This window comes from Manis javanica, chromosome 4 (assembly GCF_040802235.1).
Source record: "Manis javanica isolate MJ-LG chromosome 4, MJ_LKY, whole genome shotgun sequence".
Taxonomy (NCBI): domain Eukaryota; kingdom Metazoa; phylum Chordata; class Mammalia; order Pholidota; family Manidae; genus Manis; species Manis javanica.
Window position 1 is genome coordinate 33,618,682 of NC_133159.1, and position 277,274 is coordinate 33,895,955.

The 277,274-nt window shown below is 45.1% G+C and overlaps 11 protein-coding genes, 1 long non-coding RNA gene, 1 other non-coding gene and 1 pseudogene across 41 annotated transcripts; 9 read left to right on the forward strand and 5 right to left on the reverse strand.

Moving 5' to 3' along the window:
* The first annotated feature begins 22,263 nt into the window (after positions 1-22,263).
* LOC108408116 (olfactory receptor 2A12-like) lies at positions 22,264-23,211 on the forward strand. Its single transcript, XM_017677875.3, has one exon. It carries the CDS (start codon positions 22,264-22,266, stop codon positions 23,209-23,211), a length of 948 nt encoding a protein of 315 aa, XP_017533364.3.
* A 3,211-nt stretch (positions 23,212-26,422) lies between these two features.
* On the forward strand, positions 26,423-27,005 carry LOC108408111 (olfactory receptor 2D3-like; annotated as a pseudogene).
* A 9,672-nt stretch (positions 27,006-36,677) lies between these two features.
* LOC108408115 (olfactory receptor 2A7-like) lies at positions 36,678-37,625 on the reverse strand. The gene has a single exon (XM_017677874.1). It carries the CDS (start codon positions 37,623-37,625, stop codon positions 36,678-36,680), a length of 948 nt encoding a protein of 315 aa, XP_017533363.1.
* Positions 37,626-78,199: 40,574 nt separating this feature from the next.
* LOC140849314 (U2 spliceosomal RNA) lies at positions 78,200-78,390 on the forward strand. Its single transcript, XR_012131058.1, has one exon. It is a non-coding gene; the product is annotated as a U2 spliceosomal RNA (small nuclear RNA).
* Positions 78,391-85,686: 7,296 nt separating this feature from the next.
* Positions 85,687-96,487, forward strand: CFAP144 (cilia and flagella associated protein 144). The gene is made up of 4 exons (XM_017676108.3): positions 85,687-85,936; positions 88,483-88,542; positions 90,647-90,750; positions 93,199-96,487. The coding sequence occupies exons 1-4, from the start codon at positions 85,804-85,806 to the stop codon at positions 93,307-93,309; spliced, it is 408 nt and encodes a 135-aa protein (XP_017531597.1). The 5' UTR covers positions 85,687-85,803; the 3' UTR covers positions 93,310-96,487.
* On the reverse strand, positions 96,362-105,593 carry EBNA1BP2 (EBNA1 binding protein 2). The gene is made up of 9 exons (XM_017676106.3): positions 105,362-105,593; positions 105,195-105,278; positions 104,822-104,991; positions 104,117-104,240; positions 102,893-102,982; positions 100,739-100,814; positions 100,419-100,512; positions 98,679-98,841; positions 96,362-98,529 (listed from the first exon to the last, which is right to left on the reverse strand). Exons 1-9 carry the CDS (start codon positions 105,425-105,427, stop codon positions 98,479-98,481), a joined length of 918 nt encoding a protein of 305 aa, XP_017531595.1. The 5' UTR covers positions 105,428-105,593; the 3' UTR covers positions 96,362-98,478.
* Positions 105,594-105,600: 7 nt separating this feature from the next.
* Positions 105,601-168,739, forward strand: CFAP57 (cilia and flagella associated protein 57). Of its 5 annotated transcripts, XM_073233766.1 has the most exons (25): positions 105,601-105,772; positions 105,947-106,122; positions 111,147-111,463; positions 112,787-113,073; positions 114,766-114,973; positions 118,004-118,156; positions 127,351-127,490; positions 128,620-128,785; positions 129,976-130,089; positions 133,925-134,137; positions 135,574-135,747; positions 136,139-136,219; positions 138,238-138,399; positions 142,186-142,341; positions 143,513-143,606; positions 144,205-144,395; positions 148,088-148,261; positions 149,166-149,324; positions 151,665-151,808; positions 156,198-156,314; positions 157,631-157,765; positions 157,852-157,995; positions 165,267-165,399; positions 167,557-167,780; positions 168,553-168,739. In XM_073233766.1, the coding sequence occupies exons 2-24, from the start codon at positions 105,966-105,968 to the stop codon at positions 167,769-167,771; spliced, it is 3,834 nt and encodes a 1,277-aa protein (XP_073089867.1). In that variant the 5' UTR covers positions 105,601-105,772; positions 105,947-105,965; the 3' UTR covers positions 167,772-167,780; positions 168,553-168,739. The 5 variants fall into 5 exon arrangements, with proteins under 5 accessions (XP_073089867.1, XP_036858183.2, XP_036858184.2 ...); XM_037002288.2 differs by lacking the exon at positions 168,553-168,739 and having other exon boundaries at positions 167,557-167,900; XM_037002289.2 differs by lacking the exons at positions 136,139-136,219; positions 168,553-168,739 and having other exon boundaries at positions 167,557-167,900.
* On the reverse strand, positions 161,692-175,348 carry LOC140848882 (uncharacterized). The gene is made up of 4 exons (XR_012130142.1): positions 175,213-175,348; positions 171,741-172,032; positions 168,089-168,248; positions 161,692-162,727 (listed from the first exon to the last, which is right to left on the reverse strand). It is a non-coding gene; the product is annotated as an uncharacterized lncRNA (long non-coding RNA).
* TMEM125 (transmembrane protein 125) lies at positions 175,188-178,409 on the forward strand. 4 transcript variants are annotated; one of them, XM_017676084.3, is made up of 4 exons: positions 175,212-175,325; positions 175,835-175,856; positions 176,590-176,734; positions 176,956-178,409. In XM_017676084.3, the coding sequence occupies exon 4, from the start codon at positions 177,097-177,099 to the stop codon at positions 177,754-177,756; it is 660 nt and encodes a 219-aa protein (XP_017531573.2). In that variant the 5' UTR covers positions 175,212-175,325; positions 175,835-175,856; positions 176,590-176,734; positions 176,956-177,096; the 3' UTR covers positions 177,757-178,409. The 4 variants fall into 4 exon arrangements, with proteins under 4 accessions (XP_017531572.2, XP_017531573.2, XP_073089870.1 ...); XM_017676083.3 differs by lacking the exon at positions 175,835-175,856 and having other exon boundaries at positions 175,188-175,325; XM_037002362.2 differs by lacking the exons at positions 175,212-175,325; positions 175,835-175,856 and adding an exon at positions 176,176-176,291.
* A 6,700-nt stretch (positions 178,410-185,109) lies between these two features.
* On the reverse strand, positions 185,110-195,952 carry C4H1orf210 (chromosome 4 C1orf210 homolog). Of its 14 annotated transcripts, none has more exons than XM_017676093.3 (5): positions 188,271-188,313; positions 187,872-187,920; positions 187,110-187,201; positions 186,164-186,244; positions 185,110-186,018 (listed from the first exon to the last, which is right to left on the reverse strand). In XM_017676093.3, the coding sequence occupies exons 4-5, from the start codon at positions 186,180-186,182 to the stop codon at positions 185,696-185,698; spliced, it is 342 nt and encodes a 113-aa protein (XP_017531582.1). In that variant the 5' UTR covers positions 186,183-186,244; positions 187,110-187,201; positions 187,872-187,920; positions 188,271-188,313; the 3' UTR covers positions 185,110-185,695. The 14 variants fall into 14 exon arrangements, with proteins under 14 accessions (XP_017531582.1, XP_017531584.1, XP_017531583.1 ...); XM_017676095.3 differs by lacking the exon at positions 188,271-188,313 and adding an exon at positions 188,188-188,270; XM_017676094.3 differs by lacking the exon at positions 188,271-188,313 and adding an exon at positions 188,183-188,264.
* A 22,849-nt stretch (positions 195,953-218,801) lies between these two features.
* On the forward strand, positions 218,802-237,888 carry TIE1 (tyrosine kinase with immunoglobulin like and EGF like domains 1). Of its 3 annotated transcripts, none has more exons than XM_017676087.3 (23): positions 218,806-218,967; positions 221,664-221,981; positions 222,055-222,165; positions 223,638-223,793; positions 223,944-224,075; positions 224,233-224,373; positions 224,587-224,715; positions 225,523-225,668; positions 225,906-226,050; positions 228,174-228,332; positions 228,521-228,658; positions 228,855-229,151; positions 229,770-230,060; positions 230,392-230,582; positions 232,798-233,008; positions 233,159-233,269; positions 233,479-233,669; positions 234,564-234,677; positions 234,778-234,848; positions 236,095-236,135; positions 236,216-236,312; positions 236,395-236,494; positions 237,422-237,888. In XM_017676087.3, exons 1-23 carry the CDS (start codon positions 218,910-218,912, stop codon positions 237,491-237,493), a joined length of 3,420 nt encoding a protein of 1,139 aa, XP_017531576.3. In that variant the 5' UTR covers positions 218,806-218,909; the 3' UTR covers positions 237,494-237,888. The 3 variants fall into 3 exon arrangements, with proteins under 3 accessions (XP_073089871.1, XP_017531576.3, XP_017531579.3); XM_017676090.3 differs by having other exon boundaries at positions 218,818-218,967; positions 221,837-221,981; XM_073233770.1 differs by lacking the exons at positions 234,564-234,677; positions 234,778-234,848; positions 236,095-236,135; ... (1 more) ...; positions 236,395-236,494; positions 237,422-237,888 and adding an exon at positions 234,410-234,549 and having other exon boundaries at positions 218,802-218,967.
* A 10,185-nt stretch (positions 237,889-248,073) lies between these two features.
* MPL (MPL proto-oncogene, thrombopoietin receptor) lies at positions 248,074-261,637 on the forward strand. The gene is made up of 12 exons (XM_017676085.3): positions 248,074-248,152; positions 248,306-248,438; positions 248,754-248,932; positions 249,467-249,765; positions 250,141-250,303; positions 250,566-250,692; positions 254,324-254,499; positions 254,658-254,800; positions 256,820-256,979; positions 257,181-257,277; positions 259,313-259,400; positions 259,606-261,637. The coding sequence occupies exons 1-12, from the start codon at positions 248,074-248,076 to the stop codon at positions 259,891-259,893; spliced, it is 1,932 nt and encodes a 643-aa protein (XP_017531574.3). The 3' UTR covers positions 259,894-261,637.
* Positions 261,638-264,533: 2,896 nt separating this feature from the next.
* Positions 264,534-268,561, forward strand: CDC20 (cell division cycle 20). Of its 3 annotated transcripts, none has more exons than XM_037002330.2 (11): positions 264,534-264,681; positions 264,841-265,070; positions 265,181-265,329; positions 265,419-265,515; positions 265,708-265,836; positions 265,924-266,120; positions 266,236-266,330; positions 266,475-266,703; positions 266,860-266,985; positions 267,896-268,013; positions 268,316-268,561. In XM_037002330.2, exons 2-11 carry the CDS (start codon positions 264,890-264,892, stop codon positions 268,492-268,494), a joined length of 1,500 nt encoding a protein of 499 aa, XP_036858225.1. In that variant the 5' UTR covers positions 264,534-264,681; positions 264,841-264,889; the 3' UTR covers positions 268,495-268,561. The 3 variants fall into 3 exon arrangements, with proteins under 3 accessions (XP_036858225.1, XP_017531598.1, XP_017531600.1); XM_017676109.3 differs by having other exon boundaries at positions 264,562-264,716; XM_017676111.3 differs by having other exon boundaries at positions 264,598-264,716; positions 264,882-265,070.
* A 172-nt stretch (positions 268,562-268,733) lies between these two features.
* Positions 268,734-273,606, reverse strand: ELOVL1 (ELOVL fatty acid elongase 1). 5 transcript variants are annotated; one of them, XM_017676112.3, is made up of 8 exons: positions 273,450-273,604; positions 270,855-270,914; positions 270,488-270,678; positions 270,246-270,326; positions 270,055-270,111; positions 269,869-269,974; positions 269,644-269,780; positions 268,734-269,468 (listed from the first exon to the last, which is right to left on the reverse strand). In XM_017676112.3, the coding sequence occupies exons 1-8, from the start codon at positions 273,538-273,540 to the stop codon at positions 269,247-269,249; spliced, it is 945 nt and encodes a 314-aa protein (XP_017531601.1). In that variant the 5' UTR covers positions 273,541-273,604; the 3' UTR covers positions 268,734-269,246. The 5 variants fall into 5 exon arrangements, with proteins under 5 accessions (XP_017531601.1, XP_017531602.1, XP_017531603.1 ...); XM_017676113.3 differs by lacking the exon at positions 273,450-273,604 and adding an exon at positions 271,487-271,623; XM_017676114.3 differs by lacking the exon at positions 273,450-273,604 and adding an exon at positions 271,275-271,454.
* Positions 273,607-277,274: the final 3,668 nt, after the last annotated feature.

Consider the following 277,274-nt stretch of genomic DNA (forward strand, 5'->3'; position numbering starts at 1 on the left):
TATACAGAGGAGAGAGCTTATCAATAAAGGACCTGTGAAACCATGTTATTTAAGGAAGAGTGGGAGAGAGTGAGAAAATTTAGCTTGTAGACTTATGAGGAACAGAGATCTTACCAAATATTCTGAAAGTTGTCATAAAGAAAAAGGTGGAAATGTGTTATGTGTTCCCAGAGAAAAAATTAGAAATGATTTGTGCAAGTTGCTAGAGGGCAAATTTTAAGCTCTGTTTACAAAAAAAAAATACCTCTGGTGATTAATCTGCCCAATAATTAAACATGCTACTGTTAGTGGGGAGAGTGAAATGGCAAGCTCTTTGTTTTTAGAAGTATCTAAGAATAAGCTATAAGGCCATATCATTCAGGGTATTATGATTGCTTCACATTCAAAGCAAAAAAATTAGAAATAATTTGTGCAAGTTGCTAGAGGGCAAATTTTAAGCTCCATTTACAAAAAAAATACCTCTGGTGATTAATCTGCCCAATAATTAAACAAAATAACACGGCAATAACGAGAACCAAAGAAACCTGAAAGAAAGTGGGGATATAGTATTAGATAATTGTAAGGCAAAATTATAAGAGATTAAAATTTAAAGTGTCTACTCTCTTATTTTTGCAGGTATGGCACTCCCTCGAGGCCGTGCTTGGTACCCAGGCGGGACTACCTGCTGCCTCTTGAGCAGGCTCCACTTGGGCTCCGTAAGGAAGGGAAGGAAGAGCCTGAGAAAAAGGGCAGGCTAGAAGCCAACGGGAGAACACTGTTGTAAAGCCCGCTTTAAATCTTTGTTACGTTTTCCTGTTTGAAATGCTTTATTCTTGTCTCCTTTGAGGGAATGTTCTAAGAATCAAATTAGGGAAATACAGACTACTTGAAAAGTTGTTAAGTAGCAACTGTATTTAAATCACAGGACTATAAAAGATCCAAGACACAATGTGGACAAGAAATATCCCAGAAGAGTAGTTCCCTGAAGGAGAACAATGGCTTCTTCCCTGATCTTCCCTGTTTTGTCTTTCTTCCCATCCAGCCCACCCTACACACCACTAGAGACACTGTTCACAAAGGCAGAGCTCACCATGCTATTCCCCTGCTTAACAGTCCTCCAAGGATGCCTGTTGTCTGTGAACTAAGGTCCAAATGCCAGAGTTGGTGCTGCATGCCCTGTGGACTCTGATTCTTACCTACCTGGTGTTCTAGCTTTATTTCCTGTACTTCTGCTTAACCCTCAGGCCTTTCATATGAGCCACTAGCTAGGAATGGTTTTTGCATTTTAAGATGACTGAAAAAGTTATTTCTTTTATGTCTGTGGCTGCTGTTGCTCTACAGCAAGAGCTGAGAAGCCTTGATAGAAACTGTATGTGTCCTGCAAAGCCTACAATTTTACTATCTAGCCCTTCACTGGAAAGGTTTAGCTGACTCCAGCTGAAGACAATTCAACTCCTTCACCATCCTCCACATATTTCAGGTCCTGTCATAAAACTGTTCTCCGTGAGGCAGTATATACCAAGGAGGCAGTAGAGGCTCTGGGGTCAACGAAAATTAGGTTTGAATCCAGTTCTCTCTGCTTACCAACAGCAGAACCAAGAGAAAGTCATTAACTTCACTAAACATCCATTTCATCATCTGCAAAACTGGAAGAATAACATAGAACTTGAAGGTTTTTGTGAAGATTAACTAATATTTAGTATATGTAACACTATAGCAGTAAGCATCAGTTGATATTATTGCTATTATTACAAAATTACTCCCCAGATGAAATGCCCTTTGTGTTTTTCTCCTGTTGGTAAAATCCTAGTCATGGAAGTCTTCTGTGATTCCCACCACACTTATCCTTCCTCTGGGCTCTGATAACACCCTACTTTGCTTCTATTACTCCCCATACCTATCCTGGTACACAGACTGGTTTATTAAACTCCTCAAAAATGGAGAATGATGTCTTACCTTTCTATCTCCAATCCTTAGCACAGGGTATGGGTAGGGTTAATAGATATTGGATTCATGACTTTATGAAGTTATGCCAGTGGTTTAAGAGTGAGTTTGTTGCAAGAATGAACTCTCAGTTCCGTGGTTTCTTCATCACTTTCTCTTTAAAAACTATCAAAATCTTCCTTGAAGACTTCTACCCAGGTTATCTACTCCCAGCACAATTCAAATCATCTTCTTGGCAATTTGTTAACTGAAATGAACAAAGTTAAACAGAAGACAGAAGAAATGAAATCAAGAATGCGTGGATAGTCTTTCTATTATTTTCCTTAAATGTGCTTCTCTTACAGTCTTAGGCTTTGCCTATTGGAATCACATTAACATGGCCCAAGGCAGGAATAACGCCCATTTTCACTAAGCTCTTACCATGGACCAGTTACTTTACATCCAAGATAGGATGATGGTTAAGAGACTGAGCACTAGAATCAGACCTGGCTTCTAGTTCTGATTCCATCACTAATTAGCAGAATAAGACATTGAAAAAGTCATCTAAATTTTGTGTATCTACATCCTTTTCTAAAAACCAGTGATAATAATAGTATTTATCTCAAAGGATTGTCCTGATGATTAATTGAAATAGTACATGTAAAGTTTAACACTGTTAGATTAGAGAAGTTCATGTTCAAAGATAAGTAGCTATTATTGTTGTATTACTTTATCCTCACAAGTCCTTTTCAGAAATTCTGAATTTTTGGGAAAAAAAAGGAAATTGGCACTCAGAGAGAGTAGCTCACCTGATGTTGCACAGTATTAAAGGATACAACCCAGAGGTGTCTTTCTCTAAAATCTGGACCTCACTGGGCTCTGCTGCTTCTGTGCCATCTATAGGTGACACAGAGCTACGGCTGACAGCAATCTGTTGAGAGTAGCCTTCCTTGGCTCCTGGTCTTGTCCTTCATGCCCCTTACCTGTCCTCCCACCCTGACCCCAGGTGCAGTACACAGCCCTACTCCACACCTGTGTCCCACAACTGCCTTGGGCAGTTCCGGCAGCCATATCTTGGTCTACAAAGAGTCCTATTTCAGCCAGTCTCCAGAAGTTGCCACATCTCAGCAACACATGGGAGATACCTGGTTGGTGTAATAATGAGGCCCATGGGTATTAGGGACCAGAGAGTCTCTAGGGACACATCCAAATTGATCCCAGTGTCATCTCAAGAACCTTCCAGTCCTGAGGGAGCCCATTACTCGGGAGAAGGTTCAGCAAGGAGGGAGCTCTCAGGATAGAATGGCTATAGGTACCCTAAAGGAAACATAAAGTTTGGGGGAACTAGAGCTACAGGAGGGATATGGAAATTGGCACTTTAACTTATGCCTCTATTTGGAAATCCTAGGTGAATATAGCTAGGAGACCAACCCCAGTACCCAAGTTTTAGCATCTCTGCTGGTCTTCTTTGAACTTTAATTAGGTCCTGCATAGAAAAAGAACTGGAAAGCTCTTAGGTTTTGCCTTCCCAAATTCACATTTTAGGTAGGGAAACTGAGGCCCAGGGCCCAGAAATAACTGGAAAGTCGCACAGACAGAACTGGGATTAGGAGTCAAGTATCCCAATGCCAGTATATAATGTTGTGTCACGTTTCTGGTTTATTGGTGTATCTCACTGAAGGCTGAACTGGTTGCACAACTGCTGTTGGCTTCTTCCCATTTCAAAGCCTGCCCCATCCACTTTTAGCTCTCCTTTCTAGGATCCCAGAAAGTCTCTCCCCATTTTTGGCCCCCCTAACTAAAGCACAAAGTGAGCATTTGAACAAGATGGTTGTTGGGTAGGAATAGGGTCAGCAAATGATGGGAAATGAAGCTAGAGAAATTGCCAGGGCCAGAGCATGGAGGGTCTTTTACGCTAGCCTGAAGAATTTAGAGTATATCCTGAGGATATCAAAAATCCATTAACATTTATTATTCAGGGAAGAGGCATGGTTTAGTGGCATTCTGGAATGGACTCATGGTGGTTCATGAGATCCAGTCGTGCTCACCTCTTTCCACCTCTGTGTTTAATGTTATCACACTGGAGGATGATGGTGCCATTTACAGAAGTGGACAACCCATGAGGAGAAAAAGTTTAAAGTGAATGGTGATAAGTTTCCTTTTGGATATGTTAAGTTTGAGCTGCCTCTGAGATACGAAGTTGAGATAACAGTCAAGCAGGTTGACACAGGTGTATGTTCATTCGTTTTAGCATTATAGAGAACTAAGATTTACTGTATTGAATCCCAGTATTCAAACAAAATTAGAATTAACTTTACTTAATGGCAGACTTTAGAGTTTCCCTCCATTTTGCCTCTCCTCCCCATCACATGCATTTGTTCTTTTTCTGATGTTGGACATCAATCTGGAAATTCCCATTCTGATCCCAAGGGCTTCAGTGGCTCTGTAGTGAGCCATGTTCATTTAGACCTAGACGTAAGTGTGAGCAGCTTTGTCCTTTCAGGCAATTAATCTTGCAGGGCTATTTATACCTCTGTCCTCTCCTTGAAGGGACCTCAGCTCAGGTTTAGGTTTCTGTTAAGGAACTACTCATCTACTTCCAAACATTTGTCTGGAAATCAAAGAGAAGATAAAGTTTTAGGAGGAAGCTTCAAATAAAGCTGAACACCACAGGGAAGTTAATTTAAATAAAGGTTTTTAAGCTGAAGCAGATCATGCCATATCAAGAAAAAAGCATGCTTCACATCAGTTGAAGGTATTGATGTTATAACTCTACCTACATTCAAACTCATATCAATGCAGTCATTTTTAGATCTTGATATTGGTTCTTGCAATAGGCTGAGGGAAATCTCAAAAACCAAATTAAAACAGGCTGTAGATAATTTTATTTTTCTCCCAAATTCTTTTGGCCCTTCTCCTTCCTTTTGAGCCCTGAATTACATTCAGATAATTTTAATTATCAGTGAGAGAAAATTTTCATACAGTGAAACACACACCTATCTTAAACATAAAATCATAAATGTGCATGGGCCTAATATATGAAGCAAAAACTGACTGAACTGTTTTTGTGAAAATGCAGCAACTTGATCATTGTGTCAATTGCAACACTCTTCTTGTAGTATTTGATAGAAAAATTAGACAAAAAATTGTAAGGATATAGATCTGAATGACAGTGTCAATCCTCTTGATCTAATTGCCATTTACTTATCATTATAGCCAATGCATCATTTGTTTCAATTGTATATGGAATGTTCACCAATGGAGACCATATATTGGGCTACAAAATTTCAAAAGATTGAAATTTTACAGAGTATATTATTTGAACACAATGGAATTAATTGGTCATCAACAAAAGAAGACATCTAGATCATGGGAAGATGGCAGCATGAGTAGTTCAGAGGCAAGCTCCTCCCCAAAACATATATATTTATGAAAATACAATAAGTACAACCATTCCTAAAAGCGACACCAGTGGATGCAGTACAACAGCCAGGACACATCTACATCTGCGAGAACTCACCATCACATGAAGGGGGTAAGATACAAGCCACAGCCAGGCGGGACCTGAATGCTCCCTCACCCCAGAACCTGGTGGGAAGAAAGGAGTTGGAACAGGGAGGGAGTGAAAGCCCAGGACTGCTAAACAATCAGCTCTAGAAATCCGCACCCAGAGTGCAGATACAAGGTGCACGGGGTGCTGATTTTAGAGAAACGGAAAAGCAAAACCTGTGGGCAGGTCCCCACAACCGGCGCCCCTGAGACAAAAGAAAAGTGAGGGCTTTCTGCAAGTCTTAAAGAGACAGGGACCCCATAGCTGGACGAAGTCATCTCGGCACACTTAGCTACCAGCTGGGAATCCTGGGGAACTTTAGGTGCCCAAAACTCCGGGGAGGCAGCTCAGCTCTGAAGCTCCTCACAACACTAAGCAGCCTGCCAGTTGTTCCTCCATCTGGCATGGACCCCAACACACCGGCCCAGTAGCAGGAGAGTGGCAGCAGGAGTCGGTGGCGGCAGCACCGGAAGGGACCGAGAGAAGATCTCATGCACCAATGGCTCCAGAGGGGACCAGGAGAGGCTTGTGCGAGCCTGCAGTGGTGGTGACTTAACAGCCCTGGTGTGGCTCACGCACACCGGCAGCACTGGAGCCACAGGAGTCCAGGGGAGGTCCGCGCGGGAGAACCCTCTGTGCACCTGCAGCAGTGCCAGAGGGAGCAGGCGTGCTCCCAGCAGCCAACCAGAATCCCAGCCCAATGCACAGCCACCCGGGCCAGACCCAAAGGCCGCTGCTGGCACACACCTGCCCGGCAGGGGCACCACTAACAAGGAGGAGCACAACTGGAGAGCTTGCCACTCCCCACAGGGCTCCATGCTGCTCTGATGGAGACCCCGACTACAGCAGCTAAGGGGATTAACCCAGTGGCTGCTCCAGGAGGGCGGGTAACCAACACAGTCAGCAGAGAAGGGCAAGGCATCCAGCAAGCAGGAAAGGACTTTCTTCTCCCACCTGACACACCCGCAACCTGCCTACAGCCACTGCTATCACCATGAAAAGGCAAAAAAATTTAGTCCAGGCCAAGATAGTTCAGACAACACCTGAGAGAGGATCTGCAGAGACAGACCTAACCAGTCTCCCTGAGAAAGAATTCAAAATAAAAATCATAAACATGCTGACAGAGCTGCAGAGAAATATGCAAGAGCTAAGGGATGATGTCCGGAGGGAGATTACAGACGTTTGGAGGGAGATTACAGAAATGAAAAAAAACTCTGGAAGGATTTATAAGCAGAATGGATAAGGTGCAAGAGGCCATTGATGGAACAGAAACCAGAGAACAGGAACGCATAGAAGCTGATGCAGAGAGAGATAAAAAGATCTCCAGGAATGAAACAATATTAAGAGAACTGTGTGACCAATCCAAAAGGAACAATACCCGCATTATAGGGGAACCAGAAGAAGAAGAGAGAGAAAAAGGGATAGAGAGTGTCTTTGAAGAAATAAGTGCTGAGAACTTCCCCAAACTGGGGGAGGAAATAGTTGCTCAGACTACGGAAGTACACAGAACTCCAGAGAGATGGGACTCAAAGAGGACAACACCAAGACACATAATAATTAAAATGGCAAGGGTCAAGGACAAGGAAAGAGTATTAAAGGCAGCCAGAGAGAGAAAAAAGGTCACCTAAAAAGGAAAACCATCAAACTATCATCAGACTTCTTAACAGAAACCTTACAGGTCAGAAGAAAATGGCATGATATATTTAATGCAATAAAACGGAAGAGCCTTGAACCAAGGATACTGTACCCAGCACGATTATCATTTAAATATGAAGGAGGGATTAAACAATTCCCAGACAAGCAAAATTGAGGGAATTTGCCTCCCACAAACCACCTCTATGGGGTATCTTAGAGGGACTGCTCTAGATGGGAGCACTCCTAAAAAGAGCACAGAACAAAACACCCCACATATGAAGAATGGAGGAGGCGGAATAAGAAGGGAGAGAAATAATCATCAGACTGTGTTTATAATAGCTCAATAAGCAAGCTAAGTCAGACAGTAAGGTAGTAAACAAGCTAACCTTGAACCTTTGGTAACCACAAATCTAAAGCCTGCAATGGCAGTAAGTACATATCTTTCAATAATCACCCTAAATGTAAATGGACAGAATGCACCAATCAAAAGACACAGAGTAATACAATGGATAAAAAAGCAAGACCCATCCATATGCTGCTTACAAGAGACTCACCTCAAACTCAAAGACATGCACAGATTAAAAGTCAAGGGATGGAAAAAGATAGTTCATGCAAACAACAGAGAGAAAAAAGCAGGTGTTGCAATACTAGTATCAGACAAAATAGACTTCAAAATAAAGAAAGTAACAAGAGATAAAGAAGGACATTACATAATGATAAAGGGGTCAGTCCAACAAGAGGATATAACCATTATAAACATATATGCACCCAATACAGGTGCACCAATATATGTGAAAGAAATACTAACAGAATTAAAGGAGGAAATAGAATGCAATGCAATCATTTTGGGAGACTTTAACACACCACTTACTCCAAAGGGCCTACCCACCAGACAGCAAATAAGTAAGGACACAGAGGCACTGAACAACACACTAGAACAGATGGACCTAATAGACATCTATAGAACTCTACATCCAAAAGCAACAGGATACACATTCTTCTCAAGTGCACATGGAACATTTTCCAGAATAGACTACATACTGGGCCAAAAAAAGATTGAAATCCTACCAACAAACTTTTCAGACAACAAAGGTATAAAACTAGAAATAAATTGTACAAAGAAAGCAAAAAGGCTCACAAACACATGGAGGCTTAACAACATGCTCCTAAATAATCAATGGATCAACGACCAAATTAAAATGGAGATCCAGCAATATATGGAAACAAATGACAACAACAACTCAAAGCCCCAACTTCTGTGGGACGCAGCAAAAGCAGTGTTAAGAGGAAAGTATATAGCAATCCAGGCATGTTTAAAGAAGGAAGAACAATCCCAAATGAATAGTCTAATGTCACAATTATCGAAATTGGAAAAAGAAGAACAAATGAGGCCTAAGGTCAGCATATGAAGGGACATAAAAAAGATCAGAGAAGGAATAAATAAAATTGAGAAAAACAAAACAATAGAAAAATTCAATGAAACCAAGAGCTGGTTCTTCAAGAAAATAAACAAAGTAGATAAGTCTTTATCCAGACTTATTAAAAGAAAAACAGAGTCAACACACATCAACAGACTCAGAAACAAGAAAGGAAAAATCATTACAGACTCCACAGAAATACAAAGAATTATTAGAGAATCCTATGAAAACCTATATGCTAACAAGCTGGAAAACCTAGGAGAAATGGAAAACTTTCTAGAAAAATACAACCATCCAAGACTGACCCAGAAAGAAACAGAAAATCTAAACAGACCAATTACCAGCAATGAAATTGAATCAGTAATCAAAAAACTACCCAAGAACAAAACCCCTGGGTCAGATGGATTTACCTTGGAATTTTATCAGACATACAGAGAAGACATAATACCCATTCTCCTTAAAGTATTCCAAAAAATGGAAGAGGAGGGAATACTCCCAAACTCATTCTATAAAGCCAACATCACCCTAATACCAAAACCAGGCAAAGACCCCACCAAAAAAGAAAACTGCATACCAATATTCCTGATGGACGTAGATGCAAAAATACTCAACAAAAAATTAGCAAACCAAATTCAAAAATGCATCAAGAGGATCATGCACCATGACCAAGTGGGATTCATCCCAGGGATGCAAGGATGGTACACAATTCAAAAATCCATCAACATCATCCACCACATCAACAAAAAGAAGGACAAAAACCATATGATCATCTCCATAGGTGCTGAAAAAGCATTCGACAAAATTCAACATCCATTCATGATAAAATCTCTCAAGAAAATGGGCATAGAGGGCAAGCACATCAACATAATAAAGGCCATATATGATAAGCCCACAGCTAACATCATACTGAACAGTAGAGCCTGAAAGCTTTTCCTCTGCGATCGGGAACAAGACAGGGATGCCCACTGTCCCCACTTTTATTCAACATAGTACTGGAGGTCCTAGCCATGGAAATCAGACAAAACAAAGAAATACAAGGAATCCAGATTCGTAAAGAAGAAGTCAAACTGTCACTATTTGCAGATGACATGATATCATACATAAAAAACCCTACAGACTCCATTGCAAAACTACTAGAACTAATATCGGAATTCAGCAAAGTTGCAGGATACAATATTAAGACACAGAAATCTGTAGCTTTCCTATACACTAACAATGAACCAATAGAAAGACAAATCAGAAAAACAATTCCATTCACAATAGCATCAAAAAGAATAAAATACCTAGGAATAAACCTACTCAAAGAAGTGAAAGACCTATACCCTGAAAACTAAAGACACTCTTAAGAGAAATTAAAGAGGTCACTAACAAATGGAAACTCATCCCATGCTCCTGGCTAGGAAGAATTAATATCATCAAAATGGCCATCCTGCCCAAAGCAATATACAGATTCAATGCAATCCCTATCAAATTACCAACAGCATTCTTCAATGAACTGGAACAAATAGTTCAAAAATTCATATGGAACCGCCAAAGACCCTGAATAGCCAAGCAATCCTGAGAAGGAGGAATAAAGTGGGTGGGGGGAGACCTCACTCCCCAACTTCAAGCTCTACTACAAAGCCACAGTAATCAAGACAAGTTGGTACTGGCACAAGAACAGAGCCACAGACCAGTGGAACAGAATAGAGAGTCCAGATATTAACCCAAACATATACAGTCAATTAATATATGATAAAGGAGCCATGGACATACAATGGGGAAATGACAGTCTCTTCAACAGATGCTGTTGGCAAAACTGGACAGCTACATGTAAGAGAATGAAACTGGATCACTGTCTAACCCCATACACAAAAGTAAATTTGAAATAGACCAAAGACCTGAATGTAAGTCATGAAACCATAAACTCTTAGAAAAAAACATAGGCAACAATCTCTTTGACATAAACATGAGCGACTTCTTCATGAACATATTTCCCCAGACAGTGGAAACAAAAGCAAAAATGAACAAGTGGGACTATATCAAGTTGAAAAGCTTCTGTACAGCAAAGGACACCATGAATAGAACAAAAAGGCATCCTACAGTATGGGAAAATATATTTCTAAATGACAGATCCAATAAAGGGTTGACATCCAAAATATATAAAGCGCTCACACACCTCAACAAACAAAAAGCAAGTAATCCAATTTAAAAATGGGCACAGGAGCTGAAGAGGCACTTCTCCAAAGAAGAAATTCAGATGCCGACGGCACATGAAAAGATTCTCCACATCACTAGTTATCAGAGAAATGCAAATTAAAAACACAATGAGATATCACCTCACACCAGTAAGGATCGCCACCATCCAAAAGACAAACAACAACAAATGTTGGTGAGGTTGTGGAGAAAGGGGAACCCTCCTACACTGCTGGTGGGAATGTAAACTAGTTCAACTATTGTGGAAAGCAGTATGGAAGTTCCTCAAAAAGCTCAAAATAGAAATCCCATTTGACCCAGGAATTCCACTTCTAGGAATTTACCCTAAAAATGTAGCAGCCCAGTTTGAAAGAGACAGATGCACTCCTATGTTTATCGCTGCACTATTTACAATAGCCAAGATATGGAAGCAACCTAAGTGTCCATCAGTAGATGAATGGATAAAGAAAATGTGGTACATATACACAATGGAATGTTATTCAGCCATAAGATGAAAACAAATCCTACCATTTGCAACAACATGGATGAAGCTATAGGGTATTATGCTCAGTGAAATAAGCCAGGCAGAGAAAGACAAGTACCAAATGATTTCACTCTTCTGTGGGGTATAAGAACAAAGAAAAAACTGAAGAAACAAAACAGCAGCAGAATCACAGAAGCCAAGAATGGACTAACAGTTACCAAAGGTAAAGGGACTGGGGAGGATGGATTTCAAGAGAGGGATAAGGGGGGGGAAAGAGGGGGACATTATGATTAGCATGTATAATGTGGGGGGAGGCTGGGAGGGCTGTGCAACACAGAGCAGACTAGTGATTCTACATCTTACTACGCTGATGGACAGTGACTGTAATGGGGTTTGTCGGGGGTGAGGAATTGGTGATGGGGGAATCTAGTAAGCATAATGTTCCTCATGTAATTGTAGATTAATGTTTCCAAAATAAAAATAAATAAATAAAATCTCTAGATGCGGCTTAGAAGGAAATTTATGGCTGCAAGTACTTATGTTAGAAAAGAAGGAACGTCTTTTTAAAGGAAATATGTCTTCACCTGAATAAGCTAAAAAAATAAATGAGGTGGAAATGGATAAATAATAAAGAAAATTAATGAAACCAAAAGTTAATTCTTTGAAAGGTTCTATAAAGTTGATAGATCTCTAGCTAGTTGATGAAGAAAAAAAGAGAAAACTCAAATTATTCATATCAGTAAAGAGGAGATATCATACAGGTCTTACAGATATTAAAAGAAGAATAAGGGTATGCTATGACCAACTTTATGCAATAACTCCACCAACTAGATGAAATGGACAAATTCCTTGTAAAACAGAGCTTACCAAAATGGGCAGGAGGACAGAAAATCTGAAAAATCTTATGTCTATTAAAGAAATTAAACTCATAACAAAAAATTTCCCTCAAAATAAAAATTACTAAACTGGATTTCATCACAACTAAAACTGTCACTCATCAACAACACCACTAAAAAATGAAAAGTCTCAAAATGGATCAAAGATTTCAATGTAAGGCCTGAAACCATGAAACTCCTTGAAGAAAATATAGACAGGAAGCTCCTTGACATTGGTCTCAGCAATGATCTTTTGATTTGACAACAAAAGCAAAAAACAAAAATAAAACACATGGAATTACAACCAAATGAAGAAGTTTCTACATAGCAAAGTAAAACCTCAGCAAAATGAAAAGGAAACCTACCGAATGGAAGAAAATATTTGCAAATCATCTATCTGATACAGTATCAATATCCAAATTATATAAAGAACTCATACAACTCAATAGCAAAAAAAGAAAGCAGAGGATCAGAATAGACATTTCTCCAAAGAAGAAATACAGATGGTCAACAGCTATTTTGAAAGGTGCTCCACATCATTAATCACCAGGGAAATGGAAATCAAAACCACAATGAGATGCCACCTCACACTTGTCAGAATGGCTATTATCAAAAAGAGAAGAAATAACCAGTGCTCATGAGGATGTGGAAAAAAGGGATCCCTTGTTCACCGTTGGTGGGAATGTAAATTGGTGCAGCCACTATGGAATACAGTATGGAGATTCCTCAAAAAAGTAAAAATCGAACTACCATGTAATCCAATAATTCCACCTCTGTGTATGTATAAGAAAAAAATGAAAACACTAACTCAAAAAAAAATGTACCCCCACATTCATTGTTGCATTATCTATAATAGCCAAGACATGGAAGCAATCTAAGTGTCCGCTGATGGATGAATAGATCAAGAAAATGTGCTATATATGAACAATGGAGTATTATCCAGCCATAAAAGAAGGAAATTTTGCCATTTTCAAAAACTTAGATGGACCTTGTGAGCATTATATGAAGTGAAGTAAGTCAGAGAGAAAGAGAAATCCTATACGATTTACATATATGTTGAATCTATAAAAACAAAAACAAAACAAATAAGCGATTGGATACAGAGAACAGACTGGTAGTTGCTAGAGGGAGGGTGGGGATTGGGAGTAGGGGTGGATGAAACAGGTAAAGGGGGGTTTTTAAAAAGAGAGAGAGAGAAATGAAAAGTCAAATCACTCTTTAGGATAATATGTTCAAAAATACAAAAACATAACAAAAGTCCTGTATCCCAAGCAAAAAAGAATTCCTACAAATAATTCCATACACTTCCCATGTGATCTTGACTAAGTCCTTTAATGCTCTGAATGTCAGTTTCCTCATGAGACTGAAAAGATAATCTTCATAAGGCTGTTGTGAGAACTGAATTTTGAGTTACTTTATATAAAGCACTCAGCACAGTGCATGGCACATAATAGAAGCTCCATAAATGTTAACCTTATTATGGCAACTATCATAATTATTACTGTAAGAGATTTGGAAAGCCCCGGAGGGATGGCCACCAAGTACTGGGACCATGACCACAGGGACCAGCATCAGCAATGGGAGCTCCCTGTGCCTGAGTGCCAGTGGTGCAGTGCATGCGTTGCTGATAACAGACCCAGGCCACACCTAGGACTCCAAGAACAGCCCTCCTTGGTGAAACCTTTCTAGGAAGATGTCCAAAGCTTGTTAAATTCTCCACTGAACTAGGAAAGCTTGATGTGAGGATTCCAGGAACTCTGAATAGAAAATGGGGCTCATGCTGAGAGCTAAATCCAGCCATCTTGGGTTCACTCTACCTCAGGCATATCTCTGAAGTCTCTATTTTCATCTCCAAACCTACTAAAATGGCCATTCTCCAGGCCATCATCTCTTGTTTGGACTATAAAAATGGCCTGCTAGACTTATAAAAAAAAAGAGAGTCTATACACATAAACAGAATCAGAAATGAGAAAGGATATATCACTATGGACACCACAGAAATACAAAGAATTATGAGAGAATACTATGAAAATGTATACGTAACAAACTGGATAACCTAGAAAAAATGGACAACTTTCTAGAAAAATAAAACCTTCCAAGGCTGACCCAGAAAGAAACAGAAAATCTTTTTTTTTGGTATCATTAATCTACAATTACATGAAGAACATTATGTTTACTAGGCTTCCCTCTTCACCAAGTACCTCCCACATACCCCCTCACAGTCACTACCCATCTGCATAGTAAGATGCTGTAAAATCACTACTTGTCTTCTCTGTATTGCACAGCCCCCCCCGTGCCCCCCCCATGCATTATACATGCTAATCATAATGGCCTCTTTCTTTTTCCCCACCCTTATCCCTCCCTTCCCAACCATCCTCCCCAGTCCCTTTCCCCTTGGTAACTGTTAGTCCATTCTTGGGTTCTGTGATTCTGCTGCTGTTTTGTTCCTTCAGTTTTCCTTTGTTCTTATACTCCACATATGAGTGAAATCATTTGGTACTTGTCTTTCTCTGCCTGGCTTATTTCACTGAGCATAATACCCTCTAGCTCCATCCACGTTGTTGCGAATGGTAGGATCTGTTTTTTTCTTATGGCTGAATAATATTCCATTGCATATATGTACCACATCTTCTTTATCCATTCATCTACTGATGGACATTTAGGTTGCTTCCATATCTTGGCTATTGCAAATAGTGCAGCGATAAACATAGGAGTGCATCTGTCTCTTTCAAACTGGGCTGCTGCATTCTTAGGGTAAATTCCTAGAAGTGGAATTCCTGGGTCAAATGGGATTTCTATTTTGAGCATTCTGAGGAATCTCCATACTGCTTTCCACAATGGTTGAACTAGTTTACATTCCCACCAGCAGTGTAGGAGGGTTCCCCTTTCTCCACAACCTCGCCAACATCTGTAGTTGTTTGTCTTTTTGATGATGGTGATCCTTACTGGTGTGAGGTGATATCTCATTGTAGTTTTAATTTGCATTTCTCTGATGATTAGCGATGTGGAGCATCTTTTCATGTGCCTGTTGGCCATCTGGATTTCTTCTTTAGAGAACTGTGTATTCAGCTCCTCTGCCCATTTTTTAATTGGATTACTTGCTTTTTGTTTGTTGAGGTGTGTGAGCTCTTTATATATTTTGGATGTCAATCCTTTGTCGGATCTGTCATTTATGAATATATTCTCCCATACTGTAGGATACCTTTTTATTCTATTGATGGTGTTCTTTGCTGTACAGAAGTTTTTAGTTTGATGTAGTCCCATGAGTTCATTTTTGCTTTTGTTTTCCTTGCCTGGGGAGATATGTTCATGAAGAAGTCACTCATGTTTATGTCCATGAGATTTTGGCCTATGTAATCTTAACAGACAAATTACCAGCAACAAAATTGAACTGGTAATCAAAAACCTACCTAAAAACAAAACTCCTGTACCAGATGGCTTCACTGCTGAATTTTATCAAACATTTAGTGAAGACCTAATATTCATCCTCCTTAAAGTTTTCAAAAGAGTAGAAGAAGAGATAATACTTCCAAACTCTTTCTATGAGGCCAGCATCATGCTAATACCAAAACCAGGCAAAGATACCACAAAAAAGAAAATTACAGACCAATATCCGTAATGAACATAGATGCAAAAATACTCAACAAAATATTAGCAAACCAAATTCAAAATACATCAAAAAGATCATCCATCACGATCAAGTAGGATTCATCCCAGGGATGCAAGGATGGTACACCATTCAAAAATCCATCAACATCATCCACCACATCAACAAAAAGAAGGACAAAAACCACATGATCATCTCCATAGATGCTGAAAAAGCATTTGGCGAAATTCAACATCCATTCATGATAAAAACTCTAAACAAAATGGGTATAGAGGGCAAGTACCTCAACATAATAAAGGCCATATCTGACAAACCCACAGCCAACATTATACTTAACAGTGAGAAGTTAAAAGCTTTTCCTTTAAGACTGGAAACAACACAAGGATGCCCACTCTCTTCACTTCTCTTCAACATAGTACTGGAGGTCCTAGCCACGGCAGTCAGACAACACAAAGAAATGAAAGGCATCCAGATTGGCAAGGAAGAAGTTAAACTGTCCCTGTTTGCAGATGACATGATATTGTACACAAAAAACACTAAAGAATCCACTCCAAAACTACTAGATCTAATATCTGAATTCAGCAAAGTTGCAGGATACAAAATTAATACACAGAAATCTTTAGCATTCTTATATACTAACAATGAACTAGCAGAGAGACAAATAAGGAAAACAATTACATTCACAGCTGTATCAAAAAGAATAAAATACCTAGGAATAAACCTAACCAAGGAAGTGAAAGACCTACATTCTGAAAACTACAAAACACTCATGAGAGAAATTAAAGAAGATACCAATAAACAGAAACACATACTGTGCTCATGGATAGGAAGAATTAATACTGTCAAAATGGCCATCCTGCCTAAAACAATCTACAGATTCAATGCAATTTCTATCAAAATACCAGCAGCATTCTTCAACGAACTAGAGAAAATCATTCTAAAATTAATATGGAACCACTAAAGACCCCAAATAGCAAAGCAATCCTAAGAAGGAAGAATAAAGCTGGGGGTATTATGCTCCCCAACTTCAAGCTCTACTGCAAAGCCACAGTAATCAAGATAATTTGGTACTGGCACAAGAGCAGACCCATTGACCAGACTAGAATGGAACAGACTAGAAAGCCCTGATATAAACCCAACCATATATGGTCAATTAATATATGATAAAGGAACCATGGACATACAATGGGGAAATGACAGCCTCTTCAACAGCTGGTGTTGGCAAAACTGGACAGCTACATGCAAGAGAATGAAACTGGATTATTGTTTAACCCCATACATAAAAGTAAACTTGAAATGGATGAAAGATGTGAATGTAAGTCAGAGGAAACCATAAAACTCTTAGAAGACAACATAGGCAAAAATCTCCTGAATATAAGCATGAGCAACTTCTCCCTGAACACATCTCCTCTAGCAAGGGAAACAAAAGCAAAAATGAACTCATGGGACTACATCAAACTAAAAAGTTTCTGTATGGCAAAGGACACCATCAATAGAACAAAAAGGCATCCTACAGTATGGGAGAATATATTTGTAAATGAGATCTCCAACAAGGGGTTAACATCCAAAATATATGAAGAACTTACATGCCTCAACTCACAAAAAGAAAATAATCCGATTAACAAATGGGCAGAGGATATGAATAGACAGTTCTCCAAAGAAGAAATTCAGATGGCCAACAGACACATAAAAAGATGCTCCACATCACTAATCATCAGGGAAATGCAAATTAAAACCACAAGGAGATATCACCTCACACCAGTAAGGATGACCAGCATCGAAAAGACTAAGAACAACAAATGCTGGCAAGGATGCAGAGAAAGGGGAACCCTCCTACACTGCTGGTGGGAATGTAAGCTAGTTCAACCATTGTGGAAAGCAATATGGAGGTTCCTCAAAAAACTAAAAATAGAAATACCATTTGACCCGGGAATCCCACTGCTTGGAATATACCCAAAGAATACTTCTCAGATTCAAAAAGACATATGCACCCCTATGTTTATCACAGCACTTTTTACAATAGCCAAGATAAGGAAGCAACCTAAGTGTCCATCAGTAGATGAATGGATAATGAAGAAGTGGTACATATACACAATGGAATACTATTCGCCCATAAGAAAGAAACAAATCCTACCGTTTGCAACAACATGCATGGAGCTGGAAGACATTATGCTCAGTGAAATAAGCAGGCAGAGAAAGACAAGTGCCAAATGCTTTCCCTCATTTGTTGAGAATCACAACGAAGGAAAACTGAAGGAACAAAATAGCAGCAGACTCAGAGACTCCAAGAAAGAACTAGTGATTACTAAAGGGGAGGAGTGTGGGAGGGTGGATGGGGAGGGAAGGAGAAGTGGATTGAGGGGTCTTATGTTTAGTACACATGGTGTGGGGGGTCACGGGGAGAACAGTGTAACACAGAGAAGGCACATAGTGGATCTGTGGCATCTTGCTGCACTGATGGATAGTGACTGCATTGGGGTATGGGTGGGGCGTGATACTATGGGTAAATGTAGTAACCACATTCTTTTTTCATGTGAAACCTTCATAAGAGTGTATATCAATAATACTTTAACAAAAAAAATTTTTAATCTTAACAAAAATTTAAGAAACTGAATCTAACAATATATTTTAAATGGTTGATTCGTCATGGCCAAGTGTTAGGTGAAGAGAAACTAAGCGGAAAGGCAGTGGAATGTGCTGGAATGAAAACGGGCTTCTGGGGCACCCATCAGCTCCAGCCCCATCTGGACCACTTCCCAGCAATGTGGCCTCAGAGGGGCAGTGATGATGACCTCGATGATGATGATATCTCCCATTTCTTAATTGCATTCGACTTCATGGTGTCAGATGCTTAAATACTACATTTCACTTAATCCTCAGAAAAATCATGTGATGTTCATATTATAATCCAAATTTTACAGTTTAAGAACCTGAGGCTTAGGAAGGTTAAATAACTTGCCTGAGTTAATAGTAGAGACCAGACTGGGATTGGAACATGGCACCTGACACATTAGACAAACTCCCTCACCTGTTTATTTATTTATTTACCAATGTGTCATCCCCCCTTGAACATCGAATCCCTGTTCCCTATCCCAAGAATGTCAGATTCAAGAGGTTCATTCTCTTTTAGGGAGAAAGGAAATCACAGCACTTGGACACTCACACCTGCTTGAGACGTGTGGGCTGGGCAGGGGCCCTCCACTGCAGATCCAGGCATCTGGGGTTCTGCCCCTGACACACGGAGTCCTGTACCTCACCTAGGGAAAAACTGGGCTGACCCTTAACACTGCTGCCTTATTGCCATCAGCATGGAACCTGCCACTGACTGAGCTCCTTCTATGTACCGGAACCTGTGCTAAGCACCTTACATGCACCTTCTTAATCTTCATGGCATTGTTTTCTGTTCGAAATACAACGAAAATGAGGCTCAGAGAGGGAAAGCGATTTGCCTAAGATCAAATGGCTAGGAAGTGGTGGAGTCAGCCTTCAATCCCCAATACAGCATTTTTTCTGTGCTGCACAACAAACACCCATTCTGTGACTTTTGGGATTTCAGAATCTAAGTCTGGGGAAGGAAATGACAAAGGGAACAAAGAGTCAAGAGAAAAAATACATCAAAATCTGTAGCTGGATTGCACAATATCTACTGCCTGTGCCCTGGGCAAAGCGGCCTTATCAGGTCGCTAGCTGGCCCATGGCCCCCTAATCTAGGAGCTCATATAATGTCCAAACTCAGACAAATTTTGAGAGTGAAAGGGAGTGTTTAAAATAATTGCAAGTGTTAATTAATCTACAACAGGAACTGTTCCAAGAAAGCTAGGTTATGAGATCACCCTTACCAATCCCACCCTCAGCTGTCCTGCTGTCTCCCCACAGTTGGCCCAAGCACTGTGGCTGATACTTGATAGCCCTAAAAATCCATGTTGTCTGGATGAATGTGCTATGTCTCTGGGGACGCAAGTGGTTGCAGCCCCATACTCCGAGAGAGCATCCAGTCCAGCTCGGCCGCTGGCTTGTCCAGCTTCATGCTCAGTTATATTATTAGGACTTCTTTGGTTGTTGCCTTGAGAACCTGTCCTTTAAGATGACTTGTTTTTCCAGGACTCCTCGCAGTTCCCAGGACTCACCCAGTTTTGCCTCTCAGGTCCCAGACAGTGGCTCAGACCCTACTCCTATAGACAGACACCTTTTGACCTCTAAGTATCACTTGACCTAGATTCTTCACGGCTGACCTCTACTAAGGTAAAATCATTCTGCACTGGCCTTCAGTCCCCAGTGCCCAAACTGGACTTCACCTTGCCCTGAACTTCACCTTCATCACCACACCCTTCAGAACTTGAATTCTACCTTGCTGGACTGGATCATGTCTCATAGTTGGTCGATGCCTCCCATCCATGAGGCATTGAGAAGCCCTTTCCAGTAGACGTGTCCTACAGCAGGTAATGAGGCCAAGCCAGCCTCCTGCCTCTCTCTTTTGGAATTCCAGGGGACCCAAGAGAGCACTTAGTTGGGGAGAGCATCCTCCAAGTAGACCCAAGGAATACTGTACATCTGTCCTGGCCTTTGACCTCCTGGCTTCTACATCCAGCGTTATAGGAGCTTTACAGCCTGACTCCCCGCACCCTGTGAACCAGTATTGCACTGTGGCCATAGTGATGCTACAGTAGAATGATTTGGAATCTGGCAGATCTAGTTTCAGATTCAGACTATACAATTTACCTGTTATGTGGTATGAACAAACCACTTAATTCTCATAAACTCTCCATGGCCCCTGATTTATCAGGTGGCTTAACAACCTTGCTGTGAGGATTACTTATGTTATGAGTAGTGCCCAGGGTAGCATGTGATAAAAGTAAGAGTTCAATAGATGGCAGTTATTGCTGTAGTAATAGGTTTGGTAGCACACAATGAGATGTGTGGCTTTGGATAATAGTAGGTTTCAATAAATAGTAGTTATGAGGACACTAATAGATATTAGCAGCATTTACATTATCTATATCCAAGCCTTAATTTTACCTCTATAAGGTGTGTGGCCTTAAATTAAATTCTTGAGGATATAAAAGACACATAAAGGTGCTTTGGAAGGAAACCAAACCCATCTTCTTAGTATTATCACGGTGCCACACAGTGGCAGCTCTTGCATAGGACTCCTCCCTCTTCTAAGTCTCAGTGGGAAGAGATTTTGGTCCCCAGAAGGAAACTTCAGGAGGATGCCCAGTCCACTAGCTCCAGGGGCCAAGGGGAAAACTGTCTTGGGACATTAAATGTCCTGGCTGAGCCTTTCCCCCAGCCCAAGGGCTCTACGCTGCATTTACCAGCAGGGACAGGTGATCTTCAGGGCTCTTCAGGAATTGAAAATCCAATCTCCAACCCCACTCTGGTACGAAGAGGACCCTGGGTCTGCCAGCTGGAAACCCCTCCTTCAGGGCTGCTCTGCATCCAACACATGTAAGAGAGGCACAGATCTGCCCTGTGGGACCACAGTGCTAAGGCGAAGCGGTGACGGCTTTCTACTGCACTGCATGAGACCAAGAGAAAGCAGGTTGATGCTGCCGCGGGAGGGAAGGGGGCTGCTCAAGCAGGAGAACAGAGTACCGAGCACTTGTAGATAGAACTAAGGGAGCAAAACAAGGACAGAGTCAGGACTCACCCCCAACCCCCTTCTGATTTCCTAACTCATTCCACTTACTCTAACCCCTTTTACTTGTCTGGTGCTTTATATTTTGTAGATTGTCTTGACTAGTGTCTCATATGCTCTTCACCATTACCCTGTGCCATAGATGTTTCATCTCTACCTAACAGATAGGGAGACTGAGGCCAGTGGAGGAGAAGGGACTTGCCCAAGGTCACACAAGCAGGGTAAGTGACAACCATGGAACATTTAGGAAGAGCTGGATTTAAAATATGGTCATGGGGTGGTAAATGTAAGGATTCTACAGAAAATCCCACAGATATCCAAGCACAGGAAAGAAAGCTCAGACAGGTCTCAGAGGATCTGGGGGTAGCAGGTCAGAAACCAGAGTCACTCTCTAAGTTGCTGTAAGATCTCTCCTCTCTGCTTCCAAGAATATCTGCTCTATTATCTTCTCTACAAGTTCTCTGCATTTCTTCTGTATAGCTTCCATTCCCCTGTGACTTTGGGTTACCTCCATATCAGCTCTGGGTTGACAGTGCCTCAGGCACACACAGCCCACTGACACAGACTTTCAGTATCATTTTAAGTTCTTAGCAGGGAATTGTCCCCCAGACTGGGACAAGTATGCGGCCTTGGTAGAATTTGGCAGTGGCCAGGGATTGGCTGGGGGATCTGGTACAAAAATGGCTAGCTAATGCTTTGTCTTCTACGGGTGAGGTAGTTTCAAGAGAACCTGTGGGCAACCAGGTGTCCTATATTCTATTACAGGTATGAAGCCAGATCTTCTGACTTATGTCCCAGTACCAGAGATGCCCTATCTTCCTTTTCTCTTTTCATTCAACTTAACAAAAATTTGACGAAATCCATGTGAGCTACTATGCAAGGTGCTGTGTGTTTATGACTCAGCTTCTGTCAACTCTGCCTTTCTTCCCCAAGGCTAAGGACAGCACAGAGAAGTCCTTGTCTCCTTCACAGGCAGATCATGCAGAGCCCTGGCAAGGAGAACCACAGCTCTGTGTCCGAGTTCATCCTCCTTGGCTTCTCCAGTGAGTCGCAAGTCAGAATAGCCCTGTTCACTTTCTTCCTTCTCCTCTACCTCATCACCCTTCTGGGAAATGGACTCATTGTCACCCTGATCTACCTGGACTCCCACCTCCACACACCCATGTACTTCTTCCTTGGTGTCCTCTCCATGGTGGACATGGGCTATGTGACCACCACTGTGCCCCAGATGCTGGTCAACATGGTATGTCCAAGGAGGACCATCTCCTGGGGAGCTTGTGTAGCCCAGATGTTCATCTTCTTGGTCCTGGGCATTGCTGAGTGTGTTCTCTATGCCATTATGGCCTATGACAGGTATGTGGCCATTTGCTTTCCCCTTCACTATGCCCTACTCATGAGTCATCCCATTTGTATCAAGATGGTCACAGTCTGTTGGTCCATTAGCATTGCTGGGGCCCTGATCTATACTGTTTTCACCATGCGTCTGCCTTACTGTGGCCCCTACAAGATAAACCACTTCTTCTGTGAGGTCCCTGCAGTCCTAAAATTGGCCTGCACAGACACATCCCTCAATGACCAGGTGGACTTTGTCTTGGGTTTCATCCTGCTTTTGGTCCCACTCTCCCTCATCTTGGCCTCTTATGTTTGTATCTTTTCTTCCATCCTAAGAATCCGCTCATCCCAAGGAAGGCTCAAGTCCTTCTCTACATATGCTTCCCATGTCACTGTGGTCACCATGTTCTATGGGCCAGCCATAGTCATGCACATGAAGCCCAGTTCCTGGCATGACCCCGAGCAGGACAAGAAACTAGCCCTGTTCTACAATGTTGTCTCTGCCTTCCTCAACCCCATCATCTATAGCCTCCGGAACAAAGATGTAAAGGGGGCCTTTCTGAAAGTACTTGGCAACAGAGGGACAGCTCAATGACCCAGTATGTTCCAGAATTGTCCAGAGTCATGGGCAGACGTGATGGGGATCATTGGATATCATAAAAGTACATTGATTCTAACCAACCTGAGCTTTTCTGGGGCCATGAGCAACCAAGAGAGGGTATAGCCACCTCTAAATTGAATGTCTCCCCCTGGTTGGAAAATTTTGAGCTGCCACCACCCAATGGCTCACTTGAGTGTTGAAAGCAAAGGATTTCTTCCACAAACACTGTCCTTATGGTTCAAGGCTATGGCTTTATTGCTTTTCTTGGGTTCTTTAGTCACCTGAAAGTTTATGTCAGTTCAGTACAATCACAGCCAAACATTTAACATGTGCACATGCTTTTCTACAGTGTAAAGGATTTGGGATACAAATAACATAAAGAACAGACAGATAATGCAGGAATACAGGCTTGTTCTTACAAGTAATATTTAGTATTGTACCACTTTTTGTACAAGGTGCTGTAAAATCTGGGCTAGAATTATTTTAGACATATCTGTAACAATGTGGCTAATAATTATCTGGTCTGGACTCAGCTTGTGAAACTGACTCTTACATGATTTTACATTTTCAATCTTACTTTTGAGAAAATAAATATATATACATACATATATGTATGTATATATGTATGTATATATGTATGTATATATATTTATATCTGTGTATGTATAGAAACAGAGAAAGAGAAAGACACACAGAGACAGAGTCAGAGACACAGACAAAGACAAAGACAGAGTCACACAGGAAGAGATTATAGAAAATAGTTTAACAAAGACTCCATTTTTCCACACTCAAAATAAACATTGGTCAATATTTTGCCATATTTAGGAGTCTTTTTTTCCTTTTTTAAAAAAAGGATTAAATAATTACAGATAAGATGAAGTATTCTTAGAATACTCCCAACTCCTCTGAACCAACCACTGTCATTAAACAGAAGTCTATTTGGTGTGTTTTAAATTTTTATATTTATATTGTATCTATGAGCAATACATAAAATTGTTTTGCATGAGTTAAAAGGTGATAATGGTACCATGGTTATCACTGAAAAAAATTTAACTTAATATATGTTTCTGACATTTACCCATTTGATAATTATAGGCCCTAACTCATTCTCTAAAACAAGCATTTGAATATACTGCATTTTAGTCATGTAATTCTCTGATGTTGGACATTTGTTTATTTCCATTTAAACAATTCTGCAACAAATATCTTTGGCCATTTCTCCACATATAACAAGCTTTTCTAGGTTTTGTGTACAGAAGTAGACTTTGTAAATGGGAAAATTCAAATTTCAAATTTAATAGATACTTCTAAATTATTCTTCCAATTAGTTAGGCCAATCTCATCAAAACTTGATATTGTTTGTCTATCTCAACATACTAATGTTTCTATCCCACAGATGGAAAGTAGTAATATTGTTTTTTGTTTCATTTGCACTTCCCTGGTTGCTAGTGAATTTAAAGTCTCTTCATAAGACTGTTGGGAGTACTGCATAGTGAAGGAAACTGGAGTCAGACCTCTGTGTTCTAACTCCAGCTCTACCCTTTATTAACTCAGTGATGACGGACGAATTACCTAACTTCTCTGAGTCTCATTTTCCTCATCTGTTAATGTGAGGGAAATAATATATACCTCAGAAGGTTGTTGGAAAAATTAAATGATATGATACATGTAAAGTATTTATCATAGTGAAAAATGAATAGTAGTAAGTGTTCGCTAAAGATGAGATGATGTTTGCCTTTTCTTGATTTGTAATTCATTATATATTTTGGCTACTACTTCTTTACATGTATTGAAAATATCTTCTCTCCGTTTGTTACTTTTTTCTGTGTTGCAAAAGTAGTATATGTTTATTCTTAAGATTTTTTAAAACAGAGGCAAACAAAAAGAAGAAAATGACACAAAGGAAAAGCTATTCCATGCTCATGGATTAATTAATATTATTAAAATGGCCATACTACTCAAAATAATCTACAGATTCAAAGCAATCCCTGGCAAAATACCCATGGCATTTTGTAGAAAAAAACGACTCTAAAATTTGTATGGAAACACAAAAGACCTTGAATAGCTGAAACAATCTTGAGAAAAAAGGACAAAGTTGGAGGTACCCCACTCCCTGATCTCAAACTATACTACAAAGCTACAGGAATCAAAACCATATGGTACTGGCACAAAAATAGAGACATTGATCACTGGAACAGAACAGAGAGCCCAGAAATAAACTCACATTTATATAGGCAATTAATATATGGCAAAGGAGGCAAGAACATGCAATTGGGGAAAAGACAGCTTCTTCAGTAAATGCTGTTGGAAACTGCACAGCTACATGCAAAAGAATGAAACTGGACCTCTGTCTTACACATATGCAAAAATAAACTTAAAATGGATCAAAGATCTAAATATAAGACCTGAAATCATGGAACTCCTAGAAGAAAACATAGGCAGTAAACTCTTGAACATCAACATTAGTAATTTAATTCTGGATATATCTCCCCAGGCAAGGGAAATAAAAGAGAAAATAAACAAGTGGGACTACATCTAACTAAAAAGCTTCAACACAGCAAAGGAAACTATCAACAAAATGGGAGAAGAAAAAAAAAGAAAGAAAATGAAAATCTTCCATTGCCTTGGACCAAAAGATAACTAGTGCCAACATGTTAGTGTCTATATTTCAGGGTATAAAACTTTTTAAATTAATTTTATTATTTTTGAAGAAATATAGTACAATTCTTAAACTATTATTTGTTTTTATGATGTCTTTCATATTCTGTAACTTAATTTAATAATCAGCAGTAGGTTTTGACACTTGTTGATTTGTTTTCAGTCAAGAGTATTCTTTTCACTTTCTTTTGATGAATAGACTAGAATAGAAGAGAATAATGATTTTTAATGAATAAAACTTATCAATCTTTTCCTTTATGATTTGTCTTAAATGAGCATATGTCAAAGATTTTACCGAGTTCACTTAATTCGTGAAGGAACCAGTAAGACATTAGGACAGATTCAAAAGAGAATTTGACTTACAGACATTTATATTCTCTACTGGACAAATTTCACTTGTGTTGTTATGAATAGAAATCATCTGCATTACTGTGGACATAAATAATTTGCATTGCTATCAGTTTTCTTTAACTTAATAGCTACAGCTGCGAAGTTGTAAAATACCCTAGTCCACAGAAAGTCAGTTAAAGAATACCACTAGGAAGTCATGTCTGTGCACAGGTACATAGCCATCTGCCACCCCTCCAGTACAAGGTCATCATGAGCAGCTGGGTGTGCCTCCTCATGGTGGGCATCTGTGCAGCCTATGGTGTGCTGGGGAGTCTGTGCTATACTTTCTTTGCTATGCACCTGCCCTATTGTGGCCCTAATGACACTGCCCACTACTTTTGTGAAGTTCCTGCCATCTTAAAGCTGGCCTCTGCAGACACATCCTTCAGTGACTTGGTGGACTTCATCACGGGCTTCAATGTCATTGTGGTCCCACTCTCTCTGGTTGCCATCGTCTATGCCAACATTTTTGCTACCATCGTAAAGATCCGCTCAGCCCAGGGCCAGATCAAGGCCTTTTTTACCTGTGCCTCCCACATCACCACGTTCATCCTTCCACGCGTCATCATGTACATGAGCCCTGGCTCTGACTCTTTGTCAAACAGTGGCAAGAAAATGGCCCTTTTCTATAACATTGCCACAGGCTTTCTCAACCCTGTCATCTACAGTCTGAGGAACAAGGACATGAAAAAGCTTTCCTCAAACTGATGGGAGTGGGCAGGGCTCCAGTGAGGCTTTAAAGCTTAAGACCTGGGGAGCTGAACAAAGCAGGCCACACACTCACCAGCTCCCCCAGGACTCGTCCATGAAACCTGGAAAAGCTGGACTCCATAAGCTAACTCTGCACCCTGGCCATTGGGAAGGAGCAGGATGCTCGGACCTTAGCAGTATCAACGGTGTTGTGGTTTGAGACAGAGACAGTAGTGAAGACAGAGCACAGTGGTCAAGAGCCTGGACGTTGGTGGCGGACAGATCAGGATGAGGGACTTGGTTCTACCAGTTACTAGATGTGTGAATTTTCACCAGTGACTTAGCTGCTCTAAGGTTTGTATTGCTTCCTCACAGAGAAGCTGTGATTAAATGAGATAATAGATGAAAAGGTTTAGTACAGAGACTGGCATAAAGTAATTTTTCAACATATGTTTTAAGTTTTAAAATTTACTTCTCAGGGTTGAACTGTCACCCCCTTAAGAGCCCTGATCCTACTGGGCTGTGGAAGTGACTGGAGCTCTAGAGAGGAAAGAAAACAGAGTGGGGGGAAGAGTAAAAGAAACAGAAACTCAAAAACTGAAAAGTGGAGAATCTCCCAGTGAGAAAGACCTGAGAAAGAGGAAATGAACCTTTTACTATCCATCTACAAACTGGGCAAAGCAGAGCAGTTGAGGGCCGCTAAAATCTTAGGCGGGGGAGATGTACTGTCTTGTAATCCTTTGTTTTTGTCCTTTTGTCTTTTTACACTTGTTGATTTTCCCTCTCCCCTTATTTCTAATAAAATTCATTTTGGAAAATAACAGGCTGTCTTGGGTGATCTCAAGGGGAAGGTATGCTGTCTCCTTAAGGATGAGCAAAATTAGAGAGGGAGAATGGGTGCAATGTCACTTCCAAATGCAAAGTTTAGGGAATCCAGAAGTTAAAAAGTCCATGAGGAGTTTTTATGCTGTTTTCTTACTTGAAGGGACCTTCCTTGAAACTCTGCTTTTTCCTCACAGAATCTTTACAAAGGTAAGTTGGTTTTTCCCAGACTTCACTAATTTGCAAGATCACATGACTATACATCACTCTTAATAACTGCTTTTTACCTCTGCTTGCTGACTCAGGAAATCCAGCACCCAACAAAGCGATCCCCCCATGAGATTCTAGATGCATGCCCCATAAGCTAGCGTGTAGCTTTTGGGGTTCTTCTTTCCCAGCCCCTTGCTGATGTGTACTTCCTATGAAGTTCCTTGTAAAAAATTCAGCTGTGCTGGCTGGAAAAATTTAACATGAATGCCTGTGCCTTCCATGAAAGGTCAGGGTCCAAGCCTAGGTTGCATGCACCAATGTCCTCAAAAGTATTACTCTACCCCACCACCTAGGAGCCAGGTGTCATATAAGTAATGAAGCAAAATTAAAAGGGAGACAACAAAACAGGGCGTATAATGCAACATTCTTACAGAACATACAGTGGATAATAGCTATCATTAACATAGAAAGAGGTCTTACAAATTAGTAAGAAAAATACAAACACCCTGGAAAACTGGTAACAAATATGAAAAAATCATTAAAAAGAAATCCAAATAATCAATAAATGTATGGGGAAATCCCTCCACAGTAGGCACCAAAGAAAAGCAAATTAAAATATCAAGGAGATACCACGTTTTTTTTTTTTTACCTTTGAGACTGGCAGACTTTTAGAATAGTCAGAGGTGGCCAGAATACAATGAAATATGGACTGTCATACATTGCAAATGGGAATATAAACCCATCTTTTTGCAAGGTGTCTTGGCTTTATGTATCAAGAATCTTTATTCCCTTCCACCCAACACTTCCAGTTTTAGGACATTTTAGAAAATAGACAATATAAGTGCAGGAAAAGTAAAGCAACTATTTCTATTGTGTTACTTATGATGGTAGAAAATGGAACCAATTGAAAATATTCTGATTACTGAGATTTCACTATATTATGGTATGGCCACATATGGCATACTATGTAGCCATTGCAAATGTATTTTAGAAGAATATTTAATGATGTACGTGCTCCCAACCTGACATGAAGTGAATAAAAACAAGAAACAGCTGATGAACAATATATTGTGATCACCACTAACAGTTGTAAATGCTTTTCTACCCTTCAAGCCAGACCTTAAAGCTTAAAATAGGGGAGAGGGCTGCTGTCATATTTCTGTCCACCCCACAGGGTTGACTTGAGGAGGAAATGACTATATATGGGAGAGCAATACTAGATACAGCATGACTTGTTGCTAACTTCTTCCACCCAACAAACAAACCTTAGATCCAGCTTTCTTTTGCATGTGATCCTCTTGAAATACGGCCCCAAATTCTGGCATGCCCTGATGGTGGGTCATTTGTCCCGTTTTACAGTTGTTTATAGTGGACAGCTAGCTCCACTATCTGTTACTCAATCATGTCCAAAAACAGAAGTCCCTCCACACATTTGGAATTTTTAAACTACATCTCAGTAATTCATGATGTTTGCCAAAATGGTGGTTGGACTGCAGTGTTGTCAACCTGACTGACAGTTCTCTGCTAATACACAAACACACACACGCACACATGTACACACACACTCCTCCACCTTGTAAAATGAAAATCTGGTTATGTCACCCTTCACTTAGAAGCCTGCAATAGTATCCCAGAGCCTTTAAATTTTAACTCTTTACTATAAGAGAGTAAAACTTTTACTCTTTACCATGGTTTATAAGCCCCTTCATAGTCTGGTCCTACTCCTACCACTACTCCATATGCACCCACCTGTGAAGCCAACTTGAACCACATGAAGTTCTTGGAATATCAAGAATGAACAAAGAGCAAAAGAAATGGTAAATAACTGGGTAAATGTAACAGGTAAATTTTCTTTCTCTTTAAATTCTTTAAAATATGTTTGGTGATTAAAAGCAAAACTTATAAAACTATTTGATGGGTTGTTGATGTATATAATATATAGGATGGCTACAACATAAAGGGAATAGAGTAAAGGCTCTACATGGTGAGTAGTTTTCTACATTATACCTGAAGTAGTAAAATATTAATTCTAAGTGCATGTGTAAAAGTTAAGTATATATATTGTGGTCCCTAGAGCAATCACTAAGGAAATTATAAAAGGAGATAAAATAATTAAACTAAAGCAATATTTTAAGAAGGTTTGAAAAAAAAGAAAGTCATAAAGGAGGAGCAGTGAAATAAAAACATAGGAAAAAAGAGAAAGCAAATGAATAAATAGTAGGCCTAAATCCAAACATATTAAGGTATGTTAAATGTAAATGATCTAAATACATAAAAGACAGAGATATTCTTAGTAGGTTAAAAGAAATAACTCAAGTATACGCTGTCTACAATAAACTCACTGCAAATACAATGATATAGTTAGATTAAAGGTAAAAGATTGGGGAAAAATACTATGCAAACACTAATCAAAAGAAAGCTGGAGTAGCTATACTAACATCAGTCAAAATACACTTCATAGAAACAGCCAAAAAAAAAAATGACCAAGGATAAAGAGTGACATTACATAATAATAAAAGGCCAATTCACCTAGAAGATATGCCAATCCTAAACATGTATTAACCAAACAACATAGCTTCAAAACACATTAAATGAAAACTTATGGAACTGAAAGAAGAAATGGACAAATACACAGTTGTATTTGGAAACTTCAACACTCCTCTTTCAGTGAGTGATAGAACTAGTAGACAAAAAAATCAATAAGAATATAGAAGAAATAAATGACATCAAGCAACAGGATCTAACATTTGTAGAAAACTCAACCCCCAAATAGAAGAATACCCATTTTTTTTCTTGCATAAATGGAACATTTGTCAAGATACACCACGTAAAGGAGTATAATGTGCAGACAAATCTAAAATAATTGCGATCATACAAACTTCTCTGACCACAGTGGAATCCACATAGAAATCAATAATGGAAAGGCAACAAGAATTCTCTAAATTATTGGAAATTAAACATTTAAAAATAATCCATGAATCAAAGAGGGAGTCACAAGAGAAATGAAAAATATACTGAATGAAAATGAAAATACAACATATAAAAATCTGTGATTCAAAACTAAAGAAATGATTAGAGGGAAATTGATAGCACTAACTGCTTATATTAGAGAAGAAATTCCTTAAAGGAGTAATCTAAGCTCCCATATCACAAAACTAAATAAGAAAAGAATAAAACATACCAAAAACAAGCATAATGAAGGAAATAATAAAAATTAGAACAGAAATCAATAAAATAAAAATAGAAAAGTAAACTGTAAGAAAACAAATGCAATTAGAAAAGAGACAAAATTTCAAACAGATACTTCAACAAAGTGTATACAGATGTACAGATGGCAAATAAGGACAAATAAGCACATGAATAGATGTTTAATATCATTAGCCATTAATCAAATGCAAATTACAGCCATGAGGAGGTATCAGTATACTACACACTACTTAGTCTGTTACATTGGCTTAAATAAAAATTACTGACAACAGCCAATGCTGGAAAATATGCAGAGCAGCTTGATCTCTCACATATTGCCAGTAGGAATATAAAATTGCATATCCTTTCTGGAAAACTGTTCTATATATGCTGTTTTTAAAACAACCTTATTGAGATATCATTCACACATATAAAATTCACCCACTAATGTGTGCAATTCAGTGGTTTCTATTGTACTCACAAAATTGTGTAACCATCACCACAATATAATTTTAGAACATTCTGATCATCCCAAAAAGAAACTCTATGTCCCTTTGCAATCACTCTTAATCACCCTATCTTATCCCCAGGTCTAACCAACTATTATTAACTTACTTTTTGTTTCTACAGATTTGCCTATTGTGGATATTTCATATAAATTGAACCATACAATATGTGTACTTTCTAACTGGTTCCTTTCACTGATACATGTTGTAGCATGTTTCAGCTCTACAATCCTCTTTATTGCAAAGTAATATCCCATTGTATGGATATACCACATTTTATTTATCCATTTCAGTTGACAGACATTTGACTTAATTCCACTTTTTGGCTATTATGAATGATGATATTAGGAACATTCATATAAGGTTTTTGTGTAAACATATGTATTTTCATTTATCTTATATATGTAGGAGCAGAATTGATGGATCATATGATAACTCTATGTTTAACATTTTGAGGAACTATCAGACTGTTTTCTAAATCAGCAGCTCTGTTTTACATTTCTGCCAGCAATGCATGAGTGTTCCAGTTTCTCCACATATTTTCAATACTTGTTGAAGTATTTTTTAAGTTATAACCATCCTAATAGGCATGAAATGGTATATCTTTTGGGTAGAATAGTAGTATAACCCTATGACCCAGAAATTACATTCCCAGGAATTTATTCTAGAGAAAAACTAACATTAAAAATATTTACACAAATATTCATAGCAGATTTATTTGTAACACCAAGATATGAAAACCTACACGTTTTAACAGGTAAATGGATAAACAAACGTTGGTACCTCCATACAATAGACTACTACTCAGCAATACAGAGAAGCACACTGTTAATATATGCAACAATTAGGGTGGATTTCAAAGTTATTAGGCTGAATTTTTTTAAATTAGCCTCAAAAGGTTACATATGGCATGATTCCATTTAGTTGACATTCTTGAAATGATGAGATTAAAGTGATGGAAAACAAATCAGTGGCAGTTACTTCCAGGGTAGAGTTGAGAGATTATAGATAATGTTTCTTTGTGGTAATGAAGCAGTTTTGTATCCTTATTGTGGTTACATGAACTTTTACATGTAATAAAATTTCATAAGACCACATACCAAAAAAAATGAGTGCACATAATAAAAAGTGAATTCCTAATAAGGTCTGTAGTTTAGATAGTAGTTGTACCAATGCCAATTTACTGGATATGATAACGTACCATAATTATGGAAGATGTTATCCCTGTGGGGAGCTGAATTAAGGATACATAAGAGCTTTATTTACTATTTTTGCGATTTTTTATAAATCTTAAATGATTTCAAAATAAAATGTTGCATTTTTTTTAATAGCTACTGTACCTTGGTAGAGCCTGAAAGCCTACTTGTGGGCCACCACATAATGAGGCAAACAAAATGGCCCAACATAAACCGTGTTATTATATCCACGGAACCACTGAACCATCCAGTTGGATGCACACAGAAGAATTCCATTGAAAAATAGATATTACATGTGTGATCCCAGGTCTAGGTGGTGGACTTCATGAGCACTTACCATGGCTCTCATGGCTCTTGCTCCTACTACTTTGCTGCTGCTCCCTCAACCCACACGGGGAGTTCCCTACAGCTAGTTAACAGTGGGAAAAGCCCAGCTTACAGGGGATCTGCCAACACCATCCTCCCTCAAAGCAGCATTCAGCGTGGTGAAAGAAAATCATTTCCATAGGTAGGACTATAGATGGGATATCTGGCTATCTGTCTATATGGAATGAGGATGTTTTGAAGTGAGGCTGCACATTTTTCCATAGGCAGGTGCTAACAAGATGGAAGCCTGGTCAGGGACTTGGAAAGAAAAAGATTAGACAACTAATGACAGGGAATCTAAAGGAGGTCATGTGGCTATACCTCTCTCAGAACAGATACAGAATATGAAGCTGACCATGTCCTATTTAATACACATTAGTGAACATCACCGTGATATCTCTCAATAATCAATGGACTAATAATCAGGACTAAGTGATCCACTGGGTGATCAACCTCTTTTCCTAAACACACAAGTGCTTGCTCTAAAAAGTAGCCACCATGGCAGGATGGAGACTATGTGTGGAACTCAACCACTTGGACTCACCCTCACCAAAGCTGAGTTGGCTATTGCCATTGCTATGTGTGAAACCCCAGCATCAGAGATAGATACTGATGTGCTATCATTCCCTGGAGGGTTATCTGGTGACAGATAAATTGTTTCTGCCCTTTCCATGATGAAGGCTCTGCAGGGTGCTCTCCTAGGAATAGACACAGATTCATATTTGCCTTTCCTGCCTGTAGCATTTCTGACAACCCACTATTAATGGTCTTACAGTGTCCTATCCGTTGACATGGTATCCCATGCCACATCATCTCCAACTAGGAGACACACTTTACTGCAAAAAGAGTGTGACAGCCAACTCATTCACAGAATTCAATAGCTTCCCATTGTACCCAAATACCCAGAAACACCTGGGCCTGATAGGATGATGGAGTTACTAATTGAAGGTTCAGTTATCACATCATCTGGGATAGATTTTGTAGGGTTGTAGTCCTCTCCTACAGGATGCAGTTCATGACTTACACTAGCAGTCAGTGTGAGGTACCATCTTCCTCTGAAAGACAAGGCACAGATCCAGGAATCAAGAGGTTTAATATGAGTGATAACTCTCATTAATACATGAAATAGCCCTCCAGAGAAATGCTTTCTTCCTACCCCTGAAACTCTAGTTTTGTGTTCAAAGAAAGAATTCATTCATTAAGAAAGAGATCTATAATTCTGATGGGTTAGAAGTAGAGATTGCCTGCTGCCCAGTTGCTAAACCAACAGGTAGAGGTGAGGGGGTCATTTGTACTGGTGGAGTGATTGACCCTTATTACCAGGGAAAACTTGGTTTGCAAGGGGAGCAAGTGGAACTGTATATCTTGTACTCCCTTGACCAGTGGATATTGTCACTGAAAAGTGTGGTGACCCAATGAAGAAACTTTCAGTGAGTAGTAAATAAGTCCTAAATATCTGGTGCACACTATAATGAATATAGACAACTAAATTGTATTATAATAATCGAATTTGCTAAAAGACTAGATCTCAATTATTTCAACCACATAAAAGTAGCGATAATTCTGTGACATGATATAGGTGTTAACTATAGGGCAGGGCTAAGGTTAGGGTTCTTTTTGCCACCCAATGTACAGAAGTGGACACCAAAGGACAAAAGAGGGGGAACTGTGCGGTACAGCTGTTTGACCCACTCTTATCCCTCTCCGTCCTGCTTTATGCTTTGGGAAGCTGACCCATTCAGACCAGAGCAATGGACTCTCTTGCCCTCTCACTTCCAATTGAGTGTGGCTAATGATAAGTAATTATAGAAAACTTGGATAGCAGAAGAAGAGTTATGAAGGAGAATTATACCCTAGGATGCCTCTCTGCAGGTTTCCATGTTCCCCTACTAAAAGCCATAGCTCCTGCCAGGTAACTCCATATAGCTTGTGCTCTATCTATCTATCTATCTATCTATCTATCTATCTAATCTATCTATCTCTATCTATCTATCTCTATCTATCTATCTATCTATCTATCTCTCTAATCTATCTATCTCTATCTATCTATCTGTCTCTAACTCAATCTCCATCCCCTCCCCACACTTTATCTCTCTCTCCCTGTTTCAACAACCATCCCTGCCTCTTACTCCTTCAGACCGAGGAGTAGTAATGGCTCCCTGCAGTTACTACTCCTGGAGTACTGCATCATTCTTTGGTGTTATTTATAAACCCTGCCCACACTTTTACAAGTAGCCTCTTTATTAAGTGTGACTCATATTACCCAAATTAAGTGTTCTGTTTCTTGCCAGAATCCAGATAATGACAAATCAAATTTGAGATCTCTGTTATACATCTTGGTGGAGATGTTGAATAGATAGTTAGATAGATCTATATCTGTGTGTGTACTGTATCTGTATCTATAGATAGATAGATAGCCAGGAAAAATATCTAGGCTGAAGATAAAATTGGATAGCCAAAAGCATAGATGGTTTTTGAAGCCACAGAACTGGATAAGATTGATAAGGGAGTGAATATACAGAGAGAAGAAAGGAGGGAAAAGGACTGAGACTGAACATTTAAAAATTAAGAGGTCAAGAAGAAAAACCAGAAAAAGAGACTAAGAAGGACTGGCCATGTGGAGTGTGAAGTTTTGGAAGCAAGTGAAAAAAATCCTTCAAAAGTGCTTTCACTATTGACTAAGTCACTGTTCTCAAACTCAAAAGTGCATAGGAATCCCCTTTGGAATCTTTTAAAATGCAAATTCTGATCCCACAGGTGTGGGAGGTGACAAGATTCTGCATTTCTTAACAAGTCCCAGGGGATGCTGGGGATGCTGATCCCCAGAACATTCTTTGATTAGCACGAGTCTAAATCACAAGGGAGAAGCTTTGCATAAACCAAGCCCCCTACATTCTGGTACTCACACCCTTGGATAATCCCCTCCCCTTGAGTTTGCACTGGACCTAGGAGTTGGCTTCTCATGAGTACCCCCAAAATGATAGGAAGTCACTTTCTAGATTAGTTTACAAAAGACACTGGCTTCTGAATCAGGGATTTGATGGAGCTGTAGGGTCACTGATCTAGGAGTCTGGAAGCCATCTTATGCCCTTCAATTTGAATTTATTTCATGAGTGCAGAGCTCAAGCAATCAGTCTCATGTTCATTCAGTAATAGAAAACATGAATATTGATAACAATTATTTGCCAGGTCTTAATAAACTTGTGATACAGAAATTAATCAAATATGGGACATGCTTCATAAAGTCCATTGTCCATGTCTTCATGCTTGAGGGATACCTACTGCCATGGCCTTCTGGGTGTTCTCATGCATGATTTCATTGAATCTAACCCATTAATATAGCACACATGCCTACTGAATATTGGAAAAAATTTGGAAGGTGAAGTCATGTAGGCTGTATCCTGCGATTGTTGCTGGTGCCCATGCTTCTGTGACTTCATTCTGGTGTTTTGCCCCAGCCTATCACTTTGACGAAAGCCCTCTTCACATCTTTGTTTCTAAGGCTGTAGATTATGGGGTTGAGGAAGGCAGAGATGACATTGTAGAATAGAGCCAGCTTCTTGTCCTCTTCTGGGGAGGCCTCAGAGCCAGGTCTCATATACATAACCATACATGGGATAGAGAACATAGTGACCACAGTAATGTGGGAGGCACAGGTGGAAAAGGCCTTGAGTTGCCCTTGGGCTGAGCGGATCCTCAAGATGGTGGCAAAGATATTGATGTAAACAATGATGATGAGGGAGAGTGGGACCAACAGAAGGATGAAGCCCAAGATGAAGTCCACCTGGTCATTGAGAGATGTGTCTGCACAAGCCAACTTCAAGACTGCAGGTACTTCACAAAAGAAGTGGTTGATCTCATTGGGGCCACAATAGGGAAGAATCATAGCAGAGACAGTATATATCAGAGCACAGCTGATACCCCAGAATCCACAGAAAACCACCATTGACCCACACAGCAAAGGGCTCATGATGACTTTATACCTTAGGGGATGGCAAATGGCCATATACCTGTCATAAGCCATGACTGCAAAAAGCCAAGACTCTGTGATTCCTAGCATCAGGAAGACGTACATCTGGGCCACACATCCAACATAGGAGATGGTCTTCTTCTTGCAAACCAGGTGTATCAGCATCTGGGGCACTGTGGTGGTGACATAGCCCAAATCCAGAATGGATAGGACACTGAGGAAAAAGTACATTGGTGTGTGGAGGCGAGAGTCCATGCGTATCAAGGTAATAATGAGCCCATTGCCCAGAAGGGTGATGAGGTAAAAGAAGAGGAAAACACTGAAGAGAATAAAATTTATCTTTGGGTTACGAGAGAATCCTAGAAGAATGAACTCTGTAAGAGAGCTGTGGTTTCCCCAGAGGAAGTCTTGCATCTTCCTGGTATAGAGAAAGAACAAAGCCATCACTCATAAGGTGAAATCTCCAGATTCAAACCCTATTGCTACTCATATATAGGAGTGTCAAATGCCAGTAGTAGAGTGTCAAATGCCTTGCAGAGCTGGGGACTAAATTTTTTTAAAGAATTTACATTTGATAAGAAACAGCATGTTAATATTAGGTTATTTAATTTCAGTTTATTCTGTGATCAAATGTGGATATAAATTCCACATTTTAAAATGTAGAACTTGCAAAATGAGAGCCCAAAACTGTATCTTGCACTTAATGAACTTGAATAGCTCATGAAGCTTATAAAAGGCTTCAAAGCAGTCAAGGAGAGAATTGAATATTTGAGGATATAATATTTGCAGTGAGTTTCATACCAAATGAGGATGTCTGCCCCTCCTTTGAAGTTCCTCCCAAAATGGACTGTAGTGGGACCACTTGAATAGATTGATGGGTATTTTGGAACTTTAGAAATAAAATTATGAGATATCTGACTCACGCCAGAAAACAACTATTATTTGGAAATAAAGTATACTCCATGAAGAGTCAAAGTCATATGTTTCCATGGGCCAGACGAGGGTAATACATAAGACAGAGAGAGAGGAAAAGGAAAGAGAAGGAAGAGAAAAAAGGGAAAGAAGGCAACAAGGTGGGAGTGGGGAGGAAATGGACTTAAACTGCTTTAAGATTTTTGCATTGTTTAAGGAATGGTAATTAAAATGAACCTATAATAAATCAAAGACGCATTTAGTCTTTACATCAAGTGTTAGCATACTTTTTCTATAAGGAGCCAGATAATAGTATTTTAGGCTTTGCCAGCAATGTACAGTCCCTGAGGCATATTTTGCTTGTTTTTCAAACCTTTTTTAAAAAGTAAGGTATACCAATCCCTGTTCTAGAATAATATAGGAATAATGAAAAATAGTAAAACTCAAAATGTAATATAGAACAAAAAAGAGAATGCTTAAAATATCTTGGTTCATTTGAAAGAAGGCAGGAAAAGTGGAATAAAGAAGCAAAGAACATTTGGGACGAATGGGAAAAATGTAGCAAGACGATTGACTCAAACCTAATTACAACAGTAATGCATTACATGTAAATGTGCTCAGCAAGCAAACTGAAAGACAAACATTATCAGAGTGGACTTTTTAAAACTAGTAACAATGAAATAATTCTGTAAGTAAAGGAATCATCTTTAAATAACAGAGGAGAAAAGAATTATTTCTAGATTATCAAGACAGTTACAGTCAATTTAGGACTTTCTTGACCCTTCCCTCTTCTCTCCCTTACTACAAGCCTGGTAGTGACTGAAGCCACAGGGAACTGAGACGAGGAACCAATAACTGAAGGATGGAGAAACGTACCATACTCCCCCCTTTTTATTGCAGGCAGGTATCACAGCAAGCCTAACTCAATTTGAAGAGTTATGAAAGGTATCCTCAGGGGATTAAGAATCAAGCTGGTCTTTTAAGAGTAGGTACATGCTAACTACAAGGAAGTGCAGAAAGGATGTGCCTTGCAGAGACAGCATCATGTGTGAAGTCATGAAGCATGAGCTAAACCAAAGAGTGATCGGAGATGAGGCTGAAAAGATAGACAAGGACAGACATGGAAGACATATCATGTCCTGCAAAACAGGCTAAAGATAGTGGATTTTATAGAAAGAGAAGGACCCATTAAATAGGCATGACATTAGGTTAATATCTGGAAACAATTACTCCCATGGAAATGTGAGGATTAAATTGGACAGTGATCCAATTCCTGCAATTATTCAGGAGAGAAAGGATGAGAGTGGGAACTGAGGCAGTGATTATTAATATGAAGGTGGGTATTAGATAAGAATCTTTAGAAGGTGGGATCTGTGGATTTAGGTAAGTGATTAGGGGGTGGTGAGAAAGAGGAGATAAGGATGAATTCCAGGTTTGGGTAAATTGATAGATGATAGTGTATGAGAGTGGGAAGTCTGGGAAAGGAGGTGAGAAAGATATATTGAGACAGGGACCATGGGTGTAGTCAGAGTAGAGTAAGGGCCTCTGGAGAAAAAGGCAGTGCAATATAATTACAGAGAAAACAATGTAACAATGTAAAAAGAAGTCCCTATTGAAATTCTGTGTTAAGCATTATGTAAAGTCAGAGTCACACTAATTCCCTAGGGTAAAGATACCAGACTAGGAATATAGACATCTTCAGTGAGATCAGTTAGAACTCAAAAGGCCAGGAGCAACTTGGCCTGGAATGTTTGAATGTTCTGCAGATAAAGAGAAGTGTCTCAGCATAACCTGAGACTTCACTGTAGATCCTGACACTGTAAAATTTACCTTAGCCTGCAAACAGGCCCAGCTTATTTTTAACTATACCTATATGCTGTGTTTCCTTCTCTGATCCTAATAAAGTAATCCACAACCTAAGCAAAAGATTAATTTAGTAAACAAGCCCAGCTATTAACATCCCAAAAAGTTAAGAAGTAAGATTCTTCACACACTTCAGCAAACCAGCAACAACCCAGCCCATTTTGGAGGCAGGGCAGGTGGTCTTAATTGACATGCTCCCAGAGGGAATCTGCTATCCTGAGAAAGAATCAGAGCAGCACATTTCTTCTGTTACTCATCAAAAATGAGCATTCTGGGACCACTCAACAAGTCTGCACCCCTAGTACTTTACCCCCATTCCTGAAAATCCTCAACTGCGCATAAAACCCCTAGACAATGAGCCAACCACGGGCTCTCTTGTCCCTTCCTGGGGTGAGCCAGGAGCTCTGTCCTCTCACTGTCTCTCTCAATAAAAGCCTCTCCCTGGCTTTCCTACCTTGGGTGTTTGCTAAGTTCATTCTTCGACTCCGCAAACAAGAACCCCAGCATCATCATGATGAGTCTAATTTTGGACTCAGGGAGCTTGTGGGACTCCTAGTATCTATTGGGTTGATAGGTCAAGAGCTGAAGAGAAAATTCTCAAGATCAGAATCTGAATGTCTCCAGCACTTATTCAGGAACTAAAGCCGTCAAAAGGGATGTGGTCACCAAGAACAGTGTGTGGAGGGAGAAGAGAGCTTAAAGTGGAACTCTGAAAGGCTTCAACATTTAAGAATTCATTTCAAGGAGAAAACTCAGAGAAGATGGTATTGAGAGGCCAAAGATGAATGACGTATGATACAGAAACCAAAGGAGAGATATGGTCTGCAAGGAGAGGATGGTGTCTGTGGTCAGATGTACATAGACATCAAGGAAGGCAAGGACCACAGTGTTACCATTTTTTAGCAATAAGGAGAAGGTGGCAGCAGATGTCTGCATAAAGTGGGTTAAAGTAAGCAAGTATAGGCTGCAATTCTAAGTCATTTGCTCCAGATGGAAAGGAGGTATAGGTCAGGAGCTAGTGATAGAAATATAATTCTTTATGACATAAGAATTTTTATATCTTATACAGTGAAGGAAATCAATTAATGCAGGAGTGAAATTACAGGATTGCAATGGACTAAATCATGGAATATGGCTTTGGAGAAGCAGGAAATGGCATGATCCAGGCTACAAAAGAAGGGATTGGGCTCAAATCAGAGGGCCCCCTTCCACTGTGACTGATGAGAATGAGGTAAGAATTAGTGTGGATGCAGAACATTTTAAAGGTCAACATGTAGCAGGAATTCTGAAGTATATCTGTGTCAAATCTGCTAGATAACTGAGGGTTTTTTTTTTTTTCATTTTAAACATACCTTATACCCAGAGTGAGGAAAACAATCTAATATAAGAGCAATGGAATCAGGATAAAACACTATCTCACCCAAAAAGAAAATATCTGAAACCAGTCAGTCTCATGGCTTAAATACACCTCCATATCTTATATCTCTTGTCCAGACCACTCCCCTGAACCCCATGTATTCAACTGCCTACTTGTCCTCTGCCTTGGATGTTTAGTAGGCACCTCAAACTTATTATGTGAGAAAATGAACCCCTAACTTTCACTACCTGATCTAGCTCTTGGATCTCATCTCCCATTACTGTCCCCTTTACTTACTCCACAAAACCACAGTGTAATTCTTTCTAGTCTATCAACTGCCAACTAGGTTTCCCCTAGGGACCTTTGCCATGGTACCCAGTACATATGCTCTTTTATCAAATATCTTCAGGGTGAGGTCTTCCCCTTCCATTGAACCTCTGCCCAAGTGTCATCTCATCTGAGAACCCTTTACCATCTTTTCTGACATGTAGCCATCCTTCACTGTCTCTTTAGTCTGCTTCATTTCTACTGCTCACTTCTTTAAAAACTTACCTATTTATCTGATTATTATCTGTTGCCCCAGCTAGATTGTTAAAGTAAGGTCTTTGTTTTGTTCACTACAATATCTCCAGTGTCACTCATTGTGCCAAGTGCATGGTAAGAATTCAGTATTTGTTAGACATTTTAAAGCAGAGATGCCAGTTTTAGATGCCATCCTAGAAGCTATGTTGACAGGACCAGAAGAGATGATTGACACCTGTCCTCTCCCATGGGGCGAACAAATTTGGAATGTAGGATTTATACCAGTGACCCATCTCTCAGAGAGGAGTGTGGACAACTTGTGGCATATAGGAAGATATACTGTGGTAGTGAAAAAATTAATCTAAGAAACTGGTGATGTTTTCTCTGTAAAAATCTAAGCTAGGGAGGATTCTGAGATCTAAGAAGAATCTAAAGAGCTGTGTGAAGGAAGATGGATAAGAATTGCTCTGCAAAGCCCCAAATTTAGAATTAAGTATAAATTTCACCAGGGTAACAAGCTTCAGATTGACTAAAGAAAATGTTCTGACACTCAGGGCTGTTCATAGACAGAAAGGACTCTCTCCTGAGAAGCAATGAATTATCTGTTGAGAGGTTCAGGCCAAATCAGCTGACCACATGTCAGGGTTACACTGGGATCGACCTGGACTTAGAGAGCAGTGGGGCAGGAGGACTGCTAAGGCCCATTCCACCTGGAGGAGTTAAGGACTTGCCCATTTGTCCTCTTTGTTATCTGACATCACCTGTTCCCTTCCCAGTGTCTGATGCCCAGAGCACTGCAGCAACCTCTCGCTGGTGCCTCTCCTCCCGCAGTCCCCCCACTCACTCAGTCCTATGGCATTATCCAGGAGCAGTCTTAATGAAAGAGCTTTTCCACTGTGCCCCTTGTCTGCTCAAGTATCATAACATGGTGCAGAATGTATGTGGGAAAGAGCATGGGGTGCTTACAGGGGAAATAGCACAGGGAATAAGAATGAGAGCTACGCTCCAAAAGCACTCAGCCACACCATCCTTGGTGACAATAACAGAGAATCACTGGACTGCAGGTATCTTAGTGGGAGGCATCCGCCTCCCTCCCCCTCCTCAATAAGAGATCCTTAGAGCAACTCCAAATTTCATGATGGTCCTTTAAATCCCTGCCTCCCTTCAGCTCTCCCTGTAGCCCCCACCTCCTCTCCCATATCCTACTGCTATCCTACCAACCTATTCCACCTCCCATCTGCTCCCCCGTCTTGCCCACTTCCCAGCATCCCATTGACCAATGTAGGGGCATGGGGGTGCCCAGCTTCCTCAGCCTCCCCACCAGCCATCCCTCCTCGTCATCTTTGTCTTCATTGGCAACTGAAGGCCAGATGCCTTGAGGGAGATACACACACTAAATCAGGTAAAGACAAAGAGGGAAAAAACGAACAGAGAGAAGTAAACAAAAAAGCAAGTCAGAGAGACAGAGAAGAGGTGGACAGAGAAGCAAAGGACAGAGCAAGAACCACAGGCATGAAGGAACAAGAATGTGAAGATTTATAGACAGTAGAGAGGACCAGGAGGGGCAGAAGGGATGCCTCGCATGAGAAGACTCCCAAGCCCCAGGCCCTGCACGCACGCCACCACTATTTACCTGCTGGTGGGCTCTGTGAGAGGGATGGGTCAGGAGTCTGAGGAGCTCTCCTTTGAAACTCTGCTCCGGGGGCCCTGATTCCCAGGAGGACAGATCAGATGACTTCCTAATGAGGCCCCTGTGCCTTTGACTTCCCCAAGGACTGGGCATCAAGTTTGAGCTCCACACTTAGTACTCAAGGTGTGTAAGCCAGACACCTTGACACTCCCAGGCCGAGGCCGATCACTCCCCAAAGGCCTGTATTCTGCCTACCCAGGTCCTTCCATGCCCCAGGTTTTCTCTGGGTTAGCACCAAACTGCATACGTTGGATTCCTGGTTTCACACAGTTACCAGCTGTGTGACTTTGGAAAGTTTCAAAAACCTCCCCAGGCCTCCAAATCTAGAGTAAAAAAGAACCTGCTTCATAGAGTCATAGGACTATGCCTGGCTTATAGTACATGATCTGTAGTTTTATTATTTTCTCTCAGTTGCTGCCTACTTGAAGATCCTCTCCTCTTATGTCTTAAGTCTCTCCTAAGCTTCAGGTCCACCTCCATCAGGAAGGCACCCATGACTACCTTAACTCTTTCAGCCTCATTATTGTTCTTGGGATTCCTGGGTGACCTGAGAGGGCTCTGAAGAGGTCATCCCTCTGAGGAGCCCAGCTGTAGACCCCAGCCTAATACACCTGCCTGACTTCTGGCTTTGGAGAGAGCATGCACCAGCAACCTTGGGCATCTCCAGTTTCTATCTTCTAGTGCATGTTTTGTATCTCTCCTCTGGGCCAGGTCTTATGCTGGAGAAAAATGACATAGAGCCAAGGGGGAATTTTTCCTTGTAAGCAAGCATTTAAAAATCATTCTGAGGGTGGAGACAAGATGGTGGCGTGAATAGAGCAGCAGAAATCTCCTCCCAAAACCACATCTATGAAAATATAAAAAAGACAACTCTTCCTAAAATAGAGACCAGAGGACACAGGACACCATCCAGACCACATCCACACCTCCGAGAACTCAGCGCCTTGCGAAGGGGGTAAGATACAAGCCCCGGCCTGGCGGGACATGAGTGCCTCTCCCCCCAGCCCCCAGCAGGAGGAGAGGAGTCAGCAGGGAGGGAGCCCAGGACTGCTGAACACCCAGCCCCAGGATTCCAGACCAGAGCACAGACACAGTGCATGCGTAGGGTCCTGGATACTAGGGAAACAGGGTGGCAGGACCGGTGAGCGGGTGCCTGAGGCTGACGCTGGAGAAAAAAGAAACGGGAGCGGCTTTTTTTTTTTTTTTTTTTTTGGCAAGTGCTTTTTGGAAGCCTTAAAGGGACAGGGACCCCAATACTAGGGAAACAGGGCAGCAAGACCGGTGAGCGGGTGCCTGAGACCAGTGCCTGAGGACAAAGAAAATCGCACGTTTTTCCTTTTTTTAAAAAAATTATTTATTTAATTTTTTTTCTTTTGTTGTTGCTGTTGTTGTTTTGGTTTGGAGAGTGCTTTTTGGAAGTCTTAAAGGGGCAAGACAGGACACTTAGGCCAGAGGCAGGGAATCTGGGGATCTCTGGGCACTCTAACCCCCTGGGCAGCAGGGAGCACAGAGGCCCCTTACGGAGATAAATAGTCTCCCGGCCGCTACCCCTCCAATGGGGCTCCACCACATTGGAGGAGCAGCCCGAGCCAGGCCACGCCCACAGCAACAGCAGAGATAAACTCCATAGCAACTGGGCAGGAAGCAGAAGCCCTGTCTGCGCACAGCTGACAAGCATAAGCCACTAGAGGTCGCTATTCTCCCAGGAGAGGAAGGCCACAAACCAACAAGAAGGAAAGCTCTTCCAGCTGTCACTCATACCACCTCTGCAAACTATCTCTATCACCATGAAAAGGCAAAACTACAGGCAGATAAAGATCACAGAGACAACACCTGAGAAGGAGACAGACCTAACCAGTCTTCCTGAAAAAGAATTCAAAATAAAAATCATGAACACGCTGACGGAGATGCAGAGAAAAATGCAAGAACAATGGGATGAGATGCAGAGAAAAATGCAAGAGCAATGGGATGAAGTCCGGAGGGAGATCACAGATGTCAGGAAGGAGATCACAGAAGTAAAACAAACCCTGGAAGGATTTATAAGCAGAATGGATAAGATGCAAGAGGCCTTTGAAGGAATAGAAAACAGAGAACAGGAATGTATAGAAGCTGACATAGAGAGAGATAAAAGGATCTCCAGGAACAAAACAATACTAAGAGAACTATGTGACCAATCCAAAAAGAATAATATCTGTATTATAGGGGTACCACAAGAAGAAGAGAGAGAAAAAGGGATAGAAAGTCTCTTTGAAGAAATAATTGCTGAAAACTTCCCCAAACTGGGGGAGGAAATAATTGAACAGACCACGGAAATACACAGAACCCCCAACAGAAAGGATCCAAGGAGGACAACACCAAGACACATAATAATTAAAATGGCAAGGATCAAGGACAAGGAAAGAGTTTTAAGGCAGCTAGAGAGAAAAAGGTCATCTATAAAGGCAAACCCATCAGGCTAACATCAGACTTCTCAACAGAAACCCTACAGTCCAGAAGAGAATGGCATGATATATTTAATGCAATGAAACAGAAGGGCCTTGAACCAAGGATACTGTATCCAGCACGACTATCATTTAAATATGATGGCGGGATTAAACAATTCCCACACAAGCAAAAGCTGAGGGAATTTGCTTCCCACAAACTACCTCTACAGGGCATCTTACAGGGACTGCTCTAGATGGGAGCACTCCTAAAAAGAGCATAGAACAAAACACACAACATATGAAGAATGGAGGAGGAGGAATAAGAAGGGAGAGAAGAAAAGAATCTCCAGACAGTGTATATAACAGCTCAATAAGCGAGCTAAGTTAGGCAGTAAGATACTAAAGAAGCCAACCTTGAACCTTTGGTAACCACGAATCTAAAGCCTGCAATGGCAATAAGTACATATCTCTCAATAGTCACCCTAAATGTAAATGGACTTAATGCACCAATCAAAAGACACAGAGTAATAGAATGGATAAAAAAGCAAGACCCATCTATATGCTGCTTACAAGAAACTCACCTCAAGCCCAAAGACAGGCACAGACTAAAAGTCAAGGGATGGAAAAACATATTTCAAGCAAACAACAGTGAAAAGAAAGCAGGGGTTGCAGTACTAATATCAGACAAAATAGACTTCAAAACAAAGAAAGTAACAAGAGATAAATAAGGACACTACATAATGATAAAGGGCTCAGTCCAACAAGAGGATATAACCATTCTAAATATATATGCACCCAACACAGGAGCACCAGCATTTGTGAAACAAATACTAACAGAACTAAAGAGGGAAATAGACTGCAATGCATTCATCTTAAGAGACTTCAACACACCACTCACCCCAAAGGATAGATCCACTGGGCAGAAAATAAGTAAGGACACACAGGCATTGAACAACACACTAGAACAGATGGACCTAACAGACATCTAAAGAACTCTACATCCAAAAGCAACAGGATATACATTCTTCTCAAGTGCACATGGAACATTCTCCAGAATAGACCACATACTAGCTCACAAAAAGAGCTTCAGTAAATTCCAAAATATTGAAATTCTACCAACCAATTTTTCAGACCACAAAGGTATAAAACTAGAAATAAATTCTACAAAGAAAACAAAAAGGCTCACAAACACATGGAGGCTTAACAACATGCTTCTAAATAATCAATGGATCAATGAACAAATCAAAATAGAGATCAAGGAATATATAGAAACAAATGACAACAACAACACAAAGCCCCAACTTCTGTGGGATGCAGCGAAGGCAGTCTTAAGAGGAAAGTATATAGCGATCCAGGCACACTTTGAGAAGGAAGAACAATCCCAAATGAATAGTCTAACATCACAATTATCAAAACTGGAAAAAGAAGAACAAATGAGGCCTAAAGTCAGCAGAAGGAGGGACATAATAAAGATCAGAGAAGAAATAAACAAAATTGAGAAGAATAAAACATTAGCAAAAATCAACGAAACCAAGAGCTGGTTCTTTGAGAAAATAAACAAAATAGATAAGCCTCTAGCCAAACTTATTAAGAGAAAAAGAGAATCAACACAAATCAACAGCATCAGAAATGAGAATGGAATAATCACGACAGACTCCACAGAAATACAAAGAATTATTAAAGACTACTATGAAAACCTATATGCCAACAAGCTGGAAAACCTAGAAGAAATGGACAACTTCCTAGAAAAATACAACCTCCCAAGACTGACCAAGAAAGAAACACAAAAGTTAAACAAACCAATTACGAGCAAAGAAATTGAAACGGTAATAAAAAAAACTACCCAAGAACAAAACCCCGGGGCTGGACGGATTTACCTCGGAATTTTATCAGACACACAGAGAAGACATAATACCCATTCTCCTTAAAGTGTTCCAAAAAATAGAAGAGGAGGGAATACTCCCAAACTCATTCTATGAAGCCAACATCACCCTAATACCAAAACCAGGCAAAGACCGCACCAAAAAAGAAAATTACAGACCAATATCCCTGATGAATGTAGATGCAAAAATACTCAATAAAATATTAGCAAACAGAATTCAACAGTACATCAAAAGGATCATACACCATGACCAAGTGGGATTCATCCCAGGGATGCAAGGATGGTACAACATTCAAAAATCCATCAACATCATCCACCACAGCAACAAAAAGAAAGACAAAAACCACATGATCATCTCCATAGATGCTGAAAAAGCATTTGACAAAATTCAACATCCATTCATGATAAAAACTCTCAGCAAAATGGGAATAGAGGGCAACTACCTCAACATAATAAAGGCCATATATGATAAACCCACAGCCAACATTATACTGAACAGCGAGAAGCTGAAAGCATTTCCGCTGAGATCGGGAACCAGACAGGGATGCCCACTCTCCCCACTGTTATTTAACATAGTACTGGAGGTCCTAGTCACGGCAATCAGACCAAACAAAGAAATACAAGGAATCCAGATTGGTAAAGAAGAAGTTAAACTGTCACTATTTGCAGATGATATGATATTGTACATAAAAACCCTAAAGACTCCACTCCAAAACTACTAGAACTGATATCAGAATACAGCAAAGTTGCAGGATACAAAATTAACACACAGAAATCTGTAGCTTTCCTATACACTAACAATGAACCAATAGAAAGAGAAATCAGGAAAACTATTCCATTCACAATTGCATCAAAAAGAATAAAATACCTAGGAATAAACCTAACCAAAGAAGTGAAAGACCCTGAAAACTACAAGTCACTCTTAAGAGAACTTAAAGGGGACACTAACAAATGGAAACTCATCCCATGCTCATGGCTAGGAAGAATTAATATCGTCAAAATGGCCATCCTGCCCAAAGCAATATACAGATTTGATGCAATCCCTCTCAAATTACCAAAAACATTCTTCAATGAACTGGAGCAAATAATTCAAAAATTCATATGGAAACACGAAAGACCCCGAATAGCCAAAGCAATCCTGAAAAAGAAGAGTAAAGTAGGGGGGATCTCACTCCCCAACTTCAAGCTCTACTACAAAGCCATAGTAATCAAGACAATTTGGTACTGGCACAAGAACAGAGCCACAGACCAGTGGAACAGATTAGAGACTCCAGAAATTAACCCAAACATATATGGTCAATTAATATTTGATAAAGGAGCCATGGACATACAATGGCAAAATGACAGTCTCTTCAACAGATGGTGCTGGCAAAACTGGACAGCTACATGTAGGAGAATGAAACTGGACCTTTGTCTAACCCCATAAACAAAGGTAAACTCAAAATGGATCAAAGACCTGAATGTAAGTCATGAAACCATTAAACTCTTGGAAAAAAACATAGGCAAAAACCTCTTAGACATAAACATGAGTGACCTCTTCTTGAACATATCTCCCCAGGCAAGGAAAACAACAGCAAAAATGAACAAGTGGGACTATATTAAGCTGAAAAGCTTCTGTACAGCAAAAGACACCATCAATAGAACAAAAAGGAACCCTACAGTATGGGAGAATATATTTGAAAATGACAGATCCGATAAAGGCTTGACGTCCAGAATATATAAAGAGCTCACACGCCTTAACCAACAAAAGACAAATAACCCAATTAAAAAATGGGCAGAGGAACTGAACAGACAGTTCTCTAGAAAAGAAATACAGATGGCCAACAGACACATGAAAAGATGCTCCACATCGCTCATTATCAGAGAAATGCAAATTAAAACTACAATGAGGTATCACCTCACACCAGTAAGGATGGCTGCCATCCAAAAGACAAACAACAACAAATGTTGGTGAGGCTGTGGAGAAAGGGGAACCCTCCTACACTGCTGGTGGGAATGTAAATTAGTTCAGCCATTGTGGAAAGAAGTATGGAGGCTCATCAAAATGCTCAAAACAGACCTACCATTTGACCCAGGAATTCCACTCCTAGGAATTTACCCTAAGAACGCAGCAATCAAGTTTGAGAAAGACAGATGCACCCCTATGTTTATTGCAGCACTATTTACAATAGCCAAGAATTGGAAGCAACCTAAATGTCCATCGGTAGATGAATGGATAAACAAGATGTGGTACATATACACAGTGGAATACTACTCAGCCATAAGAAGAGGGAAAATCCTACCATTTGCAGCAACATGGATGGAGCTGGAGAGTATTATGCTCAGTGAAATAAGCCAAGCGGAGAAAGAGAAATACCAAATGATTTCACTCATCTGAGGAATATAAGAACAAAGGAAAACCTGAAGGAACAAAACAGCAGCGGAATTACAGAACCCAAAAATGGCCTAACAGGTACCAAAGGGAAAGGGACTGGGGAGGATGGATGGGCAGGGAGGGATAAGGGTGGGGAAGAACAAAGGTGGTATTAAGATTAGCATGCATGGGGGGAGGGAGAAAGGGGAGGGCTGTACAACACAGAGAGGACAAGTAGTGATTCTACAACATTTTGCTATGCTGATGGACAGTGACTGTAATGTGGTTTATAGGGGGCACCTGGTATAGGGGAGAGCCTAGTAAACATAGTATTCTTCAGGTAAGTGTAGATTAAAGATTAAAAAGAAAAGAAAGAAAGAAAGAAAGAAAAGCGGGATTACTCCTTGATAGGATAAAACTAATGGTAAATCAAAGATTAACATTTGCTTTAAATATCCTTAATTTTGATCACTTAAAGGGTGTCAGATGATCGACTATGGAGGTACACATCTGATAATATTCCTTTCTCTTAATAAAAAAATTTTTTTAAAAAAGCAGTTCCTGTGTAGTGACCTCCAATGAGTTCTACACAATGGTATAAAGGGCATAACAAAGTGTGGGCAAAGGGTCTGTTTGTTTTTATACAGAAGATCAAAGCCTAATTTGGCTACCCAGAAAATGAACTAAGATACAATATGAAGAAGAACTTCCAACATCAGCACTCTCTGGAAGACTCATACCAGAAGATGATCATCAAAAAACCTCCACAAAGATCCAGGCAATTCTGCAGTTGTAGCTGCATCCATCCCACCGTTTCCTGGACTTGCCATTGGAATGAAGAAGGAGATATCTAAGCTGGCCTGTGCATACAGTAAAACAACAAATTTGACTGGATCTATACTGTTGGAACTCAACCAAGAATTAGGAGAAGTGCAAGTTGTAGCGCTCCAAAATCTTACAACTACAGACTATCTACTGTTAAAAGAACATATGGGATGTGAACAGTTCCCAGAAATGGGTGCTTTAATTTGTCTGATTTCTCTCAGACTGTTCAAGTACAGTTGGACAATATCCATCATATCATAGACAAATTTTCACAAATGCCTAGCGTGCCTAACTGGTTTTCTTGGCTTCACTGGAGATGGCTGGTAATTATAGATCTGCTTTGTTTATGTAACTGTATTCTTATTATGTTAATATGTGTGCACAATTTAGTTAGTAGTTTAAAACCTGTACATGCTTAAGTTACTCTACAAGAAGATATGTCAAAGAAATAATCAATCCTCCCATGTTTTCTTCCATCTGCTACCTCTATAGCATTTCTTCTTCCTTCCTAATTACAACCCTTAAATAGAATTCGTACCTCATGTCGAATTTACCGAGTATCATAATTCCTCCAAGTGGTAAAGATACCTCAAGACAAATGCTGGGCATAGAAGCCACAGGGCATAAATCTGCAAAGAAGTAAAAAGTTAACCTTTTCAAACAATATGGCTTCTCTCTCACTTACCAACTTTACATCTCCCTGTATGGCCCCGGAAGATGACTGGTTAGCCAGAGACAGGTAAGATTCCTCCAGGGAGGAACAACCTAAGACAGGCACAGTCGCAGGGGGGCCATCAGGTGAGAAATTGGGGATCAACAGTGGTGAAGCTTAGAACCTCACCCCCCTGTTTTGAGAGAAATCTTCTGCATCCATGGATGTTTTAATGCCCTTGTCTAGCTCAGATTAACACATAGTCTACAGGCACACACCTGATCATCTACAATTGCTCTCTTATAACACTAAACTATGTTTTCTACCTTTATCTTGCATCTACCTACCACTTCAGCATTTTATTAAAAATAATAATAATAATAATAATAAAGGGAGAAATGCGGGATCCACATATAAATCAAGTATAAAAATCGAACAAATATTCATATTTGACCTGATTGTTTATAGTTCATAATGCGTGATCAAAACCGAAAGTTTCTGTGATGACTGCCCTTGTACTGTTCACCATGTAAGAACTTATTCACTATGTAAGAATTTGTTCACCATGTAAGAACTTGTTCGTTATGCTTCAGAAGATTGGAGACTGAAGAGAATTAGGCTTGAGATGGATTAATGATTGTGCATTGAGCATTGACTCCCCTATACAGAATTTTATTGTTGTTAACAACCATTTGATCAATAAATATGAGAGATACCCTCTCAAAAAAAAATCATTCTTCATGGCATTTGCCCAACTGCAGGGGTGACAAGATAGCAGCTATGTTTGCCAGGGGAATGACATTTAAACTGGGCCTTTAGCATGCAATGAAATATTCCATATAGAAAGGAATGAAAATCTTAGACACAAACAAATAAAGATGATGTCAAAGTACATAGCGTATTTGGGAAACAGAGAATACGTCAGTGGATTGATCTGAGATAGCACATCTGAGTAGGAATTGGAGAGGTCAGAGAGGGAAGCATGGCTAGGTTAAAGAAGTATCCTTAAACCATGTTAGGAATCTAGGACTTGACCTGGGTAATGTGGTGCTCTTAGATCATTTAATGTAGAAGAATCAAATGGTTTGAACTTTAGAAATAACACTCTGATGGCTAGTATGTGGGAGGAACTGGGTAAGAAATGCTAAAGATAATGCTACCAGGAAAGAGAAAACCTAAAACCATATACATTTTTGGTTGGGGACATGGGGAGGAGAGAATACTACTGGCCTCAAGTGAGTAGTAGCCAGAGATTCTGTTAAACATCTAATAATGCACAGGACTTCCCCCACAATAATGAATTATCCAGCCCACAGTGTCAATAATGCTGAAGTTGAGAAACATTTTTTACATAAGTAGGAAAAAACAATCCTAAAATTTATAAGGAATCACAAAAGACTCTGAATAACCAAAGAAATCCTGAGAAAGAAAAATAAAACAGGAGGCATCACACTTCCTGATTTCAAGCTATATTATACAGCTACAGTAATTAAAACATTATGGCACTGGCATAAAAATAGACACAAAGACCATGGAACGAATCAAGGGCCAAAAAATAAGCTAATGCATATATGGTCAACTAAAATTTTACAAGTCAAGAATACTCAATAGGAAAAAACACTCTTCAATAAATGGTGCTGGGAAAATTAGTTATTTACATGTAAAAGAATGAAACTAGACCCTTATTTTATAGCATTCATAAAAATTAAATTAGAATGGGTTAAAGACTTAAAAGTAAGACTTGAAACCAGAAAACTCTTAGAAGAAACAGAAAAAAAAGCCTTTTTATATATGTCTTGGCAAGGATATTTGGGATACAGCCTAAAGAAAAAGAAGCAAAATGAGAAAAGCATGTGTACAGCAAAAGAAATGATCCATAAAATGAAAAGACAACATATGGAATGGGAACAAATATTTGCAAACCCTTGTGCACTGATGGTGGAACTCTAAATTAGTACAGCCACTATGAAAAACAGTGTGGAGGTTCCTCCAAATTAAAAATAGAATTACCATATGATCCAGCAATTGCATTACATTTCTGGAAATATATCTGAAGGAAATGAAAACACTATGTCAAAAATATAGCTGCATCCCAGTGTTCACAACAGCATTATTTATAATGGCCAACAGGTGGAAACAACCAACCTAAGTGGCCAACAACAAACTAATGAATAAAGAAGTTTTGATATACATACATATATATATATATATATATATATATATATAATTCAAGCCATTATAAAGGAAGTCATCCTGCTATTTTCAATTACATGGGTGGACTTTGATGGCATTATGCTAAATAAAATAAGTTAAAGAGACATATACTGTATGATCTCACTTATATGTGGAATCTTGGAAACAAACTCAGAAAAGTAGGTTGGATTTATGGTCTCTAGAAGTAGAGGGCGCAAGGAGGGGGAACTGAATGAAGGTGGTCAAAGGTACAAAACACCTTTTTGTACATAGAAAGTTATAAGATATATTAAGTTATAAGGTGATTAAGTAATAGAGATATAATGTACAGCATGACAACTATAGTTAACATTAGTTAACATTGCCATATGGTATTTATGAAAGCTGTTAAGAGAGTAAATATTAATGAAATATTATTCAGCCATGAGAAGAAAACAAATCCTATCATTTGCAGCAACATGGATGGAGCTAGAGGGTACTATGCTCAGTGAAACAGGCCAGGCAGAGAAAGACAAGTACCAAATGATTTCCCCCATTTGTGGAGTATAACCATGAAGCAAAACTGCAGGAACAAAACAGCAGCAGACTCACAGACTCCAAAAAGGAACTAGTGGCTACCAAAAGGGACGGGTGAGGGAGGGTGGGTAAGGAGGGAGAGAGAAGGGGATTGAGGGTATTATGATTCGTACACATGGTGTGGGGGGGGGTCATGGGGAAGACTATGCAGCACAGAGAAGACAAGTAGTGACCCTGTGGCATCTTACTACACTGATGGACAGTGACTTCAATGGGGTATGGGGGGGATTTGATAATATAAGTGAATGTAGTAACCACAATGTTTTTCATGTGAAACTTTCATTAGAGTGCATATCAATATGATACCTTAATAAAAAAAAAGTTCCTTAAAAAGAAAAAAGAGTAAATACTAAGAGTTCTCATCACAAAGAAAAAACACTTTTAGATCTGTATGAGGTGATGGATGTTAACTAAACTTACTGTGGTAGTCTTTTCAGGATAAATGTAAGTCAAATCATCATGTTCTACATCTTAAACTTACAAGTGCTGTATGTCAATTATCTCAGTAAAACTGGAAAAAATACACAAAACAAAATACAAAAATGTAACTGTTATACAATGAGATAAGGAAATGAATACTTTCATAGATTCTTCATGAGACTGAATAGTGTCCCTCTGAAAATCAAAAGTAAATGTATACAAAAGAAGAACAAAGGTGGGGGCATCATGCTTCTTTAATTCAGATTATATTACAAAGCTAGAGTAATCAAAACAGTATGGCACTGGCCTACAAAAAGAAACATAAATCAATGAAACAGAATAGAGAGTCCAGAAATAAACCCATATATGATCAATTAATTTACAACAAAGAAGCCAAGAATATATAATGGGGAAAGAATAGTCCCTTTAATGAATAGTGTGTTGGGAAAACTAGTCAGCCATATGCAAAAGAATGAAATTGGACCCCTACTGTACACCATACACAAAAATCAATTCATAATGAGTTAAAGATCTGAAACCATAAAACTCCTAGAAGAAAATATAGTGATTAAACTCTTTGTCACTGTCTTGGCAATGATTTTTTTTGATTTGGTAGCAAAGGCAATAAAAGAAAAAATAAACAAGCAGGACTACATCAAATCAAAAGACTTCTGCACAGCAAAGGAAACCATCAACAGAAAGAAAAAGCAGCTTATGGAATGGAAAAGGATATTTGCAAACCATATATCTGATAAGGGGTTAATACGCACAATGTATTAAAAAACTTATATAATTCAATGGCAAAAAGACAATATGATTTAAAAATGGGTAGGTGAGCTGAACATACATTTTTCCAAAGAAGACATACATGTGGCCAACAGGTAAGTGAAAAAGTGCTCAACATGAGTAATCATCAGGGAAATGCAAATAAAAACCATAATGAGATATCACCTCACACCTGTGAGAATGGCAATCATCAAAAGACAAGAAATATCAATAGTGACAAGGACATGAAGAAAATGGAACCCTGGTGCCCTGTTGGTGGGAATGCAAACTGGTGCAGCCACTATGCAAAGCAGTATAGAAGTATCTCAAAAAGTTAAAAGTAGAACTACCATATCATTCAGCAATTCCACTTCTGGGTATACATATCCAAAGGAAATAAAAACAGGATATCAGAAAGAGATCTGCACCCCCATGTTCATTGTAGCACTATTCATAATAACCAAAATATGAAAACAACCTAAATGTCCATCAACACTTGAATGGATAAAGAAGATGAGTGTGAATATTATTTAGCCATGAGAAAGAAGGAAATACTGAGATTTATGACAAAATGGATGCACCTTGAGAGCATTATATTAAGTGAAATAAGACAAATACTGCATGGGGTTATTTATGTGTGGAATGTAAAAGAAAAAGTCAGACTCATAGAAACAGAGGGTAGAAAATTGCCAGGGTCTGGGATTCGGGTTGGGGTGGAGGCCAAATAGGGAGAGGTTGGGAAAAAGGTAAAAATATTCTGCTACACAGAGAAGACCAGTGGGGTCTACAGCATCTTACTACGCTGATGAACAGTGACTGTAATGGGGTTTGGGCGGGGGGGGACTTGGTGAATGGGGAAACCTAGTAACCATAATGTTCTTCATGTAATTGTAGATTAATGCTAATAAAGTGAATAAAAATTAATTAGTTAAGTTTTAAAAAATGAATAGAACTTTGAAGAACATAAACAGTTCAGTTCATTTCTATATAATAAAGGAAATTTTTCAATGATATGTTTCAAATATAAAAAAATATTCTGCTGTAAGATGAATAAGATCTGAAGATCTAATATAAAACATGATGACTATAGTTGATAACACAGTGCTGTGTAACTGAAATTTGCTACAATAGCAGAACTTAATCGCTGCCACCAAAAAAGAAAGATAAATATGTGAGATGATGTTAATTAACTAGAATGGTGGGGAATCCTTCCACAACTTATGTACATATTAAATCACCATGATGTACATTTTAAATATCTTATAATTTTTATGTCAATTATACCTCAATAAAGCTGAAAACTTTTAAATACATATGTACCTTTTGATGTAGAAGAAAAAATAGTATGTCATTTATATCATTACTATGTTATGTTATGATGCCATTATATCCCTCCATCTCTGGAAAAAATATATGTATTTCTGTATGTTCATATATATGTACTCTTGAAGCATATTCTTATCTAGAAGCAGACAAACTTTCATGTGGGTACTAGTATTGGAGAGAGGATCAAACAGAACTTTTGCTTAACTATATTATTTGAATGTTATTAATGAGTATAGTAATGTATACTTGTATAATTAGAGAAAATTAAAAGAAATTACAAATAATAGCAATAAAAACACCTAGGGCCTTCTGATGTAACCAGGCTATCACAGTCACCTTGAAGGCTCCTGATCTTCAGTAACTGACTAGCACGTCGAGGCTAGCTCAAGGCAGAGAAAGACTTCTCAGGCAGCACATGCCACCAGAATCCAGGGCCTGCCTCAGGATTGTGAATGTAGCTTCCCAAGTGCAGTCATAGGCCCCAGACATGAGCTCCTGGGAATTCACAAGCTCTGCATTAGCATGACACTTCCCAGGAGAATGTAAGAACTGTCAATTACACAGACAGCTACACCCTCCTAATTCCAATTAAGCCTTAAGTAATGTCTGATCCCTCTTTCCCTTTCCTCCCCTGCTGAGAGTCCCCAGGTGTGTCCCCAGCTACTGGAAGCACGCCTGGGCCCCTCTGTCTCAAGAGTCCTCCTCCAAGGCAGTGGCCCAATTAAGCCACAGTTGAGTTGCTCTGAAGTGAGAAGTCCTGGGCGGCTTGTTAATTCTGTGCTTAAGAATACAGAGGGAACATCATTAAGAACTTCAGCTTATTAGCCAGATGGGCTAACAGTGGCCTCTAGGACGGAAGGTCAGAAGTGACTCCGTGTCCCTCAGAGGCACCTGAAAAAAAATTGTATTAACTTTTACGTAGCTTTATCCCCAGTGGGTACACTGCATGTGTTTCTACTATGCACATAACCATGGCGCCTTCACTTTCGCCATCACCATCTCCTTGCCATTTTCATCATCATTACATCATTATTGCCCCATCACCCCACTGGTATTCTTATCCTCACTTTCATTCACCATCATCCCCCAAGTATCATCCTTCCCCTATTGCATTATCATTCTCAGTATTATCTCTCATCATCTCAGCACCACCATCAGCAGCAGCATTATCATCATCTCCATGACCACTGCAAACCCGACCGTTCAGCTTCCCCCCTCCCTTGCCCAGCGCCCTCACTCCCAGGGCCATCGTCACAATACAGACCTGCAGCTCATGAGAAGAGAGCAGGGTCCTGGAGATTCAGAGGAGAGTCAGAGGAAAAGCCTTCATTTGAAAACAGACAAAGATATTTTTAATAGCTGTTCTGTGATTTCAGTCAGGTACAAAAAGACAAAGCAGGCCATGATTAAGAAGATAATAAGCTGAGATAAGAAGAATGCATCAAGTATGATAAAATTAATGTTATTCAGTAATCAAAATATAACCTGAACTGGAGACAGTAAATGGAACAATTGACCTTGCATAAAAATTTAAGTATGCCCAGAATGCTGTGGACAAGAAAGAAAATTATACTGATTACAGAATGGAGAGTGATCTAACCTGTAAGTATTAAAGGATTTCTAAAGAAAATAACAGCAAATGGCTCAGATGTAATATCCAAAAGTACAATATAAGGAAACTTACTGAATCTCAAAAGAAATATTCTGAGGACCAAAATGTTTCACTATATTCCAGAGAAAATTAATGAAAGAGGTCTATACCTGCATTCATCTGGTAATATGCTCTTCTCACTGCAGCTAGAATGATCCACTCAAAAACAGAAATCTCAGGACATCATCCCCAGCTTTCAACACTTGAATAACTTTGTAATGCTCTAAAGATAATGAACAAAATTCCAAGGGGGCCCCCAAGGCTCATGGTTTGGCCCTGCACATCTCTGCATGCTTCTCCCTTCTCTTTGCCTAACTCACCTCCTTTTTGTTCCCTGCACAGGCTGTGCCCCTTCTGACTTTGGGAACTTAGTATACATTGTTTCCTCACCCGGGAATCCTCTAGACCCTCCTCATATCACATTCCTTTAGTTAGTCCTACTTTAGGATCTCACACATCATTTCACAAGGAAACCTTCCCAGACCTCTATCTAGACTAAGTGTACCTATTATATACCTTGGTAGCACCTTTCCCCTTTAGTCTTGTCTTGCTAATGGGTTTCAGCCCCAGGAAAGTTCACTATGGATTCAGTGTGACCAAAGAAATAACAGTAGAACATTCTTGGGGTGAAAGGGTTTATTTCCTGGCTTGTTCTCCCATGGTAGGTCAAGCACTAGCATCTCTGTCTCTGCCCAGAGCACTGGGCCAAGCTCTCTGTGTAGTGCAGTAATAGTTCATTGCCTACGGGTGCGGACGCAGTAGCCTAGCAACAAGCCAGTTACATCATCAAGTGGTTTAAGTTCGGTGAGGATCCTGGCCATAGGAACCCCAACTTCTCCACAGTACTTCTAACAATTAGGTTTATACTTATTTGTACGATTCTTTTATTATTATCTGCTTCTCCCTCAGACTATAATATCCACAAGAAGAAAGACCAGAGTCAAATCAAGTATTATCCAACTATGCAGGAGGTACAATGCAGCATCCAGCTGGGCCATGGTAAATACACACAACCTTGCAACACCTCATGGGAAAGTGCAGGCAACTCCACTGCTGTCCTCTCTCCTCTCCCTGCCTTCCAGGATCTCTCCAGGCAGCCTCTTGCCTTCAATATTCTCCAGGTGGGAAGGAGGCATCAGTATCATTCATCCCCCAAACTCCAGGGACACATGTCAATCTCCCAGTCTCTCACGGTGGTCCTGTCCAATTGCATTCTGGGGCAGGGATGGGAAGGAGGCCTAGAGTTACTACAGCTCAGCCCACATTTCTCTCTGCAGTCTCTCTGACCAGTTCTCTTGGAGCTTCCTTCACCCGACCTGTGAGGAGCAAGGAGCACCCATTCCCCTCTCTCCTGAAAGGGGAGGGGAAGAGCCACACCACTTTCCCCCTAGGACACAGGCTACACTCAACTGTCCACTGAACCTCCCCATCACCTTTCAGATCTTTTCATATAGTCTACCAGTGCATCCTGATGCGGTGGTGACCACAGGGTCGGTTTGTGCCTAGCAGCTCATTGCGGCTCTTCCAAGTGGAGCTCTAGCCAAACTTTTGACATAACAGGAGAAGTCCCAGTCAACATCCTGTTATGACTATACTCATGAAAGCCTGGAAGACAGAGAATATGAAAAGGGATTCAGCAGTAGTCCCGCTTCTCTAAAACCAGTGGCATTTTTCTCCTTCCACTGTCTTAGCAGGTACATATTTTTGTGTAAATTTGTGTTCATTGTATACTGGTTATTTCACAGACTGCTGTTCTCCACTTCATGTTTTATCATATTCATGGCTCTAAGTTGCTCCACGTTCAATGTATCTATCATCTTAAATAAATGCATGATAGATGTATAGTTTGACAAAACTTTCTTTTACAAACAGCATTGAAATGCATATCTTTATGCATGTAGAATTCTCCATTCTTGGACTAATTCCTTGCTAAAATTGGTGTTATAATAGAGTATGCTGGTCATTTGATTTTTCTGGCTAGTATCCATTGCCACTGCCTCTCATAACAGTACCTTGAAACTTTTCTCCATAAAAGCTTAGGAAAACCCATAAATGTCAACATACTGACTAGACTCTAATTTTCTACCATCAAAGAATAACAACTGTTTTATTTCTTTTTTCCAACAAATGCCTTCTCCTTTTTCCTGCCTCATTGGACTGGCTAGATCCTCCAGTATAATGTTGAATAGAAGTGGTAAGAGAAGACGTCCTTATTTTGTTCTTGATCTTAGGACAAAAGCATTCATTCCTTTCATCATTAAGTATAATTTTAGCTGAAGAGTTTTCATAGATACTCTTTATCAGATTAAGAATGTCCCTTCTATTCCTACTTAGCTGAGAGTTATTATGAAAAATGGTTGTTGTTTTTTTCAATGTTTTTCTGCATCTTTTGAGATGATCATATGGTTTCTCATTTATTAATATAGAGAATTAAAGTGATCTTCTAGTGTCAAATCTACCTTGCATCCCTACAATACATCCCACTTGGGTGTGATATATTATTCTTTTAAATATACTGTTGGCTTTGATTTGCTAAAATTTTGTTTAGACATTTTGTGCCTATGTTCATAAGGGACATTTATCTATAATTCCCTCTTCTTGTAATGTCTGTCTGGTTTTGATATCTGGCTAATGCTGTGAAGTATTCCCTTCAATATTCTGGAAGAATTTTCTTGAACTGGTTGTATTTCTTATTTGTATGTTGGTAGAATTCACCAGTGAACCTATCTGGGATGAAGTTTTCTTTGAAAGAAGAGTGTTAACTAAAACTTCAACGTATCTAATAAATAAAGGGTTATTCAAGTTATTTCTTCTTCAGTGAGTTCTTTGAGAACCATTCATTGATTTTCTGTGTTTTGCTATTTCCTGCTTCATTGATTTCCATTCTGTTTCATCTCTTGTAAGCAGGAAAAAAATATTCTTTTTAGTTTAATCTGTTCTTCTTATTCTAGTTTCTTAAGGTGGAAGCTAAAGTCATCAATTTCAGACTTTTTTTCTTTTTTAATACAGACATTTAGTGCTATAAACTTCCCTAAGTACTCTTTAAACAACATCTCACAAACTTTGATACGTTGTACTTCCATATTCATTCAATTCAAAGTATTTTCTAATTTTCATTGGTTTCTTCTTTGGCCCATGAGTTATTTGTAAGTGTGTTATTTTGTTTCCAAATATTTGGGTTTTTTTCCAAATATTTTGTTTTTTTCCAAATATTTTGTTTTTTTTCCAAATATTTTGTTTCCAAATATTTGTGGTTTTTAGAATTCTGCTATTGGTCCCTAATTTAATTTCATTGTAATCAAAGAACATACTCTGTGTGACTTGAATACTTTTCCATTTATTGAGACTTTAATAGTCCAGAATATGGACTATATTGGTCAAATGTTCTCTGTGCACTTGAAAGAAATGTTTATTCTGCTGAATGGAGTGTCTTATGAATGTCATTTAGGTCAGATTGTTTGATAATGTTGAAGTTTGCTATATCCCTGTGGATATTCTATCCATTTGTCCTATTGATTATTGACAGAGGAGTTTTGAGATCTCTGACTATAACTGTGGATTTGTCTATTTCATTTTGGAGATCTCTGTTTTTGCTTCATATGTTTGAAGGTCGTACTTACCAGGATGGCGCTTTCCTAGACCTCTCAAACAGTAACCTCACCACCAGACCACCCACCCACATACCGCAAGGCCAACAGATGTGAAGGGTAGCCAGAGTACAGCAGACCCTATATGTGGTTAAGAGCACTCCTGCACCAGCCTGCCAGACCCCCAGCACATCCCTGAACTCCCTTTGCCTGCGGGTCTTGCAGGCAACCAGACTAGGCCAGGCCTTGGAAGGTGGAGCCACAGGAACAGGCAGGGTGGGAAAGAGGCTTTCTACCCCCTCCTCCAGTAGATGCTGCCTCCAAGCCTAGGCCAAAACCTAATGGAGGGGGTGGGGCAGAAAGGCCAGACCTGAATGGGTCACTGAGGAAATGTGAGTCTCAGCGGGCCTGTTGGATCATATTTCTGCACCATCTTGAGGTTTGCAAGAGGGATCTGGGGTGGGGGAGGGCAGAGTAAAATAAAGGAACCAACCCAGCTCATCTTACTGCTGTGATCTGCACTTTTCTGAGGGACAGGTAGGACTTTGGACTCAGAGTACCTTAGGTGTCTGGTGGGCTGTGTCACTACGAGGTTGCTGCTAACCACCAGATTCTTCCAGCAGCCATTGGGGCTGGGGGCAGTAGAGGTGACAGTAGAGGTGACTTAATCCTAAGGGTTGGGTGCTGTGCCTCTCTCTCCCTCCACCCCATCTCTGTTTCCCACAGTTTGTTTCCCCCAGGGGAGGGAGATGTCAAAACAGTCAAATGACCTTAACATTAAGGTCTTATGATATTTGCAACATTTACAAGCTTTTCAAACACCTCTAACTCAGAATGGAATACAGAATTCCTATAAATCAGTAACAGGGGCAACCTAGAAATAGGGTTCACAGAAATGGATACGCAAATCGCCAATAAACATCTGACAGGGTGAGGAAGGCCTAGGTAGGGCCTGGACCTCAGAGAGGGCCCCGGGACTCAGCGCTCCTTGTGTCTGCACCACAGCCCTGCTGGACCAGGCTTTCTGAAGCCCCTCCCAAGGAAGCTCTCCCAGTATGACGGCTGGCTAAGCCTGGGAACAAGGGTGGGAGGATGATCCTGGACTTGCTGCTGCTGTTTCAGGGCAAAGAGTCCAGTCTGGCTCAGCTCGTAGTGTTTGCTGTGTTTTTTGCCAATTCCCTTCCCCTTTGGGCTTAAGTTTATTTAAGAAGGAGTGAGACTGGGACAGATGTGGTACCTGGTTTTCAACCCACAGATTCAGTTTAATCTGGCCAATATGGTTCTCTTTCCTCCCTCTCCCTTTTTTTCTCTTTCTCCTTTCTTCTGGCTTCTCTTCGAAAATCAGAATGTTGGGCAAAAATGGGTTCGTATTTCCACATTGAAACAATTGTCCAGAACTGAACAGGTTTCAGCTGGCTGATAACCCTTGTCTGATGAATATCCCTACTTTTCCCCTCAAGAGAGAAGTGTGAAAGTGCAGAGACAATGTTCTGTGTTAATCCCATAAATTCCCATTTCCTGGGCATTTCCCAGGCCTCCTGTGGTTAGTTTGGGACAATGTGACAAAGTTTTGGTCAATGGTAATGTTAGGCAGAAAAATAGATATGAGTGGGTACAGGGAGAATAAGATCAGTAAAGCCCACTAAAAGGCAATCAAAGAGTCAGCCAGATAAAACTAGAGAGCCAGAAAAGACTAACAGAGTTAATGAGTAATCTGTTGAGACTCCAAAGGCCAGGAGTAACTTGGAATGTCCATATATTCCCCAAAGTAAAGTATCCAAGCATAGCCCATGTCTTCATTTTATCAGTTAGATCATGCCATTGCAGAATTTACTTTGGCCTGCTATAAAAGGCCCGGCTTTCTTTAACATAACCTATATGCTGTTTTTTTCCTCTTTCTCCAGCCCCTAATCAAGTAACTTTGTAACCAGGGCAGGAGACAGACCTCAGAAGTGTAAATAAACCTATGTGGACAAAGAATGCTGAAGTCCCAAACCAACACAGTCACCTAAATAGCCCTATTCTCAAGACAAAACCCCAAAGGATTATAAATCACCTGTATGCATCATGCCTTATGCTGACTCTTACCCAAAAAAGTCCTATAAAACCCCAGACCCCAAACCCTTAAGTGCACCTCCTCTCTCAGGTTTCTTTGAGTGTGTCACTCTCTGTGTCCTACTTCAGATAAATAGAGAGGGGCTTCTGAGAGCTCTGATCTGGTGCTTGCAGGTTCCTGTAACCTAGCAACTCAGATGGAACTGCAGCTATATGATCATGCTCTTTAATAGCTTACCTGAAAAATTCCTTTCTTTGCCTTTGGGAAGTTCTCAAAACACAATCTCACTGCATCCAGTGCTCTTTGGCTCCCCCAAATCCTGGGGTGGCAGGGACTCAGTTCCCATGCTGTGCAGATCCAAGTGGACACTGGACGCCAGATGACACTGGCTTTAGGAGTTGGCAAGGAATTATGCCCTTATGCTGAACAGCAGTTCAATGAGCTTCCCTTTCTTCCCTCTTTTTCCCTCTTCTCTGTGTATTCTAGTAAACCTGCCTTTATCTTTATCTACCTTGACTCTAGCCCACTCCTCCTTTGGAGTGTATTCAAATCAAACTTTTACTCTGCTTCACTACTGTGTCTCTGCCCTTCAATTCTTTATTGCAGCAGGGACAGGAACTGAGGAAAATAAACTCAACCCCCTCTAACAATAATAGTAGCAAATATTTATTGAGTACTTAGTATATTTGAGTGTTTAGCATTAGCCTGACTACTCTACATATCTTAGTCCCTAATTCTGTCAGAAAGGTAACTATTATTTTACCCCTTTTAGAGAGAGTAAGTAATGTGCTTAGGTTCACAGTAAATGATAGAGCTAGACTGACTCTAAAAACATTATTCTCTTTCCTTTTTTTATTGTCTCTCTGAGCCTGTCTCTTCACCTGTAAAAAAAGGGGGGATAATAGTCTGAACTTGAAAGGTCATATATTGTGTAGAGAGACAGTTTGGGCCAATTTAAAATTCTTGGAGTTACATGGAGAAATTTGCAAGGGTTTAATCCATTTGAGCCAGTCCATATCAGTTTAATATGTAGAATCAATTTGAACCTGGATTCTGCTGGTATAGACAATCTAGCAGGTCTTTGGACTTTTTTGCTAAAACTTTAATGGAAATACTATTGGTTGATAAGATATATATTAATCATTATATTAAGAAAATATAATTTTATTCTTAGGTTGCTATGGTGTTTAATCGGGAGTGATGAACTTGTCTCAAAAATCATTTGGCATCTTTAACATTAGCAACAGGCAAAACCCACTTCCCAATACCTCCTCCAAATCACTAACCCCTCCAGCATTCCCAAGGAAAACCTCATCCTGACTTAAAATGCCATAGATTAATTCCACCTACTGTTAAACTTTATATAAATGGAATCACACAGCATGCACTCTTGCATCCATCTCCACTCACTCCACAGCTGTTTATTATGTATTATGTGTGCCAGATTTATCAATATTATTGTATGTAGCTGTGTTGTTCATATGCTTTTCATTGTTGTATAATATTCCAATGTGTGAATATACATTTTATTTATTCATTACACTGTTAATGTATATTGGATTGTTTTCAGTCTGGGTCTAGTATCTATAATGCTTCTATGAAACTTTTTTCACTTTTTTTGGTATACATGTGTAACTATTTCTCTTGTAAATATAGATAGGCATGAAATTACAGGATCATAGAATTTATGCATATGCAACTTTAGTAGATAATGTCAAACATTTTCCAAAATGGATATACCAATTTACATACACAGCACCAATGTACAAGAGTTCTAATTGCTCCACATTCTCATCAGCATTTGTTGGTAATCCTTAATTTTAGCCATTCTAATGAGTCTGTAGTGTTAACTAATTATGATTTTAACATGCAATTCCCTAAACATCAATGAGATTGAACACCTTTTTGTGTTTTTGCTGTTAAGTTTGTTTGTTTTTTATCAGTCATTTTGATTCCTCCTTTGTGAAGTGGCTTTTCAGGTGTTCTACCTTTTTCTTTACTGGATTGTGTTTCTACTGATTTGCAGGAGTTCTCTAATATTGATAGGAACCCTTTTTCTATTATGTATGCTTAAAATATCTTTTTCCACTCTATATCGTGTATTCACCAGATGTTCTTGATTTAAATATAGTCCAGTTTATCAGTCCTTTCTTTTCCTTTATGTTTAATGAACATGTGTTCCTTTAAGAATCTTTCCCTATTCCCAAGTCTTAAAATATTTTCTCTAATTTTTTGGATTTTGTTTTGTTTTATTTTCCCTTTTACATTCAGATCTACAGTCTACCTCTAATTAGTTTTTATGTCTGATGTGAGATAGGGCTACCATTTCATTTTTTTCCTATATGGATATCCAATTGCTTATATGGATATTGATACCATTTATTGAATAAATAAATGGAAATATCATTACCCCACTGCTCTGCAGTGGTATCTGTATTTATGATTATGGTCACCATAAATCAAGCATCTATATATGCATAGGTCTGCTTCTAGACACTATTCTTTTTCATTGGTCTATTTTTATCTACCCTTGCTGTCTTAATTATTTTACCATGCTGTCTTAATTATTGAAGATTTATAATAAAGCTTGGTATCCGTATACTGGAGTAAGTACTCCAACTGTATTATTCTTCAAAGTTGTCTTGGTTCTCCTTAACTCCTTGCATTTCTATATAAATTCTAGAATCAGGAGGCCATTTTCATCTACTTTCCAAATAAAGTAAACAAACAAAAAAAACCCTAAACTTTTTAGTATTTTGTTTGCTATTACGTTAAATCTGTTTATCAAATTGGAGAGAATTGACAATTGCCATTTTTACTATAGGAGTCTTCCAATCCATGAATATATTATGTCCCTCCATTTACGTAGATATTAAATTTCTCTCAATAATAATTAACAAATTTCTGTATAGAGGTCTTTCACATTTTTGCTTTTGATTTATTCCTACATACTTAATAATGATGATACTACAGTATTGTGAATGGCATGATTTCCTTAAATTTTTATTTTCTAATTGCTTATTGCCAGTAAGAAGAAATATACTTGATTTTTGTATTTTGACCTTGATCTTGTGACAGTAATAAATTCACTTATTTCTAATAGTTAATCTATTCACTCTTTTGGATTTTCTACATATACAGTCATGTCAATGTTATTTCTTCTTTTTCAATAGTTACACCTTTTCTAATTTTTCTTGTCCTGTTCTACTACTGGGATTTTCAGCACTGTGGTGAATAAAAGTGCTGATGGTAGACTTCTTTAGTAGAATAGTAACTTCTTTAGATAGTAAGCTATAAAGCTGACTTCTTTAGATAGTAGAGTGCTGATAGTCTTATTCCAATCTCAAAGGGAAAGTTGTCAACAATGGTTTGCAATAGGTTTTTTGGTAGAAAATTTTTATCAGATTAAGGAAGTCTTCTATTCCAAATTCTCATAAGAGTTTATCATGAATGGATGAATATTTATCAAATGCATTTTCTGTGTCTACTGAGACAGAAATATAACCTTTCTCCAGTATTCTGCTAATAAATTACATTCATTGATTCTGAAATGTTAAGTTAATCTTAAAGTCTTACAATAATCCATCATGATCCTTTCTATGTACTGCTGCTTAAATTAGCTAATATCTTATTTAGGATTTTTGTTGGCATCTGTGCTCATGATTAACATTTGCGTATAGTTTACCTTTTTTGTAATGTCCTTGTTAGGTTTTGATATCAAGGTTATTATGGCCTTATAAAATTAATTGGAAAGAGATTTACATGGCAAGGAATTGAGGAACTTCTGCAAAAAGAACTGAGACCTCTCACCAACAACCATGTAATGAACCATCTTGGAAGTGGATTCACTAGAAGCAAATTGTGACATTTTCATTTTAAAGTATGCATTATAAGTACCTTACAGATTAAAGATGGTGGGATGAGAGGTGAGACAGAGGCCTCCTCCTAAAACTGCATATAATAGGAAAATATAATATGACTAATCCTGAAAGAACAACAGGAAAGAGGGCTGCACCAAACTGCATACACCTGGAGAAAAGAATAAACCTTATGGAGCATGGTAACATACAAAAGCCTTGGCCTGGCTGGATTCAAGCCCTTCCCCCAACCCATCTCATGGCAGGAGGAAGAGAAACAGAGCGGGGAGGAAGTGGAGGCCTGGGACGGCTGAATACCTAACTCCAGAGATCTGCCCTGGGAGCACAAACCTACATTTCATGGTGCTTGTATGGTACTTTCATGATTAGGGGGTTGGAAAGCTAAGACAAGGAGAACTCCTGGATAGACCGAGATTCCAGCCACTTGTGAAAAGCAGGGATCCATATCCAGCTGCTCTGAGACAAAATAAAGGCAGACAGTCTCAGAGACTTCCTAACAGCAAGAGGGCTGCTAAAGGGGCAAGGACTGCACAGAGTTTACTGCTCAGGAGAAAGAACAGGTAGACAAAATTGTCTGGGGGCACTCTGCCCAGCAGGTTGGGAGCTTTCAAAATCTTTAGGTGCTCCAGCTCCCAGCCTGGCTCCACAGCTTGAAGGAAACCCTCAATGATATGCAGCCTACTGCACCTTTCTCCCAGCCAGCCCCACTTGGCTCACAAACCAGCAAACCCTACCCTGGTGTTAGGCCAGCAAGAGGGAAGACCCATCTACAGCAACTACAAACACAAAGCATAAAGGCTTATGCCTGCATGCTCAGTCCACTGGTTCTGGCAGTGGAGACAGGCATAGCAGCTGGGAAGCAGGAAACAGCTCTTTCCTCACCCCAAACACTAATACTCTCCACTGCGACCCCCAACATTGCTTCAGGGGCTGAGCAGCTCAAGAGAATAGAGTTTCTGGGCACTAGATGGTGCCATACACAAATATGAAATGCCAAAGAAACCTGGTTCAAAGTAAAATTATTAATACAATGAATCTTCCTGAAGGGGATTTCAAAATAAAAATCATTAACATGTTCATGGAGGTACAGAAAAATATTCAAGAACTCAGGAATGAATTCCAGTCAGAGATCCAATCATTAAAGAGCACAATGGAGGGTATTAAAAGCAGACTAGATATGGTGGAGATGATAAATGAAACAAATTAGAGAAAAGGAACACAAAGAAGCTGAGGCACAAAGAGAAAAAATGATCTCTAAGAATGAAAGAATATTGATAGAATGGTGTGACCAATCCAAATGGAACAATATTCACATTATAGGGGTACCAGAAGAAGGAGAGAGAGAAAAAGGGATAAAAGTGTCTTTGATGAGGTAATTGCTGAAAACTTCCTCAATCTGGGGAAGGAGATAGTCTCTCAGGCCATGGAGGAGCACAGAACTCCCAACACAAGGGACCCAAGGAAGACAACATCAAGACATATAGTAATTAAAACAGCAAAGATAAAGGATAAGGACAGACTCTTAAAAGCAGTCAGAGACAGAAATAAGATTACATACAAAGGAAAGCCCATCAGGCTATCATGACTTCTCAGCAGAAACCTTACAGGCCAGAAGGGAGTGGCAGGATGTATTTAATGCAACTGAAGCAGAAGGGCCTTGAAACAAGATTACTTTATCCGGCAAGATTATCATTTAAATTTGAAGGAGGGATTAAACAATTTCCAGATAAGCAAAAGCTGAGAGAATTTACCTCCCACAAACCATCTTTAAAGTGTATTTTGGAGGGACTGCTATAGATGGAAGTGTTCCTAAGGTTTAAATAGCTGTCACCAGAGGTAATAAAACCACAGTAAAGAAAGTAGAACAGTTAATTACTAAGCAAATGCAAAAATTAAATCAAGTACCTCCAAAGTCAATCGAGGGATAGACAAAGAAAGAGTACAGAATATGATACCTAATATATAAAGAATGGAGGAGGAAGAAAAAGAAGGAAAAAAAAGACCTTTAGATTGTGATTGTAATAGCATATTAAGTGAGTTAAATTAAACTCTTAGATAGTAAGGAAGTTAACCTTGAACCTTTGGTAACCATAAATCTAAAGCCTGCAATGGCAGTAAGTATATTCCTATCAATAATCAGCCTAAACATAAATGGACTAAATGCACCAATCAAAAGGCATAGAGTCACTGAATGGATAAAAAAACAAGACCCATCTATATGTTGCCTACAAGAGACTCACTTTAAAACCAAAGACATACACAGAACAAGAGTGAAGGGATGGAAAAATATATTTCATGCAAATAATAGGGAGAAAAAAGCAGGAGTTCCAGTACTTGTATCAGACAAAATAGACTTCAAAACAAAGAAAGTCACAAGAGACAAAGAAGGACATTATGTAATGATAAAGGGCTCAGTCCAACAAGAGGATATAACCATTATAACTATCTATGCACCAACACAGGAGCACCTACATATGTGAAACAAATACTAACAGAATTAAAAGGGGAAATAGAATGCAATGCATTCATTCTAGGAGACTTCAACACACCACTCACTCTGAACAACAGATCAACCAGACAGACAATAAATAAGGACACAGAGGCACTGAACAACACATTAGAACAAATGGACCTAACAGAAATCTATAGAACTCTATACCCAAAAGCAGCAGAATACACATTCTTCTCAAGTACACATGGAACATTTTCAAGAATAGATCATATACTAGGCCACAAAAAGAGTGTCAGTAAATTTAAAAAGATTGAAATTGTACCAACCAGTTTCTCAGACCACAAAGGTATGAAACTAGAAATAAATTATGCAAACAAGATAAAAAATCCCACAAACACATGGAGGCTTCACAACATGCTCCTAAAAAACCAATGGATCAATGACCAAATAAAAACAGAGATCAAGCAATATATGGAGAAAAATGACAACAATAATTCAACACCACAAAATCTGTGGGATGCAGCCAAGGCTGTGCTAAGAGGAAAGTACATTGCACTACAGGCCTACCTCAGGAAAGAAGAACAATCCCATATAAGCAATCTAAACTCACAATTAATGAAACTAGAAAAAGAAGACCAAATGAGGCCCAAAGTCAGTAAAAGGAGGGACATAATAAAGATTATAGCAGAAATAAATAAAATCAAGAAGAATAAAACAATAGAAAGAATCAATGAAAACAAGAGCTGGTTCTTCGAGAAAATAAACAAAATAGATAAACCCCTAGTCAGACTTACCAAGAAAAAAAGAGTCTACACACACAAACAGAATCAGAAATGAGAAAGGAAAAATCACGATGGACATGACAGAAATACAAAGAATTATGAGAGAATACTATGAAAAATTACATGCCAACAAACTGGATACCTAGAAGAAATGAACAACTTTCTAGAAAAATACAAGCATCCAAGGCTGACCCAGGAACAAACAGAAAATATGAACAGACCAATTATCAGCCATGAAGTTGAACTGGTAATCAAAAAACTACCTAAGAACAAAATGCTGGGACCAGATGGCTCCACCACTGAATTTTATCAAACATTTAGTGAAGATCTAATATCCATCCTCCTTAATGTTTTTAAAGCGTAGAAGACAGAATACTTCCAAACTCATTCTAGGAGGCCAGCATCACTCTAATAACAAAACCAGGCAAAGACACCACAAAAAAAAGAAAATTACAGACCAATATCCCTGATGAACATAGATGCAAAAATACTCAACAAAATATTAGCGAACCAAATTCAAAAACACAACAAAAAAATCATCCATTATGACCAAGTAGGATTTATTCCAGGGATGCAAGGATGGTACAACATTCGAAAATCCATCAATATCATCCACCACATCAACAAAAAGAAAGACAAAAAACACATGATCATCTCCATAGATGCTGAAAAAGCATTTTGCAAAATTCAACTTCCATTCATGATAAAAACTCTCAACAAAATGGGTATAGAGGGCAAGTACCTCAACATAATAAAGGCCATATCTGACAAACTCACAGCCAACATTATACTTAACAGCGAGAAGTTGAAAGCTTTTCCATTAAGATTGGGAACAACACAAGGATGCCTACTCTCTTCATTTCTTTTCAACAGAGTACTGGAGGTCCTAGCCACAGCAATAAGACAACACAAAGAAATAAAAGGCATCCAGATTGCCAAGGAAGAAGTTAAACTGTCCCTGTTTGCAGATGACATGATATCGTACATAAAAACCCTAAAGAATCCACTCCAAAACTACTAGATCTAATATCTGAATTCAGCAAATATTGCAGGATACAAAATTAATACACAGAAATCTTTTGCATTCCTATATACTAACAATGAACTAGCAGAGAGAGAAATTAGGAAAACAATTCCATTCACAGTTGTATCAAAAAGAATAAAATACCTAGGAATAAACCTAATCAAGGAAGTGAAAGACCTATATTCTGAAAACTACTAGACACTCATGAGAGAAATTAAAGAAGATACCAATAAACAGAAACACATCCTGTGCTCATGGATAGGAAGAATTAATATTGTCAAAATGGCCATCCTGCCTAAATCAATCTACAGATTCAATCCAATTCCTATCAAAATACCAACAGCATTCTTCAACAAACAAGAGAAAATCATTCTAAAATTCATAGGGAACCACAAAAATCCCAAATAGCCAAAGCAATCCTAAGAAGGAAGAATAAAGCTGGGGGTATTATGCACCCCAACTTCGATCTCTACTACAAAGCCACAGTAATCAAGACAATTTGGTACTGGCACGAGAACAGACCCATAGACCAATGGAACAGACTAGAGAGCCCTGATATAAACCCAACCACATATGGTCAATTAATATATGATAAAGGAGCCATGGACATACAATGGGGAAATGACAGCCTCTTCAACAGCTAGTGTTGGCCAAACTGGACAGCTACATGCAAGAGAATAAAACTGGATTGTTGTTTAACCCCATACACAAAAGTAAACTTGAAATGGATCAAAGACCTGAATGTAAGTCATGAAACCATAAAACTCTTAGAAGACAACAGAGGTAAGAATCTCCTGAATATAAGCATGAGCAACTTCTTCCTGAATGCATCTCCTCGAGCAAGGGAAACAAAATCAAAAATGAACTCATGGGACTATGTCAAACTAGAAAGTTTCTGTATGGCAAAGGACACCATCAATAGAACAAAAATGCACCCTACAGTATTGAATAATATATTTGTAAATGACATATCTGACAAGGGGTTAACATCCAAAATATATAAAGAACTCAAACGCCTCAACACCCAAAAACTATGATATGATATTTAAAAAATGGCCAGAGGATATGAAGAGACAATTCTCCGAAGAAGAACTTCAGATTGCCAACAGACACATGAAAAGATGCTCCACATCATCAGGGAAATGCAAATTAAAACTACAATGAGATATCACCTCACACCAGTAAGGATGGCTAGCATTGAAAAGACTAAGAATAACAAATGCTGGCAAGGATGTGGAGAAAGGGGAACCCTCCTACACTGCTGGTGGCAATCTAAGCTAGTTCAACCATTGTGGAAAGCAATATGGAGGTTCCACAAAAAAACAAAAATAGAAATATCATTTTGACCTGGGAACCCCACTTTGTGGAATTTACCCAAAGAAAACAACTTCTCAGATTCAAAAAGACATATGCACCCCTATGTTTATTGCAGCACTATTTACAATAGCCAAGATATGAAAGCAACCTAAGTGTCCATCAGTAAATGAATGGATAAAGAAGTGGTACATATACACAATGGAATACTATTCAGCCATAAGAAACAATCAAATCCTACCATTTGCAACAACATAGATGGAGCTGGAGGATATTATGCTCAGTGAAATAAGCCAGGTGGAGAAAGACAAATGCCAAATGATTTCCCTCATTTGTGGAGTATAACAATGAAGCAAAACTGAAGGAACAAAATAGCAGCAGCTCACAGACTCCAAGAAGGGACTAGTGGTTCCCAAAGGGGAGGGGTGTAGGAAGGTGGGTAGGGAGGGAGGGAGATGGGGATTGAGGGGTAGTATGTTTAGTACACATGGTGTGGGGGGTCACGGGGAAAACAGTGTCGTACAGAGAAGGCAAACAGTGAATCTATGGCATCTTACTACACGGATGGACAATGACTGCATTGGGGTATGGGTGGGGACTTGATAATTTGGGTAAATATAGTAACCACATTGTTTTTTCATGTGAAACCTTCATAAGAGTGTATATCAATAACACCTTAATAATTTTTTTTAATCCTTAAAAAAAAGATTCCACTACATACCTACCAGCATGGCAATAATTAAAAAGGCTGACAATTCCAAGTGTTGGCAAAGATGTGAATGAGCAAGAACTTCAATAAGCAAATGATACCATTTGGGAAAACAGCTCAGTATCATGTATTAAAACATCCATAAGTAATCTCTATAATCCAGCAATTCCACTCCTACGTATACATCCAACAAAATGTTTGCATGTGTGCACCAAGAGACATCTACAAAAAGATTCACACAGCACTATTTGTAACAGTGCACACTGATACACCCAATCTCCATCAGTAGTAAAGTGAAAATAAATTGTGGGATACTCACAAAAATGAACAGTACACAGTAATGAAAAGCAGTGAAACCACAACTATATGCAACAGCGCAGATGAATTTCACAAATAAAATGTTGAACAAAAGAAGCCAAGCACAAAAGCATGTGTAGTGTACTGTATGGTATCAGAAGCCAGGACAGTGGTTACCTTTGAGGAGAAAGGGGCAGATGGTGTTTAGGAACGGGCAGGAAAGAGGCTTCTGGGGTGCTGTCTGAAGGGCCCCCACCCGTAAGATGGCGAACTTCCTGCTTCTCTTCTGGGTCTTCAGCTCCCGCCGGAGCCACCTGAAACCCAATCACCTCTCGCCCCCCTCCCAATCTCAGCACCCAGCCAATAGCCACCAGCCCCGTAGAAGTAGCACCTCGATCAGCTCATGCCCCTTCCTATATAATCCAGCACGTTTCCCTAATAAAGCGGAATTCTCCAGTGAATTGCTGCTGTGTGTCACTCCTTCCTTTCATTGGTGCCAAAACCCGGGAGACAGGACACCCCAACTGGGCCCCGTCTTGCCCCCCCCACCCCGACACCAGCAGCAGCTTGCCCTTGTCCTCTTTTTCTGGCGCTGGCTCATCACACTCACCACTCCTTTCTGGTCTTTGGGTAAGTTTTCCCCCGGAGTGAGCCACTCTTCCCCGAGCTATCACAGCGCCATTGACCGTGATCGTCAGGCAAGGCCCTGACGCTTGGGGACGAGGAGGGAACTCTCCACGCCTCAGGCCTTCATGGCTGCGGCGGACCCTCAGGCCCCTCCTCCAACAGCCATAAACGAGGTGACTCCTTTGCAGATGAGAACGCTCCCTTTTCCCCCCCTCCTCCTTCTGTTCCGTCCGCCGAAATCTGTTCTGTCTGCCGAAAACTCCTAGTACTAGGTACCTCGTGACTCCAGCACTCTGCCTTCTTAGGGAAGTCTGGGTGACGACCCACACTTCCTAAGAAATTCCAACTCGTATACGAGTTTCTGCAGACCACCAAGGATCATTGGGGATGCCCTTTGTCTCCTTGCGGCCTGCTCCCAGTCCGAGGATCCCCTTTCATCTTCCCCTGTTCATCTCCTTTTCTGTCCTTTAGCCATGGGAGCCTCCTCATCCCTCCCTGAAACTTCACCTCTTGAATGCCTGCTCAAGCATCTAACTACCCTCTCCCTGACACCTGATATAAAACCAAAACTTCTACATAAATACTGCTCCCAAGATTGGCCGACATACCCCCTAGACAATAACAACCAATGGCCCGCAGGGGGAACTCTTGATCCTAACATCACTTGTGATCTTTTTAACTACTGCCAGCACCTGAAAAAATGGAAGGAGATTCCCTATATCGAAGCTTTTCGCCTCCTAGCTCAAAATCCCAGCCTCTGCACCACCTGTTCCCCACCCCCAGTTCTCCTAGCCTGCAAGCCGCCTCCCTCCCCTCCACACACTCCCAGTCCCTCTTCGATTACCTTTGACGCAGCCAATGAACCTCCACCATACAGGCTTCCCCCTTCGGCCCTTCCCCCTCCTACAACCCCTCTGCCCTCTTCCGCCGCCACCTCCACCTCCTCTCCCACAGAAGCCTCCTGTCCTCTCCCTTCCCCCTCCTCTCCTGCAACAACCCCTCCTCCTTCCTCCACCACCATCTCCTCCCCCACCTCACCCCCTCCGCCTTCGTCCCCCTCACCTTCCCACCCCGCAGATCGAGCCTGAGCCTTTCAGCCCCCCTCTAACTATGTCCCAGGAGTCTCCTCCATCCTTGCCCCTATCTCCTGTCTCTCCCCCACAGACTGAGCCAGAACCCTTCAGTCCCCCTCAGACTCAGTCCCGCGGGCCACCCAAAATTATCGCCCCCCTCTGGGAGGTGGCGGAATCCGGAGGCATTGTGCGCGTTCACGTCCGTTTCTCCTTAGGGGATTTAGCCCAACTTGAAAAACACCTTGGTTCCTTTTCCACTGATCCCACGACATATATTAGGGAGTTTCAATGGACCCTCCAGTCTTACAGCCTCACACATCATGACATTTTCATGCTCCTGGCCAATACCCTCCTTCCTGAAGAGCATAGATGAGTTTGGGACTTCGCCCAAATGCACGCTACCAAAACCCATAGGACTGACCCCACCTATCCCCCTGGCCCCACCGCTGTCCCCGAACAAGACCCACACTGAGATTATAACACCGCCGTGGGTCTCCGCTCTCGAGATATCTTCGCCTGCTGCTTAATAGCAGGTCTGAAAAAGGCAGCTCGTAAAGTAGTCAACTTTCAAAAGCTCCAAGACATAATTCAAAGGAGGGAGGAAACCCCCTCCGAGTTCTTAGACAGACTCACTCAAGCCCTATTACAGTATACCAGCCTGGACCCAGAAACGCCTGACGGAAGACATGTCCTTATGACATACTTCCTAGCTCAAAGCTACCCCGACATTAAAGCTAAACTCAAAAAGTTAGAACAGGGCCCCACTACCCCACAGACTGAGATCCTAACAGTGGCCTTTAAAGTCTTCCATAACCAGGAGGAGGAGAAAGAACACCATAAACAAAAGGCTGATCAGGCCAACTTCCAAATGTTGGCCCAGCTGATAAAACCATAACCTGGGCGCCCCTCTACAAACAAGCCCCCACCAGGAGCTTGTTTCAAGTGTGGAAAAGAAGGACATTGGTCATGGGCGTACCCCTCCCCCAGATCTCCTACCATCCCATGCCCCAGATGCCACAAAAAGGGCCACTGGGGGTCTGACTGGCCAACCACCCAAAGGGGAGACTGGATGAACAACCCCCATCCTAAGCCCACCATAGTGGGACTGGCAGAAGATTGACAGGGCCCGGGGGCTTCTCACCCGACCATTTCCATCACCAAACAGGAGCCCAGGGTTACTTTAATAGTAGACGGTCGCCCCATCTCCTTCCTCCTAGACACAGGAGCCACCTTCTCAGTCTTGCGAGAATACCGGGTCCCTACCACGCTTGCCATTACTCCTATAGTTGGGGTAGGAGGTAAACAGATTTTCCTATTAACCCCCCCCCCTTTTATGCACAATCCAAGACAATCCCATACCTTTCTCCCACTCCTTCCTGGTTATGCCCCAGTGTCCCATCCCTTTACTCGGACGGGACATCCTTTCTCTCCTCCACGTTTCCATAACTATATCCACTCCCACAGCCCCCAGTACTCCCTTTCTGATAGCCCTCATAGCTGACGACCCCCTCTACCCAATGAAAGCGCCGGTTCCGCCCTCATACACCCTGTAAATCCCAAAGTTTGGGACATTACTAGCCCCTCTGTGGCTCTATGTCCTCCTGCCTCTACTAAATTATGTGACCCCTCTCAGTATATCTGCCAGGCCCAATACCCCCTAACCACTTCAGCCCTCATAGGCCTTCAACCCATCATTCAAGATCTTTTAAACAAAAATTATCTCAGACCCACTCACTTCCCGTTTAATACCCCCATATTAGCTGTTAAAAAAACCAATGGATTGCTTCTCGGCCTTTTGTCTAAGATCAAGTGTAGTATCTGTTCTTATCAGTTTGATATCTGATGCATCCTCTGTCCGAGGACAATGTATTAAATGGATTTTTGGAGCAGGGAGATGGAATAGGAGCTTGCTCCATCCACTCCACGCATCAACCTGGTATTGCAGTACTTCCGGGAACAGTGAAAAAAAAAAACAAAAAACAAAAAACCAATGGATCTTTCCACCTTGTCCAAGACCTTCGCCTCATCAACATGGCCATTGTCCCCATCCATCCTTTGGTTCCAAATCCATACACCCTTTTATCGCGAATCGCTGCCTCAGCCTCCCACTTCTCAGTCCTAGATCTCAAAGACACATTTTTTTCTATCCCTCTGGACCCCTCCTCCCAAGATTTTTTCGTCTTTACCTGGACGGACCCATACACAAGACATTCTGAACAACTCACTTGGACAGTTTTGCCACAAAGCTTCTGAGATAGTCCCCATATTTTTGGACAGGTCCTAGCTCAGGACCTCAAACAGTTTCATCATGATCACTCCGAGTCCACCTTATTACAATAAGTGGACGATCTTCTACTCTGCAGTCCCTCGTGGGAACAGTCTCAACTTGACACTGCCTCCCTACTTAACCTTCTAGCTTCCAGAGGTTACCGGGTATCCCCCGTCAAAGCTCAAATCTCTTCCCCTTCTGTCACTTACCTCGGATTCCTTCTATCTCAGCAAAGAAAGTCCATTACCTTAGACAGAAAATGGCTCCTCTCTGACAGGTCACTTCGCTAGCTAAGGTCACCCTTCAAAACCGGCAGGCCTTAGATCTGCTTACAGCCGAAAAGGGCGGCACCTGGTTCTTCCTTCGAGAAGAGTGCTGCTATTACATCAACGAATCCGGCATTGTAGAAACTGACATTACCAAACTCACGACCTTGCCTCCAGCCTCCACTCTGCTTCCAATTCCAACCCATTCTCTTCAATACTAACAAACCCCTTCCTCACCTGGCTGTGGCCCATTGCAGACCCTATAATAATCATTCTTGTCTCTTCTTGCCTTGTATACTAAAGTTTATCAAATCCCAAGTCAGCAAAATCTCTAATCAAACTTTCAACCAGCTTTTACTCAGGAACTACCAGCTTTTAGCCACAGAAGATCCCTCACCCTCACGTAACCTCCACACCACACGCTGAGATGGACCCCTCTCCCCGCTGGAAACAGTTCCTGGAAACACTGGCCGCAGATGCCTGGCTTCTAGCACCTGTATCCTCTTGGCACCATTGGAATCAAAAGGTCCTCGACCTATGGTTACAGGGAACCTTCATTGATTTCTAACCTGAAGAAGTCCACATCTACTCGTCCTTACTGTGGGGAGTCCTATCAACCCTTTCCTCCCAGTCCTCAAGCCCTCACTCCCTTCTCCGCCCCCGTTCAGCAGGAAGCAGTCAGAGAGAAAGCAACGTCCACAACCCCATAGAGGAGAAAGGGGGGAATGAAGGGCCCCCACCCATAAGATAGCCAACTTCCTGCTTCTCTTCCGGGTCTTCAGCTCCCGCCGGAGCCACCTGAAGCCCAGTCACCTCTCACTCCCCTCCCACTCCCAGCACCTAGCCAATAGCCACCAGCCCCATAGAAGTGACACCTCAATCAGCTCATGTCCCTTCCTATATAATCCAGCATCTTTCCCTAATAAAGCGGAATTCTCCGGTGAATTGTTGCTGTGTGTTGCTCCTTCCTTTCACTGTCAATGTTCTATTCTTGGCCTGTGTAATGCTTACAAATATGTACTTTTGTGGTAAATCAGTGTGAGTCATACATTTTGGATAAAAGTATTTTTATGTGTATGTGCAACATTTCCTTATAAAAAGGTTTTGTTCTGTTTTGTTCTTAAAATGTGAGTGCTTATCAAGAATCTCTAACTTGGAATTGTGAGCTCTGACAAGTTGTGGTGCCAGGAGAACTGTAAGGATGTTCCACGAAGCACCCAGCAGCTGTCCCCTTAAGCCTTCCCTCCCTATTGCCAGAGGTAAAGAGAGGATCATAGGGCTTTCCTCTTTTATTTATTAATATGGTGAATTGGTATTTCTAAATATTAAACTAACTTTGCATCTCTTTAAAAACCACATTTGGTGTAGTGTATTATTCTTTTTATATACTGCTGGATATTATTTTCTAAAACTTAGGGATTTTTGCAACCATGTTCATGAGGCATATTTATCTTTAGTTTTCCTTTTTTAATAACCTATCTGGTTTTAGTATTAATGTAATACTGGCCCCTCATAAAATGAGCTGGGAAATGTGCGCTCCACTCCTTGTTTCTGAAAGAGTTGTGCAGAAATGTATTTTCTTCATTATATATTTGACAGATTAACCAGAAAAGCCATCTGGAACTGGAGGGTTATATTGTGGGAATTTTTTCAATTACAAATTCAATTTTTTAAATAGATATAAAGCTATGCAGATTTTCTATTTTTTGTCAGCTCTAGAAATTTGTATCTTCACAGAAGTTATTTCATCTAAGTTGTTAAATTGATTGACAAACTTCTTGGTAGCATTACCTTATTGTCCACTTGACATCTCTAAGATGTGCAGTGGTGTTCCACATTTATTCGTTATATTGGTCCTTCATGGGGTTTTATTTCTCCTGTTTTTGTTGATGAGTATAGCTAGAAGTTTATTGTTGTTATTTTCAACAAACCAGCTTTTAGTTGCATTGACTTTTATCTATTGCTTACATGTTTTCCATGTAATTGATTTCTACTCTATTATTTCTTTCCTTCTGTTTATTATTGTTATTAAAATTTGCTCTTCTTTTTCTAGCTTCCTAAGGTAGAAGCCTCATTCATCAATACTGTACTTTGGTTCCTTTCTAATACCAACCTTAAAGATAAATTAGTTGATAGTGTCTTCAAGTCTTCTGTATACTTACCGGTTTTGTTTACTTGCTTTATCAATTACTTAGATAGAAATGTTGAAATCTCCAACTGTAATTGTGGACTTGTCTATCTTCTCAGTTCTGCAAGTTTTTGCTTCATGTGTTTTCCAGTTCTGTTACTAGATTCATATATTTAGAATTAAGTCTACTTGGACTGACCCTTTCATCATTTTCAAAAATTTCTCATTATACCTGGTAATTTCCCTCTTCCTAAAGTCTATTTTGTCTGAAAAATATAGCCACTTCTGCTTTCTCATTATCCATATTTGCTTGGTATATCTGTGTCTAACTTTTCACCATTGATCTCTTGGTATCTTTAGGTTAAAGTCAGTTTATTGTAGATAACATTCAGTTGGGTCTTACTTTTATCCAGTCCAACAATCTGCTTTTTCTTGGAGTAGTTTACACTCAATATGGCTATTAACATGGTTGGGTTTAAGTCTGCCATTTTGTCATTTGTTGTTTATTGTAACATCTCTCTCTTTTGTTCCTTATTTTCTCCTTTCTTGTCTCCTTTTGGATTAATTGGGATTCTTAGTATTATCTTCATTTTTTTATTAATGTCTTATTAGTTATACTTCTTTGTCTTAAATTTTTAGTGGCTTCTGTAAGGTTTACAATATGCATCTTTAGCTTATTCCAGTCTACACTCAAATAATATACCAAATTATATATAGCATCTGTATATTTCCAGTCCCCCTCTGTTTTGTGTGTGTGTGTGTTTACTATGTATTTTATTTCTGCATATTTTAAACTCTACAATACACTGCTATTTTTGCTTTAAAATCCAATTATATTTGAGAGAAATTGGAAATGAAAATAATTATTTTGTACTTACCTACATGCCACCTTTGGCATTTCTTTATTCCTTTGTGAAGATCCAAATTTTGTGTTATTATTTTCCTTTGTCCCAAAGAACTTCCTTTAACATTTCCTATAGGGCAGAACTGCTGATGGGGAATTCTCACTGCTTTGGCTTTAATTGAAAAATTCTTTATTCTATCTTCATTCTTAAGGGAGATTTTCTTTCACTGATTACAGAATCTTAGAATGACATTTATTTTTTCAACCCTTCAATAAAATTCTACTGGCTTCAAGTTTGCATCGTTCTGATGAGAGTTCTGTGAATATTGTTACTCTGTACATAATCTATATGTTTCCCCTCTTGATGCTTTTATCACTGGTTTTCAACAATTTGATTATGATGTGCTTTGGTGTGGGTTTTCTTTATATTCATTCTGCTTGGGCTATATTGAGCTTCTTGGATCTATGGATTCTTTTTCATGTTTCTCCTTTTCTGAGATTCCTGCTAGACATATGTTAGACATGCACTTGTCCACAGATCACTGAAACTTTGTTCATTTTTGTCGCCTTTTCCTCTCTGTGCTTCAATTTGAATGGTTTCTGTTGAAATTCAACTTCACTGATTTTTTCTTCTTCAGTGTCTAGTAAGCTATTAATCCTATTTAGTGAAATTTTAATTTCATATATTTTTATCTCCAGAATTTCCATTTGGTTCTTTTTTTCATCTTACATTTCTCTCTTAATTCAATGTTTCCTTTAAATCTTCAACAGATGAATAATAGCTTTTTTAAAGGCCTTGAAGGCCATGATCTGTCATTTTTGCTTCTGTCTCTGGATTTTTCTCCTGGCTGTGGGTCACATTTTCCTACTTCTTCAACTGTCTGCTTTCCCAACTGGTTTTAATTGATGCTGCCCCTGTGAATATTATGTTATAACTTTCAGATTTTGTTGTCTTGCTTTAAAAGGTGTTAGAAGTTTTTCTAGCAGGCAGTTAAGCTACTTGTGGAACAACTGAGTATGTTCAAAGCCCTGTGTGGAAGAAGGGCTTCTGGACCACTGGGCCAAGGCTGAAGTTTGACAGGGACAGTCCCACTAGTTGTCCCCAAGCAGCAGTGTGGCTCTGCAGCAAAATGATGGTTTGTCTTCTTAGACTTAGGAAGGCAGTAAAGACTTGAAGCTGTTTGAGCCTTGCTAGGAAAAGGGGTCCAGGCATGGCTCATAATGACAAGTAACACAGTGCTTCTCCAGCTCAGCCAGGGTGTGATGAAATCTGTATTTCTGAATGATGCAAGGGTTCATGTAATGACATAAGCAGAAGAAAATCACAGTACTAACTGGTTAGACATCTAGTCAGCCAGCAAACCTTTACCAAATACCTACAATTATCTGTACTATGCCAGGTGCTGGTAATGCAGAGAAAGATCATATATATTTCTTGTTCTCAAGTAACTTAGATAGGAACAAGTAAGTTTAGTATTCTAGTAAGTATAAATTTGGGGTGAGCATGGCACAAAGAAAAACTTGACTAGGGGCTATAGTGAACAAAAAGGTTTTTGAAAGATTACATGTGAACTCATTATAAACATTAGGTAGGTGCTGCACAGGAGACAACAGAGGAAAGAACCTTCCAGGCCAAAGAGTAGTAGCAGAAGCTAAAATAAGGCATCATTAAGGAGCATGATGGACTCAAGGAACTGCAGACATGCCCACACAACTGACATGCCAACACTGTCCCCAAGCCTGAGCACATCCTGAGACATCCTGTGCTTTGAATGAATGATGAATGAGTGAGGTACACAGTGGGGAAGAGCACAGCTTCGGAGTCAGAGTTTATGTGCTTGCCAAAACCAGAGATGGCTCCTATCTTTAGGCTAGGCCTATTTTTTGGCTCTTTTTAAATAAACTCTATTATATAAAATACCTAGAGTAGTGGAACTCATAGAGAAAGTGAAATGGTGGTCGTCAAGAGGCTAAGGGGAGAAGGAAATGGAGAGTCGCTATTTGATCGGTATAAAAGGGTTCCGGAGATCGGTTTCACCTAATAGGAATATACTTGACACTACCAAGCTATATATTTAAAAATGCAACAGATCCCAGAAATGGGTTGCTTTAATTTGTCTTATTTCTCTCAGACTGTTCAAGTACAGTTGGACAATATCCATCATATCATAGACAAATTTTCACAAACGCCTAGGGTGCCTAAATGGTTTTCTTGGCTTCACTGGAGATGAATGGTAATTATAGATTTGCTTTGTTTATGTCACCGTATTCCTATTATGTTAATATGTGAGCGCAAGTTAGTTAGTAGTTTAAAACCTATACATGCTTAAGGTACTCTACAAGAAGATATGTCAAAGAAATAATCAATCCTCCCATGTTTTCTTCCATATGCTACATCTATAGCTTTTCTTCTTCCTTCCTAATTACAACCCTTAAATAGAACTCGTGCCCCATATCGAATTTACTGAGTATCATAATTCCTCCAGGTGGTAAAGATACCTCAAGACAAGTGCTGGGCATAGAAGCCACAGGGCATAAATCTGCAAAGAAGTAAAAAGCTAACCTTTTCAAACAAGATGGCTTCTATCCCACTTACCAACTTTACATTTCCCTGTATGGCCCTGGAAGATGACTGGTTAGCCAGAGATGGGTAAGATTCCTAAAGGGAGGAACAACCTAAGACAGGCACAGTCGCAGGGGGGCCATCAGGTGAGAAATTGGGGATCAACAGAGGTGAGGCTCAGAACCTCACCCCCCCTGTTTTGAGAGAAATCTTCTGCATCCGTGGATGTTTTGCTGCCCTTGTCTAGCTTGGATTAATACTTAGTCCATAGGCACACACCTGATCATCTACATTTGCCCTCTTACAACACTAAACTATGTTTTCTACCTTTATCTTGCATCTACCTACCACTTCAGCATTTTATTAAAAATAAAAATAATAATAATAATAAAGGGAGAAATGTGGGATCCACATATAAATCAAGTATAAAAATCAAACGAATATTCATATTTGACCTGATTGTTTATAGTTCATAATGCGTGATCAAAACCGAAAGTTTTTGTGATGAATGCCCTTGTACTGTTCACCATGTAAGAACTTATTCACTATGTAAGAATTCGTTCACCATGTAAGAACTTGTTCGTTATGCTTCAGAAGATTGGAGACTGACGAGAATTAGGCTTGAGATGGATTAATGATTGTGCATTGAGCATTGACCCCCCTATACAGAATTTTATTGTTGTTAACAACCATTTGATCAATAAATATGAGAGATGCCCTCTCAAAAAAAAAAATGCTTCAGGTGAGAATTTTCAGGTTATTTTCCCACAATTAAAAAGTTTTTAAATAAACAAATAAATAAGTCCCCGAGTTACTTAGATTAGGAAAGGGCTATTCTGTCTATATTCTCACATGGGTGATACGGATCAGAAGGTCCTCTCAGATGTGAAACCTCCGCTGGTTTGTGAACTAGACAATAGGAGGTTTCAGTTTGTGGGCATCTGCTTTAAAGTGGGAGAGGTTTCTGACTCCTTCCAAAATCTTTTTTAGGAAATGACTGGCCAAAGTGAGATCCCATCGTAAGTCCATTACCCCCTGGGTCTGTCACTGGTCGGCCAGTCCTTTCCCTTTTCCGGCGGTACCCAGGGTTGGTCCAGAGAAGCTGAGGAAGGTGAGTCCAGCGCGGAAGGAGAGGGCGGCGCGCTGAGATTCTGGGAAGGGGGGATGGCCGGCCGGAAGGTGGTCTAAGGGAGGCGCGAACTGCGTCTCTGTTGCCTGGAGACAGCGTGGGACGCCGTTGCCTGGAGACGGCCCTTGGCCCTGCACCCAGCGAGTGCCAAGAGCGCAGAGTTGCAGCGGACGCCCAGGAAGGCATGGCGGGTCGCCAGAAGGAGAAGGTGATCCCGGACGAGGTCCATCAGAACCAGATCTTGCGGGAATTGTACCTGAAAGAGCTACGAACCCAGAAACTGTACACTCAGTATCATGTGAATCCCCTCCGCAAGGGTGAGAGGCGCCGCTGGATGGAGGAAAGGGTGGGGTGGGGGGCGCCCCGGGGGATGGAGGAGCCGTGGGGGGCAGGGCACAGCAGGAGACGCTTCTCTGACCTCACCTCTCTTTCAGGAACTATGACTGCGGGGGGCGTCTTGCCCCCCTTCACACCAAATATGGCAGACATGAAAATGTACACACGTCGCGATTGAATAATATATTTGTTGTAAAAAACGTTGAAAGACTTTTTATAACTTTGCTGTGGAAATAATTATACTTAGCAGGGTTTTATGTTTTGTTTTGCTTGTGTTTTGGGTTGTTGTTAATAAGCTTAAGTTTTTTTCTTTTTTCAGGTTTCTGATAGTGCCTTAAACCTTCAGCAAGTTCAGGGGTGGTAGACTCAGGGTCCATGCTGCCCCCTTGATGAAATGGCCCTGTCCTCCACTCCTCTCACTGTGCACATTCCTTGGGTGGGCTCATCGGGTACCATAACATCAGCTCCCCCTGAACGCCACAGAATTGCAAATGGAGCCCAAACACAGGCAGCCAGCCACCTCTCAGCTCCCTTCCCCTGGATAACCCACAGGTACCTCAGACCCACCAGTTCCAAAACTGGGCGCATCCCGCACCCCTCCCCTACCTGCTGTTACTCCAGAGAACATTGTTTTAGCAAAAGACACAGCAACCATTCACTCTTTCAAGTTAGAAGCCTAGGAATCATCCTCAGTCTGTCCCTCCCTGGCCCCACCCATCTCAGTAGTCACAGTCATGTTTACTACTTCACATGTCTCTCACCAGCCCTTGCCCATGTTCCCACCTCAGTGACAGACACTACCATGCATAGGCAGGCATCTCCATCTCTCCTGGCTGAATTCTGCCCTCTAAGTAGTTCTTGAGTCGGCCTCTCTCTCCATCCTCACCTACTAAGCCTCAGCAGGGCCCTGCTCGCATCCTGGGTTGATCTGGTGGGCATCTAACTTCTCTCTTTTCCTCTAGACCCTCCCCGACACCACCCCTGGCTAGAGCTGTGCTAAAGGGCCAGGTGGATCCTGCCAGCCCTCTGTAAAAGCTTGGGTGGCCCCACAGCTTCTGAGGAGGCGTTAAACCCATCAAACATTAAGGGCCCAGTGGATCTGGCTCTGCAGCCCACACAGCTTCCTCCGACTACCCCCCCCGACACACACACACACCGTTCCTTGAATAAACAGTTCAATGCCTACACTGCATCAGCCACAGGCTCCCTTCTTTCCCACCCTATCTACAGAAATGGATTTCCTCAATCCATCACCAGTCCCTACGTCTTTAACTTCATTCACAAAGGTCCTTCACCCAGAACTTCTCACCCAACTCCTGAGCCTAATTGGCTATAGTCCACCAAAACCTAACTATGTAGGAAAATATTATGTCATTTTTTAATAAAACTTATATATACTTTAGGTGTACAACATGTTTTGATACACAATGACATGATTACAATAGTCAAGCTAAGTAGCCATGTGTGTGTGGTGAGAGCGCAGGAAATGTAATGTCATCATTTTGCTCATAACTAACCTGGTTTTCCTTGGGAATCCCCAACACTAATTTCAGGAAAACAATTTCAGAACATCCATTTCTGTTTAAACTTGGTCCATTCCAACAGTTTAAACTAGCTTGAGGCAACATTCAGGATTCCTAGGAAAAGTTCTGGTCTCCCAGCTCATGTCCTTGGGCACATGTTTAATATGATCCATGGGGTAGAGTGAGAATATATTAGAACTTGTTTTTGTTTACTTTAATATATAAAGAAAAAAATTATTCTTTGTTAATAGACTGATAATAGTACACAGAGACTGTATGAATGTACATCTAGTAGATGCATGCTCAGAAGTGTTCGCTGGTAGGAGTTGGAGGTTAAAAACACTCTGGAGACCAGCTGGTTCCCCGTGGTCTCTGCTCCTTTCCTACTACTCTCCACCTAACTCACTCCATTCAAATTACTTGGGCCTTCTTGATGTTTCTCCAACTCGCCAAGCTCTCTCTTGGATTCTTCCCACCTATCCCCACACAGTGCCTTTATCAGAGACACACCACACACACCCCACCATCAATTCCTTGCCTGCATAACCTGCTTTATTGTTTTGCATTCTCACCTATATTTGCCTGACATTATTATTTGTTTATTGTCTGTGACCACAAATAGAATGGGAGCTGAATGGATGTCTATGTATTCTGCACCTCTGGTATCACATGGCCTGCTGGATATATATCACTCTCTAATTTTGTTTGGCTGCATCAGTTGTTGTCTACACCTTCTAGACTAGCACTGTCCCAAGAAACATTCTTCAATAATGAAAATGTTCTCTATCTGTGCTGCCCAAAATGGTAGCCATTAGCCACATGTGGCTATTGAGCACTTGAAATGTAGCTAGTATGACTGAGGAATGAATTGTTGGTCACAGTTAATTTTAATTATTCAAATTCAGGTAGCTAGATATGGCCAGTGCCAGTGTTTAGAGCAGGCCAGTGTTTAGAGCAGGGAGTGAGTGTATTAACATGAACCTGTGATGTTTTTTCTTCTCTAGTTCACACAATTACCAGAAAGCCCATGTCTTGGCATGATCACCTGGAGGAACCTGCAGATGGTAAGCCCAGGTTTGAGATACCAGTGAGACAGAGCACAAAGAGGCAGTTGGCTGGAGAGACCTCGCAGGGTAGTGTTACCTTGGGGTGAGCATCAGCCCTCTGCTTTGACTATCTGGAAACTGGACCCCCAGCTCATGTCCCTTGGGCACATGATTAATAGGAGCCATGGGGTAGAAACAAACTAATGAAGCCCACAAGAGGTTGGCAAGCTCAACCATACCACCAGTTTACTAACTGTCAAGCCAACAAAAATGTTCCCAATGGCCTTCATTTGCATTCATTCAGTCATTCAGCATTTAGCTGTCAGTGGCACAAGTTCTGGAGTCATAGTAAGTTCATACTAATTCTGGTTCTGGCACTTATTAAACTGTGAATTTGGGCAAGTTTTTTTTTAAAGACTTAATTTTATTTTTAATAGGCAAAACATGTACGTAGTTTAAAAATCAGAATGACATAAAATAGTGAAAATTCTGTTTCCTTCACTCTCCTAGATAACCACTTGAGTTAGTTTCTTGTTCATAGGAAGCATGATTGGGCAAGTTTTTAAACCTCTCTGAGCATCTCTCTTTGGGTCACTGTGAAGATTAAATAAAATAAGTGCATCAAACACAAATATCTGGTACATGGTGATCAGGAAATGTCCTTACTTTCATTATTACCCTGTGATAGTCACTGTAATGGGCTAGAGGGCAGGGAGCTCATACTGTAGTGAAGGAGACAGAGTAGTAAGTAGACAAATAAGTAGAGAGTAAGATTGGGGGCAATTGCACAGAAAACAGGTGCCTAAGTCAGACAGTAGAGTTCTGGGGAGTCTTCTTGGAGGAGGTGATAACAGGGTGAAGTGGAATATGTCAATGAGAAGACTATGCAAGGACATTCTGACTTAAAAGGAAAGGCACAGAAACAAAAGACATCTGCAAGAGGTTTGGCATGCATGCAAAATCCAGGGGACAGGGGTCATGTTTGGAATGAAAGAATAGAGGTATTTGCTGGAAAGCTTAATCCTTCTAGGCAAGCTTTCCTCCTTCCCTCTACCTTCTTAGAGTAGACTTTGATGGAAGAAAAATTTATATAAGAGGACAAGGTGGGAAGTTGTGTGTGGGGGCTTGGGGGTAGGTGGAGGGAAGATCTCATAGCATAGTGAAGACAGACAAGTGAATAAACTAACAGCAATATTAAGAACATAAGGTCAATATCTGTGGTATCAAAAAGCCAGGAGTTTATTTCTAGCTGCCTTGTATTAAGAATAAACTGAGCCCGATGCCAGGTCCTTTATTCTTGTTCCTTCCTTCCATTCTCAGTCATCTTGCTGAGGTAGACATTTCCCTCCCATTTTACGGAAGAGCAAAGCGAGGCTGGAAAAGTAAACCACCTGTCAGGCTGGAAGTGGAAGGGCCAGGAATGTCTACTGCAAAGCCCAGATTCTTCCTGTTGTCAAACTGCCTCTCCCAAATTGGGACTTGATAAGGGAGAAATTGAAAATGAAATATTTTTAAGTCCTTAAGCTATGGAGTTACAAATATACCTGGTGTTGGCAGCCATAGTTATTTCGGTACAGAGGGATTTGACCTCCCTTCTTACAGCCCTCCTCCTCATTCTCTTGGCCACTGGCTGAACCCACTCACCTCAGGGCCTTTGTTCTTGCTGCCTATGTAGTGCTTTGCCTCTGCCTCCTTCTCAGGGCTGGCCCCTTCTAGGTGTCCAGAGGTCCCCCTCACCTGTCTAAGAAGCCACGCTATCCCCGCACGCCATGCCAACTCCCTCCTCACAGCCTGCATCACTGTCTGCCACCACTGGGTTTGCTTGTATACTTGTATATTGGGTCCCCTGTCTGCCCACCTGGACCACAAGCTCCAGGAGCAGGGACCATGTCTGTCTCACTACGCTCTACCTCCAGGACCCAGAACAGCACCTGGCACAGTTTGTGCTCCACAAGTATTTGTTGAATAATGAGTGGCGGAACCAGACACCTGTCACAAGGCCTAGGTGGACCTTGAGGCCAGGTGCTCTGCCTCTGAGGAAGCAGTGGCCAGAGTAAAGGGCACAAGACCTCTTTTTAGCCCCAAAACCTGACTCCTTCATAACTCATGCCTCATCTGCCAGACAGGTTTCTGAATCTTATTCACCATGCTGCCCAGGGACCAAGAAAGAAATATGTGGAGACACAGACTGAAAGCCAAGAAATTGGATGGGACTCAGAGCCCTTGGTAAGTGTGGCTCCTTTACTTAGGAAGCATAGGGGCAACAGAGGAGGTGGCTAAGAGACACGATGCGGAGCTGGACAGCCTGAGTTTGAATTCTGGCTGCCACTACCAGCTGTGTGAGCTTGGGTAAGTTATGAAGCTCTATTATGACTCAGTTGCCTCGCTGTTAAAAGGAGATACTCCCATGCTTTCCTCGTAAGGTTGTGATGAGGATTGATGAGGTGGTATTTGGGAGGTGCTTAGGACAGTGCCTGGCACACACTAAATACTACACAAGTGTTGATTAAACAAAGGTTGCTGATGACAGATTGCTGCACTGTGCTCTACCAGTTATTAGTATGGTGGTCTCGGGCATGTCACTTAACACCTCTAGGTTCTGTCCCTTATCTGTAAAATGGGAATGTAAGCAACAATGCTCCCCTCATCTGATGGGAAGGGCACCTCTAGCCTGCCAGGAGCCTGGGGAATGGAATCTTTACCACATTCACCCTGAATGATGGGCTTCTGTTGCCAAGGAAGAAATGCAGAATTTTGTACAGACAACTTGCAGAACTTTCTGCCACACTTGTTTTTAACTCTGTGTCATTTATCACACTGAAGGTTTTAGTTTTTAAAGAGTCAATGTGCTCATCTTGTCCATTACATTATCTGGGCTTTGTGCCTTGCTTAGGAATACACTGAACACCCAGAGTTACTGAACAAATAACTATCCTTCTGTTTTTCCCTAGTAGTCGTTTTTTTTTTAACACTTGGCTTTCAGCCCATCTGTGTATTTTGTGCATGATATGAGGTTAGAGACCCCTTTCCTCAGCTGTATCAAGACTTCCTCCATTACCTCATATCGCTGAGACCTTTCACACCCTCTGTCCTTATATCTACTGCCCTGCAGCCTGTCCCCTGATGCCAGCCATACTCCAAGGACAGCAAGTAGTCTTCATCTTGAAGGACTAGTCATCCTTCAGGGCAGCTCAGGAGTCACTTCTTCCATAAAGTCCCATTAAGGGACTTCCGCCCCCTGGCACCTCCCCCTGGTGCCTCTGTACTGCCAAGTGCCTCCTGTGGCAGCATTCAACTCAACTCAGCAAATCAGTGTAACATGATGGCTCTGGAGCTGGGCAGCCTGAGTTCAAACCCCAGCTCCACTACTTTCTAGCTGTGTGACATGAACCTCTCAACCTCCATTTATCCACCATAAAATGGGATAATAATAGTAATACTTGAAGATGTGTTGTGAAGATTAACTGAAACCATGTATATAAACTACTTGGGACAGTACCTGCACGTTGTAAGTGCTCAATAAATGTGGGCTTCTATGATGCCCATGACAACCGAGGACCAGCAGGTGCTTCTCTTGGCCCCTTGGCTTGATCCCAGTTGTCTTCATCCACTGAGTAAAGGGAAGTGTGCTCCCTTCCCAGGAGTGCCACACACCCTGTAAATCTGTTTCTGCTGCAGGGGACTGGCCTTCCCTCCCATTTGCACAACTCTAGTCTAGGGCATGTGGCTCTGCTGCTGGGCTCCTGCATGGACCTTGGAATAAATGGCTCAGTAAGTCAGGGTTTATCAGTGAGGAGGAGAGCAAGAAGCTGCTCATTTGCAACAGCTCCTCTTCAGAAACGCGCATCGCCCTGGAGAGAGGAGACCGGGAGGTGGGGAGAGGACTCCAGCCAGAGCCTGACCACCTTCAGGACCACCGAGCCCACGAGAGAGAGGCACGGCTGGGCATCTGGGGAAGAGACGAATGCTCAAGGGGAAGGAGGAGCATGGCGGGGAGGTGTCTGACTTGGAGTGAAAGAAGAAAAGGAAGAGGAAGGTTGTGATGAAAATCATCCAAGTCAGATCAGTAGGCAACTGAGAAAACTATTTCAAAGCACAAGTAATTTAACTCACTATTCTTGATTTTCTTAAGAGTACAGGCCAGGCTCCCATGGGCCATGCTCAGTAAATACCTCTTAGCCTCCGGTCTCCTAGTAACATTTGGTGGCAATGTATCCTTTAATCGCACAGAGTAGCTTCTGTGAGATTCTGTATCAGTGCTCACCCTTACTCTGGTCTCCGGGTAACTACTTCAACAACATTCATTCTTTCACTCAGCAGATATGTCCTGAGTCCCTAGGGTGTGCTAGGAACTGTTCTAGGTGCTGGGGATGTGTGACTTCAACAGCTACGGCCCTGCCCTCGCAGAGCTTATGTTCCAGTGGGGAAGGTGCATAGGCGCCACCTCCGACGCAGGCAGTGGGACAGTGAAGCTAGCACGTTTGCATCGGTTTTTCTCATTCAGTCCTGCAACTCTTTTGACATAAAAGTTGTTCCACAGAGTAGCAAGGAAAACCACCAGTGGCCATACATCAAGAGGATGGGGCCTGATTCAAGCCCAGGGGCATCAGACTTCAAACCCAGGGCTCTCCGCCTTCCCCACAGGCTTCCTTCTAACTCCTGCCTTCTCTCCAGGTCAACCCAGAACGCGATGACCGCAGGCTGAACCACTTCAGGGTCTACAGTGACGTCACCCTATACAAGGCTAAACTGTGGAGCTTGGGAGAGGACGACCGCCGCAAGTAGTACACCAGCGGCAGTGCCAGCCCTGTCTTTAGTGCCCTCTGTGGCAGCTGCCCAGATAGAGAAGGACTGCTTTAAAGCTTAGGTCTGACTTCCTATATGAGTCTCCCATTTCTCCTTTCTGCCCAAGTCCACTGGTTCAAATCCTTAATCTTATAAACGAGTGAGAGAATTCCAGTTAAAGATGGCAAATCAACATCCCTCTGCCTTCCCAGGTCCCAGCAAAGGATAATAAAAGGACAAGAAAAAGGTATGAATCCACAACAGGGAGATTGGGAAAGAAACTAGCAACCAAGAAAACACCAGGCATGTTTAGAAGATAGAAAGCTAATGGAAGAGGGTGGGAGAAACCACAAACTGCGAGCTGAATGGGATACCTCCCAGCATAGAGCCCACACCTCCCGGAACTCTGGAGAGAGGTTTCAGGAGCCCAGACAGAGGGCAGTGAGGCAGCAAATGGAAATGGACATTGGTAGGGAGTCTGCAGGGAGTCCCACTCGAGGCACACCAGGCAGCAAATGGAAATGGACATTGGTAGGGAGTCTGCAGGGAGTCCCACTCGAGGCACACCAGCAGGCATGTAACATCTCACACACTGGAGGTTTTTCTTGGAAAAATGGGGAAAGGCGAGGGTTCAGGGACACTAAGTAAACACAGGGTAGGAGTGAGGTGTGAGGCTGTATACAATCAATGAATATCTGAGAAAGGAAGGTTGAGCCCCTTACTCACACATATATTGCATTTTTACTCTGGGCTTGAAACTGGTGGGTCCTCTCTGAACAAACCAAGCAGATCTAAAGAACCCCCCCACCCCACCACACACACACACACACACACACTCTCACTCACTCACACTCTCTCTCACTCACTCACTCACTCACTCACTCACTCACTCATTTGAAGGTCCTATAAAGAAAGAGCCAGGGAACATCAGGTGAAGAACACATGCAGATGCTGGGCGAGTGGTGTGCCCAGAGAGCAGGGTGCTCCCTCCACCCAGCTCTGTGCATCTCCTCCACTTGGCTGTTCCTGAGCTGTGCCTGCAAAGGTGAAGCCATGTACTGCTGAGGTTACTCCTGCCTTTGGGACCTGACAAGACCAAGAAGCCCACAAGCCTGAGTGGCCTTGCCCTGGAGGCACATTCATACAGTTCAATGATGCACTAGCCTTATAATGACTAGAAATCTAGACATGGGGATCTAGAAATGTGCCAGTATCTCTTAACTATTATAATCCTTTTGCTATAAGGGATCTGTAGTCAAAGACCAGGGGACAACTTGTGAAAGATACTGGGGCTTTATCCCTGGTTCCTGCCTCCTAAATCCTTTATAATTTCCTAAGTGAAGGGGTGATAGGAGTGTCTTTCGTTCTAATGAGGCAACCTTGGCAGCCTCTAGATAGCTTCAGGATGGGGGCTGCTCGCCAGGAAGACCAAGCCTTAAGTAGGAACTTGAACTTTTCAGCCTCACCCCAACTCTGGGGAGGGAAAATGGGCTGCAGATTGAGCTACTCACCTATGATCAATGATGTAGTCAGTCATGCCTGCATAGTGAGACCTCCATTAAAAACCCTAAATTTACAGGGTTTGGAAAGCTTCCAGGCTGGTGAGCACACTAAGGTGGCAGGAGGGTGGCATGCCTGAAGATGGCATGGAGCCTCCGGCCACCCTTCCCCTCCAGACCTTCAAAAAAGTTAAAATTAAGATAGCTTTGCATGGATTCAGCAAGGTCATTTTTATGGTACTGCACTACTGTGTAAAGTGGGGACTGCCTGTGTGTGCACTTTTAGATACATCAGGAGTCCAAAGTAATGGTTCTTTTTCTTGGTAATTTGGGAAGGAGGTGAAGGCAGATGAGGGGTGGGTACAGGGACACGAGCACTTCCAGAACTACCAGCTTTGTGAGGAAATGGGACCAGGGACCTAATCTGTTATATAATTTACACTAGCTCATAAAATTAGACTTCGTATCTCTGCATATCAACTAATCTATTTTTCTATGCTTTCCTCAAATTCATGAAGATGTCACATTTTAAAAATTTTGTCAGACTACTAAAAACCCATTGTTAAATGCATAAGAAAATGAAAAAGCAGTAACTAATATTGAGTAGACTGAAAAATTTTTGTGTATTGAACATAAAAAGCAGCGCTTGCCTTTTTGAACAACTTGCTATAGAGCAAGAGTCTTTTCTATGCCACACTTGGCAAACCATCTCACGCCTTTCTAAGTTTGGATTCACTTACAACATTGTATCATTTGTACTTTCAATTTAAAAAAATATCTCCAAGAGTCCCTTTGATGTGAAGTTCTCTGCCTCCTCACCCTTGGTCCTCAGTATATTGCTGGGAAGTCCGCATTCGCTCTCTCGTCCTGCCTACCTAGGCTCTCCAACAGCAGCTGTTCCCAACTCCATATGCTTTTGGTTCAAACTTTACATCCAACCTTATTTTCTCTGCTGCACTTTCCTCTTTGTTGGTCAACTCTTTCAATTACCTACTGTTGTAAAATGCCGTGTGGATTTATCGCTGGGAGACCAGGAAGCAACACAACCACACTGCCATCTGTGTGTGAACAGACATGGTGACCCAGCACCTGGCACCCACAGACTTTCAAAGTGATGGCTGGTCACTAATCATTATGCATCTGATTGTGCATACATATTGTGCATACAAATTACATATTGATTTGTGGACGAAAAAGTTAGCAGCAAAGTTTCTGCTTTCCGCAATTACTCAGTTAAAAATACAATACTTTGGTACCTGAAATGTAAACAGAGTTGAGAAATTGCTATTACTTAATGGCACCTTGAAAACTGAGATCCATGCAGAATGGAACTATGCAAAGTCAGAAAGCTTATACTCAGTGTAGGGAGCTGCGAGGTTCCATCTTTCAGTGGATGGAATTGCATTTTAAAGCGGTGTGATGGCCAATGCTGCCTACAATCTGATTATACTTTGAGGGCTAGAATGGGAGGGGAAATGATGTGGGTTCTATGAAGTGTATCTCTGAAATTAAGGACAGTGATTCTGTTTGCTATACAAAAAAGAGGAAAAAGGTACAGTTTTCAAATCCTTTTTAATAACTTCCTTTTGCCATACCAGTGTGAACTGCTGTGAACCTCTGTTCTTTTTTAAAACCCTCAATCTGTTCCAATTAAAAGTCTCCGATTCTGAGGCTCCTTATTTGAATTATTATGTATTACTCATTCACTTATATTGTACAGATTACAAAAAAATAGGTCAGGATAAAATACTTTTTGGTCTTCTGAAAACATGAGTTTGCTCAGAATTTTGTTAATTACAATTAGTTTACAAAAACTGAATTCATTCTCTTTGTACTAGAAACTCACTAAGGAAACAAGAAACATCCTTTTTTATGTACCAATGATGCCACAAGAAAGGAAACTGTGAAAATAAACTATTTTTTCTGCTTAGGAATATATAGTTCCCAAATATTTCTAGCTTCTTTAAAGTACAATTCCTAAACTGGAATGGAGAGAGGAAGGGCAGGTAAACTGACTATTAACCAACATGCAACATGGCCTACCCACCCACATCCAACCTTCGAACATGTGGCTTGTTCGAAGAGAGTGCCTCTCAAATATGTACCAGCAAGGCTCATCAGACATCAAAGAAAGCCACCCCATCAAAATAATCCTAAGCACATATATATTATTATAAGGCAGGCAATATTCTAAGCATTTCACACACATTAACTCAATGCTGATAAGAACCTATTTGGTAGGACCATTATCATGCCTGTATAGAGATTACGAAGCAAGGAAAATGAACTTGCTGAAGTTAGAGAGTAAGTAAGCTGAGAGCCAGAGTCAAATCCAGCAGTATGGCCCCAGAGTCCATGCACTGACTTCCACGTGGCTCAACGTGAAAAAGGGAGCTCAGAATGGCAGGGGAGAAACTGCAGAGAACAGAATGAGGGAACAGAAGAAAATGCTTTAAAAAAACCCAAACTATATAATTCATATTCTGAGAGACATGATGAGATACTACCTCTGTAGAGTAAGAGTGCTATGCTATGGAAAAGGAACAATTAGAGAATAAAGAACTCTTGGGGGATAAAATAAAAAATGAAAGCCAAAATAAATATTTAATAAAATGATTAGAAAAAAGAATCAAAGAAATCTTTCCAAAGTAGAACTAAAATACAAATTTAGAAGATCATCATCAGATGTTCAAAATGTGACTAACAGGAATTCCAGAGTTAGAACAAAGAAAATAGGAAGGAGATTATCAAATATAATTTCTCAGAACTAAAGAACCTGAATCTTTCCAAATACCCTAATCAAAGAATGAACACCGGCCCACATGAAGGCATGTCATCATGGCATTTCAGATCGCTGGAAGAGGAGTTTCCAGAGGAAAAACAGAACTAGAGTGGCATCAACTTCTCAACGGCAGCCCAAGAGGCTGCAAGACAAAGTGGTGCTGGCAACATTCTCCAGAAAATTCACACCAGCCAGACTAAAGGTAATTGCAAAAATACAAGAGAGAAACGTTCACCTCCACGTTCTTTCCCATGAAGGTACTAGAAAATGGTGTACAAAAGATTTAAACTAAGAAAGGAAAATACGGGACCCAGGAAATAGTGGATTCAATCTAGATGGTCTAGAAGAGATAGGGTGACAGCTGTGACAGGAAAATTACAAGATGGATAAAGTGACGAAGCATCTAAGAAAAAAAGACATAGAAGGAAAATCAGGCACAAAGAAAACTGTAGGGTGATAATTACCTCAAGGAAGAACCACAAAGGAAATTTTGTCATAGTACATCTAGCTCTAATTGGTACTTAAACAATCATAATGATATAAATACTGATTACTGATTTATCTAAGATCATGATACAGCCCTGGAATACAGAGAAGAGAAACTAAGGGGGAGCACATATAAATTAAATCTTCATCTATCATAAGGAAGGCAATCTGGACTCAAAGTCTAAATTACCATCAATAAATAGCAGTACTATTTAACATGTAGAAGTAACTCCGAAATCTTTCCATTTTTGGTTTTTAACCAAGAGTAGATGTCTCTTTGAACATTTTCCTTAGTTTATTGAAAAATTTCTTGCAAAAATAAATCAACAGAATGGATCCAATTGCATTATGAAATCCCAAGCCTTCATTCCTTTCTCCTGGTTCTTTATACAGAGATGCTGCTTAGCGTGTTCTGCTCTTCATTTTCTCTCTTGTTCGTTTTCCAGGTCTCTTCTACAGAAAAAGAAATACCACATGTGGTCACACAGCTGCCTGACCTTCTGCCTCAGGGTCAGGATACACAGGGAAAGAAAGGGGGCAGGTAGGGGTAGGTGAGAGAGGAGGCTGATCTGGCCCCTCACCTGACCCCCTGGCTCACTTACATTTGATCCTTTCTTTCCAGGCCTCTTGAGGCCCTTGCCATGAGCTGTCTTGGCCCGGAAGCTGGATACATCATCATAGCTCTCACGAGTGTTCCACTTGGAGCCTTTCTTCTTTCCCCCAAAACCAAACTTTTGGTTTTTATAGCGTCGTTTGGCATTGGGCCTGGAATAAAGGCAGTTCACAGGTTACCTGTGCACTGCAAATCCTAATGAGTCCTAAGGCCAACAATACCCTCAGCTGGTCTAAGCAAAGCCCCTTAGGCACTACTGTTACCCAGAATCTCATCCTTGGCCCTACATCCTTACTCTACAAACTCCCCAGGCAAGCTCATCTATTTATGGTTTTAAGAGCCAGGAAAGAAAGCAAGAACAAGGAAAGGATCCACATACATCTTGTGGCTCACCACTTACCTTTGGAAAGCTTTCTATTTTAACTAAATTTTGCTGTATCATCCCCAGTTGTTTCTGTTCCTCTCAAGAATATTACATGCAGTTGACATTCAAATGTAACTTTAAAACTGGTCAACCCACAGCAATCTCAAACTCAGCATATCCTAAATCACATGTCATCTCTCTTCTAGACTGGTTTCACCTCCTATATATATATATATACACATACACACACCCTAACTGGAGGTTGGTGGTACTATACCCCTTAATCTCTACAGCTCTCAATTACTGAGCCCTGCTAATTTTACCACTTAATTTCTTCACTTTTTTTTTCTCTACCTCCATTACCACTTCCAGGTCATTATAATAACTTCTGGACTCTATAATAGCTCCCACATCAATTTCCCTGCCTTCCTCAAGTCCATCATTTACACACATACAATTTATTTTTTACAAACACAAATATGACCTGCTCGTGATTTTGAGTAAAGCCCATCAGCGTCTCCCCACTACCTACTGGACAGAGCCCAGGCTTCTCAAAGAGGCAAAGAAACGCTGCCTTTGTAACTCAGCCCAGGTCACCCTCCAGCTACACCTCACGACTCCTTGGTTCACACCATATTCCCAAAGGCTTGCTGTTCCTCACATATAAGCCTGCCATTCTCCTCTCCATGCTTTTGCTCATTTGTGTTCTTCCTTCTTCCCCAAACCTGCGTGTCTCCTGTCCTGGTTCTTATTCATCCTTCAGATCTAAACTCAGGTGGGATTCTCCTCAAGGAAGCCATCCCCAGACTGTGTCAGACATTTCTAAAATGTGCTTCTATACTATTGTCTAAATGCCGCTATCACAGCACCTACTGTATTATACAGAAATTTCTCACTGCCCCCCAGGTCTGGTATCTAGGAATGCGTAAAGGTGAACCAAAAAGAGGAACAATAATACCCAACAATTATCCCTTTTAATCTTCATAATACTATGAGGCACATAAAATTTTCTTTTTCATAGATGAAGAAATTAACATTTAGGGAGGTGATACAACTTGCTTAAAGCTACCCTCCTATGAGTGGCAGGGTCCAGATCAGAACCCTAGTTCTGTATCTTAACCATTACACTGAGAGATGAGGAATCGACTTTTACTGAGCATTCACTTAAAATGTGCCAAATCTTTAAATCACCTCACTTTAATTGTCAAAGGCTGAAATGGCTAAAGGACCCATCATGTCAGCCTTTGCGGCAGGCGGCATCACGCACTCAGCTCTGCAGCTGCTCCTTGGGGAGGTCCTTCCATCCCATACTGGTCAACTGCTTGCCCAGGACACACCACTAAACAAAAGAAAAACACTTCGTACCCCTTTCTCATCTGCTGGCCTTTAGCTCCTTCCTTCGTGGCCCGTGCACCAGGTTTCTGAGTTCCCTCAAGGAAATCCAGTTTATCAGAGAAGCCTGGAGTGAAGAAGTACTTTGATCAGTGCCATTGCATTTTAAAAGCTTAAATTTCAAAAGAAGGTTGCTCCTTACTGAATTGATTTTAAGATGCACTTCTCGCTCCCGGCACCATTCCCAAACCTTAAGTCCAATAGTGCCAAATCCATCAAGGCTCCAGAGCACTTAGGTGTTAGAATTAGCAGGTAGCCCTGCTCCTCGTTATCTTTAGGAGAGAGATACTGACCTTTCTGATATTTCTTAATGGTGTTCATCATATGTGTTTTCTCCCGCTGCCTCTTCTGGAGAACTTCTGTTTGCACCTAGAATGCAGACACACACGTTTAATCCCATCCTAAAATATCACTGCCAGCGTCTACATTCTCTCGGTAACAGGTCTGTGATACCACCCGCACCACTGAATGTTAAAGCCGTGCCAAAGTTATGCTTAGGCTCTAGGTATTCTCAGGGTATCTTCTCAACAACCCAGTAAACATAAATTCTTATCACCCCTGAAACTGAAGCACAGAGTGGTTAAGTAACTTGTCCAATGTGGGTAGACAACAAGCAGCAGCTGCCTTCATAGCCTTCCTCAGGGACACCTGAGAACAGAGCTATGTCCAGACCAAAACGGTGAAGGTACCAGTGGGACCTGGCATGGGTAGAGACCAGGACTACTGAGCTCCCCAGCCCCAAGGCCCACTGGTTGGGAACACCCACCTCACCGGAGTAGGTCACAGCACACTGTGTACCTGGAAGACAGGCTCTGAGCACAGAGACCTGCCCTCTCCTACCCTACTCCCCCATAGCGCGGTTAGCTAGTGCCGCTGTGATTGGTGGCTGCCTGAGTGGTGTAGTTCCAAGAACCAGGAAGGAGCCCACTATATAAGCTGTAACCCTGCCTCAATAAATTAGACCTGCGCCATGAGCCTCGTCTCTGGTGCCTGCTTTTGGGGGGCATCGCCATCCTCACCATCCGGGACCCCTGACCTGACAACAGTCCGAGTCACACAGGGAGAAAGTGAGGAGCAGAAATTCACTCCCAAGCGGTCTGTACTCTTATGCATTACACAACCCTGCCTACAAAACCATAGCAAATTATGTTTAGGTCTACATCCAATTCTCCCCATTAATTATATTTGGGCCAATTAAATATTTAGCCTACTGTTACTAGGCATGAAAGTACTAACAGAAAAAACAATCTCCCCCAAAAAACACAAAAAGCTTTAAGGACAAAAGGAGATGCTTATATTCTGAGGCAGGATTTCTCAGTCTCAACCCTACCAACTGCTTGGACATGATAAGCCTATGCTGTGCTTCACAGGTAGTTTGCCAGCCTCCCTGCCCTCTACTCGCTAGAGTCCCCACCACGATGTGACAAAGAAGAATGTCTCCATTGTCGGATGTCCCTGGTAAATAATATTGCCCCCAGGTGAGAACCACTGCCTTGAGGCTTCCTCAAATTACAAACAGTGAGCTAACAAGCCCAGATCAATTTTTCTTTTTCTGATAAATTATGCTAAACCAATTGCCCATGTCTTTGAGTTGATCTCAGCCATCCACCGATCAATCCAATAAAGCTACAGCAGCCCTTCCGCAGAGGACAGGGCGCTAATCCACTCTGCCTCCACTGAGATGCTCTCAGTGAAATGACTGCAAATGCGGACAGCAGCTCAGCACCCCAGATCAGAAGTGCTTATGTCCAAAATGCTGACAAACTTTTAACACCCATGCTGATCTTCCTCACACTCATTTCTTCACACAACCCTAACTTTAATTCCTGTCATCTGCTTTCTCAGATGACCATGAAATAAAGAAGAAAAAACAAGAAAAGTTTTCATGGTATGGCTGCTCTGGTGTTACATTAGAACTCAGACTTTCATAGCCCAAACACACAGGTGCCGTCTTTTGTCTAAAATTGGATATGAGATTATTCCTTAAAGACTTAATACAGTCCTTATCAACAATATGATTCTTTCAAAAACTTTACATTATCTAGGCCAGTGATTCTCAAGCTAGGATGTATACTGGAATTATCTGAGAAACTCTGGGGGAACAGAAGAAACATACACAGATTCCTAAAGATGCTAAAGCCTAAAAATCTGTTGAAAAATTTCCCTGGGGTGATTTTGCCCTGAGGTCAGGTTTGGACCCAACCCAGCACTATATAGATATGCAAACTGAAGCCCAGAGAGGTAAATGACTGGCTTAGATACCACACTACTGCTGGGGACACACTGGTGCCAAGGAAAGACTGCTCATCGATACTACTACACAAGCCCCACAACAAGAAAATAAACACATGATGGAACAGACCGGTCACAGAACCACATCAGACCATGGCAATCCAGCCTGGCAAACAAAGTCGGCTCATTCTATTCCCACGCATTTTCCTTCTCACCTTCTTTCCATACTTCCTGAGTGCTCGCAGCTGTTTAGCCTTTTCAGACTTCTCCATGGCAGCCTGTTTCACCTGCAGCTTCTGTCGAATCTAAAACACCAAATTTTGTCAGCTTATTATTTGAATCTGGGATGACAAGTAACTAGGGCACACTGGAGCAGGAAAGAGATATTCCTAGCTCTGCAAACTGTGGAGTTCAAAGGACCCTTGTAAACCATCTATTCCAAGCCCTGTGTTTTACACATAAAAACAGCGAGGCCCAAATGCTGGGCACTTTGTCCAAGACACCAAAAGTATCAGGGTGGAGCCAACTGTATCTTGAGGACCACACTTCTTATAGTATTCTCCCCTTCATTGCTAAAAAGTCATCCTTAATACATACCTAAGTGGTGGAGACAGGACTTGAAAGCTACCTTCCCACTCCTGGTGTACTGTTTGTTTCACTAGTTTTGCCAGTTGAAACTACCTTTTCCCATCCCTGCTGTGCACAGACTGAGGTTAGACCGGTGTGCAGCTTCATTTCCCTTCTCCAATATACCACATAAACATTAAAAACTCAAATAGGTAACAGGTGCCTAGGCTTTTCCATCAAACATACACATTTCAGTTAAAGAAAAAGCTGTCAATGTGAATGTACACAGATATGTCTAGGCTCATCTCTAGATAGTTTCCTAAGTACTACTGAGATAAAAGCTCCCTAACGTCAGCTTGAGAGCCAAGGGAACTATTTAAATAGATCTTGTATTAGACTTTGGCAGTACTTTCTCTTCCTTCCAAATTAAAAGAGAACCACTCCTACTTAATTTTAAACTATACTACATCTGAGCTATATGTTAATCCCTCATTTTACAATACTAAGGCTCAGAGAAAAGAAACAATCTACAAGTTACAGCACTGTTGCCTGGCACTGTCAGGACAAGAACTGGTTGTTTTTCTACACACCACATCATGACCATGCCAGCTAAGAAATGCAAAATGTCATCTGTACTTTGGGGACCACACTCTCATTATAGTACCTGTCTTCCCCTTAATTGTTTTAATTAGGAAAAAGTCATCCCTATATTTATCTAATTAGCAGAGGCATGAGTCTGAAGTAGATAACTGAGATAATAATTGTCCTCTGACAACCACGTCCCTTTTTAAGCATTATAGGAGATAAGCCATAAGTCCTGAACATACAAGTACAAAGCCTCGGCTTTCCAGAGAAAATTTTCTGTTTCTTACCTTTTGCATCTGCTGATCAGACTTGGCCATCTCTGCAAAATAATCAGTGGGCCTCTTGGTAGGGATTTTGAGCTGATGGAGGCGGGGTAATACTGCAAGCACTGCGGCCTGAGCCTGACGGTAGCTAAGGACGTAGGACAGTGTGAAGTAAGCTAAAGGAGCAAAGTTTTACATTCCTTCTCACTGCCTCTCATGAGTCATCCAAGGTCAGAAGAACTCTCAATATCTGACTTCCACCAGCAGAAACAAAAACTGTAATAAAACCTCATTTACTGGTATCTAGGAGACATTTAGCTGTCCACATTTTTTAAAAGGTGGGAGGGGTATTGCTCAAAATAAATTAGTTTAAGTGAATCACCACTTTAAAAGTACCTATTATCTTATAAATACCAAGTATGAATTCTTATATAGCCATTAAAAAAAATCATTAGGAACTTTCCATAAGCAAATTTTTGTTCCAATAACTAAATACACAAAACTTTAAAACTGAGTATTTCAAAATAAAATTTAAAAATAAACTGGACTGAATTGTGACTGGTGTACCAAGGGGCTCTTCTCTCAGCCAGGGAAAATCTCCTTTTTAGTCTAAAGTGTCTTCCTCCTTACCCCCAAGTTTAAGATAACTTCTGAAGAGTATGGGCCCACTACTCCCCACTCTCTAGCACAAGGACCTAAAACTTCTCCCACATTTGAAAATAAACATACAAGCTCATCTCCCGCTGGAAGTCATCTTCTGGATCAACAGCTTTCTTATCCTTGTTCTGAGTTGTCGACTGAGGTCCACTTATTTCTGGCACAGGACCCAAGGTCACATCAAGCCTTTCAATCCATTCCAGATCCCTCTTGAATTCTGCTAAACACTGCTTCAGACCATTCTAGAAAATTCAGACACTGAGTTCACAAGAAAGGAATAAGTCAACAGATAAAAATGCTAACCCCAATTCCTGGATAGGTAAGTATAACTCTTGGCCCCCGGTGGGTGGCGTCTTTCCAGGGACGAGAACTCAGTCTCCCAAGCACACCAGTGCCTTGTGCCCATCCCACGTCCGAGCACCCGCGACCAGGCGTCCGAGCTCACCACGTTGTTCACAGCCCTCTTCGGCCCCTCTAGCACCACATTGAGGCCTGCCTTCAGGAGCCCTCGGGAAAACGCATCCTGCAACTGCAGGACACAATCAGTGGTCAATAGCGAGGGAGTGAGACTTCCTCTATCGCGCCAGTCCCGCGAGCTCGACTGACACCTACTTCTCTATCTGTAACAAGAGAATCATCAGAATCTGAGTCCGATCCTGAAAGCGGGGGAGTGTCCATCTCGCAGCGCGCAGGCAGACGCCTACCCTAGGGAGCCAAGCGACCCGAGGCCCGCGAGGCTGGAAAAGAGCGCCTTCCTCCGCTGCGGCCTGCCTTCAGGCCCACTCGCTTTCAGCCCCAATTCCACGCCGCGCCACCACGTGAGCTCGAAACCCCAGCACCAGCTACTCACTGCAGCGGCTGAACTTTCCGATGGGACTTCCGCTTCCGGCAGCAGAACAACACTTCCGGTTTTCAGTTACTATAGGAACCGCTCGGCGTTTGAAAGTGCGACGGTGCGTTCCGTAGGGTTTACTACCCCTGGATACGTGCGTGGTCTGGAGACCCGGAGACAAGAAGCAAAAGGTGGGAGGGGGTTTTTGAGGGTCGTTCGGAGGAGCGGGAAGCCGCGAGGGAGCAAAGGACAGGGGAGAAGCGGAAGCCGCGGTGGTGGGGGCTCCGGGGCGGGGCCAGGGGCGGGGCGGGGCGGGGCGGGGAGGCGTGCTTATCCGCGCTCACCCACTGGCTCCGTCTTCGCAGAGCTCCTCTGCCCGGCTCCATGTCGACCGTGGTAGCGCAGTCGGTGCATGTTTTTGGCCTTCGATGTCAGGTGGCTAACAGTATCCTATTCTTCGATGAACACATCGTTATATTTCCTTCAGGAAATTACTGTGTGAAGTATAATGTGGATCAGAAATGGCAAAAATTCATTCCAGGTAAAACCCTTTACATCTTGACACATTAACCCATATGTGCCCAGATATAACCACATAATTCCAACACGGTGAATGGAAGGAAAATTTTTTGGCCTACTTGAATATTCTTACAGAAATGTAGAAGAAATACATGTCTAGTTGCATTGTTTAATATATAGATTAATCAATCACATAGACATCGCTAAAAATCATGTAAAATGTTCATTTAAAAGTACTTTTTTTTCACTGTGATTTAATGAAAATAATTATTGTAAATAGTCTCTTTTCATGCATCTTCAATATCATTGTCTTTCTCAGCCCCAGAGCCACTGTTTCAGTTTTTCAGAGTGTACCACCTTCATTACAGCACCTTTTGATGCCATAAATGATGAATACACTGGAGATTTTATACCAAGTCACAAATCACCATTAGTATATTACATTTATTTTTGTTCACTTTTGTCCAGTCAGTGATATATATGATTTCTACAACACTATCACTTTATTCTCTCTTGCCATGTGCTTTTGCATTCAACATGCTTTGTTATGACATGCATATAAAAGATCATATGCTACATATATGTAATATTTCAAGAACTGTAATAAAATGAAGATCTTCAAATGTGAACCCACCAGTCAGAACAGGATATAGAACATAGCAGTGCCGGTATTTCTCCCTGATTGCATTCTCAAACACACATACTCATACCCCATCCTGGACTTTACAATTATTCTCTTATTTCTCTATATAGTTTACCATAGATATGTGGGGCCTTATGTAAGATACAGTTTTGTTTTTGCTGTTTACCAACTTTATATAAGTGTAATCATAGTACATGTATGCTGACTTGCGTCTTTTGTTCAACACCATGCTTTTGAGATTCCTGCATCTTGGTACATATGAACCAAGTTCATTTTATTGCTATTTAGTAATCCATCAGATAAATCTAATGTCTCAAATACATTCATCCATTCTAATGTTAATGGGCATTTGAGAAACAGCAGTTTTTTGCTATTGCCAACTATGCCACTATAAACCTTCTTGCATTCATGTAAGCTCATCCACTTCTACAGAGGTTACACAGCCAGGGCTAAAATTACCGAGTAATTTGGTACCAATTTACACTCCCACCAGGAGTGCATGAAAGTTGCCACTCTTCACAGCCTCACCAACCCTTGGTATTGTCCAGCTTCCTAGTTTTTTGCCAGTCTGATGATTTAGAAAGAGTATCTTATTGTGGTTTTAGTGTGCATTTCTCTGTTACTAATGAAGATGAATATCTTTTCCTACATTTATGGCCTGTTCCTATTTAGTCTTCTGTGAAATGCCTTGTTCAAGTCTATAACCCATTTTCCAATGGTTTTGTGGTGTGGTTTTTTTTGGTAATTTTCTTATTGATTTATGGGCACACTTTATTCTGCATAAAATTTCTCTGAGTTTAGAGCTTATATTTTCTCCCTCATTATGGCATCTTGATGGACAGAAGTTCTTAGTTTTAATGAAATCAAACTTATCAACCTTTGCCTTTTTGTGTCTTGTTAAGATATTGTTCCCTACCCCAAGATGATTAATATATTCTCCTAATTATCTCTTTTATGCTTTATACTTCTGCTCTCAACCTTTAGACTCTGAGCTAAGAGGGTGCTTAGTGTGTTAGGGGAATAGCACGGAGGCCAGTGTGACTGGGGTGGAGCAGAGGAGTAGGGAGCAAGAGTCAGAGACAGAAGTAACAGGCCTTTGTAAGTCCAAAGCTCTTACTCTGAGTGAAGTAAGAAGCCATGAAGTGCTTCTGAGCAGAGTAACATGATCTGACTTAGGTTTCAACAAGTTCATTCTGGCTACTGTATAGAGAATAGCTTTAAGGAGGGGCAAGTGAGAAAGCAGGAGACCAGGTGAGAGAAAATGGTTTGGAGCAGGGTGGTGGCAGGCAATAGCTGTGGTGAGAAGAAATCAAATCCTAGATATATTTTGAAGGTTTAGGTGACAGACTTCCTCATATACCTGATGTAGGGTAGAAGAGGAAAAGAAGTAAAATTTTTGCCTGAGCAACCAGAAGGATGGAGTTACTGATAACTGAGAGAAAAGACTGAAGAAGGAGCAGGTTTTGTGGAAAGCATCAGGAGCTTAGTTTTTGACACGATAAGATTGAGATGTCTACTAGGCATGCAGGTGGAGAGCTTAGGTAAACAGTTTGACTTCGGGTCTGGCTTCAGGGGAGAGAGGTCCCAGCTGGTGATAGAAATTTGAGGGCCATCAGCATACAGGTGAAACATAAAGTCATTCAAATAGATTAGGTTCCCGGGGAGAGACTATCCCAGTCAAAGAAGAAGCCTAAAGAATGAGCTCTGAGGCACTCCTACATTTAGTGCTGGGGAAATGAGGAGAGCCAGCCAAAGAGACTTCGGGGGAGTTGCAAAAAGGATAGAAAGAAATATACAGAAGAGGTGAAATATTTCAAGGAGGAGTCAGTCACCAACTGGACTGAAACAATGTGAAAGTATTTTGCAAATTCTGCAATCTGTCAACCTATATTAAGCACCCATTAGGTGTCATGTCCTGCTGAGCAAATGAGTGAATAAGCAAGAAAGCCATGGCCCTTGCCCTCTAGGAGTGCTCAGTCTTGTAGGGGACACAAGTGTGTATTCAAATGAGCAAGACTATGCACAGGTTTCCCCTGCTCCCTGAAAGAGCATTCCCATGAATCCTTTCATAAGCTGAAATGGCATAGAGCAAAGAAGCAATTACCATTTATTTATAAGGAAAATTTTTTGAGCTTTCGAAGATGGAAAAAATAGCCACTCTTACGCGTTTGTGATACCTTAGGACACATCTTGTTATGGGATGCACAAATGAGATAAAGCACAGGTTCTCCTAGGTTCAGAGCTACGGTGCCTGGTGCTGAGACGCTGAGTGTAGTTCTGGGGGAAGGAGCTTGGTGGCGCCATGCTCACTGCTCAGGGTGCATGCCGCCTCCGTAATGGCTTGCTACAAAACAAACGCTGAACACTATTTTCACTTCCCGTTAAAATGAAAATCCTCTTGAGATTTCTTTTGGGTACTGGAAAAGGGTACTAATGTGGGTCTTTTCTAAAAGCAAAGTGGTGTGACACAGTCTTTTGACAAGCAGGGAATACCTATAAATGGGAAGGACAAAAGCAAAGGAGAGAGTGAGAGATTTTCCTTTGCCTCCTCCAGACCATCTCATCTATGCTCAGTTTTAACTTCCCACTGTGACTTTTACCCCAAATCCGTATTTTCAGCCCTGCCCTCTCCCCAGGCTTTAAAATCGTGTAATTGTCTGCTGGTCTTTTTAACCTGAATGTTTCACAGTATGTACCTCACACACAGTGTGTCTAAAATTCAATTCGTTATACCCTGTTTTTCTCCCTCTCGTTCCTTAAGACTCTACCTGACCAAATAAGCAAGTGCAGTGTGCAGCTATGATTACAAAAATAATGTGGCCCTGGCATAACTAGCCCACTCATGTGTGTAAGTGAACTTACTGTATCATAAAGGCAGCATTAGTAACCAGTGCTGGGACAGCTAGTTAGATAACTCCCTCAGCCTGTGTGCCATCCCAGGTGTCACCCAAACCAGACCCCTCAATGTCATTTATTGCTCTTTTCTCTCCCTCCCACCCACACCCAGGCAATCAGTGCATCCTGCTGGTTTTACCTCCTGGCCTTTCTCTAATCTCGCCTTCCCATTGCCCCTACTGCCTTCATATTGCTCGTTGCTAACATCCCTGTTTTTGGAATAACCTGATGACTGGTTTCCTTCCACCCAGGATTCCATTCCTTATGGTTGCCAGAGAGATCTTTCTGCAACCCACACCTGACCCTTCCTAAAATTTCTCAGTGGCTTCCCATTTGCCTCCCTGGTAAAGTCCAAACTCTTGTGCAAGGCTCTCGGTGTCCCAAAACTTGGCTTCTTCTCTGAGACACAATTACTCCCTGCAGCCCTTCCAGAGCAGTCCCCCATGCTCTGGACTGGCTGCAGCCTGTTGTGAAGCAGCAGCTTGCACCCATCGTATCACTCTCTAGCACATCTTCCCCTGCCCTCCTCACCCTCCCTGTGCTGGGATTGTATCAGGGCAGACTTATCCATGAGGTGCAGCAGGCGCAGAACCAAAAGCCTACAATACTTTAGGGCCCCAAGAAAATATTTTAATTTTAATCTATTTTTAAATTGGGGGAAATGAACATAATAATAATGAATATATAATCATGAATTCAGCCTCGATTATATTCCTTTTTATATTAATGCAGTCATAAAATATAATTTTATCATTTTGTAATGGAAAAAGGAGCCTATGAAAACAAACTTACCTAGGTAGGGCCCATGAAAATCATACTATGGCCCTGAATGCATTTAATAAATACAATAAAGTATCTATTACTCAAATAAAGTATTTGCACTGTAATTGTTGCCTCAGCCTTTGCTTTCTAGATCACAATTTTTATTCTCATGCTTTGTCACCTCATGGTTACAAGATGAGTGCTGTATCTCCAGATATTACCTCTATCTTCCAGGAAAAGGGGATAGAATCATTTGTCTCTGGTTTTCAAGAAAGCACAAGCTTTACCATAAAGCCAATCCAGCAGACTTCTGCATCTGTCTCGAGGCCAGAATGTCACATAGACAGCCTAACTGCAAAGGAAGCTGAGTAATCCAGCACTTAGCATCCCAGCCTTGGAATTAGAGGAAGAGTCTCGAGTAGTGGCTGCTCACGGCATAAAGGCCTTTATGATCTGACCCTATTCCAGCCCTCTAGACCCACCTTTGATGACCCGTGGATCACATGTGACGCTCCAGCAATATCCCACTGCTTGCAGTTCACCCACCATGCCCCATAGGCCTCAGTGAGGTGTCTGTCCTAGTCATTTTCATAATACCCAGACATAGTTGTACCAAGGGACTGCAGGGCTAGCCAGTGACCTGGTTGTGTCCTTCTCCCATTGAGTCAGCACTGCCACTGCTATTCATGTTGAATCTTGGTGAAAGCATGGCCTGCCCTCATTATCCTCTTTCCCTCTGTTTGCAGGCTCAGAAAAGAGTCAGGGCATGCTGGCCTTGTCCATCAGTCCCAACCGGCGATACCTCGCTATTTCTGAGATCGTGCAAGAAAAACCCATTATCACCATTTACGAACTGTCATCCATTCCTTGCCGGAAGCGCAAAATCCTTAGTAATTTTGATTTCCCAGTTCAGAGATTTATTAGCATGGCTTTCTCTCCAGACTCCAAATATCTGTTGACTCAGACATCACCTCCAGAGTCAAATCTTGTCTATTGGCTGTGGGAAAAGCAGAAAGTAATGGCCATCTTTAGAACCGACACTCAGAACAACGCAGTCTACCAGGTACCTCCCAGCAACCAAGTATTGTGCAAATTATAAAAAACAGTAAGCGCTATCTTTTATCAAATGCTTTCCTTGTTGCAGGACCAGTGCTAATTTCTTAATATGCATTTTTTAATTTAGTCACACAACAGATCTGGTATGCATAATTATCCCTATTTTACTGATGAGGGGACTGGGGCTCCCAGAGGTTAAGTCAGTCACCCAAGATCACAGAGGGAGTGAGTAGCAGGGCCAGGAGTGCCTGACTCCAGCACCCCTCTTCTTTACCTGGCCCAGATGGCTTTCACAGGTTAGGCCCTCCAGTGGATTGATTCAACTCACTTTCTGTCCCTGGTCCTGGCATCTTCTGTTGTGGCTTGAGGGCAAAATGAAGACCCATGAGGAGGCTGACTGACTGCTTAGGCAGTAAGTGAGTCTCCAGGAGGTTTTCTCTTGGCACAGTCACCTCCCTCTAAGATCTAGGAGTCAATTTTACAAGTTCAAGAACTCAGGTCTGCTCATGTTCAGAGGTATTAGCTAGTTGGCATCTCAGGCATACACTCAGTTATTTTCGTGAGGGGCTGGTGTATAAACCAGCACATCACAACCAGAACACTCACATCATTTATCCAGTGTATTTCCTCCCTGGGAACTTGGGAGGTGAAATTTGTAATCAGAAGGTTGCTTGGTGATCACAGAATCAGACCAAAGGCAGGGAGAGCTGGAAGGTTATTTCATCTAGGCCGTGGTGAGGCCTGATGCTGCACCCTTGTTCAGAGCAGAGGGCGCCTCCCCTCCAGTACATAAACATGTATTAGATGCCCACAAGTACCCAGCACTGGGAATACAGAGATGAAAAAAGTCAAATCCCCTCAAGTTGCATCTCACGGGGGTGGCAGGTTGACTGCCTGTCACTATACATTGGGATGAGGGTACAGATGAAGGGAGCTCAGTTGGTAGAAGCCCACATAGCAGTCACTGACATGTGGTTTCTTTACCCTGGACAGGACACATTAACCTGCCAGACACTCATTTTTCTGTGTTTCTAGCTGAGCCTTCATTTAATTTTATTGGCAGAGTGTTGGGCTATTATCAAGACCTGCTTATCCTGCTTCTTGGCCTTTGTAAAATGACTTCTGTAGGTTTCCTAGTTTTAAACTCCGGGGCTCTACAAATATAATGAATATAGATCTGTGCTTTTATCAAATAGGGTATCAAAATTATATGATTTAGTGATGTATGAAGGATACTCTGAGCCACCTGAATAAGTATTAATAAAATGGGAATTAATTTCATCAGGATTTGTTTTATAAGTCTTTTCTTGTATCCTTTCACATTTTCCAGGTGAGTTTCAATCCCCAGGATAACACTCAAGTTTGTGTCACTGGAAATGGGATATTTAAGCTGCTCCGTTTTGCCGAAGGAACCCTGAAGCAAACCAACTTTCAGAGAGGAGAACCCCAGAACTATCTGGCCCATACCTGGGTGTCTGATGACAGGATTGTTGTTGGCACTGATACAGGCAAGCTCTTCCTCTTTGAATCTGGAGATCAGCGCTGGGAGACAAGCATAATGGTCAGGGAGCCCGCCAGGGAGACAAAGAACCTGGAGGAGATCCAGGCATCAGAGAGGTAATGGCTCCCCTCTGGTTCTTTTGTAAAAATAATCTCATCATACGAATAGCATTACATGGAACACAGCATTCTTTAAAAATCACTCAGGAGCTGTCTACCTTTAAAAGTAACTCTCTTCATTTTCTCTCTGCCTTTCTCCTGTTCATCTATTTTCAAGCACAAATTTTACAGTTATGACCAAAGCCTAGATACAATTCTTTTGCTTTTTATACCTGACTTCATTTTATAAGTATTTTCATATGTCTAGCCTTCAAAACTACAGATTTTCAAAAATAACATTTTCTCATGGCTGCTTAATTTCCTGAGTCAATTAAATAAATGTCCACCAAGCCCTCTTGGGGTGCAAGGCATCTTGCTAGGTGCTGGGGACAAAGCCTCAAGGCCCTTACAATTCAGTCAGAGGCAACAGACTAGCAAAGAAGTGCAGGGAAATGTCATCTGCAAGTCTGACAGAAGCGTATGAGGAACAGCGCAGGCTCAGATCAATCTTACCTCTACTACAACCAATAGTAGTCATATCTCACACATACTGGAACGTACCATACTTGTACTAGATACTGCGTTAAGTACTTTATATATATTCTCACTTGAGCCTTACCCTATTATAGTACATATTATTATCATGCCCCTTTTATGGATAAGGAAACTGAGGTTCAAAGAGGTTAAGTGACTCATTCAAGATCACAGCACTGTTAGGTGGTGAGTCAGGATTCAAACTCAGATCTGTCTGACTCCAGAGCCTGAGCCTGCAACCACACAGCACACTGTAGATTCTTCTTCCTCAGTAACTGTCACCCCACCATTTTCACCATTCTCCATGCCAATGACAGCAACTTTTTTTCGTGATTATGTTAAGAGCTTCCTAATAAGTCCCTCAGCCCCCCAGTTTGCTATGTTTACAATCCCTCAGTGGACTCCAAAAAATACAGCCCAAACGCCTGAACCATGGCCCATCTGGACATGTCCTTGTTCCAGAGCATCGGCTCCTGCCTCTGTCTACCACACATGCTTTGTGCACACTTTTGCTTCTGGGCTTGGTCATGGGTAGTTCCCCCTGTCCCCACTCCCCTAGACCTACACACATACCTGACATGTTCCTGTTTGTCCTATGGATCATTCAGCCTCTGCTCATCTTGGATGGTGCACCTCCTCTGTAACTGTCCTCAAAAAACCCTTGTTCCCTGCCTGCTGGCTGCTCCCATGCCTCTCACCTGTCCCCTGGATTATAAGCGTCTGAGAGCAGGAACTGTGTTATTCTAATCTGCCATAGTTTTACAGAGTTAACACAGTATAACTCCAATAAATATTTGTTATGTGGAAGGGAAGAAGGAAATAAATGGGAACGTGAATTCAAATTTCAACTATTCCACTTACCACTTGTATGAACTTAGAAAACTCAGTCCCTCTCTAAGCTACTTTTTTTAAACAACAAAATGGGGATGATGGTAATGATAACAAGAGCGATAATAGCAACCCTGCAGGGTTGTGAGCCTGCCGAATGTGTTGCCTTCCAGTATTTCTTTGGAGTTTGTGTAGCATCCCCAGGTCAAAGGGGAGCATTTTGGCTTTGGGAAGCAGGCTCTTACTGGGTGATTTCTCCCATGCCCATAGTCAGCCCTTTCCCATCCCTAGCCGAATTCATCTTCTTGGAATTGACTCTAAACCTTATATGCTATTTTCTTTTTCTAGCCTGATTGAATTTCCGACCATCAGTTCCCCAATCCCTTCCTATGAACAAGTCACCGTGGGCAGAAGCCACAGCCAGCTGACGATGCCCCGGGTGTTTGCCATTGCAGCCTATTCAAAGGGATTCATCTGTTCTGCTGGGCCAGGGAGAGTCCTACTGTTTGAGAAGATGGAAGGGAAGGATTTTTACCGTGAGAGCAGGGAAATCAGGGTAAGGAGGAGAGGCAGAACCAAAACCTACTGGCTTTTGTTCTCCAGCAGCAGAGTTCTGATAAGGAGTTTGATGGGGAGGAGCGGGGCTTGTAGCACTGAGCAGCAATGGGGACTTGAGCCATTTGTCTTGAGGGAGGTTTTAGGATGGGTGGGTAGAATTGGAGTTTAGGATTAGGAAGATCTGGATTTGAATTCTGGGAGAGAAGGATATTTACTCTTTGAAGCTTAGTGTTCACACAGAATTGTATTATCTGGTATAAATAGATGTTTAATGTCAAACATACTACCTGGCACATAGCAAACATTCAGGAAATATTTGTGGAATAAGTGATACAAACTGTTGTGGAGAGAGATCATATCCAGCTGGGGAAAAACCAGGAAGGTTTCTAACAGTAATCTTTGAGGAGGGGTCTTAGAGAATGGATAACATTTGACAGGAAGAAACAGATTAGGAATTCCAGATGGAAGGAACAAATGAAGCAATGACAGCACTGACAGGGGGCGGGGGGTTGGAGAGGTGGGTACTGTGGTGTGTGTGGGAGATGTTCTCTTCCCAGTGGAGAGGGGCTGAAGTCACTTGAAAGGGAAAGATGGGAGCTAAGGCTGGTGAAAGATCTCACATGGCAGCCTGAGGAGTGTGTATGTTAAGACAGCAGGCAGCTGTTTTGTGTGGAGAAGCACTGCACTTAAAATAAGTCATCTGCCTGTGATATGTGGTGGGGGTGACTTGGAGGCATTGGATGGGAAGTGGTTAAGAATACACTGAATGAGTCAGACTGGACTGCCGCTTACTGACTGAGTGACCTGAGATGAGTTGCTGAATCTAGAAAATCTTTGTTTCTTCATAGAGAAAATAGCCCATCCCTAGTAGTTATCAAAAGAATAACTCTATATATAATCACTGTGTGCTGTGCTTGGTGCTCAATAAATGGCAGTAGTTACTGCCGTGGTTAGGAATCAGTTCAGAGGCTTTTTTGTTTTGGAAGTCTAGAAGTAGTGGGGTCTTGGATCACAGTGGTGAGTAGCAGGGAAAGTGGGAAAGGAAAGAGCCTTTGTGATGGTTAAGTCTATGTGACTTTCCCTAAGTAGATGTGGGAGGCCAGACCTCAGGAGCTCCCGGAGATGGTGCCTCGGCTTGGAGACTGGATGCCTGGGAAAAGATGCCAGAGATGGGAAACTGGGAGTCAGAGCAACTGGGTGGGGACGGAGGGGAAGAATTATGAGTTTATTTTGCCTAGAATGCAATTCATTCTTTTATTTGTTCATTCACTTAACAAATATTTATTATTTCCTATGTGCCAGGCTCTATTAGGGGCTGGGGTAGAGTAGGGAAGCAAATACACTAAGAGCCTGCGCTTAGAGCTCAATCAACAAGGAAGCAAACAAAAAACATACAGACTGTCATGTGGGGATGAGCTCTGGGAAGAAAATAAAGCCAGGAAAGGGACGGGGCAAAAGAGGGTTCTGTGCTATGGAGAATGGCTGGGAAGACCTTGCTGAGGAAGCTGATATTTGACCAGAGGCCAGAATGAGGTGAAACAGAAGGAAATGTAGTTTAGGCTTTGGGGTGAGATCAATATGTACACATACGGTGCTTACTTAGCTTGTGGCTGGCAGAGTTGATGCTTTATTTTCATTATTTTAAGTACTTGCCGTTGTAACTACTTTCACTACTATTGTTTTCATTGAAACCCTCTTATTAGGTAAAAATCTCTGAGATAAAATAGAGAGAGAGGAAAACAAGGAGGACTGAGAACAAATCAGCATTTCCTAAGTGAGAAACAGACAGGGTGAGAGCCCAGCAGAGGACACTGAGAAGTAGTGGCTGCTCACTCATCATTCAGCAAATGTCTGTTGCTCATCTACCATGTGCCACACTCTGTGCTTAGAGCTTGAGAGAGATGAGTCAGACACGGCCCCTTTCTCCAACGACCTCATATCTCTGGAGGAGGGCAGCAAGGCAACTCCTGCTCGTTCGCTGAGCACCTGCTGTGTGTCAGGAACTGTTCCAAGCACTGGGAGACAGCAGCAGAACCAGGTCATTGGTCTGCGGGCTGCCATTCTGCTCTACACAGTGTGATAAATGTGACAGCAGAGGGAACTCCCCAGTGCTCTGGGCACATTGAGGGAATATCGGCCCATCCAGCCCAGAGAAGGCTTCCCAGAGCCCCGGCTGTCCTGGCCAGGCAGTGGGAATTGACTATCATAAAGGGTTAGGGGTACACAGGAAGACAGGACTCCAGGCACAGGGAAGGAAGCAGGAGAGCCCAGTCCTGGACCCCAGGCAGGCAGTGCCATAGTCACTGCTACGGACTCAAGGAATGTCAGGAAGAGGAGGGCTGAGCAGGGGCCTCTGCCTCTAGTGATACGGAAATTTCTGATGTTCACAAGGACAGCAGAGTTTCAGTAAATGATGCAGTGGGAGGAAATTTTATTTATCAAATTATAAGGAATGACGAACTGAGTGGGTAGTAAGGAATTGGAGATGGGATGTACAGGCCAGCCTTTCAAGAAGTTGTTAATAGAAGAAGAGCAATAGCAGGGAAGAGGAAATCTAATTTTATAATGACTGCTTGGGAACTACAGGCCCTCTAGAGACTGCCGGCAGGACTGTGTGGCCCTCCCCTTTTCTCTGTCCTGTCACCTTCTCCTCTGCTGCCCTGAAGTACACACCCGTGTACATGGTGCAGGTGGGCACCTGCACTGGGCTTCCAGCAGGTGGGAAGATTTAGACTAACAGGAAATTTGCATTTAGACTAGTGCTTGTTTTCAGAAGGGAGCTCTAGTTGACGTGTATAGACTGATCATTTTTACATCGCTGTCGCTGTCTTATTATCCGGCCACTAATCACTTAAAGGTGAATACAAAACCCGCAGAAACAGAGGTGACTCAGCCCTCCCTTCTCCACATCTGAGAAGGATCCCAGGAATTGTGCTGCTCTGAGAGTCTGTGAGCTAAAAGTATCTGAGAGAACCAGACACACTGACACAGGGGGACAGTACTTATATCTCTCTTGCATCTTGGACAGATTCCTGTGGACCTACAGAGCAATGAGCCAAGTCAGTCTGATAAACAGGATGTCCTCTGCATGTGCTTCAGCCCCTCAGAGGAGACCCTGATTGCCAGCACCAGCAAGAACCAGCTCTACAGCATCACCATGTCCCTGACGGAGATCAGCAAGGTGAGTCTTCCCAGCAACGCTTCTTTCCAGCCAGGGACTGATCACCACATCGGAAAATTTAGTACAAATTAGCTGAGCATGGGCTCATTCGTACCCTTTTTAATAGAGCAAAACAAACTCTAAAAATATCCATGTAAAAGCCCTTGGATACGCTTGGTGGGTTGTGATTGCTGCAGCCTCTTTTGGAGGACAGGTCAGAGTTGTCTTACCAGACTTAAACTGTACATATTCTCTACCCAGCAGTTGCATCTCAGAGAGTTCACTGTACTGCTGTACCTGTTCATGTACACAAAGATGTATGTATAAAAAGCTTTATTGTTGCTTTTTTTGTTTTTAAATAATAAAGAATGCTGGTGTAAATAAATAAAAGTAAATAAAAATTGCAAACATTACAACACAAAAGCACTATTGAAAGTAAGGAGAACCATTTTTTACTTATAAAGTGCTCAATTCATTAAGAAGATATCACAGTTTTAAATTTGTGTGCACCTAATAGCATGTACTCAAAATACAAAAAGCAAAATTTGAGGGAGTAGGGACAATAGACCATCTACGGTCGTAGTAGATTTTAACATATCTTTTTCAGTAATGGTGGTTATTTAATAAGAGTTTCATTGAGTATTTGTTGGTATTTATTCATATACCATACAATTCACCTAAAGTATACAATTCAATGGTTTTCGGCATATTCACCGAGTTCTGCAACCATTACCACAATTTTACAACATTTTCATCACTTCCAAAAAAAAAAATTACCCGTGTAGCTGTTATCCCCTTTCCTCCCCTCTGCCCCCTTCCTGGTCCCAGGCAACCACTAGTCTACTCTATGTCTCTATAGATTTGCCTATTTTGGACATTTCATATAAATGGAATCATACCAATATATGGACTTTTATGACTGGCTTCTTTCACTTTTTAAGATTCATCTACATGGTATCAGGTATCAGTACTTCATTCCTTTTTATGGCTGAATAATATTCCATTGTAGGGATAGACCTCAATATGTTTATATAATCATCAGTTGATGAACATTTGTTTTTTTTCCACCTCCTGGATATTATAAATAATGTTGCTATGAGCAAGTTTCATGCACAGGCTTTTGTATGGATATATATCTTCATTCCTCTTGGGTAGATACCTAGGAGTGAAACTGCTGGGTCATTTAGTGAGTCCATATTTAACCATTTAAGGAACTGCCAGATTTGTTTCCAAAGTTGCTGCACCATTTTATATTCCCATTAACAGTGTATGAGGGTTCTGATTTCTCTGTATCCTTGACAACACTTGTTATTATCTGACTTTTTGATTATAGCCATCCTAATGGGTGCAATGGTATCTCATTTTGACTTGCATTTCCCTAATAACTAATAACATATTTTCATGTGCTTTTGGCCCATGTGTGTATTTTTTGGAAGTGTTTTGCTCACTTAAAAGATTACATTATTTATCTTTTTATTATTGGGTTGTAAGAATTCTTTATATGTTCTACATATAAGTCCCCTATCAGATATGTGATCTGCAAATATTTTCTCCCAATCTGTGGGTTGTCTTTTCACTTTCTTCATAGTGTCCTGTCATGCACAAAAGTTTTCCATTTTGTTGAAGTCTAATTTATTTTTGTCTTTATGGCTTATACTGTTGGTGGTATATTTAAGAATCCACTGTCAAATATGAGGTTGTGAAGATTGGAAGTGTTTCTTCTCCCCTATATTTCTTCTAAGAGTTTTATAGCATTTGCTCTTACATTTGGTCTTTGATCATTTTGAGTTTTAATTTGTTTATGGCATGGGGTAGGGGTCCAACTTCATTCTTTTGCATGTGGATAGCCAGTTGTCCCAACACGGTTTGCTTGAAAAGACTGTTTTTCCTCATTGAATGATCTTAGCACCTTTTAACAGTGGTCTTATTCAAAATCAGCTGACATATGGGTTTATTTCTGGACTCTTAATTTTATTTGATTGATCTGTCTATTCTTATGCTAGTACCACACCATCTTGATTACTGTTTCTTTGTTGTAAGTTTTGAAATTGGGAAGTGTGAGTCCTCCAGCTGTGTTCTTTTTTAAGATTGTTTTGGCTATCTGGGTCCCTGGAAATTCCATATGAATTTTGTCAATTTCCACAAGAAGCCATCTGGATCTTAATAAGAATTGCATTGAACCTGGAGATCAAGATGGGGAAGATTGTCATCTTAACACTATGCCTTCCAATCTATAAATATTGGATGTTTTTCCATTTATTTAGATCTTCTCTAACTTCTTTCAACAATGTGTTTTATAATTTGCAGAGAATAACTTTGGCACTTCTTTTGTTAAATTTGTTCCAAAATATTTTATGCTTGTTGGTGCTATTGCAAATGGAATTGTTTTGATTCCATTTTTTAATTGTTAAAGTGTATAAAAATACAATTGATTTTTGTATACTGACCTTGTATCCTTCAACCTTGCTGAATTCACTTATTTTTTTAGTGGATTCCCAAGGAGTTTCTATATACAAGAGCATGTCATCTGCAAATATAGATGGTTTTACTTCCTCTTTGCCAATCTGAAGGCCTTTTATATTTTTTTCCTGACTGTTTGCCATGGCTAATAACCTCTTGTATAATAGTGAATAGAAGCAGTGAGAGAAGACATCCTTGTCTTGTTCCTGATCTGGGGCCTTTTTGGTAAGGGCATTAATCCCATTTTGAGGGCTCCACCCCAGTGACCTAATCACCTCCCAAAGGCCCTGTCTCCTGATACCATCACCTTGGGCATTAGGTATTCAACATATGAATATGCGGGATACAAACATTCAAACCACAGCCCCATTTTCTTTCCTTCAGTATATTTGTATCTTTGATTCTTTTTTTTTTTGAAAGGGCATCTCTTATATTTATTGATCAAATGGTTGTTAACAACAATAAAATTCTGTATAGGAGACTCAATGCACAATCATTAATCAACCCCAAGCCTAATTCTCAACAGTCTCCAATCTTCTGAAGCATAACGAACAAGTTCTTACATAGTGAATAAGTTCTTACATGGTGAACAGTGCAAGGGCAGTCATATCACAGAAACTTTTGGTTTTGATCACACATCATGAACTATAAACAATCAAGTCAGACATGATTATTCGTTTGATTTTTATACTTGATTTATATGTGAATCCCACATTTCTCCCTTATTATTATTATTATTTTTTTAATAAAATGCTGAAGTGGTAGGTAGATGCAGATAAAGGTAGAAAACATAATTTAGTGCTGTAAGAGTGCAAATGTAGATGATCAGGTCTGTGCCTATAGACTAAGTATTAATCCAAGCTAGACAAGGGCAACAAAACATCCACGGATACAGAAGATTACTCTCAAAACAGGGGGAGTGAGGTTCTAAGCCTCACCTCTGTTGATCCCCAATTTCTCACCTGATGGCCCCCCTGTGACTGTGCCTGTCTTAGGTTGTTCCTCCCTTGAGGAATCTTACCCATCTCTGGCTAACCAGTCATCTTCCGGGGCCATACAGGGAAATGTAAAGTTGGTAGGTAAGAGAGAAGCAATATTCTTTGAAAAGGTTAGCTTTTTACTTCTTTGCAGATTTATGCCCTGTGGCTTCTATGCCCAGCATTTGTCTTGAGGTATCTTTACCACTTGGAAGAATTATGATACTCGGTAATTTTCGATATGAGGCACGAATTCTACTAAAGGGTTGTAATTAGGAAGGAAGAAGAAAAGCTATAGAAGTAGCAGATGGAAGAAAACATGGGAAGATTGATTATTTCTTTGACATATCTTCTTGTAGAGTAACGTAAGCATGTATAGGTTTTAACAAACTACTAATTAAATTGCGTACACACATTAACAGAATAGGAATACAGATACATAACAAAAGCAGACCTACAATTACCAGCCATATCCAGTGAAACCAAGAAAACCAGTTAGGTACCCTAGGCATTTGTGAAAACTTATCAGTGACATGATGGATATTGTCTAACTTAATTTGAATAGTTCGAGAAAAATCAGACAAATTAAAACAACACATTCCTGGGAACTGTTCACATCCCATATGTTCTTTTAACAGTAGATAGTCTATAGTCACACGATTTTGGAGTACTGCAACTTGCACTTCTCCTAATTCTTGGTTGAGTTCCAACAGTATAGATCCAGTCAAATTTGTTCCTTTACTGTATGCACAGGCCAGCTTAGATATCTCCTTCATTCCAATGGCAAGTCCAGGAACCGGTGGGATGAATGCAGCTACAACTGCAACAGCGCCAGGATCTTTGTTGAAGTTTTTTGACAATCATCTTCTGGAATGACTCTTCCAGAGGATATTGATGTTGGAAGTTCTTCATATCATATCTTAATTCGTTTACTGGGTAGCCAAATTAGGCTTTGATCCTCTGTATAAACACAAACAAACGCTTTGCCCACACTTTGATATGACCTTTATACCATTGTGAAGAACCTATTGGAGATCACCACACAGGAACTGCTTTTTTTTTTTTTAGGAGAAAGGAATATTATCAGAAAAATGTACTTCCATAGCTGATCATCTGACGCCCTTTAAAAGATCAAAATTAAGGATATATAAAGCATGCATTAATCATTGATTTGCAGTTAGTTTTATCCTATCAGGGAGTAATCCCCCTTTTCTGTCTCTTTTTTTTTTGTTATCATTAATCTACAATTACATGAAGAATTTTATGTTTACTAGGCTCTCCCCTACACCAAGGCCCCCCGACAAACCCCATTACAGTCACTGTCCATCAGCATAGCAAAATGGTGTAGAATCACTACTTGTCTTCTCTGTGTTGCACAGCCCTCCCCTTTCTCCCACCCTCCACATTATGCATGCTAATCATAATACCCCCTTTCTACATCCTCCCCCCTTATCCCTCCCTTCCCACCCATCCTCCCCAGTCCCTTTCCCTTTGGTACCTGTTAGTCCATTCTTGGGTTCTGTGAGTCTGCTGCTACATCGCTCCTTCAGATTTTTTCTTTGTTCTTTTACTCCACATATGAGTGAAATCATTTGATACTTGTCTTTCTCCACCTGGCTTATTTCACTTAGCATAATACCCTCTAGCTCCATCCATATTGTTGCACATGGTAGGATTTGTTTTCTTCTTATGGCTGAATAATATTCCATTGTGTATATGTACTACATCTTCTTTATCCATTCATCTACTGATGGATACTTAGGTTGCTTCCATTTCTTGGCTATTGTAAATAATGCTGCAGTAAACATAGGGGTGCATATGTCTTTTTGAAACTGGGCTGCTGCATTCTTAGGGTAAATTCCTAGGAGTGGAATTCCTGGGTCAAATGGTAAGTCTGTTTTGAGCATTTTGAGGAACCTCCATACTGCTTTCCACAATGGTTGAACTAATTTACATTCCCACCAGCAGTGTAGGAGGGTTCCCCTTTCTCCACAACCTCGCCAACATTTATTGTTGTTTGTCTTTTGGATGGTAGCCATCCTTACTGGTCTGAGGTGATATCTCATTGTGGTTTTAATTTGCATTTCTCTGATAACTAGTGATGTGGAGCATCTTTTCATGTGTCATATCTTTGATTCTTAAGTGTGTTTCCTATACCCATGATACAATCGATTCTTATTTTTCCAGTCTGACCATGTCTGACTTTAATTTAAGTGAATTTTGTTTTTATTAATCTTATTTAAGTGAATTTTTAATGTAGTATTTTAATTTCTTTAATTATTTTTTCACTATATATTTTAAATAATTTCCCTAGTGATTGCTCAAGGGCATACTGTATCCAGTTTAACTTAGAATCAGGTTCAGATTTATACAGACAATGCCACTATACATAGAAATGTTAGTCTTATATAGCTCCATTCCCTTGTCCCCCTTTCTGTAATATTGTTACATATATGACATCTGTAAGTGTTAAAAACCCAACAATGTGTTGTTATAACTATTACTTTATATAATTTTACATCTTTTTTGAAAGAAAGGAAGAAAGGAGAGCCCATATAAATTTATAGCTTTTTAATGTAAATCTTATTTATCATTTCTGACTTTTTTTGTTCCTATGGATTTGAGTTATCATCCAAAGGCATTTCCTTAGTCTAATACAGATTTGCTCCCACCCACCATCTTTGTGCTATTATTTGTTACATTCTATAGGCCCAACAATGCATAATATACATATTGTTTTATACACTTACTTTTTAAATAAGTTAAAAGAACAGTGGAGATGAAATATGTATTTTGATATCTTCTGTAGTTAGATAATCACCTTCACTGGTGCTCTTTGTTTTTCTGTGTATGTATTCAGATTACTCTCCAGGGTCACTTCTTTCAACTTGAAGAATTTCTTTTAGCATTTAAGGCAGGTCTACTAGCAACAGTTTTTATTGGGAATGTTCTTATTTCACCTTAATTTTTTAAAGATAGCTTTGCCAGATATATATGTATGTGTATGTGTGTATGTGTATGTATATATACATATATGGCTTTAAACTCACTAATTCTTCCTTCTTCTAGTTCAGATCTACTTTTAAGCTCTTTTCGTGGGTTTTGCATTCCCATTATTGTACTTTTTACCTCCAGAATTTGTTTTTTTTTTAACAATTTCTATCCCTTTATTGTTGTTCTCTGTTTGATGTGATAGTCATCAAAAGTTTCTTTACTTCTTTAATCAGTTTTCTTTAGTTCTTTGAACATACAATGGCTACTTTGAAGTCTCTGTCTATGAAATCCAACATCTGGTCACTCTCTCAGGCAATTTCTGTTGCCTGTGAGTAGAAAAATGCAAATTAAAACAACTCCAAGGTACTTCTGTATAAGAAGTTACTTTATTAGCAAAAATTAGAAAGTCAAGATATCACCAAATATTTCTGAGGATAAGGAATAATGGGAATCCTAATTGGTGATTATAGGGGTTTAAATGAGGTTGGCCATTCTAAAGAGTAATCTGATAGTTCTTGATCAAATAGAGAAGATATCTTGCTATCCCATACTCTGCCACTGGATACGCACTAGGAATTACATCATGCAGGACCATTAGAAAACATATAAAAGATGCTCAGCTTAGAGTTTGTAGTAATGGAGAGCTGAAAACAATCCAGATGTCCATTTCTAGGAGTGATAAAAAAATTAAGTAGCTGATGCACACTACACAGTACCAAGCATCAGTTAGAAGCAATAAATTATACATATCACAGCATAAATGGCTCCTTAAAAATATTGTTGACAGAAAAAAGTAAAAATGCAGTATGCTTCTGAAGTACAATGCCATTTATAGAAACATAAAACATATATGTATATATTCAAGGACATAAATAAACTATATTAGTTGGTGTCTATGATAAGGGAGGAACAGGAGTGATAATTGAAGAAGAAAGGAATGAAACAAACCAAAAATAAAATTGGTCTTATATGAATTGATTATGATAATCTGCAACTGTGCTCCTGAGCTATGATGTAAAGAAAATAAAAGTGTGAAATTAAGGAAATATAAGGCAAGGTCATCAGATGAGATGGAATGGGACAAGGAGGAAGATAGCTTGGAAGGTCTGAAAAAAAAATACATGGTATGAAATAGTTATCTTGGAGATTCAGAAAGTGAACTTATTAAAAGACATGGCAGAGTTACCAGGCCCTTTGGAGGTTTGCCATCATGAATTCTAAATGAAACTAGTAAGCCTGCTTGACGGATTCTCCATCATTACTCAACTACTCGGGCAGAGGTAAAGGAAAGAAAAGGCAGAAGAGAGAACTGGTCTTGTTTTTAAGACAAGAGAGATTTGAGTGTATTTAAATGCTAACAGGAATGTACTGGCAGAGACCGGGGTTGAAGATATTGGAGAAAGAAGAAGTAACAGATGGAGAAGAAAGGAAGCAATTTGTGTCTGCCCCCTATCTGCCCCGCACAGCTCATTTTTCTCTGCAATAATAGAGAAGGACAGAGTGGATACAGACAGGTTTATAAGTGCGGAAGGGCCAGAATTTGAGGGCTTTCCCATCTCAGCCTTTGTCGTGGCTTATGCACAGACCTAAAATGTGTACCCTCGCTAAGTCTCCTAGCTAGCACTCCTCATTCAGGTGTCCCAGGCGTAATGCCTCTGGTGACAACTGTCTAGAACCTACACAACTAATGGAACAGGACACATTTTAATTGAAATCATGTACCCAACTCTCATTGCTGCTGGTGATAGAGTAACACAGTCTCTCTGGAGAGAAATTTGGTGTACTTATCATGAACCTTAAAATTGTTTGTACCATTTGCCCTAGTATTCCATGTCTAGAAATGTATTGGTTGTGTCAGTCCCGGCCTATCAGTAGTGATGCTGTTGGCTAGAAAAGCCTGAGGCACTTATCCAGGCCCATTATTACTCCTGGGGAGCCCTCACACATTTTCCCTCTGAGGCCACCATTGTGCCTGAATTGGCCCTTGTGATTCTTATTATGATCGCAGAAGACAGAAAACATCAGGGAACTTGGAGGAGCAAGCTTTATTACTTACAGGTCCTGGAGGGTACACAGCATGCCCTTGAGTCACACAGGGGGGTTGTCAAGGAGGAACCAGGGCACAGATTTGGTGCTCTGCCTTTATTAGGGTACAAAGTAGGGTGTCTAGGGCTTCTCAAGTCCACTCTTTTATGGCTAATTAAAAGCACAAGAGCAGGAATTAGGACACAGGAAGGGAGAAGTGATGTCACTCAGGCAGTCAGTTATCTGAGTTGCCCAGGGCTTTCTGAAAAAGCAACCTTTATGGGTGGGGGTAGCCTAATTCCTTATCAGTTGTTTTGCTAGCAGCTGGTCAGACAGCTGACAGTATGCTTCTTCAGGATGGGTACCTTTTGAAATTAATGCATCAACAATCAAAAGCCTAATGTCCTGCTCTTATTCCATAGTACCTAAGAACATGAACAGAGAGGTACACAGACATACAAGCATGGATATTTAGTCTAGGATTATTTCTAAACTTAACAAAAATTGGAGATGACTTAAGTAGAGGAATGGCTAAATTAAATTCTGGTGTATCCACAGAATAAAATACCTTGTTGCCATCAAAATAACGTTTTCAAATAATAGTGGCATAGGAAAACATGCACGATATGAAAACAGTTTGCACACAGCTTGATTTCTGTGCATGCAGGCTAATTAACGTTCCTGCGTTGTAATGAGAGCTCAAGTGCACAGTCAGCCTTTTGCTTACTCTGCCCATCTCATGCTGTGTGATTTCTTCAGGGGGAACCTGCTCACTTTGAGTATCTGATGTACCCAGTGCACTCAGCATCCATCACTGGCCTGGCTACTTGCATCCGCAAACCCCTCATTGCCACCTGCTCTCTGGATCGATCCATTCGCATCTGGAATTATGAATCAAAGTAAGGGATGAAAGCTTGGCTACTGTAGTATGCATGATTTCAGTTGTTAAATTTGTTCATGTGAATTGTTTTAATTAGAGTGTTTTAAAATGTAATTACTTAGAAGCTTTCAGTCGGAAAAAAATTTTTTTAATTAAGTCAACCTACCTGTTTCTCTTCTCTTTTCACTCTTGCTTGGGCTACAAAATTATTTTGTGTTTTATTAAATGCTTACTACATGCCAGACACTATGCTGAATGCCAGGGACATAAACTAACACTCCAATATCTCACCTTCTTACCTAACCTCCAGCTTTTCTATCCTCTCACTCCCCTTAGGTCTGCTTTTTGCCTCATAGAGTGCTCCAGACCATTTATTCCTCCTTTTTCCCCTCATCACCGCCCCAACCATCTTTATCTCCCTAGTGGTTTTATCTTCCTAGCATAGTGTCTTTCCTGAGCATTTCAGCCCCAGGCAAGTTCACTATGGATTTGATGAGACAGAGAAATGACAACAGAACATTCTTGGGGTAAAAGGATTTATACTTGGCTTTATTCTCATGGCGGTGTGTCGAGCACTAGAATCATGTCTGCATCCAGCAGTCTGCAAGTCTGTAATCTACCTCCATCTCTGCCTCCAGAGCACTGGGTGGAGCTCTTATATAGTGACTCAGTCAATAATAGCTCATTGCTAAGGGGTGTGAAAGCATTAGCCTAGCAGTAGGCCAATTACATCAAGTAGTTTAGGGTAAGATGAGGATCCTGGCCATAGCAACTTCCATTTTCCCCATTCATAGCTTCCCTGAGAATCTCCAACCTAGCTTGGCTCCACAATCTCTAATTTCTTTGTTCTTATATATAGCTGCTAGGGCTGCTAGAAAAAAAAAATGTGTTATCTTCCTGATTTGAGGAATCTCAGTGGAGCTGGACTTTCAATTTCATTGGACAACCCCTTGATTGCTTCCTCTGTTTGCCTTACTTATTGCTGGACACTATCCTCAGATAACTACAGTCTCAAAAGGAGAGGAATCAATAATTGCAAGCTATAATGTACCTCAAATACTGTGATAAAAATATGTACCAGGTACAATGGAGAGCTCAAGGGATTTGGTGAGTTAGATTCATAATTCAGTAATTGATCTCTTTCACAGCACTCTGGAACTATATAAGGAATACCAAGAAGAAGCATATGCAATCAGCCTTCACCCATCTGGACACTTCATTGTGGTAGGGTTTGCTGACAAACTACACCTTATGAATCTACTCATTGATGATATACGTTCTTTCAAAGAATATTCTGTCAGAGGATGCAGAGAGGTAAGAAATGCTGGACATAAAGGTGTAGTTTCTGGTATGGTGATAGCTGGTACCTAGAATTATCATGTATATAAATGTTGAATCACTGTGTTGTACACCTGAAACTAATGTAATACTGTGTGTCAACTACCCTTCAATAAAAAATAATTATCTACAAAAAAAATAAATAAATAAAATAAAGGTGTAGTTTCTTGGAGAGCTAGGGGTGAAGTATCAAGAACAAGCTCCAGGATCTGGAACCAAAGTCTGTTGTAGAGAACTTAAGTGGCTTAAAAAAAAAAGAAAAACCATTTCTTCGTCCACCAAACTCATTGAGCATATGGCTCCATCCCCTTTTCTTATGCTCACAAAATATTTCATCAAACACAAAATCTTGTGAGGTCATCTGTGATTAATTCTTTCTGTGACTGCAAAATAATAAAGAGCATTTTAAAAAAGGAAAGTTCTGTCCAAATCAGAGTCCCAGCTGGGAAGGTGAGATTGGAGCTTGGGAGGAGCCACAGAATATAAGCATCAACAGCAAGAGTTCCCCAAGATGACTTACAGAAACAAGACAGTGATTTCACAAATCACTTTGTAACTCCAGGGAGAGGAAATCCCAGGGCAAAATACCTCTAAAACCAAAATCAGTCAAAGGGAGAAATGAAGTTTAAAATCCACTTATTGCTTACAAACTGCAGTCAGGGGCTGTCTCTCTTTCCTGCTCCGGCAAAAGCAAAACCAGCACTCCCCCTAACCTCTCAGGTTCAGATAGGCCCTTGGTTGCTCAGGTAATTACCCACTGATATGGAGATGAACTGTCTCCACCCCTGAGGAACACCCATTGATATTCAGTTGCACTAAAGCCAGGTGAAGTATTCTGGAAATACCACAATTTTACCCACCCGCTTCCCCACTCTGAAACTTCTGCAGACAAATGAGTGCTCTACTCTGTTACCCAAGCAGCTTCATGGTTAAATTAGTGCCCATGGCAGTGTCAGCATCATGGCCAGTATGAGTTATAGGAAGAGTGAATGTGCCTGGAGATGTTGGCCAGTTATCAGTCCTATTTTCACCCTCCCCTGATTTCCCACTTACACACATCCTTCCAGCCTGAACTCTTTAGGAAAAGGGGCTCGTGACTGTAACCTCCAGTTAGACTGCTCATTTCTTTCTTTCATTCTTGCTCACTTGCTGTATTTTCTTGTTAGTGTTCCTTTAGCAATGGAGGCCACTTATTTGCTGCCGTCAGTGGAAATGTGATTCACATTTTTACCACCACAAGCCTGGAGAACATCTCAAACCTGAAAGGACACACAGGGAAGGTAAATGAATGCACAGTGTCCAGGGAAACAAGGATCATGGATCCAAGCATTACACTAGCCAGCGGAGTACAAGCCAACAAAAGAGAAGTGCTTCCTTTCCTCTTAGAGTTCACTGTCTGCTTAGGGAAAGATACAGTAAAACAACACACAAATTTAATTAATAACTTCAATAAATTCAATGAAAGAAAAATCTGGGTGTTATCAGAGGTGAAAGAGTTAGTACAAGTTAGATTGGGGTGTTCACAAAGACTTGGTCCTGCAGGAGCAGATAGGAGTTAAGCAGACAGAGCGGGTGGAGATCATCTGTGCAGATGGGGATCCAAAGGACCGTGACATGGGAGATTGCATGGGATGTTAGGGGAACTAAAAATCAGTGGGGCTGGAACACAGGCATCAGGATGTATCTCAGTAGTGAGCTGAAATTGGTGAGGTTCACGGCGCAAGTGCATGGAACGTTACAGGCCTTTTAAGAACTTTGTACTTTATCCTCCTTGTTCCTTGAAATCATTGAAGGCAGTCAGGACAGAGAACATGTGACCAGATTTGCATTTTAAAAGCTTGTATTAAAAGGGACAAGGGTGGGAATGGTAAGGAGACTCCTGTGGTTGTCTGCATGGTAGAGGATAGTATTTTGGACCAGGATGGAGGTGGAACAGATAGAGAGAAGTAGATGGGCTCAAAAGATGTTTAGGAAGTAAAACCAGTAGTTCCTGGGGAGAGAGTGGCTGAAGGGCATGAAGAACTGGGAGGGGCTGGGACTGGGAAGGGGAAGAACTCAGCGAAAGAATTTGGAGAGTAAAACAGCATTCTGGGCAGAAAGATGCATTGTAGATGATGGAATGGGAGTGTAAAATAGGACGGTGGTTTGTGGTATCTATGGCTGAAACACTGGGCCCGTTTGAGAAGTGATAAAAGAGCTGGAGAAGCTGACTTTTTTTTCAAGTGTATTTTTATGTGATAGTGATGGTCAATTAGAAAATGCAGATTAAGAGGTAGAGGTGGGGCTGAGGAGGTGGCTAACGAAGTGTCTGATAGGGTTGGAGTCAAGGAAAAACCTAGAGGTGGCCAGTGGGTCTGGAGGTTAGTTCTTTATAAGGAGATTGAGAATATAAGCACATACACTGAGGATAATGGGAGCCAGGCTCTCACTATGGGACAAGCAGTTAGAAATATGAGAAGGGGGAAAGGGGAGTGCTACTTGCTGCTGTTGCTAGCTGAATTAATTCCAGGTTGAACTAATTCCAGGAAGTCTTGTTTTACCCCTGGAGTGTGTAGCCTCTGATGTGTCTGATCAGATTTTTTTTTCTTTTTTTGTCTTTTATCCTGCTACCTCCGAGTTGCCCTGGCAAGCCACTTACTAGTCAGACACTGTGCTGGAACCTCTGAGCCAGTTAGACTTTTACCCTTTGCTGTTGGATTTGTGTGTGGCTTGGAGGCTGCTATCATGGTTCAGAGGGCTCAGGTTTTTGCTTCTCGTTCAGCCAGACACTAGTATTTGGAGTTCCCCTCTCTGGTTGTTCCTGAGAGGGTGCAGCCTTAGACATGCATGCAGTCGTCCAGGCCGCCAGGGATCAGTGTGATTTTATTTCCAAGCCTGGCTCCCTGGGATATGCCTGCGTCAGAGGTGTTCATCATTTTGTTAGTGTTTGGTCAGATGTTGTGTCTAAGCCCTGTGCCCGTGGGTCTTCTGGCCTGTGCTAAGGGGCCCTTGTGCAGTGTAGGAAATGCTTTCAGGTTTTGTCCATATTCTGCTCTGAGTGCACTTGAGTGGGTGCAGCTTAGCCTGTGCACCACTGTCCCAGCCCTCTGTGTCATCTGTGATCCCAGAAGGGCTCTTGTTGTCTCTTTCCCTTGTTCTCTCTGCTAAAATTCTTGTTTTGCTATTACACTTACACCATGGAATTACCAGCCTTCTCTAAATTGCTGTCCCCCAAGATCTCCATTATTTTAGTCAGTGACCATAGGCTAGACTTCTCCATGCTCTGTTCCAAATAGAGTCAGTCTCTTCAAACAGAGTTTAGGGCTGTGTCTTGTGGCCTGAATTTCTCCTGGGAAGGATCCCTGCTCCACTGTACCAGAGCTACAGGTAGGGACCTTCTTTTCCAGGGGTGATATCCCCACTCAGTAAGTGACACTGGCAGGGGAGGGGGTGTGGAAGCCCCTGGTGTTTCCAGCTTTCCCTTCATGATGTGGGACCTCCACCCTATGAGCAAGCTGGAGCAGGGACAGTCAGGGCCCCAGATTCCTGGCCTTCTGCACTTGGAGTAGAGCTGCCACCACTGAGTGGGGCTGGGGTCGGGGAAGGGAGACCAGGTCTTATGGCCATGCCTGTCTGGAGTAGAGCTTCTGGGTGAGACAAGAAACACCATCGGTCTGCCCTTCCCAGGGTGAAACGAGAGACTGAGAGCTGGGAGGAGGGGGAGCCCCACCTTTTGGCCACACCTGCCCAGAGTGCACAGGAATAAAGTTTCTGGAGCTGAGGATAAAGGAGCAGGTCACTGCTCGAATGCCACAGACTCTGTTCTTACTGAGATGGAATGGATTTTCTTGAATGAACATTTCTACATTTGCTGTATGCCCTTAGGACAGTTTCCACAGACTAAATAATTGTACAGTTTTTAACAGTTAATTTAGGGGGGAGAGGTCAGCTGAGTCCTTACTCTGCCATTCCAGAAGTCCCCTCTCTCTGTATATTCATGCAACTTCCTGTGAACATACAATTACTTCAAAATAGAAAGATTTTCAAAAACACAGCAATAATTGGTTGCAGCATTATAGGAACCATATGATTTGGTCTTTACATTCATAAAGTGAAAAAGAAATGGGAGTGTTCCATCTTCAGCATTTGGCAAGCATCTTGGAAAACAGAATGTCAGCATTCTTAAGAAGCTATGTTTCATGTTACTGAAGGGCATGTACCAAAGGACATCCTGCCTCAGTCTAGTGGAACACATGAGTTCACTTCCTTTTCCATGTGTGGTGTGTGTGTATGTGCCCACTCTTTTTTATATATATATATCCTTAATGTACAATTGCTTGAACAACATTATGGTTAGTAGACTCCTCCATTATCAAGTCCCCCACACACACCCCATTACAGTCACTGTCTATCAGCATAGTAAGATGCTATAGAGTCACTATTTGTCTTCTCTGTGCTATACTGCCTTCCCTGTGCCCCACCCTCTACATTATGTGGGCTAATCGTAATGCCCCTTTTTCCCTCTTATCCCTCCATTCCCACCCATCTTCCCCAGTCCCTTTCCCTTTGGTAACTGTTAGTCCATTCTTGGGTTCTGTGAGTCTGTTGCTGTTTTGTTTCTTCAGTTTTTTCTTTGTTGTTATACTCCACAGACAAGTGAAATCATTTGATACTTGTCGTTCTTTGCCCGGCTTATTTCACTGAGCATAATACCCTCTAGCTTCATCCATAGTTGTTGAAAATGGTAGGATTTGTTTTCTTCTTATGGCTGAATAATATTCCATTGTGTGTATGTACCACATCTTCTTTATCCATTCATCTACTGATGGACATTTAGGTTGCTTCCATTTCTTGGCTATTGTAAATAGTGCTGCAATAAACATAAGAGTGCATATGTCTTTTTCAAACTGGGCTGCTGCATTCTTAGGGTAAATTCCTAGCAGTGGAATTCCTGGGTCAAATGGTATTTCTATTTTTAGTTTTTTGAGGAACCTCCATACTGCTTTCCACAATGGTTGAACTAGTTTACATTCCCACCAGCAGTGTAGGAGGGTTCCCCTTTCTCCACATCCTCGCCAACATTTGTTTTGTGGGTATGTGTCCACTCTTAACTAGGTATGTCTTCATCCCCTGTAGGTTCGTTCCATTGTGTGGAATATGGATGACAGCAAACTGGTTTCTTGTGGCACAGATGGTGCTGTATATGAATGGAATCTGTCCTCAGGAAAGAGAGAGACAGAATGTGTGATCAAGTCCTGCAGCTACAACTGCGTTACTATCTCCCCTGATGCCAAAATTATCTTTGCTGTTGGATCAGACCAGACCCTCAAGGAGATTGCAGATTCTTCGGTGAGCCCCCCCTTGGGCCTCTCTCTGGGCCACTGCAGTGACCTGCAGAGGTCAGCCTCCCAAGTTTACAGAAGGGATGGAGAGAGGGCTGTGAGAACAGGGTCCCTGCTTCCTAGGATGAAACCTGGCTCCTCATTCCTTTCAGGTCAGCTCAGTCATTGCTACTTCTGGAGTCTCCTGCCCAGTGCCTGACCTGACTGGGTTAAATTGGGCCCTTTTCCATTTTTGTTTTGCTTGCTGTCTATAACTTCTCTTCCACCTTCCAGGCCTGGAGGTTGGCAGCATCTCTAAACTGCATGTTTATCTTTGATCAACTTCATTCCTGGGGGAAAATCAGAACTACAGTTACTGTGATCACCTAGGCTTGCCACCATATTCATTTGAAGGCCCCAAACTCTGAAATTCCAGAATCACCATTCTTAGCTCCAAATAGGCAAAGGAAGAGAGAAGAACTGAGCAAGGATACTTCATACAAATGTGGCTGTGTCCTTCTGCAGGACCCAGGGACAGCTGGTCTGCACCGGTTCTCTAGCTTTCCTTTGCTGCTTGTCACTCACCTGGTGCTGGGGCCCAGGAAAGTGCAGAGATGCCTCAGCAAGCTGCTCTCACACAGGTCTCTCTGTGAGTGGAACACAACTTGGAGGAGGGTGTCTCTCCAGTGTGCCCCCAATAGCTTAGTCCTGATTCTGGGGTGGCTTTTCAGTGCTGCCCCAGAACAAAGTTCCTTTAGGGCAGGACCACAGTCCACACCTCTTGGTGTCCCTACCAGCCAGCACACTGCATGGCCCACTGCAAATATTCAATAGCTGCTTGGTGGGTAGGTGGGTGGGAAAGGGAGTGATGGATGGGTGGATTAATGAATGAAGGAATGAATGAGTTCCCTGATAGTATAGTTTTGCTTTTATGGACTTTAATACATGTTTGCTGAATAAATTTATGATCCACACTCCATTCTTAGTTTGAGATACATGATTGCACAGCAGATGACTCATTCAAGAGCAGAGACTCTAGAGCCCACCACTTACTAGGTGGGTGAGTTGAGGCAAATTACTTGCCCTCTCTGTGACTCTGTTTCATCATCTTTAAAATGGGACAATAGCAACTATCTCCAGAGGTTTTTGTGAGGACTGAATGAGCTACACATGTAAAAGCCATAGAACAGTGCTTAGCATGTAGTAAGTGCTGCTGAAGGTCTCCTTCTACTAGTGTTATTCCTAACTCCTAGAACTGATCATTCATCAATCAGGCAGCCAGGAAGTAGTTAGGTTGTGCCTTTTATGGGCTAAGCACTATGCCAGATGCTACAAGGAATAGAAACATTTTTTAAATACAGAACTTGCCCTAATACTGCTGTTAGAGGAATGGAAGAGGATAACATGGAGACACTGGGGATAGGGCTCAGCCCCTCACCCTGAACAGAGCTGTCTGTGTTCTAGGTCCTGCGAGAGACGTCAGCATTTGATGTCGTCTATACAGCTGTTGTCATCTCACATTCTGGGCGCATGATGTTTCTGGGCACCTCGATGGGAAGCATTCGTGCTGTGAAGTACCCTCTGCCTCTGCAGAAGGAATTCAATGAGTACCAGGCCCATGCTGGTCCCATCACCAAGGTGAGAAGGGGCCCTTTCCTCAGGGCCCTTTCCCAGAGTTGCTTCTCCACGCCCACCCTCCACATTACCATCTTCATCCCTTCAGCCTTCCAGCTTCTTTTCTCTCTGCTTTTTCCTTCTCTCTCCTTATTTATTCATCAAACCATCCATCCAATAAACATTTATTGGCTACTAATATTTTTTGTTTAAACTACTCTCAGGAATTTACCCTAAGAAATAATCAGACACGTATGTAAAGATTTATGTACCAGGTAGTTCACCATAATATTATGCATGTAATGGGCCATTTGGGAGGTGCTGGGAGCCCACCCAGCTCCCCTCTACCAGGCCATCGTGCTCATCTCCTGAGTGCTACCTGCTGGTGGCTCACAGTTCTCCTTCTCCTCCACAGAATTGCCCTGAGCAAACAGGGATCATAGCCCAGGAGATGTGTCTCTGCCTCCCCCTCAGGGTACGAAGGCCCTCCCTGGAGGTAATCACATGAATACACACTGGAAATTGTCCCTTCATTCTCCCTTCTAAAAAAGTGGTGACTGTGTGTACCTGGAATCCTGAAGAACAGGCACTGAGAAATGTGTATCTCTCCCCACCTCCCCTCTCTTATTCCAGACTGAACACCACCAACCCTGACATTTGTAATTATGTCCTAAGCTCTATATGGCTTACTACAGCTACTGTCCTTATTAGGAAAGGATTCTTCATTATCAGCAGGAACATTCCTGCCCTGAGCCTGGGTCTTGGGTCCAAAGTAAATTACAATAACATAGTCCCCCCTCTTCTCTTCAGATTTACTAAGTTTTGTGGATAGTGGGTTTATTTTTCTGATTATAAAAGCAATGCATATTTCTTTCAGAACTAGAAATCCTCACAATGATATAATCATTAATATTTTAATGTATTTTCTTCCACTCTTTTATCTATGTATAACGTGTGTGTTAAATAAGTTGAGATCATATTGCATGTATACTCTTATTAGCCTGCTTTTTTAACAATGCTATGCTAAGCATTTTTCCACATAGCTAAATATTTCTCAAAAGCATGATTTTAGTAGCTTTATAATTTGATGTCATTTGATGGACTATAACTTATTTGGCTTTTCTCTTACAACTGGGCAATTTAAATGATCTTATGAACTCTAATGAATATCCTAGTCTGCGGATTTTTGTGGGCATTTCTGATTATTTCCTAAGGCTAAATTCCTAGACAGATGTAGAATTCCTGAAAGAAAGAGCATTGCCATTTTTAAGATTCCTGACACATAATGCTGATGGTGAGAAGACGTTCACGTAGTTGATCATGCTTTCACTTTTGTTTTGAGATAATTAGAGACTCACAGGACATTTTAAGCCCAGGATCCTCCAATGATTACATCTAATGTAACTGAAGTATGACATCAAACCAAAAGATTGACATTGGTACAAGGTGTGTGTCTGTGGCAGTGCCATTTGTAACACTCATAGACTTGTGTGATCACACATGCAATCAAGACTCAGTGCTTTTCCATCACCACAGCGAGCTGCCCTTTATAGTCACACCCGTCGCCCTCGCCCAGCACCATCCCTAACCCTCAGCAACTACTAATTTGTTTTTCATTTCTATAATCTGTCATTTTGAGAATATTATATAAATGGAATCATGCAGCATGTGACCTTTTGACAATAGCTTTCTTCACTCAGCATAATACCCTCAAGATCCATCCAAGTTATTTCATGTATCAATATTTCACTCCTTTTTACTACTGAATAACATTCCATGGTATGGAGGGACCACAGTTTAACTATCTACCTATTATAGGATATATGATTTTTCCCCCAGTTTTTGGCTATTACTAATAAAGCTGCTATAAATAATGATATCTAGACTTTTGTGTGGACCTGAGTTTTTATTTCCCTGGGTTAGATGCCCAGGAGTACTATTGCTGGATCATATGGTCAGCATATGTTAGTTTTTTTAAGAAAATAACAACCTATTTTCCATTCCCACCAGCAGCGCATGAAAGATCTTTTCTCTGTGTCATTGCCAATATTTGGTGTCACTCTGTTTTGTATTAGCTGCTCTAAGAGTGTGTAGTAATATCTCATCAGAGTTTTAATTTGCTTTTCCCTAATGGCTAGTAATGTTGAACATCTTTTCATGTGCTTACTTGCCATCTGAATTCCCCTTTGATGAAATGTCTCCATATCTTTGCCCACTTTATGGTTGAATTGTTTGGGTTTTTTACTGTTGAGTTGTGAGAGTTCTTTATACATCATAGGTAAAAACTGACTCTTAAGATTCCAAATCACAGGGAATGTAGACATAGTCTTGCTTCTCTTACTCATTAACAGAAGCTCTTGAGGGCTCCTCTCTCATTCTTACCCAGGTTTGAGCTGCCTTCCCATAAGGCTGTGCCCAGGGTTGCCTAGAGGGAGGACTTGCATGGTAGAAGCTCAGTCCTGGTCACCCGTCCATGGCCTCAGAAAGCCTCCTCTCCATGATCTTTTCCCGCAGATGTTGCTCACCTTTGATGACCAGGTCCTGCTGACCACTGCAGAGGACGGCTGCCTGTTTACCTGGAAGGTCTTTGATAAGGATGGCCGGGGAACCAAGCGAGAGAGGGAGCTGGGCTTTGCCGAAGAGGTGCTTGTTACCAAAACAGACGTGGAAGAGAAGGTAAGAATCAGATCTAATGAAAGGGGACATGAAAATTCCTTACTAGACTGTGTGAAAATTCCCAGAACTGACATTTGAAGTCCTGGCCATCCTGGCTGCACCCAGAACCCAGCTCGGACTCCTAGGGCTCCCTGCATTTTCTGCCCATGCCACCATGCTCCCCTCTTCACTGCCACCTGATGTTTTCACTCTCACATCACCTGTCCTTCTGCCATGTGATCTTCCTGACTTATTCTATGCTCTGCTTTCCCCCTGTGAGCTAGCTTCCATCTTCCTGTTCTCTGAGGTGAGGAACCATGACTTACAATTCTCCTGTATGACCAACAGTTTTAGCACATGCTAGTAAACTGACAAACTGAATATGCCAGTTGTATCTGTGAGACTTAATAACTGCTCGTGGAGCCTTCTTTAGAAAAGAAAAAGAAAAGAAATACATGAAAACATCCCTGAAACCCATTCCTTTTAATAATAAAACAAGAGAAATAATAATAACCAGCAGTTTTTAGATTTGCCATGAACCAGGCATTATGCTTATTATTTTACAAGTTTTTTCTCTTTAAATCTCACATTATCTCTGTAAAAAAGTTAGGGTTATTCTTCCCATGTTTCCAGATGTTTGTGTGGGGAGATTGAGTGACATGTCCAAAGTCACTGAGCTAGTAAGTAGTAGGACCAGATTTAATCTAGAGCCCATTGTCTTCATCACTACCCCAGAGGGCTTCCCTGCTGCTAACACAGTACCCATTCTGCAAAGACATGGTTGAAGAGCTTCGACATGGTTGAAGAGCTTCGCGTGCACAACTCTGTGCTACACTCCCTAAGGAAGTAGCCAGAAGGATGGTAAGTTCATGAGGCTTACAGAGGATGGCAGAGCTATGAACTCGCTGCTGTTTATCCAGACTCTAACATGCATTTATTGAACACCTACTGTTTGCTAGGCACAGGGAGACATGTGTAAAAAGATAGGCATGGGCCCTGTAATCAGGAAGCTAACAGTCAAGTGAGGCATAGGCAAGTAAAACCATCAGAACACAATGCAAAAGCAACCCCCATGCAGGGTGATAGGCCCCTGGCATTTCTGGAAGACCCCTTCTAGAGCTCCTTGGAACTTTCTGCAGGGAAGGCAAAGTGGGAGGAAAGGATGAAGGAGAGCCTGTGAGAGCTGGGCTCTGCCCTACTATAGGCAGGCAAATATGTCTCCTCCTCTTCTTTCTTCTCTCTGCTTTCTCCACCCTTCCTCCCAGAGGGTAGGAGAAAAGACCAAATAGGAGATGCAAGGCTGTACCAAAGGCCTGAGGTGTCTGGGCTGACCCTTGACCGCAGCCCCCAGCTAGGCCTAACAGAACTGCTGCCAACCAAGCTGGAAGCAACTAGTGTATGTTCTGCTCACTCCCTAAAACTTTTTTCTCTCTCCATGTTAGTGAGACCATGCCTTTATTCCCTGTAAGCCTCTCTGTTCCTCCCCAGCTCCCTCCCTGGCTTTTCCTCCACCTGTCTATAAAAGTCACAATCCCCCGAATTCTCAGCTTTTTTTTCCTTTATATTCTGTGACATTTGACGTAACCAATCTCTCAGGCCATGATTTATCCCTACCCTCAGTCTTCATTTATTCATTCATCCCATTTGTATTTACAGAGGGTTCTGTGGTACACCAGATACTGGACTAAGTCCTGGGATTACAGAAAGACAGACAGGGAGGGTCCTTTAGCTTATAGCCCGGATGAGCTACAGGTAAAATGAAAAGGGAATTAAGTGTGTCATGGGTGTTATGAAGGAATGGCACTGTGGAGGTTCAGGAGAACAGGCCCTGGCCCAGGCCACGTGGTGCCAAAGGAAGTGAGCCTCAGATGGAGCCTTTCTGAACAAACAGGAGAGGGTCTTGCATATCAGGGGAAGAGTGTGTGCAGAGGGATGAGAGAGGTGCTCTGGGGAAGCTGCTCCTACTAGGTGGGGCTGGAGAAGAGAGGGTGTGCTAGAGAAGAAGCTGGGGAGAGGCCATGAGGGGCCTTCTACACCATGTCTTAGACTTCAGAAATTGTTCTTAAGGACTAGTTGATAGATTTAAATTAGGGAATGACTTGATAGGACTTGCATCTTGGAGAGACTACTGTGCAGAAACTCAGAGAATGGATTGAGGAAGGAATGTGAGCAAGTGCCTCAAATGCAACATGTCAAAACCAATCATCCCCAGCAGTAAATGTATTCCACTCATCCAGGGCAGACCCTGGGGCTGCTTATTCATCGGACAGACATTTACTTAGTGCTGAGTTAAGTTACTGATTCTGTGTTAGGCTCCTGGGATAAAGCAAGATAGGCCCAGTGCAATCATCCAAGTGCAGTGAATGGTCTAGGCCCCCTCATCTTCACCCCACACCCAGTCAGACACCCTAAAACCTCTGTCTCAAATCTTCCCATTCCACTCTGTTCCCCCTGCCCCACCTCCATTCAGGCCCTTACCATACTCTGCCCAGACTGTGTGGTCCTCCTCCTGCTAATCCCTCTGCCTTCAGTCCTTCTCTAACCTGTGCTGCACACTCATCAAGAGGTATTTCTAAGGCCAGAGTCAGCTTCATCAGGTAAGCTGTGGGCCTGAGGAGGCCCTCTAGGAGAAAATCCTAGTATCTTAGCATGGCCTGCAGTGACCTGGATGGTCCAGTGCGGCCTCTGCCTCCCACCCTCACCAAGTCACACAGTGCCCTGACCGAGCATCCTCACTCTTGGCCCCTGATTTACCCATGCAACTTGTGTTCATCCCTCGTCTTAGTACTTTCCATGTGCCATGCCAGGTCCCTGCTGGTCTGCTGGCCAGGAATCCAGGTGCCAGGACCCTGCTGGCCAGTAATACAGAAATGAGCATCACACGTTCCTTGTCCTCTAGTTGTCCACAGGTGGAGGGGAGAGAGACCAGAGAAGATGAGATAGGGATGCACAGGTGATCACAGGTGAGCAAGAAGCAAACACCTGTGTTCTCACTGTCTGTCGTGGAACACAGTATTTCTATAAAATAGTATCAGTGAATAAAATGGATTGAAGGAGAAGACACTAGACATAGGAACCAACAAGGCAGGAATAATTAGGACCTAAATTAAAGTATAACAGTCAGGCCAGAAGAGGCCTAACAGACATTGAGAGGAACAGCTGACACTCCTGGGAAACTATTAGCTTTGGGCACTTGTTACAACTCATAGTGATATGTTTATTTGGCTGCCTCAGTAGACTGTAAGTTCCATGGGGGCAGGAATCATGGTTCAGTAAATATTTTTCAAGTGCCAACTATGCATTGGGCACTGTTCTGGGTATTTGGGCTACATCAGTGCACAAAAGCAACAAATATTTCAGTCCTCATGGAGTTTCAGTTCTCATGGAGGAAGAAGACGAAAGACAATAAACAACAAAAAAAGATATATCAGAAAGTGCCAAGATCTAAGAAAACAATACAAAGTAGAGTAATGGAGTCATGAATGCTGGGAATGGGAAGAAGGGGTAGCAGGATTAAATAGTGTGGTCATTGAGCAGGTGACATTTCCACATATTGGAAGGAGATGAGGGGGTCATTCACATGACGCTTGGCCCTGAATATACGTCATGAGGGTAAAGGAAGAAGCGTGTATGTCTCCTAGCTTTTAGTCCGTGTGTCTTATAGAACAGACGACAAGCTCTAGCTCAGACACACGAGTTGGGGGCAAGGCAGAGCTGCAGATCTCAGGGTGCTTGAGGCCACGGGTTTGAATATCCCAATTCACCCACACTGAGAATGTTCGTGATTCTGGTGTCCTTCTTCCAAAGGCTCAGATTATGTTGGAGCTGAAGACCCGGGTGGAAGAATTAAAAATGGAGAATGAGTATCAACTTCGACTAAAGGATATGAACTATTCTGAGAAGATTAAAGAGCTAACAGATAAGTTCAACCAGGAAATGGAATCCTTAAAAACAAAAAACCAGGTCTGTGTGAGAGGCTGATCCGACACTCAACAAATAACAAGAAATTTCCTATTTACTCAGTATGGAACTGGCATATGCTCAAACAATACAGAATATGATAATGTGTGATCTTAAAGCATAATTGATAACATGGAAATGCTTACCACAAAGTGCTAAGTGAAAGAAAAACAATATAAAACTCTGTCATGAATAAGATTAATTAGATAAAATACACAGAACAATTTTTAAGAATATAGCTAATAGTGTGATTATCTCCGGAAGTTTGGATTATGGATAATTTAAATTTTGTTCTTTATATTTGGCTATAATTTCCAAATTCTCTCCAGTGAGAATTTATTACCTTTATCTTCAAGAGAAATTTATTTAAAAATAAAATGAAAAGGAAACAAGAAAAATAAAGTATAGAAAGGGAAGCACTGGCAGAATGTTGATCTCCAGTTATCAGTAGGCTAAATAAGATTAGCCGAAATGGTCTTCCTGTAGTTAGAGTTGGTCTGGGACTCTCCCAAATAACTTCTTTGTTCTGTACAAATCTCCTTGGCCCTTCATCCAAGACTCCCAGTTTTTTCCTCAAGGGGTTTTTGTTCTTTCATGTTATCTCCATGGGTTAGAGAGTTTGGTTTAAAAAAAAAGCCCCGGCTATTAATTTTATTACTTAATTCATTTAGTCAACTAAGATTTATTTGATGTCATCTGTAAGCCAAGTACAAAGGTAGGGCCTGGGGATGGCACCCACCTTCCTATAGGGAGCTTTCCTGCTTGATTAAAAAAAATACTTCCTTAGAAGCTGAGACATTGATGGATAATCCAAGGATTTAGTTGACAGCAGTGTGCGGACAACAGATGATTCAAATGATCCTTTTTATACCTAAAAATCCATTTGCTACATCTCCAAAACTGAACTCACTGACAAAGCCCATTTAATAGGAAGGATATAAATAGCGAAAGTATAGGAATTTTGGAGCAGAATATAGTGTAAATAAAAAGTGATAGCTTGCTTATTGTTCATAGAATAACAATATTCTATGGGGTCTGAGACGTGAATTCTGGTCTTGGTGCAAAATAAGGTCTGGAGAAATGTGAGTGAAAGAGAATGTCAGTTGTGAAATGTGTTCTCATAATAGTGCTTTCAGCAGATGTATAGAAATGAGAACATTTGTCTCTGTTTTAGGTTTTAAAAACAGAAAAAGAAAAGCAAGATGTACTGCATCGTGAACACATTGAAGACCTGCTGGACAAACAAAGCCAGGAACTGCAGGACCTGGGTGAGTCCACCTGGATGGTTGCTTAGGGTCAAAAGTCCGAGACGCAACCGAAGTCCCAGTGATGCGGCTTTATCTATAAACAGGCTGCATTTATTCGTGAAACTCACTATGGTTTTTACTCCTTGTATTTACTCATTCATGAATCACAAATTCAATGCCTACTGCGTGCCAGTAGGAGGTACAGGAAAGTGCAGTTTGGAGCCCTGTAGACTGCTGTGGGTCCCAGACTCACTACATCCTTACTGGGTGCTCTAGGGAGTCAGCTAGCCTCACCAAGCCTCAGTTTACTCTCCTGTAAAATGGGGGCACTGGTACCTATTTTGCACATTCGGGACATTCTTTTTGGCCCTGAACCCCCAAGCACCCCTCTTCGCCTTCCTGGAAACCTTTCTTCCTAGAAGGGAGAGAGTTCGGCTGCCTGATGAGACAGTGGAGTCAGGGGCTGGTGAGTTCAGTGGGCAGGCACTTGAATCTTGGCCTTGGAAGCAGGTGCTCTAGTTGGTGCTAGAAGGGGGTGGAAAAGGCTCCAAGGCTCCGGGGTGTCCCCGGGATTGGTGCTACTGTCCCACCTGAACTAAACTTCCTTGCTTCGCTACAGAAAGTTGCAACAACCAAAAGTTGCTTCTAGAATATGAGAAGTATCAGGAATTGCAGCTCAAGTCCCAGAGGATGCAGGAGGAGTACGAAAAACAACTTCGGGATAATGATGAGACCAAGAGCCAGGCCCTAGAGGAGCTGACCGAGTTTTATGAGGCCAAATTGCAGGAGAAAACCACCTTCCTGGAAGAGGTACTCTCAGGAAGCCACGCTGTGCATCCCCCTCGCAGTGCCATCCTGTGGGCCTGGCCTGTGAACCACCCAAAGGGCTTCGGGAAGCCTGACCTCCTCTTCCTTACACTCCTTCCTCTCTACATGTGTTTCCCTGCCCTTGTTTTACACATGTATGTATCTGTTTCCCTGGAGACCGGGGGACTCTCAGAGCTGGTAGAGGCTCAGTGTTTGAGCCTGAAATTCTTGGGATAGACTGTGTCATACCCACTGTGCTGTCCTAACAGGACTTGCAAACCTTAAAAACTGGGGAGACCATTTTAGAAGAAGCCTATAGAACCTGTAGAGCAACAAGGGCCCCAAACAGTGGGGAAGGTGGTTGTCTGAAACCCCTTAGCAACTTCTTACATCTTACAAGATGTAATCATTCTTCCACTGACTTAACAAACGCAGTGTTTTTTTGGTTTACCAGCTTGAGTGCTAGGTGACCGAGAGAAATAAAGCAGAGGGTCTGGTCTCAGTCAGTGAGGGAGGCTGTCACGTGGATGGAGCCTCACAGAGGCTTGCACAGGCTAGTGGGGAATGCGGCCAAAGGCACCCACTGCCCAGGCCTGGGCAGTCAGGGAAGGCTTGTAGGAACTAATGAGATCCAGGAAAAATACAAGTTAGAATTAACAGGGGATGGGGAAATGCAGGAGGGCAGGGCATCCAGGCAGACCAGAGTCATTGAGTTTTAAGCAGTTTGGGTTGCCAAATTACCTAGTTTTCCAAGATGAAGGAAAAAACTGAGAAAAGCCAGCTGTCCTCCTTTTCTGTGTGACATGGTGGCAGGTGGTTTAATGTATGTGAGGGGGCAGGAGAGGCAGGAGGTGTGGAGTCCTTTTTGAAGAGAATGAGGAAGGGAGTGACCAAAAAGAGGACCGGCAGGTATGCAGCTGAGGGCCCAGCTGGGGTCTGAGACGTGAATTCTGGCGGCATCCACCCCCCAGGCTGTGGGCTTTCCCACAGCAGGGCTCAGCAAGTAGGCGTGTGAGTGAGCAAGATCCAGAGCAGCCCCAGTTCACAGCTGGGCTTTGACTCAGTTGGTGCCACAGAAAAACCAAAGTTGTCTGGTGACCAGCCATGGGGTCTTGGCCAGAGAGGGGTCAGCAAAGAACCAAGAGCCTGGAAGATGGCAGAGGAATCAAGATAGGACCAGGGGACATGGTGAGGTTGAGAGCTAGGCTGGCATAACCGGGGTTCACCGAGAAATCACCTGTGCTTGGAGAGCAGTGCCTGTGTTTTAAGACTTCAGAGGTGGCACCATTCCAGGGATGGCTGAGAGCGGTGGCCGAAGCAGAGTCAAGATCGAGGTCAAAGCACCAGACATAGGGTGCTCCGTTCCCACCGATTCCACAGTGTGAGCAGTGTGCCTCAGCACAGCTCACACAAGCCCCCTGAGGTGGCCGTGCCCTCCCCAGCCCCATTTCCAGCTGCTCCTGATCCGCTCCCTCTCATCCAATGATGTGGAGCAGTGGGAGTTTCCCCACAACCTCTGACCTCTGCTCAGGCTGATTCCTCTCCTCTTGGCCTCTTGTACTCACCCTAACAGACTCAGGACCAGAGCCACCTCCTTGAGGAATTCTCCCCTATCCCCGCCCCCCTCCCCCAGGGCTAAGCATCCTTCCTTTTGTTCTCAGAACCCCCAGATGCCTTTCCCCACAGGGGTGACACACTGACATCCTGCGTTTGCTTTTCCTCCAAGGGAGCTTCTCAAGAATAGGGGCTGTTGCTCACCCATCACTGATTCTCAAAACCCGTGTGGGGCCCAATATGTCCAGAAATGTTTGTTGACCTCTGGTAAACTGATCTGAGCTCTGCTTAAGATAATGAGTCTACCCCCCAGCAGAGAAGGGCTGACCTTCCTCACAGGACCTCACACTGTGATTCTAATACATTTCCTTTTCGAGTCAATAGGATTTCAACTCAGAACTTGCCTAGGGAGCATCCACCTGGCATGCCATCCTACACACCTGGCTGGCCTCCTTTTACTTTTCAGCAGCATCTACCAGACCAAGAGCAGGGGGCCCGAGGGCTACTCTAGGCTGCAAGGGTCTGGTGACATGTGATGGAGAAGTAAAGAAGCTTTTTTCAGGACACCATCGAGCCCAGTTTTAAACCATCTTGTTGTCTTACCCCCTCAAAGAAAACACTCAGTCCATGCTGTCACATGCAGCCTGGGAGAAGGCCAGGGTCAGTTTGAGAGCGACTGATTTGGTGTAATGTAAAATTTCCACCACTTGGTGGCAGTAAGCAAAGGGGAGTCCTGCCCTAGTTACTTCACAAACTCCCACAGGTGGAGACAGTTTTTCCAGCATCTGGGCTCTAGACTTTTACTCATTCATCACCAGGTACTGCATATGCTGGGTCTTCACAGTGCGAGCAGAGAGTTGTAGTCCTGACACCAAGGAGCTTCCGTGCCAGGGTAGGAGTCTGTCAGGCAGGCCGTTACAGTGCAGTGCAACATGATAGGGGATGTGCAGGCGTCCCACATGGAAGGGATAGCTGAGCCAAGAGCTGAGGGAAGAACAGGAGAGGGCCACGGGAAGAGGGCTGAGAGCAGAGGGACAACATGTGTGAAGGCCTGTGCACATGTGGGGGACCAAAGTTAGTTTACTCTGGCAAGAGCTTGAGGTGGGAGGTAACTCCTGCAGAGCCTTGCGGACCTGGCTCAAGAGCCTAGGCTCTGTCCTGAGGACAAGGGTGAGCCATGGAAGGCTTCTAAGTTGGAGGTGGCATGGCCCGGTGTGTGATGTAGAAAGCTCCCCTTGCTGGGACAGTCCGGAGGGAAGCATGGCCAGAGGGAGGCCTCTGGGTGGCAGGCAGAGGCAGTAGTCCAGGCGAGAGATGACAGTGGCTGGGCAGTGGCAGAGGGCTGAAGGGAAGTGGCTGATGCGAGAACTATTTGGGAGGTGACAGGCAGGTGATAGGGTTAAGGAGCAGGAGGGTACAGTTAAAGATCCACACACTCAGTCAGATATGTACTGAAAGCCTGCTATGTGCCCGTGTATGTTATACGCTGGGGGCTCAGTGATGGGTGTATAGACATGTCGCCATCTTGAGGAAAAGACATCTACTGGAAGAAACAATCAAGTAATTTCACAAATAAGTATAAAATTATAACTGTCACAAGTTCAGTGAAGGAAAGATAATGGAAGCCTGTTGTCAGTGTGAAGATCAGAGGCCGAGCAGGGTATGCGGGTGTTGATAAGATGGTGGTTGAAGTGATGGAGCCTGGGGCCTAACCTGGTAGGGAAAGAAAGGAAGGCAGAAGGACAGAAGGACAGACAGGAAGAAAGCGGACAGCCAAGGGACCCATGGCCTTGGCTTCCATTCCTATAGCGCCCCTTGGTCTCCCACTCCCCATGATAGGCCTCATGTGCTCATCTCACCCCAGGCCCTGTTAGCACAAAGGTTGTCCTGCGTCCCCTTGCTCCTGAGCACTCTCTCTCTCTCTCTCTCTCTCTCTCTCTCTCTCTCTCTCTCTCTCTCTCTCTCTCTCTCTCTCTCTCTCTCTCTCTCTCTCTCTCTCTCTCTCCTCTCTCTCTCTCTCTCTCTCTCTCTCTCTCTCTCTCTCTCTCTCTCTCTCTCTCTCTCTCTCTCTCTCTCTCTCTCTCTCTCTCTCTCTCTCCTCTCTCCCTCTCTCTCTCTATCTTTCTCTCCCCCCGAGCCAGGCCCAGGAAGATGTCAGGCAGCAGCTGCGGGAGTTTGAAGAGACCAAGAACCAGATTGAAGAAGATGAAGACAGGGAAATCCAAGATATCAAAACTAAGTATGAGAAAAAGCTTCAGGATGAAAAGGAATCGAACCTGAGGCTCAAAGGAGAAACGGGCATCATGAGGAAGAAGGTATTGGACTGTTCCCTGAGCAGCCTGGGGACCGACAAGGGCCTTACTGCAGGGAAAGTAGGGGTGAGCACCCACACAGCAGAGCCTTGCCACATGCTCTGACACGGACCGCTGGGGCCTCCCCTTCCCACTCCTCACACAGGGGCGTGAGGGTCACTGTGACGCTGATGGCCACTCTCTGCGCTTTCATCTATTGGCATGTAGGATTCAGCCACAACTCCCAGAGCTAAATGTCTGATAGCAATGGACTGAGGTCTGTGGGGGGACAGAGAATGTCTGTACGTGAAGGTGTCCACAGGCTCTTGGGGCAGAGCTGTGGGTGGCTCCAGTTTGGATTCTGCAGGTGGAGGACTTGGGATGCAGGATACTTAGTTTATAGGCTGGGACAGATGTTTGCAGCCACTGATGGTTAAAGTGAGGAGGGATTCAATTCACAGCTCCTTGTAGAATTGCCAGTTTCCCCAAACATTTAGTCTCAAGAAAAGCCAAATGCAAAGCAAGCTCACATTCCTACCTATGAGAAATCACACTACTAGTAAATCCAGGAGACAATCATGTCTTCCCTTCTTGGACATGACTAAGAAGTCTCATCTTTGAGGTCCCAATCTCTGTGACCTTGATGGGGCATGGATCCCAACCTCTCAAGGTTGGTGTGGTCATGGACAGTTCTGGGTCCATGTGGGGAGCTGGTCTCCAGAGTCTCTTGATACAGATAGTTCATTCTCACGTAAGGGCGTGGGGCTGGATCTGATAAGCCAGAATACCACATCACCTGTTGGTCTGGGAAATTCCTGACCTGCCCCAAATTCTGATGGGGAGCTCTTTAAATTTAGAGACAGCTGGGAGGGATGGAGATGAGTTCAAAGACTTTAGTGGCCCTTGTTGTTGCCCTCTGTGGTTTTAGTTCAGCAGCCTGCAGAAGGAGATTGAAGAGCGAGCCAATGATGTTGAAATCCTGAAGAGCGAGCAGGTAAAGCTGCAAGGAGTCATTAAGTCCCTGGAGAAGAACATCATGGGCCTCAAGCGGGAGATTCAGGAAAGAGATGAGACGATTCAAGACAAGGTAAATCCTCAACTTCTGTCCTCCCTCAACTACAGCCTAGGTGGACCCAGGCAATGAGGACAAAGCTCAAGAGAGAGGGTCCCTGGCTTCCAGGAACACTTCATTTAACCTTATGGGAGAGGAGCAGTTAGTGAAGTGCCAGCTGTATGCTTGGCACTGGTCTAAATGCTGCAAACATATCCCATTACTTCTTCCAACAACCCAGGGCCATGAGCAACGCAGTTGTGTAGTTCAAGAAACTGAGTTCCAAGTAGTTAAATATCTTGCCCTCTCTCTTTACAGGCAACAGACTTAGGATAAAAGCCTAAGTTGGTGATTGCATGGCTCTGCTCACCATGGCTCCAGATGTCCTAGGGTCACGGTCCCCATGACTGGGGGTGGCATACCCACCCCATTGCCCGCATGGTGCCCCTGGGCAGAGAGGAACTCCGGTGGTTGGCCTGTTCCTGACAGATGCCCCAGAATGCCATCACTTCTCAGGGTGCCATTCTCACAGATACTTAGAAGACAGACACATCACATTTTGTGAGGCATACCACCTATCCAAAACTCCTGGGCAGACCCAGGCTCCGTGACCTCCTCTGCCTCCTCTCTGCCCTCGTGCCTTAGGCAGGCAGAATTCTTCAGGGGCTGAGACGTGGGTTTCAGCGCTGGTTACCTGGTTCCAACATAGGCAGCTCCATTTACTGGACCTTGGACAACTTCTGTGCCTTTTTCTCTGCTGTGAAGCGGGGCCCCTCTGGGGGTCTAATAAGAATGAAATGGGTTAGTGCCTGCATGTGATTTCTGCCTGGGAGTGTTTGTGTATGTACTGGCCATTTTTTAAGGAAAAGTCCAGAGCTCTGTTCGTATTCTCTGAGTGGTGGTTTGACAAGAAAGAGGTTAAGGGCCCTGACATAGAAAATTGCAACAACCTCCTAACCAGTCTAATGGCCTCCCTTCCCACTATCACCCCTGCTCCCTGCCACCCAACTCTGTAATGCTGTCACTCTCCCACTAAAAATTTTTTCGGAGCTCTGCATTGCCTGTGGCAAGGGGTGGTAAACATATCTCTGCAAAGGGCTAGGTAGTTTTTTACCCTTTGCATGCAATATGGCCTCTGTCACAGCTACTCAGTTCTGCCATTTTAGTGTACAACCAGCCATAGACAAGGCATAAATGAGTGGGCTTGGCTATGTTTCAACAGGTCACATTTGACGCGGGGGCTGTAGTTTGCCAACTCCTGGCCCCTTGGATAAATTCTATACCCCCTTTTTCCCCTTTTAATATTCAAGACCTTTTTCTTCCCCCCTACTTTGTTCCTCATGCCTCACATGCCCCATAAACCAGCAAGTTGTTCTCAGCACCCTCAATACACTCTGTGCCTCTGTCTTCCTTTACAGCACTCGTCACAGTACAGGATTACATTGATTGACACATCTCCTTTCCCAGCTCGTGTTCTCTCCTTAAGGGCCAGGACTGTGTCCTATTTCTATTTGGAATCTCAGACCTTGGCAAAAGGTCTCATTCAGTAAATCTTTGATGGATGGATAGACCTACATTCCAGTTACTATTGCCGTGCAATGAATTACTTCAAAACTGAGTGATGAAAAACAGCTGTTTTATTATAGTCTCAGATTCTGTGGGTCTGACATTTGGACATGGTGCAAAGGGATCACTTGTTTTTGTCTCCAAAGTCTCAGGCCTTGCTGGGCCTCAGTCAGGGGTGACCCAAATAGCTGGAGGCTGGCAGATCAGCATCTAGGGTGGCTTCTTCATTCTCATGACCCACTCCTAGGCCAGGATGGATGGGAAGCTGGGCTCAGCTAGGACTGTCAACCAGGTTACCTAATGTGCTCTCCAACCTGGAGGTCTCAGTGTAGTGGGACTTCTTACACAGCAGAAGGCCTCCCCAGGAGCATGTGCCATAAGAGAACCAGGTAGAAGCTGCTTGGCCTTCTCTGAGCTGGCCTGGGAAGCCACACAGCATCCCTTGAGCTGCATTCTTTGGGTTGCAATCCAAACATAAGTCCAGCTAGATGGTGATTAGATCCTACTGCTTGACAGAGAAATATACAGTCACATTGTAGAAGAGCGTGTGGGACGAGAGCCAAGCTTTGGAAAGTACAGTTGGCTGTAACCTGTATATGAATGAGTGAGTGAATGAATGACATCCTGGCACAGAAGCCAAGGAGCCTGTGCTGCAGCCTAGTGGAGGAACCAGCCTCTGTCCCCAGCAAGGAGAGCAGTCCGTGGCCTCCTCAATTAGGAGGTCACAGGATTTATGTTCTTCGCTTAAAGGGATTTCATATACCAGGGCATCTTGATATCCCTCTCACTTCTCTCTCATCTTACCCACAGGAGAAGCGAATCTATGATCTGAAAAAGAAAAACCAAGAACTAGAGAAATTTAAGTTTGTGCTCGACTACAAAATAAAGGAGCTGAAGAAGCAAATAGAACCTCGTGAGAATGAGATCAAGGTGATGAAGGAACAGATTCAGGAGGTAAGAAGTCATCCACAAGACCTGGCCTCACGGACCACTCTCCCCTCCCCAGCTAGTCCTGGCTGGCCTAGGGGCAATGAGAAAAAGCTGTGCGCCCAGCTCCTGGTCGCTCCTAGCTGGGGGCAGCCTCCACTCCACAGAGGATGCCACAGGAAGGCCCAACTGGGAGTTCAGCTGTATGATCATGAAATGCTTTGGGATGTGGCGTGCTGGCAGGGAGAGCAGACGAGCCTTTGGGGTGGCTTCGGCTCTACCAGCACCTTAATGGGCATGCTCTGGCCCTCAGAGAAACCTCAGCAGTTGGGCCTTCAGCCACCAGGGGGCAATGTGTACTCAGCCACCAGCCTGTGGCGCCAGAAAACACACCCTCTAATGCAACTAATTTAACATTTTTATTCTGAGTGGAAATGTTGATTAGGGCCCTGTGCAAAGTCGCGGTGTTTGGACTTCATCTGATGGGGAATAGGAAGTCGTCAAAGGCTCTTGAGCAGGAGAGGGGCATAATTAAGTGTGTATTCTAGGAGGCAAACAGGATGAAGGTAGAGAAGAGAGAGATTAGAAGCAAAGTCAACTGGATAAGGGCTTCCGAGAGTCCTGGGCAGTGCAAGTGTTCCGCCTGGCCCCTCAGCCCCTTACACATCGCATTTCCCTATGAGACACGTTTACCTGCCAGCCTCCTTCACGGGGTAGAGAGCAGCCGACCATGGGACCCACGGATGATCTAAAACGGACTTCCTGCCTTCCCAGTGTCTGATCACCAATGTCTATCTGGTCTATTTCCAAAAGATATCTCAGAGCCAACGCTCCTTCCCCTCTGCTGCCCTCACTCCAGGTCAAAGCCTCCGTTGTCTCTCATCTGGACTTGCCTCCAGCCTCCAGTCTGGTTTCTGCATAGAGGCCACAGTGATCCCCAGTGGTGAATAAAATCCAAACTCATACTGAGGCCCACAAGGCCCTGCACGATCCAGCCTCTCCCTGCCTTTCTGAGAAAAGCCACACTTTTCCCATCTGGGGACCTCTGCCCAGAAGCTCCCAGATGGTCACATGACTGGCTGATTTGTGTCTTTCACATCGAGGCTCACATGTCACCTCTCCAAGGAGGCCTTCCTTGACTACCACATCCTAGTGTCCTCCTGCTCCCCCTCCATTTTCTCTAATTATGCTGAGCAAGGATGACAAGTGAAAGGGTGTCAGAAAGCACTGTGGCCCAACTCGGATTGGATGCCCAAGAGCTGTGGCAGGGAAAAACCAAGCCTTTGTTCTAGGAGGCCCAGGAAGAGAGCCAGATGGTAGGATCAGTCCAGAGCAAGGGAGTCCAGAGAGGGTATGGCCTCTGACCTCAGAATTGCTCCCCGGCTGACCTCAGAATTGCTCCTCTGGGCCTCCTGCCATTCTTGAATGACTTCAGCCCAAAAATGGCAGCCTGAGATGAGAGAAAGAAAGGCCCCACTTGCCTGGAAAGCCGGTGTGCTCCAGGCCCCTGGAAAGCACTGCCCCACTGCTCCCTCCTCATTTGGCGTCCTTGTCAACTGGCCTTAAGGTTGGGTCAGTTACTTTCCACCCCAACATACCCGAGGGACTGGCCAATCATGGCCTTGATCGTCAGCAGGGAATATGTCTGCACTTGGGAGCGATTCAAACAGGGCCTCTCCTTCTCCCACACACCGTGCCAGTTGCTGCCCGAGCTGATGCCTGGGCTTGATTCCTTCCCCAGTGGCCTCTGGCCTTGGGGCTTCCCTCTGGGGGTCAGAGACCCATTTGGCCCGCCAGCTACGGATATCCTGTGAGTTCCTTTTCCTAGAAGAAAGAAGCCATAAGCCATGGGCCCTTTTGTAGACCTGAAACTCTGACTGAAAACATAACACTTCCCTGATTCAGGTGCCTTGCCCACACACACTTTTCCAGCCTCTCTTTGATGAGAGGTGACTCCTTCCTAGGGATGGAATTTCCAGAACATTGTCACTTTACTTCACACTCTTATCTATTTATCTAGTGCAGGGTTTCTCAGCCTCAGCACTTGTAACGTTTTGGGCAGGAAGCCTTTGTTGTGGGGGCATCCTGTGCCTTGTAGAATATCTACCATCCCTGCTCTCTACCCACTAGATGCCAGTAGCAACCCTCCCCTCTCCCCAGACGTGACAACCAAAAATGTCTCCAGATGTTGCGCAGTGTCCCCCGGCAGGCAGAACGCCTCTGTCCTGCCCCCCTCCAAGCTAGGACTCACTGAGTGAGGAGTGACACACGAAAGAGTAGATGGAGTTTCCACACTGGGAAGAGGGGCTTGCTCCCACATACTGCCTGGTGTCCTAGCTGTCCGGCCAGCTATTCACTTTGACGTATTTCACTGTTTTTCTACAAAATAGATTTTTATCCTCAGTGTCCTTTGAGGCTTTGCCTTCCTTTCTAGCCTACACCATTATGGCTGACTTCAAGACCATAGAGAAAGAGGGACAGCCAGTTGCAGGCACTCACACATGACCTCAGAGAAGCCCCTTTCTTTTTTCCACCTGCCATTCCCTTGATCTAGGACACCATCCTCTCACCTCCTCACCAGTCTGCCTGGCTCCAGTCCTGCTCTCTCCAGCAGAACTGTGTCAGGCCTTCCAAGGTGCAAATAAGATCTTGCCACTCCTTGGGTGATTCATGTCAGTGGCTCCCTGAGCTTTTAGGATAAAGGTCAAACTTCTTGCCATTCAAGCCTCTGCCCTTGGGTCCTGTGTGACCCAGCAAGGCTGACCTCTCCAGCCACCCCCCTTTCTCACCTGCACTACTTGTAGCCTGCAGAGATGCACGGCTGCCCACGCCTCTGGTCCCCTCCACGTGCGGGTGGTTCTCTGTGCCTAGGATTGTCCTCCCCTCCCGCTTTGTCCTCTAATACCTGTTCCACCTACAAAACCCAGCTGAGCACTTCTCTGGGTGCCCCCTGCCCACCTCCTCAGCACATGCATGGGCCCTGTCTGCATCCACCACAATGTTTATCCCCTCCCACCTGAGCTTCTGATTTTCTTCTTTCTGTCTTCTCCCTCTAGACCTGAAACTTCTCAAAGACAGAAACTACCTTAGTCAGTTCAGTAGTCCTATGCCTATGATGGCTGGGTGGTCCTTTCTAATGGGCACATTCTTTTTTAGCTGTGCAGATACCCACCCTAGCTGTGTGTCCTCTACACACTGGCTTTACATAGATGTGCCATTGTTGCATATTTACCTTATCATTCCTCTTCCAGAAGGCAGGTTGCTTCAGGCCCTCCTCCTTTTCCCTCACTATTGCTCCCCTTTTCCTTCTACATCTTCCATGGATTCATTCACTCATATAAATGCTTACTGAGTGCCTCCTCTGTGCTAGGCATTGGGTCAAAGGACTATTCTGTCTGTACAGAAAGCTTCCAACAATGAAGACAACACTCTTTTAAAAGCTGCCCCTTGGTGTCCAGAACATGACTGTGGCTCATCTGGGCCTCGTGGTACCCCAGAAGACAGCCAAGAGCCTTGAAATCTGACCACAGGGCCTGGATAGACTAGAGGGACTACTCCATTCAGCCATTAAAAAAACCCAGTGAGCTGTCCCATCCCCCCCAAAAAGTCAGCAAACCTCTCTCTCTATTAACAGGAATACTAGTGACCACCAGATTCAATGTGTCAAACATCAGTTCTTTGCTTCAGGCAGAAATTAGATCAGCTGAGAGCTCACCTATACCTGGTCTCATACTAATCAGAAGCTCCAGTTGTTATTCACCTGTCTTTGATTACTACAAATGTAACAAGGAATAAAGAGTCAGAAGTTCACTGATGGTTTGTCTTTTTCTTTTGAAGACTAGGTAAGACACTCTCCCCAGTTATACTTTTTAAGCCCTTTATAACAGAATGACAAGGTGGAGGGTCCTTCTCTGCTTCTTTTTTCCTGGTTTATGCCTTAGACTGGGAAGCCTGCATGCCAGTCCCTCAAAACTTTCTGCTTTAGAATCACCTCTGATGACTTGTGGCCCCACAGGGTCAAGATTCAATCACACAACTTCACAAAGCTGACAAGGGAGGTGCTTCTCTGCAGAACCCTACCTCAGGTCAGAGGCCCAGGACTGGATAGTTATCAATTTCTAAAGAGTTCAGGAAAGAAGGTAACCAGCGCATTAAAGGAGCAGGGAAACTAAGTGGAAAATTCATCACCTGGCTGCAGAAACACATGATCTGTGTTATTAACACATCAGCCGGGGGCAGGAGGCTTTCAGGCCAGCAGGCAGTAAGAAGAAAGGCTTCATTCCAGAGGCCATAGACAGGAACTAGAAATGCCCTGCTAGCAGGGGAAGCATCCCTACTGAAAGACTCTAGTTCTCAAATATCATTTTCATTCTCTTACTTTCTCATTCTTGACTCTTTTTCCCGTGTTCTTTGTAGATGGAAGCAGAACTGGAGCGTTTCCATAAGCAGAACACCCAGCTGGAGCTGAACATCACAGAATTGTGGCAGAAATTAAGAGCCACTGACCAGGAGATGCGCAGAGAAAGACAGAAGGTGTGAGGATTTCAGACTCTGGCTGTCCTTGGATGCAGGATCTGGCATCTGCTGGCAGCAGGCAGCTGGTGTCTAAGAGGCAGAGCAACCCATTGCTAAGATACATTCCCATTTTAACTTACATTCTTTACTTGTTCACAGCCCTGCCAGACTTCAGGCCCACGCAGATTTACATGAGATAATCCATCTGACACTATAAAATGACTTGGGGCAAAGTGACTAAGGGGACAGGAAGCCAGTTTCATATGAATGTTTATAGCACTGGCTTGTTTTGTCTGGGAAGGATCACGCTCAGAGAGGTCATGTGTGGTCAGTGGCAAAAGGCTTTCACTACCAAAAAATACTGAGGCTAGGAGAACCTCAAAAATCGTCTATCCTAGTCTCTTAATGTAATAAACAAGAGAGCGATTAGGAGGTTAAGAAACTTGGCCCAGCACCCATGGCCAGTTGGTATATGCAGAACCAGTACTGGGAACTCAGTCTTCTGCTCCGGGGCCAGGACTTGGCTGCGCTCACCCCTAGCACAGGGCACTCCATAATGTTAAATCAGATTGAATTTTTCCATCCCCCACATTAGGAGTTGACTCTGTCCTAGGTGATACTAGAAGCTTCAGAGCTACAAACATAAACTGACACAGAGCCTGCCTTTCACAGACTGGAGAAGTTGATAGGCAATTTGTGGCATGTGCCTAGTAATTACAGTGCAAAGTGGAAAATTATAGACTGTGAATAAAGGGCTGGGGGAGCAAAGGAGAGAAGTCGGGTTGGGGAAGACTGTCACCACAGAAAGCATGATGGGAAAGAGTGAATCTAGCCCAGATCTGCAGATAAACTGTTCTGCCCAGTTTTGTCATTTTTCCCCCTACCTGCTCCTGACAGCCCTTTTGACTGTCAGGAAGGATAAAGTTGTCAGGAGTTGATAAGGGCGACAAGGAAGCTCTGGCCCAGAGACCTTCAAGAGATAATCAGTACTACCCATCTTGGCTCAGAAAGGACTAGGGTGACCACTCGTACTTCCTTTCATCTGTTAAGGCCTGTGGTCCTGGAAGGACTCCAGAGCCAATAAGGGAGTCAATCTGGGTGGCCTCTTAAAGGTGAGGCTGTTCAGGCCCAGAAGCACGAAAGTTTTAGTGCTTCTGCCTCTTGGCTATGGGCCCATCTGGGTTTCTGTGCCCCTGTGGCCCCAGCCATCAACCATGAGTCCCACATGAAGTGGCTCCTGTCCCTTTCTGCTGCCATTTGCCTCTGCCTGCAGCCCCTGCCCCCCCACCCAGCAGAGCCCCTGCAGTGCCAGAAGTAAATGTCTCTAATCACAGGAGCAGGACTTGGAGGCGCTAGTCAAACGGTTTAAAACAGACCTTCACAACTGCGTGGCGTATATCCAGGACCCCCGGCTGCTGAAGGAGAAGGTCCGAGGCCTCTTTGAGAAGTATGTGCAGCAGGCAGACATGGTGAGCCCTGCCTCTTTCCTAGGCCTCACCTTCCCCTCCTGGGAGGGTCTCCCCTCCCTCTCTGAGCATCCCTGCTGCCCCATCAGGTGGAGATCACAGAGCTGAACACAGACCTGCAGCAGGAGTACACCCGCCAGCGGGAGCACCTGGAGAGGAACCTGGCCACTCTCAAGAAGAAAGTGGTCAAAGAGAGTGAGCTGCATCGCGCCAATTATGTCCGCATCATGCAGGTACCTGCGTACCACCTCAGCTCCCTTGGAGTACGTGCTCCAGAGATGAGAGAGCCTGTTAGGGGCCCCTCCAGTGCCGCCAGTCCTCTGGGTCCCCAGATGTCCAGTGGACCCACTAGCTTTCCCTGACACTTTCTCTTCGAGTCTCCTCCTCTGACCTCTCAGAGCTCATCCTGGCTGTGACCATGGCCCAGAGCCCTGCCAAGGAGGTTTTCTAGGCATTTCTATCCCCACCCCTGTCCTATCAATGCCCGTTCATCTCTCCCCACCTCTCTTCACCAGCACCCCCTTCTTCCCTCCACCCATCTCTACCCAAAGCATGCCAGGTCCTGCCCCACTGCTTCCACTGCCCCCTTCTTTATCCTTGTGGTTTCAGCAATCCGAGTCACTCCCTCCTCCTCCCCGTTTCCAGCTCTTACTTCCCCTCACTTTGTTTTGCTGCTTTTTATTCTGCCCCTTGAGAGAAAGTGAAGACTGCAAGTTCCCTGGGGCCCAGTTTTCTCCTCAGAGCATGCCCATCTCCACCCCATCTGACCTTTCTGGTGCCTCTGTCCCAGGACCCTTATCTCTTGATGGGGAGGGCTAACCACACCCACGTGAAGAGTTGGCCTCACTCTGATTTACTGAGCTCTCCACCACCCACCCTCCAGGTTGCTCCTAGAGCTGTCCAGAGAGCCTGACTCCACTACTGCTGCGTCCACTTAAGCGCACAATCAGGACTGCCAGTAGGGATTCTTCTGCCAGATTTGTTTGTGTATCAGCAGCATCTGAGGCAATTAATGTGAATTAATATCAAAAGAGAATATCAGAATCACATTTATAAGGCACATACCTTTTTATGTTTGTATTTCTTTAATGCCATAATTAAAATACTGGAATGGGATTGGGCTGCAGTTGGATTGGAACAAACCAGTTCCCAGCTTGGCCAGCTCATAACCTAGCTAGGCAGAGTGCACTGAGAGTCAGGCCAGACCCAGGCATGGTGGGTCTCGTGCTATCTTACAGCCCCCCTGCCTACAAGCAGCCAACACCATCAAACCACTGCCCTGTTCCTGGGCCATGAAAGCAGCCAGAGGGCCAGAGGTAGGACTTGATCCAATTGGTGGCATCCTTTAGCATCAGCAGCTAACACACAGAGCCATTGCTAAGTGTCTCAAGTGCCCCCAGGGTATGGAGAGCCCACCAGGACTCTGGAGTGCCATGTGCTGGGCAGTGACCCCAGGGCCACTGCAGGAGAAGTTGTCAGCTGGTGGCTGTGCTGAGCATGGCATGTGTGCTCTGCCATCAGAACACAGGCCAGAGGGCTACTCCAAGGGCTGGGTCCCTCTCTCCATGCCAGGCAAACACTCAAAGCAAATGTCAGTCCAAGAAGAAAGAAAAGGAGAGAAAGTGAAGACCACAGGCTAGGGAGAGGGTACAAGCATCAGCATGAGGCCCCTCAAGCAGGATTGAGGTCTCTTCTCCCCAACACCCCAGAGGCCACATACCCACTCCTGCCGGGCCAGGGTAAGTCAGGGTGGAGGGAACAGAGGAGACCCAGGCAGGCTCCTTCCCTAGTCCCCCAACGCCCTGATGGCTGGCAGAGGGAAATCCCCCGGAGAGTGCTTTCTCCAGAAGCCCTGTAAACCCCTGCACTGTGAATAAATCCCCTTATGGGTTTCTAGAAGTGCCCCCAGACAACTGCAGGGAGCAAGGGCTGGGGGGGCCTGGAGGCACGGCTCTGGGTCCCCACTCCTCAAGCAGGGAGATTCCTTGCTTATTACTGTGGGGTCTTTGTAAGGTTCTGTTTGGAAGATTGTTTAAAAAAGAAAACTTTCAAAACCACTGTTCTGGATCATAAGAATTGTTTCCTTCTTTGATCTTAACTTGGAGAAGGGCTGGGCCAGGACCAGGCCAGATGTCAGGGCAGACAAACCCGGGCTCAGAACCATGTTCCTACCCAGGCGGTGGAAAGAGAGTGGGTGCTGTCATGGTGCAGACCGGGTGACCTGCCTCTGCCATCCTTGCTGGGAGACCTCGGGTGAATTCAGTAAAATAGGGAAGAAACACCAACCTCAGCGAGTTACTGGGAGGACTGAAGGAGATAACTAATGTAAAGCAGGATAGGTGCTCAAAAAATGCGATATCCCTTCCTCCAAGCAAAACACCAAGAACCAAGGCAGAAATCCAGTGGGGGAGCCGGGAGGGCTGTCACAGCATGGAGCGGGGGTTCCTGTGGCTGGAGTCGCAGGAGCAGGCATCACACGAGCCCGCCCAGAGCCCAGCTGGGGGCCTGGGGGCCTGATGCCCTGGTGTGTGTCGGGAAGAAGTTGCCTGCAGGTGTCAGATCCCTGACACCCTGACACTTCATTCCAGAAAGGCCAAGGAAGGCTATGGTGGACATGGTATCTGAGAGAAACTCATTAGAAACCAGGAAATGAGTTCACTGTCTCGTTTGTTATGTTCAGACACGGGCACAGGGCCTCCCTATGCATTTTCCAGCTTACTTACAGACATGAAAATAAGAGTTGCTACGGAATACAAACGTGTAGGACACACATTTTTTGAGGGCTTCTTATAAACCAAGGTCTGTGCCAACTGTGGAGGATTCCAAGATGAAGGTAGCATGCCAACCTTCAAGGAACCCATCATGGGGAACTTGGACCAGAAGGAAATAGTCACTGCCTCGTACAGCATAGCCAGAACTTTGGGCCCACTGTGGAGTGGGCTTCAGTTAGGGAAAGTGGCATTTGAGATAGGCCTTGAAGGGTAAGTAGAATGTGGTTGGGGAGCAAATGGAGAAAGAGCCTTCCAGCCAGAGGGAACAGCTGAGGACAAGCAAGGAAGAATGAGGCATGTTCAGGGGCCTGGGAGTCCACAAGCCTTACTCAATTTCACAGCATCAGGGCAGGGAGAGAGAGCCCACTGAAATGGCTGGTAGCTGAGGGTCGCATTGAAAGGGCTTTCCTTGCCACACCAAAAAGCATAGTTTCTCTTGAAAGCAGGTGCCACCTAAGGTTTCTTAAATAGGTAGGGGTGTTATCTGTTTTGAAAGGTGAATTCGATTGTCTGGGTGGAAAGGTGGGGAGAGGCATGTGGCAGGAAACAGCATTAAAGGAAGATAAGAAGGCCTTGTGATGTCAAAAGACATTTCAGAGTAAAAGTAAAATGCCAGGTTAAACATGAGAAGAAGGTCGGAAGAGGACCAGAGAAATTGTTCATTTGTGCAGTTAGGCTGATGGTGACTCCACCAGCTGTGGATTCCAGAAACATGCCACTGATGCAGGGTAACCAAGTTCAAGGAATAAATCTGTTGCCTGAATTTTCCACACTGCCATCCACTGCCCTATTCGTAAGGGTGTCATCTCAGGGAAGGCCAGTTGGGGGTACTGTAGGCATTCCCTTCCCTTCTCCCTTCTGGGCTGAAAGCTCCGTCCGAGGCAGTTCCTGTATTTGGCTCTCTGGCGTCCCCCTCGACCAAAGGCAGCCCTGCACAGTCAGCATAGCCCCTTTGTTTAGAAGGCTTGCTATGTAAATGGTTTTAACATCCCGCAGCCAGTGTCTTACATACCCCAAGACCTGGCACCTGATGGAGCCCAGAGCAGATTTTCCCTGCAGCAGAGGAGCTGGGTGGGCCTGGAGGACTGGAGGGGTTTTTGTAGGGGTCGGAAACAGAAGGCTCAGCAAACCTGTTGTGTTCACATTTTTAGTGCACAGTTACCCAGAGCATATACAATTGACCTCAGTGTGACCTCTGGACTCCTTAGAACACAAACACCCAAGAAAGCACTCCTTCCCCGGGAAGCACCCTTTAGGGAGCCCAGCTTAACCGTTTGGAGGGCTTCTGTGGTGGCCGTCTTAGTGTGAGGTGGTGGGATGGGGTGACGTCAGTGAGGTGGGAAAGAAGGGCATGGAGGCAGCAGTGAGAAAGAAGCAGGCCTCAGAGGCAGCCTCTCTGGGACTCAAATCCCAGCTCTACCACCTAGCCAGTGAGCACCTCAGTTTCCTCATATGAAAATGAGGCTAAGAATACCTTCCTGGCAAGGTCGCTCTAGGGATTAGGGAGGTAACATACACAAAATGTTTGCTACAATGCAGGGATCCAGTCAGCCCTCAAAGTTATGATTCCTCTCATTATCATCATTATCATCACCAAGCCCTTAGCAAATTCTGCTTGCTCCCTCAGGGCCTGAAACCTGTGCCCGGTCCCCGCCTCCTCAGGGACATTCCCCACACTGGGCGGTCCCTGCTCTTCAGACTCACACAGCACCTCCGCATAGGACCCAGGCTGGACCTCCCATGTCTGGCATAATAGCCAGCAGGCTTTCAGAACTAGTCTCAAGTGATTTTTGTGAATGAGTGAATGATTGAGCAAACAAAGAGAGTTGGAAATGAGGCTGCACTGAGTCATGGGCCTCAATACACTCTAATTAGGGCTGAGTCATGTGTTGGAGGCCCATTTAAGTGGCAAGCATCATGAAGGTGCCCAAGGCTGGCAGTGGAGTCAGGAATAAGCATTCTGTTCAAACACCAAAAGTAGCCAGAAATCCCAATCCTGGTGTCAGCTGTCGAGAGCGGAGGGGCAGGGAGAAGCGGGGCAGGCACTCCACTGAGGGCCCTTGCAGTAGCAGAGGGGAGAGATGCTCAGTGTTGGTTACAATCACGGCAGAAAGGGCGATCACAGGACGCAGGTCAGACACAACATCGACAGGATTCAGTGACAAAATGGATGGTGAGGATCCAGAAGCAGTACCTAAAGATGTGAACAGAGGAGTCTGGGAAAGTGGTACTTTCAGTCTCTAATCTTTATCCCAACTATTATTTCTTTATTGAAGAAAGCAGGAGAAATTAAACTACAAGACGCCCACAAAGAGAAGAAATGAGAGCCCTGAGCGAGCAGGGTACCGCTGTGTTCCCTGCAGCTCTCCTGAGGCTCCCTGGGTCTCCTGTCTGGCCTTTACCCCTGGTCTGTAATCTCCTTATTAGTAAGAATCTTGTCTTAATTCACTTTGGTGTCCACTGCATTAGTCATTTTTTCATCCATTACACACATATTTATTTGAGTGCCTCTTACAGGCATGGCAGAGCCCGAGGTCTTAGATCCCAGTACATCTGTACTGGGTTGATTATGTCATGACATAAAGTGGGCATGGAGAGGTTCCAGAGGGGAGAGAAGAGAAGAGGGTTTTACTGGTGAGTATCTGGAAAGGAAATGGGGGAGACTCATTGCAAGGCCTGGGTTGGTTAAAAGCTCAAAAGGTCAGAGAGAGAAAATGTGCTGAGTTCATAGAAAAACAGGCATAAAGCTGAGCCGAAGACAAGGGATTGGCAATAACTGGGCATTTTATCTAAGGAGAGAGTTTTTTAAAATGAGGAATACTGAAATTAAGTGATATACTAAAAATCTGAAGGTATATGTGACATGCTTAAGACACTCTGGGGGGAAAGAATATGCTGGAGTGTCTCCAGCTCAGTCCCTGCTCCCCCTTGGGCTCCACAGGCATGCCCACGTAACAGAGAAGTGCTTGTCAGGGCTTGCTGTCACTGCTCTGGAGAGAATGCCCAAGTGGAAGCACAGTTTGTTCCTGGCACAGGTCCATTTTATGTAGATTTGACCTGCGTTTGCCTTTTTTGGTACTCAGACCCTCGAGGGCCTTGCTATCCACGGATAGTCTGGCCCACCGACCAGCGGCAGCGTCTCTTGGGAGCTGGTTAGAAATGCAGCATCTTAGTGTGAGGTGGTGGGATGGGGTGACGTCAGTGAGGTGGGAAAGAAGGGCATGGAGGCAGCAGTGAGAAAGAAGCAGGCCTCAGAGGCAGCCTCTCTGGGACTCAAATCCCAGCTCTACCACCTAGCCAGTGAGCACCTCAGTTTCCTCATATGAAAATGAGGCTAAGAATACCTTCCTGGCAAGGTCGCTCTAGGGATTAGGGAGGTAACATACACAAAATGTTTGCTACAATGGGCCTGGCAGTTCAGCAGCTGCATTGAACAGGACCCATAGGTGACTCCTCTGCATGGTCACAGGGGAGGCACTGCTGTTAGTGCTCTGAGAGCAAAGTGGCCAATCTCCCTCTGGGTCCCTGATGACAGAGATGCTGTGGGGCCACCCTTGGTGTCTGCTGAATGTGAAAAGGAAGGCAGTGGATTGAGGTGTTGGAAGGGAAGGGAGAAAAGACTGCCCCCTCCCCCCAGCAGGCTCTCCACCGTCCCTCCTCTCTGTGCCCGTCAGTTTGTGCCCGGTGATACAGAACTGCTGTGAGCTCCCCACACGAGCCATGTCATACTTCTTTGCCTTTCTCCTGATGTTCCAGTTGTATGGGAACTCCTTTACTCTCACCTTGGTAACTTCTGCAGTCTCAGTCCAGGGCCCGGTCCTAGGAGTCCACCCCGGTCCTTTGGGCAGGGCCAAGCATGTTTCCTCTGTGCCCACTCCTCCGTTACAGCAAGGTGGCCACCCTGCCAAACTGCCAGACCCCACACCAAACCCTCAACTCCTCAGGAGCAGAGGCCAGGTCTTGCTTTCCGTATACCTCAGGACCAACACAATGCCTGGCACAAATAAGTACTCAGTAAACATCATGTGGGTGGATGGACAGATATTAGTTGAACACAAACAAGAGGAGTGAACTTCTAATGGATGTAGCAAACATTAATTTATCCATTTACTTTTCTGTGTCCCTCACTAAATGGTATGCTGCTTAGGGCAGAAACCACGTCTTATTTCTGTCTGCATCCCAGGAATGTGGCAGATAAAGTATAAATGTAGGTTCAACAAATGAATGGGAAAAAGTGAATAAAGTACAGTACTAAAGAGCTCTGGAGCCAGACTGCCAGGGTCAGAATCCTGACTCTACTATTGCTGTTTTTGTAATTTGGGCAAGTTACATAACCTCTCTATGTTGTTTCCTCTTCTATAAAATTGTAATTGTAATGGAATCTCCTCATAGGGTTACTATGATTCTTCAATGCCTTAAATTCATAGAAAGTGCTTAGAGAACCATTGTTGTTAACTGTTGATGTTGGAAAGAGCCCAGATGATGGGAGTGGTGCACACTGTCAGCATCTTACACTGCCAGAAACTACCTGAAGGTTAGTTGGCTGGTAACTCAAGAGGCTGATCCATGAGCAAGGATAAAGACTCAGACCTGATGGAGGAACCCGAGAGTTAATCTGGGTCCAGGACCTACCCCACCCCTTCCTCACACCTGCAGCCCCAGGCCAGGGCAGGCCCTGTGCCCACTGATTACTGATGCATCCACACTCACTCCCTCTATCTTCTTTTCTGCAGGAAAATGTCTCCCTGATCAAGGAGATCAATGAGCTCCGCAGGGAGCTGAAGTTCACCCGATCCCAAGTCTATGACCTTGAAGCAGCTCTGAAACTGACCAGGAAACTCCGACCACAAGATGTTCCAGAGACAGGTAATGTCACCATAGCCACGGGAGATGGGCATTGGGATCAAGGGAGCAGCCACGAGCAGCCCTCCCTTTGGCCTTCAAGGCTGCCTCTGTCAAGTGTCCTCCTGTATCGGGTCACACCCTCCCCTTTGCCTTCTGGGTTCCTCTCCGAACCATAACCCTGCTCTCTGTAAGGACCTTACCATGGACAAACACACACAGGACCAAAATCCTTTGGGTTAGCTATGGTTTCAGAATTCAGAATTTCCAGGTTTCAGAAAGAGCATACTACATACTGTGTATTACATAACATCCCCAGTGGAGTCCAGGGCAGTGTCCTGGCATCAAACACCTTAGTACTTCTGTAGTGAAACATATGAAGATTCATGCTGAACTTCATAAATTATAAAATGCTCTCCATTTTCAGAGCTTTTTGCATTTTAGAATTGTGGATAAGGGATTGTGGACCTATACAATTAAAGACAAAAAGAAAGATCAGAAACTATTTAAAGGGTAGGGAAAAGAATAACATTAGAAATACTAAATGGGTTAGTTACTGCAATTATATCTTAAAGTTCCTCTGAATTTCTGATGGGCAAGGCAAAAAAAAGGGAACAAAATATAATGGCTTATACAGTTCTCATTTATGGCAAAAGGAAGTGTTTTTTTTCTAGAGAAACAAACCTTTCCCTGGGAATAAGTTCTGTAAGAAATTTACCACATGGACCCTTACGAAAGGGGTGTTGAATAACATAATTGGACCTTTAACTGTAGGTTTTCAGACAAAAAAAGAAAACATTCTTTAGGTATTCATTTCCTATCTGGGCTCTCAAAAAAACCAAGAATGTAAAGCATGTCTGTGGAGAAACGAAGCCAGTGAGTTTCAAATATATTGTTTTCTGGTCGTTACATTCAGGAATAAAGCTTAGAAACCTTGATGAGTTTTGAAACATCTCACGGCTGTGGACTGGGTCTTTCAAGCACCAGTTGCCTCACGTGCTGTGGTTATGTAAGATACTATCACTGGGGGACAGTGGCTGACACATACACAGGAGCCCTCTGTGCTCAATTTTCCTAACTTCTCATGAGCCTTAAACTATTACAAAATCATGTATATCTATATATAAAATGTTGTAATCTCATATGCCTTTTTTGTTAGAGTTGAAGACAAGTTGAGACAGGAGTAAACCCTCTGGGTAGGACCTGAAGTGGCAATGTTAGTTCTAAAGAACTGACACGAGAGCACAGCATGAGTTAAACAAACCAAGACAATTGACTTCTTGGACAATTGACTTCTGTTGAAGGGGAACCATAGATGAGGCTGTGAATAATTGCAAAACTGCTCTTTAAAAAGTATTTCAAATATACCCAAGTATCCTAGCAAATAATCAATTGAGACCTACCTCAGGTTTGGGTGGGGCACATGGACAGAAGGACAGAACTTCTAGAGTACCAAGGGTGCAGTCAGGGAAATGGCGGAAGAAACTCACTGTGGGTCTAACAGGACAGAAAAGGGAGTGAATCTACAGGGAACCCTTTTAGATTTGGTAGGTAAAAATGGAGTTATCCAGGAAGAAAAGTTCTAAAGATGTCTGGCGGGTACCAGGTGTCTTGAGGATAAGGCCTACTGCCATACTGAGCTGTAGCAATGGGAGAGAGGAGTGCCACAGTGGGGGATTTAAAGATGCAGGGTCCTCGGCACCATGAGGGATGGAAGCCACAGGGTGGGTGCCAACATGACACGGAGGCCAAGGACACTAATGCAGAAAGGTCAGCCTTGTGAGGCCAGGGAATGGATGAAGAACTGACCTTCATGGACATTAGGAATGCCCAGGCTGACGGCAGCCCCTGGGACAGGAGAGTGACTGACAGTCTCAGCGAAAGTCCTCAAGGAACATGAGTGAGTGGCCAGGGGCAGGCAGACTGGGGGCTCAAGGCAGGGGCTGGGCTGAGGTCATGCTCAGCATTTGCCTTATTGCTCTGAAATGTGTCCCTTCATTTCTCCCTCTCTGCTAGACCATGAAATGGCTCGTCTCTGTATCCCAAGCATCTGGGACTGGGTGTCTACCCCAGTAGATGTTTGGGGGACAGGGAGGGAGGAAGAGAGGATAAGCTGGTTTTGAAAAGGCTTTGCCCTTGTCCAGTAACAGCCCCGAGTTAGTACTGCTCTGTCCTTCCCAGTGCCCGGTGAAGATACGCTCCGCGTGGCACCCACCGTGAGACTGAACCAGCAAGAAGAGACGGGGAGAATCATTGAAATGCAGCGCCAGGAAATCCAGCGCCTCAGAGACCAGATTCAAGAGCAAGAGCAGGTCCCCGGCTTCCACCCCCTCGCTGGAACGCGGCTTCCTTCCCTCCCCAGGGAAGACGTGGACTTCGAGCCGCAGACCAAGTGAACCCCTCTGGTGAGCCAGCTCCAGCCACACCGGAAGCAGCCTCTGTCCCCAGGCCCACTAGCACAGGCCACTCCAGCCTCTTCCTCCTGCTCTGGGGAACCTAGGACATGGTCGGAATAAAGGTGTTTGCCCACAGCTGTGTCCAGCCTTCTGCTGAGCCAGGGAGCCAGGGAGGGGGAAAGGGAAAGAGGGGCCCCGTGAGACTGGGGGCTGCAGCTCATCCAGAGCTATTGCTGCCAGTCCCTGTCCAGACACAGGGCTACCTGTCCCTGCAGAGCTCCTGCAAGGCCCGGGCTGGCTGCCCGTGCCCCCCTCACCTGAGTCTCAAGGACAGGGCTGCCTGCTCCGGCCTGAGCAGCACTGCCTGTTGCTTCTGACCTGGCTTCCTCCTCTGCCGGCCAAGGCAGGACCAGGAAAAGCCTCCCACATTTTCTTCTCCTTTATGAAACATAATAAGGTTTTTGAAGATTTTTACATCTGTGTAAAGATAAGAATAAAGTAACGAACATGGCAAAGTTATTAGCATTCCCCCAACTCTCCCATCATCTGCTGGCCCTGTTGTTAGGACTATGGTCAGAGCTCTGCCCTTAGTTCTCCCACCTCCATGCCACTCATCCTTTTCTTGCAGGGCTCTGTCCCACTCCCCCACTCTCTGGGGGGCATCTCTTCCTCTTGGCCCCATACTGAGTCACCCAGCCACACATACCAGGAAAGGTACTTTCTTATGGACTGAAGACCAAAGGAATAGAATCCAGATGTCCCTGTCTTCTCCTACCTGCAGAGGCCAGACACCTTCTAACACCCAAATAACAAGTATTTTAAGGTGGAGGCTGAAGCCCTGGCCATGGAAGAGCCCCACCCCAGCAGAGCCTGGCACCTCAGCCAGAAGGTCAGCTGCTCAGGGTTGAGCACAGCTTCAATCTGGCACCAGAGGTACAATCTTGTTTTATGCCCATCTCGCCTATCAATAATCAATGCTGTGGCTGGATCAGCCCTTGGGCTATTATGATTTCAGGGCCCCTTCAGCAATAATCATCAAGAAATTTTGAAAAAGAAATTTTGAAAAATAAAGGTTACTTACAGGACCTGGAAATCACGCAGCATACTGGAGCTACACAGCGTGGTCATGGTGGGGGAGAGAGCATGGTCTGGGGTTCTGCTTTTATTGGAGTCAAGAATGGGGGCCTAGGGTTTCTAGGGCTCACTCTCTATTGGTGGATTTAAGACATAAGAAGGGGATAGAAAGGTATAAACTGTTCTAATTCCACTCCTCTGACACCAAATGCAATGGTGTGTTTTTTCCCTACATATACGCACAACAGTAGCAATATTATACACAGCAGTAATAGTAGTGCAACTTCAATCAGGTTCTCGGACCCAATTCCACTGTGTTTAAAGATCTGGGAGGGGGTCTCCCCACACATACTAACACCAAGCGATTCTTAAACACCAGCAGGGTATCAGAGAACTCAATTCTGGTGCTATCTGCCCAGACACAGCACCAGATTCCCAGGTAAACGGCTCCATCCTGCAAGACTGCCCTCCACCCCCACTTCACATGCTGGTCACAAACCCCAGGCTGTTACCTGTGCTTCTGATCTACCAGCTACAGAGTGGAGGTTCCCACGACCTCCCCCTTAGGTTCGATTAATTTGCTAGAGCGGCTCACAGAACTCAGGAAAACACTTTCATTTACCAGTTTAATAAAGGGTGTCATAAAGGGTACAAGTTAACCGCCAGATGAAGAGAGACATGGGGCAAGGTCCCCAATAAAGGAGCTTCTGTCCTCATGGAGCTTGGGGCCTGGCTCAGTGGCACGTGGAGTTGTTCTGGTTCCCCAAGTCTAAAAACTCTCCCTGACTGAGAAGCAGGATCCAACCAAGAAGAGCAGAGGGTGATAAGCTCTTCTCAGGGTTTTTGGTTGGGCTTCATCACACAGTCATGACTGACTAAGTTATTGGCCACTGGCTGATTCACTTCCAGCCCCTGCCCTTGGGCAGGGGTCCAAAAGTCTCTCATTAACATGACAAAACACCCGTTTCACCTTTAAGACTGCGGTGGTGTTTTCAGGAACTGTGGATAAAGACCAAATACACCTGGGAAGTATATATCTGGTCATATGAATGACCAAATATGTGTTTCTTATGACTCATTATATTGCAAACTGGAAGTTATAAAATCAGACATAGGAATGGAAGTACAACATAGAGAATATAATCAATAGTATTGTAGTATCTTAGTATGATAACAGGATAACTACAACTAGTGTGGCAAGCATCTAGTAATGTACATAGTTATCGAGTCACTATGTTGTACATCTGAAATCAATATAATATTGTATATCAATTTTAGTCCAATTAAAAAAAAACATAAGAGCAGGGATTTAAAGCCCAGGAATTAGAGGAAAAGTGACCCAGGTGGTTGATTATTGAAATCAACTGAGATCTCTAAAACAGGGAGCCTCAGCGCGGGGAGGTGGCCTGGCTCTGTGTGGCCACATATGGTCATGTGGCTGGCACTGTGTTCTCTGAAGTGGATGCCTCCACAATTGAAGCTAACAGCAGGCACAGGCATTACAACAAGAAAGGCAACTGTCTGGCTCTTGGTTGACCTCTCCATACTCTGTCTTCTGTGTTCCTACATCAACCTGTGGGTGGTTGCTGCATCCGGGACCTCCCTCATTTTGCCTATCCTGACTCCACAGAGGGGTTCTCACCCCACTGATGCCACATCCTCCTTCACAGGGTCCCTTCAGCCAGTTGACCCCTCACTGATGGACTGGGCCTGGCAATCACCCCCCAGCCTTGGGACCCCACTGGTCTCCCAGTAGCCGGCACCAGCATACCGACTCTGCTCTTGTCTTCTAGTTGCTGCCCATTGCTGAGCTCTGGGGTCTCATCCAGCTCTGCTGTGACAGCTGGTGCCAGTGGGAGCTGCCCTCTGTCTGTGCCCAGACATTTCTTGGCTCCCCTGCCCTTCCAGGGTCTTTAGCATCAGCTGTGACCTGGGCTAGCTGCCCTCCTCTGCCATCCTGTTCTCTCAGCACCAGAGACCCTGCCCCACAGGAGGTTCTGTAATCAGCACCAAAACTGCCCCACTGCTTCTTACATAATACATGACCAGCCCTTGCCAAGCAGCTGGTCCTGGGAAGCACCTGACAGGCCCTAGTGAAACTGGGAATAACTGCACATCCAGATAGAACCCCCTTTGCAATCATCACTCTGGATTTGGAGTGAGAGGTGAGAGAGAAGGCATGTCAGGACCAGGGGTGGGATTCATCCTCCCTGAGCTCCCCTAGACTATCAGAGGTTGGAAGGTGCCTGCTCATGCTTTGAGCATATGTGAAATGCAGTCAGACTGCCCTGAGGTGGGCTGGGCTGGAGAGCAGATTTGTAAGGGAGTAATTCTGCTGTGTGCCAGGCAACAGGAAAGGCTAGCATTCCTTGTCACCTACAATGACTGGTCACGTACAAGGATTTGTATTTACGGCTCATCTCATGTGTGCCACAGGTGCAACTTGGCAGAGGCAGCAGGTATAGACTAGTGCTTACTAAGCACCTATTGTGGGCACTGGCTCTAGTAAGTGTATTAAATTGGGATGATAAGATTTAGTTCTTAGGGGAGCTATGAGCGCCCTTCTTTGGCTACAAGTAACAGAAACCACTCTAGCCAGTGTAAGCCAAAAGGGGGAGCTTATTATCTGGCTCTGGGGGTGTCTCACGGAATCACAGGGTAGAGATATAACTGGGCCTTAAGAAGGATTTGAACCAGGGCCTGGGGCACTGCTGGAACCCCCTCTCCCTCTCTTTCCTTGATGCTCTCTGCAGACCAGCTTCCCAGGGCCAGTTCAGCTGGCCGAGGGTAAATTCCATCTCCTCGGGAGATGCCCTAAGGCTGAAATGGAATCACTTGTCCAATTTTAAATTGCCAAAAAGAATATTTTTGGCCTAGCTTAAGTCTGGAGCTTACCTCTAGCCAATCAACTATACCCAGAGCAGAGGTCTGCAAAAGATAATCTCGGTTGCTAGGGTTCATCTCTGCGGTGAAGATGGTCATTGTGAACAGAGCAGATCCTCCAAAAGATGTCTCTCTGGGGGAGCTGTCACTCACGGAGCGCGGCGTAGGGGACAGTGCCTGGAGCCACCAGGACCTGGTGTGGCACCTGTGCTTTACACCGGTTAATCTCCAGACTGCCCTTCAGGATAGCAGGGACAGGTGCCTCCTCTGCTGACCACTATGTCTCTAGCACCTGGCACAATGCCTGACCGAGAGGAAAAACAGTAAATGTATACCGGAATTAATTAATAAATTATGAATGAATTTTATTCTTTAATCCTCTCATATGCTACTATATAGACTAAGTACTGTTGTTCCCATTTTATAAATGAAGAAACTGAAACACATAGCATTTAAGCCATTTTTCTAAGATTACACAGCTAGAGCAGGGACTGGAAACTGCAAGACCCATCTAGTTCCAAACCAGTTTTCTTTCCACTATTCATTCATTCAACAAAGCATTCAATGAGACTTATTATATGCCAGACCTGTCCTAGGAGCTGGGTATACATGGGGAACAAGCAGGCATACATCTCTTTCTTCACAAATCTTACATCTTAGAGAGACAATATTCCAGATAGATAAGAAAAATAGATAACATATTTATATTTAACAGTGACAAGTGCTAAAGAGAAACACATGAGAATACAGGAAATAAAATAAGGGTCAGGGGGTAGGTAGGGAGTTTTGGGGAAGGTTGCTCTGAGAAGGGGACGTGTGAGCACATTGCTGAAGGAAGGTGGGGGAGAGGGCTGCGAGGGATGGAAGCATCCCAGGCAGAGAGAACATCCAGTGACAAGGCTCCAGGCAAGAGCATCGAGGGAGGCCCCAGGGGCTGAGCTCAGAGAGGCCTCTGATATCCTGGGAGGACTTCGGCTGCTTCTCCGGGTCAGACGGGTCACTGGAGGGCCTCAAGGAGAGCGGCGGCATTACCTGCCCTACTTCATACCAGGATCACTCCAGCTACCATGCTGAGAATAGTCTGAGGTGGGGATGTGGCAGAACTGGGGGGCCTGGGCCAGGGTCTCTCTCTACATTCTCCCACCATTTAATGGCCAGCTAATGGACCCATTGGCATCCACACCTTGCACTCTGTGCCCACTGCCAACTCTTCCTCCTTGCCTTCATTACCGCCCATGTGAGCTGTTCCAACAACCTCTGCTTTGGGTACAGAGTTCAACAGCCCTGCAAGGAGGCTTTAACTCCAAGTTATTTGGTAAGACCCAGAAAGAGAACAAAGATTTGCCCAGTCTATTTGCCCAATCTAGTTTAAACTGAGGATTTTAGGCTTTGCTCCTCCCACTCAAAAAGTTGCCCTCTCCAAACCCACAGGGAAAAGGGAAAGGAAGATCTCCCCACTTCCCTTGCCCCAGCTCTCTCAGGGGTGGCTCATGATTCTGGTTGGGACTGGGCCCTCCCTGGGACCAGGAGGATAAATAAACATCAGAGGTGCAGGATGAATGCAGTCTGTGAGCCCTGCCAGGCACTCTGCTTCCCCGCTCCACCCAGGACAGGGGACACCCTTGTAATGATGTAAGTAGCAAACCCACATGGCTGTCCTGACATCCAGCCTGCCTCGCAGCAGTCAGCCTGCCCTAACCTTTCCTTGAGGGGAAGAACTATCTGGAGCTGTGCTGTCCAGTAAGGCAGGTGCAAGCCACATGCAGCAACTGAACATTTGAAATATGACTAGTCTGAACTGAGGTGTGCTGTAAATATAATTTTCAAGACTCCATACAAAAAAAAAGACTGGAATAGCTCATTAATCACTTGTATATTAAAATGACAATATTTGGGCATTAAATTAAAAATTATAATGTATTACTTTCACCTGTTACTTTTTACTTTTTTAACGTGGTTGCTAAAAGATTTTCAATCACATATGTGGCTCATGTTACATTTCTCTTGGACAGTACTGCTCTAGAATTCTGATGGGTCCCCCAGTCATCCCCACACAACAAAGAAAAGAGAAGCACAGACAGATAGAATTACTTTGTAAGCTGATAGTGGAAAGATGACTTGGATTTTGTTTTTCTTGTCTATTTAATACATTATCAGAAGGAAAGAGGGCAAGAGACATAAAAGGGGCTCAGTCCACGAGATGAGTGACAGCCTACAGCCACCTCCAAACAGCCCCTCTTCTGCCCATCCAGAGTTCATGTGTTCTGTACCAGATCCACCCATTAGAGCAGAGCCCTGCTCATGCCACTTTTTGCTCTGGAACCCTCCATGGGTACCTCAAATGCATCCAGATGCCTCACCATGGCATTCAGGGTCCTGTACCACCTGGGCTAAACTTATCTTTCCAGCTTCATCTCACATGCTTCCTGCTCAAAACCCCGGCACTTACCAGTCACACATTCATTCAATAAATTTTTATTGATCACTTCCTATGTGGCAGGCAAAGTGCTGGCTACTGAGGTCACCATGGTTAGCAATCAGGCACTACACCAATTGGAGACCACATGTCTCATGGGGGGTGACAGGTAAGTAATAAAAGCAATGAAAGCACATGAAGCAAGAGTAGTTGTGGGGAACCAAAGAGGCACCTAAACCATCCTGGAGGTCAGGGAGGACTTCCTAGAGGAGGTAACATCTCAATTGAAGAATTTAAGTTAGCCAGACTGAGGCTAGGGAGCAGTAAATATCTCAGGCAGAGGGAACTCTGAGTTCAAAATCCAACTAGAAAGACAGAGCAGTGGGCAGAGATGCAGAACTGAACAACAGGCATTCTAACTGGAGGACAGGAGCCAGTGGCAAACAGCAGGTCGGTGTGGATGGCAGGGGCTTTGTGAGCGTGTGAAGGAGTGTGGCAGGATTTGTGTTTCGAGTTGGGATTTGGGGACTGGACTCAGGAACAGGAGTCCAGGTTGAGACCAAGGGTGACATTGCAGTCTAGGACCTAATTCTAGAATCTGGATTTGGGGTTGGGCTGAGGAGTCAGAGCTGAGGTTTCCGGCCAGATTTGGGTTTGGGGTTTGGAGCTGGGACTGGAATTATATTTGGAAGTGGGACTGGGGGTAGAGACTGCGATTCAGGATTCAGGGTTGGGGCTGCCATGTCAGGCAGGTGCTGCAGTTGGAGCTAGAATTTCTAGTTAGGGTTTGAAACTGAAGCTGGGGCTGCAGCTGGGTTCAGGGGTGGAGCTGAAGGTGGGGTTGGAGCTGGGGGCCAGGTGGTGTCCTAGGTTCTAGGACAGATAAAGCAATTTTCCTCCCACTGCTCAGGTCTGGGAATTGTGCTCAAGCCTTAACAGCGGCTGACAGAAGCCCCTCCCTTCCCAGGAATGCCTCTGCCCAGCAGAAGGAGCTGTGTGCCACGTCAGCCAATCAGCTCGAGCCCTGCCTTGGAGACACCTGTTGATCCCCTCCCTGTCAGGGCTCACCTGGGTGCAGGTTAGGCAGGTGAAGCACCTCCCCCGGAAACGGAGTTAGAGCACACCACCTGCCTGGCCCTGGCTGCTCTGCTCGAATGGGATCCAGCACTTCCAGGCTTCTTGTGAGTGCCCCTTGGTCCCGCTACCCCCACCACCCCCTCCTTCTCCCGCGGGTTCTTCCCATGAGAACCTCCACCCTACCCCCAGCCTGGCCCCATTGTCCCAGCACACCTGTGCAACCCTTTCAGACCAGTGAAGTCACAGCACTGGGGAATGCTGGGACTGACTCCAAGGCTCCGCCCATGGCCCTCCCCCACCTCCCACCTGTGTGCACTGGGCAGCCCCTGCAGAGGGTTTTCACAGGATGGACACCCCATCAGGGGTGGAACCAGGTACAGCCACGTAGTCATAGTCCTGGAATGAATCAGGACCTGCATAAAACAGGGGTCCCGTGTATAAAACGGGTCTTACCCTGAATTGGAAGGGAGAACATTGTGTTCTTTTATTCCAGAAGCATGGTTTGGGCATCTGTTCAGGCCCTAGAATTCTCACTGAAATTCTGAAATGGAGATGTTAAAGGATTTGCACCCCCATCAACCCCAAAATAAACATTACTGTCCTCATTTTTCAGATAAGGAGGCAGGTTCTAAGAGGTAAGCTCACCAGGGCTTCTCTGACCCTACCTCAGCCCCTCTTCTAACCCACACCTAGCATTTATCCCAGGGATGCACCTGCTGTAAACTGGGGCCCTTTGAGGGCAGGGACCCTGGCTGCTGTTTGCCCAGTGTGAGTCAGGCTGACTGGCTGCTAAGGACTTGTTAATATAAAACCACTGTGAGGTCCCAAGCCCAGGTTCCCATGGGTGTGGAGGATTGCAACTGGAGTTCAAATCCAGAGCCTTCTCCCTTTGCACCACTTAAGAGAAATCGTGGAGGGGAATGGGTTGGGGGGTGGTGAGAAGGAGGAGAAGAGTGGGGGAGGGAGTGGACAAGGCAGGAGCAGTGGGGATGAGAGCAGGGGCTGGGCACCAAGAGGGCTCAGAGGTGGCCTCCCGGTGGACGGATGCGCATTCATACGGAAGGGAGCAGGTGTGAGCTGGGATAACAAGCTTGGGTTGGGGCCTTTTGCATCAAAGGTGATTATGGGACATCAAGGGGACAATTGACTTATGGATCTGGTTCTCTGGAAAGAGAGTCAAGTTTGAGAGAAAGAGGGATTTGGGAACCAGCAGCCTTGGCTGTACAATTGGATGGAATAGGAGGGCAAGTCAGATCCTTACCCACGGAGAAGGAGCCACAGCCCTGAAAGAGGAGATTCTGGGTCAGGCTGCCAGCTTCAGAAGGGTTAAGTCACAAGCCCCCACCCTCCCCACAACCCTCCCCTCAGGAGCCAGTGGTGACAGCGGGGGCCATGTGAGTCGGATCCTGAATGAGGCTTTATCTCTGGCGCTTCATCCCATCGTCCACCGTGGCACCAGCTCCCCCAGCCAGCCGGGATGGGACAGGCAACTGAGAGAGCCAGAGCCAGAGAGGTTAGGGGCTGGGCAAGGGGCTCCCTGGGGGGCCGGGGGGTATTTTGTGGAGGGGGACCTCTCCTGGGGTCCCTGGAGAGGCATTCCTGAGGGGCAGTGCTGCAGAGGGGGTATTCCGGGGGCACTGGGGAGGAGTCCCAGGGGTCATTCCCAAGGCTCCCCAGGGACACTGTGAGGGGCAGGTGGGCAGGGGAGATAACAAGTGTGATTGCCCCCCACAGGTGATGGTGATCATACCCTGGACCGTGAGAGAAGCGGGACTCTGGGCCTCTAGATGCCAAGCAGGTGGAGGGGGCTCCAGGCTCTGATCTGCACCCTGTAACCTCCGACACTGACCTCTGTCCTCCGCCCTGGCCCCTACCATGTCTGAAAGAGAGGCTCAAGCCCCGCCGGGCCAGGGACTGCCCCCAGACATGCTGGCAGAGCAGGTAGAGCTGTGGTGGTCCCAGCAGCCACGGCGCTCAGTGCTCTGCTTCACCGTGGCCGTGGGCCTTGTGGTAGGCTGTGGGGCAGGTGGCGTGGCACTGCTCTCCTCCACCAGCAGCCGCTCAGGTGAGTGGCGGCTGGCAACGGGCACTGTGCTCTGCCTGCTGGCCCTGCTGGTTCTGGCTAAGCAGCTGATGAGCTCAGCTGTGCAGGACATGAACTGCATACGCCAGCCCCACCACGTGGCCCTGCTGCGCAGTGGCGGGGGTGCCGATGCCCTTGTGGTGCTGCTCAGTGGCCTGGTGGTGCTGGTCACCGGCCTGACATTGGCTGGGCTGGCTGCCGCCCCTGGCCCCACCCGGCCCCTGTCCACCATGCTGTCCGTCGGCATTGCCCTGGCTGCCTCCGGCTTGCTTTTGCTGCTGGGCTTACTGCTGTATCAGGTGGGCGTGAGTGGATACTGCCCCCCGATCTGCGCAGCCACCCCCTCCACCCACAGGCACCACAGTGGCAATGGCAGTGTCTTCAGTGTCTCAGGACAGTTGTCTGCTGGCCAGCGTCATGAGACCACATCCAGCATCGCCAGCCTCATCTGACTGAGCCGGAGCCCGCCCTTCCCGCTGCCTCCACAGCCACAGACCTGTGCAGGATGTGAGCGTGTGAATGAGTGAGTGAGCATGAAGGGGAGTGGAGGCGAGTGTGTTCCCAGCACTGCCCAGCCCCTCAGAGGGGTTATGTGATGTGTGACGAAGAGCCAGTGCATAACCACACGTCCACGCGGGAGGGTGAGTGTGTGTAAGTGTGTGTCTGCTTGGAACTGGGTGTTTATGTCCACGGAACTGTCAGAGCCTGCCTGTCCATATCGGGTGTCTAGGCAGAGGCGTGTCTGGGATCCCTGAAGATTCTTGGCCCCTGTGCCCAGTACTCCACCAATCCAACCTGCCCAATGATACCCCCCAGGGACCCTCCAGGGGTGAGTGCTGCCCACCCAGAGATTGCGCCCATGAGCACTCACTGAGGAGAGTGGCTGGTGGTGAAGTGGGGAGCGCATGGGCTCTGGACTATGGCAGCCTGGACTGGAATCCCCCTCTGCCACTCCCAGCTCGGGGTGGGCAGGTGACTTCACCTCTCGGAGCCTCAGTTTCTTGAGTCATGGTGGTGGTCGTGGTCATCGGTTATGAGGATCAAGTGACTGTACGGAAGGACTGGGCACATGGCAGATGTGCAATAAAAGTGGTGGCTGCTCTAATTGTTATTGTCTTTGTCTCACCATCCCACCTAGAGGCCCCTCCTTCCCCCTTCCCCAACTCCCACCCCTTCCAAAGTGAACACTTTGTGCCTCTCTCAGGCTGACAAAAGGTACCTGGAAGGTGTCCTCAGTCAGGCCTGTGGCTTCTCCTCACAGGTACTATGAAGCTGGAGGCGAGGTGGGGTGTGGGGATCCCAGCTTTGGGTAGGTGGTGGGTTTCTGGTCCCAGGGAACAGGCAGGGGAGAGGGACCTAAGTCCTTCAAAGGTGCTCATGTCCTGGTTCAAGATGAAGCCTTAAGTAGTGGGGTTTGAGCAGCTGGTTTCTCTGGAGGCTGCAGCTCCCTACCCCACCACTGAAACCAGAACATCCTGGTCTGCGTAGTTGTTGCACCAGCCGGCCTCCCTCTGGGCTCCTGGGCATGGAAGAGGTGTTTGCCACCCTCCTGGGGGGTAAGAGTCACTTCCTGCTTGGGTCAGCCCTGGAAGGGATCTCCCCCTCCAAAGCACAGGGACACTTCCTGGTGGCAAGGAGAAAGTTCCACTGGAAGAGCATCAAGAGTGTGGATTACTGTTTCATCACTTCCTGCTTCACAAGGTGTGGATGACGCGGAGCCAGGGAAGCCAGCCACATCTCCTAAGAGGCATTAAACACAGAGCTACAGAGGCTCTGGCGAGAGAATATTGCTTTCAGCTGCCAAGATCAGGGCAGTCTCCTGGAGAAAACACTGAGCTGATGGTTCAGGGAAGGTGTTGCCAACCAAGGGAGGGGGGCGATGTGAGTGGAAGAATAGGGCAGGGCCAGGAGCGCCGAACACAGCAGGAACCTCTTCCAGGCACCCCACACACTGAATCCCTCTCCTCTCTACTGCAACTAGCTCCTCCTCCGACTCACCTGGAGGTATCACCACTCACCCAGCGTCTGGGTTAGAAACCTGGGAGTGGTCCCAGCCAGCCCTCACCACCTCCTCACCTGTTTCCAGTAAATACACCACCAGCTCCTGCGGATTCCTGCACAGACATCCATGTGGTCACCATACCTCCATGCTCACTGCCAGACAGCTCTCTGCGTCTGTGCCCAATTTCTGCAGCAAGCCTCTAGACTATTTGCCCTGCTTCTGCTCTGTTCTCCTCTTAAACCCATCTCCATGCAACCCCAACACATACACTGAAGCCAGAGTGGCTGCGTTGGGGGAGGTCACCCAGAGGACACAACCACCAGTTGATCCATGAGCTGACCCAGGCAATCCGAGGCCCCTCGCCTGCTCCTCTGGCCTTAGAATGTGGGTTCTGTCTGCCTTCTCTGCTCCGAGAGGTTGCCCCAAGGGTACGCCCTTGAGCTTTTGATGTGGTGTTGAGACCATCTGGATGGTATATGTGCCTCAACTCAGTTAAAGCTTCTATATAAACTTCTAAGATTTGGAGAGGGGTGGACGCAGAGATCTACACATCTGTGGCCACCCAAGATAGCCTCCTAAGTAAGTTCCCTTGCTTATTAAACCTGCCACCTCCCCCTCTAGGCAGGTCTGCCTCCTTTTTGGTCTGTCCCTGCCCTCTGTGTACAGGAGTCAGTTTCTGATTATACCTGGGAAGCTCTCAAGGTTTCAACTCAGCACTATCCTGAAATAAAAGTACAAATTTACCTTAAAATCCTTCCATGCCCCCATGCCCACCTCTTGCAGGCTAACATGCAGACTCCTTAACATGACTTGGCCTCTCTCTCCACTCAAACACCCCTGACCCCACCACACGGAACTATTGCCGTGCCTTCACCCTTTCCTCTCCCTTCCCCTTGCCTTCATAGCCTTCCAGACCCAGTTCTCCAGGAGCCACAGTCTCTGGGAATCCTCCCGGACTCTGTTCCCTTAAATTAATGAGTTGCCCCTTCTCTGTGCCCACGCCCTCGATGGCAGACACCAGTCTGCAGTCCTCTCTATGTGCCTGTCTCCTTAATCAGGTAGGGAGTTCCTCCTGGCAGTTTGGGTCTTGCTCGTCTGTATATACCCTGGTCACTACACGGGCCAGGCACACAGTAGGTGGATGGATGAAAGGCCTAGCTTGGTCAGGTAGCCGTGTGTATGTGAGGGTCAGGGGGGGACCGTCTACACCTGGGAAGAGAAGGGAAGCCAAGCCACAGTCCACTGTTGGCCCTGACTCGGTCCCTGCTGAGGCCTCCACTACCTGTCCCAGAAGTTCTCGCTCACCCTGGGTTCCTCCAAGAGGAAACTCTCCAGAGCCATTAGAGGGCCACAGAGCACCTCTCCATCCTGAAATATGGAGAGAAATTTATTTCTTTTCAAAGGATATGGGGTTAGACCCTTTCACATGATCTCTTTTAAGACACTAAAGGAAAATTTAACACAGGGGCCTAGAAAATGGGGGACAGGATGGGCCGTAGCACAGCCATTTGGGAGAGCAGCTACTGCAGGCAAGGCCAGCCTCCGGCTCTCTTGGAGAGGGTGCCAGGTGGAGAATGTCCCCAGAGGGCCTGTTCCAAAGGGCAGAGGAAGTCAGCATCTACACGCCCAGCTGTAACATTACACACGCTGGTGTGACCTGGGTCGAGGCACGGGGAGGCCAGAAATGCTACTGCTTCCTCATCCACCAAAGCCACCTCCCCACAGCATCACCCCCAGCCTGCTGTTTGCTCCAAGCATCCCCCTAAACCCCATCCATGCTGCGCCTGGCCATCCACTGGCCCCTCCACTCTCTCTAAAGCTGCCCCCTCCTGTCTTCACCTCCTCTCTCATTAAGGTTCTGTGAGCCATCATCTCACCAACTCCTTGACAGAACCCCCAGCTCATTAGCCTTCTGCCCTTTGGTCCCACCCTCCCAGCCAAAACTTTTCCACGGATGAGCCCACCCACCTGCCTGTGCAGCACCTGCTGCCTCACAGTGAGTGGTTATTAGAGACCCACCGCTAGGCAGCCTGGTGTCACCGCGAATCCCCATCACCAGTCTCAACTGGGTCTCAACACTCGCTGCCATCAGCTGCTGCTCCATAGCAACCCCCAAGCTCTCTTCACTCCCTTCACACTCCAGCATCTCCCCCCACCACCACTCTCTGCAGGCCACTTGGCCTCCCTCATCATGAGAAAATGAGGCTCATGTGTCGAAAAGCCTTTGTTTTGGCTCCTATCAAATCACGCTCCCCTTACACCTGTCTGTCAAATGGCCTTGTCAGCCCAGCTGAGGAATTTGGACTTTGTCCTCAAGACACTGAGAAACATGAAAGATTTTAATCAGGGGAGCCCTCAGGACAGAATAGGATCTGACAATCTCTGGCTGCAGCATGTAGCCGAGGATTGGCCTTGGGAGACAAAGAAGAAAGAAATGTGCAAACAGCCCCAGAAGTGCCATCTCAGCTGGACTCTGAGGAATGAGAAGCAGCTGGCTAAGCCAGAGGTGGAGAAGAAGGAGTACCTGAGAAAGGGGGACAGCGGGAGCAGGCCCAGAGATGAGAGAGGAACCGTGAGGGGTTTGTGTGGTGGACCATGGGTATTAGCTGGCAGGAGCAAGGGGTGCAGCTAGGGAGGAGCCTGGGGCCAGTCCTGGGCTTCAGAGGCTCCTTAACAGGTGGCAAGGCTTTTTAAGGCAAAGAGGAAGCCAGTGAAGGATTTTAAGCAGAGGAACAGCCTGGTGAGGGCTGTGTTTTAGGACAGTCATTCTGCCCACAGCATAGACTATTAATTAAAAGGGGCAAAAGTGGAGGCAGGGAAGTCAGCTGGTTGATTAATGCCATCTCAAGATGTGAGATGACACAGTTTAGACTAGGGGGTGGCTGCTGGGACAGAGGGGAATAGAACAGATTGGATGGATTTCCAGAAGGTGGGACTCACAAGTCTGTGACTAACTGAGGAGCTTTTTAAGACATGAGAGATGTGACTGGCTAATGTTGATAGAAAGAGCAGCTTTGGATACAAGGTGGAGAAGAGGCAGTTCTTAGTTTAAGAGTTCCAGAGTGGGGAGGTGGGGAGGGTGGATCCTGGGCACAAGATGGAGGGATCGGGCTTATGGTCCTGTGGATAAAATGAGAGTTCCTGTGGCCAGGATTCTCACCTGGCCCTGGTTTGCTAGCTCACTGCACACCTGTGGGCACTACATGGCTGTTGACTCTATAAAAAGAGCTCCGCCCAGTGCTCTGGGCATGATACCGTGGCAGGGCTGCAAGGCTGCAGGAGAGCAGAGCAGAGGCTGGAATGGTGGCAGCACCGAGGACAGAGGCCCAGAGGCAGAGACCGGCTTGCTGTATGCAGACTCGCTCTCAGTGGACGGGATTCTAGTGACTGACCTGCCACCTGGAAATAAAGTTGGGTATAACCCTATCACCTTAAGAACGTTTGTTGTCAATTTCTTTGGTCACATTGAATCCATAGCGAACTTGCCCAGGGCTGAAACCCATTGGCAAGACAGGTGCCATCTGATAGGAGAGAGGGAAGAATGTAGAGATGGGAAGGTAGATCTGTGGGGTTTGGAGCAGGAAGTTGAGGGAGGCTCTGACCAACCACCATCCTCTTTGTGAGGCAGAAGCTGTTCTAAAGAGCTGCTGTGGAGAACGGGAGGGGGATCTGGCCAAGAAAACTGCAAGACTGCAAAGCTTTGAGAGCCCACAGTGGGCAGGAGACCAGGCAAGCATTAACAGAGGAGCAGGCCCAGTTGGTGGTGGGGTTTTCTCGATAGCACAGAGGGAACCGTTCCTCACAGGAATCCAGAGAGGCCTCTTAGGACAGGGTCTGATCTTCGCATGACTCCGCAGCTCTGCCAGTCCAGGCGTAACACCCAGGTCCTAACAGGAAGCCCTCCCTGCCGGCCCTTGCTGGCTGCTGGACACAGGAAGAGTGACTCTGACCTGCCAGTAGGCCCTTACCTTCTCTTGAACCCCTCAGAGGTTCTGACTCAAGTCCCAAAGAATATGTGACAATGAGGACAGCCAGGCCGCTTTCTGGCCCAGGGCTGCAGGCAGAGCAGCCCCTCCAGGTGGGCACAGCAGCGCATGAGGGCAAGCAACAAGCCTAAATGTGTTGGCAGCAGCATTGCCCTCTGAGGCCAAGATGCACCCCCTCAGCCCCTTAGTTCCTCTGATGAAGGTCATGGTTTGGGGCAGCCTCTGCTGCTGTCTGCCGCACAGCGACTTCCCGGCCCCCTGAGGATCTCACTGTGTCTGGACTCAAGAGCTATTGCTGGGCTTGTTCCCTGCCATGTCCTCCCAATGACAAGTCCTTGGATGTCAGTGTTCCTCCACGTGGTCCTCAACCTCCTCAACTCCACCCCTGCCTGTTGACCCAATTCCCTCCACAGTCTCAGGGCCCCTGTTGCCCACTAGTCCCACACCCGCATCTGCAGACTGGGCTTCTCCCCTGTGAATCTGGCTGTCCTTGGACATCCGCCCGTGGAAATCCTTCATCCTGCACTGAGTCCTAGTTCCCCAAAACCCTGCCCCTCTCAGTAAGCCCAGCCATCCAGCAAGGAACGAGGGCAGCTCCTTGGCTCCTTTCCACTCCCTTTACAAGTCCCGTCAACACCCGCTCCTTCGTACTGGATTCTCGGTTTCCGATGCCACACCTCGGTGGGTCTTACCCCTGTCTCCAGGCCTCTGCCCTCCAGTCTGTCCCCACACAGCGACCCCACTGACTTCCCCATCATGACAGCACCACTTCCTTGCCACAGATGAGCCTCAGCTGCTCTCAGGTCGAAGTGCAAGCTCTCTATCTTGGCGCCGAAGCCCTCGCTGACCCAGTGCACGGTTCAGCCTTGCCATTGCCACCCCCTAACCTACTGCGGCCTGGACGGCCCCCTGCCCTTTTCTCAGCCTTGGCCCTCATTAGTCTGCTCCTTGCTTTCCTCCTCTGCTGGCTCTTTCCTCAAAGGCTAACGCTGCCAGTGGGTAGACCCACATGGAGTGACCACCTGCTGCATGATCACTTCCCCTTGTCTGGAATAACCTGGAACAAACGGGCTCCCCAAATCACATATGCCCTATAGGACCCTACCCCCACTGCTCATAGCTGACTGGACCAGAGGGATACTTGACCCAAACTGGGCCAATTAGATTCTATCACCTGAGTACCTGAAACCCAGAATCAAGAATGTGGGAGTCCCAGGAATGGAGTCCCTTAATGCCCAGTAGTGACAAAGTGTTTAGAGGTACCAGGCTCGACCTCAGGCTGCGTGGGACCACCTGCTTTCTGCCCTTCTGCAGCAGCTGTTCCTGTATTTCACCCCAAAACTCCTTTCCATTGACTGCAACCAAAAGAAACTTAAGTGTCTCCCTTCTTAAAACTGTCTCCCTTCCTCAGTCTCCCCACCAGCAACTGTGACCTGGCCTTCTCTTTGTCAAGATTCTTGATAAAGTCTCCTGCATTCAACTCCACCTTCTCACCTTCCATCGGCTCACTCCTCAGCCCACAGTAATTCAACAAATGCCACAAATATTTACTTAGCATCCGCTGCATGTGAGACTGAGGATACAGAATGAGGCACAGCTTGTGGCCTCAGAGCTCACAGTCCAGCTGTGGGGCAGGCACGGTAAAGGGTAAGTGCAAATCATCATAAAGGTTAAAATAATCCTGGCAAGGAAGTGACAGAGAAACTCAGAGGGTTATGAGAGAGAGGAACTCACAGACGCGGGGCTGTTGGAGCAAAGCCTTCCAGCTATGAGCAACAAGGAACATTTTTATGCAGAAATTCCAATTCAGGACAATAAAAAAGAACAACTCCTTCGTACTTTTATTAATACTTGTGAAAAATGTAATAGAACCATTTGGATTACCCACTTTATTGACAGGAGACATTTCAGTAGGAAAGTCGGCACATTGTTTTTCACCTGCTAAAATGTTACCATCTGACCACATGTGAAATGCTGGCAGGTAGGCAGACCACATGGGGCCTATGGGCCATGGATCTTCCTCACTGCCCTAGGGGCCCTGGGGAAATGGAAGGGTGGCCTTGGCTGGGGGAGAGTGTGGGCCAAGGTATGGGAGAAACAGCAGGACAGGAGAGGGGGGATAACAAACAGTTGGGTGAGCAGGAAGCAAAAGGAGGGAAAAGAAGGAGAGGACAACAAGAGGCTGGCAGAGGTCTTACTCCTGTAGTCAGCTTTATCCTGAGAACAGCAGGGAGCCACCGAGGGTCACTGAGCAAGAGAAGGTCGTTGTCACTTCAGTGGCTAGTGCCAGAGAAAGGAGGGGTGCTCCAGCCCTGGTCGGCCCTGCGGCCCCTGGCTCCCATGTAGTGTGTGCTAACTCAAGCTGTCGGGCATGGGGCCAGCAGAGTGTCCAGAGATCAGGACTCAGAGGGAGAAGTGCTCCCTGCCACCCTCCGTGCCCAGCCCGCCGGCCCCAGGCTGAATGTAGTTGTCCTCAATAAAGCCGTCATCCTCCTCCTCTTCACCCCCCTCGGGGCAGACCCCGGCCCCTGTCCCGGGCAGCGGGCGGTGCTGGTAGCTGGTGCGGTATTTGTGGCAGAGGTGGCACTTGGCAGCCAGGGCGATGAGGAGAGAGAGGACCACAGCCCCCAGCACTACCCCTACCAGAATAGGCCATGCCCGGGCCCCAGTGCCAGGTCCAGGGGACATGGCTGATGCTGCAGGGAGCTCCGAGGGCCCCACCGTGGCTACAGAGAAAGGGACGGCATTAAGGAAAGGCCCCACATGGGCTCCCTGGGAAACCCCAAAGAAGCACAGATGGGGTCCTTCTCCAGCCCAGCAGCTAAGTGGAACCCAACCCCCCCCCCCCTCAGCCTCCTCCAGCTCACTCACTTAGGTTTGCCTCACTCATGGAGGGGCAGAACGACAGCCACAAGCCTTAGCCTTCGCCAGGTGGCTCCGGGGCACACAGTCCTGGAACACACACACACATGGGTGTCGGGGGCAGCTAGCTTACAGGGGCTCCTCCCAGGCCACACTCACAGCCACATCAGGGCACCCCATGAACTCTGGAGGCGGGCGCCGAACCGCCATCTGCAGGAGCCCGTGGCACTCCTTGTCTGTAAGGAGCACCGCGAGGTGCAGCTCTGGAAGCGGCTGAAGAAACGAACTGATGCTGTGACTTCCTGACGCCACTGAGGACTCAAGCACCAGGCACCATGCTCACGGAGCCCCGCAGTGTGGACATAAACACTATCCTCTGTAGAGGAAGACGCTGAGGCCCCAAAGGGCAAACTAGCTCAGCCTCCGACACCAGGGCCCAGGCACAGTCAGCTACGCTGCTTGGTAAGCTGAGGGTGGGAAATTGGGGCAGGTTGTCCTGCCTCCCAGCAGCTGTGCAACAGCAACTGCTTGGAGCTAACGAGCCAAAGTGGAGGATGCTGCCAGTCCCCACCCAAGGCCAGGGGGCCCAGATGCAGCCAGAGCAACCCTGGGCCCTCTGCTCCTGAGCCAGGAGCCCCTGTTACCCCACCTCTACCCTCAGCCCTTCAGGCACAGCCCTGTCCTTTCACCTCTGCCCCTAGAGGCAGGGAGGGAGGGGAGTATTGAGGGAGTAGCCAAGTGAAGATCACCTGAGACAGGAAATTTTGGGGGTGAGAATCACTAGGGCTGGGGAGGATTTGGAGGAGGAACACCTAAACCAAGGGAGTGTCTGAAGGAAGATCATGCGGGCTTGGAATCCCTGCAGGAGGAGCACCTGAATCAGAGGAGTGCCTGGCGGAGCAACACCTGAATCTGGGGAAGGCCTGGAGGAACAGCATCGAGGCTAGGGCAGTACCTTTTGGAGGGACAGCTAGGGCTGGAGATCATCTGCAGGTGGAGCACCGGAATCGTAAGAGCATCTGGGAGGAGCAGCCAGGCTGAAATCACCTAGAGAGAAGCATGTCATTTAGGGGAGTACTCGGCCATATTTTCTAATACCTGTATCTTAACCATGCCCTCCCTCCTCACCTCCAACCTGTCACCAGGCCGCATCAGTTCTTCCTCAGTAAATACCTCTGCCATGACTCTGCCCCTCCTCTGCTCCCTGCTGTCACTGCCTCAGTCCAGGCCAACTTCCCCTCCACTCTTGCAGTGACCTCCTCACTGGTCTCTCCCCACCTCTAGTCCATGCCCCAGGCAGGTGGGCCTAAAGATCAAACCTGACCCCATCACTCCCCTTGTTCAAGAGCTTCACGGGCCCTTAGGACTGCATGCAGACTCCTCAGCACATCCTTGAAGGCCTCACAGTCTAGCACAGGGCAAACTCCTCTAGCTCTTCTCCACAGTTCCCTCCCCCTCGCACCCCCACACACACCCATACACACACACATACACACACACGTACACACACAGCCTCCCACCTCCGTGTGTCCCAGCCACACCCTCCTCAGTGTTTTCAGTCTCCCATTCTTCAAGGCCAAATCAACTATATCTGCCTAGAAGGTCATCCCAGGAACCCCAGTGACCCCCTTCACTGGCCTACCCAGGCGATAACCAGTCAGAATTGGCCAGTTCCTAGATGGGCAGCTCCCTGGGAACAAACTCAGGGTTGATTCACCTGTGCTGGCTGTGGCAGAGAGCGTGGCACTCAGCTGCTCAGTCCGCGGCTATGAGAAAGGAGAGGTCAGCCATCACTCACACATTCATTAGCAAACATCTCCTGGGTGCCTCCTGTGGGCCCACACCAGGCACTGGATCTTCAAAAAGTAAGCTTTTCTTAAAGTGAAATGAATTTGACCTTTCTAAGATTTTACCCGTACTCCCTTCCTTCCTGCCCTGTCCCTGTGAACTCTTCCCAAGGACACACACACACACACACACACAGACTGCTACCCTGCTCTCTCACATGATCTTTGCGGGTATACACACCCCACCCTAATTTGTAGCTCCTTTCCTGTTCCCAGGAGCCCTCAGGCATCTGTGGGTTTTCTCCTCCAGTCCCCACTCTGACCCCCACCTGTAGGAAGTGTGCACAGTCCGCGGAGTTAGCTTCCGGCTGGGGCGGGCGGGACCTGGACAGGTGGGTGGACCAGAGCTGAGGCTTGACTCACCTGCAGACCGGCCTAGCAGGCAGGCGGGGCCAAAGCCACGGGTGAGGGCAAAGGACTGGCCGCCAGCAACACCTCCAATAGGAAGGACTGTTTCTACATCGTCCTAAGGTTTTGTCAATAACCTTATGGTTCAGGCCTCACCCCCACACCCAGTGCCAGGGGAGCAGGGTTGCAGCAACTGGTTTCCAGAGAGGGGTCCAGCAGGCCCCAGTAGGGGCAGATGCCTCAGCACACAGCTGCTCAGGCCAGCGGCCCTGATAAGCAAGTGAATTTCCCATGACAGGTACAAAGTCCAGAGTTGAAAGGGGAGCTTTGCTGGTCTGTGAAGGCAGTGGGCCGGAACTAGCGGGGAGAAGGGAGGGCATTCTTCCCAAGCAAAGCCAGAAGAACCAAGGACACTCACAATTGCCTGCAAAAGTATGTAAGCGTGTGTGTGTGTGTGTGTGTGTGTGCCGTGCACACTTAGGTTGGGGGGAAGGTGGGGAATGTGGAGGTCAATGGGGAATGTGAGTTCAGAAGCCTTTTGGAGAGTATATGTGCTCTTGGGGATTATGTGTGTGTGTTTACCTGTATAAAAGATTCAAGCCTTCTTCTGAATCTCAATTCTGTGAGTACACAAAGCTAAGCTCTGAACCTCTCCCTTTTGCCTTATCCCTTCTTCCCCCACAGTGACCTCTTGTCCTTTAAGTCTTAGTTCAGAAATCACTTCCCTGAACCAGCAAGCCCCACCTCTGCCAGGCCCAGAGCACCATCTGTGGCATCATTTCTGTTATCTTGTAATTGTTTCTTCCTGTCCTACCTCCCCCATTCGCCAGGGAGCTCTCCCAGGGTGGAGCCAGGTTCTCCAGTCTGGGATCCCAGCACCAGACACGGGGCAGCTCTCAGTAAATATCTAAGGTTAGAAGCGTTGCATGAGCTAAGCCATGCAGACACAAGACTTCACAGGCACCCAGAGAACATTGCCAGAGCTGTGTGTGTGTGAGGGGCTGGTGGGGGGGCTGGAGGGGCACAGAACTGCGGCTGGTAGGTGCAGGCCGGTTCATTGGAGTACCTTGAATATTTAGCATAGGAGTCCGAACTCCTGTCACCGTGGCCTCTTCCTAACTCTACACTTGACACTCTGCTCAACCACACCAAACTGTTCTTGATTCCTAGAGCTCACCATGCTGCTTCACCTCCCAGGATTTGCACGCACTGTTTCTGGGATCCCCGCATCCACCAACCCTCTCCTCCAGCACCTCCCCTGACATGCCTGTCTCCCACCTGGCTGATGATTCCTCCTCAGGCACCAGCTCAGGTGCCTCTTAATCTGACGGGCCTCTCATGACCTGACCCTGGGTCACTCCTCCCAACCTGTCCGCACCCTCCGACCCCCTGCCCTGACCGCATGGTGTTATGATTTTATTTGGCAGAGTTCCCTAGAAGCCTGTAACTCTGTGATTAGGGTCTGTGTCTGTCTTATTCCCCTTCAAATCCCCAATATCTAGATCAGCAACAATAAGTACTTCTGAAATAAATGAATAAGAAGAAAGTGACTATTACCTGGATGGGGCAATGAGGAGCCAAGCAAGTGTTGGGTTTTGCTCTCATTTTGAAGTAGGGACAATCATAGGATTCAAAAGATATTAACTGACCACCTACCATGTCCCAGGCACTGTGCCAGTCTTTTATTGAGGTATTCACATAATATAATCCAATTCACCTAACAAAAAATTCACGGTTTAGACATTTTCAGTGCATAATTTAGTGCATTCAGAATGTTGTGCAACCATCCGTCTAGCTAGTGTTAAAACATTTCATCACACCAAAAGGATACCCATTAAGCAGGCACTCCTCACTCCCCCGCTCCCCAGCCTCCAGCAACTGCTAATCTGTTTTCTGTCTCTATGGATTTGCCTATCTTGGATATGCCACACAAATAGAATCATATGTGTGCCAGCTTTCTGATGAACCATTTCATTTAATCCTCATAACTGTCTATGAGATAGATGTTAATTATCCCCTTAACAGATGATGCAAATGAGGCCAGAAGGTAATTTGCGTGAAGTCCCATAGAAAAAAGTAAGTGAAGGTCTGCACAGCCATCATCAGTCCTTCATGCAATGAATATTCATTAAACGCCCACCACAGAGCCACAGCCAGCCCATGTGGTGCGCATTGCAAAATCACAGAAGGCAACCTGCTGGATCCCCACCCCCAACCCCACAGCATGGAGAGCAGAAAGCAGGCTGGATATCAGCACTTGCCCCTCAGCCAGGAGTTCTCGTGCAGTGAACAACATTTACAACTGTAAATCCAGGGAGGGGAAACCCTGGGGGAAAATGCTTTTGAACCCGAAATCAGCCAAAGGGAGAAATAAAGTTTAAAACCCATTTCTGCTTACAAGGAGTCATCCCACATCTCTCTTCTGCTGTGGCAGAAGCAATGGAATATTCCCCCCAACCTCTCAGGTCCAGATAAACCTTGCTGGCCCATGTAATTACCCATTGATATGGAGATGGACTACTTCTCTCCACCCCTTGGAAACACCTGTTGATATGGAGAGGCACTAAAGCCAGGCAAGAGATTCTGGAAATATTGCAATTTTATCCACAACAATCTTCCCTGGCAACACCAGAAACTGTGTGGTAAGTTCTGTGCTAGCTGCTGGGACAGAGTTCCTGCCACCATGCAGCTTTCATTCTCTGGGGACGATAGACAAAATATAAGTAAAGAAATAAATAAGATTATTTCAGATAATGGCAAGTGCTATGAAGAAAATAAAATAGTTTCATGTGATAGGGAGTTGTATGGGCAGCTGATATTTCACATTAGAGAGTCATAAAAGGAGGGGACTCATTAAAGAGGACTGTTTGAGCTGAAATCTGAATAAGAGTGAGGGAGCAAGTATGCCAATATCTGGGGGAAGAGCATCCCATTAAAAGGGAAGAGTGAGGACGAAGGCCACGAGGCAAGGGCATGTCTGGCTCGGCCAAGCAACAGAAAGGAGGCAGCTGGATGGAGTGAAGTAAGTGGGAGAGATGGAGGGGCTGCATGAGCGGCCTGCCAGGGGCCAGCTCACACGGGACCTCAGCCCATCCTTCTGTCAGTGAGACAGGCTGCCCTTCTTTGGCTTCTGTGTGAAGAATGGACTACAGGGAGCCAGGGTAGAGGCAGGGAGGCCAGTTAGGAGGCTGGGACTGTCATCCTGGAGAAAGAAATGTGGCATCAGGATAGTCAGGTAGAAATGGGGAGAAGGGCCCAGATTCTGGACATATTTCGAAGGTGACTAGATGTGGGGATGGAGAAAAAGAAAAAAACCAAGCATAACTCCCCAATTCTGACCTAAGCAATTAGTGGGATGGAGTTGTCACTAAAACAGGAAGACTCTGGAAGGGACAGATTTGGGAAGGCAATCAGGACCTCAGTTTTGGACATGTTGTATGTGAGTTGCTGGTGAGACATCCAGGTAGCGTACTAACTAGGCAGCTGCACAGACTAGCCTGAGTGCTGTAGAAGGAAAGGACTAGAAATATTAATTGAGAACAAGCAAAATGTGGAGGACTTTTAAAGCCAGTCATCTAGGTGAGATGCCCACCCGCTGGACCCAAAGAGAAGTGGGGAGAGAGAACAGGGCTGAGAGCTGAGCCCTGGAGCACAACAGGAGCAGAGGAGGAGGGTGGGGGGAGGAGACGCAGGAGAGGGGACCACGGGTGGCCAGCGTGGCAGGAGGTAGACACGTGAAAGAAGTGTCCTGGAAGCCAGAGGAGAACATTTCAAGGGCAAGGGCTTGGTCAGCTGCACCAAATGCTGATGGTACATCAACCAAGATATGGACTGAGAATTGACTTTGAGACTGGCCACGTGGAGGTCCCTGGTGACCTTGACAAGAGAAGTTTCACTGATGTCTTGGGACAAGTGCCTGACTGGGCCTGATGTATGATTTATGAATAATGCCTGGTATGGGGGCAGAGGAACTGAGACAACTCTTTCAATGAATTTTGCTTAAGAGGAGCAGAGAAGTGGGGCAGACACTGGAGGTGGGTGTGGGATCAAGGGAAGGGGTTTTTTTTATGACTATGAGCTTTTAGACCACATGTATATGCTGGTGTGAATAATTCAGAGAGAAAATCATGCCAGAGTTCCTGTTCACGGAGTCAAAGAATGAACTTCGCAAACACTCAAGGCAAGAGAGCAAGGCAGAGGCTTTTATTTAGAGATAAGGTGAGAAGACAGAGCTCCTGGCTCATGCCAGGAGGGGACAAAAGAGCCCCGCCATGGTGCGTTGTCTAGGGGATTTATAGGCTGTTGAGAGACAAAGGGCTAGGGATGCACACCTGCTAAGTGGTTCCAAAATGTTTATCTTTGAAGAGACGTTATTAAGTTTCTTATTAATCTTCCTGTTTATTTACAAGAAATTAATTGCTCTGATTTCCTCCCAGGATAGCTGCTTCCTGGTTTGGGAGCATATCACTCAAGACTGCCTGCTTTGCTCCCAAGGTGGGCTGAGTTATTGTCTGTTGTTAAAGAGTGTGTTAAGAAACTTCCTTTTTAACTAATTGGGTTTTAAAATGCAGTATTATTTTCAAGATGGAATCTTTCCCGTTTTTACGATGTTGTTTTGGGCTTGCTTGCTACATTGCCCAGGTTGCAAATCACTTGACTAGGGCTGGAGGAAGAAGAGCAGCACCCGGGTAAAGCTAGAAAAATAAGCTGGGCCCCCAGCAGGCCAAAGCAAATCTCATAATGCATCATCTTGCTTTGTTTTTTGCGGAGGTCCTCACCCTACTCCATCTAAGCCCACCGTCCCTGTCTCAAAAGGAAATTGATGACACAGAAAGAAGAGACAGGGGCAAATGGAGTGTGAAGTCCTTAAAGCGCTAAGGGGTGTGGGGTCAGGTGCACAGGCGGAGGGCTGGCCTTGGCGGGAGCAGGGGTGTCCCTCTGAGGAAGGCAGAGTGTAAGCGAAGAGCTGGGAGCTTTAGGGAGTTTTCTTCCGTTGCCCTCTGTGAAGAGTGAAGAGTGGCAGAGGAAGGGAGGTGCTGGGGTTCAAGGAAAGAAAGCAGGTGTGAATTCGTTATCCTGAGCCAGCTGAGCAGGTGATAGGCTTACCAGGCAGCATCAAGGCCCTTTGAGGTGAGCGGCATGAATTTAAAGTCAGACGAGTTGGGGGTGGCCGAGTGTTTTGTTTTACAGACACTCTAGGTGCAGGTGGAGAGAAGATGGAGAGCGGGATTTAACCAGGACTGGGCATTTGCCTGGCAAACCTGAGAAAGCCGGAGAAGGGCGAGAGAGCTGAGCTGTGGGCAGTGGAGCAGCCGCCATCATGGCCCCGGAGATCTGAGCTGGGGAACGCGGAAAGTGAGGGCAGAGTGGGAGAGGTGTGAGGAGCCCTGGAAGAGTGCTGAGGTCCATTTGGGAGCAACTGCTGGTGCACTGGAGTGAGCCGGAAATTAGAAGGTGGTGGAATATGGCAATGGAGGTTACTCTGAGGATGCAGGTCTGGTAACAGACAAGCCATAGACTATGAACCATGGAGTGGTACTGAGGTGGGAGCCTGCAGATGAATGGCTGTTTTCCTATTATCCAAAGCATATTAACTCAACCCTCAAAATCAGAGGTCTAATGATAACACGCTAATAGCTCTTTTAGCAAATGGCAGAGTCGGAATTCGAACTCAGTTCTTTTGACTAGGTCCAGCACCGCCAGTTATATCGCAGCTACATCCCTCTGCTTCTGCAAATAAGAGTTACCATCAAGGCGTTCAATTCCTCACAATCATTTGGAGTGACAGCAGTGGCTTCTTTTCAAAGATTTTATTATATTTCCCAAGGGAAACTCAGGGTGCCGCTACTGGAAACAGGGAACAGATGCTGAGGAAGCACAAGAATGAGGTGTCCTGGCCCCACCCCACACCCACTCCCTTCTCCAGCTGACCCAGCCCCTCCCTGGGGCCAACTAGGGGGCCTAGCGTTGGGGGAGTTGTAGTCCCCTCTTGAAAAGCTGAAGAGAGCAGGAACATGTCTGGGTACCCCATCATGAACAGAGCCCCTGGCACTCGTGCTTTCTCTCTCTCTCTGTCTCTCTGTAGGATAAGAACTGGTGTTTGGCCTCTGTGCTCCCTGTGCAAGAAGCTCTGCTCGATTGTAAACAGATGGATGCCTCCTCTGGGTAGTTAGAGGACCCCTTGTTTGCAAGCTCTGGAGGGGGGCTGCCCATTCCCTGCTGCCAGTCACTTCCAGCTCCCAGAGGTGGAGTCAGCACCTCCTTAGAACCACCCTGCACTCTTTCTCCATCATTCATCCCACCTTTCCCAGAGGCTGGCCTTTCCCCATTCCTGGTCTGCCAGTGCTGGCCTCCCAGGCCGGCCCCAGCATTTGGAGCATCCCCAATGTAGCCCCCGTGGAAACTGGGCCCACAGCTTGGGGGAAATGAGCCCTCTCACCCAAGCATCCCTGAGAAGTCACACAGTTCACTGAAGCAAACCCCAGGGATAGATTCCCAGCAGAGCTTCCCGGGCCTGGACCCGAGACTAGGGGATGCCTGGAGATAGCAGCTTCTAGGGTTTCCTCATTTCCTCAAGGCGGACAGGCCTGTCTGGGCTGAGGTGCTCCACGAAGCCATGAGGGAGAGCTTACCAAGCCTCTTACATCCCCAACACACACCCTGAAATTCCATTATAATTGCTTCACATGGTTGCAACATTCAAGTTCACAGGACAACTTCTTCCCAAGCCAGCAGTCTCATCCATCTTGCCACACTGGATATACAGACGTTGCATGTGCCCAGAGTAATGGGGTAGCAGGCTGTGCCCCACCCCCCGTGATCAATTATCTCTGGGGTAACTGGGTCTAGGAGAAAAGAGCTCAGCACACCTGACAGGGGACTGCCACATCCTCTCCTGAGGGCTGTCATGGCCAGGGAAGTGGCCAAAGGTGGCAGACCCGCTGCCCCGAGCAGCCCCATCATGCTGCCCCTCCCTGCCTCCCTGGGTCCCTTGCAATGGGAATAACTGCCTCCCCCACATTCTTGCTTTCTCATGGGGGTCTGATGAGAAAGGGGAAAGGAGGCAAGTCGGGGCTCAGCTGAGGCCCCTGGAGGGTTGCTCCAGTTCCTGCATGGAAAGCCTGTGGTGACAGGTGCCACTTGAGCTGGGAAGGAGACGTCTCTCCCCATGGGAGCAGGGAGCCCACCCCTCAGTGCACTTGCACAGGTGTCCCTTCCTGGGGGCGGGGTGGGGAGCAAGGGAGGAGCAGGCAAAGCGCCAAGGTGCCTACAGGAAAAAGGGGTGAAGAAGATGGGAGCTGGGGCACTGCCTGCACAGGTTTCCTTATCATCCCTGTGTCCCCACAAATAAGTCAGAGGACCCAATGTACTTGGCGCTGTCACAACCTCTTATACAATGATTTAAGTGAGATTAAACGACCAGGAAGCAATCCCCAGGGCTCACCTAGGTTGTGGATCTTGCAAGGATGTGTGGCTGAGGCGTGGGCTGGCAGCTTCCTCTCATAAAATGTGCATTGTATTCCAAGTAGGCGTGCTGTCGTTGGAGGCAGAAGGGCAAGGAGTCATCTGTGTGGTGCGCTATTGGTTCTAGGATTTCAGAGTGACCTGAGGTGAAGCAAGGACCTGCTGTACCTCAGACCCAAGACACCCTGGAAAGTCCTGCCTGCCCACCCCTGCTGGTCCACCCTTGCCTGTTTAAAGGGCCCCATTTGATCATAACCCAGCACAGAGTTAAACCCATTATTTTTCCAGAATAAAACCTCTAATGCTTTCTGAACACTTAAGGGTTGGCTTTCTTAAATCATTTTTAAAAGAGAGTTTGGGGGATGATGTGTAAAGACAGCTTCAGCCTCCCTGTGAATGTGGGCAGAGACCTGAACTGCTGGCTGTCCAGGTGGGACAGTCCAGCAGGCCTGATGCAGAGTTCAACTCACTGGCTGGGGTCAGAGCTGAGCTCTCCCACTGAAGCCATGTTAAGAAACATGGGTTTCTTCACCTGTAAAATGGGATGATAATAATGAAACCTGGCTCAACAGAGCCCATGAGGAGGCGTCAGCCCCTCTTCCTGGCACCTGTTAATGTCCAACAGCTGTTAGTCATTGTGAGGTCTGTTGGTGAGACCTCTGCTTGCATTACTGGGTAAGTAGCATCTGACCAAGATCAGTAAAAGCCTGTTATTCTTTAAGTAGGTCCTGAGCTTTGAACTGTCTGAACCCTCTGTGGAGTATTGATTCCAGCTTCTGGCCCCAGAGCGTTCCTTGGGGCCAAATGGCCTTTGTCAAGCAGTTTGTATAAAAGGGACTTCATTCAGAACCTTGGTGGATAAACTGGGGCTTCCTTTAAATAAGTGCCTGTTTTCAACAGCTTTATTTTTCCAACAGGGAAAAAGAATACAATGGATTCCAAGTAATCTACCGTCCTCATCACAGCTTGTCACAAACACCTGGTGCATCTTTTCAGCCCAGCGTGAAAACACACACGTGTGATCACTCGCTCACTGACTTCAGGAACACAGCCTCAGCCCCACATTCCAAGAGCATTTGCTGAGAAACTTCCTCTCACTGTAGTCATTTCCCCGGAAGAACAGCAAAAACTGTTTTTGACCTGACAGTATGGCTTTCATTGCTGCTGAAGTTAAGTGAAAGTACCATTGTTAATATTAACCCTAAAAATTTTTTTCTTAAATATTTTCTTTCTCTTCTTTTTCTTTGCTCATCAACCTAAAGAATAATTTATTGGTGAAATCCATTTTGGGCAAAGACAGGATTTAAGAATTGTCAGGACAATTCAACCAAAAGAAAATTTCATAATGTTTAGGCAACATTTTACTTGGTTCTTCCAAAAGCAATTGTGACAACCAGTAGAGAGAGTTAAAGCACTTACAGAATATATAAAGACAACAGCATTTGGGGGTGCACATAACAAAGAAATATCTTAAATACTTTTCAAAATATTCTAGGAGCCAAGACACAAGGGTGTGCTTCAGGAGAACACAGGAATGTAATGGGGTGGGGGAGGTGAGGAAGCATATTGGAACTACTTTTTTTAAAATCACTGCAGAAAACAAAGCAGCATTCAACTTCACATACTGAGTTTATACAGTTTCTGTATAAAAGCTTAACTGGAATCCAAGAAACAAGGATGGAACTCTCACTCTGTTTATTTTGAAAAATAATTGCACAGACATCCAGATAATCCACCCCGGTCTGGCAGGTTACCTTGGGAGGAGCCTCTGTTATTCCAAGAGGACCAATTTGACACTCTTATTCAGATGGCCTTTGAAGGGCAACTTGGAGACATTAATTTTCTGCCCCCTCTGTTGACCCAGCCTTAAATTTCACTAGCAGTTTTTTGTGTGTGCATGATTGCATAACAGTTTCATCCAAATGCGTCTCAATTCACCACCATTTATGCAAGAGGACTGTGGGCCTTGTCTACATTAAAAATTAAATAGAATTCATGGGCATTTGCAAAACAGCCCGTCAAATGCTTCCACAAATATTTACATGCAACCTAAAACCCTTGGAGCAGTTTAAGAAGCCATATGGATGAGAAACAAAAGCAAAAATAAACAAGTGGGACTACATCAAACTAAAAAGCAGCTGTATAGCAAAGGAAACCATCAACAGAACAAAAAAGCAACCTACAGTATGGGAGAATATTCATAAATTATATATCCGATAAGGGGTTAACGTCCAAAATATATGAAGAACTCATAGGACAGTATCAGAAAAACAACCCGATTAAAGTATGGGCAGAGGACCTGAACAGACATTTCTCCCAAGAAGACATAGAGATGACCAACAGGCACATAAAAATATGCCCCACATTGCTAATCATCACGGAAATGCAAATCAAAACCACAATGAGGAATCACCTCACACCAGTCAGAATGGCCACCATCCCAAAAGACAAAATAACAAGTGTTGGTGAGAATGTGGAGAAAAGGGGAACCTCCTGCCTGTCAGTGGGAATGTAAATTGGTGCAGCCACTATGGAAAGCAGTATGGAGGTTCTTTAAAAAAAAAAAATCTCTGATATGGAAAGATATGTGCCTCCCTACCTTTATTGCCACATTATTTACAATAGCCAAAATATGGAAGCAACTAAAATGTCCATCGGTAGTTGAATGGATAAAAAAGATGTGGTACATATACACAATGGAATATCATTCAACCACACACAAAAAAGAAACCCTGCCATTTGTGACATGGATGGACTTAGAGGGTATGATGCTAAATGAAAAAAGCCAGGGTGGAGAAAGACAAATACTGTATAATTTCACTTACACGTGGAATCTAAAAACAAAACAGAACAAGAAGAGATGCATGGACACTGAGAAGTGACTGGTGGTTATCACAGGGGAGGTTGGGTGGGTGGGTGAAATAGGTGAAGGGGATAAAGAGGCACAAAATCTCAATCATGATACAAATTAGTCACCGGGATAAAAATGCAGCCAATGGTTCTGTAACATCTTTCTGTGTTGACAGTAACTACACTAGTTAGAGTGAGCATTTAATAATATATATAACTGTTGAATCACTATGTTGTATACTTGAAACCAACATCATATTGTGTATCAAATATACTTCAATAAAAAAAATTTTTTTTAAAGCAGCAGCAGCAGCCACATGGAAGCCCATGGAAGCTCATGGAAAACCATGGAAGGGATATGAATCAGTTTGCTGTCTGAGACCCCTGCTGGGGAGGCTGGTGGACCTTGGAGCGTGGGGCTTTTCTGTCCCTCTTGAACATGAGGATCACCTGGACAATGGTGGGCCCAGCCCATGAGGGTGACCATAGGGAATGGGTCTTTACTTAACCAAAATAAAAGAAAAATCAAGAAAATATGCTCTGGCTGGTTTGCAGCTGAGCACTCACTCCACAGTGACACTCAAGCTCCTGGGGCCTCTCACGTGTAGTAGAACCTTGCTGCCCTTTTTTTTTTAATCAAGGAAATAAATATGAAGAGCTGATTTACCTTTATTTCAAATTAATTTTTTTTATTCTCAAATAGGTAATATGAATCAGAGATCAGCAAACTATAAAAGATATACAGTGAAAGTTCTCACTCCCAGCCCGCTGCTCCCATCTACCTTGTCCTTCTTAACCCAAATGATGACTTTTATTAATTTGCCAGCTTCTTTATGCAAATACAAGCCTCATGAGTATATATTTTCTCCTTTCTTAGGCAAAAGGCATTGTACTACACACAGTTCTGCATCTTATTTTTTTACTTTTTAATGATTTTTCACTTTTCACTATTTAGATGATTGTGTCTCAGAGACCTTCTTAAAATCAGTATAGAGACTCAGAATCCTTCAACCATCTTTAAAGCTGCATAATATTCCAACATGTGGCTATCTCAGAATTCTTTTAACCAGTCCCATGATGATTGACACTTGGTTGTTTCCAACCAGCTTGCCATTATGTGTAGTACTGCAATGCATGAAACTGTGAACATTTTATGCTGTATCTGTAGGATTAAGTTAGCAAGGTATGAATCAGAGAGTAAATGTATTTGTGATTCTGACAGATATTCCCAAGTTGCCTTCTCTTGGAGTCATACCAACATGTGTTATATACAAGCATACCTGTTTCCTCATAGCCTCAAGGCTGTGGGTGTAAAATGTGGATTTTTGCCATATGGATGGGTGAAAATGATAGTTAGGAAGAGTTTTGCAGTATTTGTACTGCAAGTGAGGACATGGTTTCACAAGTTAGCCATTTGTACTTCCTTCTCTATAAACTTTCCATAATCACGAAATTGTGTGTTAATACATTATTTTTTTCATAATCTTTGCCCATTTATGTATTGGATTTTATGTGTTTTTATTGGTTTCTAATATGTAAAGTGAATTACAAATATTTTGAAATTTGTCTCTTATTTCTGCCTTTCAGGTTTCTTTATAAGTAGTAATTTTGGTTAATGTTTTAATGTTTTCTTTTAAGGTCTGTGAATTTTGAGGCTTACTTAGAAAGTTAACCAATCCAAAGGTGTAAGGGAATTCACCCATGCTTTCCTCTAGTTCTTCCATGGGTTGGATTATTTATGTTAAGTCAGACCTATCTGGAGTTTATCTTGATACATGATATAAAGTATAGATCCAATTTTACTTTTTTCAGACAGTTACCAATTGTTGCAGTACCATTTATTAAGACTTTTCCCACTGATTTGAAATGCCACTTTTTTTGTGTGCTAAATTCCTGTACATATTTAGGTCCATTTCTGGACTCTCTCTTTTATTGGTCTATTTTGTGCCAGTATCACACATCGTGTTACTGAGATTTTTATATAGAATGTGTTTATGTTCTGGCAAATATTGCTGTGAAATAAATGACCCCAAACCTTAGTCATTTAAAAGAACAATTGTTTTATCATACCTCATAGTCTCTGTAAGGCAGGAATTCAGAAAGTCTCGGCTGAAGGTCATCAGGTAGTGGCCAGAGCTGGACGGGTGTGGAAGGGAGGGGATGGAGCAGCCGGGAGCTGGCCCGCATCTCCTCACGCGCCCCAAAGGCTCTCTAAGTGGGTCTCTCTGCAGGAGCTAGCCGGGGCTTCCGAGCAGCATGGTGGCTTCGGGGAAGTCAGACTGTTCAAGTGGCAGCCCAGCATCACAGGACAAGTGCTTCTGCCAACAAACTAAAAGCTGCCTTACCTTTCTGACTCGTGCAGTGTCATATTCTCTGCATATGTTTGGTTATAAGTGAGTTAATCCCATCCAGATTCAAGGAAATGAGGCATGATCCCACCTCCCGGTGGGACAATGTCAACATCATTTTAGAAGAAAAATGTGGAATGGAAGATACTGTTATGGCCAATCGGGGAAAAGATCTGCCACACTTTACCTTCTGATAGAACTGGAATCCCCTTCTTTGATCTACTTCAGAATTTTCCTGAATATTCTTTCCAGGAGAAAATTCTGCTTTCAAATGGCCTCTTTAGGAATCCAATGCTTCAGGTAAATTCACTGATAATCATGTATTAACCTTTTATCATTTTCATAAAGTACATTTAGTTCTAACTATGGATAAGCTCTCACTATCAGATGTGATTCATTTCTGAAAATGTGCTTTTAAAAAACCAAACAATAGGGATGACTGTTGTGTTTGGAGGGGGAGGGGATGATTCTAAAACAAAAGGTATTGTCCCTGACCCATGTGGTAATGAATTAGAATTGGAGACATCTTCATGATTTCATTAGCCTAATATAAATGCAAATTGTTAATATAAAAAATATTATAGATGTACTTACATGCACAAGTTGCTATAAACACATATTGCCTGGCTTTGTCAGCAGAGAGGGCCTAGAAGCAATGACACCCCAGTAGCAATGAACAAAACTGGAATCCATTTTTTGGTTTCTAATATCATTGTGAAATAAGAGAAACCAGGGCTCTACAGAGAGATGGCTTATTCTAAGACTAGCACAGGAAATACATAAGATGAGCCTAGAGCATCTTGTTAGTGCCAGGAAGTAAGGAAGTGCTATAAAACAAAACAGCAACAAAAACAAAAAACCCTACATGGGTGGGGATATGTCAAAGGAACACAAGAACCAATTGGAAGAGCTCCCAATGGCCAAAGCTGGATGATTTGAGCAACAACATATAATAGAGTAGTATTAGATTATAGCCCAATGTATGAAATAATTATCTATGAGTCCACAGTAATATAAATAAGTGGAGAAGAGAAACATATCTACCTTCAGAGCACTCTAAATAATTCATGTAGATAAAGTCTTAAGGAGAAGAAACATAAGTCTCATCCCTTAAGTGTGCACTGTGTATAGTGACTTCAAAGAGTACAGTATAGAAAGGAAAAGATAGTAACCTTACAGTGGAAAAACCTGACAAATACTACTTCAGCTAGGTGATCAAGGTCCATATCAACAGTGATAAACATGTTGATAGTATGTACCCCTGATATGATATGATGAGATTGGCACTTCTATGATCTTCCTCCCCAAAAGCCATAACACCAGTCTAATCATTAGAAAAGCAGCAAACTCTAGACTTTCAATTCTACAAAATACTTGACCAGTACTCCTCAAAATTGTCAAGGTCATAAAAAACAAGGAAAGTCTGAGAAACTGTCACACCAAAGAGAGCCTAAGAAGATATGACAACTAAATGTGATGTGATGTCATGGATGGGATGTGGGAACAGAACAAAGACAAAGAAAAACTGCGGAAATCTAAATAAACTATGGACTTTAGTTAATAATAATGTATCAGTATTGGTTCATTAATTATGGCAAATATATCATACTAATATATTAAGTATATTATGAACTAAGATGTTCATAATAGGGGAAATCAGGTGTGAGATATATGGGAACTCTGTACTATCTTCTCAGTTTTCCGGTAAATCTAAAACTGTTCTAAAACAGCAGCAGACTCACAGATTCCAAGAAGGGACTAGCAGTTATCAAAGGGGAGCAGTAGGGGAGGGCAGATGGGGAGGGAGGGAGAAGGGGATTGTGGGGATCATGATTGGTGCACATGGTGTGGGGGGGATCATGGGGAAGACAGTATAGCATAGAGAAGACAAATAGTGACTCTTTGGCATCTTACTACACTGATGGACAGTGATTTCAATGGGGTATGGGTGGGGACTTGATAATATGGGTCAATGTAGTAACCACATTGTTTTTCATGTGAAACCTTCATGAGTGTATATCAATGATACCTTAATAAAAAGAAAATCTAAAACTGTTCTAAAATAAAATCCACTTAAAGAAAGAAGGCATTTCCCTCCCAGCTCAGAAGAACAAGATCACAGGAGCATGTGGGCTACGCCTATAGGGAGTGCCAGCTATTGCCCCATTATCCCACTGCCCCATTGTCCTGAGGTTGAGGAAGCCCAGCCAGGCACCATCAACCCATCCCTGATTTACCCACAGGATCAAGGTAAAAGGTCAGTCAGTCCCTTGATTTAAACCTAGGAGGAGGGAAAGGGATATTTATCCCAGGACCACCACAATCTAAAGTACAAACTAGATGGGGCCTTAGCCAGGCAACCCTCATCCCCAAGCGTGAGCTCCCACCCAGCCTCCTGCCCACTACCCAGCGTGGTCTGCTGCTCCCTATTTCTCCCATTTCTTCCCCTTCCCCTTCCCCAACCTCCATTCACAGGAGAGTATGATAAAAGCCAGGTGGAAGCTGGGGGATGGGCCAACCTGGAAGTAGTCTCCAGTCCCAGATAAGCAAATACAGCAGGTCTCCCATGGTCTGGGATCCTCTGAGCATGCTGGTGTCAAGTAGAGCACACATTGGTCATACTTGGCAAAGCCGCTCTAATCCCCCATCATTTTAGAGGGGGTCTGTCCTTCCCATCACCACCCCAAGAGAGCTTAGAATCACTATGTAGGAAAGACAAGATTCTGTTTTGAGATACTTTAAGAGTCTTGATCTGCACAGACAACATGCAAATGGTACACAAGTCAGGAAGGCCTGTGCTGGAATGGCCAGTGCAGAGTCCTGATATACCTGCATCCATGTAGAGATACAGTGCGTCTTGAATGGTGAGGGGGAAAGGAGCACATCCATAGAGATAACCCTTCCAACCCCCTGCGGGACTTCCTTTTCTCCTGTGGCCTTCACTTCCATGCCATTCCCACAGCCGCACCACAGACCCAGAAATACTATAACTCTCAAAACAAATTCAGACCTTGGCTCTGACTTCAGCTGTCTATCCCCCAACCCTCTTTGTCTGTTACCCTACTGGACTAGTACTACCCAAAATGTGGCTGGTGGCCCAGCACTGGTCTGAGAACTGTTACAAAGAGACAAGGGCAAAAACTGAGAGTAAGCATTCAGAAGCTTTTATAGCAATCTGATGTTGCTGCAACGTCCAAGTGCCTGAGCAGTGGACTTGCACAGACCAGACAGGTGTTAAAGAATTCACACAAGAAGCAACAAGTGGTCCGAGCTGCCCATTATGTATGCATAGGAGGACCACATATTGACCAATATGATTTGAGAACCTGCATTAGACTGTTCCTTCCCCTCTCCTAGCTTCAACCTTGAAGCAGGTATCTCTTGTTCCTCTGTAACTCATTCCTGAAGAAACTCTTCTCCAAAAGAAACATTTCAAAATCCAGGTGTTGACCTCTTCCCTTCTTTTTCAACCTAACTGGGATCTCCACATAGAACCTCCACAAGCATTCACACCCTTCAGGGCATCTACCCAGACAGGATCCACCAGGAATGAGTCCTCTTTTGATTCAGGCTGTCATGTGGGGCTGGATTCCTGTGAGGGGACCACCTTCCCTGGGATGATGGGAACTGGGAATTCCTGTCAAGGAAGATCCAGACCCAGCCCATGCCTTTCCCTGTCATAATACTACATAGCAAACACACATTTATTTTTTGCCAAATATTTATTGAGAGCCAGTTATTTGCAGTGTTGTCAATTTTCTGTGGCTGCGGTCCCTGACCAGCAGAGGCTCACCATTCAGCAGAACATACTGACCAGGCTGCAGGGAAATTGAAAGTTACATAACAGAGAGGTACAAGGGGCCATTAAGGAGTATAACTGTCTCTGAACAGATGCACACGTGGTGTAGCCGAGCAACGGCTGACACTGTGCGTGTGTGCGTGTGTGTAGTAGGGTGGTCAGTGGTGGTGGTGATGGTGGGATGTTATTTATGTCTTTCCCTTCAAAATGAAAAAGACAGCCTCTGTTACTTTATTTTTCTCACACTGGGTAATTACTAGCACACACAGGAAAGCAAGGAGCGCAATCAGGGCTGTGTGTCCTTCGGGCCAAATCGGCTCCTCCCTGTACTTCCCTGTGCTGTTGCTGTTATTCTGGAACCTAGACCCCCCCTCACCTCTCACACACACACAGGGGAACATCATCCCAAAGGAGCCTCGGTGTGCATCACACAGCACTGTGTGTGTCACCAAACCACACACTGAGGACCCTAGTAAAACATGAGCCCTGCCCCAAAAAGGTTGGTTCCCATTCTTAGGACAAATGCCCTGAAGCTTCAAGTCTTGAGATTTTTGCCAAGAAAGGCTCTCTCCTGCTGTCCTGCCAATGGGTTTCAGCCCCAGGCAAGTTCACTATGGATTCAATGTGACCAAAGAAATTAACAATATAATGATCTTGGGCTGAAAGGGTTTATACCCAATTTTTGCAGCCATGCCACCCTGTCGCCCAGAGCACTGGGCAGGGCTCTTCATATAGAGTCAATAACAACCCATTGCCCACATGTGTGTAGTGAGCTAGCCAACCAGGGCCAGGTGAGAATCCTGGCCACGGGAATCTTCATTTTATCCACACCTGCCTTGTGAGCTAAATATTTCAAAGCATGTCTGCCCTTCTCATGGTTGTACCCTCAGCACGTGCCACAGGGTCTGGCACATGGGAGGCTCAGACACCCACACATGCAGGCCTGGGTTCCTGAGGCTGTATCCCCACCTCAGGTTCACTGACCTGCTCCTATAGGACTATGCTATGGCCTGAATGTTTGCATCCACCCCAAATTCATGCTAAAATCCTAATGCCCAAAGTGATGGCATTAGGAGGTGTGGTCTTTGGGAGGTGATTAGGCCGGGAGGGTTTCTGAATGAGATTAATAACTTTATAAAAGAGGTCTGAGAGAGCTCCCTGGCCCTTCCCGTCCTCTGAGGAGCTACACCCGGGAAGAGGACCCTCGCCTGACCATGCGGCACCCTGATCTCAGGCTTCTAGCCTCCAGAACTATGAGAAGTAGGTTAGTTGTTTATAAGCCACCCAGAGGCTTATAGCCTGTGGAATTTTGTCACAGCAGCTTGCTTCTAGCCTACCAAGACAGGCTGCTTCTCCAAAAGAAGTAGCCCAAAATCTACAAATTACCTACGGAAAATGCCAAACACTTTGCAGTATCTCTCTAAGCAGTTGACACCATTGAGTAAACACACACCTATTTAGCTCCACAGCCCACAGTGGGGCATGAGGCTGCCCCAGTGAGTATGGGACAGTTCCAAACACACAAGCTTTTTCAGTTGTTATGAGCAAATGATAGGTGATTTCATTACCTCTCCAACTACGGTCTTCTTGCTAGTAGTACTCTGATTGAAGGTCACTAAAATTTGGCATTTGGAAACTAAAATTGGCATTTAGAGTTTACTAAAATCTCTACTTCAGGGTTCCGCTAGGAAGCCAGGCTGCCCTATAATGTGCGGCCTGGCAGAACTCTTATAATGTGCCCACATGCTGACAGCTGGAATTCCTACTATTCTCAGGAAGGTGGGGTTCTTAGCAGTGAGTTATCAGCCTATGTGGAGTTGGCCATGCTGCCAATACTGCTTCTCTTTTTTAAAAACAAATTATCTTCACAATTGCATCAAAAAGAATAAAATAACTAGGAATAAATCTAACCAAGGAAGTGAAAGACCCAAACCCTAAAAACTATAAGACACTCCTAAGAGAAATTAAAGAAGACACTAATAAATGGAAATTCCTTGCATGCTCTTGGGTAAGAAGAATTAATATTGTCACAATGGCCATCCTGCCTAAAGCAGTCTACAGATTCAATGCAATCCCTATCAAAATACCAACAGAATTCTTCAATGAACTGGAACAAATAGTTCTAAAATTCATATGGAACCACAAAAGACCCCGAATAGCTGACGCAATACTGAGAAGGAAGAATAAAGCAGGGGGGATCTCACTACTCAACTTCAAGCTCTACTACAAAGCCACAGTAATCAAGACAATTTGGTACTGGCACAAGAACAGACCCACAGACCAGTGGAACAGAATAGTCTAGATATTAACCCAAACATATATGGTTAATTAATATACGATAAAGGAGCCATGGATATACAATGGGGAAATGACAGCCTCTTCAACAGCTGGTGTTGGCAAATTGGAGAGTTACATGTAAGAGAATGAAACTGGATCATTGTCTAACCCCATACACAAAAGTAAATTTGAAATGAATCAAAGACCTGAATGTAAGTCATGAAACCATAAAACTCTTAGTAAAAAACATAGGCAAAAATCTCTTGGACATAAACATGAGTGACTTCTTCATGAACATATCTCCCTGGGCAAGGGAAACAAAAGCAAAAATGAACAAGTGGGACTATATCAAACTAAAAAGCTTCTGTACAGCAAAGGACACCATCAGTAGAACAAAAAGACATCCTACAGTATGGGAGAATATATTCACAAATGACAGATCCAATAAGGGGTTGACATCCAAAATATATAAAGAGCTCCTGCACCTCAACAAACAAAAAGCTAATAATCCAGTTAAAAAATGGGCAGAGGATCGGAATAGACACCTCTCCAAAGAAGAAATTCAGAAAAGATGCTCCACATCACTAATCATCAGAGAAATGCAAATTAAAACCACAATGAGATATCACCTCATACCAGTTAGGATGGCCACCATCCAAAAGACAAACAACAACAAATGTTGGCGAGGATGTAGAGAAAGGGGAACCCTCCTACACTGCTGGTAGGAACGTAAATTAGTTCAACCGTTGTGGAAAGCAGTATGGAGGTTCCTCAAAAAACTCAAAATACAAATACCATTTGACCCAGGAATTCTACTCCTAGGAATTTACCCTAAGAATGCAGCACTCCAGTTTGAAAAAGACAGATGCACCCCTATGTTTATCACTGCACTGTTTACAATAGCCAAGATATGGAAGCAACCTAAATGTCCATCAGTAGATGAATGGATAAAGAAGATGTGGTACATATACACAATGGAATATTACACAGCCACAAGAAAAAAACAGATCCTACCATTCGCAACAACATGGATGGAGCTAGAGGGTATTATGCTCAGTGAAATAAGCCAAGTGGAGAAGGACAAGTACCAAATGATTTCACTCATATGTGGAGTATAAGAACAAAGGAAAACTGAAGGAACAAAACAGCAGCAGAATCGCAGAACCCAAGAATGGACTAATAGTTACCAAAGGGAAAGGGACTGGGGACGATGGGTGGGAAGGGAAGGATAAGGGCGGGGAAAAAGAAAGAGGGCATTACGATTAGCATGTATAGTGCGTGGGGGGCACGGGGAGGGATGCACAACACAGAAAAGACAAGTAGTGATTTTACAGCATCTTACTATGCAGATGGACAGTGACTGTAAAGGGGTATGTGGGGGGGACTTGGTGAAGGGGGGAACCTAGTAAACATAATGTTCTTTCTGTAATTGCAGGTTAATGATACCAAAATTTAAAAAAATCCACGAGAACTTTGCGTTCTACTCATTTGATTATTTACCAAATTACTTCTTTGTCACCCCCACCCCTCGACACCTAGGTGTTGTACCTTTAAAAAAAAAAAGGAATGCAGGAGCCCAGTTTGAAAGACAGGTGCACCCCTATGTTTATCACAGCACTATTCACAATAGCCAAGAAATGGAAGCAACCTAAGTGTCCATCAGTAGATTAATGGATAAAGAAGATGTGGTACATATACACAATGGAATATTATTCAGCCATAAGAAGAAAACAAATCCTACCATTTGCAACAACATGGATGAAGCTAGAGAGTATTAGGCTCAGTGAAATAAGCCAGGCAGAGAAAGACAAGTACCAAATGATTTCACTCATATGTGGAGTATAAGAACAAAGGAAAAACTGAAGGAACAAAATAGCACCAGACTCACAGAACCCAAAAATGGACTAAGAGTTTCCAAAGGGAAAGGGACGGGAGAGGATGGGTGGGAAGGGAGGGATAAGGGGGAAAAAGGGGCATTATGATTAGCACACATAATGTAGGGGGGTGGGGCATGGTGAAGGCAGTATAGCACAGAGAAGACAAGTAGTGACTCTATAGCATCTTACTATGCTGATGGGCAGTGATTGTAATGGGGTGTGTGGTGGGGACTTGATAATGGGGGAGTCTAGTAACCATAATGTTGCTCATGTAATTGTACATTAATGATACCAAAATATATAAAATAAAATAAAAATTATCTTTAGTTGAGCACTATCACTATCAATTTAGTTTGTTTTGGGTTTGAGGATTGACCTCACCATGTGTAGAAATACATATTTACATGGTTTTGGCCTATCACTTTCCAGTGACTGAGACATTACATATGCATAATGGTTTAATATTGCAACAGCAGATGTTTACATAACCTATTTCATTTGTGACATGCTGTTTGTAAACAGGAACTATTTAAATTACTTGCAATATAATCTTAGCACATGTAAGCACACTTATAAGACATAGTTTTCTAATGCAAATATAACCCTCATACACAAACTGTGAGAGTTCTGCATCGTATTCATCAACAGATTGTTCCTAGTGAGTTTTGTTTCCCCATGGGAAGTAGGAAAGGCAGACAGGCCTGGGGTCTTCAGGTGCCATGGTGCCACAGTCTCAGACTTTTCCATTCAGAGCACACTTTTGCTGGCACTTGCGTCATTTTCTAGAAGAATAGATGCTGCCCAAGGACTCTCCATACATTTGCAAAATGACATCAGGCCCACCAGGTTTTCCTAGAATGGAGAGCAAAGCTCCACAGACGTGTGCTCTGCCTACAACCCTGCCAAAGGCCCCAGCATGTCCCAGCAACCTTTTCATGCTGGGACTCAGAGATCCCAGCACTAGGGGAGAGGGAGACAAAGGCGTCAGCTGCCCCACTCCCACCTGGGGCTTCTTCAGAGAAGCACTTCGCAGCCTCACACCTAGGAACGGGGTGTCTAATGGGCCAGTAGGGTGGAGGGCCGGATCCTTTTCCAAGTCTCTCCTGGGCCTTTCCAGGGATTTTCAGAACAGCCCCAGGCCTAAACTAGCTCAACCAGGCTGCATGGGCCCTGCAGCCCAGGACAGTGAACTGGAGCCTGGTGGGTCCAGCAGAAAGTCCAGCCCTCACCCAGGAACAAACTTTAAGCTGTCCCAGCTCCAAAGAGATGGTTTGGACTCTCAAAACCAAGTCACCCAAACTGGCACCAGGTCTCATGCCCACCCCAACCACACCATTCCAGGTCAGAGGGGCCACAGATTTCCCTGGCCACCTGATGACTCCCAAACTCTCCATCTGCTCCCTGCAAGGACAGAGGTGCTGGCAGACAGTCCTCAGCTGCACATCTGGGTCTGCCCTGGGAGCTGCCAGTGGTGGGGCCTGGGGAGCAGTGGTGCCAGGACAGCGGGAGATGAGAACACAAAGCGGGGGCAGGTCCTGGGATCTTTGGAACCTTGAAGGCTTTGCCAAGAGCCTGGGACCGCCCCCAGGTTGGCGTCAGCCCCCTCAGGAGTGAGTCCACTCCCTGCGCAGTCTTCTGTTGCCCAGGACCGAGGGACGGGCATGGGTTTACTGCAAAACAAATGACCTCAAGTAGACAATGAGCTAAAGTCTCTGTAGGGGCTTAAGCTAAGAGCTACAAATGCAAGAGACTCACTTGCTGCTGCTCCCCTGGGTCTGTTTAATGTGTGTCTTCCAGGAGTAATTACTTCAGAGGTTCAGGTCCCAGCCTTGCTGCAACTTCAAAGTGTCCTCAGCATGGCAGTCCTCAGTTTTCCCATAATGGGAGCAGAATACACCACCCTAAAATATCTCTTTGGCATATTGACTATTTTTTTTAATGCAACAGACAAAGATGAAATTCTGAAAACTGAGAAATTACCCTTTTCTAAGAGACATTTATATTAATAAGGGAAATCTCCGTTTGTAAGGGAGTCTCCCTTGCTCTACCAGGAGGAGCAGGTACAATCACTAGAAGCTCTTATCAGTGAAGAAGGCAGGGACTTAAATCTGCATATCAGCCTTACCCTTGTGTATGTGCTTTTCCTGGTGACCTCTCATAACACCCCATCCCCAGCATCATCTTTTGTCTTTAGCTGAATATTAAGGTGATGGCTTCAGCCATTTGGGAGAGTTACTCAGTTTTCCTGGGTCTTTCCTGTAGGGGAAGAAAAATAGTCGCTTCTTCCTTTGGAGGTGTCTTAGCTGGTCTAATAATTAAACTGACATAAGACAGATTAAAAGGAGAAAAACAAAGTTAATTACTTATCTGTAGAGGCCCCATTAAATATCAAATCCAAAGGGAAGCAAGACAACTGAAGCTCATACAATGTCCTGAGCTAAGGAAGGGGTAGGGGTCCAGGGATCCAAGGGGAGGAGGGTCGTTGGCAGGAAGGCAGAGATGTTTGGAAAGCAAAGGTTGCCCTGTTATGCAGATAAGACTCTTAGGTAAAAAGAAATCTCTGGTAATAGCTCTTGCAGGTCCATGCCCCCTTTCCCATGTCAAATGTAGGCAGCTAAGGGGGAGGTAAAGAGCTTTTCCTGAATCGGATGGATTTTTATTGCTTTTAGCTCAAAACAGTCTTCATGCCAAAGTAGCATATTTTGGGGAGACTTGTTCTGAATCCCTTTCAGTTTCATTTTCTGAAACTTCCTTGGAAGTTTCACATATTAAAAGCTGAGCTGGTGGCAGTGGAGACAAGAATCAGATTAGCAGCTGACAGGTAGGAGATCTGCAAAGGGAGGAAAGGACATAGATTAGAGCGAGGATGAACACACAGAAAAGAACAACTGGAACCACATTACTCCATAACCCGTTAAACCAGTCTCCCAATCCTGTTAATAGACCAGCCCAATAAAATGGCTGAGCATCATTTATCTGATGGAGAATGTTAATCGTTTCTTTTAATAGATATAAAAGATTCTATTTGTCCTGTTTGATTTACATAAAGACAGCATTTTCCACCAATGATTGCACAAGCTCCTCCTTGTTGAGCAGGCAGTGTGTCTAGAGCGCATTGATTTTGGAGTTCTACAGAGACTAAACTGTTAACTTCTAACTGGATTATCTTCAGAGTTTGCAGAGTGGGATGGCACAGTGAGTTCCACCACCAAGGAGAGATTTTAAATTGCCTTTTCCAGTTCATAACTTCCAAAGCATGGGAATAGGGTCCCCAACATTGCAAAGAGCTTGCAGTGGTGATACACATGCAGATTTCCCAACTCCTAATATGTTTATGTGGCATAACCTTATGAACAAAGGAACTTAAGTTTGGCATTTCAGTGGCATTTAAGGTGGAATATCTGGTGACAGAAGGAGCCAGGTATCTGAGTCTACGTCATCTGACCATTCTGGTGGGAACCCTCTATATACCTTGGCACCACATAAAATTAAAAGACTAGCATGGTTCACATGCAATGCCAAAGTGGAATCTGTAATGCCCTGGGCCTGGGACACTCCATGACTTGTCAATGTAGTGTTAGAATTCACATACTTTCCACTTTCCATGTGCTCGCATCAATCTGTAAGAACAGAACAGGTTGTACATTTCTGATATAGAAGGCCTGTAGTCAGGCTGTGGCAGCTATGAATCTTGGTTTTGCAACCAGACCAAGTTAGTCCAGAGTTTTGGTCTATGCATATAGAGCTTACAGTATTGGACAGCTTAATTACGGGAGCAGCTGAGACACCCAGTCATACAAGGGTGGCCTGTGAACCACCCAAAACATTAGAAATTTGGCAGATGTTTATGCCATGAAAGGTAGTGCCAGAGTCACTTACAGCCTCCTTAATAAAATGCTACCAGTGGAATCAAACCACAGAATTAGATTGCAATATTATTCTAGTATGTCCACCCAGGAAAGGCCCAGTGTCATGCTTATTTTCAATGTGAAGGGGAAAATTCCACCTACTGTCTTTAGCTGGGCAAGTGATAGTCCTTGAGCTTCCATACAGGTTTTTCTGGGGCCAAAAATCTCACCAGAAGGAAAGGCAGAAGGACATTTTTCTGGTATGGATACCATACCTGTCGTTCACCCATCTTCCAAATTTAGCCCACCAGGTGCTCCCATCAGTGGTAATGAAGACTGGTTCAGGTCCTTTTGTGCTATCTAAGCATTGACATAACCAACAATCAGAATGATTAGTTAATGTGGCCAAGATTTAGAAAACTGGCGTAAGTGACGTAAGTGGGTCTGTGCCCGACCTATTGAAAAAATAGTAAATATGAATAAGAGCAAGACATAGATTCGCAGAAAGCCCATACTAGAGTCTCAGGGAGGGGGAAGCAGGGTACATACAGACAAGCACTCTCTAGTTAGCCTTCTAACAGATGACCAATGAAAGTAGGAAAAGATGTTTGTTAATAGGAAGGTTTTGTTTCTTTGTTTTATGCATGTGTGTGTGTGTACATGTGTGTGTGCACGAAGTTTTTAAAAGGTGGCGGCGGGGGAGCGGTGAAAGGTGGAAGCAAAGCCTCATGATCCATGACCCTGGGAAAAGCTAATGACTTCATAATGCCACCTACTTCTGGGGCCTGGGTATTGGCTTGGGAAATCCTTATTTTAAGGTCACCTGTAGGGATTGTCTCCCAATTATCTTGAAAACAATGATCGGTGTCTATTCAGGCATGACTGGCATGAAGCCAGGAAGATTTTTTTCTTTCATTTTGCTGGTGGTGTAGGTGGCCAGCAGTACATCATGAGGTCCTTCCCAGCGAGATGACAGTGTGTGCTTTCCTCTATACACCTTGATGTACACCTCCTATCCTGGTTGCACGAGGTGGCAAAGCTTATCAATCAGTGGAGACCAAGCCTCTTTTACCTGTGGATGATAAACTTCAAGTATACAATTATTCCTTTGTAGCTAGTGAAGCATCACACTGTTCACTTAGGTTCCCATCAAGCTCACTCAACCCAAGAATGAAAGGTTTAGAGATCCCAGTAGGCATTGGAGGGCCAAACCCCATTTCAAAAGAGGTCAGTCCATGTCTCCTATTTGGAGTATTCCAGAACTTATAAGGACTAAAGGTACTGCTTCTGGCCTTTTAAGTCCAATTTATTTAAAAAGTATTCCTAAAGTCCTTTTTTATGTCTAGATTTTCATGTTCCACTTGCCCTGATGACTGAGGATGATATGGGTGTGAAATTTTAATGAGCACCTCAGAGTTCTGCAAGCATTTTATCTCTGCTGTAAAATGAGTTCCTTGCTCTGATTCAATCCATAAAGGAATATCAAAACAAGGGATAATTTCAGTTATTAATTCATCTACTGTTGTGGCATCAGTTCTTCTAGTTGGATAGCATCCAATTCATCCACCAAGTACACAGACAATAACCACACAGTAAGAATACCCTAAAGCTAGGGGCAAATCTACAAAACCCATTTGGAGTGCCACAAGGGCACTAGGGGCCTAGGAGGACTTTCCAAGGTATACTGATTTCTTCAGCAGTTTGGTGAGATTTACAAGTGGTACATTGGGAAATAATTTGGTCAGAAATTTGAAGTATAGTGGCTTTTCATTGGCTGAGTTGTGACAGTCTCTCATTGGCTGTGCTGTTGCTTGGGGAAGAGAAAACCTTTCTTCATCCTGCCAGGATAGTAAAGTAGACTTCTTCCTCTTGGGAACGCAAGGTATGTCTCTTCCTGTTGGTGTGTCAGCATTTGAGGATGAGTGGTAAGACATGAGAGCTCCCCCTTCTGGCCTCCTGACTCCATTTTAAACAATGTTTCCTTTTATTAATTTTCACAAAGGCAATCATATGGAATGAAGTGGGGCAGCCCATCATTCTGGAGGGGTAGTAAAGTAGCTGGATTTAAAGTGTTACAGTGATGTTACCATGATGTAAGGGTTAGTGAAAAGACTCTCGCATAGGTCAGCACGTAGAGGGGTGCTGTGTCTTATGTCCTTGTAAGAGGGGAGAGATAGTGTGAGGAATGTACAGGTGAATGGGGGACCTAATGTAAGAACACTGGCTTTGTCAATCAAGATGGGGGCTGCAGTTACTTCAGGGAAGCATGGGATCATACCTGATGCCACAGGGTCTAACTGGCACAAGAAATATGCTATAAGGCATATCTGAGAGGCAAAAGGCTGTCCTAGAGTGCCCGCAGCAATGCCATTATTTTCACAGCAGTATAAATGAAAAGCTTTTTTTTCAAAATTAGGTAAACCAAGAGCTGAGGGTGCAGACAATGTCAATTTTAAGGTTTCAAAGGAAGTTAATGCGTGGAAGGCCAGGAAATGGGTGCTGGGTGGTATTTGGGAGAGAGGCATCCAGTGGTTTAGCAAGGGCAGCAAAATTAGGAATCCACTGGTGGCAGTAGCCAGCTGCCCCTAGAAAGTTATATACCTTTTCTCATTTTGGGTAGAGGGATGAATAGAATTGATTCAAGGGTAAGCTTTCGAATGTCCTGAGATATCTTATGTCCTAAGTAACAGTTGTTCGCACCCACTGAAGTTCAGATCTGGAGGCTTCATGGCCTTGGACAGCTACTGCCTTTCGGAGAACAAGGCCATCTGTAAGAGCTCCCCGCTTTGTTCAGTTACAAAGTAAAAGGTCATACACATAGTGAGCAAGAGTGGAGTGTTGGGTAAAGGCTACAGAATCCAGGTCAGCTTTAAGGACTTGGGAAAATATTGAGGGAGACTCATGAAATCCTTGAGGTGTTTGAGTCCATATCTCCATATAAATGCAAAATGAAATTGTGAGGATTGAAAAGCAAGCTGAGCAGAGGTCAGTTACTGTAAACCAGACCACATCAACAGTAACTAAAGTAAGAACAATAGCCAGACCATGGGGTGGCAGGCAGTTACAAAAGAGGTTGTGGCTTCTAGGTCTTACACAAATCAACAGATTTGGTTCCCATCTGAGTCAAATTTCCCTTCTTTTTTTACTGGCAAGATTGGAGTGTTACAGGATGAGTGTTAAAGACAAGTACACTCTGCTGCAAAAGAGTCTATTAGAGGTTAAATTCCTCCCTTGGCATCTCAGCAAGAGGGTACTGGGCTGATGGAAACAGTTTACTTCCAAGTAATGCAGACAGGCTCTGCACTCAGTAACAATCCAGCTGCATTAGCACGTGCAGCCCAGAGACTAACTGGGACATCTTTTAAAGATTCATCCTCTTCAGAAGAATTGAAATCAAGTTTCCAGTAAGGAAAGTAGGAAATTTGGGGTTTGGTCAAAGGACAAGGAAATAAAAATGCCTTTCTTATTACATTTTATAGTGACATTAAATTCACATAACAAATCTCAACCAAAAAGGTTTACTGGTGAGGAGCTGGACACACTAGAAAGGCAGAATGGGTATTCAGAAGGCCTAAGAACACTAGGGTGGGCTGAGACATGGGCTATGAACAAGGCCACCCAGAGATGCCAAAAGTTTGGAAAGAATAAAGGTGACAGGCAGAGCTAAGACATCTGGGCAGATGGTGGAGAAAGTCACACCAATGTCAAGAAATTCAGGTCCGGATCATCTATTTTCAGTTTAATGGGGGGCTCTAGGGTGCAACTGAGGATCAACTGGCCTCATCATTTGACGGGGAGTTGTTCTACAGGTAAACAAACCATCTGGGGATGATGGGATCTAGAAAGATTATTTCTTAAACTTTCCTTTCTCTTAAATGCTGGATATTTTTTCTTCCAATGTCCTGATTTTTTACAATATCTGCATGTCTTTGGAAGCCTTTTTGTGGAAAGACCTGGAAGTAACTTTCCAGGCCTAAAATAGCTCTTCAACATGGATGCAAGAGGCATCACTGGAATGGGTACAAGTGACGCAGCCCCATTCATTCCCAATGATAGGCTAAGAAAATTATAGAGACCTTTGTTGTTAAAAGTGGTAAGAATGCTATAGTAAAAATGGTGTTTCCAGTTTCCCAAGAACATGGAACACCTCCTGTCACAGACCAGACCCGGTAATCTGTGACACCAGGCAGGTGCTCCTAGAATAGGACTTTGCCAGCACTAGCAAATAAGGAAGGTTGAGAGGACAAGCGCCCCTCATAGACTGGGACCCCTTGTGACAAACTCCCCGAGAGCTGGCACAGTAGGACAAAGAGGGTGTTGCTTGTGGCTTTGTGTCTTAGAACTCCAGTCTATTTGGCCACCAAGATGCATGCCCTGTGTGTGCACCTTCCAGCTGTCAAAGGCCAGAGAGAATATTCTCACTAGTCACAAAACCAAGTCCTCAAAACCAAGGACATAGAACAAAAACCAAGGACATAGAACAAAAAACCAAGTCACAAAACCAAGGACATAGAACAAAAAGATAACACACCAGAGACAAGAAAAGCAGTGCCCATCTCTGAGAGGAAAAGGATTGATAAAAAACAAAAGTATTCATTACCAAATCTTTCTGAAAGTCGTTATACCCAAGGTACTAGTTTCACACATATTTTCTCCTGCTAATCTAAATTTAGAAAAGGGAAAGGACTCACCACTCTCAGTCCCACCAGATCCTGCAGGCAAAGATCCAGAAGTCTGACAGTCAGTTCAGAATTCTTACCTTCTGCCAGATTTTTGGTCAGAAGTCCCGGGATCTCTCAGCTCCAGATCTCTCAGTCCTGGAGTAAGCAACTTTCGGCAGTTAAAGTCCCTCCATGATTGCCATCTGAAGAGGTGGGAAGATGTTCCCTTTTTCCCTTGGAGGTCCTTTAGCGAATCTAATAATTAATTTGGCATAAGACAGATTAAAGGAGAAAAACAAGTTTAATTACTTATCTGGGGTGGCCCCATTAAATATCAAATCCAAAGGGAAGCCAGACAACTGAAGCTTATATAATGTCCTGAGCTAAGGAAGGGGTAGGGGTCCAGGGATCCAAGAGAGGAGGAGGGCCGTTGGCAGCAAGACAGAGATGTTTGGAAAGCAAAAATTGTGGCTGTTATGCAGATAAGTTTCTTAGGTAAAAAGGAATCTCTAGTAATAGCTCTTGCAGATCCAGGTCCCCTTTCCCACATCAATGTAAGCAGCTGAGGGGAGGTAGAGAGCTTTTCCTGAATCTGCTGGGTTTTTATTGCTTTTAGCTCCCAATGATCATCATGCCAAAGTGGCATATCTTGGGGAGACTTGATCTGAACCCCTTCACTTCCATGTATAGAGGAGGTATACGTATTATTAAACTTTTGTTTTCCTGTGGATCTGCCTTATGTTGATTTATTAGATCATCCAAAGAACCTAGAAAGGAAGAAGGGTAAACTTTTCCACCCCTGCCTATGCAAGATAGAATCGAAGGTTCTTTTTTGCCAAGTGTGAGTTTTTTGTTCCTTTGTGTACATTCCCCTGGCCCACAAAGATCCTTATTTTACATACATGAAATGCTCTCCAGGACAACCACGTAACTGTGTCCTGGGGTGCATACATGAGGAATCACGTGGGCTGCACTGTGTGTATGGGGGGAGGGGAGACCTCAAAACAATATCTGCCCCCCATCCCTCCTCAATAGGCGGAAGCCACTGGCTTCCTCCCTTTCCTGCCTCCTGCCTCCTGCACACTGGCCAGACTGAGGACCAAGGAGGGAAGCCGGGATGGGAAAATCAATCCTGTCGTCCCCAGGTCTGTCCTTACCACAACCCAACCCCCACCTCGAGTAACTCCATTCCGGAGTAAGACCTTCCAGGCCACACCCATCCTCAGCCTTGCAGGGGCTGGACTGGGGGCCCCAGAGGCCCAGAAGCAGGAGTTCTCCCCACTCCTCTCCCCTGCCACTCCTCCCTCCCAAGCCACCTCATTTCCTCTTCCTCTCCAACACCAACACACACCAACCAGCACAGGCTGAGTAGCCAGACCCTGGGCAACTGACCGTGGGCCCAGCTCGTCCTGGCTGGCCTGGGCAGACTCTAGAGCATGGTCTGGCTGGTGCCCCCCTGGCTGCTCCCCATTCTCTTCCTGGCTTCTCATGTTGGTAAGTCTCCCCCAAGCCACCCCCAACCCAGCCCTCAAGGCACTGATTCTCTCCAGGAAACCCTATCATCACTGGCATCACTTTCATCCACACCTTGATCAGCTAGAAGGTAGGATCAGGGCCTCAAACACCCAGGCAGGCACTAGAACTCACTGCAGCCTGGGACTGGTGGAGGGAAGGGGGTGTGACCCTTGACTGTGTTGGATTTCAGGACCTGTTGGGAGCAGCAAGGCCTATCGGTCCCAGGAAGTTTTCAGTGGTTGCTCATATGGGTTTCAGGGTGTTGGAGTCACTCAATTATTCATTCAACAAACATTTATCAAGCACCAACAATATTCCAGGAGCTGTGCTAAGAGGTGTGCCATTAGTTAATAGGCAGACAGCTTCCAAATCTGTACAATAGATTAAATGATGATGACCTCTTATGGCTGTTAGAGAGTTTAAATGAGGCAATTTACACAGAGTGCTTGGGACAGTGCCTGGTGCTTGGTAAAGGTTTCTGAATAAGTGGTAGCTGAAGAGGATTAGAATACAAATGCTGGCTTTGAGTGATTCATGGTCTAGTTGAGGACATAGTTCATGGGGTGAGGCTAAACAGACATGGAGCTCCAAAGGAGCACTGAGGAGTCAGTTTACTCTGCTTCAGGGTAGGGAAAGACTTCACTGAAAGTGGTGGTCTTCATTCCAGGCAGCCATAACAATAGATGGCAAGTCTCTGAGGCATGGAAATGCATGGGACAGAAGGTTCCTGGAAAGAACACAGCAGGAGGGGCAGAGTGTGAGCAGCAAGGGGCTCAAGAGCATGCTCTGTATCCTGAGGGCAATGGGGAGCCATGGAAGGCTGTAGGCCAGGGAGTCACAAGGTCTTAGATGGATCACTTTGGAGGATGAGTTGAGGAAGTTGGGGTGTAGCTGTTGGGATGGTCCAGGTAAGTAAAGGTGAGGGCTAAACAACGGCAGGCTTGGAGATAGGGATGACGTCAAGAGGCTTTGAGGAAACAGAATTAGCAGAATTCTGTGGCTGACTGGGGCAGCCAGTACCATGCTTAGAGGTGTGGACTTTTAAGTCAGAAAACCTGCCAGTTACTAACTATATGACCTTGGGCAAGTTACTTCTCTGAACCTTTGTTCACTGGCTATAAAATTGGGGTAATAACAACCACCTCCCAGGATAGTTGGGATGATAAAAGAAGAGAACATCAGGAAAATGCCCAGCATATAATTGACTTCCAATAAACATTAATTATTATGACAGCAGTAGGATGCGATGACTCCAAAGTTTGTGTCTCAGGTGGCCAGTCCCATCTGCTGAACCAGGCAGCACTGGAGAGAAGCAGGTTTGGGAAAAGCTGACAGAAAGGCAGGTCTGATCTGAGAGGCCGCCCCACTCAGAGGGGACAGTTAGAGCCAAGGGAGTGGATGAGTGGGCTGGAGGAAACCTGCAGAATAATTATTACTACCCTCGGTAAATGGAAAGACATGAGCTTCACTGGAGGGCATGAGGATCCAGTGGAAAACAGGTGCCAGGCATAGGCAGGCCATCAGCAAATGCTAGCTCCACTTACTTACAGTAGGCTTTCCAAGAATATCAATTGATAAGCTAAGTGGTGTTCAAACTAACGAGCTACTTGGCAGTTAACAGGCAGCGATTGAGAAGGGGCTCAGGAGGGCATGGGGTCATGGGGCTGAGAAGGCTCACGGGGCTCTCCACGGTCAGGCCTGGACTCCGGACTCTGCCTCACACTGTGTATTCCAGCCACCCGGAACTTGGACATCCCCCCATCCACACCACGGTATTTTTCACTCCATGCCTTTACTTGGGCTGTTTCCTCTGCCTAGACTGCCCTTTCCTACCACTGACCTCACCCCATCCCTATTCTCCTGACCCCACAGTGCCCTGCTCAGCTCTCAGACCCACTGGCATTATGTCCCAGGAGGCATCTCTCCATCCCTGCCACCCCCACACTGGGTTAGTGCCCCTCCTTTGTGCTGGCCCACATGGCTCCCTGAATTTGACAGTGATGTCCATGTCTGCCTCCCCAGCAAGGCAGGCAGCTCTCTGGAAGGCAAAGACTAGGCCCACCTCAAGACTATCTAAGTGTGTGTCAGCCCCAGGCTGCCCTCCCTGTTTCTGGCGTTAGCCTGGTCCAGAAGCTCACTTCCTTTCTGCCCACAAACACCTGGCTGCAGAACTGCTTCTCCCACCTTAAATTCTTGCACAACAAACACATCTAGATGTCTGGAGCGACAAGAAGGGGTTTCTCCAAGACACTTCTGCTCTCTGTGGCTCTCCCAGCCTGCACCCTCATGGTGGGGCACAAGGGGTGCCACTCGCCTTTACAGAGCAGTTTAGAGTCAGGCCAGGAAGGGGCAATGATAGGGAATAAAAAGTGAGGAACCGGAGACAGGAGCATAGATCATTCTTTCTGAAAGCGGGGCTGTAAAGAGAAGCCATCTGGTAGGAGAAGGGAGGGGTTGAAAGGGCCAGACAGACAAGGGGCTTTGTTTTTGTTTTTGTTCTTTCAGGATTTAAGACTTGAGGAAAAGGGACCAATGCACCAGGAAGGGGAAAGAGACAGGAAGGGAGGGGGTGGATGTCCTTGATAAAGTGCAAAAAAGGAGTGGGGGTGGGGGTAAAAAGGGGTGAAGGCTGGAGACCCTCCTGTCAGATCCGAGGACTGATGTCCCGGCCCCAGGCGCAGCGGGGGACCTGACACTGCTGGCCGACCTGCGCCTCACGGAGCCGCAGCGTTTCTTTCTGACCTGCGTGTCGGGGGAGGCCGGGGCGGTCAGGGGCTCGGACCCCTGGGGCGCTCCCCTGCTGCTGGAGAAGGACGACCGCATTGTGCGCACGCCCCGGCCCTGGCAGCCCCCGCACCTGGCCCGCAACGGCTCGCACCAGATCTCCCTGCGCGGCTTCTCCCAGCCCTCCGACCTCGTGGGCGTCTTCTCCTGCGTGGGCGGCGCGGGGCCGCGGCGCACGCGCGTCATCTACGTGCACAACAACCCCGGAGGTGAGTCTGCGCGCGGGACTGAGGGGTGCGCAGGCGTGCCCATGACCTCTGACCCCCTCCCTCCACCCCGCAGCCCACCTGCTCCCGGATAAGGTCACACACACAGTGAACAGAGGCGACACGGCTGTGCTTTCCGCACGTGTGCGCAAGGTGAAACAGACAGATGTGATCTGGAAAAGCAACGGTGAGAGGGTCATCTGAACTAGTTGGGCAAGAAAACCCATAGGTCTGACACCCCAACACCTCCTTGGCATCCCCAGTTTTGGCGTCCTACACACCTGTCACTCCAATACACCTATTACCTCAGCCAACCTCCAGGGTCTGTCATCTGTCCTGGCCCAGGAAGCACATGAAGCCATCCCATCTCCAGCTCTGTGTCCTCCTCTGAGCCCATTCAGAGGACCGGCAGTCTCCTGGTCGGTGGCCTCCTCCCATGTCACCCCCAAGTCAGCACTGTGCTAAACCCGCACCTTCAGCACTCCTCTGGGAGTTAGCAAGCGCTGCTACATAACCCAAGCGGCAGGGAGCAGCAGTCCCCATGGGGAAGAGGAGAAATGGTAAAAAAGTTCCAGAGCAAGCACAGGGAGTCTAGTCTCTTCCAGAGTTCTGTCCAGACACATGCCAGGGCCTAGGCAGACCCTGGGGATCTCAGCCTAGGCCTGCCCCACCCGTGGCCCTCCCAGGCCACTCCATGGGAGGAAGCCATTTTCCTGTGAGGCCCTGAACATTCCTGCCCCAGCCCTCAGACCCACAGCCCTTTGGCTGCCTCTTGCATCCCTGGGGTCCTGGGGGAGAGGGACCCTACCCTTGGGCACAAAACATTTGCTTGCTGAGCTCCAGGTCCCTTACTGATGAGAGATGCACAGAGTCAGGTGGACCTGGGCACCCTAGAGTTCCTGTTCAGTCCTGAGCAAAGAAGGGGTTACGGCAGAGATAGGGACCCTAATATTAGGGTCCGCAGGTCCTGAAGGGAGAGTAGACACCTAAACTGTGCCCAGATGGGGGAATGGAAATAGCCACACACAAAAGGAAGGAAGAATATTCCAGGAGGATCAATAAGAGCAAAAGCAGGAATACCAGAGTAAAGGCTCTGCAATACCATGGTGTTTCCAGCAGAGAAACCAGTAATGCCTGAATTTAGGAATGTTAGGAGGCAGGCTGGGCACTGAGAGGTGTGGGGCAGGAGAGCTGACTGTTGGCCAGAGGGGTGAGGATGCCATGCTGCGTTGCTGGGCGTTGTCCTGAGGGGTGGAGGACTGGGGATGAGTGTGAGCAAGGGGAGCTACAGGGGAATGTGTTGGAGAAAAATCACACTGGCTGCCGAGTGGAGGATGGATGGGAAAGGGAACAGGAGGAGAGAGACTGCTTAGGAGGCTGTGGGAGGTGGGTCTGGGTGGTGGCAGTGGGTGTGGGGAGAAGCAGACAGCTTCAGGAGATGAGATGCACACAACAGGACTTGGTGATCACTGATGGTTGGGGGAGTGTGGAGAAAATGATGCTCCCCAGCTTCTGACTTGGGTTCAAACACTCGCTGGTGTCTTCCCCAGGTCTGATCATTGGGCAAAGTGCTCACTGAGGTACCTGGGGAGGTGGGCAGAGGACGGGGACACCAGCTGTCACATGGTGCTGAGGCCCCTGACCTGTTTATGCCTCCAGGATCCTACTTCCATACCCTGGACTGGCATGAGGCCCAGGATGGATGGTTCTTGCTGCATCTCACAAACGTGCAGCCACCATCAAGCGGCATCTACAGTGCCACCTACCTGGAAGCTAGCCCCCTGGGCAGTGCCTTCTTTCGGCTCATCGTGCGGGGTTAGAGGCCGGGGCAGAGGTGATGGGAGGTGTGGGAGGTGTGGGAGGCTGAGAGCTCTGTGGGCTTCCTGAGGGTCCCAGGGCAGCCCCAGTCCTTGGCAGCAGTGGTCAGGTGGCTGAGGGTCAGCTGCTGAAAGCACATTCCTTCAGGCTGTGAGGCAGGACTCTGGGGACCAGGCTGTGCCAAGGAATGCCCAGGCTGCCTGCATGGAGGTGTCTGCCATGACCAGGACGGCGAATGTGTGTGCCCGCCTGGATTCACGGGTACCCGCTGTGAGCAGGGTAAGGAGGAGGGGGAGCTAGGACCTATGCAGGAGAGGACGCCTGGCTGGGGGAAGACTCTCCAACTGAGAGGATGAGGCTTGGAGGGTAAGAATGTGAAGTTGGTCTGGACCCGGGGCCCAGCAGATGCCCCTATGCCCATATGCCCTCTTTCTAGCCTGCAGGGAGGGCCGCTTTGGGCAGAGCTGCCAGGAGCAGTGCCCAGGTACATCAGGCTGTCGTGGCCTCACCTTCTGCCTCCCAGACCCCTACGGCTGCTCCTGTGGCTCTGGCTGGAGAGGAAGCCAGTGCCAGGAAGGTATGGACTAACTCATCCTCCATGGTCCCTGACCCAGGCAGCTGGCTACAGGCTTGACCTGGACCTTTCACTCTGGCCCTGACTTACACCCCTCCACAATTGCCTGCTCACCTGACCAGCACCCTCTCCACCCAGCCTGTTGTAACCCAGGCCCCAGCTCTGCCCTCATTGCTGAAGACCTGTACCCCTCTAACCATACCCCCTCTGTTCCAGCCTGTGCCCCTGGTCATTTTGGGGCTGATTGCCGCCTCCAGTGCCAGTGCCAGAATGGCGGTACTTGTGACCGCTTCAGCGGCTGTGTCTGCCCCTCCGGGTGGCATGGCATGCACTGTGAGAAATCAGGTATGAGCACAAGCATCTCTGAGATCCCTCAAAACAGGGCAGCCTTCACCAAACGCATTTCTGTGGCTCAAAGTTCTGCCCTTGGGGACCCCATGGTCTGGAAGAAATTCTCACCACACAGCCCACATTAGCTGTACAGGGATGAGCAGCAGCCCCAAGTGGGTGGGACCCCAGAGGAGGCCCCGGACCTGCCTGAGTGGGTCAGGGAGGGCTTCTAGGAAGAGGTGAGATCTGAGATGGAATATGAAGGAAAAGAGAGAGATGGCTGGGTAAGAACAGGGGCAAAGGCCCAGGGGTTGTAGACTCAGGCTTAGGTGCCAGGACAGTGGAGTGAGGGGAGGTTGGAGATGTGGTTAGAAGAGGTCAAAGCTTGGGGAATATGAACAGCAGGCCAACGGGTGTACATTTAAGATGATGGGGCATACAGTGGTCAGATCTGTATTTGATAGAGCTACACCAGCTGCTGGGTGGAGAGTGGAAGTAGGCAGGAGACCTCAGGTATCTGCAGCAGGGCCCCAGAATGAATGAGGCCTGAACCAGAGTGCCAGCCGTGAGGCTGGTACGGCCTCTGCTTGCTGTATGAGAGGGTGTTAGGAGTTAAAGGAGCACAGGAGGTGGCCTCTGCAGCTGATCGGACATGGGGTGCCAAGGCTCTGGAGGAATCACACAGAACTTCACTGGCTTCAGGCCTGAGTGACTGGGCAGACGGCGGTATCTCCAAGGAGATGCAGGACACAGGAGAGTGGACACTTCAGTGGTCAGTGCCTGCCCCTGTGGGGCTCCAAGATGAGTGTCCTCTCTCCCCAGACCGGATCCCCCAGATCTTGGATGTGGCCTCAGAACTGGAGTTCAACTTAGAGACGATGCCCCGCATCAATTGTGCAGCCGCAGGGAACCCCTTCCCAGTACGAGGCAGCATGGAGCTCCGCAAGCCAGATGGCACCGTCCTCCTGGTCAGCCTCCTGACCCCTAACCCAGGGCACCCACCCCACCAACTTCACAGTTGATCCCTCTGACCCATGTCCTCACGGGGCTTTCTGCAGGCTCTACCCAATGGCTTAAGTAGGGTCAGGCTGATTGTTGGGGGGCTGCTACCAGGCCTGTCCCCTCATCAGTCCAGACAGACATATGTGTGTATCTGCCACATGGGTGCACATTCTCTGTGGTCCTCCCCTCTCCATCTCTCTCAGTCTACCAAGGCCATTGTGGAGCCAGATAGGACCACAGCCGAGTTCGAGGTGCCCCCCTTGGCCCTCGGGGACAGTGGGCTCTGGGAGTGCCGCGTGTCAACATCTGGTGGCCAAGACAGTCGGCGCTTCAGGGTCAACGTCAAAGGTCAGTGAAGTCCTGGGGCCGTGGAGGATGGACAATGAGCAGAGGGCACCAACCAGTGTTGTTCAGACTGGGCATCATAATAGCAAGGGCAAGGGCAGGGGCATCTAAGGTCACAGCCCAGCACCAGGCAAAGAAGGGTCATCAATTAGATCTGGGCTGGGCAGTGTCAGGGCAGGAGCACAGCTCAGTCCATCTGGAAAGTGCATCCCGTGCCGCAGAAACGGGATACCCTCCAGCCTCACCCAGCCTCCTGCCTGGCCATGCTTGCCCTCTCTGCCTCCTCACAACCCCTACACTCAGCGTAGGGTGCCTTCTACTGCCTCTGGGATACTGCTTCCCACTGGGAGTCCCACACAGGGCACTCAGGGCTAGGACAGGAGCACATGAGGCCATGGAGCTGAGGGGTGACCTGCCTCACTGCCCAGAGGTGCCACGTAGGAGTCTGCGTGCTTAAGGGGGGAACGGGTCAGTGCCAGGATTACTCAGAGCAGAGCACACCCACTCCAGTCCAGGTGTCCCTTCACCCTCTCCAGCACCATGAGCCCTGGCCAGCATTCACACCTCTGCTGCCCCTTGGCTCCTCCCCTCTGTCCCCAACAACCCCTCCACCCCCACAGAAGCCCAGACTGCTCGCCTTCCTCTTCCTCACTCTGCCCACTTGCTCACCACCTCTCCCACTACTCTGCAGCTCCTCCGGCCACCAGGAAATAATCCCCATGGTTCCACAGGGCACCACCTCCAGCCTTTCTCTTCCCGCTCCGCAGGCTTTGAATCGTTGCTACAAATCCCCAGTGCCATAGCATTAGCCAGTTATTTAGCCCCTCAAAGCTTATTTCTCTCCCTGCAATGAAGATAGACACTCATTTGATAGGGTTGCTGTTAAGGTTAAATGAGATGATGCATTTAAGTGCTGAGCACAGTGCCTGACACTGGAAATGTGTTCAGTATATGTTGACATTTATTGTTACTATTATTTAAAATGTCATCTACATGCAAGATTTCACCTGTTCTCTGGCAACTCCCAGATACATCTACAGCCTGGACACCTCACCTGATTCCCAGACCCATTTGGTGGGCCTTCCATGAAATGGAGGTCTAGTTCTGAAGTCATTGTGGAAGTTACCTGGGGTATGATTCAGGGGCCCACTTACATCCAGCCACCTCCTGGGCATTTAACCCCATTTGAGCCATAGGCACCCAGGGCTCCAAACTGGACCTTCATCTCACCTCCTCACAACATGCTCATTTCTGCCAGACACCACCCTCCCTCCCCAACCCTCAGCTCACAATCCTACATCCTCCTTCCCTCCATCCACCCACGCATCCATCCATCCACCCATTCTCCTCAGAAAATCAGTCTGGCCAGTGTTTGAAGGAAGCAAAGGAACCAGTTAAGGCTTCAGAGCAATAATCTGAAAACAAAAGCTAAGACCAGAACAGGGACAGTGACATGGAGGGAGGAAGCCGGGCAAGAACACTAAAGCTGTTTTGGAGTTAAACTGGCTGATTTTAGGTGCCTAGTAAGACAGACCTAGCTCAAGCCTTGGCTGCATCTCCCCCGGCTGTGTCTCCTCAGGCAAATCAGTCAGTGTCTCCAAGTGTCAGTTTCTTCCCTCAGAACATGGGGTAAGAGCCTTATCTGGAAGGTAGCTGGGAGACAGATCAGGCATGTGACACGTCCAGGACAGAGCCGATGCTTCATTACTGGCTAACTCTTTTTCATTAAGAGTAACATGATGGGGGGAAGGGCAGAGTAGGCGACAGCAGCTTCTCTCCCTGCCTTGGGGTTCAGCCTCCTCTGTCCACCCCACACCTCATGGGCAGAGTGCCTATCCCCAAGCCCCATCTCACCAAGTCACTGCCTCACTTAACACCTTTAGGGATACCCTCATGCCCTCATTGCCGAGTCCTTGGGCCCTGAGCGGCTCAGGGGCAGAATGCTGTCCTCCCCGGCCCTGGCCACTCTGGGCATCTCTTGAACTTGGTCTCTCCCAGCCCAGAGGGGCCCCAGATCCAAATCCAGACCCAGAAGTGTCTCTGGTGGCCAGAGCGCAGAATCCTCCCATTTTCCTGAGGACTGGGCAGGCTGTCTGGGCCCTGCCTGACCTCGAGTCTCCTGGCAGTGCCCCCTGTGGCCCTGACTGCTCCGCGGCTCCTGGCCAAGCAGAGCCGCCAACTGGTGGTATCCCCGCTGGTTTCCTTCTCTGGGGACGGACCCATTGCCTCTGTGCGCCTACACTACCGGTCCCAGGACAGCACCAGGGCCTGGTCTACCATTGTGGGTGAGTGGAGAGAGAGCTGGGGATGGGAGAGGGCTGCAGCAGGTCAGGGCTGTCAGATAGTAGTACGAGTGCAAGGGGAGGATGGAAAGGGAGAGAGAAGGCAACAGGAGAAGAGAGGGCTCCAGGGAGAAGGGCAACTTCCAGGGGAGGTTGGGACTGAATGACGTCTGCTGTACACTCCACTCCAGTGGACCCCAGTGAGAACGTGACATTAATGAACCTGAGGCCGAAGACAGAATACAGTGTCCGTGTGCAGCTGAGCCGGCCAGGGGAAGGCGGGGAGGGGGGCTGGGGGCCTCCCTCCCTCATGACCACAGACTGTCCTGGTGAGAGGCCAAGAGCCATCCCTTCCTGTCCCCCAGGGCCCACTGCCCTGTGCACTCAGGGGTTGTTATGTCTTGTCCACTCCAGGGGCCCCTGCCTTTCCCGCTGGAGGTTGTCCCGCCCTATCCCCGGGGATCACTGTCCCATCCGGCCCCAAGGACCCACTGGACAGTCCTGACCCCTGACCTCCGGCCTCAGAGCCCTTGTTGCAGCCATGGCTGGAGGGCTGGCATGTGGAGGGCCCTGACCGGTTGCGGGTGAGCTGGTCCTTACACTCGGTGCCTGGCCCACTGGTGGGCGATGGTTTCCTGCTGCGCCTGTGGGACGGGGCACGGGGACAGGAGCGGCGGGAGAACGTCTCGTCCCCCCAGGCCCGCACCGCCCTCCTGACGGGACTCACGCCTGGCACCCATTACCAGCTGGATGTGCGACTCTACCACTGCACCCTCCTGGGCCCCGCCTCACCACCCGCACATGTGCTTCTGCCCCCCAGTGGTATGCTCAGCAAGTGGGTGATGGGCTTGGGATGAGGGGGTTACACAGGGAACACATAAGCCCCAAAGGACATGGGAGGTAACAGGATACTGGATGGACATAGGAGGCACACAGGAAAGTGTAGGGACAAGGAGGACCCAGGATATCAGACAGACACAACAGGGAGCGTATGAGACGGGGAAGGAAGATGTCAGATACCTGGGGACATGGGTCGCCAGTAGCATATGGACGAGCATGTGGAGGCGAGCATGGGGAGGTCATGGTTCATGTGGAGCATAAGGGCAGTGGGGAGGGTACAGGGCACCAGAAGGACATAGGACTTGGGGGCCACATGGCGTGGGGGTCATGGAGAGGACCTAGGACACTGGGAGGATCTGGACACCAGGAAGATGTGGCATATAAGAGAAGAGGGGAAGCAGAAGCTCAGGGGAGAAGGGGGCCATGGGGAGAGGAATTCAGCCCAGAAGGGGAAGGAGGAGGTTGGTGGGGTATGAGGTAACTCCCATTCTGGGGTCCACAGAGCAGGGAACAGAGGGCTGTTACAGCAGGTCCGTCTAGCTCCACAGCTACATACCTTGGTTCTGTCTGAGCTCTGCCTTCCCACCGCCATCTCCCCAGGGCCTCCAGCCCCTCAACACCTCCATGCCCACGCCCTCTCAGACTCTGAGATCCAGCTGATGTGGCAGCGTCCAGAGGCTCCAGCAGGACCTATATCCAAGTACATTGTGGAGGTGCAGGTGGCTGGGGGCTCAGGAGACCCACTATGGATGGACGTGGACAGGCCTGAGGAGACAAGCACCATTGTCCGTGGCCTCAATGCCAGTACACGCTACCTCTTCCGTGTGCGGGCCAGTGTCCAGGGTCCTGGGGACTGGAGCAATGTGGTAGAAGAGTCCACTCTGGGCAATGGTGAGAGAGCAGGGCCCATGGGAACTCCTGGGATCCATCTCAGTGTGCTGTCCCTCCACGTGTACCCCAGCCTGGGAGCTAAAGCATCCTAGGCCCCTCCCAACAAGCAACATGAGCCCTAGGACTGAAAGCCCTGACTCTTCCCTTCTTATGACCCATTGTCCTCGTGCTGGGAAAACCATGTCACTCCTGTGATTCATTGGCCATAGGCATGATATCCGCGGTCCCTCCCTTGTACTGGGATCTATGACCTCTCCCTCTGTGTGACCCCCTGGTGGCCTCTGGGTTCTCTGACCAGGCATCCTCATGATCTGCCCTCTATTGTGTGCAGGGCTGCAGAGCGAGGGCCCAGTCCAGGAGGTCCAGGCAGCTGAAGAGGGTCTGGACCGACAGCTGATACTAGCCGTGGTGGGCTCTGCATCTGCCACCTGCCTCACCATCCTGGCTGCCCTCTTAACCCTGGTGTGCATCCGCAAAAGCTGCCTGCATCGTAGACGCACCTTCACGTACCAGTCAGGATCGGTCAGTCACCTGCATCCACCCCAGGGCACATGTGTGCAGACCCTGTGTAGATATGTTTTTGCCTATGTAATTGTACACCCCCCAAGTGTGTGTGTGTATGTCGCTACACTCAGCAACATGCAAGGGCACAAAATACAGGTTTGTTTCTTCGTTTTTTAGAACTGAATTCAGCTCATGAGCCCATTTATATTAGTGGTGAAGTATTTAATATTCCCCATGCAAAATAACTCGGTTATGTCTGTATTCTGCCATAGACAGATTGGGGTTTTTTCCCCTTCTCACTAGAAGTGATCTAAGGCTCAGCAGCACAGTGATAACACGGAAGGACAGCTGGGCTTCTAGTGGGCTGTCCTGGGAGGCCCTCCCTAACTTGGGGGCCAGCCTCCATCTGCGCACACCTATGGCTGATGCCCTCAGCCTCCTGGGGCCTCCGGCCTACAGGCCACGCAGGCTGTGAGTTCCTTGTCCCAACCTCCATCACTGTGAACTCCAGGGCCTCCTTTGGGAGACGAAGAACTCGGGTGCTTCTCTGTATGCTGACAGGGCCCTCAGACCTACTGCCGTGCCGTACCCTCATACTGCTGTCTCTGCCACTCTGGAGCTGTGCTGGGCCCACAGCCTCACCTGTCACTCCTTGACAAAGGAGTTCCAGCCTCCACTCTTCGCGGCCTCCCTGTAAACCTACCTGAGCTTTTGTCCTTCTGGGGCCCACACGCCTCCAGCCCACAGGCCCACACATAGGGGTGAGGCTGGGGGTGGGGAGCCAGCTCCTCAGGGACCCAGCGTCACCTCATCTTGTCACCTCCTCCCATCTCTTGCTACCCACTGTCCCACCTCTGAGATCTTCCCCACTGTTGTCACTTAGGACCCGAACTCTGCCGTTGGTCCTCCAGGCCCAGGCCCTTGATATTTACAGTCAAGCTTTGGCATTTCAAAAAAAGCCCTCCTCTCTCCCAAGGGCTGATCCTTGTGATAGAAAGCCTAGTGTCCATGGCTATTATCTCTGCTGTGCCTTTAAAAAGCTCCCTTCAGAGCCTCAATTGGTTTCTTTGTTCTGTTGGCCCTCCAACTGAGGTCAGCACCCTGAAAGCCCACTACTGAGGTGGGGGAAGGGCAATAGGATACAGATGGCCTTTCACGGAGTATCCTAACATATATCAGGATGTAGCCTATGTGCGCCACGAGGGGGTATGTGTATGCTGCATATGAGCGTACATGTGCATCCACTGGCAGGCACACCATATCCACTATGTATATGGGTGTGTCCCAGTTGTGCTCTCCCAAGACCACATGTGCACGAATACCTCTGCATGGATGCACCTGCCCCCAGTGCCACTACTAGAACATGTGTGTGCATTCTGACATGTATCTTCAGCTGTCATGTGTCATGTGAGTCCGTGTGATCTATGTCCTCATCAGCTGGGCTTCATCTCACTTAGAGAGTCCCACCACCAGGTCCATCTTTCCCTTCTCTCAGTTCTTGTATTGGCATTGCTCTTGATCCTGTTCAACTGTTTCCTTTTCATGCCATCAGCCCTGCCCAGATGGCCCAGCTCATACTGAGTTGTGAAAAGTAGATATTCCTCTTGTCATGGGCTTTCTATCTTTGGGTCCCAGTAGTTTTAGAGCTCTGGATGGATGCCAGGTAGGTAGATGGCACTTAACTCTGGTACTATGGAGAAAACCCCTCCAGGGATTCCCAGCAAGTCAGGATTTGGCATATAGTAGCTCAATAAATGTACCCTAGTCTATTGTCCAAGGCTGGGATGCCCACTAGAGCATTCCTGGTGACCAAAAGGCCTGGCTGTGGAATCAGCACAATAATGGGATCTCACTGCTTCTCATTACAGCTCATCTAATTCCTTTCTGTTTTAAATGTTAGAAATATCCTTCCATTAACTCACATCATGACTTCTAGCAACTTCACCCACTCCCTGTCTTTCCAGAGCCCAACACACCTGATCCCCAGGCTGTGGCCTCTGCAGTTCTCTCCCTGGATATTTGTCCACTCAACAGCCCACCCATGGCTCCATCTCCTATGATTCTGTCTCAGAATGTGCCCTCTATTTACATGTCTGTCCCTGGCTCACCACCAAGGTGCCTCTCTGGGTCTCTGTCCATTTGTCTAACTACTCTTTGTATGCTATTTATGCCTCTTGCTGGCCCCACGTCTGTTGTGTGGACTGTGTCCCCACTTGTCGCATATCCCATGAAGGGTGAGGAGACCATCCTGCAGTTCAGCTCGGGCACCTTGACCCTGACCCGGCGGCCAAAACCACAGCCTGAGCCCCTGAGCTACCCAGTGCTGGAGTGGGAGGACATCACCTTTGAGGACCTCATCGGGGAGGGGAACTTCGGCCAAGTCATCCGGGCCATGATCAAGAAGGATGGGCTCAAGATGAACGCAGCCATCAAGATGCTGAAAGGTCCTCTGAAAGTGACCCCTGACCCCTTCCTTTGTCCCACAGTTCCCAGCCCTACCTGACTTTCCTCAGCATCTGACCCCAGCTCTCACCAGCCCATGCCCTTTCTCCAGAATTATTTCTGGCAAAAGTGATACTGGATTCCTTCCACAGAGTATGCCTCTGAAAATGACCACCGTGACTTTGCGGGAGAGCTGGAAGTTCTGTGCAAACTGGGGCACCATCCCAATATCATCAACCTCTTGGGGGCCTGTGAAAACCGAGGTAGGCCCCTAACTCATCACCTACTCCTTCTTCCACACCCCCATCATCAGCCGTCCCTTCCACATCAGTAGCTTGCTGGGAGCTTCAGGTTCCCTGAACATCACTACCAATTCTCCTTCATGTCAAGCTCCCTGTCACCACCATTGGGTGCCTGTTGCCACAAGGCTGCCTCTATATAAACAACCACCATGTGTCTCCCCACCTCCCAGGTTACTTGTATATCGCTATTGAATATGCCCCCTATGGGAACCTGCTAGACTTTCTACGGAAGAGCCGGGTCCTGGAAACAGACCCAGCTTTTGCCCGGGAACATGGAACAGCCTCCACCCTCAGCTCCCGACAGCTGCTGCGCTTTGCCAGCGATGCTGCCAATGGCATGCAGTACCTGAGTGAGAAGCAGGTGTGTGGAGGGGGAGGGAGGGCGTGCCAGAGGGAGAGGGGAGGCTGCTGGACCGACTTCAGTGGATAAAGCCAGCAGGCTGTTATTGGATGTGTGATTGAGGAATAGGGAAGGATGTGACCCCAAGTCGCTGGCCTGGGTGAGTGGGTGAGACCATAGGGTGAGAAACAGGTCTGGAGGAGGTCCTGTGTTTGAAGCATCCAAGGGATGTCTTGGGGGAGGGGCTGAGTTAGCAGTTCTAGAGGCCAGCCTAGAGCTCACGAGAGAGGCCTGGGCGAGAGGCAGTAATCTGGGAGGCTATCACCCATGGATGGTGGTTCTGTGGAGGGAGACCCAAGCCCAAGTCCTGTGTGAATGAAAGGAGAGAGGGGTCGGGAGCAGGAGGACAGTGGGAGACCAAGGGAAGAGGTTCCAAGTCAGTCAAGTCTGGCTCTCTCTGAAAGCAGAGGGGATGGGGTTGAAGGAGAGAGATCTCCAAGGAGGGTGGAGGCTAAGTGGGGAGACTTGGAACTCAAGGGAAAGGGTCATTTGGGGCAAGAGAAAGGGCTGCCCAATCTCATCAGTGAGAGTAGAGGAGAACTTGGGAGTGAGAGATGGGTAGGGAGCATGCAAAAAGGGGAAGGTGCAGTGTGGTCACCAGGGAAAAGCCCACCATTGTCCCAGGAAGAGGGATACAGCCTGAGCTTGAGCATGGCCACCCCTCAGAAAGGAAGGGATAACAGCACTGTGATTTTTCTCAGACAGGAGTCGCTGACCCAGGATGAGGCCTGGGAAGGGGGAAGAAGAGTGAGGGACTAGATAAGGCAAGGAGGGTGCCCACAAAGACCGCTTACTGGCCCAGGAGCCCTGGCTCGCACATCCGTAGTCTTCACTGACTTCTGATTATGCCTGCAGTTCATCCATAGGGACCTGGCTGCCCGAAATGTGCTGGTGGGAGAGAATCTGGCCTCCAAGATTGCAGATTTTGGGCTTTCTCGGGGGGAGGAGGTTTATGTGAAGAAGACAATGGTAAGTGTCAGTCCTCCCCATCAGTTCCATGCCTAGCCCTGCCCCCAGAGTGCTCTAAACAGACTTCTCCTTACTAACCCCTCAAACCACTCTCTCTCAGGGGCGTCTCCCTGTGCGATGGATGGCCATTGAGTCTCTGAACTACAGTGTCTATACCACCAAGAGTGACGTGTGAGTAAGGCAGTGGGGAGGGGCAGGAGGGCTTGGTCCCCCAAGATGCACACAGGCATAACCTGGATGCGTCCCAGAAGTGTCTCAGGAAGGGTAAGGCATGATTTGGTTGTCCGTAGGATGTGTTCCAGGTGTGACACGGGTATGTCTTGGGTATATCTTGGCAATGCTCAGCCAGCAAGTGAGTGGGGAGTTTGCTGGAAGGAGATTTTGTTTTGAAAGGTGTTTCAGGGTAGGACTGGGGTATGAGTAGTTTAGTGCTCTGTTTGTCTATGAGACTGGGGGATGCCTTGAAGAGGTTTTACTAGTAGATAATGCCAGGGTGGATGGAGAGACCGCTCAAGGAATGCTCTCACTTTCCTGTCTGAAGGAGAGGGTCACTCCCACCTGTGGCTCTAACCAGAACATCACCCCAGTTCCCTTCCTATTCTCCCCAACCCCAGATGACCATCCTGCCCTGTTCTACAGGGAACCTGCCCTGCCCAGCCCTCTGGCCCAGACTTTGCCCATGTGCCCATAGCCCTTTGACCTGGCCTGGCCTGCTCACTGTCCACTGCACTGACCACCTGCTTCCTGCTTCTGCTCCCAAGTCTCCTACATTCCCTCCCCCAACTAGAACACCCAGCCTGGTCTCAACGGCACAAGGTGGCTATAGAATAAGAAGCAGTTAAGAGCAAGGACTTTGAAGTCAGACTGTCAGGATTTGAATACCAGCTCTGCCACTTACTAGCTGTGTGACCTTGGGCAAGCTAACTAACCTCTCTGTGACTGAGTGTCTATCTACAAAATGGGGATAATCATAGTATTGGTGTGCAGGTTAAATGAATTTACATATATGGAGAGAGGACTCCGAGGAGGGTGGAGGCTAAGTGGGGAGACTTGGAACTCAAGGGAAAGGGTCATTTGGGGCAAGAGAAAGGGCTACCCAATCTAATCAGTGAGAGTAGAGGAGAGCTTGGGAGGGAGAGATGGGTAGGGAGCATGCAAAAAGGGGAAGGTGCAGTGTGGTCACCAGGGAAAAGCCCACCATTATATACCTGGCCTATAGTAAATCTGTAATAAAACCGTTAGCTATGATTACATTGAGGGGCTGTGAAGAAGTTTCAGTGGAGCACAGACAACAGCTGGCAAAGGCCAGGGTAGACACATGCAGGGGCTAACAAGGGCTGCCTACTTTGGGTAGATAGACACTAACCTACAGGTGCCAGGGCCTGGAAGGTAACTAAGTTCATCCTCCTCATTTCAGGTGGTCCTTTGGGGTCCTCCTCTGGGAGATTGTGAGCCTTGGTGAGTCCCCAACCCCCATTCCCCAGGGTGTCCCTAGCTTCCTCCCTGGGCCCTGGGCTGAGAGCCTTGCCCTCCTGCAGGGGGCACACCCTACTGTGGCATGACCTGCGCTGAGCTCTATGAGAAGCTCCCTCAGGGCTACCGCATGGAGCAGCCTCGGAACTGTGACGATGAAGTGTGAGTCCCCTCAGCCTGCAGCCCTGGGACCCCGGCACCCCAGGTGGCCCTGACCCTCAGCTCAGCACAGCCCTGTCTGCAGGTACGAGCTGATGCGACAGTGCTGGAGGGACCGCCCATACGAGCGACCCCCCTTTGCCCAGATCGCGCTGCAGCTGGGCCGAATGCTGGAAGCCAGGAAGGTGAGGAGACTGGGAGCGTGGGCTCACAGAGGTGCCCTCTCATTGCAGCCAGAGGGCAGAAGCCTCCATGTCCCTGTCCCCACCGTGGCTGCCACCACAACTAGGCCAGGCCCCAGAATATAGCTTTCCTTTCTAGCTCTTGATGGGTTGGACACTATGCCCTTCTAAACTCTTCAAAGCCATTGTTAGCACCAGCAGCAAATCCCTCCCCCAAGCCCCAGGCCCCAGACTGCTGGCCTGTCCTCCTCTGCTGGGGCCTTCTGCCCATTCTCATCTGGGACACCACCTCTCTTCACCTGGCACAGAGCCAGAGTACAATGCACAAGTGATCAACTAACCAAATGGATGGATGGGTGGACGAAAGAATGAATGATACAGTAACCAAATGAATGAATGAATAGAATTAGTGGATGGATGATATATAATAATCATATAAGTAAACACATAACTAAAAACAGATCTTAATAACCATGTGAATAAGTGTTATCAAATAAATATAAAGAAATATATCAAAATGAGTAAATGCAAAAAGAACACTTCTTATGAATTAATGACTAAATAGCTCTAGGAATTAGTAAGCTACCTTAAGAATGAAGGAATGATCAAATATAAATAAGTAAATCATAAAAAATAACTTTATGAATAGATAAATAAGTTCATGAATGAATGAATGAGCAAACGATTCATCGGATAACTGCATGAAAAAAATTCTAACAACTATCAGGGCCTCTCATCTGAATCTCCAGCTGTGGTCTGATGCCCTCACCATTCTGGGTTGGTAAAGGCCACCCTTGGCCATGGGGCCATCTTGAGTCTTTAGAACAAATCATCATCTCTTAAAATATCCCAACCACATAGAAGCCAAGGACTTCCAGGCCAGAGTCACCACTACCCCTAGCCCCCACTAAAACTTGCTCTGCTCCCCAGGCCTATGTGAACATGTCGCTGTTTGAGAACTTCACCTACGCAGGCATCGATGCTACAGCTGAGGAGGCCTGAGCTACCGCCAACAACAACCCGGCTCTGCTGGCCAGAGCAAACTCCGCTCTCCACAGTCGATGACTGCGGATCCTTGTAGCCTCTGACCCAAGCTGCCTAAGGATTTTTTTTAACTTAAGGAAGAAAAGAGGGACCCCAGGGATGGGGTGGGCATAAGGGAGTTGGGTCCCTGTGCTTTGCAGTTGCTCCCATGTTTCTGCTGTTACCCTTCTTGCAGAAGAGTATCCTTCCTTCTAGATCAGCGACTTCACATGTGTACTCCTCTTCTATTTCCTACAACCCCCTACTTCAGCTGCTCTACCCGAGCCAGCACCTACACCACTAACACGCTCCATTCAGCTACTTCCCACTCCTGGCCTTGTAACTAGAGAAAATAAATGCTCTAAGAAGCTCCATCCAACGTCTCCCTTTTACTGCTGGCCAATCCCAGGAAAAAGTTGAACGAAAGATGGAGAAACTGGATTTTTCAGGGAAGGAAATCCTGTTCCCAGTTACACTGTCATAGGCCCAGCCCCTCTGTTGGGGTTGCCTCTCATGATAGCCAAAGTTTTGGAAGACCCACTTTATTTTTTAATTAAACTATTGTTGATATACAATCTTATGTTGGCTTCAAATATACAACACAGTGGTTCAACAGTTACCCATACTATTAAATCCTCACCCCCTCCAGTGCAGTCACTATCTATCAATGTAGTAAGATGTTACAGAGTCATTAACTGTATTCTCCATGCTGTTCTACCATCCCGTGACCAACCATCGTGACTACAAATTATTGTGCCCCTTTATCCCCTTCCTCCTCCCCACCCCTAACCCTCCTCAATCCTTCCCCCTTTGGTAACCACTAGTCCCTTCCGATGTCTGAGTCTACTGCTGTTTTGTGGAAGATCCACTTTTTACATACACCACTCTACATCTCTGTCGTAACAAGAAGTTTCATTTTCCCCGGTCTCTTCCCAGATCTCCAGCCCCCATCTCCACTGTGTCCCCCTATATCTCTAGAAAGCTGCCAGTCTAGGATTCTTGGCTCTGTCCAAACAGTCCATGCCAGGGTCAGCTGTAGCCCAGCCTCAGCTCAAACTGACACCTCAGCACCAGATAGATTCTGGCTTGTCTTGAGCTCGAACTTTTCCTTATGTCTCTAAGTGGCCCTCCCTGGCTTTGTAAGCCACCTTACTGCCCAGCTTGTGGGCCCCAAAGGAAAAGGCAGAGGTCACTTACAACTTCAGCCAGCCAAGGCAGGACTCCTTTGCCTTCCTCAGGGCCTCAGAGCATGCAGGGAGGTACGCCCTGTCCTGAAAGCCAGCCCGGTGTCACTGCCCCATGCCTTGTGGCCTTCACGTTTGCCTGTCTTTTGAATTTGTCACTGTTGGCCTCAGATTTCTCTCCCACTGCTCCTTAAGTATCTGGCTTGCTTCACACATTTTTCAGAGAATCCGATGACACTGAAGAAGGCACAACACAGTATGGCTTTGTAGTTAAGAGTACAGATTCTAGAATCACATGGACCCATGTGCAAATCCCAGCTGTCTCACTTACTCTGTGTGACCTTGCTCAAGTCACTTACCCTCTCTGAGCTTCAGTTTTCTCCTCTCAAAAATGGGTCAGTAATAGCTATCTCACTGTTGTTAGCACTAAATGAGATCACACAGGCACATTTTTCACAGCACTGGGCCTGCTACATAGAAAGTACTCAATGTCAGCTGATTTACATACAAATGCAAGAAGTTGGGCAGGGGAGTGATTATCAGAATCTGTACCCCAAAGAGATTTAAATGATTAGAGTGTAAGGCTGAATTTAAGAAGAAATTAACTGGAGTAAATGAAAGGCTATGCAGGATTGGGGAAATCAGATTTGCTAGAATGAAATTTCATTTCAGATATATTGCAGAGATATTGCCAGGTACAGGATGTGGGAATTAAAAGATTGTCCCTGATGGGGACCAATATATAAACAAAATGCCCCTGTGCGGTGACAGATACGTAAACAAACAATAAAATAGAGTGGCTTATGCTCTAAGAGAGGGAGGGGGCCTGGGGAACACACAGAATGGAGATGGAGTCAGGGAAACTTTTCCAGAAAAAGTGGCATTTTAACCTGGACCATGAAGATGCATCAAGAGCTCGCCAGAGGAAAAGATTCTGGCAGAGGAAACCATTCAGGAGCTGCCAGGAGTTCCCTGTGGCTGGAACAAAGGGAGAACACAGCTTTGTGAGGGTAATGAATCCAGACTGAGGATGGGCCAGCCCATGCTGGGCCTTACAGGCAGCATTAAGGATATGGGTCTTTATCCTGAAGACAGAAAGCAGCCATATAACTGCAGATGGAAGTGTGCCATGATAAGATTCGCAGTTTTTTAAAAGATTATTCTGGCTGCTATGTGGAGAATGGATTATAGAGGAGCAAGAGTGCAGGTGAAGAGTATGTCCATAAATCAGACAGATGCCTTAGACGAAGTGGACAAAGTCCTAGGAAGAAAGTAATTACCAAAACTGACTATAGAAAAAATAGGCAATCTGAATAGACTTATAACAAGTAAAAAGATTAAATTACTAATAAATTTTTTTAATCTACCCATATAGAAAATTCCATGCTCAGATGGCTTCATGGTGAATTCCGCCAAAAGTTAAAGAAAAATAAATGTGAATTCTTCACAAACTCTTCCAAAAAAAATAGAAGAGGAGAGAATAATTCTGAGAGAATTCATTCTGAGGCCAGTACTACCCTGATACTTAGAGCAGTCAAAGACATCACAAGAAAAGAAAACATCAAACTGATATATCTTATGAATATGGACACAAAAATTCTCAAGAAAATACTAGCAAACAGAACCCATCAACATATAAAAAGGATTATATACCACAACCAAGCACTATTTATCCCAGAAATGTAAGGTCACTTTAACATTAAAAAATCACTTAATGTAATAGATCATATTAATAGAATAAAAAACAAAAGCTACATGATTATCACAATAGACACAGAAAAAGCATTTAACAAAATCCAATACCCTTTCATGATATAAAAAAAACAAACTAGGAATAGAAGAAAAGTTCATCAACCCAATACAGGGTATCTTCAAAAACCTACAGCTAACATTACATTTAATAGTAAAAGACTGCTTTCCCCCAAGGGCAGGAACAAGATAAGAATATCTGCTCTCCCCACTTCTACTCAACCTTGTACTGGAAGTTATAGCCTGAGCACTTGGAGGAAATAAACAGAATCCAGACTGGAAAGGAAGAAGTAAAACAATCTAAAACAATCTTTATTTGCAGATAACATGACTGTGTATATAGGAAATCCTAAAGAATCCACTAAAAATCTATTAGAACCAATACATAGGTTCAGCAAGGTTACAGAACACAAGATCAATATACAAAAAGCAATTTTCTTCTACACACTTGCAATGAACAATCCAAAAATGAAGATAAGAAAGCAACTCCACTGAACAATAGCATTAAAAAGAACAAAAAACTTAGGAATAAATTTAAGTGCAAAACTTATACTCCAAAAGCTACAAAACATCAATGAAAGAAAGCAGATCTAAACAGTAGAAAAGCACCTCATGTTCATGAATTGAATGACTTAATATTAAAGATAATAATGCTTCTCAAATAAATCTACATATTCAATGAAATCCCTATCAGAATCCCAGCTGGTTTCTTTGGAAATTGCCTGGCTGGTTCTAAAAACCATGTGAAATTGCAAGGGACCCAGGAGAGTCAAAACTATCTTGAAAAAGAATGACAAAGTTGAAGGACTCAGACTTCCTGATTTCAAAACAAGCTACAAAGCAACAAAAATCAAGATAGTGTGGTACTGAGAAAAGGACAAACAGATCAATCAAAAGGATAGAATGAGAGTCCAGAAATAAACTTACATGTCTATGGTCAGCTGATTTTCAACAAAGGTGCCAAGACCATTCAATGGGGAAAGAATAGTCTTCAACAAATGATGCTGGAACAACTGAAAATCATGTGTAAAAGAATTAAGTTGGTGTATTGTTTAAACTATATACAAAATTAACCCAAAATGGATCAAAAACCTAAATGTAAGAACTAAAACTATAAAACCCTTAAGAAAAAATAAAGGAGTAACTACATTACCTCTGACTTGGTCATGAGTTCTTAGATATGACACCAAAAGTACAAGTAACAAAATAAAAAAACAGATAAATTTTACTTTTTCAAAGTCAAAGACTTTTGTTCATCAAAAGACACTATCAAGGAGATGAAAAGTCAACCCACAGAATGGGTAACATTATTTGCAAACCACATACCTGATAAGAGACTTGTATCTAGAATATATAAAGATGTCTTACAACTTAATACAAAAAGACAAAAAACTCAATTTTTAAACATGGAAAGGTTCTGAATAAATCATCTCCAAAGAAGATATACAATTGCCAATAAGCACATGAAAAAATGTTCAACAAGATTAGTCATCAGGGAAATGAAAATTAAAACCACAGGATATACAAATTCACACCCACTAGGATGGCTACAATCAAAAAGTTAGATAATAACAAGTGTTGACAAAGAGAAATCAGAGCCCTCACACACACACACCAATGGTGCAAATGTAAAACTGTGCAACCTGTTTGTAAAACAGTCTGGCAGTCCCTCAGTTAAACACAGAGTTCCTATAAGACACAACAGTTCTACTCCGAGGTATATACCCAAGAGAAATGAAAACATATATCCACACAAAAACTTGCACACAGTGTTTATAGAAGCACTATTCATTATGCCAAAGTGTGGAAGTAACCCAAATGTTCATCAACTAGTGAATGGATAAACAAAATGTTGTACATCAACATAATGGGATATTATTCCAGGTCCTGAGCTAAGGGCAGGCCCCAAGGGTACCCTCTCCAACAAAAGATCCCCACGTTTCCTCTGTGGCCCCATAGCACCCAAAGTCCCACTACAAACAAGGCAGTACACTGCAGGTATATAGAGCATCTAGATCTCAGCCTTGCCTACCCCACACCGGTCTAGCCTTCAGTTCTTACTGCTTCTCTCTATGGCTTATTCTCAATGGGGATGGCCTGGGTTGGAACAAGAGACCAGCCCAGCAGCACAAACTTGTTTCCAGAAAAATGATGGAGAAGGGAAGAGGAAAGACCAAAGCACATCTCGCAAAGACTCAACAGGCAGGCGGCTGGGAAGGCAAACCTGCGCATATTATCCAAAGAGCCTCACCACAGCCTGTCCTGGCCACAAAAACGGAACTCCCACCAGTCAGCCCTGAGTCATTCCCTCTCTGCCCCCAAGGAAGGGGTGATTTCCTGCATGGCCCTCTGGGCAGCTAAGGCTCCTCCCATGGACAGTACAGCCTCTTATCTCCCCCAAGTCCCTCTGGGCAGGCCAACCAGTGTCTAGCCATAGTGGGCTGTTCCTTGTGTTTTCTCAGCAGGAAACCTTTATTCAGGGGTCAGAGAGAGCCCAACAGCCCAGTAAGGGCAGCTCAGGAGCCAGGATGTCTTGCAGAGGATGGAAGACAGAGGGCTGACCAGAGAGGGTCCCTATCAGCTCTCTTGCTTGGGGTCACTGCTGGACACCCATTGGTCCTTCTCCCCTTTACTTGGATTAAGTCTCTCCTGATGCCTGTTTTGAACTCAGCCTCATACTGTGGGAAAGATGCACACCAGGCCCTGTGCCAGGCACATGTTAAATAAATGAATAAAATGGAGGAAACAGTAATCCTAGTCAGAAGTGTCTACGTGTAGATAAAGGAACAGGCTTTGCAGTCAAATAGAACTGAATTCACATCTCAGCTCTGCTCCTTAGCAGTGACTTTGGACAACTCATTTAATCGATCTCAGCGTCTGTTCTCTCTTCTGTTAAGACAAGGATACCTACTAGAATCACTGTGTGATGGAATGAGCCAATGTGTTAGCGCAGTGCTAGCAAGTAGCAAGTGTTCCTTCGTGGTAGCTGGTAGGGTCATGGTAGGACAGGGGATCAGACAGGAACAGGCAGGCCCACTCCCACCCAGCTTTTACCACAGGAGGAGTGAGTTCGGATGACAGTCCCCACTTGGAGAAGTTCAGATCTTGTCTAGCTAAGGTGGAGGCATAGCATGGCTATTTACACATAAAAGCACCCCAACAGAAGCACAAAATTCTGTAGGACTCAAAGGAGGGAAAAATTGTGTGTATGCAACCCAGTGTACTCAAGGCGACCCTCTGGGATTTTCCATTTATATCCAATTAAAACAGCTCAGTCTCTCCTCCGGAAGCCCATGCCCTCCTCTGTTTTCACTAAGAGTCTCCAAGGGTTCACATCCTCATGATCACCTGTCAATCTGAATTCTTGCTCTTGCTAAATTGTTGATCACTGAGTTGTTCACTTTCTATGTCTGTCATCCTCTACTGATGCCACAGATATTGTTAACTTTCTCCCTTTGTTCCTAAAACACCACAGAGATAAGGTTGTATGTATAGGACACTTAATGTTTGGGGGTGCTGACTAGGGAAGCGAAGCAGCCATAGAATAGAGAATAAACTTAAAACTAAGGACTAGGCATCACTGTTCTGAAACTTTCCTCTAGGAGTCCTTCTACTGGAATTTCTCACTGGTGAAGCTTTCCTCTCTGCAGCTTGCTTTCACTTACTAGCTCTCCAGCTTTTGCTCTGGAGTTACCACGGTATATTCCAAAATTCCCATCGGTTTCATACTCAGCAGATTTAGCTAACTCCTTCCTATGAAGGCCATGTCCAAAGCCCCACCACATTGTTTATAATCACAAAAGAGCTTTAAGGCCTCTGAAAGGAATGTGCAATTGCATTTCTCCTTTTTAACGAGACTTTTTCCCCCATTACATATAGTTGGGGGATAAGAAAAAACTCCCAAGCAGTAGTGACTTGGAGACAAGTCTTGATCATAAAGAAAGTCCAACAGGCTGAGAAGTTGGAGGGTTCTGTGCCTGGGTAAGCAAGTAAACAAAGGTCCTGGTGGATGAAAGGGAATTGAGTTTAGGAAACTGCAAAAGGAGTATCATGAGGGAGAGATTCCAGGAATGGGAAGATGAAAGCTGTAAGGGCCTTGTGTTAGCACTGAGAAATGAGTCTTTGTCCAAAGGACCATGTGAATCATGAAAAGATTTTAAGCATGAAAAGAATAAAAGCAACTTTGAGCTTCAGAAAAAGCACTAAGGAGATACCATTTGTCAACTATTGCAATGGTAAATTTAGAATGATGTGCTTTTAAGTGAAAATATAGTGCCATAACAGGCTGCTAGAAATGTAAATGGAAGAATCATTTTGGAGAGAAGTTTGGCAATGTTGAGAAAGAGATGAAGAGATAGAGAATCCAAGTGCCTACAGCTAGCTACCCCTGACTTTTCTGCCTGGATAAAAATGGCAGGTGTTGGAAATAGGAAAAATGGGGAGACAAAAGGCAAGAGCGTGGGTATGGGCTCATGAGAGCCTGTCCTCTTCCTGATTCACTATTCAATGACATCATATTAGTAGCTTGCCATTGGCCATGGTGGAGTCTATACACCATAAAAAGCAGCAAATGCTGCAAAACAGGGCTCCCTTCTGCCCCCAGAGAGCAGCTCAACAGCACACTACCACTATGAGCCAATTCTCAACCAGCAACCCCTTGAGTTCTCTGAGCAACAGCTGCACAGAGATCAAATACAGGCTTTTTGTAAGCTAAGGTTTTGGGCTTATATCCCAACAGAAAAGCCAAGGTTGATGTAGGCTGAATGTTCAGGAGCCCACTGGACTCTAGCCAAACGTAGGCAAGCAGGAGTACTCTCCTTTCCCTGAGGCCTATTCCAATTCCTGCCTGATACTCTACAGAAGCAAAAGATGGAGAAGACACCTCTTGCAAGCTGTGTGAAAGCAGAGAAAACAGCAAAAATGACAAGTACAGTAGCTGGACCTTCCTCCACACAGAACCAGAAAGCTCAAGTCTCTGACAGTCATAAACAAGCCTTCTGTCTCGTGGGCTCTGCATCCTTAACCACCATTAATACTGCTTCTCTGTGGAAGTCACAAGACTTGGTAAGACTTGGATGTACTCCTACAGAGTAGAGGAAGAATGAAGACTTGAGGATAACTTTCAGGTTCCAGGCTTAAATGCCCAGGTAACCTAGGGCGAGATGCCAAACATTGGCAGAGAAGATCCAGTGGGGTGTACGGGAATTAGTGATAGTTGTATTTGGGTCTTGGTGAGTTTAGGTGAAGTGCGTATGGAATGACATATAGACACATCCAATAAGTAACTGAGAATTTGAAGTTTCAAGAAAGTTACTGGTATATAGATGGAACTGAAGCCATAAAATCACTCAGGGAATATACAATTTAAAAGGCAAAGCAAGGACACCTTGGGAACAACATTTAAGAGAAAGAGCAAAGAAAGAAACTGGGAGGGAGCATTCCAGAAGGAAGGAAGAAACCAGGTGAATGTGATACATTATAGAATGCAATAGAGGAGAAATATGAAGTGTTACAGAAAAGCCTAGGTAGACCAGATGTTCAGTGCAGGTAAGGATTAAGATGAACCACACGATGAGGTAATTGTGGCTGATGGAGAGTGAAGAAAACAATGGTAGAAGATGAGATTTAAGTAGGCAGGGGCCAGGGCAGGCAGGACCTGGTATGCCATTAGGAGGTGCTAGGATTTTATTCTGAGTGCAGTAAGTAATCATTAGAGGATTTTAAGCAGGTAATGAAGAAGTGTGATTTGCATTTTAAACATCTCCGTCTATCACATGGAGAATGGACTGAGGGGCTAAGAGTGGAAGCAATTAGGAAGCTATGCAGTTACCCAGACTAGGATGGTAGAAGTGGAGATGGTAAAGAGTGTTCAGACTCAGTACATTTTGAAAGAATATCTGGCAGGAATTGCTGGTGAACTGAATGTAGGGGAAGAGAAAGATAGGGATCAATGACTACTGGGGTTTGGGGTTGATCACTGAGTAGATGGTGTTGCCACTTATAGAGATAGGTAAATCTAGAGAAAAAAATCCAGGTTTAAGGGTGGGAACCAGAATCAAGAGTTTCATTTTGGCCATCTTAAGTATAAGAGGCACATTACACCTGCAAGTGAGGATGCCAAGTAGGGAGTCAGCAATCCAAATCTGGAGCCCAGGGGAAGTCACAGCCAAAGATGTTAATTCTGAAGTTACCAGCATATACATTAGCAACAAAGCCATGGGACTGTGTGAACATTAGCGCTGTGTTCCCCATTTCACTTGTCCTGACAGCAGTGGGGTGACCCTTGATTGGAGGCTGGAGGAGGCATCCAAAGTCATCTTCATTGCACAGAGGGAGCTGGTCCTTACAACCTGAGAGTTGGACAGGAATCAGGACAAACCTGGCCTTGGGAACTGAGTGCAGAGAAACGGTGCCAGAGAAATCAAGTCCTCACAGATTTCTCTCTGTAAGTAACATTAATTCGGGAGGAAGATAGAAAGGTGATATTTTAGGGACACTTAGTCTGTAGCCAGCAATGGGAGCCCCACTGAGGCTGGAGGAGCTAAATGTGGGAGTTAATGTGGCCTGCACTCCTCATTACACCCTGTAAGAGTCAAAGTTCCTGAGAGGTGGCATCAAAGCCACCCACAGGTAATAGCACTTCCAGGAGGAGACCTGGGCTTCAGACAGGTCTCCGTCTCTTCTGCTACTAATATGAAGATAAGCACAAGCTGACCACCTAGGCCTGATTCTGAGCCAACCAAATGAAAGTACTGAACACCAGTGCTTCTCCAACTCTAATGTAGATTTGAATTATATGGAGATTTTGATAAAGTGCACATTCTGTTTTAGTAGGTCTAGGACAGGGTCTGAGAGTCTGCATTTTGAAATGCAGCTCCCAGGCCATGCTGTTGCTGAAGGTTTGTGGACCACATTTTGAGTAGCAAATGACTGGAGGCAGCTGTGTAGGCTACCCACAATGGAGGGACATGCCCTGTCCCAGGGAAAATGTGTTTATTTGTGCACAGATGCAGGACCTGTTGAAGTAGAAACAGCCACCACTGCATCATGGTTGTGAGGCAGACAGCCATTTCTTGGCTGAGTACACTGGCCAGTAGCATGGCATGGTTGTTAAGCACTTAGGTTCTGAAGCTTGACCTCTGAGCTTTACCTCTTAGTAGGTATGGGACCTTGGGAAAATCTTTAACTTCTCTGCATCTCAGTTTCCTTGTTTCTATAATGGAAATAATAAGACTGTTGTGAGGATTAGTGGAAGTAATAAAGTGCTCAACACATGGCAGCATAGTAAATGCTCAGTAAATGTTGCCATTGTTGATGATACACCCTTCTACAAGTAACAATAGTTAAGGCAGACATGCACAGAGGCCAAGTCTCCTTCTGGCACACAGGCAAAAATGCAAGTCCCATCTCCCTCCCTCTTTAAAATTCCTCCCACCCTGCTGCCCACTCCCCCTCCCCTGGCCCCTGGCCCCAGTGTGGTCTGGATGGGCCCCACGGGGGCAGGGACAGGGACAGGACGTGGGGCTGTATCTGACAGGAACCCAAGGGGCTGGCCCGGGAGGGGATTGGGGCCTGGCTTCCTGAAGGGAGGATGGGCCAAGGCAGGCACACACAGTGCCGGAGAAGATGCCCTCCTGGGCCTTCTTGGTGGTCACCTCCTGCCTCCTCCTGGCCTCCCAAAACCTGGCACAAGTCACCAGCCAAGGTGAGGTGTGTGGAGGGTGGAGATCATGTACAACCAGGAAGAGGGAGCCCTGGGAGGGGTGCAAGGTAGGAGGTGCCCACTGGGACCCCACTCTTGCCCACAAACACTCTGGCCTGGGATGACCCAGAGCCCACTCCACGAGCTGTTCCTCAGATGCCTCCTTGCTGGCCTCGGACTCAGAGCCCCTGAGCTGTTTCTCTCGAACATTTGAGGACCTTACTTGCTTCTGGGATGAGGAAGAGGCAGCACCCAATGGAACATACCAGCTGCTATATGCCTACCCAGGGTATGTGCTAGGCTGCGCCCACCTCCCCTGTATCTGTCCTGTATTTACCTCCACTGAGCCCCACTCCAGTAGATTCCCTGTTTTTGGCCCTATGGGAAAACAACTCCAAGTACATGACCCAAGTAGTCACTTAATGAACAAATGTGCTTTGGATACACCCAGCTCAAACTCCTAGAGCACCCCTAATACCACCCATCCCAGGCACTGAGAAGAAGAATGGCAGTAATGGAAATAGAAGTTGGGCTTGGCCCAGACCTCGGTCTTCAGGTATGCACATGGTGGCCATGTAGGTAGGATGGACTTCTGTGCCTACAGGGAGAAGCCCCGTGCCTGCCCCCTGAGTTCCCAGAACATGCTTCCCTTTGGAACCCGATACGTGTGCCAGTTTCCAGCCCAGGATGAAGTTCGCCTCTTCTTTTCCCTGCACCTCTGGGTGAAGAATGTGTTGCTGAACCAGACTCTGACCCAGCGGGTGCTCTTTGTGGATAGTGTGGGTAAGGGACATCCTCCTGTCACCCTGGCTCCTCTAGTTGCTGTCCTCAGGCCAGCTGCTAGAAGCAGACTGGTCTGTGTTCTTTCAGGATGATATGGATACCCTCCACTACCAGCCCCCCAGAGGCACTTCAAGACCCCTTATCATTCCTCCCAGCCTCAGCATCCAGAGCTAGATTTCATTTCCTACCAGAGACAACCTAGTCCTCCCATCATTAACCTATTCATTTAGTCAACAGATACAGAGCACCTACTATGTGCCAGGCACTGTGCTAGGTGACAAAGATAAAGAGATCCCTGCTTTTGAGGGGCACAGAATCTAATAAACCTGCAATGAGGTCACTATTCTCATTGGGAAGGGAGAACAGGGTATGGAGCCTTCCTTGCCTGGCTCCCTAAGAAACCCATGGCTGTGATATTTTAGAACCAGGCGCTGCCCCCAATCTAGCCTCCAGCACCCTTCTCTACAGTTCATGGGTTGAACCGCAGAATGTGGTGGCAAAAGAGAGTTCTGATGTGCTCTATCTTGCCCCCAGGCCTGCCAGCTCCCCCCAGTAATATCAAGGCCATGGGTGGGAGCCAGCCAGGAGAACTTCAGATCAGCTGGGAGGCCCCAGCTCCTGCAATCGGTGATTTCCTGAGACACGAACTCCGTTATGGTCCTGAGGATTCCAGGAACACCACTGGTCCCATAGTCCTGCAGCTCCTGTCCTCAGAAACCTGCTGCCCAGCTCTATGGAGGCCCAATCCAGCCCCAGCTCTGGACCAGCTTCCATGTGTTCAACCCATGATGCCCCAACAGGATGGACCAGAGCAGACCTCCCCAACTAGAGAAGTATCCTGTCCTTCTTCTGCTCCACCTATGTCCTACCCCCAATTTTGCCCCAAGAAAGTAAAGGCCATACTTTGGGGATTCCAGTTGAGTTTGATTCTTGGGAAATGAGTATAGGCTCTGATTAGCCCTCAGGAGCCATGTGAATTCACACCAACAAAATTGACAGCTTCAGGCCTCCCAGTTAATGGGGATTTCCCTAAAAGGCCCGAACTACCTGAAACCCACTGACCTGGTCCCTAATCTGTACATGTATCTAGGCAGTGAGGAAATGGAGCATCTCTTCACAAGCCTGCTGTGGGGCTTCAAAATAAGAGATGGAGGCTGTCTGGGCTGAGAGGCAGACCTAGATTCTGAGGCTGGGATTCTTCTCCCAAGGCTCCATCTCCAGCAGTGATGGGTGGAAGTTGCCTCATCTCAGGGCTCCAGCCTGGCACCTCCTACTGGCTCCAGCTGCGCAGCCAACCTGATGGGATCTCTCTCCATGGCTCCTGGGGATCCTGGTCACTCCCTGTGACTGTGGACCTGCCTGGGGATGCAGGTGAGTCAACGAAGAAATGGGCAGATGGGGAGGAGATAGAAAAGATCTCTAGGGAGGCCTGGGCTGGATATGGAAGCTCTAGGAAGCATGGTCCCTCCTGACGACCTCAAACTTGCCACTGGACAGAGCGAACTGTGTTCAGGGAGAGGACAAAGAATAGGGGTAAGTGTTCCAAGATGTAAAGATGTGTGTAAAGACAATCTGGATACTCTATAGACTAGAAGCACATTGGCCCTGATGAGACTTCCTTCTCTGACCTCAGTGGAAATTGGACTGCAGTGCTTTACCTTGAACCTGAAGAACATTACCTGTCAGTGGAAGCAACAGGACCACATTAGCTCCCAAGGTTTCTTCTACCACAGCAGGGCACGATGCTGCCCCACAGACAGGTGAGAGTTGAGCTGCTGATTGACCCTGATATCATGGGAGAGAGGCACATGCAGAAGGAAGGAAGAGTCTGTTCTTTGTCCTCTTCACTCCACTCCCTTGTCTCAAAACCAAATGGCCTCCATGCTCTCATCTTCCAATGGGTTTCTTATCTTCTCAACCTCTTTCCATCCCCATCCAGAATGCCTTGGTTTAGTTCGGCTTTAATCACGTCACCCAGACCATTGAAACAGCCTACATTCTTATTCACCTCCAGTTTATCCCCATGCTGCTGACAGAGTGACCTTTGTTAAACTCAGACTTTGCATGGCCTTCCCCTACTCAAATATGTACTACAGCTTTCTACTGTCTATCATATCCTTTGCCTGGTCTTCAAGAATTTCTACCAAACACCTCACTGATCTGTCACCCCCTCTATATCCAATCCATAACCAAGTCTTGTTGATGTCACCATTAGCTATCTCTAGAATCTTCCCACTTTTGTTCATTGCTGCTGTTGCCCAAGGACAAGCCAGCACCATCTCTCATCCACTCATTCTCTATAGCCACCCATTATTGGGCTACTGAGATCACTTACTGAATCCTCCAAATCATTCTCCACATAGGAGCTGGAGTGATCTTTAAAAAAATGCAAAAATGAACCTAATTTCCCTGCTTAAAAATCTTTAATAGCTTCCTGTTGATCTTAGAATAAAGAAAAAAACTCAATTGTGGCCTTATAAAGTTCTGAGACTCAGACCCTACCTATGTCTTCAGCTTCATCGTACACTATGCTACCTTTTGCTCTCTATACTCCAGTACTGGCCTTCTTCAGTTCCTTCCTATCTGCCATATTCCCCACTGTCACTGGGTCTTTGCATATGCTATTTACCCAACCCTCCTGTCTTTTCTTAACTTCTGTTTATCCTTCGGCTCTCAACTCAAACGTCACCTCCTCAGGGAGCCCTCCCCTGACCGTCCTCATTAGGTCCAATAGCACTATTATACATTCTTCTTGTACCATGTACTTCTCCTTCTTAAGTAATTATCATATTTACAATTTTACGTATATGCTTTATGTAGTTATTTGATTGATAATAAAATTCTCTCAGAAGTCCAGGTGAGAAAGGCTGATCTTGCCTATACATGATCCATGAGGGTAAAGCCACTCTGTTTTTACTCACCAATGTATTCTCACCAACCACAGGGCCTGGAAGATGGTAGATGCACAGTTAAAAAACTGTTGAATGAATGGATAATGAAAGCACCACTATTAACAGTTTTAATGTATTCTTCCAGTTTTTCTATGCACTTACATGTGTCTATACACAATATTTTCAATTTAAATTGGATCACATTATATATACGGATTTTTTGCTTAAAAATATGTCTTGGAGAGCATTACAAAACGATGTAATTCATTCTTTTTAATAACTGCACAGATTTCCATGGTGTCGAGGTGCCATGAATAGATTAAAAGGGGCCAAAACTGAAGTCATCATTTCCTTTACCAAAACCTGCTCCTCCTTTTACCAAAACTTCCTCCATCCTACCATCAACTCAGTTTTCCAGGCCTCTAACATGGAAATTACCTGGACGTTTGCCATGTCTCCACCCTCCAGGTCCATTCAGAAACAGTCTTGTCATTTCTATCCCTTCAGTATCTCTTGAATCCATCTATTTCCCTTCATCCCCCGCCACAACCCTATTTTCAGATCCTCATCACTTTTCGCATGGAAAAGCATAACACTGTCCTGATGGATTTCTCTGCTTGTAGTCTACTTTCACAAACCTTTTCCTACAAACTGCAGTTAGAGTGATCTTCTAAAGAGCAAAGCTAATTTTGACCATTCCATTTAAAATCCTTAAAATGTCATCATATTTACTACAAAATTAAGTTCAAGCTCCTTAGAAAGGCCACAAGGCCACTTATGACCTTAGTTTTCCCATCTCACATTTACCATCACCACAGGCCCTCTACGCTAAAAGTATTCTGCACCACTTAGAATTTCCCCCGAAGTGTCTTATCTCTTATCTGTGCACAAGCATGTGCCTGGGATGCCTGCTTCTGCCCTTTGCCCACACTATTTATAGGCTAAGACTCAATCTAAGCACTGCCTTGTCCAGGAAGTGGACCCTTCCAGTCCGGTTAGGTGACCCTCCTTGATACTCCAAAATCAGCCTGTGCACATCACAGGAAAATACCATCTGTTTGTTTTTCTGCCTCTGCCACTGAAATGAGAGCTCCTTGAAGATTATTCCTCTATGTATTCATAGGGCCTAGAACAATGCTTAGCACATAGTATCAATTATTTGTTGAATAAATGAGTAAACATATAAATACATAAAATGATAAATAATTTTAGTAAAAGCTAGCCATTTAGGGCTTATAATCAGGAAGGAGACATGATTCATTCATTAAATAAATTAGTGAGGGTGACTATATGCCAGGCACCAGGGATAGAGTGACAAATGAAACAGAAAAGATTGGGGCTCACAGCATTTTCAGGGCTTACATTTTAGTGGCAGGAATAAAGGGGCTGACCAACAAGTAAAGAAATAAAGGAACAACGTTATATGACAGAGACTAAATGGAGGTGGGTGCTAATTTAGACTGAGTGGTCAGAGAAAGCCTCACCAAGGAGAAGGGTGAGCTGAGACCTAAAAGGCAACAAGGAGTGTGTCCCACTAAGCTCTAGAATCAGAGCAATCCAGGGAGAGGTGAAGTGCGAAGACAGTGCCTGTGGCATATTTGTAGCACAGAAAAAAGGCCTGTGTGGATGAAGGTGGTAAACTGGTGTGAGAATTGTAGATAAGAATGGCAAGGTAGGGAGGAACTAAATCATATAGTCCTGTAGGCTCTGGTATTGAGTTTGGACTTTATTCCAAGTGGGATGGGGAACCACAGAAGGATTTGAAGCAGAAGAATGACTGACATATGATTTACATTCTCAAAACATATGTTCCTCTGGGAAATTATAAAGAACAGTAGAAGCCAGTTAGAAACCAGTTAGATCACCAGTTAGAAATCTGACTTAATTCAGGCAAGAGATAGAGGTGGTTTCATCTAATGTGGCCATGGTAAAGACCAAAATAAATGGACAGATTTGTAATATATTCTGGACATTATCAGATCAACATTTTGGAAGCAAATTCTGGTAGCTGTGTGGAGAACAAATTGAAGGGAGTATAGAAATGAAGGCAGAAAGCCAGTTAGGAGGTTGATGTAATAATCTGTTTTACATTCAGAGGTGACTAAGAGGGCTGCTGTGTGAGAACAGATTGAAAACATAAGGATGTTTTCCTCCAGGAAGATGAAGGATCTTTAATCTTTGAAGCAATCCAATGAGAAAACTGGGGCAGAGATAAATCAAGTAATGTGCCCAGAGTACACCAACAAGCCAAGACCTGGACTCTATAGCCCATGCTATTTTCATGTATCATCTCACTCCTTCCTTAAGAGGAAAGGCTGGACACCAAAGTAAACTTCAGAAAACAAAACATTATGGCATGAAAACAGAGAAAAGGCCTTGGGGAGCCTATCCAAGGGAGGATTAGATGATAGTCATGAAGGCCACAGCCCCTGTGAGATGAGTATCAGGATTAGACTCACAGGCAAGCTTGATTCAGTGACTCTATGGGGCTGTTTCTTAGGGACACCACCTGGGAGAAGTGTGAAGAGGAGAAAAATCCAGGATTACAGCCCTCCCAGTTCTCCCGATGCCAGTTCAAGTCACGAAATGACAGTGTTATTCACATCCTTGTGGAAATGACCACAGCCCAGGGTGTTCACAGCTACCTGGGCTCTCCTTTCTGGATCCACCAGGCAGGTAAGAACTCTCTTCCCTTCTCCACCCACATAGTTCCCACCCCTACCGCATCTGACCCCATGCCCAGGACCACCAACTCTGACACTGTGACCCAGGGCCCTGGTCAGATGTCTCATGCACAGAAGGGCTTAGGCCAGCCCCTGTGGATGTCCCTGCAGTGGTCATCCCCACTCCAAACTTACATTGGAGGGAGGTCTCCAGTGGGCAGCTGGAATTGGAATGGCAGCACTCATCATCCTGGGCAGCCCAGGAGACCTGCTATCAGCTGCGATACACAGGAGAAGGCCATCAGGACTGGAAGGTATGGCCAAGGAACAAATGCCCATACACCTCACTACACAGGGGATGGCTGAGTTTCACCATGTCTGTTATCAGGAGCGTGGGTGTCCATATCTCTATGTCTGGGCTTGTATATCTATGTTTATCCAATTCAACCGGTATCTTAATCTCTCTTTGGCATCTGACACTGCTGACTTCTCCTATTTACAAATCTTTCTTCCCTTTGCCTTTCGGATATCAATCTCTCCTGATTCTCCTATGTCTTTCTGAATGAACCTTCTCACTCTCCTTTCCTGGTTCCTCCTTTTTCACTCTTTCTTAATACATTGTGCTTCCTACAGTCCCATCGTAGGATTTTTTCTCCTGTAGATAAATAGATGTTCTCCCTAAGTGAGTACTTCACCTCCATGGTTTTAATCACAATACATTAACCATCCCAAACTTACCTTTGCAACACCCATATGGAAAGAAACTTCTATACCACAGGCAAATTTCCTGAACTTTTGAAGTCTCAGTTCCCTCATTGGTGAGATGGGGGAAAGCCATCTGCCTTCCAGAGTTACAGTAAAAATCAAATAAAATATATAAATATCTAGCATACTGCCTGGCAGACAGAAGGTATTAAATATATATTTTGTTAAATATTAGTTTCTTTTCTACTTTTATTTTCATTTACTACATGTGTACACAACTTCTTACCATATAGCCCTGGGGCATTTCATACTCAACATATCCAAAACTAAATTCATCTTCCTCCCCAAAATTGTTTTACTTTTGTATCGAGGTATAAGACATATAAAGTACACAAATCTTAAATATAAAATGGGTTGATCTGTACATGTGTAATACACCATGGACCTAATACCCAGATCAAGATACAGATTTCTAGTACCCAGAAAGTGCCTCATATGCCCTACAGTAACACACACACACACTCCAAAGTAACCACTACTCTGACATTACCATTGGTAACTGACTATTGCTGAACTTAACAAAATGGAATCATGAGGTATTTCTTCCTTAAATTTACTTCTCTGTTCCCTATATCTGACAATGGCACCACCACTTACCCAGTTACCCATCTGGAATCTTCCTTGACTCTTCTTAATTTTCCCTTTCCCTTCCCCCTATTTATCAACAATTGCATTGAGTTTACTGTGCTAACAGTCTTCAAATCCCTACAACCACTGCAGAGTCTCATTTTTGCCCATCCAGCCTGCATGTCCATGTTCACAGCACACTATACTTAACTAGTCTGTTAACTCCCAACCAAACAACAGAGGCAGCGTTACATGCTTCTTCGGCTCCCATGGTGCTTTACTTGTCATTGTTATCGCACTAATAACTTGTAATTATTTACTTGTTTGGATGCCTTCCTCATCAGACACGTGAGAGACGATGTTTCATTTATCTTTTTCCTGGTCCCTAGCTCAATGCTTGGCACAGCATAAGCAGTTTATAAATGTTTGCTGAATGAATAATCAAAGTCTCCCTGCTTGTACACACGATGTTTGTTCCTTCCGCTTGAATCTGTCCTTGTCCCCCCAGAACCTAGCACAGGTCTGACATCCTCTACTGAATGAGTGGTGTCTATGAACGCTATGTGGCCCTGAGTATCTGCGTGTGCTGGGATTTCCATTGCCGACCTCAAGTTCAATCGAACACTTCTGTCAGGATGTCCGTGTGTCTGGTCAGTTCGTGTGCACCGGGATCTGTGTCAGGGGTGTATCGTACGTATTCGTGTTGTGTCAGGCTGAGTAGTCTGCACAGATGAGGTCTGTGTCAGAGGGTGTGTCGGGGCGGGCGCATTGCTCAGGCGGGGCATGCCTCGGGCAGGGCGAGGCCGCCAGGGAGAGGCTCTCGAAGGCCCGGGTGTTCATCTTCCACGTTTTCGCCGGGATGTCTGTTTTCTGTCAGTAAGGTTCTTCGAGGGGATCCCCGGAGGTTCAAAGCGGTAGGATTTGGGGCAAACACACGCCGGTCTCTCGAGGACTCGACGCCGGCCCCCGGAGCCTGACCACCCGCCCGCTTCTCCGCGCAGGTGTTGGAGCCACCTCTCGGGGCCCAGGGAGAGACCCTGGAGCTGCGCCCACGCTCTCGCTACCGTTTACAGCTGCGCGCCAGGCTCCACGGCCCCACCTACCAAGGACCCTGGAGCACCTGGTCTGACCCAGTCAGGGTGGAGACGGCCTCCGAGACGGGTGAGAGGACGGCCGGCAGAGGCGGTCTGCGGCTGCGCGAGGGGAGGGGCTCCGAGCACAGCGGTGTGCGGCTGCGCAGACGCACGCGGCGCCGCAGGACGGCAAGAGGCAGAGAGCTAGGGCGGGATCTGGCGGATCTGGCGGACTTGGCGGCGGGCTCCAGCCTGGGGAGGCCGCGGTCTGACTGTTTTTGTCCCACAGCCTGGATCTCCTTGGTGACCACTCTGCTCCTGGTGCTAGGCCTCAGCGCCCTCCTGGGCCTGCTGCTGCTGAGGTGGCAGTTTCCTGCGCACTACAGGTATCACCCCAGCCAGGTGGGGCCGGAGGTCTCTACAAACAAGCATCCCACTGTGACACTCGCTCACTATACAAGCGCACATCCACTCTTGTGACCTCAAGCATTTTCCCGCATTACCCCTGAGAATCGAACGACCTCCTTACGCTCTAACAGGCCCACTATTCTGGATACCTAAAGCGGCACCATCTCCTTGCTCCCCATCTCAGAAGGCTACTGTCCACCTGTCACCCAAGCCAGAACACTTCGGTGCCCGCTCCCCTATATCCAGTCTGGTCTGGTCGTTCCACCTCCTAAACCTCACTTAAACAATGGCTCCTTTTCCCCCTATAGACACTACCTGACTCACTGCAGTAGCCTCCTCTCTGTCCAGCCTAGCCTCACACAGCCACCGGAATAATCTTTCTAAAAATGCACATATGAACTTGTCACTCTCCTCCTTAAATCTCATTACTAGCTCCCCAGCATAGAGTCCAGACTCTAGAATGACAAGCAGAGCTCTGCAAATCTGGCCCCTGCAGGCATTTCCACTCTCTCCCACCCTGTGAATCAGCCCTGCCAAACTGTTGGTGATTTCCTACATTAATCAAGTGTTTTTACTTCTCAGTGCATTTGCACATAACGTTCCCTCTGCCAAGAACATCCTCCCTGGATGACTAATACCCATTTTTCTTTAAATAGCTTCCTTCACTAACTCCTGGGAAACCTTTCCTGACCCTCCACTGTTAGCTACTCCCTTTGTGCCCCAAAACATTTCTATTATAGTACCAATAGCCTTTTACTGATTTATTTCTTTGTATGTCTTCTCTATACTGTACTTGGTCATCTTTAAATCCTAAGTATAGTGCCTGCCAAATAGCACATCCTTAAATGAATGTTATTAGAAAATGATTTGTTTATGTGGGAAAACCAAGGCTGAGGAGAAATGTCATTAGAACTTATAAGCAAAAGATAGAATCCATACCACCTCAGTCCTTCAACTGGTAACATCTCTTTAATTCCTGAAGACTCCATTCAGAATGCAGCTCCTCCAGGCAGCCTCTTAGGCCCTAGGCTAGGTTAGATGCTCCTCTTCTGTGCTCCCATCTCTCCTTGAACATGTCTTTCTTTGAACTTTCAACCCACTCATATGTATGAGCAGACTGGTATGTATCTTCTGTTAAGTATCCAGATCCAACAAAAAAGTTGGGAGAGAAGAGAGAGATAGTGCTGCTGAACCAGACATACCCAGTTCCTTTTCTATAATTTACTCGGTAAGTCACTCCTCCTCCTTTGGAGAAATGTGAGTGAGGTCACAGAAGAGGCCTGAAATGTTGTTCAGCTGAATTCCCTTCATGTGGAAATATGAGCCTAAACAACTGGAGATTCCCCCAACATACCTTAATCCACACTCTTCCCAGATAGACCACCTTCCCCAGTAACTTAATAAGCCCCACTGATTCATTCATTCATTCTATTAATTCCTTGAGCACCTGCTATGCTCCAGACACTGTTCTATGCCCTATACATACAGGAGTGAGCAAGTAGACTCTGGCTTTCATGGAGTTTACATTCTACTGGGGCAAGACAGACAGAAGGCAAGTATGTATAATAATATAACAAATACATAGAAAGCCAAGTGCTATAAAGGAATCTAAAGCAGAGCAGGAGATAGAGAGTGATGGGAAATGAAGGTGGTGCTATTTTAGACAGGTTAGTCAGACCCCTGTCAGGATGACCCTTGATCAGAGAACTAAATGAAGTGAGGGAACAAACTGAGTGTTCCAGGAAGAAAGAAGAGAAAGTGCAGAGGCCCTGAGGTTGGAATGTTTGAGGATACTCAAACTGTTTTTTTTAATATCCCCACCACTGACTTCCCTCCTCCATTTGAGGTTTTATTTCTACCTGTGCTCTTCTATCCTACTTTATTGCCTTGACCACACCTACCTCTCCAAGCCTTACCATCCCACCTCACTGCTTCCCCCCTGCTCCACCTAAGCGCTCACCGCCTCCCTCCCACTCACTCCCATGATTCAGTCTCCTTTTCATTCTCCCCAAGGAGCCTGAGGCATGCCCTGTGGCCTTCACTCCCAGACTTGCACCGGGTCCTAGGCCAGTACCTTACGGATGCCACAGCCCTGAGTCCGGTGAGTGCACTCCCCTCCCCACTACCCACCACCAAGCCTGACTGGAGCTGGATCCTTGTCTCATAACACAATTTTTCCAAGGTCATTGCCCACCAGCATAACATCCTAGGCCCCACCCCCAGCCACTCCCTTCTTCCTACACAACTCAGGTCCTCTTCCCCCAGACCTGCTCTAATCCAGACTCCCTTTCTCCCATCTCTCCCAGCCCAAGACTACAGTCTCAGATGCCTATGAAGAAGTAGAACCCAGCCTCCTTGAAATTCTACCTAAGTCCTCAGAGAAGACTCCTTTGCCCCTGTATTCCTCCCAGGCCCAGATGGACTACCGAGGACTGCCAACTTCTTGCCTGGGGACCATGCCCCTGTCTATGTGCCCATCCATGGCTGAGACAGGGTCTTACTGCACCACTCATATTGCCAACCATTCCTACTTGCCACTGAGCTGTTGGCAGGCCCCTTGCTCCCATTCCCCTGGACAGATCCAAACCCTCTAGACCTCTCCTGAAGCTCCCTGTGCAAACCCACCCACCCCCAACCAACATCAGCCCTCATAGTTGGGCTTCACAACATTGACCGCAGTACTGTTGCTGACATAAAGTCAGGACCCTCTCTTGTCAGACCAAAGCTCATTTGACTAAGTTTCTCTTACTTTCAACTTTCTCTGTCCTCTTGAAAGCCAAACTCCTCCAAAAGAAGTCACCACTTCCCACTTCCCACCAGCTTTTCAGACTATTGCAATTCATTCCACCACTACCGCTTTGCTAATGAAGCAGTCAGGAAAAGCTCACCTCAAACTTTCTAACTGCAAGATCCAGTAGGATCTTGTTAATCCTCAGTTTATTTGATTTCTTGGTGGCATTTGTCATGTGACTCCTCCTTTCGCCCTTACATTCTCTCCCACCTTGGCTTCCATACCACCACCACCTGTCCTGGCTCTGCCCCTGACTCAGAGTATACTCAGAACACAACTCTGGAATCAGAGCTAGGTTCAAGTCCTGCCTTACCCCCTTGCCAGCTGTGAGATGTTGAGTGAATAACTTAAAACCCTTTGAGCCTTAATTTTCTCATCTATAAAACAGGGGTAGCAACAGAACCCCATAGAGTTGTGAAGAGGTTTAAGGGAGGTAATCTAAGTAATCTATGCCTAGGACATAGTAAGCATTTCATATATCTGAACTATAATTATTCCTTCCTATTGTCTTACTCGGACGTGTTTCCACTCCTTAATTATTACAGTCCCTCAGGAGTCCATTTTAACACAGTCTCTACTCCCACCCATTCTTACTGCCTCTCCTATATCCAAAAGTTCTTCTCCCCAGCCTAGACTTCCACTACAGCACCTGTGATGCCTTATGCAGGTAACTGTTTACTTGTCTGTCTCCCACTACTAGATTGTGAGCTCCATGAGGGCAAGGGCCATCATTGTCTTTTCTCCCCAGCACCTAGAGTAGTGCGTGGTGCATGGTAGTGGGTCTTCAATAAGTGTTTTCTAAATGTTTCCCTCTTCCTCTAAGCTCTTCATATACAGTGGAGAATGTGATGAGGGCCATTCTGGTTATGGATTCCCCTCACCCATTCAAATTCCCAAAATAAATGGTATTTTTTTGCTGGTTTCAAACATGCCCACTGCATCAGTCAGGGTCTTGGCAGAAACAGATGGCACACTCAAAACTGACTATTTTGATGAGAGTTTAATAAAGAGTATATTTATAAAGATGAGGCAGAAGTCAGGAAAACCATCTAGGAATAGTGCAGTAGCACAGGACTAACAACAGTTGGGAGCTGATACCAACACGGCATCAAGGGGCAAGAGGAGAGTGCAATTACTAGATCTGGAGAGAGGAGTAACTGTAACAGAGGGGCTTCCTGGCAGGAACTGTGGCCTTCAGTAAAGAGACACAGCCAACCTGTGTGGACATGGCAGGGAGGAAGCCAGGGAAATAAATAGCTCATGGTCACTCTCCCCCCTACCTTCTAATTACATCTCTATTAGTTTGCTAGCACTTCCATAACAAAGTACCACAAACAGGGGGGCTTAAACAACATAACTATTGACAACAGATGTTAAATATTAAACAACAGAAATTTGTAGTTCTGGAGGCTAGAAGTTCAAGGTGTCAGCAGGATTGGCTCCTTCTGAGAGCTGTGAGGAAGAACCTGTTCCAGGCCTCTCCCTAACTTCCAGTGGTTTCCTGATGCTCACTGGTGTTTCTTGGCTTGCAGAAATATCACCCCCCATCACTGCCTTCATCTTCACATGGTATTCTCCATGTGTGTGTCCATGTCCAAAGGTCCCCATTTTATAAGGACACCAGTCATATTGGATTAAGACCCACCCAAATGACCTCATCTTAACTCATTACATCTGCAATGACCCTGTTTCCAAATAAAGTCACACTCTGAACTACTGGGGCTTAGGAATTCAACATATGAGTTTCAAGGGGACACATTTTAAGCCATAACATCTCTCCATAGGTGGAACCCAAACAGTTATGAGAGCCCAAGGGAATCCATTGATCCATAGACCATATGAATCAGCCTCGCAGGGCACAGGACAGGGTAGGAGATGAAGAGTGGGTCTGGACAGGACAAATAGACGTCTGATATACTCATTTTCCATAATTCCTTCCTCCAATTATATTCAAGCCTCCAACTCTATTCCTGGGGACTCAAGACTACGATTGAGATCCAAACCACTGAACTTTTCATTTTTAAACCTACTCAGCCATCATGTCCTGACCACTTTTACTTCCTAAATTCCGTCTCCTATTCTCCATCTCCACTGAACTCGTACTGCAGTCTCTAATATTTCTGCATCCAGTCTCGCCCATTAAATCCAACCTCCAGATTGATCTTTCTATTCATCTCATTCCTTACCTGTAAATCTTTAGCTTGACTCTTCAGAACCTGATCTATTTCTCTTCAATTATTTCCCTACACGAGGATTAAAAGTGTTAACACAATGCCAAGCATAGAGTAAATACTCTGTGTTTATTGAGCTCGTTTTATTATTTTCCCAGCTGGGCTGTTCCACCCCCTGAATAGCACCTATATTTTATTCTTTCCATGCCTTCTGCTTTCCTAGATTCAGGTCTTTTAGGAGGGCATTTCCCCATCTAAACAGCTGCTCAGCCTCTAATTAACCATCTTTAAAGCCTTATTCTCTATCCCTCTGGCCTAAGGGGAAGTGATCTTTCTTTCCTAGACTGGAAAGGCTCCTTGTGTTTTCTGTTCCATTTCTTCCTGGGGAAGGTACCCAAGCACCTTGTTCTATCAGCTGACCCTTGCCTGGCCTCTTTCATCTCCCCTGGCTCTTTTACTTCACCTTCAAGTGTGCATGCGCCACTCGGGCACTGGTCCCCTCAAGCTCCCTTGGACCACCCCTTTCTCACTCCCAAATCTCTCACACAAGGAGCCAGTACTTACTGGCTCCACATTCTCTCTACCCTTCTTTCTGCAACTCCTTCCGAATGGAACCCGAGCACCCACTCTCCTGACCCAGCTTTCTCCGAGGTCACCAGTGATTTGTTTCTCAATGGCCAAATCTGGCCTTTTCTTTCATGACTCTGCTTGACCATTTCACATCATGTTAGAATTTCTCACACTTTAAGGTCCATTTCTGTATAATCTCATTGGCTTCTTTCATTCCTGAAGGTGCTCCATCCCTGAAGTTGTTCTCTCATTTACCTCAGCCTTCTTTTTCTCTGCAGTTACCCTTACTGCAGAAACTGCAAACTGGTGGCCATGTCCTGCCCTCAGATATGTTTTGTTTGGCCCTTCCTTACACAGAAACTCACTGATTCCACCATGCTTAGCAGATAAAAGTCCAAACTCTTTAGCATAACATTTAAAGCCCTGACCAACCTGACTCTAGACTACCTTTTCTATGTTCTCTGGGGTTCAAGGGCTCCCTATTTCCAATCCCAGTACATCCAACCCCTTGTTTTCCAGGGTAATTGGAAATAGAGAACAGAAAGCTTCAAAATTGAAGATAACAATATTAAGTTTGGGCTAAGAACCCCAGATTTTTCTCTGTCATCATCAGTGTTGATCTTAGGCTAATGATTGAAAATGTGTGATTTTTTTTTTTCAGCCTCTCTCTGGAACAGTACAGCATATGCTTAGGATGCAGGGGTCAGTCAGATAGTTTGGCTCCACTACTTATTGTTGGTGGCATGCCTTTGGGCAAGTTTCTAACCTTTTTCTGACCCAGTTTCTTTTTTTATAAAAAAGGGATAGAGTGTCTGCCTTATAGGATTAAGGATTAGACTCAATAATATATGTAAACTGCTAAACACAGTAGTTAGCAGATGGTCAATAAATGGTACCCATTATTATTTTATTATGGCTGCTTCATCTCTAAGCATATTCAAACATTTCATTCAAGTCATTATTAGAGCCCAGGATTGAATGAAATCCAGATCTGGATTCCCACCAATTTGTGCGACCTCAGGCAAATCCCTTTCCTAGACCTCTGTTTCTTTATGTGTAAAATATGGGTATGTTGCTTGGGATGGGAAGAGTGCACCATGCAGAGACTCAACTAGTGGATCTCTAAAATTCCTGACACCTCTAAAGTCCCGCGAACTTTAAGCCAGTGTCTCCTGCAGGACAGTGCAATGTTATCTTTCAGATAGGCAGGTTTGAATTCTGATCCTTTTTTTGACTGTAAGGAATTCACCCCTCTTTCAACCTCATTTTCCCTGTTTGCAACCTAGCAAATACAACCACTTTAAAAAACGCATGGGTTACTTCCTTCCTAGCAGTGTTGCTACAGGCGTCAAGCTAACAGCGAGTGCACCCTAACTTGCAGCTCTGGACTTTCTGCTCCTAAACTTCTCAACTCCTTTCCCTCCGCACCACCCGCTCGCTGTCTTTCCCGTCTCTAAACGGCTCAAGGGCTTTATGCCACTCCGCCGAGCTCTGCACTTATCATAAACAGGAGCCACACGCGAGCTTTAAGCGTCACGGGCGGGTGAGGGGAAGCTGAGGAATGAATGGAAGCGACTCGGGAATGCAGAGACCGCGCAGGTCCCGCCCCCAGACGCGCCCCGCCCCTCTCGCTTTCCGACGCGGGTTCTCTGTACCCGGCCTTAAACCTTTCACATTCTTTAATTCACGCTCCACTACTGGACTCTCGAGAGATGTGTGACTTTCCCCGGAAGGCCCGCCCCCTGTGTCGTAGAAGCCAATGGGTGAGGGCGACGGTTGAGACGGTTGGGTTTTGAAGGAGCCAATGAGTGCTCAGAGCGGAGAGTTTAAGACGCAAAGCCACTGCAAAGGTCTGTCGGGGTTCGGAGCCTGCTCGGATCTGACGGTGAGGGATGGCTGTTCTGGGCCGAGCTGGGCCGTGGCTGGGGATTGCAGGCCGGGAGGGCCTGTGACCGGGGTGGTTCTGACTGGGGCCGGCCGTCCTACAGCACTGTCGCCTCTTCCTCCAGGCCTCGGCCGGCACCCATTCCAGGGACTCCTCCTCCTCCAGACGCTCCCATGGCGCAGTTCGTGTTCGAGAGTGACCTGCACTCGCTGCTGCAGCTGGACGCACCCATCCCCAATGCACCCCCAGCGCGCTGGCAGCGCAAAGCTAAGGAAGGCACGGGGCCGGTCCCCTCGCCCATGCGGGCCGCCAACCGATCCCACAGCGCCGGCAGGACCCCGGGCCGAACTCCCGGTAAGTGGGGTGCGGTGGGAGACGCGGAGGGGGAGGGAACGGCTGGGAGCAGCCGTCATGCCTACCCCCGGAGCCTGTCAGACTGTCTGGCTTCCCTCTCCCTGACCCAGGCAAATCCAGCTCCAAGGTTCAGACTACTCCCAGCAAACCTGGTGGTGACCGTTATATCCCCCATCGCAGTGCTTCCCAAATGGAGGTGGCCAGCTTCCTCCTGAGTAAGGAAAACCAACCTGAAAACAGCCAGACGCCCACCAAGAAGGTTTGTGTCCCAGAGGAGCGTAAGGCAGGAGACCCATGTATGTACTTTGGATAATGCCGTCCTGCCTCACCACCGTCCTTATGTGCCAGGAACATCAGAAAGCTTGGGCTTTGAACCTGAACGGTTTTGATGTGGAGGAAGCCAAGATCCTTCGGCTCAGTGGAAAACCACAGAATGCCCCAGAAGGTAAGACCTTAAGTTCTTGGTTCATGGAGGGAGGTGACAGCTCATCTCCAGGACTGAAGGGAGACACTGGTCTGCAATTCCCATCTAAGACTGAGGGGGGTGGGGGGCAGGAGGCCCCAATCTGCCCTTCCAGGCTGGGGGCAGGGGAAGGTGTCAGTTATCCCAGTGTCCAGACCCACTCTGTTGCCACAGGTTACCAGAACAGATTGAAAGTACTCTATAGCCAGAAAGCCACGCCTGGCTCCAGCCGGAAGACCTGCCGTTACATTCCTTCCCTGCCAGACCGTATCCTGGATGCCCCTGAAATCCGGAATGACTACTGTAAGCCTTGCCTGGTGGAGAGAGAAGACAGGCCTGGAGACCAGCAAACATGAAGAAACTTATGTTCTTCTCTGTCTCCTCTGGCAGACCTGAACCTTGTGGATTGGAGCTTTGGGAATGTACTGGCTGTGGCATTGGATAACAGTGTGTACTTGTGGAGTGCTAGCTCTGGTGACATCTTGCAGCTGCTACAAATGGAGCAGCCTGGGGACTATGTATCTTCTGTGGCCTGGATCAAAGAGGGCAACTACCTGGCTGTGGGAACCAGCAGTGCTGAGGTGCAGGTGAGATCTGTCCCTGTCCTGCCACTCTGTTGTTCCCTAGACCCCAGGGGCTTGCCCAGCAGGAGAATTTCATGCCAAGTCCCAATCTCTGATCGCAGTGGGCTTTTCTCTCTAGCTATGGGATGTGCAACAACAGAAACGGCTTCGAAACATGACCAGTCATTCTGCCCGAGTAGGCTCACTATGTTGGAATAGCTATATCCTGTCCAGGTCAGTGGTTTTTGCTAGTGTTGCAATATCAGTATGATTTTCACCTGCTCTCTGCAGACTGTACACCTCTGAATCGAAGCAGTTCTGGCCTGCTGACCCCCTTTGGCACTGCCACAGAACCTGATTTACTTTTCCCTCCTGCAGTGGTTCACGCTCTGGCCACATCCACCACCATGATGTTCGGGTAGCAGAGCATCATGTGGCCACACTCAGTGGCCATAGCCAGGAAGTGTGTGGGTTGCGCTGGGCCCCAGATGGACGCCATTTGGCCAGTGGTGGCAACGATAACTTGGTCAATGTGTGGCCTAGTGCTCCTGGAGAGGGTGGCTGGGTTCCCCTGCAGACATTCACCCAGCATCAAGGGGCTGTCAAGGTGAGAGCTGGGCTGGGTTAGGGCTTTTACAGACCCTCATCCCGAACCTGGGGGCTCTGAAGGGGAGATGGGATGGTGGGATTGGGTTTACTCTGTGACCCCTATAGCTCCTTGTCTAGCTCTAGTATGTGCTGACCCCGTGTTTATCCCACCTAGGCTGTAGCTTGGTGTCCTTGGCAAGCCAATGTTCTGGCAACTGGCGGGGGTACCAGTGATCGACACATTCGCATCTGGAACGTCTGCTCTGGGGCATGTCTGAGCGCTGTGGATGCGCATTCCCAGGTAGTCTTTTATCTATTTCAGCTTCTCACTCCCAGGTGCGTTCTTCCTCTATATGATCTTCCTGGGCAATCATGGCCGTCCAATGGCTTCGCTAACTATACCCTGATAATTTCCACACTCCTTACTCAGCTCTCACTCAGGAGCTCCAGATACACATTTCCAAGTCTGTGGTGTATCTCTAACCCCATGGCCCATAGGTGACACCATCCTAATATGTCCCAAATTAAACTTGTCACTTCCCCTTTCCTCCCTGAAATGTGTTCTTCCTCTTCCTTCTCCTCATATATTGAGAGGGACAAACCTACTCAGAAATTTGAAAAACCTCCCAGAATCTTTCATTCTTCTCACCAAGATATATTGGTTTTGCCTCAACATATCACGTGTCCCCTTTCCTCAGCCTCATCCTCCCAAAGGAGGCCCACTGCACTGTTCTCAGAATTCTTATGTCCTCCAATCTGTCCCCTACACTGTTGTCTGGGTCACCTGTTTCTGTCCTCTTCAAACCCTGCAATGGCTGCCATCACCTACAGCATATAATCCAAATCCATTAGAATGAAATCTGAAGACCTTGCTTTGGGTCTCCTTGCAAGCTACTCCAGCTTCCTCTCCTTCCACCCACCTCTCCGCCCCATGCAGCCTCCATTCTAGACTTGGGCTCTGGAGCCAGAGTTCAAATTCTGGCTCCATCACCTACTAACTTAACTTGTATGCCATCTGAGGCAACTTGGTGAAGTTCCTTCTGCTTGATTCCTCATATGTAAAATGGGTAACAATTAGAACTCTCAAAGGATTTTATAAGGACTATGATCATTCAAGTCTTGAGTCTGTAGTACCTGGCTCCAGAATGGATTTAATTTTGATTTGAGCAGCGTTGGCTCTATGTTGTACCCACACCATCCCCTCTCTACAGGTGTGCTCCATCCTCTGGTCTCCCCACTATAAGGAGCTCATCTCAGGCCATGGCTTTGCCCAAAACCAGCTGGTTATTTGGAAGTACCCAACCATGGCCAAGGTGGCTGAGCTCAAAGGTAGGTGCTAAGTGACAGAAGCCAGACACAAAAGTCTGTGTATCGTATGACTATTTATATGAAGTGTCCAGAAGAGGCAAATTCAGGGAAATAAAACAGATTAATGGATCCCAAGGGCTGGGAGCAGAAGGTAATGAAGAGTGACTTTCTTCATGGGCTGATGAAAATGTTCTAGAATTATTAAATTAATTACCTTAGTGTGATTTTTTTTTTTTAAGGTAGGTGGCCTTTAAAATTGGAGGGCTGTAGGTAGGTCTACATTCATGTACACTGCCCTTATTTTTTCTCTTCTCATGCCTCAGGTCACACAGCCCGGGTCCTAAGTCTGACCATGAGCCCAGATGGGGCCACAGTGGCCTCAGCAGCGGCCGATGAGACCCTGCGGCTGTGGCGCTGCTTTGAGTTGGATCCTGCACGGCGGCGGGAGCGGGAGAAAGCCAGTGCAGCCAAAAGCAGCCTCATCCACCAAGGCATCCGCTGAGGACCAGCCCCTCACCTTGATTTTCTGTGTGTGTTTTATTTTTCTAATAAAGTCATGTCTCCCTCTCTTTTTACATTCTTCTGTCCCAGTAGCCTTCCCAGAGGGTCCTCTCTACTGTGATGAGAGAGCTAGAAACATCCATCCTGTAGAATCCTTGACCATCCCTCCTGCTTGCAGACAGGGCTAGCATGCTTTGCACCCAACCTCCCCTGTTCAAACATGTACACACACACAGCCTGCTAGTTTCCTCTGTCACTTTTAATGAAAATGTGAGTGAGCAGTCTCCACAGGCTGTATTTCCAAGCCCATCAACACCCTGACCTTTGGCCAGGAAGCTTCTGCTTCAGTGTGGTGTGGAGAAGGAGGGAGCCTGGGTTCACAGTGACAGATTATTGCTGACCTCTTCGGTGTGAAGGAAAAAGGCCACAAGACCCTGCTGGGGGCCAGCCCTGAGTGTTCCTCTCCCAAACTTAAGGCAGGGAGTGGGAAGTAAGAGTTCAGCCCTTTCAGCCCTCAGCTCTGGAGTGGCCGAGGGCGAATGAGGCCATGTCCGTGGGGCCGGCCGGGAGAAGTGGGTGAGGAACGGAAGCGGTGGTCCCTGTGTACCAGCTGTGGGGAGGGGAAGGCCTGTCCCCTGCTCAGTCTTGACCACAAAAGCCCTGGTCACAGGAGTAGGTACGGAGGACATGACAGATGCTGCCCAAGGTGCAGTCCTGAGGCACTTAGGTGGGCACCTAGCTAGGCCATGTCTCTCAGTTGGCCTTGACTTTGGCAGTACCTGGAGCTCCATTTTGTTGAAGTACACGAGGCAGCCGCTTGCCTTTGGTATAAGAGTGATACCAGAAATTGGAGAAGAGCAGGAAGAAGATAGTACCATACATCCAGACCAGGTGGATGATGACAGGGTACTGGTAGTTACAGCTGGCCATGAAGTAATACTGGGAGATGTGCAGTGAGACCAGGACAAACTGGATCTAGGAAAGAGAAAGGCAAGGTTCAGAGGGAACAGGGAGTGGGCTTGGGCTGGAGGAAAAGAGACTGAATACTGAATGGGGAAGGATGGGGTCAAAGGTGAGGTAGGTTGGATAAAGGTAGAATCCAGACTAGGAATGTTTGGGGGATGGTTATAGGCTGGCCCAGGCCCCTCACCAGCTGGATGGCTGTCATGTGCTTTTTCCACCACAGGTAGGGCTGAGCCACAGGGCCAAGGGCAGACAATCCATAGTACAGGTACATGATGACATGCACAGAGGAGTTTATCATGGCGTGGAAAGAGCCCATTCCACCTGTGAGTGGACAGTGAACAAGGTCAGGAAAGTAAGTGTCTCGTCCCCAGAGCCTGCTCCTCTTCCCACCATGGCCTTTACCACTCACCTGGGGCAATTTTTACCCCCCACCACCAGCTCCAGGGAAGCACTGAGTGGTGGAAGACATGTAGGAAGGTCACCTGTCCATCTTTTTTTCGGAGAATAAAAATCACCTGAAAGAGTGGAGCAGGGGTTTCAGAGCCAGGGCCTCTTGCTCCTTTCACCCCACGAGTTCTCACATCTGACAACTCACCGTGTCCATCAGCTCAATGAACTTGGAGAAGAGAAAGAGCCAGGCCACTCGAACCATCTGCAAGAGGAGAGGTCAGGGCAGGCCTTAGGACCACTGCACTACTCCAAGAGCCTCCCTAATTGGCCCAAGAACACAGATCCCACCCAAACTGCTCCAATCCCAGGAGACTTACCTTACCCTCCCCTACTTACCCTCAGTGCCTCTGGGCTGTTGGAATAATCCACAGGGTCACAGCGCCAGGTGTAGGTACTCAGCCAGCCAGACATCAGGAACTAGGAAGCATGTGGATTAGAACACTAGAGTTCCCTCCCTCCAACTAACCCTTCCCATTTGTTCTCTAGCTGAAGAAATGGATCTGAGTCTCTTCTGGAAAGGAGATGCCATGCTCTGGCCTAAGGCCCACCCCTAAAGCTTAGATATACAAGGAGCCCACCTCATAGACAATGTAGAGGGAGAGTGCCACCAATGAGAAGTTGTAAACAATCATGAAGCCACGGAGCTGGAAGGGCTTCCGATTGGCCATGATTCGAGGCCCAAGTGAGACAACGAAGTACACGTAGGTCAGGAGGATGGAGGTCATTACCAGGGGGGACCCCATCAGAGGATAGCCCTGGATCCGGGGATCTGTAAATAAGGGTCAAAGGAGTCAGGAAGGGGTCAGGAGGTCTAAAAGTTCCCACTAGGTGTACAGATGCGAGGTCAGGTCACAAAGGATCAAGGAGTTCATATGGACTATCCTTTAGCGGTCCTGGATCCAGGGATCCCAGGGCAGAATGGGGGAAGGGTAGAGAGCATCGTACCTGCATACTTCATCATCTCCCGGTACAAGTTCACAACAGCCTCCATCCTGGCTAAGGACTCTGGGAAGTATGGAAGGAGGGTATCAGACAGGGCCTACCGCACCATCCCCCATCCCGCCCCGACCCCCAAACAGGACCCAGACCAGACAACTCCTGAGTGATGCCTCATGGAAGAAAGCACAGAAAAGTGAGAGAAAGGAATTGCTGGGGACAGGAGGAGGAGGCAGCCCGGTGGGGCATCTGCTTCCCGCACATCCTGCCTGCCTGGGAAGGGCTGTTCCGCCCTTCCTCTCTACACCTTACCCTCCTCTCCTCACTCTGCTCCTCTCCAGAGGTTTCTACTTCCTGACCTCCCCTCCCCTCTTCCTCCACAAAAGAACACTCAGTTTTGGTCTCTTTCCAGAGAGGCTTACTGCTCACCAACAGGGAACTCATCTCCAGAACGAACCGCCTCTCCCTTCCTTGCCAGTCTCCCACATCTCTGGCTCTCGGTCTTCTCTCCAAGAATCCTCCCCTTCAGCCTCTTCTGTCCCCTTTTAGGATGCTCATCTCCAGCACAGTCCCTCCTGTCCCATCCTCCTCTCCTCTGCTAGCCACTCCCTAGGGCCTCCTTGGCCCTCTGGGGCTCTCACCTCCAGCGTCTCCTCCTCTTCACCTCTTCGTCTCCTCCTCTCCTGTCCTCCCCTGTCCTCTCTAGCACTCTCCTCCTGTCCTTCCTCTCTGGGAGCCTGGCTCTTTGAGACTCCTGCCCTGGCGGCTCCACCTGTCTGACTAGATCTGGCGGCAGCCCCGCCCTCCACCCACCCTGCCCCCACTGCACTGTGCATGGGATGGAGGGTGGGTCCAGGCCACAGGTCACTGCCTGGAGGAGCAGGACCCACCAATATTGGGAAAGCCAAGTAAAGCCTGGGATTCATCACTCACCCTAGACCAACCAGATAAGCTAGTTGTAGGTTTTGAACCTACAAGGGCTCCAGCCCCAGCCCTAGCCTTAGCCCAAAGAGAACTGCTGAAAACCCACACCCAGCATCCTCTCCTAAACTAGCCCCTGTAAATTCTCAGTTTGTCCTACTTCATAATGGGTACAATCACCCTTCTCTCCCACGGAGGGGCCGAAAGCCAGTGGCATGTGAGGAGGTGTCAGGGTGGAGGAGGTCTCAGGAATCTTCCCCTCCTTCAGGGAGGGATCCTAGTGAGTTGGGCCCTCTTCCCCCAAGAGCCTGAAAGAATGTAGGGGGAGGGCTCACAGGGACCCAAGGAGAGCCTGGCACTCTGAGACAGTCCCTGAGGGACAAGGCATTCCCTGAACAGAAGGGCAGCAGATACTCTGCGAGCTACCTGCACTCCAGTCCAACAGGTACCCTCTATCCAGAGAACAACCTGTGCAGGTACTAAGTGAAGAATACACCTTCTGACACTTCCACCAAGGCTGCACACGCACCTCTCGTACACAACACACCCCTCACACATGCTCACTGGGTACACATGTCACAGATGCTCCCTAACCTCCAATCACCAGGGTCAGGTCCCAAGTCATGCACACATACACACCCTTTCACACACATTCGCTTGCCCTGACACAGATGAACTCAATGTCAGCACACATATGTACACACACAGCCCACACACCTCCTGCTGGCAACACCACCCTCCTCTGACATACGACCCAAACAGGCCTCCATGGACTTTGACATGCAGCTTCTAACACTCAAACCTACCCTCTAACTACATTCACATGGGCAAACACAACCGAAACACACACATCCTTCTTCACAGGTCCCGCATTTCCATGTGCAAATGCTTATACTCACACGCTGGGTCATGAATCACACATGTGGGCCATGAATAAACGTGGTCACATAAACACATACAGACCACTTAGAGATGAGTGAACGTAAAATTACCCACATCATATGCAGACACACACCTGCCCTCAGTCATGCGTACAGATCTCTTCATGGATGACAACCATTCATTCATTCACAATCAGCCTTTCGTCAGGTTGCCTGCTCTGTGGTAGGGCCTACCTGGCACTGGCATATGTTCTAACACACAGTTCCTCCCTGAGCCATGTGTTTGCCAGCTTATCTCTCTGTCTCTCTCAACCACCACCCCAAGTTCACCACCACCACCCCCCGACACACACACGCATGAACCCTGGAGGTCAGGAGTGGCTCAAGGCCCTGCAAAGGACCTATCCCCAAGCTTACAGAGAATCTGGGTGTGTCCCCAGTAGGGGAACTCAGTTCTGTCCTTTCTTCCTTTAAAATAGATGGAAAAGAAAAGGAGACAGGCAAAAGAAGGGGGAGGGGAAGAGGAGGGAAAAGGGGAGCAAAGGGCAGGGAGAGGTAAGGGACTGAGGGGCAAGATGGGGAGGTGGTGGAGGAAGGCCTAGATGTAAGCAAACGGGGGCCAGGGGCAGAAGGGAGGCTGCTGGAGAGGCCCAGCCCCAGAGAGCTGGGACCTCCCACCCACTCTCCTCAGGACAGCCTCGCCCACAGCCTGGGCAGGGCAGGGCAGGGCAGGGCTGGGCCAGGCCATCCAGGCAGGGTGCCCGGGCCGGGGACAGCCCGCCAGTGGAAGGTCCAGACTCACCAGTGGAGGCCAGGCAGGCAGTAGTGGAGGGCTCGGAGGGAGCAAGGCCAAAGAGAAGTCCCCAGGGCCAGCCTGCCTGCCACTTCCTCATCTGCTGGGCCGACTCTGTCACCAGAGGGGCACGGGGCGGGCCGGGTGGGGGGGCGCCTGCTGATTGGGCCGCCGGCTGAGGCAGGAGGGGCCGTCCTGCCCCGACTCCGCGCGGCCAGAGAGGCGGGAGCAGAGGCGGGCCGCGGAGGCGGGCCGCCAGATCCCCGGCAGGAAGCACGCCCCGCCCCGACTCGCCACCCCTTCCTCGGCATCCCTCACCCTCCTGTCAGGTCTGGCCCTGGCCCGCCGACTGTCTGCTGCATCTTCCTGACATTCAACCCCGAATGGCCTTATCCTGAGCCCTCTGATGATTAATCCACCAACTTGAGCAACGCATCTGTCTCCTGTTTGTGGCAGACCCACCTGTTACTGGAGACGGGTCCTTGGTGTCCTTGAGAGAAAGAATTCAACAACTGATGCGGAAAAGCCGTTGAGCATTAAGTTTATTTGGAGGTTTAGAATTTAAAGGATAGGGAGTATGTGGCCCGAGAGTTTGGGCGCAGACAGACCCAGAGGGGTCGAGCAGGGAGCAGTGGGGAGCCTTTTTTTTTTTTTTTTTTTTTTTTTAATGTGAAGGACGATGAATATTCATCAAGTGAGGTTAGGTTTCAAAGGGAACAGGTGAAGTCTTCCGGGAGTTCCAGCTTGCTCCACCCTCACTTCGGGAGGGGGAGGTTTCTTTACTATATTTGATTCTTGGACCTGCCCCTGTTGCGGGTAAGCAGGATTTTTACTATGTTAATTACTAGAGGGGTATTTACTATGTAAATAAGTGTATAATGTATTTTGAGGTGAAGTGAAGGTCAACTTCTCAGTGAAGCAGCCAGTTTGAGCCAGTCTATTATCTATACCCTCACTCTCCGTGCCATGGGAACAGCTTGTACAGGATATGTAGAAGGCAAGCAAGCATCCCTCTCTTTCCCTTCTTATGTTTAGCTACCTATCTACTCAAACACACCCAATTCAGGCCCCGGGGAAAGTTTCAGAGCTCAGCTCTTCCCTCAAAGTGCTCCCTTTTCAGAGGGTGAAACTGAGAGGTGGGCTAGAGGCAGTAACTGTATGCTAGGGGCTGACTTGGGGTAGCAGGGAGGCCTCAGCCTTAAAGAGCAGCTGGGCATGGAAGCCTTCTCTGCAAGCCTATAAACTTGGACTAACCCTAGCATTATAAGTTGCTAAAAGGATTTTCTTGAATGGAGGTAGGAGATTACAAGTGACCTGGGGCAGGAACCCTTAGTGAATAATTGCCTAAACTGGCCTTCAGGGTACTGAAAGGAATAAAGGTGAAATGATGCTGCCTGTGGCTCAATGTAGTAGGGCTTGAAGGCTAAATGGGGCAGTTTGTATTTATTCTGGAAGCAGAGGAGAAACAGTGGAGTCTTTTGACAGGGCTACAATCGAGCTTGCATTATCAAATACACATCAAATATTTACTGACCTTGTACAAGACTTTTCAGTGCTGGTGACAGACATATCAGTGAATGAGATAGAGTGTTGTCCTTGCATGAGGTTTACCATCTAGCTGAGTTGATTCACTCTGGCAGTCAGTGTAATTGAGAGTATTGGAAGCAGACCAGGTGAGATAACAGCCTGACCTAAAGGTTTGAAAACTGATGGGGTTGAAAAGGCTGACACTGTGGATATCTGGAAGCTCTGAGAGTTGGAATCTCTATATATGCTTGGCTGTCTATCTTCTTTCACTCTCCCCTCCCTGCTCCACACACTCATCAACTAGACTGAACTATTGGGGTGAGACTAGGTATTGGCAAAATTAAATCTGTATCTCCAGCAGCTCCTGGAACAGTGCTTTACATACAGTGATCTGATAACTGCTTATAGGATTGGGTGGTGTAAAAGTGAACAGAATTAGGGGATTCAGAAGAGGCAGTGGTTTGGGAAAAACAGCATGTCCATAAATGGTGGGATGTAGCGATGTGGAAGTTTAGTGTTAGAGGTAAGAGGTACAGCTATGATCCAGCCCATCAGTACCTACCCTTGAAAGGAAATGGCAGAATTCAATTGTTCAAAAGGCTCTAACTTATTAGCATGGTACACTAAGGCCTACCTGATCTGGCCCTCAGCCTCCTGTTATAACCATACTATTCTCCTGGTCCACAGCCTATGCTCTAACTATTCCCCAAGCATGTCAGCATCTTTCATACCCCCTCCCACTCCCACCCCTGGCCCAACACAAGGTACAAACAGCTCTCCCAGGCAGGAAATCACTCCCTCCCCTTGCTCCCACAATCTTACTGCAACACAGTTATCTGCATCCGCCATCACCATGAGTTCCTCTCACCAGGAGCCATATTTTAGTCATCTCAATACCTCTACACCTGGCCCATTGTCTGGTTCATTTGACCCTCCATAATGTTTGTTGAGTGGCTATTAGAGTGAATGAGACAATGTAAGAAAATAGGAGAGGTCTAGGGACCCTGAGTCAAGTGTAGAGGACAGTAATAATTCAAAAGCCTTTCTACTTCCCTTGGGGTGGCAGTATCCATTGAGTCAATATTTATTGAAAGCCAAATGGGTTCAAGGTATAGCTTAGTGGCTTTGGAGTCACATCTGACTCCAGTTAGTACTTCTATGACCTTATCCAAATTGCTGACCTCCATAAAATGGGAACAACACAACCTCTCTCCTAGGATTGTGATGATTAAAGGAGATGACCCACATAAAGTGTCAGGCACTATTTCTGTCTCAACATCTCACAGACAAGGTAGAAAGCAACTAATTTATCAAGAGGGTATATACTTGTATGTAGGTTCATGGGCAGTCATTTAACAAATATTTCCTAAACACTGTGTGCAAAATACTGTTCTGAGAGCACTATTGAGAAGTTTTGGATTAAGTATCCACCTAGAGACAAACTAGAAATGAACAAAGCAAACTTACACACGATGAAATAGTCCAAGAGGTCAAACAGCATTGATAGGGAATGGTCTAGCCATTTATTCACCTGGACCACATTGGTCAATGACCATAGCAAGCCTTCAATAAATGGTGATGCCCAAAGACTCACATCTTGCAGTTCCTGACCTAGTCCTACTCCTAGAAAGCATCTTCAAATATCTGATATAGACCACCTGTCCCCAGGGTCTGCCAGATGGCATCTCCATGGCGCTTGGGTTCCTGCAAAACATGCAGTCTGGAGAAGACAAACATGTAAGTTTCTAACTATAGGTAGCATGTATTGAGCATTCCCACAGAGATAAACCAGAGGGGTAGGAAAGCACTGAGGGGGGACCACCTTACCCCAAGGTAGGGGTTACTTCTTGAAGGCTTCACAGAAATGACACCTAAGCTCGGCATCAAAAGACACTTTCTAGGAAGCATGGAAATGCATTCCAGGCAGAGGGAAACTTGTGTGAAGGCTTAGAAGCAAGTGAAGTGACGGATTTAGGGAGCTCTAAGTAGCTTGGTGTGGCTCCAGCTCAAAGGGCACATGGGTAAGGGCAGGAAATGTAGGCAGGAGTCAGTTTATGAAGAGCTCTGTATGCCATGGTAAGAAGTTTGAATTTTATTCTGTTTGCCCTTTTCAACCCTAGCTGCACAATAGAATATCTTGGGGAGCTTTTAAAATATCAACGCCTGGCCCTCAAGATTGATTCTGATGGTTGTTTTTAATGGGAAGAGGCTGGAGCACATTTATGTGCTGTGTGGAAGGGGACAGTGGGATCCAGCACACATGTGGAAGGATTAGCCAAAGGCTTTTGGTTAAAGAAAACACCTCTC

Bases quoted from the DNA above. Each gene is read 5' to 3' on its own strand.
- MPL (XM_017676085.3), top strand. From the start codon at position 248,074: ATGCCCTCCTGGGCCTTCTTGGTGGTCACCTCCTGCCTCCTCCTGGCC. The intron at 250,693-254,323 runs GTGAGAGTTGAG...GCTGTTTCTTAG, and splicing joins CGATGCTGCCCCACAGACAG to GGACACCACCTGGGAGAAGT. The intron at 254,500-254,657 runs GTAAGAACTCTC...ATGTCCCTGCAG, and splicing joins TTTCTGGATCCACCAGGCAG to TGGTCATCCCCACTCCAAAC.
- TMEM125 (XM_017676083.3), top strand. From the start codon at position 177,097: ATGTCTGAAAGAGAGGCTCAAGCCCCGCCGGGCCAGGGACTGCCCCCA.
- TIE1 (XM_017676087.3), top strand. From the start codon at position 218,910: ATGGTCTGGCTGGTGCCCCCCTGGCTGCTCCCCATTCTCTTCCTGGCT. The intron at 222,166-223,637 runs GTGAGAGGGTCA...TTATGCCTCCAG, and splicing joins TGTGATCTGGAAAAGCAACG to GATCCTACTTCCATACCCTG. The intron at 233,009-233,158 runs GTCCTCTGAAAG...TTCCTTCCACAG, and splicing joins AGCCATCAAGATGCTGAAAG to AGTATGCCTCTGAAAATGAC.
- EBNA1BP2 (XM_017676106.3), bottom strand. From the start codon at position 105,427: ATGGACACTCCCCCGCTTTCAGGATCGGACTCAGATTCTGATGATTCT. The intron at 104,241-104,821 runs GTATGTTTATTT...CTACGTCCTTAG, and splicing joins TTCCAGCGGGAGATGAGCTT to CTACCGTCAGGCTCAGGCCG. The intron at 98,530-98,678 runs GTAAGTGAGCCA...CTTTTTCTGTAG, and splicing joins CTGGAAAGAAAGGATCAAAT to AAGAGACCTGGAAAACGAAC.
- LOC108408116 (XM_017677875.3), top strand. From the start codon at position 22,264: ATGCAGAGCCCTGGCAAGGAGAACCACAGCTCTGTGTCCGAGTTCATC.
- CFAP144 (XM_017676108.3), top strand. From the start codon at position 85,804: ATGGCGGGTCGCCAGAAGGAGAAGGTGATCCCGGACGAGGTCCATCAG. The intron at 88,543-90,646 runs GTAAGCCCAGGT...CTCATCTGCCAG, and splicing joins CCTGGAGGAACCTGCAGATG to ACAGGTTTCTGAATCTTATT. The intron at 90,751-93,198 runs GTAAGTGTGGCT...CCTTCTCTCCAG, and splicing joins GATGGGACTCAGAGCCCTTG to GTCAACCCAGAACGCGATGA.
- CFAP57 (XM_073233766.1), top strand. From the start codon at position 105,966: ATGTCGACCGTGGTAGCGCAGTCGGTGCATGTTTTTGGCCTTCGATGT. The intron at 128,786-129,975 runs GTAAGAAATGCT...TTTTCTTGTTAG, and splicing joins CTGTCAGAGGATGCAGAGAG to TGTTCCTTTAGCAATGGAGG. The intron at 157,996-165,266 runs GTACCTGCGTAC...TCTTTTCTGCAG, and splicing joins ATTATGTCCGCATCATGCAG to GAAAATGTCTCCCTGATCAA.
- ELOVL1 (XM_017676112.3), bottom strand. From the start codon at position 273,540: ATGAGGAAGTGGCAGGCAGGCTGGCCCTGGGGACTTCTCTTTGGCCTT. The intron at 270,112-270,245 runs GTAAGTAGGGGA...CTCCTCTTGCAG, and splicing joins ACAGCCCAGAGGCACTGAGG to ATGGTTCGAGTGGCCTGGCT. The intron at 269,469-269,643 runs GTGAGGGGCCTG...TCTCTTTCCTAG, and splicing joins ACATGACAGCCATCCAGCTG to ATCCAGTTTGTCCTGGTCTC.
- CDC20 (XM_037002330.2), top strand. From the start codon at position 264,890: ATGGCGCAGTTCGTGTTCGAGAGTGACCTGCACTCGCTGCTGCAGCTG. The intron at 265,516-265,707 runs GTAAGACCTTAA...CTGTTGCCACAG, and splicing joins ACCACAGAATGCCCCAGAAG to GTTACCAGAACAGATTGAAA. The intron at 266,704-266,859 runs GTGAGAGCTGGG...TATCCCACCTAG, and splicing joins AGCATCAAGGGGCTGTCAAG to GCTGTAGCTTGGTGTCCTTG.
- LOC108408115 (XM_017677874.1), bottom strand. From the start codon at position 37,625: ATGCAAGACTTCCTCTGGGGAAACCACAGCTCTCTTACAGAGTTCATT.